This window comes from Marmota flaviventris, chromosome 11 (assembly GCF_047511675.1).
Source record: "Marmota flaviventris isolate mMarFla1 chromosome 11, mMarFla1.hap1, whole genome shotgun sequence".
Taxonomy (NCBI): domain Eukaryota; kingdom Metazoa; phylum Chordata; class Mammalia; order Rodentia; family Sciuridae; genus Marmota; species Marmota flaviventris.
In genome coordinates this window covers 15,730,393-16,018,750 of record NC_092508.1, presented here as the reverse complement: position 1 = coordinate 16,018,750, position 288,358 = coordinate 15,730,393, and the positions used below count along the sequence as shown (strand labels likewise).

The 288,358-nt window shown below is 39.2% G+C and overlaps 1 protein-coding gene and 1 non-coding gene across 3 annotated transcripts; one reads left to right on the top strand and one right to left on the bottom strand.

Annotated features, from left to right (window-relative positions):
* The first annotated feature begins 36,072 nt into the window (after nt 1-36,072).
* Nucleotides 36,073-36,180, top strand: LOC114098005 (U6 spliceosomal RNA). The gene has a single exon (XR_003583667.1). It is a non-coding gene; the product is annotated as a U6 spliceosomal RNA (small nuclear RNA).
* A 10,421-nt stretch (nt 36,181-46,601) lies between these two features.
* On the bottom strand, nt 46,602-184,715 carry Epha4 (EPH receptor A4). Of its 2 annotated transcripts, XM_027941772.2 has the most exons (18): nt 184,597-184,715; nt 181,486-181,553; nt 176,519-177,182; nt 123,027-123,182; nt 106,424-106,762; nt 82,604-82,728; nt 81,158-81,317; nt 79,858-79,969; nt 70,640-70,698; nt 68,455-68,568; nt 67,738-67,923; nt 63,864-63,925; nt 63,203-63,412; nt 60,950-61,099; nt 57,428-57,621; nt 54,207-54,362; nt 52,938-53,842; nt 46,602-48,927 (listed from the first exon to the last, which is right to left on the bottom strand). In XM_027941772.2, the coding sequence occupies exons 1-17, from the start codon at nt 184,685-184,687 to the stop codon at nt 53,728-53,730; spliced, it is 2,961 nt and encodes a 986-aa protein (XP_027797573.1). In that variant the 5' UTR covers nt 184,688-184,715; the 3' UTR covers nt 46,602-48,927; nt 52,938-53,727. The 2 variants fall into 2 exon arrangements, with proteins under 2 accessions (XP_027797573.1, XP_027797574.1); XM_027941773.2 differs by lacking the exon at nt 46,602-48,927 and having other exon boundaries at nt 53,807-53,842; nt 54,178-54,362.
* Between the last annotated feature and the right edge of the window lie 103,643 nt (nt 184,716-288,358).

Sequence of the window (288,358 nt, the reverse complement as noted above, 5' to 3'; positions counted from 1 at the left end):
TCAGGGATTTTCTGATCTTCTGTCTACTCATGACATAACTTGATGATGTGGAGTCTGATCTCTGGATTTGAATCCCAGTGGCATTGAGCACTGGACTTTGAGCAAGTTATGTAGCCTCGCCCAGACTCATTGTTCTTGTCTGATAATAAGGTACCTGCTAATATTTGCCTATCCCAGTGCAAGGCCAGTCAGGTAACCCAGTGTCTGTGTAAGTACTTTGAGGCACATAAATTGCTACACAAATTCTCGCTGTTGAAATCATTGTGAGAGAGATAGAAAAATAACTTACAGAGACAAGAGGTAGAAACCTGCACCAGGCATCATTACAGTATAAAAATTCCCCAGGTGCTGAGCACTCAGAACATGGGAAGAGATCAGAGCATTATGGAGAGATAGGAGCCCAGAGAGCATGGTGGTCTAGAAGGTATTTAGTGATAATGAGACTTGAACAAAGAACAGAAGAAAGAGACAGCCATCATTTAGTGTACAGAAAAAGGAAAGGGTGGTGTGACAGCAGGATTGACTGCCCAGAGGTCAGAGAGGAAAGAAGGAAGCAGGAGCAGAAACAGTTGTATGGAAATGCCAGGCAGGTTTGACCTGCTGGAGGACAAAGGCACAGAGTGTGACAAAGGAGGAGAAGAATCAGCCAAGAGAGGAGCTGAATGGCAGGAAGGCTTCACATGCCAGATGAGGAGAATGTGTCTGAGTCTCAGAGTGGGCAAGGGCATGATTAGCACCACCAAAAACCCTAATGCCATTGTCCACACTAACAGGAGCTGCCTGTGCTAAGGAGGCAGAGTGAACCCCACTGCATCTTGCAAATCAGCTACATCTGAAGAACTGGGTTTTGACTCACATTGGCCACATTTTTAAAAGGACATCAACTTCAAAGTGCCCAGAGAAGGGTGAGCAGAGGTAAGGGACAAATGAACACAATGCCATGCAAAAAGAATTTGTAGGGTAAGCTTGTATATAACCCAGAAAACTAAAGAAATATGATGTGATTGTCTTTCTAATGGGGATAATTTCTTTAAAGATATTTTTTTTTAATTTAGTATACTCAATATGATTGAGAAATCTAAGAAGTATTTGGAAAAAGCCCACTTACCTAGAAGCTGGTTGACTTGGATTTCATTAATTTTGTCCCCAAAGTACGAGCACATTGCTCACTTTCCAAGTTCTTGGTTAATATGTGTGTTAAAAACAACATCTAATTATAATGGGAAATCTCTAAAACAATCACACAACTAGCTAGCAGCAGAGGAATAAGAAACTGTCTACTTATCTAAGTCTAGGAGTTAGTTAAATGACCAGAAATATGGAGCCATTTCCCTCATTAGAACTTACCTAAAAGGATGCAAAAGAGAGGGGCAGAAAAGGGAGAAGTTTGTCAGGAGTGAGAACTGTATGAGACCATAAGTGCCGGACTACAGATCAAAGTAAAACTGTCCAAAGATCATGCCACAGTTCAGAGTCACAAACTATAAAACTTTCTTGGGTGTGGCTTGAAGAGACGCTGGATGGGAGATTGGAAGAAAACTCTCTCAAACAGTGTCCAACAGAATCCCGGAGTTTCTGGGGGCTAAATCTACTACACTGAGAAGAGAGAAAGAGAGAGGGTTCTATGGTAAAATACATTTGGGAAATAATAGTTTCAACAAAATAACAGAGCTGCCTTTGTTGCAGGAATTCTCAGTACCTTTAATGTGTTCAGCGGTCCTGGCACTCAATGAGGACGGTACCCAAATTAACTTCTTTCCTTCTTTTTTTTCTTTTAGCTAACACAGCACCTCTCATTTCCTTCTGTAGGCATTTTCCAATGAGAAATGTTTGTCAAACATTCCTTTACAATAACCCCAGAAAGTCTAACCCTGGGTTGAGTGGACCCAGTAAGGGAGATAAGAATGCTCAGCACACCCTGGTCATAAAGCTAGAATCCCCAAGTCAATCCCTTTACTAATGAAGCATCTACAATTGTCAATCACTGTGGTGGAACCAGAGATTGAAACCCACTATCGTAACCCCACAAGTTTTCGAGGCACTCATAAAATGAAACTTATACATGTGAAAAGACAAATAAGCATGTAAGACTCTCTTAGGTGCTAAATATCAGAAAGAGCAGGTGGGTGAGTCTCAAGTTCACTCCAGCACTCAGAAGAGGCTTCCCCAGGGCGGGAGCTGGCACTGTTTCTGGAAAGATGGGCAGGATCTGGTCAGTTTACAGACAGAGTCAGGCATTTTAGCAGAGAGTACAGACAATGTCAGGGGCTTGGGGGAATATGGAAGAGATCAATCCACAGCTAAAACTTGGAAGAGTGAAAAAATAATGCTAGAAAACCAGGGTGGGGGTCATCAGTTGCAAAGAGCTAATTTATCAGATGCAGGATACTGGAGCCCTGACATACTAGTTTTGGCAAGCAGCTTAAGTTTTAGAGCAAGGAAATGACATGATCAAACAACTATTGTCACCATCAGCATGATAGTCATAGACCAAAGCTGCTGAGTACTCATTGACTCCCATTTCAAGGCAGAAAATTTTTATTTCTGGGAAAGCATTTACCATTGACCCTCTGTATTCAGAATTTCCAGATCCACAGATTGAACCAACCACAGATCAAAATCTTTTGAAAAAAAAATCACTGATTTTTTCCTTGTTGTTTCCCAAACAATACAGTATAACGACTATGTACATTGCACTTACATTGTATTAGGTATTATAATTTAGAGATGATTAAAAGTTTATGGGAGGATGTGTGGAGATTACATGCAAATGGTCCCTTTTACATACAGATGTTTAGCATCTGCAAATTTTGGTATCCTTGGGAGTCTTTGGAACCAGTCTCTCTATATACCAAGAGATGACTATATTCAGTTCCAGAAGGAATTTAGGGAGAGCAGTGAAAGCAGCGTTTCTGTTTTCTTTCTCCTTTTAACAAGCAAACCTGCATCTGGTAGAGGAAAGGACGTGGTGGAGTCAGGCCTCCTGCCAGAGCCCCCCAGTGATAGAAGACACAGCCATGTTCTAATAAAGGTGCAGCTCTTCTGCTTGGCCACCTCTACACACTAAGTAAACACTCTAAAAATAATATAATAAACTTATACAACCAGGAAGACAAGCTGTGGATTGTAAAGTGATTTAAATTGTTTCCCTGTTCATTTTGGAGGTTTCTTTGAATTCCAGCCAGAGAAAAAGCCACCAACACATCTAAGGGAAGGGACTTCAAGGGAGGTGAAAGAGCCCTCCTGCGTGCATGGGGAGCCGTTCCTCAGTGAAGGCAAGGGTGGTCAGCAGTGTGACATGGGTCCTCCCCATTCATGTCACGGGTCCACACTCTGCCTGGCCTCTGCTGGCATTTCACTGGTGATTCTGACATTGAGGGATGGGGATAGAAATGGAGTGCAGAAGAAAAGCTCAGAGCATCTTCTCCTGTGTCATCCAGGCCCCAGACTCACCTTCCCCCACCCTCCTCCTCCCCCATCCTGTCTCATTGACACTGTCTACTGCGTGTCCATCAAAGCCACAGGACCGTGAGGAAGAAACCACACTCCAAGGATCCCTCTGTGCCATAAAGACCTTCTCAGGTGAGGAAACAAGTGTGAGACCAGGTGTCTAGGGCACCCAACAGCCCTAGGGCCAGATTCCTTGTTACAAGTTCAGCTATGCAAGTTGAGTCTCTTCTCCAAAAAGCTTGGGATCAGAAGTACTTCAGATTTCAAATGTTTAAACAATTTCAGAATATCTGCATCTACATAATGAGGTGTCTTTGGAATGGGACCCAAATCTGAACACGAAATCTCTTTTTGTCTCATATATATCTTACAGGAATAGCATGAAGGTAATTCCATACAATGTTTTAAATAATTTTTTGCATGAGACAAAGTTTTATGGTGTGGAATTTTCCACCTGTGTTGTCACATCTGTGTTCAAAAGCTTTGGAGTTTGGAACATTACCAGATTCCAGATTTTTTGGATTAGGGACGTTCAAGCTTTATTTATAAAAGTTACTTCAGAAACCTATTTTTTTTTCTCCTATGAATGTCACCAAACCTTATACATTGCTTCCAGTGAAAATACCAGGCATCCATATTGGAGATGTTTATTCTTTACAAATTATATTTGAATTTTGATGGTCTGGACTCCTTTTATACTTCAGTTAACTTGAGACTTAGGAGATCATTATACTGGCAAGCCTAGTTAGCAATAGAAGAAACAACAAACAAAGAACTGGAATGGCTAGAAAAGTAAAATATCAGACATTCCAAAATTATTTTCCAGGCTCCTCTGATGACCTCCTAGAAAAAACCTCTGCTTTCCACTGAGCACTAGTTAAAAACCACTGCTGTGCTGGCTTCCAACTCCTCCTTCTTACATATGTGGCCTGCGTCCCCACCCACATAGCCCAGCCCTGCTGCCAAAACGACAGTGTTTGGCATTGCGAGTAGATGCAATTGGACAGAACAGTAAGTAGAAGTCAAGTTCATCTAGACGGAATCACCAGATAAATAGTCAGTTGCTGCTGCTCTCTTTTTCTTTCTCTTTTGAAAGAAAAGCCTGAAAATCTAATGCATTGCTTTTTCTGTAGTTTGCTTGCTTACTCTAAATAATGCAATCCATTCAGCCCCGCCCTGGATGACAGCGCAGGCAGACAACATCCAATCCCATCAGCTGTCCTGCCAGCTCCATCCTACCACAGCCTGGCCCTCTGCAAAAGCCCATTTACACTTGTATGTTCTTTTGTGTAACCCTGAGGATCTCCTTCCATTTCCATGCAATTTCCCTTTTCTCTCCCTTTCCCTCCCACCTCTCATCTCTGTTTAATGTTAATCTTCTTCTCATGCTCTTCGTCCCTACTCTGTTCTTAGTTACTCTCCTTATATCAAAGAAGACATTTGGCTTTTGTTTTTTAGGGATTGGCTAGCTTCACTTAGCATAATCTGCTCTAGTGCCATCCATTTCCCTGCAAATTCTATGATTTTGTCATTTTTTAATGCAGAGTAATACTCCATTGTGTATAAATGCCACATTTTTTTAATCCATTTGTCTATTGAAGGGCATCTGGGTTGGTTCCACAGTCTTGCTATTGTGAATTGAGCTGCTATGAACATTGATGTAGCAGTGTCCCTGTAGCATGCTCTTTTTAGGTGTTTAGGGAATAGACCAAGAATTGAGGGGAAAGGGAAAAATAACACAAGGGGGAGAAATGAAGGTCAGTAGAGGGGGTAGAGAGAGAAGAGGGGAGGGGAGGGGAGGGGGGATAGTAGAGGATAGGAAAGGTAGCAGAACACGACAGTCACTAGTATGGCAATATGTAAATCAATGGATGTGTAATTGATGTGATTCTGCAATCTGTATATGGGCTAAAAATGGGAGTTCATAACCCACTTGAAGCAAAGTGTGAAAGATGATATATCAAGAACTATGTAATGTTTTGAACAACCAACAATAAAAATAAATAAATAAAAAAAAGAGGGGCTTTTGCCCTTCTTGCACTTGCCTAGCATGTGTGAGGTACTGGGTTTGATCCTCAGCACCACATAAAAATAAATAAATTAACTAAACAACAACAACAAAAAAAGCCCATTTACAGAAAAAATACCATCAAGTGATCTCCAAGGAGCTGCCCCCATGGGGACTATGATGTCATTGCCTTGAAGAGAAAGAAATTCACCTTGAGATGCAATAAACTGACATTGGCTCCGAGGTGTCATCTGCCTGATCTCATGCAAGAAGAGATGAATCCGGGATGCCCAGTGTCTATCCACTGATCTATGTGCTGTGGGAGCCAGGAGGAAGGCGAGAAGATGTTGTACGGTTACCACATGCAGCATTCACCTTCTTCCCATGATGAATCAAGGGACGTAATATTTACTCTGTTAGAAATGACAAACAAGGGGAGAAAACCAGCAGCTCCTTATCATTGCAAAACCTGAGTAGGGGTATAAGCAAGGCCCAGAAGCAGCAGAGAGGAGAGAAGGACGTGTTATCTTCCCACTAAGAGTTTGAGAGAGTGAAATCAATCAGCCCCTTTGAAGATACAGAGCAGCCTCCACTGGCACGGAGTGGGGGACTGCACTTTCTCTCCCTGAAGTTTCTGAAGCATCTTTGAGGTTAGGCAACTGTGGCAAAGCCCAGATGAACAATGATCAGGATCAGAGTGGCTGCCAGGAAACCAGGAGGAGCCCTGTGAGTGTGTGGGCAGGGTGTCAGCGGCATGCTGACCAGGGCAGGTCAGTGGATACTGAAGCCCAGGTCCTGGAGGCCCACAGTTCTCTCTGACCACAGCTAGGCTATGACCTTGCTCAAAGATAAAACAGGAAAGCAGGTAATCTGGGAGCTGTCAGGAGTCAGCGGCCATCCTGGAGAGCCAATGTGTTAGAGCCCGTGTGCAGAGAGAGAAAGCCACAAGGGGGAATGAAGGGGAAAGCAGAGAGAGTGATGAAGGGTGACCACGTGATTCGTGGTCCACCCAGGAACGTTGCTTCATAATTCTGCCTGTACAGTTGGAGTAAACTGACAAAGCAAAATAGAGGCGCACTCTCATTTTGGACAATGTCAGGAGAAGAAATGCGAACAACCTCACTTTTATTTGAGAGATATATATGCCTACTTCTCCATCCAACTCTGCATCTGAAAAAATAATTGAAGATCTTGCTCTAATTGGGCAGCATCTGAGATCAAGGTCAGCCCCACAAATCTGGAGGCTCTCCTACAAATGGTGTGGGCCCCAAAGGCACTCTCAATGGGGCAGAAGGTGTGATTGGGTCAGATGGACTTAGCTTTGGGTCCAGACTCTGGTATCTTCTCAACTTCTTTGAGACCCAGATTTCTCATATCTAAAATAAGATGGTATCATTGAGAGGTTCCAATGACAAAATATACTCTTGTAAGTATCAATGCAGCTCACCACGCAATGGATTCTCTACTCCCAGACATGATTTACATGTATTTAGATGCATCATTTCTTTCTGGGCACCATAGAAAAAGTTTTCTGTCATAGAAAAATTTTTCCAAATTTGCTAGTTATTAGCCAGCAAGACTTTGTCCCTCTACCTTCTTTTATGACTTAGAATTTGAACTACTGAAAGAACCATGAAGAATACAGTCATGAGCCATGGATGGTCATAGTTGCTGCCCTGAAGTTCTCATCATGAAATTATTTCAAAATTTGATCTAGAAATACAAACTCTAATAAATGATATGGAGGAAAATAATACATAGTAGTTTTGCGGGTTAAATTTACTTTAGAGTAGGTATTCAAGGAAGGTCTTGCAAAGAAGGTAACATCTATCCAGTAGTATGTTCTGAACCCTTCCAGAGAAGTAGGATGAGGGCTGTTTGAGAATAGGTGCAAATATCCTGACCCAAGCAACGAGGCATGTTTGAAGACTTGGAGAAGATGGAAGAGGAAGGAAGGAATCAAGAAGATAACTACCCCAAGTGAGGGTCCAGCCTCAAGGGGTGACTGTACCAAAGAAATCCTTGGAGGGCAGCATACTTGTGTATGTGTGTGTGTGTGTGTGTCCTGTGCTCCTTTGAGCACATGTTTAAATTTAATAAAGTTTAATGAAATGTTTAGCGCAAGAATTAATATCCAGAATCAATAAATGGGATGGATTCAAACTAAAAAGCTGCTTTTCAGCAAAAGAAACAATGAGTGAGGTGAATAGAGAGCCTACTAATTGGGAAAAAATTCTTGCCACACACACATCAGATAGAGCACTAATCTCTAGAATATATAAAGAACTCAAGAATCTTAACACCAAAAAAAAAAAAAAAAAACAAAAACAAATAGCCCAATCAATAAATGGGCCAAGGACCTGAACAGACACTTCTCAGAAGATGATATACAATTGATCAACAAATATATGAAAAACTGTTCAACATCTCTAGCAATTAGAGAAATGCAAATCAAAATTACTCTAAGATTTCATCTCACTTCAGTCAGATTGGCAGCTATTAGGGATACAAATAACAATAAGTGTTGGCGAGGAAGTGGGGAAAAGGCACACTCATACATGGCTGGTGGGACTGCAAATTGGTGCAGCCAATATGGAAAGCAGTTTGGAGAATCCTTGGAAAACGGGGAATGGAACCACCATTTGACCCAGCTATCCCACTCCTTGCTATATACCCAAAGGACTTAAAAACAGCACACTACAGGGACACAGTCACATTAATGTTTATAGCAGCACAATTCACAATAGCTAAACTGTGGAACCAACCTAGATGCCCTTCAGTAGAAAATGTGGTATATATACTCAATGAAATATTATTCAGCATTAAAAGAGAATAAAATCATGATTTGCAGGTAAATGGGTCAAGCTGGAGAATATAACACTAAGTGAAATTAGCTAGTCCCCCAAAACCAAATGCCAAATGGTTTCTCTGATTTAAGGATGCTGATCCATAATATGCTGTGGGGAGGGGGGCAGATGGGAGGATTAATGAACTCTAGATAGGGCAAAGTTTGGGAAAAGGGGAGGGAGGGGAAGGGAAGAGGGATAGAGGTAAGAAAGATGGTGGACAGCGAAGGTCATCATTACCCTAAGTACATGTAAGAAGACAAGAAGGATGTGACTCTATTTTGTGTACAACCAGAGATATGAAAACTTGTGATCTATATGTGTAATATGAATTGTAATGCATTCTGTTCTAGTATATAACAAATCAAAATTTACAAAAAAAAAAAAAAAAGAGTAATGAAATGTTATTGAAGAATTCCAAGCTCTGAAGAAGCATGAAGCACAATCTATTTACATTTTTAAAGTATTATCCTGGCTTCTAAATGAAAAATCAGTGGGGAAGGAAGCACAGACGACAAGAAGGACTCTCTTACTAGGAAAGAGTGAATGGAAAATTGGAGGAAAGTGGTCTTGGTGAAGGGAGAGAAGCAGATCAACTGAGAATGTGTCTGTAGATGATGCTGATGGCACCTGGTGATACTAGGTATGGAGAGGAACAGAGGAAGGTATGCAGAAACTTCTGTCTGAGATGTGGACACCAGAATGAGCAAGAATGAGAGGACCAGCCATGAAAGGAAAATTAAGCACTGCTCGGAGATGTAGATTTTCAGATATTTTTCAGATAATGAAGTAGAAAAACCCAAGTACATAAGAATCTGAAGCACCCGAAAAAGATGTGACCTGGATGTATATAATTGGGAGCAGTGGAAATGGGTATGTCATTTAAAGATGAGCATAGAAGCAATTATATAGAAACCCTAAAGAAAGAATAGAGGGCAAATTGCGTTCAAAATCCTCATGTCCCCATTTCCTCACTTGTCCTAAGAATTATTACAAAAGAAAAATAATGATAATACAGAATGAATCTTTGGTTAAAAAGAAGAATTTCATTAGTAGCCACTTGATTTTTTATTATTTGCCATATAAAACCTTTCACACATTTCTTTTAGGATAGTCTTTTAAAAATTGGTTTGTGAATGCTCTTTATATTTTAAGGATATGAAAATATTTCCTGCTATGTTGCACATAGTTCTGAGTGACATTTATCTTTTAAAATTCTTTGTAAGATAAGGTTTATTCCTTTTATTTGAGCAGCATGATTTTTTAAAAATAAGACTCTGCCTTTGGTATAGATTTTGGAAAGTCCTTGCCCACTACCAAGCTTTTAGAACAAAAATGTAGCAACTCATAAGTTTATTATCATTGTTTATAATAGTAATTTTTTTAAAACTAGAAACCACCTAAGTGTATAACAATAATTGATTTGTTAAATATGTGACATTACATAATAAAATGATTTCCAGCCATTACAAATTATGTACCTCTATTTGCTGAAATTGAACTATCTCTATTAAATATTTAGTAAAAAAAATATAAAATAAAATACCATTATAGGATGACTCCATTTTAGTAAGCTCTTTTATATTAACAACTCTATCTTTTTACTTCTGTTTCATTGAGAAAAGACTCAACGTTTAATTTATGTGTCTTAACTCTCAATTTGCTTTCAAGCTTATGTATTCTCTTCCTATGTTACCTATTTATTAAATTAATTAATTATTCAATTATATTTTGCACATAGGAATAAGTGGCCATTTACGATTTCCAAAGTGTATATGGCTACTACTAGTGAATGCTAACATTTGTTTAATACATACTATGACTAGAATCTGTCATATGTATATGTCAATTTAAAAGGGGAGATAACTGTCAACAAATATTTCAGCAACCACACAATGAAGTTATCACTGAGTTTCACCTAATTGGCAAGTCAGAACTGTTCCAGTTATTTCCTGGAGCCATCAGGCTGGGAGCTTTCCCCCCTTTCATGGCCAGAGGCAAATATTTGAAATAATCCAGTATTGACCTTGACAGTTTCCCACCTGCCTTTTTGCCACACTCTCTGCCTCTCTGGATAGCAAAACCAGCAAGCTAACCTCAGACTCCGATTCTGTTCCCACATAGATCTCCTTTACACACACAGGCAGGGTCCTCATCAACCAATCTCCTCTCCACCCTCTTTGCGTAGTTGGTCTTAGCTAGGAATTATGGAGCAGGCAATCTGAGTCAAATGGTTTTTCCTAGGTATTCATAGTTAATAGTCGATTGATCTTCCTGGAATTGAATCAAAAGTAAAATTATTTGCATTGAAAATAAAATTAACATGTGAAAAGGGAAGGAACACTCATTCATGGAATATTAACTAGTGTAACCATCTGAAGGCAAAGAAGCCCTACACATATCCTGAGCAATCCTTCCCTGGCTAATGGTCTTCCTGGAGGTGGGCACAGGGAGGCAAGTGGGCAGCACCAATGCTCTTATGATGCCTTTGACTTTCCCAGTTTCTTTCATGTCCATACTTCAAACCCCACAGGGCCTCTAAAACCTCTGCCCTTGTCCTGTTGTGTTTGATTCATGAAGTCCTGGTGTAGTTGGGGACTGCAGGGGCAGTGGGTTCCTTGTGTCTGAAAGCATCTCTCCAAAGGGAAGTTCAGGAGGATGCACAGTGCGAGCCCCAAACCATTTCATTCGTCCATATTCCGCATCAACCGCACGTTTCCTGTCTCCAAAGAGTCTCACCAGATCCCAAGTTGGCCAGGACTTGAGAAAACTGAGAAACCACACTGTCTTGGTCCAGAGAAATAGACACACAGGGCTTACATTTTTCTCTTCCATTAGCATTCAAGTATTTTAATGAATACCAGATTTTACTATTTGTTCCTAGGGGAGGATATTTGAGTTTTCTGTGGCTCATTTTATTTTTAATTTTTAAAAATCTTTTCCCTCAATGAGGCATAGCCATAATTACATTTGTAAGAAGCAGGCTGCGTTTGGTTACTGGAACTGTTTCCTAAATGTGGTGACAAAAATTAACTTCATGTTCCTTTTGTAAGGTGCTTTTTCCCTTTTTATTTTTCCATTTATTAAGACCTAAAGGGTTTTAAGCCAACCTGAATCCTGTAATGTGTGAAGACCGGCGCCTAATGACTTCCAAGAAGACACTGAAGCATATATGGATAGATAGATAGAGAAAAACCCCTGCGCAATATAAAGGGTATTCAAATTGTTCCACCTAACCACAAAGAAGAGTAAATCATTCCCAAGGCATAAAGTGGTTTAAAGACAGGGAATTGAGAACTAAATTTGAGGCTGACATCTTGACAGGCTCATGACCTAGTTTCAGGCACAGAGCTCCACAAGAGTGACAAACGAGGAAAAAGAAAGGGAGGTGAGCCCCAGGAGCCTGGGGAAAAGAGGAACAAGAGGAAGAGTGTGAGGTGGTGAGGGAGGAGAAGACAAGCCACCAGATCACAAATGAAACAGCTTCTTCTCAGCAAAGGAAACAATCAATAATGTGAAGAGCGAGCCTACAGAATGGGAGAAAATCTTTACCACGTACGCCTCGAGAGAGCACTAATCTCCAGGATGTATAGAGAACTCAAAAAATTTAACAGTAACAAAATAAATAACCCAATCAATAAATGGGCAAAGAAAACTATAAACAGACACTTCTCGGAAGAAGAAATATAATTAATCAACAAATATACAAAAAAATGTTCAATATTCTAGCAATTAGAGAAATGCAAATCAAAACTACTCTAGTACTACTCCATTCAGTAAATGAATGGAGCTAGAGAATACCACGCTAAGCAAAATAAGTCAATCCCATAAAACCAAAGGCTGAATGTTTTCTCTGATACGCAGATGCTAATTCACAATAAGGGATGGGGGCTAGGGAAGAATAGAGTTACTTTGGATTAGGTAGAGGGAGTGAAGGAAGGGAAGGGGTTACAGGGTAAGAAGGATAGTAGAATGAATCAAACATTATGATCCTCTGTGCACATGTGACTGCACAACAGGTGACTCTACACATATACAACCAGAATGAAAAGTGATATCCTATTTATGTATAATATATCAATGTGCCTTCTACTGTCATGCAAAACTAAGTGGAATGAAAAAAAAAAAAAAAAGAAGGATACATTACCAGAACAAAATATAGCAGGTACACTGACTGCCATATAGCTGTTCTTTGGCAGGTGATGGATACGTCAAAACAAATACTTCAAGTCTGAATATGATTTCATTTGTGAAATAAAAATTTATGTTTTTCAACATAAGAGTGATCAGTGCTCTGTCTACTAAAATAATTCAATGAACATTAAAAGAGGGAAGATAAGTTTTATCTTAGCCACTGAGATAGCTAAGGCACCCCAAATACCTTAGGATTTCTTTCAATTTCTGTGTTCTTGAATGTCTCATATTGGGGAAGATGAATGCCCCAGGAGCCTAATTCAGAGTTTGTGGTCAGTTGATCTTAAATCAGTGCCTTTCTTTTGACAAAAGAGACGATCTCAAACTTCCACTTTAATCTCAATGTGTCTGAGTTTAAGAGATAACACCATGGGCCCCCCAAACACAGAGGGAAGATGAAGCAGATGACGTCATTGCAGAGTCACTGGCCAACTGGGTGTGCAGCTTTCAGCTCTCCATTTTAAAGGGTGGCTCATCAGGAAACACCACTTGCAGTTTTGTCTTCTGTCCCAGGTGAACTTTCTGTGTGTGGGTGAGCCTCTTGCACAGTCTCTACAGGGTGACAACCAAATGGGTGAAATCTGAAAAACTTAATCTTCTAGAAGTTTCCTGCTATATGTGATATTGGACTTTAATTTAATATACAGATGTTGGTATAGATATTACTAAGAAGAAATATTCCAAGAGGATCAATCTAAGGTCAGGAGAGACTCCCTAAAGATGTAGCCAAATTAGAAAAAAAATAATTGAAAAATATCAGGATTAACTGTATGTACTTTCCTAGTAAACTAGCATACGTGTAGAAATTACCAATAGTACTCAGCTAGATCTACCATATGTTATTTCTGTTTAGTGTCATTCTTCCTCATTAATCAGGTTCAACCCTGATTGTTGGGAAACATGGCAGGAAGTGGTATTTTTAGAATGCGTGGATAGTTTGATTATAGATGGTCTGGGACCACATTTCTAAAGTAGCCATCAGCTTTGATATTTGCGCAGTTCAAAAGTGAACACCTACAACAGGATTTCTCTTCTATTACTACCTAAAGTTCAGCTACATTCTTTTTTATTTCAGTCCTGCTGCCCTGAGAGGGTATGAGGCAGAATAGGGGCCTCCGTAACACCTCCTCCTTCTCTCAAAGAATCCATGGGAATTGAAGGCTTACACTTGGATGACGGTAGACTCAAGAATCTAATTGTTTCCAATATACACAGGTACAAAGGAGTTCCCTTGGGCAAAACAACACTGTGTTCTGATCCCATGAGAAATTCAGATATGCTCCTTGATTTCTTTGAAGAATCTGACTGAAACCAGATTATAGGAAAGACGAGGGCAGCACTGCGAGTGACCTCACCTCAAGGTGGGAGTCTCTACGGGAGCCAGACACATGGAGACAGAAGGACCATGGGAAGAGGAAACAAAAGTGCTCCTGATACAGGGCGTAGCTGCTCCACGATCCCACCTGGCCTAGCCACTTTGGCAGCCTGTGCCTGTGCCTCATGGGATGAGGAGGCCACATCAGCAGCCACTGTCCTATAAGCACCAGCAGTGAGTCTCCCAGACGTTGGACATAATAGCAGCAGCTGCAAGGTGAGCAGAGGTTAGTCCTGTCTCCATGTTGCAGGCTCACAGCACCATCTGGGATCATGCCACATGGATACCACAGCCCCGTGGACAGCTTAATGAGCGAGTCCATAAGTAAACCTGGGACACCTCACAAATAGGAAAGGGAATCAGGAAAGGTCTGAAAGCCCATGAAAGTTGGACATGAATGGTCAGTGTAGCCCATTCATACTCCCAGATAGAGAAGGCTTGTCAGCTGAGTTCTGTTTCTTCCTGTGAGTTATCACATAAAGCCTCTCAACAATGGAGATGCTGAAGATTTAACTCCTCTGAGTGACAACCTTCTAATGCTTAAGGTTCTTTTTGTGAGTCTTCTCCTGTTCATGCCTCAGAGATGGAAGGGCTGATTTTTTTTTTTTCAGGATATGCTGGAATTTAAGATGAAAACACACATGCATCTTCCAGGTTCAGTATTACCTGGCAGACCCCTTCATTACCTCAGTGCCCATTCGTGATCGGACTTGCCCTACCCCTGTAGCAAGGCTGGGCAGAGCCAGGAGCTACGGTGTTTAAGTTTGTTGAATATTAGTGCAGATTTCACCATGGAGACCCAGCCCTAGCCTTTCCATAATCAGGCTTTGGTAGACAGAACCTCCATGGATTTTGTCCAGTGCTTAATTTCAAAATCCATTTAGCATCTTTCCAAGGTGTTTTCAACGTGAATGAACTGAGATTTCTTTTAAATATAGCTTCAGCTTTGGAAATGTTTAAGATAAAATTTGTCATAACAGAAATGAAGCACTGGTTGCGATAGATGTTCTGGCCAAGGACTGGCACACATTTTTCTGCAAAGAGCCAGATAGTGAATATTTTTGGCTTCGTAGGCTAAACAGTCTCTGTCACAACTACTTAAACATGCCACAGTACTATGAAAGCAGCCATAAATAATACATAGATAAATGGGTGTTGCTATGTTCCAATAAAACTTTATTTACAAAACAGGCAGATGGCCCCCAGGTTGTCGTTTATTTATTTTCATGCTAGGCTCTTATATTCTGCCACTCATTTCTTTATTTTGCTTAGTTGCGTGGAGTTTTTAACAATGGTAGCTGTTGTTGAAATGAAAGTTACTTCATGAGAAGAAAAACATGGATTTCAGAAAATGGGGTTGCAACCGTTAGAAGTGGGAAATGCCTCTCTTTGTATAAGAAGATCAGATTGCTGAACAAGCAAGAAATATAAGTATTTTATCTAAAAAATTCCTCTCTGTTTGAGACAAAATCTCAAATGAGAAAATAAATACACCAATAAACTCTTAATGTCGGGATATTAAAGGAAGGTCTGGTAAAGTTCTAGCCTAATTATAAAACCATACACATACACACAGTGAAAAGAGTGATACTTTCAGAAACAATAAAAGAATTGCTTTATTGTGTGGACTGATGAATATTTGAAATGCACAGCTACATAAAGTCACATGTGCCCACGATAGCGACAAAGCTGTGTCTCCTGATTGCTGATTAAGCCCATAAGTTCCAGAGGATGATAGGCAGAAAGAGCCAAAGCCAGAAAGAAAAACAAAACAAAACAAGAGAAAAATGGAACTTGCCTTACTTTGCTGTGGTCTCCGTCTGTGACAATCACCATCAAAGCTATAAAATTTGGACAGAAAACTTTCCTGTTAAGGACAGTGGTTTTTCATTAGCAAAATACGTCCAAAGATAACATGCTGATTTAAACTTTAAACTTTCCTCAAGAAATAACTTTTATGGTCTTGTATTTTGGTAAAACTTCTTTACAAGCAGTAAATGTACAAGTAGGAACATGTTGGTTTCCTGTAGTTTCTATGGAAAACACAAATTCCTCATATGATTATTCATTTTGTACCTCAGAAGACTAGTCTCATTCAAATTTGAAAAACAAAATGATAAATTCAGAGCGGCTTACCTGGTGGGTATTCAGTAGATTCCGCAACTTCTTTGTGCATCTGTAAAGAAATTCCTTTAGCATCATTCTTGGTTTCCCCCCACTTTGGGGGGTTTTTAGTTGGTTTTGGTAAACTGTACTTATGATTTAAGTAAATAGTAATTTGTGTCAGTTATTCTTTTCTGCCCATGCTTCTTGCCTCACTTTTAAAATTTAATTTTCAAATTAACATTCAGTCAAATTGATTTTCTGATGTAGAGTTTTATTTAACACATATGTAGATTTATGAAACTACTACAACAGTGAGAAGAGAGATCTGTCACCCCAAACTGTCATTTGTAGTCCCCAAGTCTCCACCTCCCCCACTGGCAACCTCGGATCTCTTCTCTATCCTTAGAGTTTCGTCTCCTCAGACTTGTCATTTAGATAGAAGTACACAGTATTTTAGCTCTTTACACTGCCTTCCTTCACTTGGCATTCTGTTTTTTGAGATCTGAAAGGCTTTCTAATTGGTCTGTAATGCTGTCTCACCATCTTCCCTAAAATAATAAAATAGTTTTGCTTTCCATTTTGCCTTTCTAGGTTTCTATTTATACTTTTACTACAAATCTACAAATTCTATCTCCTAACTCCTAATTCTTCTCTAAGAGCTGAAGAATCTGTACTCTGAAAAAGATTATGCTCACTCGTTCAACATCTCTTTTTTCTTCCTCCTGTTAATCAGAGATATGATTCCTATGTCTAGAGGAACAGACTCATTTGATTAGGTCCTACTGTGGACTGGTTGAGTCACCGAGTTTAAAACAACACCCTCCTTTGCCAGGGACCAGCCATGTCGATTCAGGGGTAAATGGAATTTTTCAGGAGAAGAGCTGGATTATTTCCACAAGGTAACATACCTATGAATTATAGTGCATATGTAGGCTTGCCTTCAAAAGGAGATTTTTAACAGCCTATCTCAAAACGCATGGACAATCTACACTAGAATGGCATAATGTAAGTAGCAGAACTTGGAAAACAAACTTACATTTGCATATCTAATTCTTGAGCTGAACCTTCTGTGGGCTAACTAACAATGGTAACAAAAGGGTATATGAAGGGATTTTCCTGCAAGGATTCATTCTGAAAATTTCCAGGGCCCAGGGAGTGGAGAGAGTGAATGCTGAGGGACTAGCCAGAAAGCAATAAACCTTGCTCTGGATCCAGTCCCTCCTGATCCGTCCTCTGATGGTGATCCTGGAGGAAGTCTAGGAATGGACACAAGCATGAAGGGAAAGAGATGTGTGGAATGACAGGCACTGGAATGACAAGAATGACAGCAATGGTGTGAGAATGTGCAGGGGAGGCTGTCATGAAATCATTTGCATTTTTTTCACTGGAGGTTTTCAAGATTAAAGATGGTGGGAAATTAAAAGTGGTTTTTAAGAGGGATAATTTGACAGCATTATATAGGATTACTTGGAAAGGGTAAAAAGGAACTAGTTGGGAGTCTCTTGAAATAAACTTGCTCTAGAATCCGAATGTGGACTCCACCTTTGAGTCTCCTGTGCAGCTGGCCCCGGACTCCTCTCTGGTTCTTTCTGTGGCAGTTCCACTTTCCTACCTCAGCCAGCACCTTGGGGCTTCTAGGCTGGGTTGCTCTTGGTTCCAAATTTCCTACTTATTCTCTCCTTAAGAAGGTTTAAACAATTATCTCATCTAGATACCGCACATCCTGGTAACATTTAGATAGGAAAGGGCAGTGACTTAAAAAAGATTTTCTCGAGAATATTTTCAGTATAAACATTGCTTCACAGATTGTTATTTTCCATGAAAAGAGAAATTCAAGTACAGAGTTATATGAGTCAGTGGACCCTCAACCCCTTCTCACTGCTGGGAAGGCAGGTGCTGGTGCCGTGATACACCCCAACAGGGCCCTAAAGCCCTTGGATGGACCAAGTGCCTTTCCCAGAGCTACATTTTCTTGATAGATTTGAAGAAAGGGAGCTATTATAATCTAGACATTCCTAGGGTTTGGGCCCACAGAAGGTCATCATCAAAGCCCATGAAAAGGACTAGACTTGAAATTCCTGAATTTAGCACAGGGCTTTTCTATGCAAAGTTTCTTCATGTGAACAGAGCTTTCTAAATGGAGCTCAATATCATCATATTGGATTAACATTATTTTTACTCCCCCATTTTCTTCCTTGCTGTAAAAAAACAATTAAAATGAGCAATAAAAAGAAAAAGGCCTTTGGAAGAGAAAACTAGTATCAGATTAGATGTAGATCAGATTAAAATAGCTGCACAAGTCTTGTCTTGGGGAGGCAACCTTGTGTCCAAGCCACATGATGAGGCACTGTGTGGTGTGTGCACAGGGGAACCCCATGGTAGTCATGTTAGATGATGCAGAGTCTCCACGTATTTAGAGTTCAGAGGGAAATGTTACAAAACAAAGAATTCTGCTTGGCTGTCAGGGTCAATTTTTCATTCACTCTTATTTTCTACCTCTAAGTAGTTAGAAATAAAACAAAGGACAGAAGCAAAACGGGGGCAAATTTCGAAGGATCTTATCTTCACTAGTCACTGATGGATTGCACATACTTGGTTAACAGTTTAATTAAAAAAAATTTTTTTTAAAGTTTGATCATGTTCATGCCACCACTTTTAAGTCTTGCTTGGCAGTAAGAACCAACCTCACCCATTCAATGACTCCATCAATCAATAACTCAACCTTTGTACATTTTCTGAATGATTTTGCTCATCCAAACATTTTTTTTTTAAATCAACAAATTGAAACCAGTGTATTAGCAACCAGTAAGCAATGTTAGCTTGCTTGGTCTTTTAAATTATCAGAATGTTGTCTAGGGATATAGCTCAGTGGTTGAGCTCTTGGCTAGCATACATAAATCTCCAGCACCAAAAAGAAAAAAAAAGAATATGAAACTAATCTCATCCTTTTGGAGGTTGGATTACAGACTTCACCTTTTTAAAAATAAAACGATGTAAGATAAATGAGTAAGATACCATAATAAGGAATACATTATACACATCCGCAGTTCATCTCTCCATCTAAAACGGATATCTCGGGCAGTGCTCACACTGAAGATAACCTAACCAATACCAGACTGACTTGACCAGTTCACATGGTTAGTGATATCTAGTTTTCCTACTTACCAGGGAGTATGTTTTTAATTGGCCACATTTTTTAAAAGCTTCTACAGGATCAGTTCTATCATCTTCAGTGTTATGGCTACAAGATTGGGGAAAAAAAGGCTCCTTTTAAGAAAATCACATTATTTTTCATTATGCTTCCATTGTTAAAAACTGAGTTTAAATTTCAGAACAGTTCCAAATAATTAAATCACCTCCCCTTTCCTTCATCTTATTTGTCTCATATAATCATGTCTGCATATAATTCATCAAAAAGATTATGAAACCTAACCCTGGGAGAAGCCAGGGCAACTATACTTTTGCAAATATTTCTAGCTCTTTCTGAGGCTCTGTGTGTAGACTTCCCATTTTCATTTGTGCTGAGTTTCAATGTACCTGGATGACCAGATTCTAAAAGATGCATTAGACAGAGATGGCTTCTGAATCGGCAGCTTACCTGATACCCAACCTTCAGCAGAACACCTCTTTTATCACAGTGTCTATTTCCATACATGTTGAGGGGAGAGGGAGATGACTTTACTAGGCTGTCTTTTGCTGTTACCTGTCATTAGTCAACATTAGCAAGCTCAACAAACAAATCCTAGCAGTTTCATGACTCTTCTCTCACTGGTGCTCCAGCTCCCAGAATTTGAAAACAATTTCCAAGCATAGTTTCTCACCCATTGAATGGCTTCCCAGATGAAAGTCCACCCTTAGTTCCTGAAGGTTGTGGGATTCCCCATTTTTCTTCCCCTTTTCCCCATTGCATATCCTAGCTGGGTGGCCCATGCTACTTCACATAAGGTTAATTAGCTACTGTTTGTCCGTTTCCATCCCCTCTGCTTCTAATGTCTGTCTTGTGTACTCTGTGCATAATTTATCATCTACCTCTGCTCCTTGTTACCACAGAGTGAGTCCCTCTGGTAAAGTTTCAGCCAATTTTTAAGTCATTTTTCTTTATTTTGGCACACTGAACAAATATTTGTTGAATAATAACTGAAATTGGTGAGGAATAACGAAACTATAGGCTCGTGGACAGGCATGGCTTCCACTTAACTTTACTGTGAATTTTACCAGTTTATGTTATTAGCTGCTATTTCATTCTAATAATAGTTATACAGAAAGATAATACAGGATTTACTTCCACCTGCAATGAATGACTGCTAAAATTGGGCCAAACTTCTATCTTCTCACACTACAATTCTTTTTGTTAATCCATGACTAAATATCTGCCCCTTCCCCACTGCCCCAGAATTACAAAAAAACATATGGACAAAAATTGCGGGACCCATTATTCTGAGTCTTGAGTTACTAGAAGTTTTAATGCCCATGAACTAGCAGCCAATTGTGATCCTACACATCCTTCCAGGGAACCTCAGCTGCAGCCTTGGAATTCAAACACAAGTGGAAGTGGGAAGTTGGCTTGTCTCAGTATCAATAAACTTGTCTTTATAATGAAAGACAAGTCTTGTTTGCCAGATCTATAAGGAAAACATATCTGTTTTGTGTACCGCAGAACATGGGTGCATGGACAGTGTCTGAGTGAAGGCAGAGGCCCTCTGTACCGGAAAGAAAGGCCTTGCAGGATCGAAGGGCTGCCTGATCTTACCAAGAGCACACAGATGCTTGCTTGCCTGCCTGCCTTGCAGAGATTAACTGTTTTGTATCCTCTTGTGATTGTCCTTTTAAAGCTGGTCCTGAAATCTGTTTAAGCTTTCCCAGTCACATTTCTGGGGATTGATACCAAAAGGAGACACAGATTTGGGGTTTATACAAAGCAGGAAACGACCATAATTTTCCATGTGATTTTTTTTTTTTTTTACAGAAAGACATCTGACCCTGGGTAAGTTCATTTATAAGTGAAATCTTGAGGTTTATTTATGTTTGTCAGTTCCTTAAAGAAAGAAGAGAGGAGAGAGAGGGTAGTCAATTTCCTTTTCAGCACAAAATTTTGTAAAGACATTCTAAAATGGTACAAAAGGAGTTACATCAAAAAAGGATATCTGTATCTCTATACTACCTGGGTAAACTGAGTTGGCTAGTATAAGAAAATAATTTAATTAGGAAAGGAACTGGGAAATTACATTAAGATAGTGATGCTAATATAAAAATTAAGGTGAAAAAATGTCAATCACACAGATGCATTTTTCTGCTCATGAGGTATAGCATTTTCTTGTTTCCCTTTTGTGATGTGGAGAGCTGACAGGAGCTAACTGGAAAGGACTGACGCCGTTGGGAGTGAGAGCCTATGCAATAGCAATGGATGCTTTTTCTTTTGCCCTCTTTGTTTACACACTCTGTTCTTTAAAATTCAGCTCTTGTGTATTTCATCTCTCTTATTGGAGGCATGAAAAGCAAACATCAGGTCCCTGAAATTCAGACAGCAATCATCTGGATGTCCTATCATGCTAAAGAAAGTGCTCTAGGTGGCTGGTGTAGCAGAGTGTGATGGTGTCAGGAGAGACCTTGGAAGCAAAAGGGACAAATTTCATTCCAGGCTCAGGCATTCCTCTTTGGTTGAATAAGGGAAAATTTTTTTTTAACTGAAAAATGGGGATAATAATTCTCATCTCAAAGGGCCATTGGGAAGACTAAAGGAAAGTTAATCTAGTCACTTGTGAGCTGATACGTGCTACCTGGCATGTGCTTCTTTCAGGCCCTGTATTTGGCGATAGTGGCGCAACACGCACTGTGTGTTATTTTAGATACGAACAAGCAGAGATCCTGCCAGCTATTGTTAGGAGGAAAACAGAGGGGGTTTGTTCCATTAGTCATGAAAAAAATAAGAACTGTCATTCCCAGAAGGTGACTGAGAGAAGTGACAAGAATACAGTAAATACAGTGTTGCCTGAAATAGGAGCCATCATAATAAGAAGAGTTTGTTAATTTTCTTTACCTTATTTTTGCTCCTCTTCCATAGTGAAGATCCAAGTTATATTTCAGGGTAAAGTTTGGAATCTGATGTGCAAAAAGAACAAAAGAATGGTGATATTCTGACTAACTGGAAAAAATTCTTACGCTCCATAAACACTAGGCTCTGGGATATGTTCATTTTGTGGTATGACAATAAATCACATTGCGATATTTCTTGCCCCATGATAAAGCATGTTTTAAAGCATTCTAATTGACAAATAGCTTACATATGTTAGAGTACACAGACCATAAGTGAGTAACTGAGTGTGTTATTACAAATTGAAGACACCCTTGTAATTTGTGTTTAAATATAGATCATTATCAACTCCACAGAAAGCCCCCTGTGCTCTGCCATTTGATTATCTTCTCCATTTTGTTGTTGTTTCTAAAAACACCAAACCCTCAACAAAATTGGAATAACACAACACCTTTACAAGTTTTGGGTGAATTTAGCCAGTTTTAATATTTGGCTGCATTTGCTAGCTGGTGTCTATTCCTGCTCTCTCAATGGTTTAACCACTTTGAAAAGCATCATAACACCACAATCCTCGAAATGTGGTGTCTCTCTTAAGAGCAGATATTCTCCAATACAATCATTCTCCTATATAAACATTATCACAGTAAATTAAGCATTAATTCCATAACATTGTCTAATATCAAGTCCATATTCAAGTTTTCCAAGTGTTCTCCTTTGTAGTTTTCTGTCCATCCAGGATGGATGTTTCTGTCTTACTTCCAGTTATTATGTCTCTGTAGCCTTCGTTGTTGTGAAACACTCTCACCATCATTTTCACCTTCAGGACTTTGGAAACACAAGCAAATTGTCTTATAGACTGCCCTAGAGCTGAGTTCTGATGTTGGGTCTTGTGGCTTTTTTGGTTTATCCTCGTTGGCTATGTATCTATACCTGAGGGGGCTCACCTCAGATATCATATGCAAGATCACTCATGGGAGCTGTGAAAAAATGAATTCAGAGCCTCTTACTCAAAAATCATGGAAATACTGCAGTTTAAGATACTAAAACAGAAAGCTTTTACCTTTGAAATATCATGTTATCACTATAAAGTATCATATGGGTAATATTGGTAAATAAATTTCCATACAAACTTAAAAACTGCAAAACAAATTGACATCATGTTATACATGATAATAAACCTAATACTTTATTATTAATAAATGCACAATAACTTGATTGATCATAATGTTTCTCTGGTCTATTTTCCAGTAAGTCAATCAAATTTATACCTTTAGCAACTTCATTTTCAATCAGTATAATTGAAAGCAATTGCTTTTGACAAAGGAAAGATCACAAATGATTTTTCATAATTCTTAACTTTGAGAAGGATCTTTCTACTGCAATTATAACCAGAGCTAAGAGAGTACACTATAGACTATGACAATATTGGGAGATATTTCAACATTTTGAAATATATTAATTTTGATACATGTAGAACTGCAGATTCTTGAGAAATAATTTTACTAGAAAGATTCAACTCTTCATACAAATCAAATTTGTGTTAGTCTGAATTTAATTATAAGTGTAAGTTTATACCATGGCATTTTATGTTTCCTCTGGCAGTTTTTCTTAATTTGTAAGGCCATTAAAGAAACTAAAAGGGAAGTCAAAATTTGCATTTTCCACATGCCTGTTTATTTACTGTATCACTGCATCTTCACACAAGGAAGCATTAATCTTAAAATTGTTTTCTTGTTAATAGTTGGTTCATCCAAAGCTTCATTTGAACACGTTGTCCATTGAATGGGATGATCCTTAAGTTTAATTTTTATTTCTAAACCTGTGCATATTAGATTTTCAATGGTGCTGTGGTTTCAAACCCAGACAGTCTAAACTCTGAAGAATTTTAATAACTTAGTCAATTCAGGCTGCTGTAAAAAAGCACCTTAGATGGGTGTTTTATAAGCAACAGAAGTTTCTTTTGCACAGTAGTGAAGGCTGGAGATCTAAGATCAGGGCACCATAATGGTAGCATTCAGGGGAGGGTTCTCTTCCCCATACAGATTTCTCTTTGTAGGCTCAAATAGCAGACAGTGGATGAGAAGAGCTTTCTAGGGCCTATATTATAAAGGCAATGATCTCATACACAGGTATCTATTCCCATAACCCAATCACTTCTCAAAGGTATCATCTCCAAATACCATCACGTTGAGGATCACAATTTCCATATGTAAATTTTGGGAAGACATAAACATTGTCTTTTGTACATTCATTACTTTTATAAGATTTATTGTTTCAGTGTGTTTGTGTATACTCTTTTTTTGTAGTAGTTTGCCAAGAACATTTTCTGCTTGGATATCAGTAGTTCTTCTCCTTGACATGGAAGATCACAATGCCTGACTTCTGTTGCTTCTTGTATCCAAGGGGTCTCCATCTACACTAGGCCTACACATGTGCCCTGAGTAGCCAGGCCAGTGGCTGAGCTTGTGAGCCACCCACTACCACCTTTTCCATGTCCAAAATACCTCCTATCAGGCAATCTATGAACAATAGAAGTTTCTCTCTCACAGTTCTATAGACTATAAAGTCCAGGATGAAAGTATGGCAGATTGGATATAAGGCGGGAGTCACTCTATTTTCAGGGTGGAGCCTTGCTGCTCTGTCCTCCGGAGGGGGCAAACATGGTGTCCCCACATGGTAGAAGGGATAGCACGGCACAAAGGACTAACTAGTTTCCTAGAGGCCTCTTATGTAAGGCACGAATCCCTGCATGAGAGCTCTGCCTTGTGATCTTATTGCCGTCTTACGGCCCTACCTCTTAATACTATCACCTAGGGGTTTAAGGTCCAGTGTGTGAATTTTGGCGAGACATGTACACGCAAAACCACAGTAGGCTAATATCCAAAGTATAGAAGACGTTCAAGCAACTGAGTATTAAGAAAACAAGTAACCCCATTTTTTTAAAATGGGCAAATGACCTAAATAGATATTTTTCAAAAGACACACAAAGGCTAATAGGTATATGAAAAGGTGTCCAAGGTCACAAATCATCATGGAAATAAAACCAAAACTATAATGAGATATCGCCCCACACCTGTTGAAATGGGATACACACACACACACACACACACACACACACACACACACACACATACTATCTTTCTACTTTGAAAAATACATATTAACAAGCAACCAAAGCATATAAGTAGGTTAGATTTGGCCTGTGTGTTCTTGGGTTTTAACTCTTCCTCAAGGAAATTGTGTAAATTAAAGGATCAATTGTGAGCTGAAACTTTAATGTTTAAAATTTGATTAGAAAGCTAAGGCAGTGTATATGCCTATAATTCCAGCTACTTGGGAGACTTGAAACTGTTCCCAAGTTTAAGGCCAGCCTGGGAAACTTAGACCCTATATCAAAATTTAAAAATTATAAAGGGCTGGGGATATAGCTCAGAAGTAGAGCACCTCTGGGTTTAATCCCAAGCACCACACACACACACCAAAAAAAAAAAAAAATTGACTAGAAAATTGGGTCAGAGATATAATTCAAATAAAGCTCAAACCAGGGGAAGTTAAACTGCATTACTTTTTTTTTTGGTAAAACTTATTAATTTCCCCTGGACTCTAGGAAGAAGTAAAAATTATGATAGCAAATGCACAGGTACGTTCAGGGTTGCATTATCAAATTAAAAGGAAAACACATCAGAAATTAGGTAAAAGAATTTTCCACTATAGACATGAGACAAAACAGAGATAGAATGTCTTGGCCTAATTTTCATCTGAAATGCAAAGTACTTCTTTCCCATTAAGCCATCTTTCTCCTTCTTCTTTTTTCTCACCCCAGGCTCAAACTTCCCTTCAGCACAAATACTGTACAATTGGCAGTGCAGACTCAATATTCAACAGCCATAATTAAGATAGCTAGAAAGCAATGATGGTAGATTTTTCATAAAGTGAAAAACTACCGCTGAATTCATTTTACTTAGCAGCAATTAAAACACATTTGTGAATTTATAAATATTTTGTAACGTGGTTCTACAAGTGTTTCTAATTTGAGCAATGACAGGTGCTTGTTGTTTAAAATAAATAGTAATCCTGGGGTCTTTTACTTAGGATTCAAGATGTGTCACTGAAGAGGGCTAAATTGAACGCCAGCTAAATTTTCTTCAGAAACAAGATCTAATATGCCCTGCTTGGTGAACTCTGACATGTGTCAGAGTAGCGGTGGGAAGAAGTGCCTACTATGTACCAGGTGCTATTACACCTACTGGCATTTAATCTTCAAAAAATTTTGAGACTTTGGCCTTAGTAGCCAAATGTTATGGATGAGGAATCTGAGCTGGAGAGAGTAAATGATGTATCCAAGATCATTTTGCCAGGAAGCAGTAGAGATAGAGTTTGAATGCAAACCCTAAGATTTTCCATTTTGTGGTCACTGGTGAGGACTCTCTCCTTTTGCCAATGGTGGCTCAGCTGAACACCTGCAGGAGCTGCCAGTGGAGCATCACCCCTTTTACCTGCAGCCTAGGAAGAGGGTTTCAAGTGAAGAGTGATCCAGATGTCTTCTTGTGTTCATTTTTAGGAAACAATCGCAAGATTAACTTCTAAGCTCTGAAATCAAACTGTTAGCGTTCAAATCCTGCTGCTGCTTCTTCATAGTTCATGACCTTGGGCAAGCTCCTTGGCTGCCTAAAGTCTGTTTCCCCCCTTTATAAAATGAGGATGCTAATAGCACTTACCCCATAGGACTGCAGTGAGAATAAAATTACATAATGCATATAATTTAACAAGTGCATAATTTTGCACAATGTGGAAATGCAAAAAAAAATCTTGGGTAAGGCTGAGGATGTGACTCCGTGGTAGAGCACTTGCCTAGTATGCATAAGACCCTGGGTCCCATTCCCCACACTGCAAGGAGAAATAAAAAAGTATCATTCTGAAGTTTAATTTAAAAGGGCCATTGGGAGTATTTTCTACTCCCAAATATCCTGTCTACCCAAAATACAGACCTCAAGCCACAACAGAACAAATTCTGTCCCTTTAGTCCTTCCTTTCCTTTCCAAGATATCCCATATATTTTTGGGTACCATTCTGTTTGTCAGATTATACACCACATTACAAGAGATACACCTCAAAATAATGTTTTACCAGCCATCTGGGCATCCCATAGCCAGTCAAATTGACACAAAGTTTACCCCTGTAAGTGAGGTTTCCAACATCTGCAAGGCCATTCTCTCTACACCAAATTCTGTTTTATTCTACTATGTTTGCTTATTTGACTTTCAGTCTGCTTAGACTCTGTGCTCTGTCTTTCCCATCCTTGGGTATTTGGTGAAGTGCTGGTTCTCACCCTAACCTGCTGTCACAGGCTCCTATCTCTGCAAAATGTTCCTCTACTCGGGGCGCATTTCTGAGAATCCTCGTGCTGAGCCACCTTGCAGAAACAGGGCCCGCTAGTGTTTTGGGGACACACCTGCCTCTCTCTTTGGGTACCGTGTTGTCCCCACTGTGATCTCTTCCAGACCCTGCTGGAACATAGTATCTGGAGTGAGCAGTAACTCTGTGAACAAATGGGGAAGAATCTTCCTCTCCCTGTTTGCATTTTGCTTTGTTCTAAGGTTTCCCAAAGAATAGTGGAGAGCCAATTGGGGGGAAACGGCTTGTTCCACTCCAGGCAGAGTCAAGAAAATGGGACAGATCAGAGGAGAATTTCAATGAAATAAAACCAACTAGAAGTCAGTCTGCTTTTTACTCACAATGCTCCAGCAAATGGACGACAATAGTAAACATCTTTAGTTGATCTAATTATTTATTTATTTATTTTGTATTGGGGATTTGACCCAGAGATACTTAACATTGAGCCACATCCCCAACCCTTTTTATTTTTTATTTTGAGACAGGGTCTCACTGAGTGGCTTAGGGCCTCTCTGAGATGCTGAGGCTGGCTTTGAACTCATGATCCTCCTGTCTCAGGCTCCCAAGCTGCTGGGATTGCAAGCATGTACTACTGCACCCAGCTAGTTGATCTAATTTCTTAACAATGCTGTAGTTCTTGTTGAGCTTTCAATGACAGCACTAAGGACAAAAATAATAGTACCAATATAGATCTCCAATTATGGAGCTTTGTTATTTATCCTTTAAGACACATGGCACACTACATAGAGTTAATTCAGAGAACTCTTAGTTGAGCATTCAGTTTGCAAACACACAGGCTCAGCTACAATTTCCTTTGAAGAGCAAAGGATGGTTTGGAGTCAGTCCAGCTCATTTGGGTATAGTTTATGTTTGTGTATCCAATCCCCTGGATCCTACATATTCCTGCATGTAAGCAGCAGATTTGCAATAATGATGGCTTGTTTGTTAGTTGAGAGATGAAGAGACAAAATCTGAGTTCCTTCACCTCTTGTGATTCTGTGTGATTTCTTGGTGGTTTGGAGTCTGAAATTTGAAAACAGCAAAGCATAGTGCAAGTTTTTTAGAATGTTCATTAAGTGCAACTTTAAGTTGGTACATTATTTTACTGAATTTCAATATCATGAAATTGAAATGTATTCTTTTTATATGGCTTTTAAAATAATGAATCAAGAAAATAGTGATTATAATTATTATATTATTACTACTAAAAATAGTAGAGCAGGGAAGGTGAAAATTGTCAAGCAATTCACTCTATTGCAGACATGAGGTATCAGAACAAGGGGTGCTCTCTGAGCCACAGAGAATGAATTTGCAGATGTTGGAAACCCCAGTTATAAGGGTAAACTTTATATGTTAACTTGACTGGCTATAGGATGCTCAGATGGCTTGTAAAACATTATTTTGAGGTGTGTCTGTGAGATTGGCATTTGAGTCAGTGGCCTGAATAATGACCACTCTTGTGGATGATGGTGGGCATCATTCAATCCATGGAGGGTTCCCACAGAACACAAAGGTAGAGGAAGGGGGAATTCTCTGTCTCTTCTTGACCTGGGACATCCATCTCCTCCTGACCCTAAATGTCAGGGCTTCTGGTTCTCAGGCCTTCTGACTAATACATCAAGATCCAGACCAGAGAAAATAAAGTCTAAACTGGAGAACCAAGGATAAAACCCTTGCTTCTCAATCAAACTTGTTCTGCTTCCCACCTTTCTCCATTCCCAAGGTCTTTCAAACTCTTGTGCAAAGATTCCCAAGAAGCCTGCCCTGCTGGTTCTCCCACATTCCTAGCTCCTAGGCACAGGGCCATTCACACTGCATAGAGTCAAGCTGGGACCCTGCACCTTTGTACAGTCTAGTCCAGTATTGAGTCCAAACAAGACAGAGATGTAATGAATGTTAAGTGACAAACGAAAGAATGAAATTAAACCATGGTAACAAGATGGTATTTCATCTGATCTGTTTTCCTCTTGACTAAGTGAGGGAAGGAAAAGAAGCAGGATGGATGTGAATGGAAGTCAAGGCAGGGTTTAGTAGGCTGCTGCTTAGACTGGGGAACTGGGCTCACTTCTTCACCCTGCCAGGCTGAGCAGGAACGGACTATTTTGTTCACATGCTGTTACTTCCAGTGTTGAAGCTGAGCAGTAGAGAGTCCCTTTATTGTTGCTGTTTCCATAGCACTTCAGGTTTGATGCTTTGCAACCATTAATTATTTATTCCTCTAGGCACTCAGGAGAGATGGCTCAGACTAGGAAACACACGGAGCAAGATCGAGTGCCTTGCCAGCCTGGGAGCACTTCAGGGGGAACGAGGACGACGGGCCTCACCGTTTCCACTCCTGTGCTGGGTCCCCAGGGCCCTTTCATCCGCCTTTTCTGAAAAGGTGAAGCAGTGCTGCCTGGCTTCCCGAAGCCGTCAAAGACTGGAATCACTCACTTGTGCTTCATCATAATTGAAGACCTTCAGGAAAATGACTTTAGCCTTTTGAAAGCACTTTAAGGTGAGAAAAGAAAAAAGAAGCATTTGCATTTCCAATGCAGAGTCTTGACTCAGTTTTTGCATCCTTATGAAGTGGTGACCAGGGATGAGGCAAGATTTTACAGAACCCACCATTCTGAATCCTGAGGGTATTTGGTATTTGGATCTCTCCTGCAACAGGGCAGGCAGTTAGTACTCCACAAACGAGATTGAAATAGGACTTCCAGAGTCTCCGGAGACTCCCACAGTAGGCCTGGCCTCCCTGTCTCTTGCAATGCTAAAGCCACCTTGGGGGATTTGGGGAGGCCCACGAAACTCCATGTGCTACTGGACACATAGGGCCAGGGCCATAGCCACAGCCACTTCATCCCTACAAACTAACCTAGAAAATTCCCAAAGAAAGGCTACACACAAAATTTATGATGTACCTTCATCTAAAAAGCCATGACAGCTACTCTGATCTCACTTGATATCTGGGTTTGCCATAGCTGCTTACAGCTTATAAATTTCCACCTTCCCGTTTTTCCTTGGGCTTTTATTCTTCTGAGATCTCCTTGTCTGACCCAGTCTCCCCTGACTACCCTGCCTCCTGACACTTCCACTCTTCCATGTGAAATTCAGTTTATTAATAACAAATTATTTATTTTTATGGTCCTGGGGATTAAACCCAGGGCCTCAAACATGATAGGTACCCGCTCTACCACTGAACTATGTCCCCAGTCTTTTTCAAATTTTATTTTGAGACAAGGTCTTACTACATGGCCCAGGTTGGTCTTGAACTTGTGACCCTCCTGCCTTAGACTCCTGAGTAGCTAGGATTAAGATGTGTACCACTATGCCATGTTTAGCCAAATTCTGTAACCCCAACATTTTCTCCAGGTAGGTCTGGTTCCCTCTTGCTCTAACTGAAATCTGGCCATGGTCTGAAGTATGAGTGCCCCCATATCCCTCATCAGCAATAATGATATTTTTCTACCTCTCCCAGATATCCTAGGGCCTGGACCTGAGGTGGCTTCTTTCTTGCCCCACTTAGCCACCTCTGCGATTTCTCATCTTGCCTTCCTCACACACAGGCTTCCCTGGGACATGTCTATCAGGGAGCACCATTTGCTCTCCCATTCCAATTAAGCCTCCTTCTTTGCTGAAAATATTAGGACCCAGATCATTGCATTTCTTGCCAAGATGAATCCCGTCCTATCATTACCATTGATAACTTCAACTCTAGCAAATAATTCCATCTCCATAGCCTCTCACTTCCATCACCTTTCCTTTAGTTCACCTTAGGCATTAACTCTCATGGTCTTAACAACCAAGATCTCATGATGACTCAGAACTCTATTATTTCCATTATCTTGATTTAAAGCCCCGTACACTTTGACCAAAAACTCTATCTTTCCAGGTCGCATACCTTAACACTACTCCCATTCCAACAATTCTTTGATCTTCATTTGGGCTTTCATTCTATTGATTTTAACACATCTATCATTCTTCCTAGTCTTCACATATCCCTCATCTTATGTTCTGAGGATCACACAGTTTTGTGGCTCAGGAATTGGAAGGAACTAGATATTTCTGGCTCATAGTCTCTCTCATGCAATCATAATCAAGATGTCAGCAAGGGATGCAATCATCTGAAGGCATGTCTAGAACTGGAGGCTCTGCTTCCAAGTGGCTCAACCACATGGGTGTTGGCAGGAGTCTTTAGTTCATCACCATGTGGACCTTTCCATGATTGTGCTTAAATGTCTTCACAAAATGGCACTTTCTCCAGGGTAAATATCCAAGAATAAGGGCAAATAGGAAATTACAGAGTCTTTCTTTCTTTCTTTCTTTTTTTAAACAGAGAGTGAGAGAGAGAGAGAGAGAGAGAGAGAGAGAGAATTTTTTAATATTTATTTTTTTTAGTTTTCGGCGGACACAACATCCTTGTTTGTATGTGGTGCTGAGGATCGAACCCGGGCCGCACGCATGCCAGGCAAGCGCGCTACCGCTTGAGCCACATCCCCAGCCCAAATTACAGAGTCTTTCATAATCTAATCTCATAAGCCTCCCACCACCACATCTGCCCTATAGTTGTTTATGAATAAGAATGTTTCAGTCAATGATAGATTACTATATAATGGTGGTCCTGTTAATATTATAATTTTGAGTAATGTTATAGTTATTTTATTTTATGTGAGTACAGCAAGTCTATGATGTTTACACAATGATGAAATCACCCAAGGATGCATTTATCAGAATATATCCTCATCATTAAGTGATTCATGACTATATTCTGTTTGTTAGAAAGCAAGTCGCTAAATTTCATCTATACTTAAAAGGAGAAGTAGGTACCACCATTTGAAAAGAAGAGTGTTGAGGAGTTTGTCTACATATTTTAGAATCACTGCACCATTTTATAAATGAAGAAATAGACCTTTTTATTTCATAAATGAAGTCAGATAACTTGCCTGTGATCACACAATCTCAAATGTGAAAGAATTTTTTTCTTGCTCATATAATGTTGCAATCAAGAAATGCTTCTCCAACTAGCAACTCAAAGACCCACTGGGCTTCCATATTGTGGCTCTGTGACCTTTAATAGGTGGCTTCCAAGGTTGACATTTTTGTGGGCATCAAACTCTGGAAGGTAAAAGAATATGGAGAATCAAACATAGGAAGCTTTATGGGCAAGTCTGATGTACAAAATAACATTATTTTCATTCAAATTCCATTGGTTACAAATCAGTCATGTGAACACACCTGCTGGGAACACTGGAAATATGGTCTAGCTATGTGATTAAGAAAAGGAAGCCATATTTGGTGAGAATTTAGCAGTTTCTGCAAATCCCATGCCCATCCTTGTAACCACTATGATTATAAATAGAAAATGTACATGTATATGGCTGGTTGGGAAATGGTGTCAGATGGAGGAGCAGGTAGAACAATAACTATTTTCACAAATAGAATTTTTGTGGAATTTTAGAATAAATCTGCAAAACCATGTTGCATACATTCAGATTGTTTCCATATTGTTATCATTTTTATTGTTTTTTCACTTGCTCCTTATTGGCTACAGACTGTTAGCCAGAGGTCTCTTGTTTGTTCACTGAAGCTACCACTGGATACACATATCCACTCCACTGTGTGTCTAAAGATAATTTTCTAGGCCATCCCGGAGATAAGCATGTAGCTGCAGGCCAAATATATTATTTCATCATCATAGCATAGATACAAGATTCAGTCAGAGCTTTATTTTAGAATTATCTAGAAGGTGGGTTCAATTTCCCACTTCATTTATGAAACAAAAATGTGCAAAGCCTGTGGAGACAAGTTAATCTGTGCCAGTCTCTTGTTTGTTTAGGAGTGGAACACCTCTCCAATACTCCTCCAGGAATTTCTTAGGACCCCAGCGGTAGTAGCATCCAGTGTAGGAGCACCTTGCTGTTCTCAGCAGCAAGTACACACTCTTCCACTGTTTCACCATCTTGCCAACACTCCTTTCTGGCTACAGACTGTAAGCAAGAGGCCTCTCTTCAAACCATGTTTGACTCTGCTCTTTCATCTCCATAGGTGGCTACTCTGGACCGTGAGAGTACCAAAGACTAGTTATGATCTACGGCACTCATGACTTTGCTGGTATTTTATTTTCTAGCTTTGCTACTTTTGGTAGATAATAATGTTGTTGAGGGAGTATATTACTTGTCCCTTGCCCTATGACAAGAGATAATATTCTTACCCATCCCCCATCCTATCCACACGACTTGCCTTGACCTCTTGCTGGATAAAATGTACCTCTCTACCCCTTGTTCAACCACTAATTTGTTTTCATGAGTATAATATGAGTTTCTATGACACATGTGGTGATTTGAAATACACATACACGCTTCAGCTTGGCTTATCACTTTCCTACTTTTGCCATGAGAAGAACATACCTCATGTAATGTCTGGTTCAAGAAGAGACAGAAACGTGAGATATACAAACACATGGGAGCAGGGGAAGGAAGACCCGTCTCAGTACCTGTCCTGCACTCAGCCCTCAGCGTCTGCCTGGCCTTACTGAAGGTCTCCTGCCTCTAGTAAGGAAGCAAGGGCTTCATCTGCAAAGCTAAGCCAGACAGCTCTATCCCAGATCAGCAAAGGCTCAGCTAACCTACAGGGGGCAGGAGAAAGAAAAGAAGGCTTATTGCTCTATAGTCTCCATTTAAAGGTGGTTTGTATGCAGTTTGTATGTGACAGTTTAATCAAAATGAAGCAAGGACCCTAATTCAGTTTGAGACTTGTCTAAGATAGTTTGGTACATCTGAACCATAGTGGCCAGCCCACACTCCCCATTAGCTAATTATAAAATTTCTTCAAAATAGCATTTAGAGTGGCTATGGGTGTAGCCCAGTGGTAAAGCATGTGCTTAGCATGTGCAAGGCCCTACATTCAGACCCCAGCACTAAAAAGAAGAAAATAAAAAGGCATTTGAAGTAAGACTCAGTACAAATTTTCAATGCTTATGTAGACTCAACATTTCCTATTTTTCAGGGAGAGGTTTGCTGAGGTTTTCTCCATTTCACTGGGCTCTCACGAATCCGATATCTTTCACATAAGTGAACTTGCCCTCAGGGTTGGCCGTATCTTTGCTGGCAAGCATTTCACAAAGAAGGCATTTGTTTCAAAAATCAACATTTAATTTGGACAAATTTTAATAGTCACAGAGCTTGATGCTGATGAAAATATTTACTAGCAGCATTTCTGGTTTGGAACCATTTGTTTCTATTATTTTGACAGAAACAAAATTTGGTTGGTTGTTCGTTGGGATGTGAAATGGTTTTGTAAGCATTTCAGCTTGATGCCCAGGCAAGCAGTCACAATAATTCTTCTTCAAATAAATAGGAACCGCCATTTTTCTATTCATTACTTCAATAAGAAAAGTTCTACCAGTGAAAGGCTTTGCAAAATACTGCATCATAAAAACCTTGAAGTACATCGCAACAAAAGTTAGTACACTGTAAATATTTTTGCAAAAGATTTGGGCCGTCTTTTCTTTCTATAAATACTTGTCTGCATAGCAAGGGGAATGAAAAGTCAGAAGAAAAAAATTGTGTTGTCTCATTTCTACTTTGGAGCATCAAATATCATTGATTCAGCAGAACCACTTTGCATGCCTTATGAATTATACCTAAGGTGGAAAAGTGGAGAAGAATTTCATGAAAACATATCAAGCAACATAGAAGTGACTGCTGTAATTAAATCATTTTTTTTAATCATCAAAATTGAAAATAAGAGAAAACAACTTCTGAAGAAGCCGAGGGTCAATCAGCTAAATAAACTGAAGTCGTTCCGTCAACTGGCATTGATTAGATTTTAGCAGGATGGAATTGACTTTGCTCCAACTCCACCCACTTCACAAACTAATTAGGAAAGCATATCGGCAACATCTTCAATCAGCTAAGGAAGATAAGTGGGCTTCAAAGTCATCAACTATAAAACTCTGTCAAGAATAGCAATAGATTATCAAAAGAACTTCAGAGAGCTTTCAGAAAGTTACCCAATGTCAATCAGAGGAACAAAACCTCAAAGCCATGGGTTTTAATTTTTTTTTTGGGGGGGGGGGGCTTTTGGGATAGCAAGGCTGACTTATAAGAAAGAAAATCACACACCAACAAAGCATATGTTAGCATCCAGTGTTCTCACTCAACTTCCGTTCACCTAAGTCCCCATCCAGGAAGAGCAATAATGATGCTGGGGTCTCAAGGATTTGAAGGGGCATTGGACAAATTATTTAAAATATCTAGAAATGTATAAACTTGTACAGTCCTTAAATGGAGGAGAGAACTATTAGATTACTTCTTCAAGGAACACTGTCTGCAGATCAGTAAAAGATGGTACATTTATGAGTGTCTTGTTCTCTTTACCAACCAAAGTACCACAGAACATTTTCTTCATTTTTTGAATGGAGAAATGAATACAAGAATCACTTTGAGTTCACTTAATGGCACTTGAAATGCTTTTTTTTCTGTGTGTTTCTATTCCCAAAGTACTGGAAGTCTAATATCTTAATGACAGATACCTACCTACTCACTGTTGTGTTCTGATGAGAATCCTAAGTAACAGATCCAGGAAAACATGAAAACACTGATTTCCCCCTCCCCCTTTAAGTCTCATATTTTAAAAGAAGAAGGGCAGGGGAAGAAGGAGAAGAAGGAGAAGAGGAAAAGAAGAAGTGCTGGCTTTGGCAGCACACATACTAAAACTGGAACAATACAGAGAAGATTAGCATGGCCCCCTGCGCAAGGGTGACACAAAAATTCATGAAGCATTCTGTGTTTTTTTAGATGCACACATGTGTCAGCCCTACAAAAAGTAAGTAAAGCTAGAGGCTATAAAGGAAGGATTCTTGTGTGACAGTGCCTAATAATAATGATCACAAAGGACTCTAGAGTCGCAAATTTGTCCCGAGTTAATTTGAGTCTGATCTCATAGACCTACAAATCTTCCTAACCTCCTTCATTAAGAAACTCGATCTGTTTTTCACTGATAAGATCATGAGTTACCATCCCCATGGTTTTCAGAGACTGGCTAAAATATCAATTGTTTTTATGCTAATTGTTTACAAATAGCACTTTGCTGTCTTGTTTATTGCTGTCTTAGCATAAGTCCTGCCCTTTGTATGCCTTGTCCTGTCACCTGCCATCAGCCACTATGGACCTCTGGACTGCTCTGAAGCTGAATGCCCTTAACTATCCACATCCTACTTAGTAGAGAACAAGGACTTTGGGTTACTTCCCCCAACTTCACTTCCTTTCAGCAGAAAGCAGTTTGGACATGTCATTGCCCATTTTTCCATAGAAATGAAATGTAGAAATTGACAGTGGGAAAATGTAACAGTGTTCCATTTTAAATATAACCCTCGCTGCTCTGCCACCGAAACTTATTTTTAAAGTGGACATATTTGATTCTCTTCCTTTCTCCCCGCTCCTCCCTGATCTCTCCTTGTCCCTAATCTCAGGGGACACAGGATTACCTTTCTTCCCCATTTTAGCAGATTTGTCTGTCCTTGAGCACACACCCACCATAGGTGCTAAGTAATCCAGACTTTGGGAATGGTACCAGATCAGAAATGACTATCTCGCAAATTAACAAGTGAATTACAAGTCCAACCAAAACATGTGGAAGGTGGCCTTTAAATCACCTCTTTAAAAGCCTCCTGTTCCTGCTGATGGGCAAAATCACAGGCTCTGGGAGAGGAGTCTCCTGTGTTTCCCCTTTGCTAGCAAAGCAATAAACCTTCTTTTTCCTTTTTCTAGAAGAAGAAGAAGTGGGGTGGGGGGACAAAGGGAAAAGGAGAGAGAATGGACACAGGATGATACAGAAAGAGATCGTGGGTGTCCAGCATGATGTTAAGTTTTCATGTCCACCTCATCACCCTCCAGTGCTAGCACAATAGCCACTGCTTTCTCCTCTACCTGCACTCTCCCCCAAGTCTCTGATTGGGATGATGGTTGGTTTATAAGGGAGAAATTGTTTTAAACCTTAAAAAAAAAAAAAAAAAAAAAACTTCTATGAAGAACCATGACTCGGCTGCATGGGGGTGTCATTAGGAGAGCTGGAGTAAGGCAGATGCTTCAGATGAGCCACCACTTACTAAGTAGCATGGGAGCATTTGAATATTGTAACAACTGCCAGAGAAGTGCTTGTGTGTATCTGCCAAGTGAAGGTGCTGCCTTTCTGCACCTTTGCCTAAGCGTTCTTGCATTCACAAACTCATACCCAGCAACCACAGAGTTTAAGACACACATTGAATCATAGAGCTGAAACACATTAGAGATTACAAAGTCCTGGTTTTAAAATAAGGAGTCATGTGAGATGTACCCATGCTCACAAAGCTCTGTGGCAGAGTTCAGGCCAGACGCAGCATCCTCTAAACTGCGCAATATTCTTCTCAATGACATCAAGCAGAGAATGCTACTCTTAAGTAGGTTTTCTATCACTAGGGGAAAAATCAATTTCAGGATATCGACCTGAGAATTAAAAGTGTTACTTAAGATGTGAAATGTTACTGGTTCTCATGAAAACACAAATTTCACCTATATCCAACTCTTTCTTCTGTCAAGACATCTGGACAGACAATGATAATGATAGACAACTTATACTAAAAGAACCACTAAAACATAAGGATAGCAACACTTCACTGCCACCCTTTGTTTAAATGCCACAGGAAATTAACCAGGACACCACATTTGTTTCCAGTTGTATCTTCACTCCTTTAAGAGGCTTCATGGAATTCTAGAAAGTGCATTAACTTTGGTTGCAGATGAATATAACACAAATCTCAGTACAGTCATTTTACAAGCAGTTAAGACTTGGGAAAGCACTTAATCTATTTAATTCTCATTTTCCATAGTGGTAAAATAGAAGGGATAATACTTGCAACCTGATCATTGAGAATTAAATAGGATAAGAAATACATGTACAACCTATAAATCACCGATCTCACCAGCGAGTAGCTATAAAATGTTGCATTCTCTTTTCATGGTTCCAACTTTCTTCAAGCTACTAGTGGCAGATAGTCTTCCAAGAGTTTCTCAGTCTCCTGTCTCACATAGTCCTGAACAATCTGTCAATCCTTCTCTCTGATCCCTTGCACTACCCACAGTGCTCAGCTATTTTTCATGACAGCCCCCCACTGACTCCTCCTTGTTCTTTCTGTGCATTTACACAATTTTCCAAATCACAATGGGGACAGGATTAGGGAGGACGTGGCTTACCCCAGACTTAACAGAGCTTTAGAGATTCAGAAGTAGCTTGCAATTGCCACCATCGTATACAAACCAGTTCTCCTTACTAGGTCAAGCTGCCTGTCTTCTAGACTGTTCCTCTGAGCAACAGCCACTGACTCTCACCATTGGAAATATTCCAGATGCTCTCAAGCCTGATTCCAGGGCCTCATGAAAGAAAAAATGTCCTCTCCAGCAATCCAAGGGCCAGAGCACGTCCAGTCCTGCAACCTCTTCCTTCTAGAGTGATTCAAAGTGGCTAGCCTTCCATTCAGAGCAAAAAATTATCAACCAGCTGATATAGACTATTCCAATGGCTCAAACATGACATTTACAAGACTCAGAGATATTTCCCAAAATCTGCCTTGTTCAATCTTAAAACCTCCTATAGTACACAAGTAACTCCATCCAAACTACTAGGAACAGCCCATCTCCCTCAAGAGTTTCTTTAAGAATGAAATACAAGAACATGACAAAGTATGATTGCTTTTGTTACACATTCTGGTAACATCCAGGTCTCACATCCTGATCGCCTGTGGATAAAAGGACAGTTTCTCACGTATGTACATAAATTCACGTACTGGCATATACATACCAGATGCATACAAGCAATTCCTACATGAGAACATACGTATACATTGGATCTATGTAAAAAAAAAAAAAAAAAAAAAAATGGAAGGGACCAAAGAAAAGTCATGACCTAACTCTAAATATCAGAAACGTCTTTCAGACCCATAGATGATAGAGATTCAGCTTAAAACACTTTACTTCCAGTTGCCCTAGGCATAATTTGTAGTTATTATTATGTATTATTATTAAGATTAATAGGGTGCAATAATAATATCAAACTAAGTAAATTGAAGATCAGATACTAAATCTAAGATTATAGACCTCAGGGGGGAAAAATCACAATGTGACTAAGATTATGGAGCATGCAGATCAAGAATTACCATTTATTAAATGCCCATTACCATGCAGCTGGATTTACCAACTACTAACTTTCACCTGGCAACCTTACATGTTGGAAATTATCTTCCCTCTTTATGGGAGAAAAAAAAAAGAATTTTTCTAAGATGACATAGCCAGTAAATTATAGACCTAAAATTCATGACACAAAAGCCACTGATCTTTCCAATATCTCTGAATGTATTCTTCCATGGGCCCGAGACCTGGGAAGACCATATGTGAAGATGAAGATGGTGATTTGAAGATGAGGGGAAAATGAAGGAAGAGTTTTGATAACTTTATGAAGATTCACCCATATAATATAAGAATATATGCTATTGAGTAACACCAGCCTATTTTTTTCTTCTTTCCTTGAATTTCAATGAAATAAAGACAAATCGCAAGGGTTCATTCATTCATTCAAGTCAATTAGCCAGCACCCATTGAGTAGCTACCCTGTGACAACCACAGCCTTAGGCATGAAGATATAGACAAGAAAAAGATAAGATTCCTGCTTTTGTCAATCTTAGACTCTATAGATTCTACTAGAATCACCTATCAGGGAAAAGCACTAAGAAAATGAATAAGTACTCTACATTATTTTATCTAATTAAAAATCACTTTAAACAAGGTAAACACATAGGGAGAAGAGTGGTCACCCAGCCCAGAGAATGACAAAAACCTCCATGAGGCTCTGAGTCACGATCCTTATGGGTGTGCTGCACCTAATCATATGGACATGGTCTATAAGAACAGGAAACATCGTAGGTAAGGCCCTAAGCCCCGAAAAAGCTTTGTGCATTTGGAAAACCATAAGTAGTTCTCTTTGAAGCACGGATAAGAGGCTTTGCATTCTAAGGCTTGGTTTCTTTATGGATTATAGATTATAAAAGTACCTTCTTTGTGGAGATAAATGGTGTGCTTGAGCTAAAGTGAATTAGTAGCCACCGGTTCTTGGTACTTCATAAAGCTGCGTAATGGTAGCTCTTGTTACTATGGAGAACCTTGGAGGCCCTGGTAGATATGCTTCTGGTTAACAGAAACAGCAAATCTGGGTCAACTGACTTACACAATAGTTTCTAATATGGAAAGGAAAGGAGAAGGCCATGCTCCGGGCAGGGCTTAGCCAGAGATACGAGCTGCTTAAAGTTCATAAATGTTTAACAACCAGCTTTGTAGGGACGGAGAGGAGGAGAAGGAGGAAAAAAAAAAAATGAAGAGGAAGAGGAAAAAAAAAAAAGAAGAAGCAGATCTGATGTATAGGTTTTGTAGATTTTCATGATGTAACTTTCCCCTCAAGGACCAATTTTAAGTTACCAAGATTACATGAACAGGCTCATCAGATTCCTGAATATTTCTCCATTAGCTCTGAGGAGGCTGTCCACGCCAGCTCCAGTACACCACGGCGTCCAGCTGTTTCTTTGAGATTCTCTTCATCCTTTCTCCATCCCAAGGTTGGCTTTTCTCACAATCACCAAATGGCAGCCAGAGGGAATGGTGCCTTGTGTTCATACGAGGGTAGGATAGGGTACAAGACAGATTGTTTCCCATGCCATGGAAAACAAGATTCACATGTCACTCTGGACCACCTCGGAATCTGTGACTGGGTCAATGTTTTCTGGGGTTCTGGCCTATTAGAGTACGTTTAGAGTTAGGGATGGATCCTGGGAATGCAAATCATTGGAAAATTAGCCTCTCAATTTTAGATGCCAATTCTTATTTTAAAAGCAAGTCCTGTTTCTAGCATCATGGCAGTTTGCATCAGGAAAACCATGTTCTTTATGTTAGTTCAGGCTTTAACGTCAGATATTTTGTAAGCAGCCAGGACCTGACTTATAAAGAGGCAATTTGTGAATATCTTCTCATTTCACAAATGAGAATTTGTTTTGATTCTATAAGTTCCTCACCATTTTGAGGGGAGAAAAAAAAAAGGTGAACTCAATTAAACCTTAACTGAATGGTAAATGAGGTAGTGATTCTATTATGTCATTCACATGATAATGCAAAAGCAAGAAGAACCTACAGGGCAATTAGCCCCCTGAGAGACTCTAATATTTCAATAAGTCACAGAAATAAATTCTGAGCCATTTAAAGAAGAAGAACTCAGTTAATTGCAATGTTCACCTGCCCATATAAAAATGGTTGCACATGAGTGTCTTCTTGCCTTTTTCTATTAAGTATTTCTTGAACTTCTTTGCAACTTTTCAGCCCCTCACATTTGCCTCTGGCTGATTTTAAATTATGCTAATTGGAAGAGGGAAAAATGCTGGTAATGGAATAGAATGGAACGCTATTTCTTATAGCATCTGGTGCAATCTGAGCCATTTAAAAGTGCATCTTATGGAATAGAGATATGAATAAGCAATGCCAGTCTGATTACAAACAACATGGGTCTCATTAGAGTACGTCACTCTGATTGCTAGGTAGTGATACACTGCAGATTAGCAGGCCATAATTGCCTTTTACATATTATGGGTATAATATATAGTTTCTCTGAGTGTATGATAAAGCCACTTTCTCTCATGGCTATCTTTTCCAGCCCTACACAAAGCAATGTCTGTGTTCTACTAAGCTGATTTTAACTGGGTTCTTGGGTCCTAATTCTATTTTCTTGGAAGTATTCATCAAGTTTTCTACTGCAGTGCTGTAAACAAAGAATTATGTCTAGGGTGATTGCCAGAAATAAGATATGTCAGTGGCATATAACCCCCTCAACTGGGAGCAGTCAATGGCTCAGGGAACTTCCTCCAAAGGGAAAGGGTAAAATAACTGAGGCCAAACCCCACGATACAGCTACAGGTCTTAATTAGGTTGTTGATTTAAGTGTGTGGTGCATTTTTTCACTGTCAGAATCCATTTGGTTCTTGACCGTGACTGGAAGAACTCAGACATCTTAGCACAGGTCATGACTTTGGCACACATTGTGCAGTCTCTGTTGTACAACCTCCTAAGCTGGCTTTGAAATCAGAATTTGATGGTCACGTTTTGCAACTGGTAGCACAATCTCTCCAACCCTTGCTCTGCATCTCACGTGTTCTTTTAAAAAATACAACAGCCACTGGACCACAAGGCAAAAAGGCCAATCTCTATTCAGCTACAAACTTAGTAAGAACTTGGAACACATGTTGGGGCGTGGCGGTGGAAGGCACAGTGGATGGGGATTCAGCATACTTGAGCTCTGGTGTTGACCTAAACATCTGTGCAACGTGGGATGCATTTGTTTGTCTCTTTCAATTAGGTTTTTTTTTTTTTTTTTCATTTGAAACTCTCTGAAGAATAGATTTCCAAAACGTGCCTCAGAGAAGTTTTATCTGACTCTTCTGTTAGAAAGAAGGATTTCATTTTCTAATATAGTCACAAAATGCTAAGTTAAATTGGCAAAATGGGTTTCTTTACTATGGGACTTTTCAGAAACTTTCATATACCAAGGTGTTCTCTGGAGCTTCGAAGCAGGTTGTGAAATACACCACTATTATCTGGTCTTACCTGGCAGTAGAATTCTCTCCACCACAACCTGCTCATCAATGTCTTATCAGCCTAACGTTATGACCAAATACCTGTTCTCTGTTGGCTCTGTTGGAAGGCATCACTCGCTCACATGACTGGACTGTGTAGACATCTGTTTGCACTCTTCTTACTTTAGCCGATTCCCATAGAATTGATTGCACTGATTTCTCCCAAGAGGCTGGCAATTCACTTCTATTTTAAAGATGAGTAAGCTGAGTTTCAGGGAGGTTAAGTGACTTATCCAAGTCACACGATTTGAAAGTCACTGAGCCCTTCATTATATCATGCTCAGCCTGTACCTCAGTTGATTTTTCTCTTGTCTTGGGACCTGACTTTTGTTTCTGTTTGGATAATGACTAGCTTCTTTGTCACAGGCCATCATCAAAGTGAGGAATGGCCTCTAAGAAGTGCCGTCCATGGCTTTATGCTTAGAACGTGAGAATGATAATTAAAGAAAATCACTACCTCTTGCCTGATTATCAGATGGAAATATCTTAGCTGCAATAGATCACACTCTGCTTTTAGTGAACAGCAGAAGGCAGAGATTCTTACAAAACAATGTGTTAGATGAACATTATACCTAAGTCATAATTTGTTCCATTAGAGCTTCCCAAAAATAAACAGCATGGCAAATCAGTCAAAAATAGTCCACCTGGCTGGGCGTGGAGGTGTTCTTTTATGATCCCAGCAACTTGGGAGAGGCTCAGGTAGTAAGAGTACAAGTTCGAGGCCAGCCTAAGCAGCTTAGCAAGATTTTGTCTCAAGATAAAATTTTCAAATGGGCTGGGCTGTGGCTCAGGAGTAGAGTGTTTACTTAGTATGTATGAGGCCCTGGGTGTAGAGGGAAAAAAAAAAAAAAAAAGCAAAAACAAACCAACAACTAGGCAAAAACAAGCCATCTAGCAACAGCAGAGGCCAGCAGGGGCCCAAGGAGAAAGCAATGGCACAGATCATGCTAATTAGGATGGTCAAGCTGGAACACAAGCCCCAGACAAACAGTTGAAGCAGATGGGATACAGCTACATGGACAAGCCATATAGTGTCAGGGTGGCTGAGAATCCAGGGGCAAGTTGTAGGAGTCTGGCTGCTGGTGTGTAAATCCAAACTTCCAACCCTAGGTGACCTTATACTAGTCATCCACCCTTTCTTTATTCTGTAGAGTTCTCCTCTATGAAATGAGGGCAAGAGAAGTTCTTTTCTGTGCTTCTGGGCTCTTTTGAGAATTGAAATAAACAAAGCTTAGCACCATCCTTGGATGGGGTCATTTATAAATGCTAGAAAAAATAAGTGTGGGTTCCAGCTCCAGTTCTTTTGATGTCTCAGAACAAATCTTTAAGTCTTGCCCATCTGATAGAGGTCTAAGGGCTAAGGTGGTGTGGTTTTGCATTTTCCAATTGTACCTTTATTTTTTAGAGGAGAAATAACTCTTCCAATCTCTGGCCAAGGATGATTTACTCTGAGCTCCTACTCCTTTCCTTCCTAAGTGACCAGGGCAATTGAAATCCTGAAAGCCAGGCACTTCTAGGAATCAGTGGAATGCTGTGCCTAGAGAAGACGTGGAGATCTGCACACGTAGAAAGGAAAATCCAGTCAATTCCCAATGCATCTGGATATCCAAGGGTGAAGACACAAAGGGTACAGCACTTCTCAGCACAGCTCCTGCTTTGGCACCTCTGGGAAATGACCCCTGCCCACGTTTGAGGACCAAAGTCAAACTCAAAGCTCAGAGATGTGCTCACTTGTAGGGGAAGCTCTCTCTGACCTCCTTCAGGTGCACTGTCCCCCTTCGTACTTGTGCAGGAGACCAACTTGCTCCTTGAGTTTCAGTTTCTCTTCCTATGCTTTTCCCAGCATCCTAGCACCTGTGTTTGGAACCATGTGATTGGGTTCTGGGCAATGAGATAAAACAGAAACAAAATCCCCTTTCCAAGTCCAGCCATAAAGCTTCCAACAAAAGTGAACACATCTGTCTTCCCTTATGTCATGACCTTTGGACACATATTGTATATGGCAGTATCACATGAGATAAAGGAACTTGGATCCATCAGTCACTGCTTGGAAAAGAGTGACGAGGAAGATCCTTAGATTCTTAATCAAGTTGGATCTTAATCAAGTTGGGATGTAAGCTAGAAATATGTTTTTGATGAGTTAAGCCACTGAGACTATTGGTCATTTATTATAGAGAAAAGTTGGCATTCATTTCCCCAAATACAAAATTCCATATTACACTACACTAAAATCAATCTCAAAATTACTGTCAAGATTGTAGGTAGCAAATTTGATACAATCCTATCAGCTCTTTCTAGAAAAATGTATATGGAATGATGTTTTGTCTTGCTCAACAAGCAAGGGAGAAAATTCCAAATCTATTCCCTTTCAAAACCTACTTATGCTGAAAACTACCACACAGCTATTACTCTAGCTGATTCTAGAGGGAAACTTAAGAAATAAACAGAAAATAACCAAACATGACCCAGACTCTGAAATTCTTTTCATTTCATTACCCATGTTTAAAAATGTTGCTGGTAAGGATAACTGGCCTGCCTATGCTTGCTTAAGCCAGCTGCTCTTAGGGCTTTGGTTAATATAATGTACTGAGATGTCTTGAGCCTAATTTTTTTTTTTAATTGACAGTGACTGCTAATTAATCATTAACCATATGAAATAGCATCATGGTAAGAGCATTCATCCTTAAGACTGCAGTTTTTAATATATTTTTATCCCATATCAACTTAGAATTTGATAAAATTTATGAAATCTCCCCATCAAACTGCATATTCAGATATAATTTTAACATTTGCAGTTTTAGGGGCTATCTTGGAACTCTAATGTACCTGCAAGGATCCTTGGATCCTACGTAAAAAGACCCTGGAAAAAAACTGGTAGCTGGCCTTTCAGGTCAGTAATAATGATATAGGAAAACAAAGTTCTTTATTATTTTTAGATGCAAACAAGGAAATAGGCAGAGGGGAGGCAAGAGACTTGCCCTAGATCACATAAATAATAAATGGGCAGAACCTAAACCAACCAAAATTTTTAGTCTTAATTACAATGGAATATAGAATGAGAATATTGTATCTCAAAGTCAGTATTTCTATTGCATTGTTTTCCAGGACAAAGATTAGAATTAATGTGTTTTTTTTTTTTTTATACTCAGGTATACGTATTGAATTATCACACTGTATTCCATAAACTAATACAATAACCATTGAAAAAGTTAAAATGTTTTTTTATCCTTTAAATAAGCATGCTCAATTGAAAATTAAGATTTTCTATTTTAATCAAATGACAACCATTAATTAATTAATTTAGAAGTACCCTACACATGGCAAAAATAATCAAAAAGACACAACCAGATCCCAGGTTTGTATACGGCAACTACTTTATTATTTTTCAAATGCAAACTCTTTGCATTTAGTTTGCTATTTTACAATTTTACAAACTAGGTATAAAAGACCATAAATAAATGACATAAGTTATGTGTACCTAAAGTTCATGAAGGGAAGAAAAATACCTTGACAAATTAAAACAAAATAGAAAAATCTATGACTAACTCAAAAGATTGCTCAAATTTTGGAGCATGAATGAACCAATCAATGATCTGTTAATTTCTTTTTCAGTATGAACTAAATTATAATATGCCTTATACATTCTAATTTTAACCACAGTCCTTGCATATTCCAACATACTTGGAGTGATACAAAAAAATAAATGCACTCTTCCGTGTGTATCAATGCTTGATGTTGTTTGGACAATGTTAAGTGAAAATATTGCTTCTAGAACTTTCCTTTACTGGTCAGAATTTAAGTGTTTTCAGACAAATATTGAGGCTATACGAGTGTATGGATTAATACACATATCCTTCACAGATTGAATACGAGGTCTCAAAACACACACACACCAGCAGTGTAGTGAGAACCACCCTTCTTTTAGGTAACTTTTTAAAACACACCAGAACATTTCACTTATAAGATCGCTAAAAATAATTTGGAGCCTGCAGACACATGGTGAAGCTATTTGATTTGGTGCAGCGGAAAGCTTCACTCTGCTTAATAGAAGATCTGAGAATGATGTAGCATCTAAGCTCACTAGACCAGTGCTTGCTTGTGGGCCAGACGCAGCCCAGAAGTTGGACCCCTACCCTTACCTCTGGGAAAGATGACCTGCTCAGAGATTCATCCTCATTTCTTTATACATATTTTTCAGGCATCAATGCATAGGCACATCCCTTTAAAAATATATTAAGGTCCCCAAAAAGGGGTGAATTAACTTTGTCACTCTGGCATAGTTATGAGAATACAATGCCACACACCCTGTCAGAATGCAATAAATATTTATTGATGATTTTCCTCTACTTGTTCAACAATATATGGTTCAGAATCATTTTCCCCTGATTTGATGTTATAGCTTATATAAATGGCCACAGTTTCTGCAACCACGGCTTAGAATAAGCAAGGCAGCCACTCGGATTATCTAAAATGGCAGTATGTTGGCTGGAGTTTGGTACACGTATCATATCAGAACTGAATCCTCACATACTGGAGCTCGGATTCTAGAAGACTGACACCCTTTTGAGGCAAGAGGAGTTAGCTGCATATGAATTACTCGAGAATTTTCCATGTAATTTGGGAACCTGAAATTGTTTGAGACCATTTCATCCCAACTACATTAACCTCAAGAGTCACTGGCATGTATTTTTCTGTGATATCGGGAGACAAAGTATTAATCCGGACACATCATCTCAAAGCTGACACACATATCTACGTTCATCTCCAAAAGTATATGAATTGCATATATTTGTTCGCATTCAACAAGTCCATTTATGCAGGGAAACAAAGGCTACTTATACTCCACGTGGGGCTTCTAGACGGATTCCTTCCCCTTCTCTCTCCACTGAGAACTGGTGAGTCTGATGAGTTCAATCAGAATCTGTGATTTCATGGATGGGCTGTCACCTGAATGTATTTATATTCTAAAATTACTCCACCATTATAAGGTGAAATTGCCTCCATCCAGAGCTGTGGAATTACTTCTTAAGGTTAGTGTGGCAGCTACGAAATACATATATAGATACATGACATTTAACATTTCCAGGTTGTCTTCCCAAGGGAACAGGCACCGTCTCCAGGCCCAATACATCATATGGTTCTTTATCTTGGAGCTGGTGAGAAACCAGAACTTTCCAGGTGTAGCATTCCACAACATTCACAGGCAGTTCTAAGCATTAGGTTATACACGCACACACGCCCATTCGCACGCGCACACACACACACTCACACCTATGTACACACATCAAAAGAGATAGTCAGCTCATATTTAGTCTAGGAAAAAAAATATATTTATATCACTGCAATGGCACACCCTGGGTAAAATGTCACTTCAGCAATGCATATCATAGGCAGCTCATGGGAACTGGCTTTGTTCTGTATGGTGGCACCTGACCGGTGTCCATAATAAAACCTGTAGCCTTTGGTCACTTGCTGCCACACCAATGCAGCCGTGACGTACAGGAATGAAATATGGAAATACATATAAATTAAACCAGGAGTTTGGGAGCAAGGGCTCTGCAGAGCTGGTGCCGTGAGGCAGTACATTCCTCAATGCGACTGGAGAACAGATGCTGAACCTCGATGCTGCTGCTTTTCCACTGGGAAGGGAGATGGGAAAGTCAGACATTTATTCTTCCCAGGTATCGATGCTGTTTCTTCAGTGTCTTTGCCCCAGAACTGGCACAATAGAAGCAGAAGAAACACATTTGGAAGGAACTGAGGAGGGCGTGTTCTGTTTTCTTCCAAGGGCTTTGTAATCAACAGGAAGGGCTGTGAGGCCAAGATAGCAGATTCTATTCCCTGTAGAGAAGAGAACAACACTTTAGACAACACATCAACAGTATTCCCTGTTGGCTGTCAACAAATATCGGGTGGAAGAATACAGGTCTATAGAAGCTGGCGTGGCTCAGTGAAAGTAGTTTAGACGTGACATAATGAATTCCTACTTTCCTCCTCTGAAAAATAATGACAATTACAAAAATAATATCTGTCAGCAACTAGGTAACAACTCTGACGGGTGCTCTATGTAAACCTATTGTATGGATGAGGAAGCTGAGGCACAGAGAGGCCTGTGTAACCAAGGTCATATACTCTGACATTGAAAGCTGTGATCAGAACCTGCAAAGCCAGAGTCTACAGCCACTCCTGAATCACTATGTCAGATGGACAGACTCTTTGAAATGAAGATCGTGGCTTATTTCAGTCCACAATCGCTTGTAGTCATCACTAATGATTGGAAATTTAAAAAAAAAAAGGTGTTTTCCTTAAAAAAAAAAGTAACTTCTGATAAATGGGAGCATCTTATTTAGTGAAGGATCCATGTATTCTGCTGGGAAACAGACAGCAAAAGGAGATTGGGGCCAGAGCACCTGGAGAAACTGCTGATGTCAGTGATGGAGGTGAGAGATACAGCCTACCTTGGCGTACCAAGAACCCATCAGCCACAACCCAGATAAATGCCCAGGCCTCCGTCTAGAATCAAATCAGGCTGACAAAAAAGCAAGGAACCCTCTAGACTCCTCACCATCTTCTCATTTGTCAAAGGATTGACTCAAACCAAAAGAAGCAGTTGTTGGCCTTTTATTTCCCATCAAAGTTCTTCTTGGACTGCATCCATTAGAGGGGCCTTGCATAGCACTGGCTTTAAGTGGAGAGCGGGAAGTGAGAGCGCACTGCACTACTGCAGATGATTGGCTTATTAAATCCATCAATTGTTTCTTTCTTTTGTGTAGGTATGTGTTTATAAGAAGAAATAATTAAATTTAATTTCTTTGAGTTAAATGATCATATTTAAACATGTAAAAAAACGTAGTCTATTTGGAGAGACAGAAATAAAGCCTTATGAATTATTCATATAGAATATTTTTTATAGTTACTGAAAATTTTAAATGTGGGCTAGGGTGTAACCACCAATATCTTCAAGTCACTTGTTCAGGATAGAAGGAAGGGTGCCAAAAGGGGAGTTGGATTTGATCAGTGCATACGCTGTGTGCATGTTTGGAAATATCACATGGCATCTCACTAATATGTATAATTAACATGTGTTAATAAAAAAGAAGTGAGTTGAAGGTACTAAGGTTGTTCATTTTGACAAATTATGAAAAATGAAAGAAGAAAAGAAACAGAATCGGATATATTTTTCTAATTCTTTCCTCTGAGGAAATCAGTAAGCTCATCAAATGTAATTTTTGAAACCTGAATGCGCAGGAATTTCACCCGGCAAGCATGCATTTATGTGAAGGACAAGGAGAAAGTGAACTTGACCTTAAAACTCTAGAGTGCAATCATGCTAGGGGGAGAGGCAAACTTTTTGATGAAGAACTTCTTTTGCTACAAGAAATTTCATTCTTGCAAAGGAAAGAGGGGTCTTATAACTTTCTTTTCCCATCTGCCAAGCCCCTTCTTCACTTAACACCTGGAATAAAATATCTACTATGTAAATATATTTGCAGTGTTAAGTGAGCATTGTGGGGATTTCTGTTTCTATGAAAATGGTTGGACACCTGAAGTTACAAGTGTGGGAATGTGAAGGCGTCTATCTAGTTGATCGCAAAAGAAAAGTAGAGACCATAAGCCCGTCTCCTTTGAATTAGGGCAACTCCTCTATCATGGGTAATTTCTTGGATAAAGCAATTGGCTTACAAGGGGGTCACAGTTGTTAAAAGAGAATCCACAGTGACTAAGTAAACAAGGTGCTGCTCCTGCAAGTCAACTACCCAGACTTCAGTAGATCCTGCCCATCCGCTGCTTGCATCCAAGTGGGGTTTCACTTGTGCTTTTCACTCTTTTCAATTATGAAATAGTAATTTCATAAACTTCAAGGCTAAAATATGCATGCCAATCCTTTTGAGTGTAATTAGATAGGACTGCCACCTTTCAGGTATTCCCACATTTACAGGCTCATAAACGTATTTAAGGTGAAGGCGCCTCAGGCGCATGGCCCCGGCCACAGAAACGCACTTCACCCCACTGGGGCATGGGCAGCAAAACATCCAGGAACACAGGAGAAAGACAGAGGAGTAGCACTGGGGCTGGGCGGATACAAGGGTGCCCGAAGCTGCGGAGCACACTGTTTCCCTGAGAACATCTCACGTACACGTAGGACAATACCAGGCTGTGAGAAAGGTGTTATTACTAAGGTGTCATTAGCTTTCTAGTTCACAGGCGGAAGAACTGAGTTATAAAGAAAAGTGGGGTGAACTTCCCAGTGTCAACATTTGGGTTGGCTTTAGAATTCATAGCTGTCCGGATGCCAGGGTCTGGCTCCAGCCTCAGGAAACATTGGAACGTTCTATTGTTCTGCCATTACTCCTCTAAAACTGCAGCGAGGGAATGGGGGTAGGAAAGGCTTTTATTGCTACTGGATATTATTTTTGACACTTGGAAAATCCATTTTTGTCTTTCTATTGGTCTTGACCCTAACAAATGAATGTGTTAAAAGCAAGGTTCAGAAGGTGACCTTTGAATGACATAGGATTTCATGTTCCACCTGATTATTTCATTTGGAGGTACCTGCTGGGCAGTGGCAAAACTACTGCCTCAGAACAGATGATGACTTGTTAGATAACTTTCCCTTTCTTTGGAAAAGTTCTGCTTTGAGTATGTTTAATGTTTAGAAAAATACTTCAAGCCCTAAGTTGCTGACTTTAAAGAATGCCAAAATTCTAATTATTCAATGAATGCAAGGTTAACATTCTGTTTTTCCTTAAAGTCTAATTTCATAATGCTGTTGACTGTAGAGATTAAAAGCAAAATACTCCACAGCTTTGCTGAAAGAAAAAATAAAAATTTTAAAAGCAAATAAAAAGAAGAATCATTTGCCTACATTTGTCAACTTTTAACATGAACATCCAGAATTCCTAGACTTCAGCAAGCATGGCGATAAAATAAAAATTGCTGGACTGGTTTTAGAAACAAATTTCACATTCTTTCTGAACAGAAATGCTTTTACAACTAATGTTGCAAAAAAGGTTTTTACTAAACTGTCATGGTTTGACAGCATCAAACATTCCTTGCTTGGAAAGAAATAGCTTTCGGGATAAAACTGAAAGAGAGAGGGAAAAAAAAAAAGGTCATTAAAATTAGCCAAGCTTTCATTTAAAAGTGAAAAACATAGTTTAAAAAATAGTTAACATTTTCCCAGTCCAACATTAGGTCTTTTACTTCTAGGAATGAACAAAGCCATTTAATTTACCTGTTTCAATAAGAAAATTCTGGAGAATAAAAGAAAAGTTGTGGGCTTGTGGATGAACAGTGCATTTTTAGTGCACTAATGACAAAGTCAAGGCTGAAGACAAATCTCCTTGCCTAATCCTGTCTGGTAAAGGGTTTTAGGAGCATAGGAGGCTAAAGAAAAGACTTCCCAATGCTTCTCCAGCAAAACAAACCCTCCACAGGATGGGCCCATGATCTAGCCATTGGGGAGAAAGGCTCCTGAGGTTCCTGCCCAACACCCATAAGACAGTCACTAACAGGCACAGCCTGAACAAGAGGTACCAAAGGACAAGAGGAACCTTCCTGAGAGAACCCACAGCCAGTGGGTCTGGGTCTCACCCTCCTGAACCTGACCTCACCTCGTGTAATACAGACTTCACTTCCCCGAGGAAGAACATCAGGAGCGTCTTTCTGTTTGGGTCTCCACTCCTACTGTCAAGAAAGGACTGAGATCCTGAAAGAACCCAACCCTATCTGATAGATGAGAAAGAATATTTTCCGAACAGTGTTTCAGATGAGATAAAGTTTACCGAAAAAATTCAAGGGCAGGGAGGGGTTTATTGGAGAAAGACTTGTCGCTGGTTCTTTTGACTTACCTTGTAGATTTGGGATTGCTTCTTTAAAGGAGGGTAGTATGAAATTTTCCTAGTCAAGATTGTCACAGCCCACTATCCATAAGGTAGTTATAAGTTTGCAGGGTCCCAAGTAAGACTTTATATGGCACAGCCTCAGGCCCAAAGAAACAGACCTCAATTGTTCAGTTAGGGATTATGGGGTTTGAAAATTTTTTTTATATATCCACTTTTCTTTTCTTTCCAGCCCCCATTGTTACAGGAATCTACCAGGTGATGTGAGCCCTGAGGAGGCTGCATGGGTGAGCCACAAGATTTTCACCCAGGTCTTTTCCCGTGGTTTGAAGAAAGCTTTAAATGCTACAACTGAGTCCTTTAAAAAATGTTCCTGGGCATGGTCATAATTCCAGTTGAGCAAAACGAGTGTCAATTATGCCACAAACAAAATACTGCAGTTGTAATTCCAAATGGAGGGAGGGTCAAGGACATCTCAGAGCAGCGCAGGGTCTGGCAGCAAGTACAGCATCAAAACTCAGAGGCAGAGATCTATTTATATAGGTACACGTATTTTACAGACTGGTGATGGACTTAAGTACTGGTGAGAAACAATTTGTTCCAGGTCTAATTCCAGTGACCGGCTGTCATTTCTGCAAGCCCCACAGTTTCAGCAATCTGTACACCAAGCGACGCTGCAGATAAATTTTTCCTTTAATTTCAGAGGGCGAAGACGAAGTAAAAAAAGTGCAGTTCTTCAATTAAAGTGCATGGATGAGGTAAACTAATTTCAAGAGTTTTGAGTTTATTCAGTACTGGCTCAGACAGGGACCATCCTGCCGTGCATCTGCTGCATTTGGGTTCGCATGGCCTGGACACTGCTCAGAATCTTGTTCTGGTGTGTGATGGCCGTGATGCCAATCCTTGCCAGGTCGCTGTAGGTAGGACATAAAGAGAGGGAGAGAAAATGTTAAGGGGGTTGAGAAGCTGGGTTTCCTGACTTCATGCAGACACACATTTGAATCAACCACAATTGATACAGCACAACAAGGCAGGTGTATTAAAATGTTTAATCAATCAATTCAATGCAACAATGTAGGTGCTATATAGAGACTGTGTAAAATTACACTCAATCAGGATGGCAGACATTCCAGTTTTCTTTTCTTTTCTTTTTAATGAGTAGGATGATTATTGATTATGGAGCTCAAAGAAAAAAAAAAAAAACAACAAAAAAAAAATAAAAGGAAAATACTATTAAATCTAGATTTACCCTTTGGTGTTACATCGCTGAGTACTTACTCCTGGTTCATGTGCACCACAGCCTCTAGGGTGGTGTAACCAGCAGCTGTGAAGTTATCCTTATACCGGTCCATTTTAATGGCCTGGAGCCAATCGCCCACAGATACTACAGCAGAGAATTCAGGGGAGCTGGGATCCAGCAGAGCAGTGTTAGGCCTGGAAAGAGAACAAGAGAGCATAAATGAACAGGCGCCATGGGTACGACAGGAAGGCTAAAACAGGCAAGGGGAGCTAAAAAGCCAAGAGGTTTTAAACAGAACAACTGTGGTCAAAGGGAACCATGTGATTTTTTTGCCCTTATTTCACAAAGCTGCTAAAGTATGTATCCATCGCTCTTATTCATTCTTAATTCCATTTCCTGCCCTTGTTTTATGTGGTCCTCTTATAGCAGTTCACACCCTTGCTTGGGGTAAAGTTTGGGGGAGCTCTTGTGGTTGAAGCCTGTTCAGTCCCTGCCAGCTCTGAATATCATGGGCTTAGGTTCAGCAACTATGGAAACCTTACTGAAGTATGAGCAAGGAAAACTGCAAGCCTGCAACCTGCCAGTCTTGAGCGAAGTGGCGGGAACAGCAAGGGTTCAAGTCCATCATGGTTCCAGCCAGGTCTGCAGGCAGGCGGGTGCACTCATACAAACTCAGGCCAGCAGGGAGTTAATCCCCTCTAATCAGCCCATGCCTGACCAGCACGTGTGCCAAGACTGGCAGGAAGAATGGCCACTTTGATCACTGTTTGGATTATGGAATGTGCTTCTTTGCTGGGCTCCTGAATAACGATTTCAACAGATTCAAAGAACTTCTTATTAACTTATTTATTAGTTTACATATTTCTCAAGCCAGGTGTTTTATACTAGATCACTGTCAAGAACAACACAGGCAGGAATTCTGTTGTTCCTCTTGATATTGATGTACAATAAATCACCTATTTATGAAAAGTATTTATTTAGAGAATTACAGTCATCTTCATCATCAAACTACTTAATAACTATAGGATCGGTCTTCAAGAGGTATTTTAGAACACCTTTACTATAATTACTCACATAGCAATACTGTTATTTGTTAAATTATATTTTCTTGAACTTCTCTTTTCCCTGAAAATCACAAACTGTGTTTGATTCTAACATTTTGTCCTGATTTTCATTTGAGATTATACTTGAGTACGAACATTTAAATTGGAATTACCTCATACTACTGAATTCTTAAACAAAAAAAAATGTTTCTTGAAAAAACAAAATTAATATAATGTCTTGATTAATTTTCTAATAGCAGAAGTAGTCCAATTTTAAATTCATTTTAGAATATTTCATTTTCGATGTTATTTTGATATGCATGCTTTCTTTTAACATATTTTAACAAAGACTATGTTTTAATTTCTCAATTTTGTGTCCAAATGATAGTTTGCCTGTCTGACCTTTCTGTTGTGTCCATTATTTCTAATTTTCTGAGTAAAATTATGCAGATGTTCATAGAGAGAATAGTCAAAATTTAATTCTTCTCCCATTCTGAGTTAGTGACAAATACTATCATGTCGAATTTTAGCTATTTAGCTGAGTATTAGATGTATAGCAATATTTGTTGGTAAATAATGACCGATAGTTTGTATTTACTTCCAACTTTAAGCCATGTACACAGACAGAGTAAGATATAGGCTCTAAGTGCCTGACAAGATCAACATGAACTTAGGATAAAAATATCTTCACTCATATTAATTAACTCTATCGGTCTTTCTCAAGCTTGTTCTGGAAGGCTTTGTGTTCTTTGTGGAAGGGCATGACATTTCCTAATTTTGTGCAGAATGCTTGGGCTCTGTGGCTGAAGATCTAACAGCTGGAGGAGATTTACCTTGGAATTGAAGAGGCTGGATTCCCCTAGAAAGGAGGGCTCATAGTAAATTATTTTACCCTCTCAGAGAAAAGAGTAACAAAAAATAGCCCAGAAATGGTAGATTTCTTTTCTTTTCTTTTTTTCCTGATAACACATGGCAGAGGTAAGATGTGAATTCAGCCCTTTTCAATGTTGTTTGCAAAGAGCACAGCTGCTATGGTTTTAGTCTAGTGGCCAATGGGAGGGATTTGAAAGATTAGAGAAGAGAGGAATTTTTTTTTTTTTTTTTGCCATTTACTCCAAATTCTTCTTCACGTGTTGTGATCACAAGTGTGTCCTTCTCTTCCAGGACATTTAAGCTAAATTTTCAGTGGAAAGATGGGAGGACCCAGAGGGCCAGCAAACACTACAAGGCCTTGGGCATAGGGACTCAGAGGACTGCCCCTCTGTTTCTGACTCCAGGTCATGCTGAAAGACAAGCTCCAATTTGGAGGCACATAGGCACTTCACTTCACACAGGCCTGGGTCACTAGTCTTATCATTGTTGGTTTCTTAATCCAAAATAGATTTTTGTTGTTGTCACAAATTGGCAAAGACACACATTACTATTCTCCTAGTCATTGAAGGCTCCCCTAATGATTTCTTTGACATCTCCAGGCTGGGACTGTTTCTATGTGTCCCAAATTTGTTGGCAGGAAAGCCCAGACTCTATGTAGAAAATGCTTCCTAGTGAATCATAGCAATTATGTATCTCTAGGTTCCTAGTAGACTGATGTGTCTCCTGCTGCTTCTCCCAATGAAATGACCACCTTCTTCACAGCTGGTCCAATCATTTTGGTTTTCAAACCCCTTCTTTAACATGCATCTGCATGCTCTGCAACATTACCAGTTCCTATACCCTGCTCTGCAAGATTCAGAAAGGGGAAAGCAGAAAAAACAGACCTCATGGCTCTCTTGGTACAAACACTTGGTAAGTTGACTTAAAATTGCAGAGTTTAGAGACCTATCCTCCAGTCTTAATTCCTCACTATTTCAATGTTATTTTTTTTTTCTTTTCCTTTTTCAAAACATAGCATCTACTTACCTAAACGTCTTCTAAGACTACATTTCATCCCTCTTCCTAAATTTTCAAGGCCAGCATCATAAAAGAAACACTTTATTTCTTTTTTTTTTTTTTTTTTTTAATTCTTACCACTATTTGAGGCCTGACAGGCACGAGGCTGTTCAAAATGATGGAGAGAACTGTCTTAAATACTCCACTGATTGAGAAAGAAGCTGCCCAGATTATACAGAGCTATGAAGTGGCCATTGAAGAAAAGTCAGGAACTAAACTGAGTCACCACTGGTCTGCCAGCTCCAGTCCCCTGCCTCATCCATCACTATTAGGTAAGCATAGCCAACCTGGAGCTTTCTGTCCCCGTCCTCTTCAAGCTGTTGGGATTGCGGATGAGTTTATCCAACATGTTGACAATCTGCCCAAATTTAGGCCTGTCGCTTCTCTCCTTCTGCCAGCAGTCCAGCATCAGCTGGTGGAGGGCAATGGGACAGTCCATTGGCGGAGGTAGCCGATAGCCTTCCTCGATGGCTTTAATCACCTGCAGAAGACAACAGGATGGGAGGTTAAGCTGCCAGGCGAGCTGCTGTCAGAGGTTCACCCTCCAGACGAGCATGTTTCTTGTGCCAGCGAGCTTGAGTAGGGGCACGGTTCCAACTCCTTCACAGAAGCCAAAGACAGACCAGAGTCTCACTGGCATGGAGAGAGGGAAACCAGCTGTTGCTTTGAGGTGTCCTCAAACGGCAAGCAATGCCAGTTGGACATGAAGATGAGCAATATTCCACAGTAGTTAGAAGCCAGCTAGATCAGCAACACGGTGTCAGCTCTGGAAACGGCTCTCACGTCACCTGGTTCTGCCACTACCCCTCTGCTCTCCTCTATTAGCACACCTACACACTCCTAGCAACAGACTCTCTAGTGCCCAAGACCTTCCCCAGGGGGGATGTAATGTAATTCCCTTGCTTCAGCTTAAGCCTGTGTCCCCCTGCTCAGACATGAATGGGCCAACTCCAAGCCCCCATCTCCTACATGCTCAGCCAGTTTCCCTTTGGAAGACCACACCCTTAGGCACCAATTCTATATCTTTTTCTGGTTTCAAATGGCTAATTGATGACTCTGTTAGAAGTATAAGTAGATTTTTTAAAAAAGTTTCAAGAAAAAAAAATGACTCCTTTTAGGGCATTTATATTGGAAAGGGAGCCCTGACACCTAAGGAAGGCAGTAATAATGGTAGGTGATGATTGTCCTATTGCCCAGGACCATCCAGACTGGTCTCCTTGCCTAATAAGAAAGAAACACATCATTCCACAGTCTCCCTGCTAATCCTAGTTTTTTCTAATCTAGCCTTGGAAGTGTTACACGGTTTTCTCATAGGCTCTTCTCTAATCCCCTTCCCCTTCAGGGTGTGAATCCAGGTAATGTAATAGGGTACGACGCATGCCAAACTGAAAGAGGGGAATGACTTCACAGTTTCTTGGCTATGCATAAGCTTTGTTTATGAGTATCCAATGAGATCCTGTAAATGCTTTTATCTGTTTGAGGCTTTAAAAAGTTTTATTTGTTTTAAATCAGTGCATGTTCTTCCCTGCCTACCAACATGATGGCTGCCAAAGAAACCCACAGTGGCTGCAGATTCTGTAATCACCCCACTGATTTTCTCTGCATTGAATCTATAACTGCACAGAAACTGGCCCTCCACATGCTGGATCTGATTTTTCTGTACCAGTTTGTTGTCTTTTTAATCAGCACTCTGCTTCCGGATAACAAGCCTCTTAATTTAAGGGCCCCCATGATCCTTTCCCTCCCATGGGTTGTTGTTGTATTAGTAGTACCTACTTCTCCTTCGAAGGCAGATTTCTCTATGCTATCTCACTTTCTCTATCCTATTTATTTCTGGCAGCTACCCTAGGTCAATTTGATCCTCTGGCTTTCTTTTATCTTACCTGGTACACAATATTGACTCCAGACTTGATGGAAACATTTCAGATTGAATGGATGAGAATGTAAGCAGCACTGGGCTGGTGCCAGGGCAACTCAATTTTCTGTAACCCCCCTGACTGATTAATACCCTTTCCTATACTCACTCTCCACTGTCAGCTTGGAAGATTGCTTGTGGGTTAACAAAGCATATTTTCTCAGTGTACTGATGAATCTTATGGGGGCAAAGGATTAAAGCAAACAAAAAAACTTGCTAAGTTGAACACATTTTCAACAGTTACTTTCACTCCATTTCCCCTAGGCCGAATGAATTCTGCTTAGGAAAGTCATTCTCCAGCTACATTTCCTATTGATTCCTGTTTCACTCAGAATCCAGCATAGAGACAAATACACAGAAGTGGATGATAGGTTAATATTATTTGTGAGCCAGAAATGGATTGAAATGCTTTTTTATAGATACAGCCAGAAGATTGAAAATGTAAAACAACCAAATCGTTTTAATGTAATATAGAACCTGTCAAAATTACAGGTCTGAAAACATTTAGGGTGGAAAAAACTGATCATCTTTAGATACTCTGTTCTTATGGATATTTGGCTATGACTCATAACTGAAATAGTCAGTAAATAAGTCCATACACTGCTTGCTCACTTAGTTTGTTTTTCTTTGTCCCTCTGAGAATCTCTAATCTGAATCTAATGTTGCTACTTGAAGGTCTCTACCTTATATAATCACATCAAACAATGGAGTATACATATTACTCACCTTTATAATTACCTATCACTTAGGCAGGCTGCCATATTTCTTCCCATCTACCATGACTCTTCTTCTTCTTCTTCTTTTTTTTTTTTTAACAAATTACTGATAATACAGTGTGGGTTCTACCATTCCTTTTAATCTGGTTAGTCACAGTAGAATCTTTCTGCCACACTAGGCATGGGGTGCATTAGTGTCTCTATGACTCTGAACATGCTTTTACTGATAAGGCAGCCTGCATTCTATTTAAGTTCATCTGGGTCTTTGTTTAATTGTCAAGGCTTTGCAACTTCCTGCTGCGTGAGAAGAAGGCGGATGGTCAGGCATCATCCTGCATCAGAGAGACTTTTTGAAAAGAAGACTTTCTAAAATAGAATTTCAATTGATAAACTGAATACCATGCATTTGGAAACACTCTCTGATAATGTTCTAACTCATGCATAAAAAAAAGTAAAGCTCATGAAGTATAGGTGACCATGTACTTTTGATCAGACTTCCAACCCTTCCTATACTAAACCTCTTGCAGAATTAGCGAAAACATGTTCTAGGAAGACACCCTGATCTGGGGCTTTCTCTTGTTTTGTTTTTTTCCTTCCTCACTGGAGATGTTTGTAATTAAATTCTATTACTCTGGAATCTTATTAGTGTCATTATTGAATGCTTTTCTGAAATTGCAGGCACTGTGGATACTCCCTTACCAACTAGTCCAGATGGTACATTTAAAGGGATGTGCATAATTTACAAAGGGTCATTTAGTGGAGCTTTATTTTAGAGTCCTCAAGGGGCAAACTCTAATTACAACTATGCCAGCTTTAAAATATTCACTAGTTTTCTTTCATGTCAATTTCATCACATGTGAAATTTGTTTTCTCATAATCCTTGCATTTTCTTAAAAGTCAAAGTTCAATTTTGTTTCAGTGTGATTTTAAAAGTCTGCCTGCTGAACATATTAATCCATACTGTTTATCTATGGGTCTATCTCTCATACTATACCATAGTCTTTGAAATGGAAAGTCACTGTTGATCACACTGTAGAAGTGGATCTCAAGACACATTTGTATTAAAAACCTCAGCTTTAATGCATCATTTGAAGCCAAAAGCACACTCTATCATGCAGTAATGCACAACTTTCTGAATCTCAATATAAAGACATATGTTTCAGGACACAGAGACTCACGTCTTGATTGGACATGTCCCAGTAGGGTCTCTCCCCATACGACATCACTTCCCACATAACGATTCCATAGCTCCATACATCACTTGCTGATGTGAATTTACGATAGGCAATTGCTTCTGGCGCGGTCCACCGGATAGGAATCTTGCCACCCTGTGACATTGGAGCCATAAGTTAGTCCCTAAGTACATCACTGACATGCTATTTTCATTTCTGAATGCAGTTACTACTTGCCAAGCAAGACCATGGCATTCTGGAGATAGCAATCAGAACAATAATAAGAGATGTGTTTATTTTAACTAAAGTCTTCTTTCTAAGTTGAGGTGGTTCTCTTCATGTGTTTTCTTTAGTCACAGGGAAGTGAACAAGTAATCTGTCTACCTATTTTTTAAAACTCTACCTATTACCTGAGTTTTGCTTGAGGCAATGTCATAGAAGAGAGGGAATCTCAGGTTTTACAAAATACACATGTTATCCAGGGCATATCAAAGCATATTTGTGGCTGACATTTGTTTTGACTTCTTGCTGAATTCTGTCATCCAGCAGCACAAAGGCAATGCTTAATATTGCATCAGAAATCATGAATAAAGAAAGATAAATATGAAAATTCTTGTCCATCACACTGTCTCTAGTCTTACAAAGCATGAGAAACAAGCTTGATACATCTAGAAGATAATAAGCATCAATAGGCCCTGAGAGAATGCCAAAAGTAATGCCAGATATTAAATCCATTACTGACTTTAGTGGAGGAAGGGCAAGATTTTAGTTATTAAGTTATTATTTTGTCTATGTGGGTTTTTTAAATACTTTAAAAAGGCTAGGGATTTAGCTCAATGGTAATGTGCTTGCCTAGCATGCCTGAGGCCCTGGGTTCAATCCCAGTAATATTACCCAGGAAAAGTTTAAAATGCTTTCCCCACAGGACTCTCCCACCTCCCAGCTCTTTGTTGGACCCTCCCACCTCCCAGCTCTTTGTTTATCCTTACATGCAACATATTTTTAATTGTGTTTCAAATTTCTGAGGATTCCATCTGGAGAAGTGAATTCAGCCTGAATTCAGACCCTTGAGCAGTGGGAGCAGCATTGTTTTACACGTTTCCTTGGCTTTATTAGGGCTACTAGACAGATCAGTCTTCCTGGGAATTGCTGTGATGCGGGGGCCCCTCACTCTGTAACCCAGGGCCTTCCTTGTGTTTCTACTCCTCACCTCAGGACACTGGTGCTCCTCTGCCTTCATTAAGTGTGTCTCTAAGGGTTTATCTATGAAATTCTATCACACTAGAAGATTCCTTTGACTTTCCTATCTTCAACTACTGGGAAAAAAAAAAAATAAGAGATCTTTGCCTTTCACAAAGAAGTGTTCTTTCCTTAACAAATGGACTTGGAATTCAAAAGAGAATGCTATAAGCATCAAAACCAAGGGCCAAAGAAATTTAATTGAATGCCACCCCCCCAAAAAAAACCCTAGCCAAAAAACAAATCCCCGAGTCTTGGAATTGTAGAGGAAAAGTGGTGAGTGTTAAAAAGGGAAATTGTCTGGTGAGTGCCTCACGTTGATTTTAACAGTGTTGGCTTTAATAGCCAATAACTGTTTTATGATTCTGTGTTGATTCCATTAGTATTTTATATGCAGATTTTCAGATTAAGATAGCATAGCCATTAACTGTATTCTGAATATGCTTAACTGTGTCTCATCCCTGTTATCCATCTTATCAGTTCTATATATGTATTCTAAGATTCAGCACTCAACCAACTAGAAACATTGGTTTGTCTTGTTTAGAAAAACGATTTCTTTTCCAAGAGCAGAAAAGAGCCAAATAGAAGATCTCAGACAAGAAAGTGAAGAAAGCAAGAGAGCCAACTTAAGTGTAAAAAAAAATACAAGGGATGTTTTCTCCTGACTTTTTTTTTTTTTTTTTTTTTTTTTACTAATTGACGCTCTGTTGTATAAATCGCCCTTCATTTTTCCTTCTCATTTAGCTCATTTTTAAAGATACTTTCTTAATGTTCATTAGCACTTTGCCCAAGAAAATTCAGAGGAGAATTCATTTTTGCTTGTAGTTTATGGTACTGTAAAATTGTCATTTTTTTCAGAGTCTGCTTCAAAATTCCTTTTTTTCTTTTTAGAAATGTGGTTTAAAAAAGGGTGCAGGGACTTAAAACAAAAATAACAACAAAAACAAATCACAACGGGCTTAAACATCGAGGTGTGACAAGAAGTCCAATCTAATCAACATGAAAGGCAAGTCACCTTACCCTAGTAGTATAAGCTGCTTCTGGATCGTCCTCAAGCACTCTGGACATGCCAAAATCAGACACTTTGCAGACCAAGTTGCTGTTTACCAGGATGTTCCGTGCAGCCAGGTCACGATGCACATAGCTCATGTCAGATAAATACTTCATTCCGGACCCAATGCCACGCAGCATGCCCACCAACTGGATGACTGTGAATCTGCCATCATTCTTCTGCACAGGAAAGGGGCAGGGAACAATCCCATTAGCATTAGGAGAAATTAATTTCGCCAAGCATTTATTACTTGGGTTTTTTTTTTTTTTTTTTTTTTAATATATATCTGTATCCGGTATGCAATGAAACTCAGCATTATTTCCGGGCCTTTCTGATCAAAGTCACTAATTCACTAGTAGAGTGTACCCTAGAAGCAAGGTTTGCTTCCTGATAGATGGAAATTTTCCAACTGTAATGAATCTATGGCTGGAGCAGCTCTATGATACAAGAATAAATCAAACACTCCTTTCATTGTCCATGGATTATTTAATAGCCTTAAAAATCACATCATTCTTTATTTCTCCATTTTAAAAAGTCCATGAGTACAACCACCCAGGATGGATAGAAGGAATCTGTTGGGGTTTTTCTAAATACCAGTATTCTTGGGTTTAATAGAAAGTAGATACGTACCCTGAGGAATGCATCCAAGGAACCGTTCTCCATGTACTCTGTTATGATCATTACTGGTTTACCTAGAGTTTTCAGAAAGAAAAACAAAAACCCTTGATGAGCGCTGCAGTTAATGAGATAAAAATGGGCTGTGCACAATTTTACTGCCAAGACACCTGTCTTGTGCGATCTAATTTAATTAAAACAAGCCAAGCTTATGCCTCAGCTGTGGGGAGCTAGGAATGAAATATTAAAAGGACGAGTAGGTGTAAACTCCATCTGGAAGGTTAACCCTTTGGGTGGCTTGTTGACAAGGTCTTTAACGAAAGTGGCCTCGGGTACCTCGGGAGCACATCAGTGGATAATTGTTCTCTCAAGCAAAAGGGGAAAACGATAAATGGGCAGGCCTGTTTAAACGTGAAAAATCTTTAGGATAATTAATTTATTGTGCTCCCAGAAGAGCCACTTGTGTGATGCTTAACAGTGCAATGGATGGAGAAAGCGTTTTTCTTTATTTAGGGACACCCAAGTTTCAGGGGGCAGTAGCTTGTTGGATATGCTTCATTATTCAGACACCATCTTAAAACCCAAGTATGCATGACATAAACTGCTTTCCCCTCATCTTGTATTGGTCAGGGTCTGCATCTTTCTCTTTTCTTTTCCTATCTACAAACAAACTTGCTCTTTTTTTTTTTTTCCTTCCTTAAACTTCCCATCTTAAAAAACAAACAAACAAATTCCAAAACCATCACAGGAAAGGTTCAGTAAATCATTTCATCTGAAACAAGAACTTCCATAAAGAAATCAAAATGAGTTTCAGGCCTGGGGGAGTGGAGAGAAGCAGCACTTTCACTTTACTATAGTTCTCTTTCTAGGAACCTTAAGAACCTTTCTTTGGTCTCTTCATTACTTTTAGCGGACTTAAGGTATCTAATGCCTTCTGTACACGGGGCATTGTTGAGGGATGGAGAATGGTAATCATCCATTTTTTACTAAGTTAAGAGGAAAGAGTTCGTAAAAGATTGCTTTGGATGAAAACAAAATGTCAGTTTGATGTATAAAAAATATTCACATTTATTGCTGTTTTCCTTGACTGGGCTTAGTCATTTAGTCAGGGAAAATGGTCTGGACACTTCCCTACGAAGAATACCCATAACTATTCTAATCTTTCACCCAAAGATGCTGTCAGTAATTTCTACAATAGGGAAGTGGGAAACATCTTTACTTCAGAAGTAAACGTTTTGAGGAGTCAGATTTTTAAATTTCTGTTAAGTCTGATGTTTTCTTCATGGTTTTCATTGTCATGTCTAAGAAATCGTTCAGAAGCATTTTTTTTTTTTTTTTTTTTTGCATCACAAAATAACACGGTGGAGATTGTGTTTTCAAGTAAGGAATGAAAGCCCACAGAACAAGTAGGAATCTTGGTGCAGACCAAAAGACGAATAAGAACTCTTCCAGATTCCTCCTTTGCTGGAGGGGGTGGGTTCTGGTACTAACTCCCACCCTCCATCAATGTAAGTAGGAAGCTCTTAGTCCTTGGACACATTTACCCTCTCCATCAGGGACCAGACTCTGTACAGAACAAATGTGTCTAAGTGAGTTTTAATTAACCTGCCTCAATCAAAGGACACTTTGTCAACTAATGAGAAAAGGGCGACTCTTTGGGCCATGTATTAACACCTACTTTCATTTCACCAGATTTCTCTGGAGCTTTGGAGAAGAGTAGAAGATCCAACAGAGAGGGAGTAGTGGGGAGAATTTATGGTCCTCCTGTCAATTTAGAAAGTTCCTCAAGTAACTGCTTGTAATGAAATCACACTCTTCTATCCCACCCTCACACCTCCCTGGTCTGATTTCTGGCACAATCTTCACCATTTCTCTGCATTCCTTTTTCTGTTCACTAAAAGTATCCATTTATCAGAACCTTTACGAGTTCTGCAAGAGGAATAAAGATGAATGTCGCCATAAGCAGAAGGGCTTATAAAGTGGACCCAGGCTGGGCTCATGGATGGAGGTGACTTCCTTCCCTGCAACAGGCAGGGAGGCAGCGGGGAGGGGAGACGGGAGGGATCAGGACAGCTTCTCCGGTAGAAATTTTAAATCATTTTAATTCAGTGACAACTGCATTATGCAAATGCATCCAGTCGTTTATAACAGTTACAGCTGTAATAGCTACGGGTTTTAGAGGCGCGGTGGGACTTTAATACAAAGATTCCCTGTTCCTTCTCTTCTCTGCAGAGGTGCTATGAAAATCACTGTCTGCGGCAGGAAAAACAGCCTAAGCTGAACAGAGCCTCCTTTTGAGAAAATGGACCTGCAGAAGTATTTAAACAGGAATGTTATCTTTTAATTAAAGTAGTGAGGGGCTCGAGGCAGCCCTGAAGGCCACAGGCAACAGAAAAATATCCTGTCTGTAAAACTAATCTTAAAAAGCAAATAGAGCTATTCTATGCTAATTATAGTCTTCACCTTAGGCAGAAAATTATATCTTCTTAGTTTCCTTTTTGGAAGGATTTTGAAGATGAGGGAAGATGGACTCCTTAAGACATAATAGCACTACTGAATAACACTAAAGAGGTCTGTTTTTTAAAAAAATAAAATAAAATAAAAAATCTGCTATTATGTTAACCACTCTAAATATTTCATTTTATTGCAAAATAAATTCATAAGGCAAGTTCTATTTTTAATCTCCTTTTTACAGATGAAGAAACTGAAAGAAAAAGACAGAGCGGCCAGTCAAGGTCACCTGTTTACTAGCCATAGAACTCAGAGGCAAGTCTTTCATCCATCAGGCCAATGGTTCGCACAGTGGGATCCCTTGGACCTGCCAAACTCCTGCTGCTGAAGCAAACTTTTTGGGACAAGGCCCAGGAAACCATTTCAGTGAACCTTCCAGAAAAGCCTCAGGTAGGTTTAAATCTGAGAACCTCAGAACTGGTGCATATTTTCACTCTTTAGTGGTCTCCTCATTTCCTCTTCCTAAAGACTTTGTTCCTTGGATCCCACTACCAGTCCGTCCCAGACCTAACATCTCCATTTGCTCTGAAACCCCCCTCATCCCCACTTCACCTACCAGAGTAGCCATATTCTCACTTCTCTGCACTTGCTGATTGACAAGCTTTCCACACACACCTTGAATCAATAAGAGAAACACGGGCCTCACTGAAGACAGAGCCAAGACCTGCAAGGTCCTTGACTTACACTAACTGCAGCAGGTACCGTAGCTCCTGGAACAGAGCCACCTCAGACGGTAACCGCTTGAGCTGCACAGTCGGTGGGACCCTTCATAAGTTGGCCTCAGCCAGCCTTACATCTGTCGAGCTGGGTTGCATTTTAACTGAAGCATGGTTCACAGGCTCAGCGAATGCTAATGGACTAAAAAGGGAAGGTTCAACCAGGTGTTACTTTAAATAGGTGCTGAACAGCAAGAGCCATAAATCAGACAGTGCAGACAAGCAAATCCCCTGATATAATGAAGAGTCCCAAGATTCACTCCCTGCATCTGGAACAGAAGCTTCCAGTGCAAGGTGTGTGGAGGTTTTGTTGTGCTTTATATGAAAAGTACTTAAAATTTATTTTGCTCACCATCTGCTTGTGCCTACCCTGTGACAATCAGTTTGGTCTAGTAAAGATTTGAAAGATGACTTGGCGTACCAAAAATATGCAATATTAATTTCCCTAAAAATCTCACGCAGGCTGCCTTGGAGATAGGGTATCAGCCAAAATCGTAGACTCATTGAGAGCTGACTACAAGATTAATGACTTGTCCTGCACTGATTTCCTCCTATTAGCAATCAGTGGGTCTGCACCATCTGTCATTTCCCTAGAAAGAAAATGTGTGTTTAATTTCCCAGTAACTTTGGACTCGGCTTTGTGACAGGAATGACCCACGTACATTTGGTGACGACGCCTTCCAGGTGAATTATGTTTGGGTGGTCAAATTGTCCCATGATGCTGGCCTCGCTCAGGAAGTCTCTCCTCTGTTTGTCTGTATACCCAGCTTTCAGCGTCTTGATGGCCACACAGATCTCTCTCTTGCCAGGCACTTTGAGACGACCACTGCAGACTTCACCAAACTCACCTTATGAAGAGAAAAGGGTTCTACAATGACGGACTGGAAATGCATTTAAGATGAAAGAGGAATAGTTGACATCCATTGCATGCCTATTACATGACAGCATTGTGCATACGTATTACATAAATGATTTCACTTACTCCTCCCCAAAACTCAGAAGTCATTGCTATTATTAGCTCCGTTTTGTTTGTTTTTTTTTTTTTTTTTTTTTTTTTTTTCAGGGAAAACTAAGACTTAATGAAAACAACTGGCCAAAGTCTTATAGTTGGTAAGAAGTGGAGTGAACATTTTGAATGCCATCGATCTGACTTCAGATCTCATATGCTTATTAATTTAATCCTGGGAATATATTGAAATCTGTGCCAGAGTTTTTCATTGCACAACATATACTTCAAATAAGGAAATTTTGTATGCACCAATGTTTACATATATGAATGTGCATACAATACACTCATACACGTGCATCCATTTATATAAGCCACATACATATATTTAACATCCACCAAGAAAATAGACTTATTAGATAATCAGACTTACCAACTCCTATAACTTTTTCAATCTTAATGCAGGATGCGTCAATTTCTTTGGCAAATTCTCGAACTGCCTGGTTGGGGTCTTCATATGTAAAGGGATCCACGTAAGTCCTAACACCTAAGTAAGGAGCACGGAATAAGTTGGCTGAACACAGTTCAGGAATGACTAATAAACATAAGTAGTCTGGATCTAAAATCCTTAATGTAGGAAAAGCCAGGTTAGCTGTGTGGTCTTGCATGTACAGAAACTTTAACTTCTTGCTCTGATTTTCGTTAGTGGGTAGACAAAGACTTGTTAGCTATTTAAGACCCTGAAGCTCTACTGACTTCCTGGAATGTCTTCCCACTTCAAGGACAAGAATTTAAAAACAACACATCCCACAGAGGAAAATATGGTCTCTAGGAGGAAATTTGGAATGTGTTAGCTGAATATTGTTAGCCTATCCAGGCTCGTGGCTCCTCTGTCCTTGCACTAAGTCCAAGACCTACTTTCAGTTAATGTCCCTTAGCAAGAAAATAGGGACTTTCTTTTTCAGCTGGGCCTGTCCACAGTGTCACATTTCGCCTAATGTCAACCTGTTAAATTTGTGACCTCTAGTTAATGAACATAGACTTGGTTTATATAGACAAAAAGAGCAAATCTACTAGTTGACTTGAGAATATACTGACTCTATTGAACCTTTACTTTCTTTCTATTTTGGAAAAAAAAAAAGGTGTAATAAACAAAGATATTGATGTTCACCTGGAAGCTTCAGCTGGAGATAACCGTGGAGACCTAATTGTGAATGGATTAGATGCCAGGAAGTGCAATCCAGCCACGCTGCACACAAATGAAACTCAGAGCATGAGCTCTGAGAAACGCTGGGGACAGGCATCACCGAGAGTTTCCAGTGACATTTGCACCTGTATTCACTGGAGTTCCTTGGGGCCCTGTGATTGTGTGGGCCACCAGTCGGCCCAATCTCTTTGATTTTCCAACCTTGTCCATCTTTTCCCTTGTCTCTGCATCCACTAATATGAATAATCTACATATTGGCATTTTCTTGCTAGTTCTCTTGTATGTGTGTGTATGTGTGGGGGGTACTAGAGTTGAACCCAGGATTCTTTACCATGGAACTACTTTCTCAGCCCTCTTTACTTATTTATTTATTTTCTCATTTTGAGACAGGGTCTCTGTAAGTTGTCCAGGTTGGTGTCCAACTTGCTGTTCCCCTGCCTCCCTGGGATTCCTCCCAGTGGGATTGCAGGTGTGCACCACCACACCTGGCACTACCTCTTTTTAGTATATCGTTTTTGTTTATGAACATGGTAGGTATGACGACAAAACTAAACAGTATAGTTTTAAAAACAAAACAAGGTGGGCAGATAACAAGTTGTCAGATACCCCATATCCTTTGTTGCTTTCAGACTCTAGTCAGAAAATCTTCCCGTAGAAAAAAATCTCAAGCTGCTCTCTTTCGCCTACCTCCTGGTACTCATTTCTGTTAGTGATGAGCCACCCATGGATATGAAAATGTAAATGGGTTTAAATTAGATTTAAAATTCACTTCCTCATTCACATGGTCTACGATATTCGATTGCACTTGTGGCCACAGGTGAACAGGGCAGCCACAGCCCCCTGTCAACATCTCACAGGGTCCCACTGCAACCTGCTCCTGGAGAGGTCAACCACTGCTGCTGTCAAGGTCATTCTGGAGTCTCTTCTTTCAATTTATTCTTTGACTCCATTTGGAACATCAAAACACCTAGAATCCACTCAACAATTGATGAGGGTTACTGATTTCACATCACATACTGCCATTTTTGGGGGGAAGTAGTAATTACTGTTCAACTTCTTAAACTTTTACTGGCCCTCCCCCAATTTTTAGCTGGTAAAAGAAAAAATTACCCATTTTAATCTTGCACCAAGCTACAAAAATATGCTACCTTGACTGACATTTTTTTTTCAGGCTAAGATAAGGATAAAGAAGATTCTGAAGGAACTTCTCCACATTGACTGTGTCTTTCATTTCACTTGAAATCGTCCTGGATTACCTACTTCAGTTTAATATCCTTAAAGTGTATTATTTGGATAAGGAATACATTATATAATCACTAATGGCCATATTAGTCTTATCTAGACATTTTCTAAACTAGAAAACATGACACATGCTCTAGAAACACAATTCTTTTAACCTAATGTTTTGTACCTTGGTTCAAATGTTTTTCTTCATCCGCTTCTTGTTTCGCTTTGCTGTATTTACTCCGTCTGTCAAAAAATTGTTAAAATAAGAAAATTATTTCCCTCCAACACAAAAGCTATAGCAAAAGCCATAAGATGGGTTTCGCTGTGAATCGTGCAGATATGTGATGCACATTTCACAGATGAGAAAGCTGAGACTTAGGAGACATGGAAAAATGAGGTAACCATTTGTCACCTGGATATAGTCGTGGTTCTTAAACATAAACCAAGCATTTTACGATTATAAAAATTTCAAACTCTCAGAGGAAATTTGTCTTATTGAAAATAAGGTCATATTTCTGTATTCTTGATTGAAATAAACTGTCATAGGCAATTCTCCATGAATCAAAAGGCAATAACGTTCAGTATATAACAAGTAATATAATAAGTCTTGTTGTTGTAACCAGGATAGCCACTACCACAAGAACTTCACATCATATTATACTCTCAAACAATATGGTGACTCAGTTTAGCTGCCACATATAAATCCCTAAATTATTAATGAAAATAATAATTATTTTGAAAATTTAAGAAGTAAATATTTACTTTCCACGGGACTACAATTTGTAAGATTTTGTAGAAAACTAACAAGAGTAAAATGGAAAGTTTTTATTTGCTTTGCTAATTCTCTTCTTGAAAATGATTCATTAAATCTTGAATCAGGATTGTATGTATCATTTACATGAACTGGGAAATTAACACAATTCTTGGGAATCAAAAATCTATAATATTAAGTTATATATATGTATAAAGAATTTTTTGCAGTGCTGGGAATTAAACCTAGAGTCTTGCTCTTGTTAAGCAAGTCTTCATTATATGTAAAAATTGAGTCAGGAGAATATATATCAATATAATTCTTTTATATATAAAAGAATTAGAAATCCTCTTCTCAGCAAAGCAAACAATTAATAATATGAGGAAAGATCCTACAGATTGGGAGAAAAATCTTTACCACATGCACCTCCAATAAAGCATTAATCTTTAGGATATATAAAGAACTCGAAAAACTTAACACCAAAAACCCAATAACCCAATCAGGGATGGGCTAAGAAACTGAACAGACACTTCACAGAAGAAGAAATACAATTGATCAAAAAATATAGGAAAAAGTGCTCAACATCTCTAGCAATTAGAGAAATGCAAATCAAAACTACTACTCTAAGATTTCATCTCACCCCTATCAGAAAGGCAATCATCAAGAATACAGGCAATAATAAATGTTGGTGAGTATGTGGTGAAAAAGGTACATTCATACATTGCTGGTGGGACTGCAAATTGGTGCAACCCCTATGGAAAACATTATGGAGATTCCTCAGAAAACTGGGAATACAACTACCATTTGGCCCAGCTATCTCACTCCTTGATTTATACCCAAAGGACTTTAAATCAGCATACTATAGTGACACAGCCACATCCATGTTTATAGTAGCTCAATTCACAATAGCTAGACTATGGAACCAACCTAGGTGTCACTCAATAGATGAATGGATAAAGAAAATGTGGTATATATACTCAATGGAATATTACTCTGCTTTAAATAAGAGTGGAATTCTAGCATTTTCCAGTAAATGGCTGGAGTTGGAGAATATCATGCTAAGTGAAATAAGCCAACCCCACAAAACCAAAGGCCAAATATTTTTTCTAATATGTGGATACTAATTCACAATAAGGCAAGGGACACTAGGGAAGAAGAGCATTTTCTTAGATTAGGTAGAGGGAAGTGGTGGGAAGGGAGGGGAGGGGATGTGGGTATAGGAAAGATAGTAGAATGAAACAGACATTATTACTGTATGTATATATGTGACTACATGACCAATATGATTCTGTAACATGTACACTCAGAAAAATGAGAAATTATATCCCATCTATGTCTGATATATCAAAGTGCATAAATGCATTCTATTGTCATGTACAACTAATTAAAACATTTAAAACATTTAAAAAATGAATTAGAAAATTAGTTGGTTGTAACTCTCTAAACCTGAAATTATATTAGTGAATAAAACGTATAATTTTATGACTGTCCAAATATAAAATTCACATTGGGGTCTATAATCATCCTGAGATTGAATTTCAAAGACAAGGTAAGTTAGGACTCTCACAGATGAGGAAACTGAAGCCCCCAGGTGAGGAAATCTCTCCCCACACCACAGTGTGATCCTATCAGGATCTGATACCCTCGACTCCTAAACATTGAATAGGCAGAAAGGCAGGATGACCAAGCAGAAGCCAAAATAGCAGAGAACCTAAAGGAGTAAGGAGGGGCAGCCAGAGAGGCAGCCCAAGGCAGCACATGGGCATCAGTGGGAAGCCTTCCTCCCACATCCCTCCTGGAATTGTCAGCCACACAGGATCCAGCTCAGCAACCAGACCTCGGCGGAGCCTGCAGATGTTGCTCCATGTGGATGATTCTCTTGCAAATAATAATACCTTGCACTTTTACACTGCATTTAACTTTTCAAAGTGCTCTCATCACATATATTATCTCCTCCCCTAACTGTTTGCAAAGCAGGAACCAGCTTAGCAAAACAGAGACCCCAGTTACTACTCTTAACGACAGAGTGCATATTTCAGTCCCAAATAATAGCCTGTATTTTCCTTTGCATTTAACTTTTCAAAAGGCCTTAGAAGGGTGTATTATTTAATTGCATCTTCATGACAACCCTATGAAAGGAATCAGGTGGAAGGTCACACACTCAGTTCCATTGTACAGATGAGGACGCGGAGCCAGGGGGGCGAGTGAATCACCCACGTCCCTTCTTGGCAAGTACAGGATTTGGTGAGTGCCCTGATCGGGCCCATGCCTGCACAGCATGTCTTGTAGTGGGGATATGGTTGCAAGGGCAACTGAAGAGACTTACATGAGCAATGGTACATTTTACATCAGTAAATCCATTTATATTTCATCAAAGAAAACAAACAGGTTTAAACACCCCAAACCAAACAACTTTCTCTGAAAGTTAAAGTTCCCTCCAAATCCTCCTCCTTTACCCTCTTTTAAAGTAAATATAAGAGGGTCAGGTCAAAGATTACTAAAACATTTAATGTCAGGAGAACACCATGACTGGGTCCCCAGGAGGTAACAGGGTCCTGCCAGCCAGAAGGATTGTATCTTATCAGAGCTCCTAAAATCTTTATCTAAAATCATAAGCATGTTGTTTAAGTCATTTTAGATCTATGATGCTAATGCAATTTTTTTTCCTTTAAAGGAAAAAAAATAATGTATAGAACAAGAGAGCTTTGATAGTACCCCCCACCCCACTATTTCGTGGGACCAGGGCAGAATAAAGGGCCTCAGGTATGCTAGGCAAGTGCTCTACCACTGAGCTACACCCTCAGCCCTGAGTAGCCACATTAAATTGTCAGTGAATTAGTCAAAAAACTGGCATCTACACAAACCAGTGACTTCACACTGCCCAGAAGCATGACTTTCTGTTTGATACCAAGCACATTCATTTAATATGGACAAAGCCACAGGAATTCAAAGTGGCAGGGGTCACATAATTACAAGGTAGAGCCACCCACCTACCCCTTCCTCAGACTTCCAAACACACAAGGAGGAATTCAATGAGTGGTGAAGGTATATTTCTGAAGAACTGCTTTACTTGGAGGGCTATTTGGAAGAGGGGACCCTTCCAGGCTACAGGGAACACTAAAAAGGAAACACAAGGATTCCTGTTCAGAGACTAATTGTAGCCTATTAGCTCTCTAATAATACCTTGAAACCCAAAATGCCTATGTTCTGCCCTACCTTTGTCACCTGATGACCCTTTCTCCTTAGCCCAGAGCAGGACAATGGGGCTCATTATTGCCCCAAGAAAGAAAGGCCACTGAAGCTTACTACTGGGTCAGCCAGCGTGGAGGAGCCCAGGAGCCTAAGGAAGAGATGACTCCAAATTGTCCGCTGGGGAGCACCTGAATGGCAGAGGAAACCTTTGTTGAAGATTTCCTAATTATGGAGATGTGGGCAAGCCAATTAAAAAGGGGCAGGAGAGCAAGTGAATGGTCCAGAAGGAAACATGGAACCTTTCAACAGCAGGAGTTACAGAAAAGGGCTTGCTCTGCAGGTGAAGCTTTGAAAGAGGGACTGGGCCCTCCCTGCAGTCAAAGGGACACGGTAATAAGGGTATTAGCCCACATTGTGGAGGAACAGCATGAGCCCTCGGGGGCCATGTGTTGATTCTGGCACCTTGACTATTCAATACACCCAACAGAATAGAGGAAGGGAGCGTGGCAGGGGCCCTACCGCATAAACCCTGCTTTTATTAAAATACTAACTTTCCCCATCAAGTGGACAGATTTGATTGATGTGGTTCACTGTTCCAAAACTAATTAGTAAAAGGTAAGTAATTTATTCAGCTAAAGTGCAGATTAAGGGAGATAAAGCAATGCAATAAGCAGAACTCCAGGTGGGACCCTTCGCAGGGCTCCCCAGCATTGCCATGAAGATTCATAGACTCGATTCCTCTTCTTCCCCTTCCTTAAGCTGTCATTGTGCTTGCACCGAATGGTGTCTGAATGTTCTTTGTGAGCAACATTTTGAAATAGTTGGAATCAAACCGTACTATTGCAGGCAAGTTGTTTAGAAATGTTCTGAGGTACCATCTGCCCCCTAATTGTGTGAATTTACATGATTTCATCAGTCGATTTAGGCTAACATTTAAATGTATTCATTCTTATGTGATCATAATATTGCAGAGGAGAAAATTAGGGTGCAAGGAAGATACAGGCTAAATGGAAACTGTTTTTGCATTACATGTACCATTAGCTCCAAAATGGAAAGATCTTAACATTCTAGAAGACAAAGCTAACTTGCAAATTTGAACTTTATATTGTGCATTAGACTTGTACATTAATTCACAGATTGCAAATTCCCAGTTCCTAATTTATATATGTGATATATATATACATATTTGTATATATGTAGATATACATATATATGTATATTGCCATAGCTATTTTATTTAATTCTTTCTTTCTTCTTTTTTTAAATTTGCTTTTTTTTTTTTTTTTTTTTTTTTTTGCATTTTTTCCCTAAAATCAATTCATTTCTTTTTCTTTAATTCAGGTAGAAGAGGTATTTTATAACCCTAACATAAATGGAGTCATCATTAAAACGTTGCTAAGAAAAGCAGTTATCAGGTAATACTTCCCCCTGACCACCAAATTTCCCCTTAAAAAAACAAAACAAAACAAAAAAAAAAAAACAGATCTCTTCTTGTATTCCAGTTCTTTCTTAAAATTGTTTCTCATGTTTGAACAATAAAATATTGTTGAGGAAAACAGACTAGCCTGAAACAATCTGAATTATTACTAGTTTGTATCATTAATATAAAGGAATGGGTTTGTCAGAGAAATTCAACACTGATCCAGTCCTTAGCCCTGGCACTTAGGACTTTATGATGGTATTGTTAACAGTCCCTTTAAAAAACACTTTACAAAACAAGTTTTGAAAAGTGGTTACATTGTGGAGAACACAAAGTTAAAATATGTAAATAGGGAAATGGAGCCTTGGATTAAGATACAATTCCACCCCCCCACACACACCCCTATAGTGCTGGAAAAGCATTCTACCACTGAGCTACATCTCCAGTCCCTTAAGATAAAATTTCGAGGGTCAGCATCTCATTTTTGCACCTAAAACAACCTACACAGCAGATTTGATTATGTACTCTGAAAGTCTAACAGCAGTCTGACATGATAACTTGAAGAAGACACGACGAATCAATGATGCCTATAAGAATGTAAACTGATTTATTTAACATATCGTGAGTGGTAAAAACATACACAGATCAACTTTATAAAATCTTGTTTCAAATAAAGTTCATAAATTTAGTAGTTTGAGTCTTTCACTGAGATCCCTAAATGCTTACACATTGAAGTGGTTGAAAAAATAAGTAGATCATTTGAATTAAAGTAAAAATGGGAGATTATTCTGGTTAATCCTTAAACTCAGACTGCTCAGCATAAATTGAAAACAACATAGAAAAATCAATTGCTATTAAAAAAAAAAAAATCCAGCAAGAAGCTACATATGAACCTGAAGCTATTTCCTTTTAATAATGAATTACAACAAACACGATTTTCTCCTTGAGGTCATCAGAAGAACTGAGGCTTTTCTCACCAGGTAAGTCCTTTCTATCTACTTTCTTACAAAATCTCATAGGCCCTCAGTAGTGTGGGATCCAGTTCAAGGGGACTCCTTTAAGGGCTCTGTTTCTAGCAGCCTTTCTGCCATCAACATCCCGTGACTCTAAGAAGCAAGAGGCAGTCCCACTAGAAAAAGGACAGAACTGCAATTTTTCAGGCAAGGACGATTGATCTGTTGCTTTCCTGCACTGCTGGATGAAGTCTGGCAAGATTATTTCGGAAGTACCATTTACTACCTTTTATTGGTATTTTGCTGAGAGCCTGGGCCTGACTTTTGTTCATAGTACCTGTCTCCTTTCTGTTCACCTGTTCTTGTCCCATTTAAACATTTGTAGTCCAAGATAAGAGAGCAGACAACCTGTGCGGGGAGAGAACTGGCTGAGTGAGCATCGGCTGCTGCAAGCCTGTCAGCTACCTGGCTCCAGGCAGCCCTTCCCATGACAGCTTTATGGCCAGCACTAAAGAATAATCAATATGAGGGCAAGGGGTTGACATTTCATTTTCTAAAAAGTGATCCATTGAGGACCAATCACCAAGCAGTGTTTATCAGCCTTGGGAAGTGACATTTTTTTTTTTTAATGGGGGAGAAGGGACAGGAATCATCGCTAGGTAACTCGACAGGCTCAATTCTCTAAGGGGGGAAGGCTCATAATTGGAAATCCGATGCATCCTGCTATCAATCCTGCCTTATGTAATAAAGTGATCAATAAAAGCAGAAAGGGAATTAAGTCATCAAGCTTGAGGATGCTATTTTCTATAGCCATGGCTTTTAATAATCTTGTCTCCCTGCATTACCTTTTCATATGTTTTTTTTCTTTCTTTTCATCAAAGCCAATATGTTAACCAGAACGTCCAGGAAAAACTTAAGAATGAGGTGGCTTATTTGTAAAACTCCAGTTTGACTCTGTATTTAGGGCCACTTAAATGAAAAAGGAAAAGGAAAAAGAATCTAAAGGAAAATTGAATCATGACCACAGAATGTTTCAAACCAAGATCTTAAGAAATGGTCAGGACAAAAGATAAGACCCACTTCCTCACATGGTTCTGAGCATTACATAATGCTGGACTTCAGATATTATTTTTATTTTGAGGTGGAGGTAATTAATACTATGTTCCCTATTTCCATACTTCAAAACATTTTTAATATCTAACAAAGATTGTTAAAAATTAAACATTGTAATAATTTCAGAAAGAAATTGCAGAAATATGTAATAATGAAAAATAAAAGTCCATGCAATTTCTAGACACTCCTCATCCCAGTCGGTTCCCCACAATTGAAAGGGTGCATATCAATGCGTACAGTTTCCCATGTGTTACACGCATGACACATGGACATCTGGAATCAAATGGCAGTGGACAAAGAAAAGGCTCATCTTTTATTTGGTGGGGTAGAGTATTGGGGATTGAACACAGGGGCACTCAACCACTGGGCCACATCCCCAGCCCTATTTTGTATTTTATTTAGAGACAGGGTCTCACTGAGTTGCTTAGCGCCTCACCACTTCTGAGACTTTGAACTTGCCATTCTCCTGTCTCAGCCTCCAGAACCACTGGGATTATAGGCGTGCACCACCATGCCTGACAAGAAAAGGCTCATCTTGATTGGCTCCTGCAACTTAACTTCTTGGAGATGGAACTCGCTGCTCTGAATCAGACACCTACTTAAAGATTTTGCACCAAAAGGAATGAATTTAGTGACAAATGTAGATGTCAGTACCAAATGTGACGTCGTTCCATACTGTGTTATTACTAGAGGGAACAAATTGTTTTCTCCAAACTAGGACTTGTGGAGAGTGAGGGTGAGAGCATGGTGTTAAGAAATGTATGTGAAAACTGGGGCCATCCAGAGAAACTAACATATGTGGTCATCACCCTGATTATAATGTACGTCAGAGCAAAGCAAAAGCGGGGTGGCTTGCCCAGGCAGTGGAAACAGCTACAGGCATTGTTGTGACATTAGTGAGATCATCCACAGCTAGGGAGGGACAGTACAACAAATGTTGGCCTGAGAGCTAAGCACGACTATTGGGGACATAGTAGCTCTAGCTACGAGTATAGTAATGCAGTGTTCCTAGACCAGCAATTCACCTGTCTTCTATCACTTTCCTCTTCTATAACAGGAAAAGCTGTTATTTGAAAGGATCATTCTGACACCTTGTGAAACTGTTGATGGTGTAAGGAGGTAAAGGTGAAATAAGAGGTAGATTCTCATACATGAAGGACAAAAAGGCCTAGACACAGGACACTTATTGATGATGAGCAGCTGTACCCCTTGGAGCATCTGGCAAGTTCTGAGTAAGTTAGATGGATGACAAGACTGGTTCAATAGCCACTGCTAGCACTGAGTCAGACTACAAGCACACCGAGTATAAATGATCTGCTTTTTGAGATTCCTTTCAAGGGCAATGTCATGCCCACCATGTAATCCACGAATACTTTCTAAGAATACTGACAACCTTTCCCACAGGGATATGACAGTGTAGTATTCATTTCTTTGCTTCAGTTACTGTCATTTTAACCAACATCATGTTGAAGCACCTACTATATGCGGTATCTCTGATGCCTATCAAATTCCTCTTGTTAATAATATTTGGAAGCAGATAATGATCATTTCTTTTAAAAGTGAGAAATGAAAGTTTGAACAGGTGAAGAAATACAGCTGGCAAATGACGTAGCTTAACTTTGGGGCCACGCTTTCTCTTACAGTTTCATTTCCCTTTGGCTGTAGATCTAGGCTGAGCAGAGAGATAAATGTAACACCCATAGCTGAAAGTGTCTGCGGATCACCTGTTGACTTGCTTTTCAGCTTGGTTTCCTGGAATTAGTTGTGTCTTTGTGGGACACTCAGCAGAGAGGGCTGCCACCCAGTTACTGCCATTAGCCACAGTCGGGATGTGGGAAGATCAAAGCAACAAGGAAGGAGCTTGGCATGCAGATGCCCTGTTTATGATGCCAATCAAAGGCCTTGGCTTGGTGTGGAGGAGACAAAACGTTTCGTCATAAAACAGAGAAAGTGGGGGTGGCTTCAGAGCTTACCTCCTACTGATGACAAAAGCTGCAATGAGAATGACCACCAGCACCACGCTGCCGGAGACGGACACCAGTAGGACAGTGGAGTTGGCTCCATCACCAATGATCCGGGAAGGCACTGCAATGACAGTGACAGGAGGTGACCTGGCGAAGGTGCTATGGGGTGGAACTTCTGATTGGGCCAGAATATTCAACCGTCTGAATCTTTCTGGAGTCTACAGTCTTTGCTAAATATACTTGGAACAGGATTTTCCAAGCCTTAGTGAATATAAGGACCTTTTTTTTTTTTTTTTAAATCACTGTATGTCAAACTTAAACAGAAGACTCTTATTAAATCTCCTGGCCAATGCAGGATTTTTTTTTCCTGTCTTCTTTTTCCTTTCTAACATTATCCTCACTCTGACGTAATGACCAAATGCATTGGACATTTGGAAATTTCAGAAAGAACAAATGGTTTTGAATGCCCTTCCTTCCTTACAGCTATGAAAAGCTTGACTATTACTGCCCAGGTCTAGGCCCCTTCTTTCTGGTAGCTTCCCTGGATGATCTCAATGGCATCAATTCCCTTCAGATTCAATTCCACTTTCACTTCTGCTTTTTTACATTCTTATTTTATTCAATTGTTTGTTAATAAAACTATTTTCCATAACTGATGTTGAAAATTCTGCTATACCATCTCTTTCTCAAATAGATCCAATTTTGGTTTCTTAATTAAGGGGGTGGAAATGTCTTATGCAGCTGCTAGTGTGGATAGGCTCCTGGGTAAACTTTTGATTCAACCAACCAGTGGATTCAACTGACAATGTGAAACATTTGATATGTTTGTGCAAAAAGGCTTTAAAACACACATACACACAGAACTCGTCTGACTAGGTTTTAACAAACTCCTAGAAATAGGTAAGGGAAAAAAAAAAAAAAAAGCATTTTTGGCCCCTTCTTCCATTTTCTCATGGAAAAAAAAAATTCCTTGTCTTAATGGAAGATAGACATGCAACCCTTAATTAGTCAGTTTAATAATCAATCCCATTTTTCATGGTTTATAGAAGGCTCAGAACAAGAGGAAAATTGGCAACACTTTTCATTCCCATGAAAAGACACATCAGACAGTATTATAAAAAGTGTCCTTCCCTCAACAGCATGGGGTTTCTAAGTGACAGACATGGGCCATCTTATTTCATGCAGCATTCATTACAACAAAACGTCTGCCTAACCAAAAATCAAGTACGGCTCCTTAGGTCTCATGTTGGTGGAATTGGCCCTGTACAGAAAAAATCTCCGAGGGAGTGGAATCAGGGGTCCATGTTACCTGTGTTGGTTGTGACCTCCAAGGGCTCACTGAAGTCCCCATAGCCAGCTGCCGTCCGGGCCCGCACATGGAAGACATAGGAAGTCAGGGGGTTCAGGCCTTTGATGTCCGTGTTCCTGGCAGCTGTCCGGACTATACGATAACTCCGTTCGTTCTGATCCTACGTTATAGAAACATAAAGTTGATAAAGGTGACAAAATAAATCATAAATCTTCTGCTTACTCTAGGACCAACATTGAGGGAGCTAACACAATCTCCTCAGAGGTTGAAAGTAAGTAGGGCAGAACTCTCGAACTCTACATTCTCTTCTATGGACTCTTTTTCTTTCTTTCTTTTCTTGAGGTATGTATGTGTGTGTATGTGTGTGTGTGTGTGTGTGTGTGTGTGTGTGTGTTGCTACAGATATAACCCAGGGGCTCACACATATAGGCAAACACTCTACCACTGAGCTATGTGTCCAGTCCATTTGTAAAATTCTATTTTGACCCAGAATCTTGCTGACCTGGGAACTGTGATCCTCCTGCCTCAGCCTCCAGAGCACCTGGGACAACAGACCACTGAGCCAGGCTGGTAAGCACCCTAGTTATTTCTTAGAGGTTGAAAGAAGCACAGAGCAAGGTCTGGCTGCCATTGAACCTGAGTACATACAGATCTTTACTCATAATCATTTTTGAAAAGAACATTAAATGATGGTTGGTGGCTTTTCTAGCTCCACACCCAGCAATTTAAAAGAAATAACTATAAGAAGGTCCCTTGTCTTTTTCTATTTTCTGTCTGGAAAATGCCAAAAAATACTGTAATCTGATTTCAATTAAAAAATCCAGTCCCTTTTCTGTTTTTAATAAGGAAGTCAATAAGTGATTATCTTTAAAAGGAGAGGACAATTGTTCATTTTCTAGACAGCCTTGAGTGCAAACAGCTCTCTTCAGAATTGTTCTTTAAGAGAAAAGTTATTTGTAAAAATAATGCCTTTCTGTAACTTTAAGAGGTTGAAGAATGTAATTTTCCTTCCTTGATTTTCTATTAAAAGTCATCAAAACCCACACCCTCATTCTGAATAGCAGTCACCTACTTAAACAGATCATTATTTCACTGTTATGAGTCACTCTCCCTGATAGAAGGTTTATAGATTAGGACTTCTCAGCAGTCTTGATTCTCATTACTAGAAAGAATATAATGATATTAGAACACAATATACCTTTCTCTATTTTTCATGATAACTAATTAAATAATAAATGTTATAACCAGATTTGATTGGGAAGTAAGATACATTTGGTTTTGGGATTCACAGATATATCCCAGTTTAGAACTGGCCAACACCTGAACACAAGAGGCAGAAGGGAGGGAGGGAGGGAGGGAGGGAGCAGGGAAGGAGGGAGGGAGGGAGCAGGGAAGGAGGGAGGAAGGCAGGAAGAGAAAGGAGGAAAGTGGCTCATCCAGCAATACCTTCTCATAGTATTTGACTTCATATTCCAGGATTACCCCATTGGGCCGATCTGGTTCTAACCAAGCCAGAGCCACGCTGTATCTTGTAACTTCTTTAGCCTGGACCAAAGCAATGGATGATGGTGCTATTTGGGAAAAAAAAAAAAAAAAAAACATTTTATTTTAGGGGAAAAAATGTTTTTGGTGGTATCAGTCAATAATTCCATCCTACTTAAAAAAATCATATGGAATCCTTTTCCTTTTGATCATTTTGCTCTTCTCCAGTACAAAAGGGCATCACTTTTTTATCATTCTGTCCAAAATGTGCTTACATGGTTTGACTTCATAAGACCATCTCTGAAGCAAAGGCCTGGTGGGTCTGCAGTTCCATAGGCACTGGGAGCTGTTCCTCATACAAACTGCGGTGTGTTCAGAGCATGCTCTCTGGCCTTTGACCTTTGGTAAACCATAAGAGCCTTTGGGAGACCTGACTCACATCCTATCTCCAGGTATTTGAAGTGTCATCTTACTGATATTTAATTTTATACAAGCAAGAGAATGTGCAGCTCTTTCCTGGTAGTGTGGGGAATACCAGGAGGCAAGCGATTTACATACTTTTCAATACAAATAAAGGCACTGCTTAATTACAGTATGAGTTTTCAGTTTAAACACAACCGTGAAAATAATGAAGACCACAAATAAAGCACGAAGGGTCTCTCTGGACGTAAATTTTGCAACTATTTCACAAGAGTTGAAATACTGCTTGTGCCTGCTGAGTAACAACTCTTCCTCTTTCCACCAGGAAAGAGACAGACGCAGTCCTCTGCTGGGTGTGCTATTGGGAGAGGGAAGGAGGCCATGTTTGAGATGTGTGAAACCAGGCTGCATAATGCCTGCTCCCCTCCTGAAGGGGTCACACCTCCAGCCAGCTGCCATCAAGCTCTGCTGTGACTGACAATAGCCAGAGGGGGAGGAGGAAGCTTATCTAGAAAAACTGGTCTGTGGAACCAGAGAAGGATACCAATTGTGTTCCTAAATTGAATGTATATTGGATTTTGTTCCCAAATTGTGGAACTCTGTGAAAACAAATTAAAAAAATATGGCTACCGAGGAATAATAAATTCAGTTGGGTCATGCTGTGCTCCCCCTACATAGAAGACTTCCAACTCCTTATCTTTTTTCAGAGGAAAACAATAAGAAAAAGTAAAATAAATGGTCACTGCAAACAGAATAGGAAAAGCTTCAAACCCACTTTACCACCTCAAATGGGTCCACTAGTGGCAGGACAACCAACTGGACACACCATAGTCACGGCCCACTGAGGCCACTCCAGCAGGGACTGTCTCCTAGAGCTACTAATTTTACAGCCTGGCATCTCTTTTTCAGGAAGCTTCAAGATGGGGTCTCTCTCTCTCTCTCTCTCTCTCTCTCTCTCACACACACACACACACACACACACACACACACCTCCCAATATTTCTCTTTCTCTCTTTCAATGTCAAAGCGGTTCCAGATTGGATCTCAGGCATAAACACAAGTGAAAGATACAATGCATACACATGTTCTCCATCAAGGGCAACTCCAAGGTTAGCAATACCAAACGAGATGAACAAAGCTGCACGCAGCACACATATGGAAGCCACTGAACATCTGAGGAAAATGAAAAACGGAAATGTGCTCGTTAGGTCCATTAAGGCTCCTTCCCCCAGCACACACACATGCATGCATGTGCACACACGTATGCTCTCTCCTAACTGGTTGACACAGCCGTTGCTCTGTAAAATACAAGGAGCAACTTTCTTAAATATGAAGGCAGCAAAAGGGCCAAGAAGACTGACTGCCTGCAAAAAGCCATTTCATTCCAGGTAATAAATATATCTCCTAACAGAGCATTTTTACCATACACTTTATAAAAAGGGGCTCTTTAAATTCCAATGTTCGAGATTGGGAAATGAAATAGAATAGTGAAAGCCGTTAGAAAGAAAGCAGGAGGGAAGAAAATCATAAAATTATAAAATGAACTTTCTCTCCAAAATAGTCTGGGTTAGATTCTGATAATCGACAGATTCCTTGGGAAAGAATTGCCTGCCCGGCCTCACAGTGCTCTGATGAACTAAGACGGCTTCTCTCTGCTTGGGTTATCACTAAACTGCTGCATGTGGGAAATGAATCCAATTTCTATTTTAGAAGTTGGAGCAGCAGCGTTCCTGTGACCATTCAAAGGGAATATGAGCTCAACCAAGGTGCTCAAAAATCTCAAGCAGGGAGTCAGCAATATCATATAATCATGTTGGCTAATAGAATATTTCTAATGCAGCCCTGCTTGGAAAAATCGATGGGCACCAATGTGAAAATAAATGAACAGAGTGTGTACCTAGACTCAGGTGTCATCAGAATGCAGAAAAAATGAGAGAAATACAAGTGTGAGGCAAGAAGGACTGAATAAAATAGAAGGCTCGGATGGGGACAGTCAGAACACTGCTATGCTGATCTTGGTCGTCAGTACCTACCAGAGACTGTGCAATCAGGGACAGGAAAGGAAGTAGTTCTGATTCACACACAAAAAAATATTACCTTGTATGGCTGTTCAATCTGAATTCTTCACTGAACCTATATCTTTCAGAAGAGTGTGTTACTAGGACACAGTGACAAAAGCCATCCATGGCCACAGGATGCTGGGAATAGTAGCTACAGCAGACAACTGCATTGTAGTGTAATATGGAAGTCATTCCTCACCCTTGAAGGAGAGCTTTGTGTTTTCTCTGGCCCTGGTCTGAGAAAAGCTGAGCTTTGCCACACTGTCACTTTAGAAAGGGGGCATCTGGGATGTCACCTTTTCTACCCAACACAGCCTCCAACCCTCCATCTGGAGCCCTTGCATGGCCACATGTGCCTGCCTGTGGCTCATTTCCCCACATAAGGGTTTTGGCAATGGGATTTCCCAATCTTTCCCTACCTCAGTGGTTCTTATAACATGAGTCCTCTCATGCCACCACATCTCTCTGTCACTTGGGCTAAGACCTTAGTAATATTTTTCTTATATAGATACACTATTTTTTAAGCTTAATTATTTTTGGAAAAATATTTCCCATTTGTTGGCATGAACTAAACTCTATTATCTCTTCTAATTAATGGCAGGTAACCCTAAAAATGGGTGTAGATGAAGCAATGTTATCAATGTTTTATGGGCACTCTCATCACCCCAAGCATTATTTAAAACAGATTAGATGGTGTTAGGGAAGCAGGAAGGATGTACAGGCACTGACTTGAGATTCTGACCCTGGAATACTCAGAGTTACTGACTGAGACTTGAGATGGAACTAACTTTTTTACAGGGTGATTCAATATTAGGTAACATCCCAACTGATTCTTCCCGGAAATTATTTCTAATGGCACCGCCAGTATGTTTGTACACTTCGGTAAATACTGCCCAACTCTACACCAGTTACAAATATCTGGATCCTGAATCCCAATATCCCAGGGCTCTGCCCTTTGCTAACAGAATTGGATGAGATGATAATTCAATAATAAAATAACATATTGAAAAATCTCCTCAAATCCATGGTAAATTAACAAATCCATGCTTTAGTTCAAAAGAGGGCTTCTGAGCCTGGTAGAAATTTTGATCAACATAAAAAGATCAAGAAGATAAAGTCACTCCGTTACCTCTATGTAACCTCTCTGATTTTTATTCTAAAACCTTGTAGAGATAAAGTGCTTCCTCAGTACTGACTCATCCACCAAGCACACACTGAACCAGCAACTTCTGAACAAGGCAAAGATCAGTGAGGAATGATCTGAACAAGGCTGAACTTGAATCATGTACCATCTTGTACATTAGCCTCTCTTTAGCTGAAGAAAGGTAAGGAAACTTCCGTGTTAGTTTTACACAAAAGATACCTTCTAGTATCAACCCAAGAACTCATTTTTCTATAGTATAAAAGAAGGCAGTATCTGCTAATCCTCTTATTCACACTTTTTCATGGTGATGGGGAGAAGAAAGAGGAGGGGGCTTCATCACCTTATATCCATAGACACAAAATTCACCTACTGAAGAGTCAGAGGTGAGGCCGGGAGGAAGCTGGGGGCTGATGTGCACATTCTCACTGAAACAACATAGATTGGAAAGCATTCCTATCTACCCACGGACTGCCTTCATTAAAGCAATGGTTGTTGTAAGAAGCATCTTGCGCTCCTAAACAAAAGCAGGCATTGTTTAATGCTTAGATATCACGCGCAGCAAAGAGGGCTGTTTATGCTAGGTGACAGCATGGTTACAGAAAGCTGATGGATGGACAAGTTACAAAGGCAAACCCTACTACAAGGTGGACTCTAAAGAAGGATTTATGATTTAATTCCAAGAAGTCTAGCTTTCACGCTTTCTTAGTAGTTTGACCAATGCATGTTGATTTTCCTGTTCTGAGATACCAAAACTGAGTGCATCTTTTCCTTTTATTCTCATGGGGATTTTGGTAGTTTTTTTAATCCAAAATGCATCCTTCATTTCCCCTATTCCTTACAAATCATACAGACATACGCATTCATTCAGTAATAAGTTTCCTGAGAAACTTAGAGATAAATAGGTATTCTTGTTTTAAAAGTTAAACATTATTTGCCTGAGGAATGGCAGTGCCCAGGGATCAAAAGTTGGAATAAGAAAGGGGTACATGGTATCTTGCAAGCACACCACGGGAGGTCGGGAGAAAGGTTGATGGGGTGTGGTCAAGGGTTGCAGGGACAGAGAAGAGGCAGAACTAGGAAAGCATGAACAAGAATAGTATACCTGCTGCAGGTGTGATTGTAATTTTCAGGGTTTGATTCTGTGTGGAGGGAGGCTCCTTAAGATATGTGAACCAAGGACAAGATGACAAATCATTTGCTCTACATGCTGTAAGTACTTGTCGCTTTGCTAGTTTGTGAAAGCTCAATGGACTTAGAGAAGATTCTAGAAAAACAATTCTGGGTATGACATTTACTAGCTGTCATCTGACTAGGGTCACTCAAACTTTCTCATCTCGGTTTCCCCATTTGCAAAATATCTACAAGCTTGTAATCCACCAGAATGCATGTTCTTAAGGGCCGAGTTCTACCTTGTTCATCTCATTCTGGACGTCTTACACATAGCCAATCACCAATACTGAGTGCATAAAAGTTGAAATGGATCTAAAAAAATCTTTGTAGACAGTGAAATGTTTTCTAAATATAAAGTACCGATGATCACAAGCTATCCTTAAAACAACTTTCTACCTACACCTGTTTCAGATGACCTTTTGTGGGTTTAGTTTTGTTATTTAGGTTAATCAAGACATTGACAATTGGAGGTGAAGCAAATGACAATTCTAATTATAAATGGGGTCTCTGTTTCTACACTTATGAAAAATTTTCAAACACACAGGCTGTAAAATGTCAAAAACTGTAAGTTAGCATTAAAATGAGGCTTCAGAGCACCTGTTACAGACAACATTTTGAGGGGCGCTCTTTAGGTTGATGAAGGTATTTGGCAATTTGCTCAAAGTTCTCCTCTGGGTCTGTATTTGCATATGCAAATAGCTCTGCTGACTTACTAGTGACAAAGGGAAAGTGGTATTGAGATTCTAAAGTCATCATCCTAATCCAGAAAGGACTCTGAGCATTCCCCTTGTTTTGTAAAACTAGAGTTAACCTCTGAAAATCCAGTACTTGGAACAAGTCAGGCCCTGCTAGGAGTTGCCATTGGTTACCATCTGTGCCCCCCACAACTACCAGAAAGACACACAGAAGAGTAAGGGTAATGGGGAGCCCGGGGCAGTCAGTAGAGGCAACAGGATTATGCATTTGGAACAGAGTCTCTAGAGATCCATGGAAACAAATAAAATTGTGGTGAGATACCATTTTTATGGGTGAGGCCAAAAAGAAAAAGAAGAGAAAAAGAGAAAAAAAAAATCACCAATGCATGGAAGCTGAATGATTTGAGTTTTCTAATAGAAAATCAAGATAAATTTCACCTCAAAATTATTTTGTTTTCAAAGTTCATATATCCCTGAGAAATGGAGACTGCTTTTGCAAAAGAATCCCCATTTGCTAGGTACCTGTGGTTACGTTTGGTCTGAGAGAGGACCAAGATGCATTCAGCAGGCACATGTGGGTTTTATCTCTGTATGTGTTTTGGATAAACAGAAACGGCACAGATGAGGGGGTTCTATCATGACTCCAACAGTGGTGCATTTCACAAGGAAGAATTACAGGAGATGCTTTGATGTCAAACAGAGGTGGCTCCCTTTAAGAAAATGGCAAATTTAACTTTCTTTGGTTCAAAGCTCAGCAGTTCTCCTTTGCTCCCCACTGACGCGAATGCTCCAATTTTCTTTTATTCACTTCCTCAATGACTTGCCATTAAACACCTACAAGTCATTTTACTGCAGCAGTTTGGTACTTGTGACATCCAAATGGGATGGAGAAGAGAAAAAGAGACGTGGAGAAGAGGAAGGGGGCGGGAGGAGGATGCACTTGGTTCCTGGGCTGGGAAACTGTTTTCTTGAGTCCAGCACCACTAGCAATGAATTAAAAACTGTGTGGGGGAAAAACAGACTGCATTTCATTACCAGCTCAAATTAGGGGGGCGGAGGTATGAGGCCGGAAATAAAGAGATGCAATGAAAGGTCTGTAGGCAAGAAGAGTGAAAACCGCACCTGAAGAAGAAAAGGAGTCTGGATCCCTGTATGTCAGTCACATACAATAGCTAGTGTTGGGAGGAAAGATGATTCCTTAACCACAGCAGGGTTATCTTTTCCCTCCCCAGGACCTGGACCTAACAGGGATCATGTTTACTGAAGGGATCTTTCCCTGATGGACAAAATAAACCCACCTTTCATATGTATTTCTGCTTAATGCAAATAGCATATTTAAATTTAATTATTTGGAGATTAAGGTAGTTTTTGTTCCTACTTTCTTTCTCGATTCAACACCACAGTTCTGATTTGCTCTTTATCAAAGGTTTGTGCATTTTAAAATGCTGTCAAGCATCAAAATTAAATGCTTCAGAGCACTAATGATATTCTTGTGATTAAGGGTTTTGCATCTCAGAGATGTTAAGAACGCTGATGCTAATATTAATTGCTTTATTCCACATCCCACCAAAAGGAAAGGATTTCTTCTCAAAAGCTTACAATGGATGGAACCACGTGTCACTGATCAATCTGCTATTGCTGATGTTGCTTTATTATTGCCTGTACAGTGTTTTATGGTATTACAGTTTATGAAGTTCCTTCACATACATATGATCTTGTTTGCAGCACAATCAGCTGGGTTTATCCCTCTTATTGCTTGGGTAAAGTAATTTAAAAACTCAACTTGAACCATCATTGGTGGACACATCACAAATGTAAGAACTCAGGCAATATATCCCACAGCTCTTAGTTGTTACAACACTCATCCATTAGCACATTTACTTAGAGTCACGAGAAACTGTTTTTGAAACAAAAAGCAAAAGGTATAGAAAAAAATTGATCATTTCAAATTGATACAGATTTTTTTTCCTATTTAACAACAACAGCATCAAAAGAAAGAAATTCTCAATCAAAACCTTTAGAAGACTAAATTAAATAAAGCACGTTTACAGGTAAATATGGAAATATTCATACTACTTTATACTTCGAAGACATGGGTAGACTGTATTTGTTTTCCATAACAGTGATTTTCAAGGTCAGTATAGAGACTATTTTAAACAAATAACCATAAAATGGAGCAGCATATTAACACACTGAATGATACCACTGACCCATGCTTTCAAGGATTTTTAAGGGATCTAATTTTGCAGCACTAATAATGCTTCAACTGAATGATTAAGAATAAAACTTTGCAAAGTCTTTAACTTAAGAGTCTTTATTTTTGCCTTAATATGAACCAAAACTTTAATAAGAATTTTCAATGGAATGGCACATCACATTCTTTTTTTTTTTTTCAGACAGTAGGCAGCAGATTATTTTTAACATATTCTTTACAGTGAGTATCAATAAAACTCTAAATAACAGAATGTGGTGCTATTATTAGCTTTCATGGAAAGCATTTGCATACAGAAGTGGAAGGTGTTGGGATTGGTCCCTTTGGCTCAAATCCAAAGATGTAAGCTTCTTTCTCTTAAGTAGCTGTTTCTGGGATGGAGCTGCCTAGCCAAGACCGCATTCCTAGACTCCTTTGTATCTAGGGTGGTTCATATGACTGGGTTTTGGGCAGTGGAATGCGGGTTGAAGTGATTACTTTTCTTGAAGACCTGACCCATAAATAGCTCCCTCGTGACTCTATTCTCTCTCACCCGCAATCTGCCAGCTGGAGGTTGATGCATTCTTAGGCCGTTCCTGGAAGCCCCACACTGACTCTCTCCTTGTCACCTCCAACTGTATGTGACTTGAGCAAGAAATAATTTTCTATTGCAGTCACCTACTGATTGACATTTGGGTTACAGCAGGTACCCATTCAAGCAAAGTGGGGTCATTTAGGGGGGAAAAAAGGAATTTTCATACAACAAGGAACTTAAATGAAGTGAGGCACGCTCTGGCCTACAGAAGATTGATCTGTAGTTGGGAGCTGCCAGAATAGCCTCCAGGTTTTCTCCAGTTCCTGACGACGCACTATGAGCAGATACCCAGTCATTTGTGAAAAACTGGAGCGTGCCACCCTGAGGTCAGCAATGGCAGCAACAGAGGCCGTGCAGCTTCGCAGGGACATAATCACAGCCACAGGTCTTCCAATAGTGAATGAGTTCAGCAGAATCACAAAACACTGGGCCAAAAGATTCAACTGAGCTTGTGTTAATGTTAAATGGGAAAAGACAGTGGGGTTCTCCAAATGGCTTAGTTGAGTTTTTCTTTTCAGAAAAGACTTAGTTTACTCTTCCTTGCACAATTAACGGTTAAGCAGTTGAAAACTTAGGCCGCGTGAATCAGAGCTAAACAGAGAATGGGTAAAAGAGCAAAAAAAAGATGCTATCGGCCTGCTCTGCAAGACACTTGCACGGAAAGCTTTCAGTTCTTGCCACTCTTCGAAGTAGTTATAATTATTACCCTTGCTTTTCAAATTTTGGAAACTCTGGCACAGAGAGATTAGATAATATGATCAAAGCTATAAAATGAGATTTAAAACCCAAGTGTGCCTGAGTCAATCTATGTGATCCTCTTTCTAGACCATATGTCTACAATAATCCACCCACTGAACTAGCTTTTATTGGGTTATTATGGTATACCAAGCATTATTCCAAATTTTCTGCATGAATTAATTCACATAAACATCATAAAACCCTATGAAACAGGTACTATTAAAATTATCCCATTTTATATATGAGGAAAATAAGATACAAACAGTTTGAATAACTTGACCTAAAGATATAGCTTAGACTTGGCAAATTTGAAAGTCTGGTAGGAGAGTCCACAATCTCAATGACAGATCTCTAGAAAGCATAGAGTGTCTTCTCTTGCTTTCACTGGAAATGGGAAATGGGCAACTTGAAGGTTGAAGGACTTCCTGCAACAGCAGCAGCAAAAGCGTTGGAGCAAGTCCTCCTGAAGTCGGTACACATCAGGTACAGGGCCTCGTACATACATTAGTGGCTGCCAGAAACCCAAGGTAATTTAGACACAAGCCCTGCCCACAGACAAACCTTCAAGTTTCTGATGATGAATCATCTCATATAGAACTAACCTGAAGAACAGATATGGGACTAAAACAAAAACTATTTCTAATTTAAAAATCTATTTCAAAATAATATAATGATATCTGGCATTAGGGAAAGGTGCTCCAAAGCAGCCTCTGGAAGGTTGCAGTGTTTCAATTGTTCTGTTCCTTGGCTTGCCCAATAGTCACATAGGTGTTTGCTTTGAGATAACTCAATGACTATCTCTTCTAGTCTTGGGCTCTTTCCTGTATGTGTATATATTTCACAACATAAAGACTATAAAATGAATACTAATGTTAACTAAGAGTATTAAAGATGAAGAATTTCTAACCATTATTAGAAAAACTCATCCATAATTTTTAGTAAACCATGTGGACAAGAATCTAAACATGTATGGAACATCTACATTTTTGCAAATCAGAATTTTGTAACTAATCATCCCTGAGCATCATAGCAATTCCCGCTCTTCAAGAAAAAACAACAACAACAAAAAGCATCACTAAATTCTTGCTTTACTTTTAAAATAGCTATTATCACGAATTAGCATTGCCACAGGTATAACCCCAGGATCCCTTCTAGAATTGCTAATGAGTGGCAGCTTAACTCCAAACTAAGGTCCACACCCACCTGGATTCACAGGGAATTTCTTAAGAAGCACCCAAGTTCCTGTCATAGCTCTAGTGGGTCCTGTGTTTTGTCTGGGAGCTGCTTGTTTTACTCGCTACTTGCTTACTAAGAAATTCGTTGGCAGGTTCTGACAAGGATAGCCCAACACTTGCCAACAGAAACATGGCAGGATTCAGCAAATGTATTTCCTGTTGAGTAAGAATGCCAGTTTGAGGCTAACAGGAAAACAAGTCTTTTCACTGGAAAGTTTTGCCTGAGCAAGACAACTGTTTTAAAATTAGATAGATGATTGATAGATAAGATAGATGATAGATATAGATAAATCTACCCTCCCCCTGAATTCTTCCAGTAAGATGAACTTGTTGGGCCTAACTAAGCTAAAAAAAAAAAAAAAAAAAAAAAAAAAAAATCTGTACCATTTCAATTCTTAGTTGAAATTGTTTTATGTATGATGTATTTGGAGAATCCTGGCCAAAGGTAGGTCCTCCATGACCTACAACACCCTCCAAAATTGATTGGTAAGGGAAAGGTTCCCTTCTCCTGAGCAGGAATGAGAGCAAGGGAGAGATTAACTGCTGTGAACCAAGGCTTCTGTTCCTTTAGCTGTCAGCTCCACTGGAGAGCATCAGACATTCCAAATCTGGAAAATAAAAAGTGCTGCTGTGGGCCTCAGGTTCTCTTTGTTCCTCAGACAGCTGCTAATCGCCCTGCTGTGCTAGGAACCACGGAGACAATGCTGTAACATTTAGCTTTCTGACATCTGAAGCATCTAGATCAGTCCCCAATTAAACATGTATTAATCACAAAGACTCTAAAAGCCAGGATGATAGATGCACCCAGTAAATCTTCGCTCTTGCCTTTTACTTTCCACACTGAATTTCTACATTTACAGGCAGAAATACTTAAAAGCCTACTCCAGAAACTGACCAATAAAAAGCCTTGTTCATTACTTTATATCGGATGCTTGATGATTTCCTACCTTGGAAAAGCTTTTCAGAAAGAGGCAAGACATTGATCATTCTGCTAAAAAAGCCTGTCTGTTTCAATACATAGATCCATGTGGCTGTGGTCACCGTGTTTTTAGTGTGATAACTAATTCAGGAAAGTTGTGGCTTTGGAAGTTACTATAGGGACATCCAAATCATCTGTGAAGTTAAAACATACACCAAGAGATGAACCTAGGTATCTTCAGGGTAAAATGTTAATCGTACTAATAATACTGACAATCTCCTTCAATTCAGGCCAAAGTGTCCCCAGGACATGGCCCCAAGTGAATGAATGAATGGCATCTGATTCTGGACTCAGAGAAGATTTTAGCATTCACTGAAACCACCTTAATTTCATGATGTAAAATTTATGTTGGTAAAAGGCTCTTAGTGTTGCTTTTTCACAGTGGTCTCCATTTCAATAGGGCATAAAGTAGTCACATTATATTTTCTATGAAAGAGTATCATTTATAACTTGTGTTATCACAAAAAATAGTTTTTATAGGAGGTAGCTAATCACCATAATATAAAATGAATAGGAAAGCAGTAATACACGAGACACTTTTGACCTCAACAAAACAGTGTTAGTCATTCTAAGATATTGAGAATCTTTTAAAATTAGATTCTTTTTTTTTTTTTTTTAATTTCTTAAGCTAATGGAACCCACAAAAGACAAAGACAATATTTTCAAGGTGCCAAGCTGGTGCTAGCTCAAGGAGCTGATCCCTTGGCTTTTGATGGAGCCTGAATATATCATGAAAAACTCCTTCCCCATCACTGTCTCAATGATGTTCCACTGTCTTCCAAGTTGAAAGACTAGAAAGCCAATTAGTGTCAGTTATGATGTGAACACCTGTCGACTAAGACCTGGACTGAGACCAATTCCATTAACATAGTCCCTCTATGGCTGCCAAATGGTCGGGCTTTGGACCACTTATGAGCTAGTCCACATTCAAAGAGGTGACCCAAAGACAGAAAGGTCCAGAGTCCCATTAGTCATCTTCCAAGCCATCCAATTCCCCATCACATATCCAGTTGGAACAGGGTAACTATCTTTTCTAATGGTCATTTAAAAAGATCACATCAGCCATTCACAAAAAAGTCATGGTGACCATAAATTGGGGATATCAGCTCCTTAGCATTTTTATTAGCTATTGTACTTTTTAACTCTGAAGCTATTTTTTAGCAACTTATTTTTCTTTCTTTTGTTGCATTTGAAACATATCAGCAGAAGACAGAGAAAAAATAAATAAAAAAATATTTGACAAAGAATAAATTATAGCATGAAATTATAGGCTCCAGATTATTACTGACAGAGCCAGATCACAAAAGGAAATATGTCAGTAAAACTTTCATTGCAAATCAATATGTTCTACACTAATTTCACATTTCCCAAGTCCAAAAGTCCCTAGGCTTACAGAATAATGGGTTAGGGCTGAGAAGTAATGACCACAGATAACGAAGTAGAGTGTTACGAGTAGAAAAGAGAGAGGAAGAATAACAGGGTAGGTATTGGGGTAAAGTTCTGAGATAACGTTCTTGTTCCAATTTGACTCCACTGTATGAAAGTCTGGGAACACAAGGAGTCATATATTCTAGGGACAATGTCCATGAACAATTTTTTGTTCAAGGGACTGCTCCATTTTGGGGTGCTGGCAAGTTTCTTGAAGGTGTTCTATAGATAAGCACAAAGGAGTAATTGCTAAGTGGAAGCAAAAGAGGTAGAGACCTTTGGGCGAATTATAGTCAGTACCTTCGAAAATACTTCATTTACAAATGGTCACCACATGCTGTGCTCTCAAAAAATTTGGTTATGAAATGATATTCTTGCAGCCCTCATACTTGAAACTATTTTTTCAACAATTCTCTTGGAAGCTATAATAGGAACAAAAGAATAATTAATGAGAATGGATTTTAAGCTTGGGAATTGGCAACTATAGAGTTATTTATTATTATTATTATTATTATTATTATTATTATTAATTTTGGGGTATCAGCCGGAAACTGAATTGTAGTGCCAGATAGTTTAAACTCCTACAGGCATTATAAGACCAAGGCAGAAGCAACTGAGCTATTACATTTTAAAATATTACTTAGGCCAATAGATGTCTTCAACTAGGTCTAAGCTTGAGAATTCAATGACTTTATTGCATAATCATGAAGAGTAACCAGGAATGTATTAGGAAAGCTATATTTGTTTTAGGGTTATTTTATTTGGCGGGTTCAGGGCATCTCACAAGATCCTCCCTTTAAACATCATTTGCTGAGGTATGAAATTCAATGGATCTGGCTCCACCCAGGAGTCATCCCTAAATCCTGGAAGCATCTCATTAGAACAGCATCTCACCTAGAAATAGTCCCACAGCAGTTTCTGAGAAAGACGGGAACAGAGTCCCAGCATGCTAAGAGCAGTGGTATGGAAGTTATTTTTTGTGTGCTCTGAAATAGAGAAAAAGCCATCATGCAAAGAGCAGGAACAGTTAAGGTATGCCTTTGAAAAGTGAACAGTGAGATTTAAAGGGTTTCTCCAAATAACACATTTTTAATATATTATAGAAAGATTCCTTAAATATATCTCCAGTCTTGTGGAGACACCCACATATCATTTGATTTCTCTGCATTGGAGTACACAATGAAGGCTGGGAGGTTTCTGCTTTTAAAATCCTCTGTCCATTGTTCCTGTTTACAATAAAATACTCTTTTAACTTTTAAGGGGGAAGGGCAGGAATCTGCCATTGTTGTTCTTGCTTTCAGTGTAAAACAAAGCAAGAAGGAAGTCTAGAACATTCAGCAATGATAAAACAGTCTCTATTTTAAATCAGGAGAAATGAGATGATGTAGGTTGGAAGAACTCCCAAGTCTCCCAAAGCACTCTCCTAGGAAGCTCCCTAATGCCATACTCTCTTGAGAAACCAACAGCATCAGGATTCAGTGGACTCCATCAGCAACACTTCAGATCATCAACAACTCTCCAATGAAAACAAGGTCTTTTCGTTATCTTGGAAAGTATAAAGAATGCACCATCAAAAAGAAAGTTGCTGGGCTGGGGTTGTGGCTCAGCCGTAGAGCGCTCACCTAGCACGTGCGAGGCCCTGAGTTCAATCCTCAGCAACACATAAAAAAATAAAATAAAGATACTGTGTCCATCTACAACTAAAAAATAAAATATTAAAAAAAGAAAGTTGCTACATTATAATAACACCTTTATTAAAAGATTTTTTTAAAAAATACCCCATCAAGCTTTCTGCTAGTTGCATATTCAAAAGCCCTGCTTGGCTTGTTTGTGTGCCTGCCCTTAGCTTTAATAAAGAAACATGAAGGAACCTTTGCTCCCATCTACCTTCACACTTATTATGCCCAAAATACACATTCAGTAGACCAAAAAAAAAAAAAAAAAAATGGATTGAGGAGGCAGATTTACAGCTGGCAGTATGTTATCTAGACAAACACAAACTCTCTAGGGAGCCTTTGTGAGCTTGGCCCTTTTCAATGTTTGTTTTAATGGGTGGCTCTTACCCAAGATTACAACATGCTGGGAAGTTCAGTTTGTTGGTGGCAGGCCCCTATTTAGCACCCACTATGAAGTTGAAACTACATATTTTAATCTTGTCTGAATGAACATGTCACAGACCAAAGTTTCCTAAAAAAATCAACCACTCCTTAGTCTTTTTATGAAAGTAAGAATCAAACTGCCTGAGAAATTTGTGTTCATAGAGTGTCATTTGCGAAGTGTGAAGCAAGGAAGAGTGGACCATCCTTCCTTTCTCTCTCCTCCCTTCCCACCCCTCTCCCAAGAGCAATAGGAAAAGAGAACAAATATTTCAACTCACTATAATTTCAACCTATATGATATTTTAGAGAGATTGCATTTTAGAAAGCAGCCTTCTTGCTTTACTGTAACCAAACACAAAGATGGTTCAGAGGAGAATGACAATATAATTCCTTAAGTTCAGGCTAACTGTGTATCAGAACAGAGAAAGAAGGAGTTTGTTTTTTAGTGCTGAGCCTATTTGGCAGCCATTTTGCAGACCAGTGAACTGGGTTCCCACTGAGCACTCCCTTCTGTCCCTCACAGGTGAGTGCAAAGCCTGGGTGACATTTCCAATGAAAGCTATGGCATCCACTGGATAAGTGACTGCACTGATGTCAGGAGCTCTCTTTTTTCCCATTATTGCAATTTTTGGGGTGACTTGGGCGCAAGCAAAGGAGGAAGAATCATGTTTGTGTGTCTCGGAGACATAGAAAGGTGGACACCAAGAGGAAGTCTCATTAAATAAAAGCCATTTTTAATACTAACAGATGCTTGAAATGCAAACCTACAGCCCTCACTAGTCTTTACCTGAAGACCACACCCAAGATGCTCTCTTCTTGGACAACCACAACACAACTCAAGGAAAGTCTCTGTTCCTTGGGTGACATGAATGGGCATTTCAATTAGTCGCTGTAGATTTAAAATCTCTCAATGCAGGATTAGTCCTGTTGCATGGCTTTTGGGATTTTGCAATGTTTAAAGGAGGAAAAAAAAAAAAAAAAACTACTTAAAGACATCAGCAGGGGGTTAATGGAAGCTTTGATAAAGTCTCTCTGGATCTTTTCATGGATGTTCAATTACAGACTGGACTCTGGGGTCTCTGGTGGCTGCTGTGAGGAGGTAGTAATTAATTTCACCAGTTGGAAGGACACCTAGATAATTTAGAAGCCCACCTGAAACCCTCGCTAGCCCTGCAGTGCTCATTTCTCAGTTCAGCCAGGCACTTATTTTTCAAATCCCTTGGTGGCTTCTCCAGAGGCTGTACACATTGGCAGCAGTGCTGGAGGTAACAAGTCCAGCCCCGAGAACCGAGAAAGGAATGAGAAGGATACTGCCAAGGGCATGCTGGGGGATGGATATCGCTTCCCACAAATGAACGTGTGTGTATATTTATGTAGGAGCAAAGTGAACAGAGTCAGGAAAAATAGTGTTCTCAGCCCTGGGTGTATACATAAAACCTTCATTTTCTTAGAGTGAAATATTTACCTATTTTTAAAAAATGCAACCTAACTTTTACTTAGGTAAAATAATTACCACTAGGCTCCACAGACAAACCACTTGCCTCTGCTGTTTACAACCTTGAAGTTGGATAATTTAGTAGGTTGTTCTGGAAGGCTTTGAGTTTTCTCCCCTCACCAGAAACATGGTACCCACCCCGAATACAAATTCTACAACCCTCTGTGCTACACAATGGGCTGCACTTTTATCCAACTGCTAGTGTTTTTCAATCTGAAATGACAATCGTGATGAGCGAGCATGCTCCTTAATTGTAGTGTTAGCAACAATATTCTTTTCAGTAAAAAGTTAAAATCAAAAGAATGTTTCCTCTGTAAAAGATGTACTATATGTTTTTAAAATGTACATTTCATAGGCATTATGAATGAAACCAGGTGCTGGTCGCTGGATCAGAGCTGTTAGTGAGAAAACCAGTCAGGCTCCTCTGAAGCCCATCGTGCGCTAGCTTGAGCTTATAAATTACCCAGGCAGAGGAAAGTCTCCCAACCACCCACCACTTTGAGGGCCTAATGACTTCATACCAAAATTGAGGATGCACCAATGATATTGATATGGCAGCAAAATCTCTCAATGGGATTGTTTCATAATCTGTTGGAAGCATTTTAAATATGTCTTTGGAGAGAGTCCTTCCTTTTATATATTTTCTAGCACTATCGTTTGTTTTTTCCTTTAAATGTCTTGGGGGTAAGGAAAAACAAAAACATGATTTACTTGACATCAAAGGCAAACAGGAAATCATCTCAGTGAGAGGATAATATAAACACACAGAGCACATGATCATTTAAGAAGAAAATTGCTACCAGCATCTAAGACCCAAAACGTTAAGAATGCAGTCTTCAGAGAAAAATCAGAGCACCACCCTCTCAGAATGGCTGAGCGCATGTCCACAGGATCCATACAAACCTGAGCATCCATGGGAAAAGACCAGTGTCCACAGTCATCAAGGCATATATACAATCTAATTATTTCAGCTAATTGCTTTTTACATAACTAAAACACCTAACAAATAAGGTGTCTTGCCAAATATAAAAATGGTTTCATACATGAGATTATCCCAAGTATTAATCCGCTACATCCTTTGCCTACAGCAGTTTCCCACAAACATCGCAGTATTTCAACATCTCAAACTCCCTTCTGACTGGTCCCCTGTCTTGACTCACTTCTCCAGAGCAGAGGCCTGCTAACTTTTTTTCTGTAAAGAGCAAGATAGTTAATCACGTCCATGTAGCAGGCCATTTACGAAGGCTGTGTCTACCAACTATGCCCCTGCTACAGGAAAGCCCTCATGGACAATATATGCACAAATGAGTGGACTTTTGTTCCAATAAAACTTTATTTTCAAATACCAAAATTTGAATTTTAAACAATTTTCAAATGCCAGAGAATATTATTCATCTTTTGTTTCAACTCCTTAGAAATATAAGTGACTTTTAGTGAGTTATACAAGGACATGGAGAGGGTCAGATTTGGCCCTTGGGCCATAGTTTGATGACTCCTATTCCAAACATTTGTGCCTTGCAAATATCCACAAATATTTAGATTTAAGTGGATACAATATCTTTATTTTACATTTATGTAGTGCTGAAAATTGAACTCAGTGACTCAAGCATGCTAGGCGAGTGCTCTACCACTGAGCCACAACCCCAGCCCCTCAACAAATCTTTTTTTACCCCCTTTCTTCTCAAGCTTTCAGAGAGCCCTTGGTCCTTATCCTACCTCCTTTGAGTTTAGCATTCCAGTATGGTTCTGAACACCAATAGGAATATGTTTTCTGCTTGTCACTTTAATTTTGAACCTTATTTTGACCACAGCTGCACTGCCCTTCTTACCTCACTTTGTGCCAGAATCTCCCCCTGTCATGACCTTGTCTTTCAGCGCCTTCATACCAGGTCAAACTATCCTTCCCACTATCTCCCTGTACTTCCTTCCGATGGCTTGCTACTCACAGGCACAATTACGCAATAGTGCTCTGATCTGATAATCACATTCATTTCAACCTAGTCAGGGACAGAATTTTACATACTGAAACTAAGGACGTTTACATGGGCCCCTTTCCAAAACTCTGTTTCTAATTTTATATTTATAATATTGTAGGATTTTTTTTTTCCTTTAATCACACAAACAAAAAATTTGTCTAAGCTTCAGTGCCCACAAAACCTGGCTCCACCATGTCTCCAGCACATCACCTAAAGCAAGTACTCTAAGAATTTTCCCCTTTCTCACACCAGTTCCTTGGAGCTTTCCTTTTACTATCTAGCAGACAGGTAGCAATTATACCCAGTGGGGATGAGAATTCCCACTGTTCTCCATTATCCCACTCAAATAACATAATATGTCTAATTAAAAGATGGCAGAGAAAGAGAGAATGGGAACTAACAGTTGAGTAATAAAAGACAGTCTGCCTCTTGTACTTAGTTATTTTCTTTTATCTACACATTATTTGGGGTTTATTAAATTTATCACTCCTTAACAAAGGGAGTTAACTAGTTTGTTTCTGCTGTAAATAAATGTGTTAATCAACAAACAGTTATTGAATATTGATTACCCCATTCTGCACAATGGCATTATGACAATGAGGATACTATTTTATTGTTGGTAGCTTTGTTCTTGCAGTTAATTGTTCAACCCTAGAGAATAATGCTAGCCCAACAAGCAGTACCAGTTCATCTGATGGCAAAACAACTGAGAAGGGATTCAAGGCCTCCAAAGCCTCTTCACAAGTGCCCGTTCTGCAGGATCAGCAAAGGGAGCATCATGCTCTCAGCTCGGAGCAGGGCAACCAAATCAACAGGGTAGTTGCCCTGTGTGCTGAGCCACTAGCCAGACCAAGGACACTCCAGTTGGCAATGGGAACCTTGGGAGGCAGGCATTACTACGGAGACTGAGATCTGCTTTTCAAACATATCACTAGAAAAATAATTTCTCAATCTGGGCACTCTGGATATTTTGGACCACATCATTCTTTTGTGTGGAGGACTGTTCTGTCCATATGGGATGTTTTGTAGCATCATTGGTCTCTGCTCACTGCACCAAAATTATCTCTAAACAATATCAAATGTCAGGGATGGCCGGGGGCAAAAGTCACACCGGATTGAGAACAACTGTCCTTGAGGTACAGTTATCTGTTTTCCTCTTCAAGTAAATACCTTGGCAGGGTGAAAGGACAGAGGGGGGCAAGAATTCAAAAGAATTCATAATAATTCTGCTGAAGCATTTTTGGAATTTTCCTCTTACTCTTGGAATGTCCATTTCCAAACATTATGCTCTAGGACTCAGAGCCCTGAATCTCATGCTTATAGTCTGTGGCTGTAACTTGGATTCATGGAATTTTAGAATTAGAAAAGATTTTAGAGATTAGTTAATTTAATTTAATTTAATTAATGACCCTATTCTTTTGGTACCGGGATTGAACCCAGGGGCGCTTAAACCATTAAGCCACATCCCCAGTCTCTTTTTTATATTTTACTTGGAGAGAGGGTCTCGCTGAGTTACGTAAGACCTCCCTAAGTTGCTGAGGCTGGCTTTGAACTCCCATGATTCTCAACCTCCTAAGCCACTGGGATTACAGGTACACCCATCAGTTCATTTTAAATAATTATGTAATTTACCAAATATCTGTACTCTTCCAAACTCTGAGTATTACAGATTTATAGATGTTTATCACTAAAGGATATTAGAGCTGTACTAGAGATATATGACCAGGTTATCCCATTGTGAAGTGTCCCGAGCAGTGTTACAGGCAAAAAAGTTAAAAAAAAAAAAAAAATGGAGATCACTGCCTGTGGGTGTGGGTGCAGTTTGGGTAAGAACACTACTTGAAAGGGTTACATTCCTAATGATTTAAACAAGCACCCCTGGAGGAGTTATGATCCTGCTCATAGCTGGGAGAGAGACCAAGTCTGGGGTAGTTCGGTATGTATAGTAAAAATGGCTCACTGATATTAGTGCTGGCTGCCATCACTATATTTTTATGAAAAGATACTCCCAGTTCTATTGCTTGCAAGGAAAACTTGTTTGATTTACACAGCATTTCTTCCTCCTAGGAACACATCCTCTATCCATTTGCCTGAGATGGTCCACTTAAGTAAACGGAAACTGAAGGGAAACATCTAGAAGACAATCAGCCAGCTGATGCTTATCCATTTTTCATAAACCTCAAGACTATCTCTTCCTAAACAAAAGAAGGACAGTCACTATGGCTATGGCATGGAACATGGAGGAAGCTCACTTGCTCCTTTGTCCTGGAATAAAGGACGTTATACAGGCAGGGGCTTCCGGGAGCTACTGGGGTGAGACTCACTGGAAAAAACCCTCCCACCTCCACCCCCTTCCCACCCTCCTTCCCCATCACCACTCCTGGCAGGGGGTTGGGTTGGAGTTGACATTAATCAGAGAATTTGGGAGCCTGCAGCCAGTCAGTTGAGAAAGGATAAGTGTCACTAAAACTAGCCATTCTGGCCTCAGATACAAAGCCCACATCCCTCAGCTGTCCAGCAACAAAGCTGACAGACTCTAATTTCCTTTGTTTTCAGTGCCCATTGGTGTTTGAACCCAGTAAGGTGCTATTAGCCTTGGGTTTGAACTCAGGAAAAGGGTGCTTAGGCCAACATTAAGACTTGGGTTAGCATGGCTTCCATACCCATGTGAGAACACAGGCCCGTTCACACCTCCTCCTGCCATTAAATGATCAAAGCCCTGTTAAACCTCAATCTCCACATGCAGATACTCACGTGATTTGCTCTCACAAATGGGAAGAATGCAGCACTGACAATATTGACACTACTAATTACCTCATAAGTTTAAAGGAAAACAGCTTTTACATTCAAGAGGAGGTTCTCCTTGGTGTCTTAGTACCAGCTCTGATGTTGGCTTAGATGAGTTGCTTCACCTACATGGAGTGGTCCTTCCCTCAACCATTAAAGTCTCCATGGTAGTGAGCAGAGATTGGGAATTCTAGGAGGTTCTGTATGTTTGGTTCTAGTTTTTAACATGTTATTGACAAGAGAAAAACCCTGTGACGACAGCAAAATGGAGAACCACTAAATCTGTGACCTCCAGGTGCTAAATGCAAACATTTATTAATTCTAAGCATTCCTTAGAGAGTGAGACATCATGGTCTGTAGAGTTTCTCAAGGAATTTAATTTAATGGAATGATAGGAACAACTGCAATTAAAATATAATTGTGTGTATGTAAATATGCTTAGGGGAGCTTTGATAGAGATTATGGTTGCTACATTCACCCAGAATTTTGGCCTACATTATTAATTTGCACTAGTAAGAAGAAAGGGTTTGTTAATCAAAGATAAAGTATCCCAATGATTTTGAATTAGTGAACTCCAAATTATGGTAAGATAATGAGGCAGTACTGTGCATATATATATATATATAATTCTCTGCTAAGTGAAAAGCTTTCCGGCTGGCCACATAGGAGGTCTCCTTATTGAAAGATTTATTTTTAATTTTGAACAGCTTCCCAGCATTACCCCTTCAGGAAAATTAAAATAAGGAGATGGAATTTGGTCCTATTCAGCAAACCTCCCAGCAGGATTGCTCGCCATGGCTGTGAAAAAAAAGTTACAAAGTGTCAGGGGAATTACCTGACCACTTTTCTGCTAGATCTATAAGTATTACACCTATATTATTTAAAAAAAAATTTTATTCCCCTACCCTCTGTAGAGATATTATCATACATATTCCTCTTTTGCAGGATTTTTAGCCTGTCTTTATGTTGTTTGGACCTTGTAGCATGGTGGGAGTTGACACCCATCATCTCTTGGCTTGAATCCTTACTTACACTAAGAATCATGGAATTCTCCCCTAAAATCAGTGGGAGTCAATCCTGCTCTGAGAACATTTCACAGGGCTTTTCTCTGCCAAAGGGAATGATTTCAGGCTTCAGCTGACATAGCAGAGGCTTCAAATTTCCACTCTTAGTTTTAATTCAGTTAAGAATACAACATTGTCATGTGTTTGAAGATACCCCAAAAGTTATCATAAGGGGCCTGAACATAAGAATATTGACTGACTCATAAATCCAACTCTGCAGAACCTGCAAAAATTGGTGTGCACTGTGCGGGTCCTCCTGACTCAGAGACACCAAGGGCACCAATGCATAGTCCCAGGTTCTGTGTGTGATATTCCCCTTGCATCCTTCACAAGAGAATGAAGGGTTGGCAATCACAAATTGCTTGTGATGCCATCAAATCCTCCTAAATTATCCTAGTCTTTGTAAGAAAAGTGAAACTAGTGACCAGTAACAGTGTGCACAGTCTCAAAGTTCAGAATTCAAGACAAAAGCTTAGCCAGATGACTTGTCCATACCACGTATCAATAAGGACCATTTCCATTTGAACAGATGAAGAAGCATTCCGGTAAGATTAGCCTTTCTACCCCCCATTCAGAATTTCTCCCAAGTCTCTACTTTTTATGTATGCTAGAAAATTCGAAGCAAAATGGAAAAATAATGGCTTTGAATTGGGACTCTGGAGTACTTTTCAGTATAGGATCAATTAATACAGATATTTTACTGAACTGTGAAGTGCACTTACTGACACATTCATTTAAGAGAAGAGTGCAGTACAATAGGATTGCTGGCAATTTGTAATTCTTCTCTGGCTGTTTGTTGCTCGTGATAGCCTTACAAAAGGATAAGCCACAGTAGTGGTTTGCGGGGTGGGGTTGTTTTGGGGTTTTTTTTGCTGTGGTTCCTCCTCTTAAACTCTTCAGGAATAACATGGGAAACAGATAGTAGTGTAGAAACTTTTTCATGGGAGGAATATAGATGAGTGGACAGGAGCCAGAAGCTAGAAAGCTAGATTTTGAAAAATACATGACATCAGATTTCTATGAGAGTTCTGCGATCAACTCAGCAGAGACACTTCAAGAACAGAAGTGCTTCCTAGTCATCTGCATTGATGCAGGGAATGGGGTGGACTAGCAGCCCTCTTGCCTCATGCTGACCACAGATTCAGATATAAAAATGGTTGTAAACTCCTCTGTGTCTTAAGGCAAATTTTGTTAAGCACACCAAGATCTACATGGAGATTCAAATATTGGTCCATGTAGATTATTCCTAACATTTTACATTAAAGAATAAGATCAAAGCTCTAACAGCCAATGCTTTTGTTGGAAAATGCAGCAAATACCAATACAGCATTGGTATTGGTAAAATCAACATTATTATCATACATAATCTGTACTTGCTCCAACATCCAGCCACATTGAACTTTCTGAAGTCTGTAGTGGAGGGCCTTGGCCCCCTACTGTAGCCATTATCATTCAATCAGACACTATCTTATCTTTCATTTTATCTCCACCACCTGGGACAGAAACATGCTACACAGTTATTTCCCCAAAACTGTGTTTGCTGAATGATTTGATGTCCTTCTACATATCTTTTGTATTGAAACATAGCTTCCAAGTTTTTAATGGGTTCCACTTCAATTGCAGAACTTTAACGTAATTTATGGTCACCACCATAATCCTTTTCACAATGTACATTCAGATTAGGAAAAAACAAGGATCTTATTCCTACCTGCTTGGTTGGTTGTCACGGTGACGGAAACTGATTGGTCTGGGCTGGGGTTATACTTGGATACACCATTCACCGCCCAGATTTCAAACGTGTAATTTGTATGTGCCAGGAGGTCGGTGATTGAGACTTTGGTGGTCTTCAGGCCATTCTGTTGTGGGGTGTAGTGGACCCCACTCCCGCAGGGTCGGCACTTGCTGGGGTCACCGGCTCCACACTTCTTACAGACGACATTGTAAGAAATGTCCTGACGACCACCTGTGTTCTGAGGACTGCTCCATTCCAAGTTCACGGATGTCTCGTTGACATTGGAAATCAAGTTGAGTGGAGCAGATGGTGGGCCTGGAGAAAGAAAAATATATCATTGCACCAAGAACTGAAATACCATTTTGGAATCTCTCTGAGTTTGTATTATTCTCTACAGTTCTAAGAAGTATGATGGGCCCATTTGGCAAAGAAAGTGAAAGGCAAATAAAGCCCGCAAAAAGATCTTTTAAAAGAACAATATAATAGAAGGCTGTATGTGCCGTTCTCATTCCTATGCAAACAAACAGAGCACCAACTGCCACTTAGAGACATGAAGAAATCCTACCGTAAATGGGGTCCACACCCAGGGGTTCTCTATCAATTGGCAGGAAAATAGCATCATCTATCTAGTCTCCATGTTATCTTCTGAAAAACAGGTATACAACTGTGATTCTAGCTTCCAGGGCTGCTATGAGGCTTGGTAAAGTAATAGTTATAAACCTTTTTTGAAGACAAATTATGATTCCTAAGTACAGTATATCATCAATAGCAAATTAAACTAATAGATTTGTGTAGATACGCCTCTGCAGTTCATCATGGCAGTTGGGGTTGAAGCTGTTTGTGGGTAATTAGTAGAAACTGGTTTAACACAGTTACAGAGATTTTGAAGATACAGCTGTTGAGAGCTCTCAGAGGTAGGCAGAGACTGTCCAAAGCTTCCAGGCACCTCCTCTGCTCTTCAACTGATCAGGACTGCACCCTGCACCAGATTATTTTTTCCGCTTGCTTATTCCCAGTGCACAAGATGGTGATGGTCATTATGAAACAGAACAACTAACGGCTGACCACTTTACGGTTGATTTAAAAATAATAATAAAAGACTATAGACTTTATATGCCAACAAACTGTGTTATAAATTGCTGTCAAAAAGAAGCAGACTGGGAGAAGAAAGAAAGAATTTTCTTGGTCTAACCTAGTTTCAAAAGTGTAAAAAAAAAAAAAAAAAAAAAAAAAAACCTGTTGCATTCTATTGAAAAATATTTACTCCTTGTGACAGTTGGGAAGCTCTTTCTCATTTTGGTCTTCCAAGGGAAGAACCAAAAGTGTGTCAATGAAAATCTGAGGTTTCTTGATCTTTGTATCTACAGGGATGACTAATATCTTCGGAACAATGGCTACCAGGGAAATTTCGCATGTTCCTCAGGAGAAGCAAGTTGACTGGAGAGACCTGTATGCTCCCGAGGGTTTACCTAGCAAACCACAATGAAACAGATGGTTCCAAAGTAGCCTTGGAGAGAGAACTGGTGAGGCAACCTGTGAGCAGGAGTGATCAACAGGGCTAATGGATTTTGCTGATAACATTCATACAGGAAACTCACTCTTCTCTCTTCACACAGCTTAATTGAAGACTCTATTTTAATAAAATAAAAAAGCTCTCCCAATTCCCATTGGACTAATTACCAACAACCTCTTTTAGCATTAAGACTGGCACTTCATCCTTCAAAAAAACCCTGAAAACTTTTTAATGAACTTTGCAAAATGTATGCTAAATGTAAGCCTACCTCACAGAAGTCCTCAGAAAGGAAATACAACATTTATTTCTTGTTGAGCTTTCAGAACTGTATTTATGGTCTTTAGCATGGTGGCGAGAGTACAATGAGGGTAAATAAATGGTTCCTGAATGAATGAATGAATGAATGAAGTTATTTAACATCACAGTCTCTGTAAGCCAGATAGAATGCTAAAAATCTTTTGGTCAAATACCCTCATTGTAAAAATGAGGGAACTAAAATCCAAGAAATGGATCTGATAACAGCAAAAGTTTATGCAGGCTGATTTGTAACAGAATTTGATGAAAATCTAAGGGAACTGTCTCCTCCTCTGGGGTTATTCCTGCTCTACCATGTATCACCCACTAAAGGTACAATGATAATATAATCAGAAGATTTGCCTGAAGTTTAAAGAGTAAAGGCAGGAAAAAGAGCACACACATCTTCAACCCTTCTCAAATTGTGTCACACTTGCCGCCGTGGTCGAAGCCACGCGGAGACTGCAGCTGAAGCTGGCTATGGCTTGGTTTATAAAATGGGTCAGCCCCTGGTTCTTATTTTGCTGTGACTTTGAGGGTTAAATAAGAGTGACTCTGAAATCCATTAACCTCCTTGCCAAGGTTCCTGGTCCACTTTCACATGGGAAAATGTGACACAATGAATCAAGAGCTGCAGAAGCAAAAAGTCAGTAATTAGTATGTAGGACGGGGCACGGCAGTGTCTAAACAGAGAAGAAATGGAGCAGAAAACTAAATGGTCACAGGACTCGGAGATATAACACTGCCACGTGGAAAACAAAACACAAAGATGCTGCAGGATTTCAAAATGGGGGATTGATTGGAAAACAAGAGCTGGCTTGGAGCTGCCTTCTTTCAGCAGTGACTCTTGAAGACGAGCTTGGGGCAAACGTTCCAGGAAAGATTTGAGAGAACTGGGAAAGTTCAAGGTTGCCACCATGAATGGTTCAGAAATTGGACTGCATATGTTTTATGTTTTGCTCTTACAGAAAGTGATACTTATATGGGAACATAGTAGCAGCCTAATAACTGGAGTATGACAAAGTCATATAATAGAGGAGAAAATGAAATATAGAAATGTCCACCCTCTATGATGGTAATGTTGCCCTGAAAAGACCTGCAAAGACCATGTTTTACAAATTAAAATCATAACAATGGTGTTTTGTGTTTGTGGAATTATGGTTTCTTTTTGTTGTTGTTGTTTGTTTTGTTTTTGTTTTTTGTTTTGTTTCAAACTCTTCTTCATTAAAAGATAATAAATAAGTAAGAAATGGGCTTCTTGCGCCCGGTGCAGTGGCGCATGCCTGTAATCCCAGCGGCTTGGGAAGCTGAAGCAGGAGGATCCAGAGTTCAAAGCCAGCCTCAGCAATGGCGAGGCACTAAGCAACTCAGTGAGACCCTGTCTCTAAATAAAATACAAAAAAAAAAGGGCGGGGGGCTGGGGATGTGGCTCAGTGGTCAAGTGTCCATGAGTTCAATCCCCAGTACCAAAAAAGGAAAAAAAAAAAAAAGAAATAGGCTTCTTATTTCTAGTGAGGGCCTACCTCTTCCCCAAAAAAGAAAATATTATCTTCCCAAGATGAACAGAAAAAGGCATAGACTCAAAAACAGACAAAAGTCAATCCAGGTCCACAGTTAACACTTAACAGTAGCACCTTAAAACAATTACCTGCAACAATGGGTAACAACAGAGAAAACAGACATTCTGAGAAACCTCTCTTTCAATAAATATAAGGCATCTAGAAGAAAAAACTTTCCCTCAAATTATTTTCTCTTTCATTCATGTTAATATTGTATCTGGATATTTAAGAGGAATCAAATTTCTAACACGGTTGATTGCCTTTCTCATCAGAAAGATGCTCACCTGCAAGAAAGTCTCCAGTTACAACCACAGAGGGGCCCTCCATAGCCACAGGTTCCACCTCCACAGATTCAACCAGCTCATCAAAAATATTTTTCAAATACACTTCTGTACTGACTGAGATGTACAGACATTTTTTTTTTTATTATTTTCTAAGTAATATGGTCTATTTACATAGCACTTACATTGTACTAGGTAGTATAGGTAACCTAAATATGATTTAAAGTACATGGGAGGAAGAGGAAAAGGGAAGGGAGTAGAAATGAGATTGATTGAATTGTCATATACATGTCCTAATATGGCATAATTAATCCCACTGCTATGTACAATTATAATGCACAATAAAAATATCTTTAAAAAAATAAAGTGCATGAGACAATGGCCGTAGGTTATATGCAAATACTACATCGTTTTATATAAGGGGTCTTGAGCATCCTTGGATTTGATATCTGCTAGGGTCCTGGACCCAATCCTGCAACAGCACAGAGGGAAGAGTGTATGAGGTTTACAGCAAAGAGAAATAACTGAGTTATTTCTGAGTTTCTAGTCTCTATATCTTCCTCTTACTTCCTGAGCACACATTGACATTAGGTAGCTCAAGGGTCCTTATAAGGAGCAAGGTTTTACGCTTTTCAAAACTATCCACTACCAGCCTGAATCTAAGTCTGGCAGCAAATCTTGTTTAGGGTTTTGCTCTTCATTCGGTTCCTTAACTTCTATGTCCTTCTTCGGATGTAACATCTAATGGTTTCTTGCTAACCCTTTCCACATCTGGCTCCACACCAGTCAATGTGCTCCTTGAGAAAAGTGAGGCTTTTATCATTCCCAGTGTCTAGTTCATAGAAAGCTCAATGAATGTTTGATGAACCCATGAAATAGTAAATGAATGGATGGAAAATGAAAAAAAAACGTCCTTTAATGCATCTTATAGCCACAAACCTACAGTATTGGGAAGTACGTAAATTAATGCAGGTTTCAGCTTTTCACATAAGGTTTATTAGCATTAAGCCTGTGCAGGTCCAACCCAAAACTAGTTTAATCAAGTTCCTCTTTTTCTATAGTTTAAAATTACTTTGAAAAAAAGTTGGGAAGGCTGTATAATAAGTATTAGTGGTTATTTTGCAAATAAGGAGTCTTTCATCTTTCAAAAAATATTTATTGAGTGTCTAATGTTTATCATCTGCTCAAGAGGAGAGAGGGGAAAAAAATCTGGATCACTTTGATACTTTCCTTATAGTTTCCTGGATAGTTGAAAGAAGGAAGTGGACTCTCAAGAAAGGGAAGAGACTGAAGGAAACTAAACACATATTACGTGTGTACTGGGTATCAGGGAATCACCCTACTCAGTCCTGTTTTTATTGATAGTGCAACCATCCACCACAACTGGGAATTTAGAATGTGGGTTCTACTAATTACAGTTCCCTCTAGTTGGGATTGGCTATTATAATTTTTTGTACTCCACTTAGGTTCCACGCGATGATTTATTTAGGTATGAAGCTAGGGACAATGTTCTCTCTGAAGAAAATTAATTCTAACATTTCCAAAGGAAGTCTGGCATGTTCCCTATTAGTCTTTATATAACTTTAGTGGTTTTCCTCTTGACTTTTATTTTATCACCAAAATTAAGACATTCTAAATATAAATTCATCAGATTCTAAAGTGTATGTAAGGGAAAAAGTGTTCTTCCTTTACATTTTGGATCATATTTGTAAATTTGCCATATTCACATGTAAGTTCAGAATTTGCTCTCTCTGCATCCTGCAATAGGGATGGCGGGTTGAACTATTCTAAAGTTTTCATTTTTAGAATGTCCATCACATTTTTAGAATGATTTTTTTAGTGGCGTAGATAATACCCGTACTATGAGAAACAGGAGTCAAACACAATAGTTTTCAACTTATGAAAAGATCAGCGTTCAGCATACTTTTTTTCTGTAAAGAAATTTTACTATCTGGCCAGAAAGTAAGTATTTTAGGCTTTATGGGCCATATGGCCTCGATAACAACCATCCAACTCTGCCATTGTACCTCCAAACAGCCACAGACAATACCTAAGCAATTGGGCATGGCCGTGGTCCAAGAAAACTTTGCAAAAATAGGCAGCAGTTGAAATTAGCCTTCTGGCCCTAGTTTGCCAACTATGGTTACAGAGAATTTCATGAGAACATGCATCTCCTTCCCAGGATGGTGCTCTCTGGTACCCTCATGATTTTGTATAATTCTATGCACCTTAAGCACATCTCAAGCCTACATAGAGCTCAGCCCAGAAACTCATGATAAAGCCCAGGTAATGACCCTGGTTTCTAAAGCACAGGTTCTATCAAGTTTCATTGACTAAGGAAGAATTAAAGTATGTGAAATATTAGTGCATATTTTCTTTAGTTTCTCATTGCTCTGACAGATGGGCATAGCATTTCTTGCCATTGTGGATAAATTAAATGAACATCCATTTTCTTTACTGGTGCAAAACACTTTTCTGCATCACACAGCAGGTACTGGTGAAAGGTGTTACAACGGGTAATTATTATTTTCTATGGGAATGTCAACCTCCATTCAGTTGACAGGAATTTGACAGTATGAAGCTCTAAAGAAATTGTAGCCAAATTATAGCAGATGCAAAGGTCTATAACGTCATATCATACATTCTATCACAAAAGGGGTCTTAATCTTCCTTGACCAAACACACACTCTCCTCCAGGAAAGACAAACTTCTGGAAATAAACTATATACTATCTAAAGAAATTCAGTCAATGTGACATTTAAGAAAGGTGAAATTCCAAGCATTGAAAAAACAAAAATCCAGTAATTCACACATCTTCCCTCCCATGGATTAGACTAAAGTTTAGTCCTGAGTAGTTTGGAAAACACACTTGCTGGCTTATGTCAGGATTAAAACAGTCACATTAGGACAGCTCAATATGTACACATCCACATAAAATCTGTGTGACCCTTAATAAGGTCATTCAAAAACCATCAGCTAACACTGAACCCAGCATCATAATGTCTCCCGTGTGAACTACAAGATTGGCATTCCATAAGAAGCCCAAGTCAGGAAAACTCACTTCTTTCTTATAGGAACAACTGAAATTTCAGAAAAAAAAAAAAAAAAGGAAAACTGCAATCGTGATTGCATTTAGAATTGGGTTTAGCAGGAAAGGTTTCAATCTATATATGGATGTCTGGTGAAATTTGCCATATAAACTTGAAAATTCTAATTCTATTTCTTATAACAATGGGAATTAAAATATTAACAGACACAAATACTAAGGGGTTAAAAATAAGTTTAAAACAGACATCGTTAGCAAAGCTTTAAGCATGCAACTCAGATACTATGAACTAGTAGCTCTGCCTTGCACCCTTAACCTGGCTCTTAGATTAGCAGATCAGTGTCCCTGGGTCTCATTTTGTCATTCCTGACTGTTCAATAAAAAACTGAGATTCTCCCTCCTCTGCTCTAGTGTACCTGACCATCTTGTGAAAATATTAAATTATGTTATTTATTTGTATTATATTTATATTCCCATTATAACACAAGATCCAGGTGAACAGGAATCTCCCTTCTGGATTCTGAGAATACTCCCAGCCCTTAGAACTATGCCTGACATCTGGATGCTCAATAAGGGCCTGCTGAATACATAAATGATTTTTAGTCCGATCCAGCCCACTCATCAGAAGCATCACTGCTTTAACACTGTGTATGTCACAGAAACTGAGCAGAAAAAAAAAAAAATAACAATAAAGGGGAAAAGAGAAAAGGAAAGGCAATCAGAGGCTGAAAAAAATTTAAGTCCCCAACCAAGGCAAGGAGATAGTTGACAGCAAAACTATAGTGGCTGGTCTCATCTGACAGAGTAGTTTCCAGAGCTATTACAGATTTTTAATACTTAACTGATTTTTAATCACCATTTTAAAATTCAAATGCCTGAGCCATGAAATTAATTCTGGAAGTAGCAAGAAATATCCCAAGAGCCTGGGCAGAAACAGAACTCTTAAAAGATCAATTTCTTAAAGCATGACTGTCAACCCACTAAAATGCCAGGGCAACCAGAGCAAGGCGTATCTTCTGAGGAAGAGGCAACTTGGGTCTCAAGTTCCATTTCATAGGTCTTCATCAACCATGCACAACTTTTAGAGTGTCAATAATACTTCACAGCGTCTTAGCCATAAGCCCTTCAACCCTTCAAATTAGCTTTTGTTGTTAATCTCTCTCCAGCCAAAAGACAGGCCGTAAGGCAGAGTAAACAGTTGGGGTGTGTAAGTTTTGACTCTGAAATAAAGCCCCTCCTTCCACTGACAGTTGTATATGCTGCTACCACTAATTGCCTTCTTCCAGCCAGTGTTGCTGAGGGTTAGTTTACATAAAGACTGCTGTTCAGCGACACCTCGGCTGAGATATATGAACAGAGCATAACCTTTTATCACGGCAGTTTATGTGTTTTAACAATGAATAAAGCCAAAGCAGAGCTGTCCGTTATTAACAACCAAAGCCATCTGGCTGCTTCCATCCCTGGTTGCTGTTATGGAAAATTCATAGTTTCCTCCTGAGGTCAAGTTCTTGTTGAGATTTGACCGTTGTCTGTTTTTCTGCTATCTGTTTTCCCATTCTTTCCAGGAATCTCCTGTCCTTTCCTTTTTTGGGCTATTGAGGGTTTCAGTTTCTTTGTATTAAGAAGACTAGTTCATGACTGAAGTATTTTACAAATCCTCAGCTGTACGTGTGGAAGCTACATAACGAAAGACCAGGAGAAGTAGGATTGGGCGTTTCATTTGGGATTTAGCTAGCCTATGCATTGATTTTACATTTCTCACATAGCACTTTTTCATAGTTTATCTTTAATTTAATCCCTCTAATAAAATCATACAGAAAAGTATTTCTTACAGCAATCTAATAACCAAAAATGAAGGTAAGAAGAGTTAAGCAACTCATCCAAAGGAACACAGCCGATACATGCAAACCTAGAAACTCTGACTCCCAGGCTGAATGATACCTCTGCCCCTTCACAGGGACAGACAGGGTTTAAAGAAAATATTCAAGCTTAACTCTGAATTCATTTGTGGAATGAAAGGGGAAAGTTTCAAATTTTCTCAGTTCACCCAGAGGTAAATGTCTCTTAGTTTCCCTCCCCTTCATGAAGATGGCTAACCAGAATTACCTTCTGGATGATGCTTTCATTTAGTTGGGCTCTTTTCTTGCCTGGTTTCTACCTTCCAGGCAAGAGAAACCTGGGCATGGCAGTGTAGGCTTGAAATTCCAAATACTTGGGAGGCTAAGGTAGAAGGACTACAAGTGTGAGGTCAGCCTCAGCAACTTAGCAAGAACCCCATCCCAAAACAGAATTTTAAAAAGGGCTGGAGATGTAGCTTAGTGGTAGAGAATTGGCCTGGCATGCATGAGGCCATGGGTTCAGTTTTCCCCAAATAAAAGAGAAACCAAAAGGGGATTTCTGTTAAAGATTCTTTTCTTTTTCCCCTGGAGGATGATCACAGGAGGGGGAAAAGGAGCAATTATCTCTCTACAACAGGACTCTTTGCTCAGCTCATCTTCTGCCAGCCTTCAGGTAGTAGGTGGAGCAAGAGTCAACTCTAAGAGGAAAATCAAAATGCTGATAGCAAAGAAGATACACAGTTCTCTCCCCAGGGGATCTCAGAAAAATGCATAATTGACCCTATTTCAAAGAAGCATGCTGTGAATAACCAATGTATGACTTCCATGAATAGTGTCAAAAAATGCCATCCAGAAATGAAGGGGCTCAGCTGATGACAGGCCACCCTTAATTATTCATGGTGGTAAAAAAAAAAAAAAAAAAAAAAAAAAAAAATCGTAATAACCTGGCTAAATGGCATTGGCAGATCATTTGAGACTCACTTGAGCATACATTACTGTTCCTCAAACCTGTGCATTTTCCTAACTGAATCCACACTGTACTGTTTATCCCCATAAAATGCAAAGTAGGCTGGAGAGGAAACAGGGACGAAAATTGCATTGTTTTTGAAAGAATTCAATAAGAAGGTACCTGATCTTTATGAGCAATCATGATGCTTTTAAATTTTGCAAACAACTACCAAATGGCAAGTGATGGGTCTGGAGTCGCCTAGTACCTTCCACTCTGCACACCTGGTGGTCTCCCCCCTGTATCCTTAACTGTCTTCAAAAAAAGAATCATACACTCAATTCTTCAGAGGTACTTTTTTCTATTAGTAGTTAAAAGCAATTTGAAAGGAAGAAATGAGGAGGTGGTTTACTCACTAGTTAAGGTCAGACCTTGAACTACTGAGCTCTAAGGAAGCAGCCTAGAAATGGAACAGCTGAAGGCTGCTTCTGAATTGCCAAAATGTCTTTGGTTGCTTTGATCCATTTGTACAGGGTCTGGGGACAGACATATTAGCCGGCTTATCAACTGACTAACAGGCAGGGAGACCATATGTTCTGAACTCAAAACCAACCACGTAATCAGACAATGGGGAGCTGGTGTCTCAATTTGCGCTTTCGCCCCATGACAAATGGAATGCAGTAAGAAACGACGCTATTACATTGCAAATTCAATATAAGACATGAAATAGGAAATCCCCCTAGAAATCTTGTATTTGAGATTTTTTTCATACAAACACCTTTACAGAAATGATTGATGGCATGAATGATAAAAGGGTCAGAGGTCAACAAATGGATCTTCTGAAACAACACTTTGGGAAATTTGGGGCTTTTTTTTTTTTTTTTTTCTCACTCTTCAATTAACTAATCCTGCACTACAGCTAATAGCAACCTCACTAACTAGTTTCATAGAATGCATTTCCCCACCACTATATTATTAGCTGCTTGTAGCTCTAAAGCAAAAAGAAATATGCTTTTGGGTGAATAAAAATGTAGTTTACTTGAAACTGAAGGCTGCCTTTTATCCCATGGTTTATACATCAAAGCCTCACTCTAGACATCACTCCCCAAATCCCTAAGCCAGACTGTTAAGCATGTAAATCTTTGGGGTAGAGAATTGAACTGAACATCAGGGGCACCTTCAAGAGAGGTTTTGAAAATGGATGTGAGATTCCTCAAATTAAAGCACTTAAAAAAAAAAAAAAAAAAGGAGAAAGAAAAAGAAGAGTCTCTCTTCTCCTGACCTTGGAAACAAGTAAGGACGATGTTATTTTAATTTGCATTCAAATTTTAACAACACAGTCACACAGCACCAGTGGGATCGACACTGGGTTTCCACAAAGATTGCTCATCATTTCATTATGGCTCATTATGTTGATAACTGTCAGAAAGCATTAGAGGCGAGGGCTTTGAGTAATGGAACCGAAATGGTAATTTTAAAACAATACACTTTCTGGAAGAAATACAGTGGTGCACTAAATTCAATTAGAAAAGGCAAATGTAGACAAAGTTAGTGGTGCTTGTTGTTTGGAACTTGGCCGTTTCAATTTCTTGATAACCTAAACCTGCAGAAGGCACCCTCAAATCAGTACTTTTCATCATAGATCTTGGTAAATTTGCCCTCATTAGCTCTAAGCTCTTCCCGTCTAAATTGTCTTAAAAGCTGCAATTTTGGAATATTTTAGGCCATGTCTAAGCATCAATCAATCACTCTTTGTTTGACACAGCTGACGAATTATTCAAGGCCCGTTTACTTGGAGACAGATTTGTGAAGGCCCTTCAAGTTGGCAATCTAAAATCATAAGCTCTCATTGAGAGAGGACTCCTGATCACAGTGCCCTGATAAGTTTCACCAAACACGTTAAATAAAGAGCAAAAGCACAAGGACCGATTTTTCAATTGAAAAATATGGAAAAACCACTCGGGTAATGGTGGTAGGCAAAGGGGGCAAAATAACAAAGTAGCGTTTTTCTTAGATTTACAAAGCCAATTAGGGACTTCCTAAGGCATTTTTTTTTTAACCACATTTTGAAATATGGTAGGAAAAAACATGATATTGGCCCTGCTTGCTAGCAGGGGAAAAGAAGACCTTTCTCACACCAGTTATTGGACAAGGAACCAAAGGACTAAGGTAATCAAAAATATCCCTGCTGAGGCACATGGTGGACCGCTCCCAATACTGCTGATTGGCAGACCCACTGCAGACTAAAGCAAAAGGAAGGGACTGGGAAGGAGATCTGGAGTGGGCCAGGGGGTACCGCAGTTAGAGGACACCAATTTCCTTAGTAAAAAATCACATCAAAATTTCTGCAAAGAAATGATTCATGAAACCCAAATTCCTTCTTCAGCTTCAATGGTGTCTTTGTGTGTGTAGGAATAATAGCATCTGTCCTACTGGCAATAAAAACCCTGTTGCCCTTCTTGACCCATATAGCCATCTGAGGTGAGCATTTGCATTTGTATTCTCTGGAAATAACCTAGTGAGACTCTGGAAGGGAAAAAAAAAAAAAATCAACAACAACTATAAAAAACAAAACTGCACAGAGAGTGTATTTGATTGTGTGCCCCCAAACCAGGTCAGATTTTCTTCATTTAGAAGACAGATTAAGTACTCCATTTCCAGCAAGCGAGAGTGTTGGAGCAGCACACACCTGAAAGAGGGGATCTCCCGCCTCCTGCCATCCTTGTTATCTAAGGGTGACAGGTTCACATTCCAGCAGCTTCTGTATCACTCAGAAACTTACTTAAAATGAAGAATCTTGGCCTGTCCTGTGTCCTGTTCTGATTCCTAAGTGATTTCCAGGCACACTGAGGTTTAAGAAGCACTATCCAAACTCCCTAAACAGTTACCACCTGAAAACATTCATATCACATGTCCATTGACTGATCTCACTACCTCTGCCAGCAGCTGTTTTTATTAGCCTATCCAGAAGCTCTTGTCAAAAATCCTCCCCAAAATAAAGTTTACTGGTTATTAAATTCTCATAAGTCCTCCAGCAGTGCAGATGGGGTGGACTTCTAGGCGTCTCCCTCTAAATTAGCTGATGCTACTTGTATTCACCTGGTCTCATCGTTCTCCAAGTGAACAAAAACCTGATTTTACAGGCCAGTGGAGCAGAGTCTCTCTTTGGCTAGAAGAATGAGTCTCAAAGAGTGTGTTTTATTTCTTCATTAGTGTGCCGTCACAGTGAGCGATCACTAAATGCAGGGCTGCATGAGAATCCCAGGGTTAAAGACAGCGTAATGAACAAAGAAGGCGCCTGATTATCATGGCTGTCAGCACGAGGGAATTGGGTTTGTCACCTGGCTTAACCAACTGGTAAGAACTGATTAGAGGCTGGAATCAGTTTGAAAGGATCCCTGATGTTTATGTTCCTTTCCATCCCCACATCTTGTCAAAAGAATCCGATAAAGCTGGGAGTGGGGAGGATTATTCTGGGGGTTATCTGAACAAGAGGTTCTTTGAGAAACTCCCACTGTGTTCTCTATTGAAATGTCCACTACAGTGCTGTCCAATGGGACTTTCTGCAAGGACAGAAACTTTCTGTCCACTACTATTGTCAGTACCCCATGTGACTACTGAGCCCTTGAAATGTGACAAGCATGAATGAGCAACTGTATTTTAAATTTAATCATAATGACTTCAAATTTGGAAAGCTGCATGACCTAGTGGCTACTGTATTGGGCAATGATAGTCCACTATATTCAACAGGAAGGAAGAGATCTAATGGGAGAGCCATAGGCTAGGAATTGGATTTTAATTCTTCTGCCTAACTTAGTAAATGTTATTATATCTAGGAGCAAAGAATGGTCATCTCCCTGACTGTACCTTTCTCAAAGGAGATCTCAAGAGACTTACATAGTTAATGTTATAAATTTAAAAAGTAATAACTTTAAAAGTCAAGTCTGTAGAAAAGTGGTTTGAACTTCAACTGTACAATGGAATTGATGACTATCTTTTGAAAATATTGATGCTTGAGTCCCATTCCAGTGAGCCAGGGGTACAATGTGGTCATCAGAAAATCTCATTGTATAGTCAGAAGGAAATCACTGATAAGACATAATGATAACCTGCTGGGGAGGTGGTCTGGGGGAGGAAATGAACTTTCAGGGAAGAAAGAGGAGGAGAACAAACATTTATTAGCTCCTCACCATGTGCCAGACCTTTGCAAATATGTTCTTAGCTACTTTTTAACACAACCACAGGCATAGAAGTGAGAATCCACTTTACAGTCAGAGTAAGGACTTGGAGAGATTAAACACCCTCTCAGTGTCACCAACTTGGTTAGTGGTTAAAGCCAAGGCTGTCTGCCTGGTACGACTAGTGGAACCATCTGCATTGAGTTTCCGCTTCACTGAGGGGCTGGGTGCCGAGTCAGCAGGATTCAGTCACAATTAGGACAATGCCTGTGATCTTGCAGCAGAGAGGAGGAGGAGTTCCATGTGCAGGAGGGCAAGGACCACCTGTGGCTTTGGTGTCCCCATGGGTCTTCTATCCATGACTCAAAAACCCACTGCCCTTGCTCCCTTTACCTTGTCAAAAACCATCTCAGAAAAACACAAAAAATTACTTTCATTTTTCAAGTTTTTGTTTCATACGTATGTTAAAATCAATTTTTTTTATTCATCTATAATATCAGGATAAAGCTAATTAATTCATTTCCACAGACATAAAATTCTAAGGGCTCCTCTGCCTTGTCATTATTACACATATGGCCAGCAGCCCAGTATCACAGACACATGGCAACCTTGGGAGGGTCCCTAAACTCCCAAGGAGCAGGGTACAGAGGAATTCAGTAATGGTCACATGGCTCCCTATAGTGCTGGACAACAGGTTAGAATCAGGAGATGGCCAGGCCGCATGGTCCAAGGTGAGACTCCTGACATTTGCGACACAATCCAACTCAACCTGGAGAAGCTTTTCCAATGGAGAGGGGGCCTGCCTGATGCAAATAAATGGCCATGATCACGATGTCAGCCCCCAATAGTTCCCCTCTATTGTGCTCGAAACTCCCACTAGAGAATTGTTGGTAGTGTGTGTGGAGAGAGGCAGGAAGTTTATGATTAAATGAATCACACAAACTTGAACACATCACAGAAATATTTCAATTGGGAAAGACAAAGCCAGGACTTGAACAGAGCAAACAAAAGCAGCCATCCAGAAGGAACGAGGGGAAAGAAGGCCAAGAAATCCTTGATGGCTTAGGTTACACCCAAGGCTGACCTCACCTCTAGAAGTTTATGCTTGACCTGGGAGAAGGTGCAAGAAAACCTCCCAGGAACTAGAAACTATGTGAGTCTTCAGATTGTGTGCCTTTGATACCACAGTGGGGTGTGGTCTGGGGAATGCTTTTGATCACCTCTGAACTGGAAGCTGCCTTATCTATAAAATAAAGATAACACCTACCTTATGGACTCCCTACAACTGAACCAGGTAATAAACTTTTTTGAAAGTCCCTCATATATTAACTAACTGTGTATGATTTTTAAGTTGTCATCATCATCATCATTAGTAGTAGTATTGTTTCTTGTTATGAAACCCTGCAGAGGTTATGGAAATATCAGCCCAAACTTGGGATGGACCAGAAATCTCTCTCCCCACTTCTTTCAAAGGTGATATACCTGGTCATGACAGACAACGGCCCCCGTGGCAGCCCAAACTACTTAAAGGCCAGGAAGAGCTTCTATTCTCAGGTGATGCTGGTCCTGGGCCAGCCAAGATGGGATTTATAGTTGTTAAGGAACATAATAAGAATAATTATAATTACAGTAAAAGCCAAAATATATCAGCAGCATCATTTTATGCATTTTACATAACATAAGCAGTATGAGGCTGTGAAATACCAACAGGCACGAAAGGACACGGAGGCTGTGCACCCCTAATCCAGAAAATGCAAATCCAAAATGTTCTCAATTCAGATATTTTGAGTGCAGACATGACACAATAAGAGAAATATTCCACACCTGACTTGTGATGGGGGCCAGTTAAAATATTGATGCCCTGAAAATATTGTACAAAATCCTTCAGGCTACGCGTAACAGCTGTATATGAAACATAACCACATTTGATGTTTAGATATGGGTTTTTTAAAATATCTTATTAGCTGTATGCAAATTTTTCAAATACCCCTCCCCACAAAAAAAATATCCTAAATTTAAAACATTTCTGGTCCCAAGCATTTTGGAAAAGGGAAACTCAATTTGTACTATTATTAACACATTCTACAGATGAACGAACTGAAGCTGACCAGTTACCCAGCTACTAAAGAGTGTGTCAGAAAACAAACGCAAACCCTGGGGACTTTGCACTAAACCACTACATCCCCAGAAACAGACTTCATTAACAAACCCAGGAAGTGAAATGCTGGGCTCTTCACTCCTGTCCTGGTCCAGGTCACAGCCACTGCAGGATCCATGAAGCCCAGAGTGTGCATGAAAGGAAGAGCAACACCTGGGAACACTTTCCAAATAAGATGTGAGAAGAGCTCTCTCTACTGCCCTTCACACCAGGCTTCTCAGCTCCATCCATTCATTAGCCCAACATTTATTAAGTGACTATCATTAAAGAAGCATTTATTAGGATCCAGAACTAAGTGTTATGAACACAAAACTATGAGGAAAGACAGAAGAGGTGTAATGGCAGCTACAGCAATGACCTCAGACACACTGAGCTGTCTCTTTGCACACTGAAACCACATTCTCAAACCCTGCTCTCTACCTGTTTCTCCCACAGCTGTAAGCTTTGCGCAGTGCTCTATGCAATGGTAAAGCCATTTGTAAATTCCAGTCTCAGCTCTAATTACACTGTCAGACAGCCCCTGAACACTCAATCTCTGTTCCACAAAGCAGTCTGCTGGCAGCTGCGCATTTTGAAGGCAAGCAGAAACGGTGAAAAAGATTCTTTCTTTTCATGAGCATTTTCCCTGCTATGATTGAGAAGAGATACATGCTTGATCTAATTTGCCCCCTGCATGGCTATCCTGGGAGAAGACCTGGCAGTGCCCTGCTAGGTGGTAATGAAAGCTGTTGGCATCACAGGAATGGGAGACAAGCAAACAACTTACGGGTGCAGGGCATAGAGGCAGCATCATTGTCAGCTCGGAAAAAATCTCGGTCACAGGTGCACGAGGTGGCGCCTTCCCAGACAGAGTAGCTGTGGGGTGGACACTTGGCACAGGTGGCATCCGTGGAGAGAGCCTTGTAATATCCAATTTTGCAAGCTGCAGGGAAGGAGAAAAGAACAAGAGAACAAATATAAACCACTGCAAATACAGCAAAGCAAAATGTGAAACTTCCTTAGCTCAGAGGAAGGAAGATGTTTATGCTAATTACTGATGATCAGCTATGGCTTAAGATACAGGTATAGTCGCCCAGCCATTAATTGATTACAGCCACCCTTTAAGGGTCCTTTACATTCTTGGTTAGGTGGCAAGAGGCCCCCTAGGAGATATTTGCTTAAAATTGGTGGTACCCACTAAAAGCAAAGCCTAAGTTTGCTGAATGCCTTTCCATGTGCCAGGTACCCTGTATCTGCACTCTCTTGTTTAATTCTTATAACACTCTCTTTCCATAAACACTATTATTATCTTTACCTTAGAAATTCCTGCTGAGAGCAGGTAATTACTGGTATGAGACGAAGTGTCTGGTAAGTGTCAGTAACCAGGTTTGACCCTGGGTGTTCTGCCCCCAAAGCCACCCACTCTGGGATCTGAGAGCATGGTCTTTAACCAACCAGTTGAAAGTATGTCTAAATGGTAGCAAAGAGGTGGTGTGTGATTATTTCCTATTATAGCTAAAGAGAGTACCATAGCACACAACCAAGAAAAGCAATCATTCATATATATATATATATATATATATATATATATATATATATATATATATATATATATATATATAAATGTTTTGTAAGGCATGTGTCATGATTTCAGGGCAAAATAATAAAAACTACTAACTGTAGATCCTGGAATACAATGTGGTGGTTTTTTGTTGTTTGTTTGTTTTTAGATCAGCAAATATTTTTTGTTTATTTCAAGTTAATGAAACCCTCCTGTTTTTTTCTTCCTCTATATTCAGCACCCTCACCCTCAAGAGTCTGGTACAGAGAACAAGAGTGGTACAATTCTTTATGCACCTGAGATGTTTTCCATGACTTCATTTTTATAAACACCAGACTGACACTGAGAACTACTTTTCCTAATGTGGAAAAATTCAACAATGCTGCAAAACCTCATAATAAAAAAAAAAAAAATAGTTAATAAGGCCCTGCTTCCCTAATTTCCCACTCTATGTTATTCATGATCTGTTCCAACATGAAATTAAAACTGACCAATACTATCAGTATTAAACTCACAGAGGCAAGGTCATTAAAAATAAAGTTTTCCCAGCCAGGTGTGGTTGTGTACCCCTGTAATTCCAGCAACTTGAGAGGCTGAGGCAGGAGAATCCCAGGTTCAAGGCCAGCCTTGGCAACTCTCAAAGTAAAATAAATAAAAAGGGCTGAAGATGCAGCTCAATGGTAACGGACCCCCAATCTCCCACCACCAGGTTCAATCTTCAGTACCAAAATAAATAAATAAAATTATTCCATAACATCAAAGGTGTATTTTTTCTTCTTCTTTTTTATTTATTTGTTCTAATTAGTTACACATGACAGCAGAATGTTCTTCGGTTTCATTGTACACAAATGGAGCACAATTCAAAGGTCTATTTTAAAAAGTGAGATGCCTACAATCTTCCCAGCATGATCCAATCTCAGTCCTCTCCATTTAATACATCCCCAGGTTGTATCCATACTGTCAAAAACACCAGCTGGGAGAAGAACCTATGGGGACATTTTTCCATCAGCCTGACCATCAAGAAACTAACCAATGCTAGCAACCCAGCAGATCTTTCTGGAAGGAGATCTAAGGGACCTGCAAAGATACTTGATTCTATGTGGCTGTGATCCCCTGCCAGCCCTATGCATGAAGCATCTTGCAGACTCCGCGGAAGCCTGCTCCTTTCTTGCGTGTCCTCTGACATTTTCTGCCTCACATGCTCATCACACAAGCGGAAAGGGAGTTTAGTGGGAGCTCAGAAATGCACACAGTTACTTCACTCTTATTAACTGAAGTTGTTTATGGAATTTCCTTTAACGAGCTCAAACTTTATGACGTGTGCAGCACCAACAATAAAAGCGCTCAGAGATCAATCTCTCCCTTATTTGCTTTCGTCCTTCACTGGACCGAAGCATCTTAGAAAAACAAGCTGCTCCAGTGACTGAGATTTATGTGTCTCAAGTTTACACACATCGCATAATTAGATAAGGTTCACCTTGCAAGGGGCTGTTTGGTCAACCTAAGATGGCCCTAGGGTTTCCATTAAAATCAGAAACCCAGGTTTGGTAGGAAGAAGCACTGGGGCTCAGGCCGGGCCATATCAACACAAAGAGCCCAAACTCCCTGGGTCCCACCTTTCATCAGCGGGTCACAGTCAATAAAAACAACTGGAGGTAACTTGTTCAGAACTGCCAAGAAGGCACACATTATGTCTTTTTTGTTTTTTCCCAAGAATATCTGCTGTTCCTGACTGATTCTCATGTGCTTTTGATTTCATCCACAATCAAAATCTAAAATTGAATAGGGGGAGTAGAAGATGAATAATAATGAAAATTAACCAATGACTGGTCAATGTGACACAAAAAACAGCACTTGTTTTGGTTGGGGGATTGGGGATTGAATCCAGCAGTGTCTCACCACTAAGCCACTCCCCCATCCCCCTTTGTGATTTTTTTTTTTTTTTTTTAATGACAGGGTCTGGTCAAGTTGCCCAGGCTGGCCTCAAACTTGAGAACCTCCTGCCTCAGCCTCCAGAGCCGCTGGGGTGACAGGTGTGTGCCATTGTGTCCCACTGAAAACAGTACCTCTAAAAAATCTCATGGGGTCACTGCTATTTCTTCAACTTACGTAGGTAGTTCTTAAAAGACTATTAGTTTAAAAAATTAAACTCCAGAGTTCACAAACATCAGATTGGAAGATGTTTCTTTCAATTTGTTAAAGTCCCCAAATTCAGTATTTTAGGTGAATTTAAGGAAAAAATGAACTTGAAAGCTTATATTTTCTTCTAAGCTGATACTAATATGTTACCAAGAATAAAAATACGAGAATTCATTGGGGAAATACACAGCTTCATACCAATTTGGAGAATTGAAAGCTGCGGGTTTTTTTTTTTTTTTTTTTAACATGTGGAGTATTTTTAACTTTTTCCTGTTTTACAAGCACAAGCAGAAAATATAAAATTGTCATTGTACTATTCTCGGCAGCTCTTGCTACCCTTAACACATTCTTTTGTCTTCAACTACATTAAGACCATGTTATTAATATTTCAGGATTCTTAGAAAGGCGCTCTCAAAATACAGCAGTGGCTATCCACACAAACAAACATTTGGCAGCTTAACGTTCAAAACAACCTACCAAATAGATGGTTCCCCTACATTTCTCTGCTGTGTGGTTGACGGCCTTCCAGTATTTGATGCATGAATGTGTGAAGTCCATTCTACATTTTTCTTATTCAACACTCGCTAGCATCTGAAAATATTCACTGTCTCCTTCACTCCTTCATTCTGAACAAAACCCCTGTAAGAGATTCCCTTGGCATAGCAGGCACTGATGTGTGTTAGTTTTTCCCATCATTCTCTCCTGGTTGAGAACTGCTATCCTGCATTTTTTTTTTTTTTTTTTGAATGCTACTGACTTTTTAATCAAGTCCAAAGTGCTTCCTCAAGAAACATCTTCCTCCTGCCCTCTTCCCAGTGAGGCTGCAGCAGGCAGGGAAGGGGTACCTGAGAATAGTCTCCTTACTTGGCCTTCTGACTTCCATTATGGGAAGATAGTTCACATCAGCAAAACAAAACTTGCACCCAGTTCCTTTAGCTTTGTCTTGATTACTGCTTTCTGTTGACATGACATGAAGGAAGAAGATGGAGGAAAAGGAGGAGGAAGAAAGGCTATGTTCTTTCATCAGCTCACCAACTACCACAACAAGGTTAATTTTAAAATTCATCAGGATATTCTCTTTGTAGAATATTGAGTTGCAGTTACCTTTTGTTAGATGCAAAAATGTTTTTCAAGCTAATACAACATCTGCTAGATATATTTTGGTGCACAGACACGAATGCATGGAGATGTAATGCCCAATTTCATAGCTGTTATAGCTATTCTTCTATACATGTCCTACATAGATGGTCAGTCTTGTTTTTTTCTTTCCAAGAAACATAGAAAGAAAATATAGAACCTTATTGTCTTTACAGCTCATTTTAAACTAAACTAGCTTTAAAAAATAGCTATGTGTGTCATAGCACGTGTGGTTTCAAATATCAAGCAATTGAGTACTGTATTAACATGTATTACATTGTTTCATTTAATTGTCAAAATAACCCCATGAGCTTGTGGCACTAACACTAGTCCCATTTTGCAGATGAAGGAACAGGCAGTTTTAGGTAGGCTTCAGGATCATACCAATTAGCAGTAAAGTCAAACATCTATCTAACTCCAGCGCTTATGTTTTTCTGAGTTTTCATGTACTGTAGTTACCTAGTATGAGGATTGATCTTTAATAAAAATGTGACTTGGATATCAATGATGGGGTGGGGAAGTGAGTTAGTCTCAACTTCCATTTGCCCCCAAGTCCAACTCATTGCTGGCTGCATGGACCACACTTTGTTAACTGTGATCCACTACCTACATCACAAAGACTTGGGGAAGTTACTAAAACCAGGCTCCAATCCAAGTTTAGGATTGTCTGGTGGGGCATAAGAATCTTCTTTTCTTACAAACTCAGAGGCCAGTGAAAATCCTGCTGGTCCAGGGACCACACTTTGAAAACCATTGCCTGGCAGAAAACAGATCTACCTCCAAGAAAAATGTCAAAGTGTTGTTCATATCAGATAAGCTCAAACCACTTCACTCCTCTTTCTCAATATCCAAATGCTACTGGGTCAAATGATTGTCAGAAGAAAAATAGTCTTGGTGTGGGGAAATGGCATGTCAGAAATGTGATAGCTTTAAAATATAAAGAATAAGGAACATCCTTATAGAACTTAAATTGTTCTTCAAGCAAAGATAAATATGCCCTGTAATGTCCCCAGTGTGAATAGAACAGAACTTGGGGTAGAATAGCCTTGTAAAAATGAACTGCTCTAAAAGAAGGAAAAAACACAAAATTTATACCCAGTTATGCTAAAGGTCACATTTTAGAATTCAAAGTCGCCCATCCCCATCCCAGTGTTCCAAGTCACAGCCTCAGCACTTGAAAGGCAAATGTTGGAGGGCGGTACAGCAGTTCAAGAACACCCTGAGCAGTATAGCAAGACCCGGCATAAATAAATAGAAAATTAAATAAAATATTTCAAAGGAAGTCTACCACATTAGTACTGTCTCAAATAAATTGTCCTCTCATATCAATACTGTGAAGTTATCACTGGTGTCTTCTGATATTGTACTTTACAACTATTAAATGGCACAATAAGTCTATGCTTATTTGATTTCACACACTTCTGTTTCCTTGACAATAAGTTTAGGATAGTAAAATATAATTGTTTAAAAACACTTATTAAATAAATTAATCATCTGGGTTTTTTTTTTTGTTGTTGTTGTTTTTTTTTTTTTTTGGTGGGTATGTGTATGCACTCTGGAGAAACAATTTTCCAAAAGACAGTTGCAAGACTAGAAATTCAAGTTCATGCCATTCACAGGAAGGTTCGCAGTCTCTAATGAATATTTGGGTAATTTGTAAAAAAGATTTACTGAGTTGTTTTGAAGGTTCTAACTGGATGTCGATCTTTAGTATCCTCAGGACATTTTTTTGAAATGGTTTTGGGGAGATGATGGAGATACAAAAGATCAGATAAAACTGAAATATTCTATTTTGGTTACCTTAATCAAATTTATAAAGGAATAGGCCAGAAATCCACCTAGGACAGTTAAGATACTTAGGACGGAGATGTTTTATAATCAACAACAGCAGGAATGTTAAATGAAGAACAGCAAACGCAAACAAACCAACAACAACAACAACAACAACAACAAAAAGGCTATTTTCTACCTAAAAGTCCTACTCACTGTCTGATTTGCTCTTAAACTTCATAGTACTTTATACCAAGGGCAGCCTGGACATATGATAATGGGCTGGCTTTGGACCTGGAGCTGTAGAGACCAGAATTTGCGACTTAGCTCTGCTATTTATTAGCTATGTGAACTTGAACAAGTAATTTGGCTTTTCTCTACCTCAATATTGTCACTTGCAGGGCTGATGTGAGGAAAAGGAAGATGAGAACACAGCCTGGTGTGTGGCGTGTGCTAGCTATGCACTGAAAGATCACTTGCTCTTACTACTGGTTACAACTAGTGTAACTGGCTGCAAGAAGTGAAGATAATCCACATATTTAAATTTTTTAAAAAATGTTTTTCTTTATATAAAATGGAAAAAAATCTAAAAATGAAAATAAATAAGAATACAATTTCTAAAACATATAGAATGACATTTATTATTGTTTTATTTTCCTCCCTTAACAGAAGGTGGAAAACGTGGGGCTAACTTCTGATTCATAGACCTGCATCTTATTCAGTAGCCACCATTAAGATAAGTATCAAGTAAAAATGTATTTTTATTTTAAAAATGTAAGCAAACTTTTAAATTATAAAGTAACTTAAGCTACTGGGTTGGATTTTCATGGTTTCTTCCCTCCACCAGTAGTGTATGATGCGAACCTTCTCCTCCGTCAAGCCCGGATTCTATTTTTTGCCCTCCATCTCCTCCCATTATTTCCCTTCTTCCTGAGCTAGCTGTCAGGAAAACAGACAAGGGAAAAAATGACAGGAAAAAAAACTATGCTGAAAATTGCCTTGCTCTTTCACGAACAGAATGCAGCATAATCCCATAAATAGGTGGGTAATTCTAAAATGTCAGATGTATGTGGTTTCCACATCAGGTGCAGTAAATCCTCTAGAAGCAAATCCACATAAAGCTTGATAAATTTAAATGAACTCCATAAACATTATTGAGCACAAATGAAAAAGAACACAATAGAGAGATAACTTCCTATTCCCCCACCTTGACCATAATTATTTGAGGAGTTCTTTCTCTTTGGTGAATTTGGAGGGAGAGAGCTTGCACAGGAGAGGTTCAAATAAACAGCAAAGAGAAGCAAATTTTCAGCCCATTTTCCAAGACCTAATTCCATTGTCAGAAACTTGGCTTAAAAGCAGCCCTGTTCCCTACACATGTGGAGGCGATGGGGCTGGAGATCACGCTCTTCAATCTTGTAACTCTAATCTTTGCCTGGTAAACCTGGGGTTCTCTCAGCAGGGACCCTGCCAAGGCATGAGGCTTCCCACTTACCTGGAAGGACTGACTGGAGGAGGGAAGGGCTCCAGTGTCTTTGAAAGACATGTTGCATGCTGTTCTAATGCCTAGAGGTTGCTCCCAGGTGTGACAAAAGGACTGTTCTGAACTTGGACTTAGGTATGTTCATTGCAGTTTTCTCTAGGAGGGAGCTGTCATGAATTTGTAACAGATCACAATAGAGCATTGTTCAGAATGAATGGATGGATTATTTCAATTTGATAAGGTGACAATTTTATAATAGAGGGCAGCAACAGCAACCTATAATCACCATAAGATTTTTTTTTAATGCATCTATTTTACTAAATGAAGATCTCCTATTACCTACTGTAATCCTGTTTCAATTCTCCCATGCAGGATATTGAAAATTTACTATATAAAGAATGCATATTCTGAATCTCAATATTACCTTGAAAAATAATTCAGGAAAGCAATCTAATCCCTAGAGCTATACAGATTTTATGGACACATTTTTTTTCCTTTTATTAATGTGAAGTTTTTCTAAAATTTCATACAACAATGATTATGACTTTCTTTGGAAAACTTTGAGATTATGAAATATTCATTTGAGTTTTCTCAACTTATTGATCTATCAAAGAGATAAATTTGAGTAAAATGAGCACAACTTAATTAAAGGACTCTATAATCATTGAGGATTGTGGAAATGATGAAAACATCTCTTTGCCTACTATGCTAAAGTTTATATTAGCAAAGGAAGTGAATGAAAGCTGAAAATCACAAATCACCCCAATGCAAAAAAAAAAAAAAATCAAGACACCCAAATACTTCTTAATGAGCTAAATTTAGAAATTTTTAATCATTTTTTTAAAAAAAAAAACGGATCTCTGCCTTGAATTTAAATATAAAAATGACTAAGTATCTGAAACACTTTTGAAAGATTTAAGCAAGTGCTACCATATAAACTACCAACCTTACAGCAAGGGCACATCCATCCCAGCTGTGGCTTGCAAATCCAGAGTCACTGAGAGCAAACTTGATTGACATTTTACAGAGCATCAGGCTTTTTTGATGAGTCTCCACTGTCTTCCTCACCCTTTGATATTTGGGATACATAAAGACTAGTGGCTCATTACAGATCCTCAGGTGACAAATAACAGGTTAGGGCACTGAACAGAGGAAGCAGCTGTTCTTTCCTTCTTCCCCTCCTTACCCTCCTTTGTGGATCTAGATAAAAGTTTCATTCATTGCTAGGTATGTACAACTGTTCATTCCTTGGGTCATTTATGTTTTAGCAAACATTTATTAATCTTTTACATAATAATGGCAACAGTAATAATGAGAGTGACTATTCAGTGTCCACATACTGTTTAACAAACACATACTAAGAGTCTCAGTCTGAGAGGTTGAGACTTTCTATGGAACTGAGACCTTCAAGGGAGAGAGCAGAACACAACTCACTCTCACATCTACAGGGGTGCTCCCCTGCAGAGGTGCCTCTGGACTTCTGTGGGGACTCTCGTCACGCATCTAACCCAGGTTGTCTGTCATAAAAGGAACTGAGTAGAAAAGCCAGCTGAGTTAATAGGATTTCTGAGTATCAACCAAAGAAAGAGTCAAGCCAGGAAGCTGGTTCCAACCAGAAGCTAACATAGTAGTTACTGATTGCCAATTGATAGTTGTGGATATTGGAGGTATTTATCAAGCTCATTTAGACAAGAATCTTCTTTTTAAGGGAGATCCCAGCTCAATGAGAGACAGAAATGATTCTCTCATTAACTTCAGGTATCGCCTATGCTTGCTCAAATTTTCTATCAATTTAGAAATAAATGTTGCAAAGAAAACTGGGGAAGAATGAAATATGATTTGGAGCCAGGACCAGACCGAGAGAAACATGTGTTAAATAATTATTTGATTAGCTCCGGTGGCATTGCCACTCATTGTCACCCAAACTACTTTACAGCCTGAGTCGTCACCACTCATGATTTATGCAGCTGAAAGGAGTGCAGTAATAACTGCTCAGTATCCCTCTTTCTTTTTGATATGCTGATGGGGTCTAAGGATCTCAGAAGAAAAGAAAAATCTCCCCGGTGTTGTAGTTATTAGTAATGCTCAGCAATTCTCTGCTGAGACTTTTTCTGGGGAAGTGGGGGGACTGGAATTCAATCCCAGGAGTGCTTTACCACTGATCTACATCCTCAGTCCTTTTATTTTTATTTATTTATTTATTTATTTTTGAGAAAGGATCTTACTAAGATGTTGAGGCTGCCCTCAAACTTGTGGTCTTCCTGCCTCAGCTTCTAGAGTCCTCGGCTGAGGTTTTGAATCGTGATTCCAATCACCATTTGCTTTTCAACAATTAATATATTGAGAATTTTTTGAAAGAGAATTTTTAAATTCTGAGTCTAAATGATTTTTATAAAGTGATTTATGTTTAAGAGATATGATCAGGCTAAACATCTGTTTTTTGGTATTGTGCATACTGGATTAAAGATTTTATATAACTACCTGCCAACATTTAATATTATATGTGTTGGACCATTCCAACTTTGCTTATGTCTGAGGAGAACAAAATGAAAATTCCCCAGGGCTCCCTGAAGAGACCTAGTCTAGACCAAGTGAAATTTATAGGGAACTTGCACTGTCTGTTTTCAGAGCAAAACAGACATGATCCCAGGGATGATAGTAAAGACCAGCACTCCAAATACCTGGGATAGCACAGATGATCTTGCTATTATTTAAAAAGTGCTAGCATCAACCCACCCTCTTCCACTGACTCAGTGACACTCCTACAAGCTGGGGAGTTTGAAAATTCATCTAATGCATTCTGAACTCATCAGCTTGATGGATTGTTGTCCCCAGAAATCAGTTTAAATTGCTAGCAGAAATATGCAGTGTGATGACAGACTGCTCATCTACTCCCACCTTGACAAGGATGACCTAGCAACTTGACGAGGCTTACCTGCAAGCTTAGCACAGGACCACATGCATAAAAGTGCAAGGAAGGGAGCTGCAAACTCAGGAGCCTGAACTCCATGGCGTAGGGCAGTTTTCCTAAGCTTTCACTTGATCCCCTCTCCTAGAGCACAAAGGGCTGGTCTCTAGATGCTCCTAACTGTATGGCATGTTGGACGGGTCCCACCCTCAAGGGTTCTGGGAGGTTCTGCGGAAAGTGCTTTGGCAGCCTGAGCACTCTCTGTCATCAGTCTGAATTCATGGGAAAGGGCAAGATGCCAGAAGTGCTTGCAGGTGAATACTTGGTCCCTTTCAAGTGCATCTGACTTACACTGATGACTTAAAAGTGTGTTTGTCTTTTGTTGGGAAGGATTGTCAGTGAGGTGGGTAAATCTTTTCCAGGTATAAATTATAAATCACAAACGGGGATGGAAGGGTACCACCAAGTCACAATCTGCTTATCTGGGCTTCTCTCATCCTAAATATTAAATGAACATGAAAATAGATATTGATAATAGGAAAAAACAAAAAAAGGTACATCACACTGACATGTTCCCAAAGTGTTGGGTCATGAAGGAAGAAAAAGGGAGGACAAACTGCCCTTTGTAAAACATAAATGCAAGAGAAGCCAGACTGACCCATTTAAGAAAGCAAAAGAACAAATCAGGATTTGTTCTATCAAACACGGAAGAACTGAGTATCATAACAACCTAAGTTCACCTCAGATGTACAAAAATCTTTACTCATCAAAGACAGACCTTTAGAACAAACTTAAAATATGATTATAAACAGCATAGCATGGGCAGCTGAAAACCTTTTCTAGGATTCTATTTAGAAGACGTAGCTGACCTGAATTTAGGAAAAAAGGGTTTTCACATCACTTTGCTAATTAATGCCTCCTTCTTGTACATCACAAAGTAGTTGAGGATCCTTTACAAGGTCCTTCCAACCAGCCATTAAAAGTTGATCACTTTTACTCTGCAGGGCTTGGAGGGAGTCTTTCTGTGCCAATGTGCTTTTTTTTTTTTTTTTTTTCCAGTGGCTGTAGAAAGTTTGTATTTATTAGGTATAAAATACTCCATAATAAAAAAAAAAAAAACTGAATTAAAAAAAATGTTGATCACCTTGGCATGCAGAAATCGAGACCTGATTTTATTCATCAGAATAGGAAAAAAATTTTTTTTTTCATCCAAGACAGGATCAGCCCTAAAGAGGTTCAGATTTGAAGGGGGAAATATGGTGAAGTCATAAATCATTCTCCCAGAACAAACGAGGGAAAAAAAAAAAAGCATAAAAAATTTTTGGCTGATAAATGATTACCTTCATGAACAAAATGAAGCTGTCCTTCCCGAGGCTGTGCTGAGCTTCCACTTACTTGTGTGGAAACACAACTAAGAATCCATTCATGCATAGGTGGAAATGGAGGAAGGGTTCTTGGGGAGAAGACCTAAATTCCAACCCAGGCATTCATTCACCAACTCTAGCCTCAGTGTCCTCTGAGGGCACTGGACTAAGTAATTTTAAATATCTCATTTTAAACTTCTAAAATTCTGTTTCCACGATCTGACAGACTCAATAATTCTGAAATAACACAAACTGTTTTAACGAACACCAAAGCAATAAACAATTGGGTTCAACGCTATTCAGCAGATCATTCCCATCCCTCCGTGTATCTTTCCTTCCCAGACTAGCATGGGTTCATCATCAAACTCTAAATCTAAGCTCCGCCACTTCCCAGCCCTGGGATTACAGCAAGGAACTCAGCCATGGGCCCATGTACTCAATGTTTTTTCTCCAATAAATTCATCCCTTTAAACTCTTCATTGAACTTTTTCTTCTCTTTCTTAGTAGAGATCTCCAAATGCACTTGTGCTCTTTTTGCTAAATACTAAGAACCAAATCAGACAAGACAATGAGGGAAAGAAATGAGTTAAGAACCTCAGTGGCGTGAAAGGTCATTATTGCACATGTATTTTTGAGCATCTGCATGTGGGTGACATGAGTAGATGACCCACAAGGTCTGTACCACGTTCTAGTGGTAGGGACAGAATTTAGCAAGAGAATAAATAGGTGATAGGAAGGACATCAAGGGTAGGACACTTGAATTGGGATCAGAGTCAAGAAAGGGTTGGTAAATGTGAAGGTCATATGGGGGAGGTGGCATTCAGGGACAAAGGGAAAGTTGCAAAGTCCCTATGGGCAGTGTATCAGAGGAACAGTAAAAAGAGGACTGTCATTGGGAAACGCTTCCAAGACCCATCTGAGAAGTCACCCTGGTGCACATCACAGGCCCTTCACTCAGTGAAGAGATGAGGGCTTGTCCTCAGTATGGCAGTGGGATCGGTTAGAGATTTTTCAAAAGATCTCTAGCTGCTGGTGGAAATGGAACACAAAAGTGCCATCAGAAACAGGGGGTCCACTAGGAGGTCACTGAGGTAGCCAAAGGAGAAAGGAAAGCCACCTGGCCAGGGTATACAAGGTGGAGCTGGGAGTCAGCTTCCACGTAAAGACATAAGGGACCAACATTGCTCTTCCTCATAGCCCTAAGATCTTCCTCTTAAATAGACTTGAGATTCCAAACAAGTGACACAAGGAGCAAATTTTGACTCTCCCCCCTTGGCTCCATCCTTCAAAATGAGTCATGTCTAGATCCACAGACTGGGGCTGTCACTTCCACAGCTGATTATGGCTCAAGGATGCTCCTGAATGTGCCAGGACAACAGCCCTGAGGAGGCTGGCAACCAGCCCCTGGGTCCTGACCACTTACAGGTGGTCACACCTTGATAGCAGCTGCATGACAGCACCTACCAACTAAGGAGAGGAGGGACAGATGCCTGGGCGTGATTCAGGCTGGAACTAGGAGTGCAGACGGAACCTGTCAACAGCGACAAAAGGAAATGAGGAGTGAGTAAGGTTTCAGGGAGACATTAGGTGGCTGCTGGGGTGGCCAGCACCAGTTGTTGTTCAAATGAGGCCTTCCCTTTCCTTTCCTCACTGAGCTGAACTTGACCTCATCGGAGGCCATAGATTGCTAGCTGACTTCTAGGAAAACTGAGAAAATAAGTTGATATACTCAGACCTGGTTCTGTTTATGCTTTTCTTTCCCGATTGATCCTATAGAGGAATGGTCCCATCTCAAGTTGCAATAAAGGAGAACTCTCCCTCCCAGGCTCAGTCTTGACCCCTGCTTCTGAACAACTATAATTCACTAAAGAACTGTCATCCCAGGGTTTTCTGCCCATCTCTCTCTACTGGGCACACTCCTAGCTCAACAGCAGCAGCAAATGTGCCTGCCCATTTCCTCTCCCAGCTCTAATGTCGAGTCCATCGGACTAGCCTCAGCAAATGAATGGATGAAGACATAGTTGCCTCTAGCTTCCCAGTGTTGGTGACCATCCTTCTGGACACAGAAGGCATCTCAGACCACCAGCCTTTGCTATGAACCAAGCAGTACAAAGATTATCTCGGGTCTACTTTCCTGTTCCTACTCCATTGTGACTTAGATTTCCCCTCAAACAGCCTTGGAACGTGACAGACAGGCTCTGCCAACAGTTGCCAAAAGGGAAACAGGACAATTCCAACCTGGGCAGCCAAGAAGGTCTGCTGATAACACTTGACAAGGACCCCGGAGGTAGAGTTTCACAATTGTCACCTAGAGGAGTAGGAAACCTATGGTTCCCTTCGCCTACCAGCAAATGAACCCTGAGAGTGAAAGTTGAAATATTTAGATATGAAATAATTCTCAGAGGAAAGGGAGCAGTAAAGGTTGGAATCGGTGGAGCTGGTGGGGGAAGAAGTTAAGTTCCAGGAGCAGCAGCCTAGGGAGCTGAGCAGATAGGATTAAAGATAAGGGCCCTGTGAGTGGGTCACACCCTCGCACACACAATACACTGGCCAACTCCTTTACTAACAAAGGAGGCTCAGATCTTGACCAAAACCCAGCCTAGTGTAACAGTCAGGGTGCTCAGAAAAAAAGACCTAAAACAATGTTTTTCAAAACCATCCAAGAGGGCAGGATATAACAAAATATGATTCCTAGGAAGTCTGAGAATAACATGGCCCTAAGGCCACAAAGGAAGTCCAAGTTTCCTCATTGTATTTTAAATGAAGCAGAGTTTTTGAAAACCCGTGTTTGGACCTGAAATGAGAAACACCAAGGCTGCCAATAATCCCATTGCAAGAGGGAGTAGAAGCCAGATGGGGATTCCAGAGCAAGAAATGGAGGAAAGCAGAGAGGTGGAGCAGAGGCCCACCGTTCACAGGCCCGTTTCCTTCAGCTCTGCAGGACAATCCAACAGCACTTCTTTCTTCTGACCCAGCTGTACAGAGCCTACCAGGAGACCTGAGCCCTGTATCAATGTCAATCCTACAGCTAACACACCCCCCCACACACACACACCACAACCCCCAAAGAGGGCATCTCTCACACTTTAGGAATAAAGAACATTAAAAGACCCATGTATAATGTATAATAAGCAAATTAGCTGTTTAAATGCAAGGAACGACCATTCTCATGTCACCGCCTAAGTAAACAGCAGCGTCTACCTCCAACACACCTGCAGCAGCCCAGCCACACCCTTTCCACCTGCCTGGACCAAGGCCTCTTGACTTCCTCTCAGCTTCCTCAGTGTCTCTCCTTTTCTTCTTTTGCTTCCTCTCTCACTTTCTTACTGGCCATTATCAACTTGTGTTATGGTTTGGAAGTGAAGTGTCCCCCAAAATCTCATGTGTGAGAGATAATGCAAGAAGGTTTAGAGGAGAAATGATGGGTTATGAAAGCCAGAACCCAATCAGTGAATTAATCTCCTAGTGGATTAACTGAGTGGTAGCTGAAGGCGAGTAGAATCTGGATGGGGGAGGTGGGTTGTTGGGGGTGTGCTTTGGGGGTATATATTTTGTATCTGGGAGTGGAGTCTCTCTCTTTGCTTCCTGATCATCATGTGAGCCACTTTCCTCCACCACAGTTTTCCTCCACGATGTTCTGACTCATCTTGAACCCCAAGGAATGGGGCCAACTGTCTGTGGACTGAGACCTCTGGAACCATGAGCCCCAAATAAACTTTTCCTTCCCTACCGTTATTCTGGTAAGATCTTTTTAGTCACAGCAGTGAAAAAGCAGGCTAAAACAACTTCTAAGGTTAATTTTTAAGTACCTGTTTTGTATATTTAAAAGCATAAGATGCTCATGCTGATTATGTCATTCCTGTGTTTTAAATCTTTAAATGGCCCCTATTGTGTAGACCATGAAATTCGAAGAGATGACTAGAGAAAACCAAGGGTCACTTCTGCCAGCCTCCATTTGTCCTTCAAGTACCCAACATTTTAGTCAAACCAGGCAGCACCCCCTCTGTTGTCACCTGAATTGCTCTTCACACATTCCCAATTATCTTGAATAATGGAATCCTGACCCCTAACCCCTTTTAAAACCTGAAATCAGCTACCACCTCTTCCATCAAGCATCACCACATTCGGGAATGAGACCTCGAATTTGTGTTTACAACACAGCACTGTTACGGTTTATGCTCACTTGAACATATAGTCATTCATTTTATTACCCAGAAAGCCACTGGCTGGTAGACCCAGAGTGTAATTACCACTTCCATCACACACACACACACACACACACACACACACACACTTAGAGGAATTCCTATTATCTTATCTTGAACACAACAGATCTGTCTTTAGGAAGTAAGAGTTTTAAACTCTCACCAAATGCTTTAAGATTTTCATTTCCCATTTCCCTCCTAAAATCCTATTTTTAAAAATTCATGTAATTTCTGATTTTTTCCTATAAGTTGGTGACTCTGAACAAATGAAATAAAGACATCAATCATTCTTGAAACATGTTTCATAATATGAAATTATAATCTTTTTGATGAAAAACCCTTGACAGTTCTACTTTTAATATGCATTCTTTGAAAAAGCATTCCAAGACAAAAGGCACACTCAATAATGCCTCAAAAATGTATTTGCATTTTATTAACCTTAATATTGTCTGCATCCACCTGAAATTTCTTATAAATCACGTTTAATTACATCCCACCCTCTTGGATTTGTTTGTTTGGTTGGTTGGTTTAAATTTGTTTAAACTACTATTTTAAAAAAGAAAGAAATGTTGAAATTCTGATTATTTCATGCACAGCAAGGTTTGGCCATGTAGTGTTAGCCCACGGACATCCTGTAATAATTCTTTCCCGATTTTCAACTCCTTAGACTCCATTATTTAGTATTGTGAATGTCAGTGGAGTAGTTATTGCCTGGCCAAACTTCTGTCAGCCAAATTCACTCCAAACCTGTGCTTGTGTATGAAAAGGAAGCCCAAGCCTGATGCAATAGGAGGAACTCTGTTTAGATCTTAGATGTTGCAAGATAAAAATAAGAAAAATTGCTACTGAAACTGGCCTCAGGGTTTCCAGATGAAATGCCAGAGACTGTAGAAATACTATAACCAAAGCAGGGAAAGGAGGAAGAGGAGGAGGTGGTTTTAGAAGGAAGGGCATGAGGTCAGAAGGCCTTTGCATTGAGATGTTCAGGATGCAATCCAGGTGTGGAGGTGGGCTCTGGCACTACCAGAACATTGGAAAACATCTGTAAAAAGCACAAGAGTCACCACGGGAGGGTCTAAACTGTGGAGCCAGGAAAAGACTCAGGAAGAAATTTGCAAATACCCTATTTCAGAGGGAATTGGAGAAAATGGAATAAAAAAGCTTGAGAGACAAGAACACAGAGGAAGAAGGGAAGGAGTAAGCAAGTATGCTCCTCCACCAACCACCAGGCTCTCCTGACGTGGGCACTGCCCTGTTGATGTCATTGTACAAGGAGGCACCCAAGAATTTTGAAGCCCAGTGACACAAATACATGCACATAAAGAGCCCAGAGGAAGCATGAAGAAAACCATGGGAGATCATAACTCTAACCAGCAAGGGAATGCCAAGGAGGAGGAGGCCAAGAAAAGACTCAAATTGCCAGTGTCAAAGAGAAAAGTCCCACCACCGTGACACCAGGTAAGGGTGGGGAACCAAGTTGTAGGATTGGGCAGTTGATAAAGAAAAATGAATCAAAAGTTAGAAAAATGTTTTACACAATGACCACCAGTAGAAGAGGTGGAAAAGTCGATTCCTGTTACAACACAACTATTATTCAAGGGATTTGTGAAATTTTGTCCTCTGTAAGTAAACTAGCACCCCCCACACACAAACCCCACACGCAACCCCAGAAATGGCTTTCTCAGGTATTTACGGAGAAATCGTATTTACTGATATTCCATTTCCACAAGTTTTAACCTCTGAGAGTTCAATTATGTTCTTGAGATTTTAAAATCAAAAGCCAAAGTTCCTTGTCATAAGTTGAAGATCACAATAAAAATAAAATCCTACTTTTTAAATGTTTTCAGTTAGACTGTCACTATGCAGAAGGTGAAGACCCCAATACTCCTAGGAAGCCTCCCGCCTTACAGAAGCACTGGCGATAGCTGGAGTGGTGAGGGTAGCAAGGACTTCCTCCTGCTCTCCAGGTGCCCTTCTCTCCTCATCTGATCCTCCCTATCATCCCGAAAAGTAGAGGCTATTTCAATTGATCGATTGATTGATTGATTCAACAAATATTGGGGCGGGGGCATCTAGTACACGTCAGACAATGTTCTAGGTGTTAGGAATAAATCAAAATCCCTTTTGTTACATTGATGGAGGCAGAGGGAATGGAAAGAGAGAAATGATCAAAAAAACCCAAACACATGTAAAATGCCAGGTGGTGAGAAATGCTCCAAGGGGGATACAGAAGAAGAAGAAGAAGAAGAAGAAGAAGAAGAAGAAGAAGAAGAAGAAGAAGAAGAAGAAGAAGAAGAAGAAGAAGTAGTAGTAGTAGTAGAAGAAGAAATATTTCATTTATTGAAAACTGAGGCACCCCATTGATGCTTGACCTGCAGAGGACAAGACAATGTTCCTTAAGTAGTGGGGTAAAGTTCAGATGCAGAGAGGATGGTCCCAGGGTAAAGGCTTCCAGCCACTTCTGCATGCTGCCTTTTCTCATGCCAGATGTCAACTGCACAAAAGGTACGCATGGAATGCCCCAGATTCTGCCCAAGCTCACTTTAATGCCAGGCTTCTGGATGAAAGAAAAAATCAAAGTCAAGGAAGTGTAATATCCCATATACAATCAGTAAGGCAAGTGGTGAGTTAAATGTGTCTTCTAATTTCTCCAGTGTTGCTGTATTGCTTTAGGTCTTTTTGTTGAAATGGAAAAGAGGGTAAGAATGCAGGTAGCAGTTAGTCCTCATTAGATTTTGGTATAAGTCGTTATAACTCACCACATTAGACTTATAACCAGTCTTCCGCATGCACAAACGTTACCTTGGAAACATGGTTGTAATTTCCTAATGAAGCCCGTGTCAAATGAAGAAGCAAATTAGAAAAGACAAGGAAGTATATTGTACTTAGCGACCTTTCAGAATTTGCCAAATGCTTAGCCATCTACATAAAGCTTAAATGTATCTTATATCTTCACTTCAGCCAGGAAGATACAACATACAAAAAAAAAAAAAAAATTGTACCTGGACTTCTCAATACTTTCTACATCTCAAGTGTCAGTCCAGATTACTAAACACAGCCTGGGTTAATGGCTATACAACTGAAGTTTATTAACATCAAAAACCTTGATTTGGACCAGGTGTGGTGGCTCATGCCTGTAATCCTAGTGGCTCAGGAGGCGAAGGCAGGAGGATCTCCAGTTCAAAGCCAGCCTCAGCAATTTAGTGAGGCGCTAAGCAACTCAGTGAGACCCTAAGCAACTGTCACTAATAAAATACAAAATAGGGCTAGGGATGTGGTTCAGTGGTCAAGTGCCCCTGAGTTTGGCCCCAGCCCTAAAAAAAAAAAAAGAAAAAAGAAAAACAAAAAAACCTGATTTGGCTGGGCATAGTGAAGCACGCCTATAATCAAAGCAGTTCTGGAGAATGAGGCAGGAGGATTTTGAGTTCAAAGTCAGCCTCAGCAAATTATCAAATTCAGCCTCAGCAAATTATCAAGACCCTAAGCAGCTTAGTAAGATCCTGCCTCAATATAAAAATTAAAAAGGGCTGGGAATGTGGCTCAGTGGTTAAAATCCCCTGGGTTCAATCTCTGATATCTCCTCCCACCCACCCCACCCCTGCTTAAAAAAAAAAAAGGAAAACATTGATTTGAGTAGATTTGATTGCATTTTATGGCTAACTACCTATTAATCAAAATCTTACATGCACACATTTAAGGTATGTATTTCCCAATTCAGGGATTTAAAATTAAACTTTCCAGCAATGATCATATTTTTACAACTCTTAAAACCTCTAAAGTGTCCTAGCTATTGTCTCATGTACCTGAGACAAGTGGAAAGGAGAGAATAAAAAGAGGCAAATTTCATAAATCTATAAATATATAATTTTATAGCTGACGGAAAGAGCTTACTATTTTCATCACTCACCGAATTACATACCCATGATAGAAATTTCTGTTTCATAAAAGAATGTGATAAAAATTGACGATGTAAACTAGACCAATCTGTCAGGGAAGGTGGCATTCATGGTGGCCACGGGGCAAACCAGCTGCGAGTCATCTGTCCCTGGCAGAGTGGATGCGAGGGGACAACCATTATGCTGCATGAAACTTCCCATTCAGGTGAATGGAAACTGGCGCTAAACTCGATGTTAGTTAAAAGGTTAATTTTCTCACTCATGTTGTGGATATTAGTGCTGGGGAGGAAAACCATGATCACAGGCTCCCTGAATTACCTTTCAGTTAATCAGGATAAGGGAACTGAGAGTGGGATGGTTCCTTCAGTTAGGTTGAATAATTCCCGCACTGGGCATGCTCAGGGTTATGCTGTTCCCATTCCCATGTCTCATCAATGGAGGCAGAACTGCCCAGTGGTTAGACACAGGCTCTGCAACCACAGATGTGGTTTGAATGATGGAGCTGCCCTCTGAGGGCAGTAAGATGTGGAACCTAACTCATCCGCAGATTCCTTTCTGAAATGGGGCTGCTACCAGGTGAGCAAGAAGGAGAAATCACCCACCAAGGTCCTGGCCCAGCAGTACCAAGTTCCACCACCACTGGGTGTCCTCAGGTGCTCTCTTGAACTTGGAGCCTGTGTCCTCTAGATACAGTGTTGCTCCCTGACACTGGAATTCCTTGAAACAATGTTGCCAAGAAATGTGGCTAAGACAATCCCAAAGAACCATAGGCCAAATGTTTTCTCTGATATGCGGATGCTAATTCACAGTAAGGGGGCAGGGAGAATAGACATATTTTGGACTAGAAGGAAGGGAGTGAAGGGAGGGGAAGGAGTAAGGGATAGGAAGTACAGCAGAATGAATTGGACATTACGACCCTATGTGCATATGTGATTACATGACCGGTGTGACGCTACAGTATGCACAACCAGAAGAATGAGAAGTTATACTCCATGTATGTATGATGTGTCAAAATGCATTCTACCTTCATATATAACTAATTAGAACAAATAGCAAAATTTAAAAAAATAAATAAATAAAAGAGGCTAATAGAACAAGCATTGAGTACTTTTAGGAGGTACCCAAAGGGGTTAGGTCTAGGGTTAACTAACTCCCTGTGCAACTCTGAATTAGACACTGGTGTTTTTTCCCCCCATTTTTTGTCTAGTTAAGAAAACAAAGGTTAAGCAAAGATTCTAAGTAATTAAATGGCCAAGGTGGGAGGGGGGAAGCAAAAATTTAAGTTTGCCCCATTACCAAACTAATTATAACTAATTTTTATAGAATGATCATGCCATAGTATTTCACACACTGAATGCTACTAAATACTAAGGGCAATTTTATGAATACGGAAAAACATGATCTCCAGTTTAAATGACGGAAACTGAGACACATGTAGTCAGGCAGTTGTTCTACCACATGTGGCAAATACTGTGCCCAACTCAGGATTTGAGCCAGGGCAGTATAATTCCAGTACTAGGGCACAGTACGCCCAGGCCTCAAAAGCCTCCAGTCTTTCTCTGGGCTCAAGAAATGGCAGGGCCTAGGATCAAAGAAAATACACACACACACACACACACTTTGAAGGATGAGTACTAAATTCCAAGTCTACTAGCTTGTCTTCAGAACAACAGAAGAGAATAAACTCGAACTCAAATGCCATGGAAATCAATTAAGTTCAACATGCCCCCATCTTGGCTTGGCTGAGCGGAGTCTTATTAATAAATCTATTCTAGTCTTGATACCTTCCTCTGAGTGACACCCGCCTCTGATTTATGTCCCTGTGCATGTGCCCATCTGCTCAGTCTTCATGGGAAAACATTAAGAGGAAGGAACAGAAAAGGAGAAATAATAACCAGGACCCTGGGAAGAGGTAGCTGAAATGAATGGATGTCTTCCTCAAAGGACACCTTGGATCTTCACAATATCCAGATTTAGATCAATAATTCAACTCCCCTAGGACGGAGGTACTCTAGCCTGAGCCCACTAGAAATCCACTCCCATTCCCATGCAGCTGAGTGCAGCTGTGTGCAGCTGGGCATGGTAGCCCCCATGTGATCAGAGTTGTAGGCTCTGGGCAGACTGGGTGTCCATGCCTTTTTAGGGCCATCTTTTCAAATCCTCACTAAAGATTCAACATGAAGTTGGTATGGCTTCATTCTAACATGTCAGCATCTTGTATTTATCTCACAACAGCCCTATGAAATCAATATCATAGTTATACTCTGTCTACAGAAGGGAAAAATCAAGGTGCCCAAAAGACTTGTGACTTAGCTCATCACAGAGTTAAATAAGGGGTGGGCCAGAGTTTAGACCCAGGTAATCTGACTCCAAAGGACCTGATGTTGCTTTACAAGCCCATCCTTTTAATATTTCCCCAATTTCTGTGTCACATGAACAGAGACAAAAAAATTCTCTCACACATGAAAGGCCTGTATACATCTTTCCCAGGCTCCACCCCATCCAACTGCTCCCCACTTCCCCTCCCTCCCTTCTGTGCACACACAGCAGACAAACCTTATCTGTTGTTTAAAACACAAAGCTATGCCTGTCCTGGTCTCTCCTGTGTAAATGCAGCCAGATTCCTGATAGGGAGGCCTGTAATCCATAGTAAAAGTCTGATAAGAGACTCTTAGGTGAGAGAGCAAACATATTAGCTTTACAGGAGAATGCACTCACGGAGTGCACACACAGACACAGAGGCAAGAATGACCAGCTCAAAACAGTAAATAGCCGCCTCACTAAGCCACCCTACTATAAAATCTCCTACGCAAATAATCCTATTCCCAGGTTGGATAACCATCTTAACAGAAACTATACATTAACCATTAGACACATCAATCAAAAAAAAAAAAAAAAAAAATTCAAGCAGCCAATTAAACATTTTCTCTGCTTAGCCACACCACATCCAACTCCCAGCCACCTCTTGCTCACTTTATCTTGATTCCCTCTGAATCTCCACAGCCAAGTTTGAACACCTATTTCATTATGTTATCATCCGATTCTTATAGTGATTGTTTGCAAAGCATTTTCCTAACCAGAAGCTCAGTTAATGAATTGAATCACAAATACAACTCAGTAAAAGGAGTCCTTCTGTTTCCTGGGAAAAGAAACTGGGTTTCAGGGAGGTCACCAAACCAGTGGAAGCAAGAACCCCGTCTTCCGATTCCAAAATCCAATCCAGTGCTGCTCCTATCCCACCATGTTCCATCCCTTCCTCTGTCTCCAAACCCTACCTTTTCTGTCCTAGCCCTCTGTGTCCAATGCTCTTCCATGTCATCACTAAATAGGCTACATCTCAGATTTTAAATATTTTTCAAATGCACAGACAACCAAAGGCATGCTGTTAGCCTAACTCTACCATGCCCTCTGAAACAAGCATGATAAATTTAGCATTTGCAATCTCAAATAAATCAAATGCATGGATTTAAAAAAAAAAAAAGGTCTATCCATATGCCAAAAAAAAAAAAGAAATTTTTAAAAAATTACTCCAAGAATATACACAATATAGTAATAGCTGTTCTCCCAGAGTAATAGGATTGTGGGTAATTTCCTTCACTGCAATATTCTATACTTCCTAAATTGTCTATAATTAACATATATTACACTGTTTGACATCAGAGGAAAAATGATTTTAAAAACGTTAAGCAATGAAAGTGCTGAGAAACACTACATCCCTCAAGAAAGGAGGGAAAGAGACCATGCTGTGGGGGACCGATGGTGCCCAGTTCTGAAGACAGATGCAGAGAGGGTAGAGTACAGGCAGTGGCCACATTTCCCAAATCAGAAGAGGGAAACTGAACAGCCCACTTCCTCCCTGCTGCGGGAACTGTGACTTGTGAAAATAGCCACCGTCCCCTAAGCTGTGCCAACCCTTCCCACACCCACCTGCTGACTGGCAGCATCCGAGAATGCATGTTCTCTAAGACAAGTTCAAAGCCTGGTTGGACCAGGGTAGAGAGGGAGTCAATTCTTGTGCAGTCAGAGTGAATTATTTTGACCTAATGCTTTGAGGTACTCAATGTGTGACTCCAAATCATCAGAGGTCAGCACACATTAAGCCTAGACTCAAAAATAAAATTTAAGATGGTGCGGGAGAGCGTGACCTGCTTAACTTTTAGCAGCTCTAGAGCAACCCACTCTGCCACATGAGACACCAGACAGCAGCACTGCACAGCTTTCTAAGCACTGCACCATGGAGCCCTTACATGCAAATCACACAGCCTGCTCCTCCAGGTGAAGACAGAACAGGGTAACAGAGAAGGTGTTCTGTGTGCATGCTGTTTTCCCATGAGAGTCTGACCCACCACACCACTGCTTGTCAAAAGAGAGGAAATGGGATTCAGAAAGCAAATGATTTCAGTGTTATGTTAACTGAATATCAAAATAATAAACGCCAAAGGCCAACAGTCCAGCAGGGGCAGGTGATCAATCATGACACTTGTGGGGATCAGATCTCATTAGGCTGGAAAAAAGGACCCCTGTTCTCCAAACTGGCTATTGGAATAAGGTCCTCCCTTCCTGCTGTGGTTCTCCCCCTTCTCTCTCTCAAAAAAAAAAAAAAAAAAAAAAAACCCAAAAACAAAACAAAAGCAAGAGAGAGGAAGGAAGGAAAGAAGGAAGGAAGGAAGGAAGGAAGGGAGGGAGGGAGGGAGGGAGGGAGGGAGAAAGTTGGGACAAAGCCCAATTCTTTTCCCATGTGATTTCTTCCTCACTGCACATGTCTCAGCAAGTCTCCAGCAGCTGGTATTTGTTATTAAGGATCTGTGTAAACACCAAGGCGAGGAGACTGAGTCACACCTCAGAACAGGAAGAGAAAGGGCACGAACACACTGTGACTTTCATCTGCAGTCACCAGGCATTACCCAACGTGGGGGAGATGGTGTTAACATTCTGACATGAAACACTTGAATGAAGTAAGAAGCAAACTCTAGAATGAAACTGGGCAGGAACCAGGAGGTCGAAGGACTCAGGGATGAGGGCATGCCTGTGCCTGACTGGAGGCAGCCCTGCCACAAGACTGAGGGGGGCCAGGGACAGGAATCTGGGTATCCTCAGGAGAACAGCAACCACCAGGAAACCTCCAGGCTAATAATTTTTTTCTTTTTTTTTTTTTTTTCATATCCCCCGCCCTTTTTTACTTTTTATTTATTTATTTATTTTTTTAAATTAGAGAAAGGGTCTCGCTGTTGTTTAGGGTCTTGCTAGATTACTAAGGCTGGCTTTGAACTTGTGATCCTCCTGCCTCAGCCTCCTGAGCTGCTGGGATTACAGGCATGCGCCATCACACCCAGCTCAGGCTAGAAATTCTTAAATCTGAGGGCCAAGGATTTTGTGGGTGAGATTGGGGAATGAGGGGCAAAAAAATCTGTTCTCTAGCTCCACAGGGTGTATTTGTGACCTTGTCCCAACTAAAGGAGGAAAGAATGACAGTAGGACATTGTGGTCTATGGGAAGTCAGTGTGTTTTTGAGTCCAAAAAGCAGCATACCCTCTGCAGAGTCCAAATTCTACTACTGCATTCTGTCATAGTTAAATCTATTTTTAATTTTTTTAAACTTCATTTTTTTTAATGGACACACACACACACACACAAAAAAAAAAATCTACATGTTTATGGGGTGTAATAGAAATGTGACTCTAAACACTACCTGCTTTCCCTCCAAGTATCCTGGATTCCTTCAAATATAAGTGGCTAAGAGCGAGTTGATACCTCAGAGGCCTGAGAAATAACCCATAATGGCTACTTTTAAGGGTCACAGGTTCAGCCCATCATACCCAGCCACCACCAAGTGAAGAAAAGAGTCAGGGTACAACTGTTTCAATTGCAGCAAACAAACATGCTCCAAGACTACTCCAGAGAGCGAGAACTTTGACTAGGCTGGTCTAACCCAGGCTTAGTATCAAAAAATGCAAAATTGGAAAAGTAATATTAAACTTTGTGTGGTAAGCTGAGAACTCCAGACTCTAGTTACAAAGTAGTTTATATCTGTGGGTTTTTTAAACTCTGGTATATAGATTAATAGATTAATCACTTTCATGCTTCTGAAATACTAATCATTTCTTACATTCTTCAAAGCCTTATACCTGTTTCTGCTTGCAAAAGCCATATGTACTTTTTGAGCTTAAAGAGTCAGTGTCCCTGGGACTCAAAATCCTCTTTCAAAGCACTTTCACATTGTATGATTTTTACAAAGTTCCTGGCAGTCCCCAGGCAGGACTTTCATAGCAATTGCAAATGGAAGTAGGAAAAAAAAAAAAAAAAAACAGCAAAAGATCTTAATTCAAGATTGAGCCATGATAGAAAGGGAAAATACGCAAATCTATTTCCTTTACAAATAGTCCTTCCAACTCAGGGCTGATTCTGGATAATGTGCTTTTTTATTTATGCATGTAAAGGGTTTTGTAAATTTTTTATTTTTATTCTTAAAGAACAAAGTCGAGATAAACAGAGTAGCGGTTACATCTACCCAGTCTCATGCCTAGCTTTGGTCTAAATAATTTCTATGTATCTAGTCAACTTTATTTTTATTTTTTTATATCACAGACAGTAAAACCCAAGTAGGATTTTGTCTTTGTATAAAGGCCTTGGCTTGACTTTACTCCCAGGAAAACAGAGCCTTAGAAGAAAAACGCGTGCCGAGAAAAGGGTCAAACGAACAAGGAGATGCCTTGAACTGATTTTTTTTTTTTTTTTTTTTTTTTTTTTTTAATCAGAACCTGTTAGGAGCAGGGAACTCTGGCTATCTCCCTGACCCCTTGCCCTCATCAAGGGTGTAGCAGGACCCTTTGGAAGGTTGGCCTCATGCTTAGGCCAAACAAACACATTGGGGTGTTTGCAAAGGGAACTTCAAACACGGGTCATGAAGATATTTCAACGTATCCTATTGAGGGATGAGAAAACCTTTTTGATAGCTGAGGTTTAACAACCTAGTTCTGATCTCTGGGTCACTTTAACTCTCTAAGGAGATACCAAATCCCTACTCCTCCTAAGTGCAGATTATTAACTGCTAGTTCCTCCTCAAGGATCCAACATCTTGGAGACACTCATGAACTTCTAGAAGACCAGGAGGAAAAAAAATCAAGGCAATGTGTCAACACTGCCTGTTACGTATCCACAGCCACGGCAGGGGCTGTGTGACACCTTGTTTGGAGCTGAGGCCTTAGACTTAACCTCCTAAGAGGCCCGAGATGCCAGTTCCAGGAAGCCTAGTGGAAGGAGCTTTTTGACAAGGTCAGTAACACCACTTGGCCCACAGGCTGCCCTCTTAAGGGGGCCCCACTGCACACAGGCCCTCTGGGCTGAGAACGGTTAGCCTCTGTGCCCACCTGACTTTGGAACAGCTTTTGTTACAATGCTCTGAGTGGAGACTCCAGCTTCCAAACTCTCCCTTCCTTTAGAAGGCAGGCTGCTAGGCTTGGACTGACTTCCCTTGGCTCTTTGAGTTCCTTTGTATTTAATTACTAGTTTTCTGGGTGATTTGTTGAGATTTGGAGCAGGGAGAGGATTAAAAGTGAAAGGCAAATCAAGAACAACAGCAAGAAAAAAAAAAATGCCTAATCCATTTCATTTGAGCCACGCCATGGCCCTGGCATATGAACTGTGAGAATATTACATTTCAGCAAGTGCATGCGCGGAGATGACCCAGCATTTATCCTACCACAGGCAGCTCCCTGTCATCAGCACTTGCATATTTTTGGTGTTGCTCAAAATCAGCTACAACCCATCATATGTATGGGCTGTCTTCTTCTGCCTTGGTTTCTCTATTTCTGCTTGTGGCCCTTCACAAATATCTGAATGAGGAAACAGAGGCCATGATAGTACCAACCACCCTGCCATGCCACAACGCATACCAATAAAAAATGCAGATGTGCACTTGACTGCAATGCTTGATGACTTGGAGGGAGGAGGAAGCCAGTGTGTTCAAAGCAGAAGTTCAAAGGGTGCTTTCCCTGAAAGAAAAATGTTGAAACCCTGGTCTACACCCACCTGTGACTCCTAAAGTCAACACAGTAGAGTACAGCACACTGAATGAGTTTCAGTGTATGAGTTTCAAAAAACAGATAATGGGCTGGGAATGTAGCTCAGAGGTAGAGCATTTTCCCAGCATGCCTGAGGCCCTGGGTTTGATCCCTAGCACCACCAAAAAACAAAACAAAAATATTATATGTGTGTGGGGTGGGCGTGTGGGGGTGGGTATGTGTGTGTTTCTGCAAAATAATGATGGAATGCAAGGCTGTGAGTGACTCTTCCAAGGAAATCCGTCTGATTTCACATGCTGACTCTGAGTTTTGTGACTATGTCTATGAGGGCAGAATTTGGATTATAAAGACTGGTCAGATTATCTCTCACCAATGAAATATCAGAATGAACTTCCATGGGGGCTGTATCACCCCCACTTCCAGATAATATTGATGAGTAGATTTCTGGGCACTTGGGGCTATAGTAAAAGCCATCAGAGCCACTCCAGAAGGCCCTGTGACACCACCTTTTTCCACATTTCTGTGGCACTTGGTATATTCCACACAAAAGTTAAAAAAAAAAATACACATTTAAGAACAACTCTGGTTAATTACTGTTTGCTCCTGGTGCTTCTCACTTGGTCTGTGCCATCTGAGTAAGCAGAGATGTAACTGCAAAAATCAACCCATCCGCTTCTCTTGTAGGACATTAGGATATCATGATGTCTTCAGAAAGACACCTCAAAGGATGGATTTGAGAACAGTCCACAGAAAAAATAAACTGTATCCTGCTTACTAAAGAGTAAATGGATGCAAAAACATACCGGCAATCATAAACCACTGGTGATCTGGTTACCCACATGGTTTGGGGAAGTTTCTCTGCTCTGGCCCTGTCCCTATTGCTGGCCTATGTTTGCCTTGGCTAATTCCACATTCATCTATGCTTTCCACAAGGTTTCCTTTAACCGCAATGCTGTAAAAGCTCCAGAAGACTCTGAGGCTGCTCCTCTGCAAGTGCTCCAAGTTTGAACACTGGCGCCTAGGAAGGGACTCCTCCCTCCGATGAAAAACTGTGTCTGGCTGATGTCTGGAAACAGCTAAGTAGCCTCTGCACTGGCTGCTTCTGGGACAGGGTGCAGGAATTTCCCTACCTTGTAAGGGATAGAACGGACTACCTCCAAGCTGTGATTATTCCTGGTCAATGTGTTAGCTCTGTCTGAATTTCTCAACAGTCAACAAATTTTTGACTAGTTCTTTTTGTTCTACTAAGGCTACCGAATTTAGCTGATCATTTAATTTTATATCTATAATCAAACTGAACAGCCTTTCATTTTTGTTCAATGCATTTCCAATTACACCCCCCATACACTGCCCCCAAGAAATGGTTTCAATAGAAAAAAAAAAAAAAAAAAGGCATTAAATAACGCATACCTTCCCTGTAGATCGAATTGCTCCTCACTTAGATTTTCTTTCCTTTAGTGCTGGGGGTTAAACCTAGGGTCTTGCACTTGCTAGGCAAGTACACTACCACTGAAATACACTCTTGGCCTTAATTTTTGTACTGACCAGAAAGAATGTCATCCACAGCATCCAGTCTGAGCACACATGGTATTGCTAGTCTCCAACTATCTGAGATACTCTCAACAGGGGGCAGTGTTATCTCCCTTGGATCTTCTACTCAGTAAGGGAACTCAAAACTCACTTTCAGTTCTGTTGTCCAGAGTCAGTCTGAGTACAGGCAATAAGAGAAGTCCCCAGTGGCTTTGAGATGCTATTCTTTAGCCTAAACTAACCAGAATTGCTCAGGAGCTTGATAACCATTTAGATCTCAAACTCCAATCCCCAAATTCTTGGTAGATAATCTTAAAAATGTATTTTTTTTGTGGTTGGGACTGTTGTAACAGGGGTTCACTTGATGCTTTGACTATATCCATTGTGGCTTTTGAGCCTTTTTTTCTTTTCCCCAGTATTCTTTTCCTTAAACTTATGCTTTGTGATCTTTCCTCCATAATCTTATTTTCCCTGAATCACCTCTATAACCGCCCCCCACCCCACCCTGTTTCTGATGAGGAGCAGAATTATAGTCTTTGGGACAGGAGTTCCCTGTATTTCTCCTTTGCTAGCAAATCAATAAACTTTCCTTTTTCCTTTTTCTCAAAACCATGTCCTTGTTAATGGATTGGCATTGGGGACAAGGACGGAGCTTTCAGCAACAGTGTCACTCAGTGGCTGATAGAACATAGGTTCTGACTGGTTTCAGTCCCAAGCACCAAAAACATGTACGTTTGTCGCTGGTACTTGAAATTATTTTAATGCACAAATTCCTTTTTGAAACCACTGCGGTTCATCAATCAGACAGAAAAGCCCAAAATACACTCACTTTCTGCTAACTTATCATATGCCACACTTACACTTACAGAAAGTAACAACCATGTGTTAACTTGGACCTTCTACAACAGTGTCAAATTCCAAATCTAAACAAATATTGTCCCCTCATCCACTGCCCTAAACTACCCATCTACAAGGTAACAAAGCATCAGTCATGCCAAATCAAGGGTACTTCTTTTTTTCTCCTTTCAAATAACTGATTTGTTATTTTCCCCTTTTGTTTAAATAAAGTCAGTCATCCTTTAAATATAACCTTCAAGTCAACTTTACTCTGAGGCTTTCCTTATCTTTCTTTTTCATGCTCAAAGTCTTGGAACAAAGATTTTGGTAAACATTACAAATCCTCATATCAATGGCACATTCTCTTTGCTTGGGTAAAAATCTACCACACCAACTCTAGTATAGAAAGACTCTTCTATGAGCAATGGCACTCAATGGCTGGAAGATAGCCGGCCATCAAACAATATCTGATAAATGAGCCAGGAGGGAGATACCAAAGGGCCTAGCTCTTCAAAGTCTTTCAAAACCTAGTCCCACCCACCTGGTCAGTCTCTTCAACCCCAGAGGGAGGCAGGAAACTCCTATTCTTCTCAAAGGACTACAATTCCTGTTACCATCTTTGTCTATCTACAGGTCATCAAGTTCTTCTTCTTCTTCTTGGAGTCTTTCCAGATAACTCCAGTCAACACAGATAGCTCTTTCTGATCTCTGGTGAGAGTTCCCATCATCTTATCATATATATTGACACATTGGAGCTATAAGGCACCCATCCAATGTCCTATTCCAGATAACTGTTTGCTAGATGAGGAAACTGAGGTGGAAAAGCTGAGGGACTTGCTTGTAATCAGATTATTCAGTACTTTCAAAAAAGAGATGAGCAGCTCAGTCTGGAACCCTAATTGATACTCAAGATTACAGGCCTTTGGAGAATTTGGCCTTTCCATGAGAAATTATTTCATATCAATGCATCAGGGTTACCCTTTTATTAACGCTGACCTTCAGATTACTTGCTGTAGGGTGCTCACACTCTGCGGTATACCCCTAACATTCTTGAAGATATTTGTTAAGACCCTCATTAATTCCCCAATTAGAAAATCCCTGTATCAAGTGCATTTTGGTTATTTCCCTTATCTCTGAAAAGACATTGCTATATCCTCAGTTTAGGATGATTGGGAGCATAACTCAAGACCAAGCATCAAATCAGAAAAATATGCACTGAAAGGAAGCCTAGAATGCGGTGGAGAGTAAGCTTGGTCAGTAGCTAGACCCCTTTACTCCTCACTTATTGCCATGTAACTTTGGGCAGGCTGCTTAGCTTCTCTAGGCCTTAGAGTCCTCATCTATGAAAAGAAGATAATAATGATAGTCACTGTTTTACCAAATTGGGGTGCTGTAATGAAATACTTAAGGTTATCAAGAAACTACAGAGCAGCCACTGCCTAAATGATTTAAATTAATGTCAGAAAAAAAGAAGGAAATAAACTACCACATGACATGGGCTTTTGAGTGCTTCCAGGAACATCCACTGGTACATGGTGATTTCATGGAGGTTGCGTCGCAGTTAATGGCAAAATTCAAGAATCCTGGAGGCCTACCATCCTGACTCCACAGGTACTACCAATGATCCTTCAAAATTGCCACCAAAGCAAGTTAGAAGTCATTCACAAAAGGAGCTTGCAATCACTCATTCTTTCTGACCAGAAAAACAGTACTGCATAGCATGATTGATCTCATTTATCCTCAACCTGAGGAATCTAGGAATTATTTGCTATTCGAAAGTCCAATCCTCCTTAAAGAACAAAAGGATGAAGCCCATTGGAAAAGAAAGTCCTAGATATTTTGAAGAACAAAGGTCCAAAAAAGTTCTAAAAATGTCATTGCGGCATTATCCTAACCTATACATGGTCTCATTCAGAGATGCATGTGCGAGAAAGTCTCTGTATTTACTATTTAAAAAAATGAAATAAAATTGTAATTTAGAGTTGCCCAGATTCCCTTGTGTATATAAAATACACTTAGTCTGGGAGGAGCGTGAAATCTGGCATAGAAGTAAGCATCATATACTGTCCACAGAGCTGACCCAGAGCTGGGCCCATAGCAAGCATAAAATGAGTAATTTATAGAATTGAGCTGAGAGCTGAAAACATGGTGGGGTGAAATAGACCTGTGAGCGGGGTTATTAGTCTTCTGTCCCAAGACAAGAGTGAAAATCTCCTTAGGGATTTGCCTCTACCTGTAATTTATTTCGACATTATTCTTGTGTGTAATATTATTTTTGGCATGTTAATGTATTGTCAAAGAATTCCAATCTTGTGACATGACAAAAGTTGTATTTCATTTTGGAATGTAAAAAGTGTGAAAATCAATTGAATTATATATCAATGACATGCAATGTGGGTAACCAGCATATTCTGGGTAATGTCACTGCTCCGGAATGATTAGCAGCCTAGAGCTATTAGATTAATTACTAGAGTCTTATTCTTATGGTTATAATCAGTTGGATTTGCTGAAGGGGAGATAAAAATGCAAAGCCACCCCTCTAAAAAAAAAATATATACATATATATATATATATATATATATATATATATATATATATATATATATATATATTACAAAGAGTGGTTTGCCAGAATCCACATAATTCAGATGATTAACTTCTTCCTTTGGCACTTGACTAAACCCATAAGTTTATGCTGGCAAATAAAATAAGTGCTCAAAGTTGAAAGTACTATTTGATCTAGTAAATAAACCTGCAGAAAATTCAAGCCTCAATTACTCTTTAGATTTATGACAAAGGCAGTATTGTAATCAGGTGGTGACAATACTGGTTTCTTACTGAAAGTACAAGAAGCATTCTGCGGGTGTGCTACCAAAGTCAACGGGGTGCTTACAAATAAACAAAGCCACATTGACATTTTTACATTTCCCTTTCCACATTGGCTTATTCACTCATTTCAATGCTCACATGTGAAGCACCAAGACTAAATAGGACTCTCTGTACCATATTGCTTTGGGTGTTATATAACAGACAAGGATAAATAAAATACAGACTTGATCTGAGAGGAGTGTCAAGTCTGGCACAGAAACAAGCACCATAAATGCTTGTATAGGTTTCTCATGAAAGAAAAGCAGTAATAGTAAGAGCTGATATGCAATGAATGATCACTTTGTCCCAGACATAGTTTTATGTATGTTCCACACATATGCCCACCTCATCTACCCAGTAACCTGATGAAGTAGATACTATTCCAAGTTTGTATTGTATCTATGAGTAAATCCAAACACAGAGAAATGAATTGATTTGCCTGAAATCAAATGGCAAATAAGTGAGAGGGCATTTACTCACCTAGTAATACTCTGCCCTGAAAAGTAAGATGATAGGATGTTACTAGGAACTTCAAATAACATTAAGGAATGCAATCAAAATAAATTACAAGAGTCAGAAGGGAGAAGAAAGTGGCGCTTGGGCAGGGCTGTGGAGGATGTGTGAGTGTGCGGCAGGAAGGAGGGCATTTAGAGCAGGGTAAACTGAAGGAAGAAGCACTGCGTGCAGATTCTTAGAGCAAGAAAAGAATATCGGAGAAAGCTTGGACACCTGTCCCTGCAAAGCCAGAAGCGGCTGCAGAGTAGGAGACCATGTGATTGACAGCCAGGATTAGGAATATCTGTAACCCCCTGTACAGTGAAGGCTGGGTAGGAACAGATGGATGAGGAGAGGTTTGTCACTCCACTCAAAGAGTTCCTCACTGTGAGTATTTGTGCATTTTTACAAGACAGTTTTCTTCTTTAGTTCAACAAATTTTCTCTATTTGAAACAAAATATCCATCCAGCAGCTCTTGAGGTTACTTAAGTTTCCCTGCACAAAACACAACAAATCTACATCCAAGTAGTGATACGTTGTAGCCAGTGAATCAAAGCATTTTCCTTCATCACACTGTCCCACAAAACCAAACAGGATCAATATGAAATTTCAATAATTTGGTCAATGTAATTTAAATGATCAAACATGGTGGTTTTGATCAACTTGGTATTTTTTTCTCTCTTTTTGCATTGATGTGACCTTCATAAAATTCAAATTTACATTAGACGAGCAAACAACCAAAACCTCCCATGCCAACTCATGCCCTCAGCTCAGGACTCAGGATGTAGAAAGAGTGTTTTTATTGAATCCATGAAGTGGGAAGGGCAATTACTGTTGAATTAAAATATTCTCAGAATTATAAAGGATGAGAGCAGTTATTCCAGTCCATCTCTGCAGTCAGGGACGCTTGCTGAAGCTCCCTTACTAATGACTCCCTCTAACCTCTGCTTCAATACTTTCCATGGCATGGTGCTTCCTGCTTATCTTTGATGGGCTGGCTGTCCAGGCATATAGAATCCTCCCTGACATAGTAACAGAGCAAGATGGGAAGTAACTGGAACCAGAGGAGATGGCATCTAAAGAAACTGACATAAGGCCAAATTAGGGTGCAAAATGTTGGGGAGAGAGCTCAGTCTTGAATTGGGACATCAGACTCTCAGGATCTTCCAATCAGAGGGCAAAGAATGTAGCTTGGAGGTCCTAATCAAGTACCATACCAGAAGTCACATCAGCAGGGTATGGTCAAGTCTGATGGGTCAGAACAAGACTGTGGGATTGAGAAACAGAGCCCAACACCCTAGGGGGAGGGAATGGCAAGGACTCATTCATGGAGGATTTCAGGTTCCAGCTAGGGGTGCTGGACCCAGTAAGGAACCGGAATGTTGAGTCAGAAAGAGACAGAGAAGTAGTCCTGGTTTCTGGGCCAAACAAGTGTGTGGGAAGCTGGAACTTCACGCAGGTGGATGCCAATATCCATCCCAAGCAAAACAGAAGGGCAGAAAGAGCAGGAAAGTGAATTTCCTACCAGCAGTGGGTGCATCTGAAGTTACAAAATAAAACCCAGGTGCCTTTGTCTATACTGGAGTTCCTGACCAAGGGGAAGGTGCCACCACCCAAGCAAAATAAAGCCATTTTAGATTGAGGCATGCACAGCAAGCAGACAGTCAATAAGTACCATGGCGTGAACCGATAGTAACTTTGTGTTTACTTGGTCTGTGGTAGTCTTTCTCTGCATTTCCAAAATGTTCCACAACCAAGACTATTAATTCCATAAACAAAATTTGTTAGATCATTTCACAGGAAAAAAAGTTTCAAAGTAAAATATGCTTTTAGATTTCTTATTGGTAAGACAAAGGTTATAGAAGATGGAATATATGTTTTAGGTTCAAGGAAATATAGCTATGGTTTCAGTGTTTGGGGGAACTCTACCCATTACTACATGGCAAGGGCTTCCAGACCCAAGCCAGTGTGGCAGCCGTCTTACCCAGAAAAGAGGAAGCAAAGGATCGGAGGCATCTTCCACGCTCTGTCCGCAGAGTTGGAAAAATAAGCTGTAAGATGTTTAATTTGTTTTAAAAGGTTTCTGGGCCAAACAAGTGTGTGGGAAGCTGGAACTTCACGCAGGTGGATGCCAATATCCATCCCAAGCAAAACAGAAGGGCAGAAAGAGCAGGAAAGTGAATTTCCTACCAGCAGTGGGTGCAGAACTTAACTGGACAATTAATAATCTATGATGAATAAGTAGGAACCTGGGAGATAAATGCGTGGCAGGCTCCTTAGGCACTTAGATGACCCAGTTTCATGGTGGGAAAGCTCTGAGAGTATAAGAAGATGAATTCTAAGGTCACAGAAACAATTGATTATCCAGCAAGTGAAGCATTTGACTCATACAGAAGGAGAAGCAGCCAGCTCTGTGGGAATTTGAATTCCTGGTTTCTGCATGTGTAGGTATTTTTAAGTCCATACTTGGTCCATGGAGTCATTTTCCTTCCCTGCTGGTAAGACCCTGTGGACAAAGGTACCTCAGCCCGGCATGGAGGTGCATGTCTGTAATCCCACCTGGGGAACCTGAGGCACGAGAATACTGAGTTCAAAGCCAGCCTAAGCAGCAGTGAGACACTAAACAACTCAGTGAGACCCTGTCTATAAATAAAATACAGACTAGTGCTGGGGATGTGGCTCAATAATTGAGTGCCCCCTGAGCTCAATCCCAGGTACCCAAGAAAAAATAAAAAATAAAAAATAAAAAGGTTGCCTAAACCGTGGTATAAAAACAGTTGGCCTCACCAGAGTGACTTGAACAATGTCTTTTTGAAAGGTAGCCTTTTCTGATTTCAAGAAGGACAATGGTCCTTACACCGTGGGAGGAAAAACTCACTGTAGATCTAGGGGCAGTAACTTCCATCAGACAACTTAAAATATATATAATCCTTTATATTAAAAGGCTGCTGCCAACAGCTGTCATGGGTAGATAAGAAATCCTACATTTGTTTAAAACAAGCTTAAAAAATGAATTGATTTTTTTTAGAATGAAAAGAAAAGCTTTGATGAAGAAAGAGAGAGAGAGAGAAAGAAAGAAAGAAAGAAAGAAAGAAAAGAAAAGAAAAAGAAAAAACAAGCTTGACAAAGTAAATCCTTAGAAGAATTTTTCTCATAAGCAAATGCTAATAATGAGTAAAACTACTTTCACTTTGGAGTTGTATTCATTAATGAGTATCCTGTGGAAACTAACATATAATGAACCCCATCTGGATGCTACTTCTCCTAAGATTTGTTTCAAGCCCAGGTAAGCATGCATCTCTAAACTGAGCCTTTCGGTATGTATTAAACCCCTTAAAATGCACACTTTAATCCAATATAGTAAATTGTTATTTGAAAATAACTAAAGGTATCTTTTAAGTTTTTGCTGAGGATATATTTAAGGTATAGTGATTAAAAGCCCTAAACAAAAATAACCTCAAAGTCCAAAAATAGAGAATAGTCGAAGAAACTGGAACACTCTGCAGCCATTAGAATCAATGTTACGAGGTTGCATTTATTGATCTGGGAAGATGTTATGATGATGCGGCCTGCTCATTAACCCATTTTGTAGTGTGTGTGTGTGTGTGTGTGTGTGTACACTGAGGAGAATTGGGAAGCATAGAAACCAACATGACAAGCCTGGCTCTCATTATGTGGTGAGATTATAGATGAATTTGACCATCTTTGTCCTTGCCTATAATCCACATATTTTCTGCAAATAACATGAATTTGTGATTTCTTTTCCCCTAAACCCAATTATCTTGTGATTCATATTTTCTCTAGAACATGGCTTTAAGCCATATTTAGACATCTCAGTACGTGGAGTTTTCCATGCTGTGCTTAGCACCTATGCATAAAATAAAACCAGAGGACAATTAAATCTGACTATGTAAGAATCTATTGAGGTATTAATCAGCCAAAATAGACAGATGACTGATAGATAAAATATTAAAATATTTTCTTCAACCAGTGATTAAATAAATGTATAAAATAACGTAAGTGAATTATATGTCATATATCATAAACTTGAAAGTATATAGTTATCATTTTCATTTTACAGGTGAAGAACACAAAGGTATCAAGAGGAAATGATTTCTATAACATCCACACACCTTAAAGAGCCCTGGTCACTGGGTGGAAACTTTAGGACAGCAAGTGCCTTAGTCTGTTCAGACTGCTTTAACAATAGGTCACAAATCGGATTGAAACAACAACAACAAATACATTTCATTGCTTTAGAGTTTGGGATGTGCAAGATGAAGGTTTGGTGCTAGTGAGGGCCCATTTCTGTCTCACGCAGGAAAAAGCCAGCTAGCTAACTCCCTAGGCCACATCCCAAAGGTTTTCCTTTTTAATACCACCTCCTTAAGGGAAATGGTTATTAAAAAGTTATTATTACAACTTTTTAAAGTTGTAATTATTGTTGTAATTGTATCAACAATTACAACACATGAATTTGGATGTGAGGCGTCCCCCAAAAGCTCATGTGTGAGACAACACAAGAAAGTTCAGAGGAGAAATGATTGGGGTTATGCTAGCCTTAACTCAATCAGGGAATGAATCCCCTGATGGATCATCTCAGTGGTGGCTGAAGGCGGGTTGGGTGTGGCAGGAGAAGGTGGGTTACTGGAGGCCTGCCTTTGGTGTACACATTTGGCATCTTGCCAGTGAAGTCTCTCTCTGCTTTCTGTTTAGCACGTGAGCTGTTTCTTTCTACCTTGAGCCTCACCTTGAGTCCCAAGGAATGGAGCCCAGCTGTCTCTGATACCATGAGCCCTCGAATAAACTTTTCTTCCTCTACAATTGTTCTGGTCAGATCTTTTAGTCACACCAACAAAAATGATGACTAATACAGGGGCCTAAACGTGAAGACCATAGCACCAAGCCACATTGTCATCACTAGAAACCCACACAGCACACTTGAATAAAATCAACTTAAAAACTCCAGCTTGAGCATCACAGCATCAGTCCTTATTAACTTCTTAAACACTTCATTTGAGCCTCAGTCTTCTCATCTGTAAAATGGACAGGCTGAACTGACTAAAGGAAGGTCCTTCCAGCCTGAAGATCCTCCAATTCCATAGAGAAAGTTGTTCCATTTTGCCATGCCATAGGATGGGAGAGGTTCTCCAAATGCTCTGCAAGCCAGGAGTTCAAATAGTCCCTCTCTTTCAAGGGCTTTGGGTAGGCTGTCCTGTTAAAATGAGATGATATTCTGTCTTTTGTGAAATTGGCCTATATGATAAACCCCCAAATCCTTGGTCCAGTTCAAGGGAAGTGCATCATGCCTTTTTGCTGAGGTATGGAGTCAAAGTAAATACGATTTCTCTGTAATTTACTCTATGACAAGGTCTCCAACATTGCAGGTCATCCAAAATAACACACTGGCAGGTGAGCATCTTATCGTTGTATCAGTGACTTATGTTAACAGTGCCCTATAGTTACTATCACTCTGGAATTTTAAAGTCTTCTTACCTTGTAAGAATACAAGGCATATTCTATATTACTGGTTAACTTGGGAACAGCGTTTTTTTCCAATGGTTCTTGCTCATGGGAAGTATGGCATAGGGTTGACAAACCTGGAGGCTGAATCAGTATATCTGGTTTGAAATCATTTTGAGTTATCTACATAGCCTTGGCTTTCTGTGCCTTACCTTTCTCATATGTACAATGGGGATAGTGATAGCAAATTATTAGGGTGTTTCAATACTAAAAAAGTTTTAAATGGTTATAGTGGTTTGTTGATGTCTCTCATTACAGATGTTTTCATAAAAATGATGGTAATTTCTTTGAAAAGACATTTCTCATCTCCTTCAATTCATGCTTCCTGGGGATCGATGTACATTTAGATTTAAGAACACTAAAACTATAGATAGATATTGCTCACTGGTGTTGGTGATAAAATGTCTCTACTTTTTCTAAGCTCTAAGATCCTAGGCCTAGATCTCCTACTCTAGGAGATCAGAAAAACAGTAAGCAAAACTGTACGATCTTAGAATTTAGAGTTATAACTAACCTTACAGATTGTTGAGTCTCCTAAGTCTATTATTGACATAAGCATGCATCTGGGGCACTTGGAGCAGTGGGGGGAAGAGCTAGGCTTTCACAATGACCTGGGGATGCTACCTTTAGTACCCAGCATTTGCTGTTAGGATCCCTAATACCACGATGTGCATGCCCACAGCACACAGGGCAGACCTAGATTCTTGCTGGAGTATTAATTATTGAAGAATGGTCCTGCCCCAGTGAGAAACACAGTGCCTCCATCTCCTACTGCAGAGATACCATGGGTACCAGGGACTGTCCTGCCAGTGCGAGCACAGGCAAACAGAAGAGGCTCCCTGCCTCAAAGGCACAGCAGCCTACTCTCATCTAGTTAAAGATGTCACACAGTTCTTCTTTATATAGAGTCAATGTCTGTCCTCTGGTCTTACAGTATTTGTCTATTTGATTAAATGAATAAAACTTGTCAATCCTCTACTCTTAATACAAAGTATTTACAAATTATTAAGTCAAAGTTGCTGCTCTAAGGAGCACCTGGTGACTCTACAGTCATTTCATGCCCTCTTTCTCTTTTTCTCTGAATAGAATAGAGTAAAGCACCATGGATAAGAGTGGATGCATCCACTTTTGCTCTGCCATGGAAGAGAGTTTTCCCTATTTTGGATTATGAAATAATATTAAATATTTTCTCAACTAGATTCTCATTTACAGCTAGACTCCTGGTTAATACTAGAACAACCATGCCTATGAACAAACTCCGGCTTAATGATCCCATTACTTTAAGCTGTACACGAGTAATGAGTCCACCATGTTCTTAAGGATGAAAGTAATGGTGCATCTTTGTTTTTTCCATGAAGGCAAGAAAGGCCGAGAACAGTCCACATCAAAGTCAAAGAACATGTCTGTTATCAAGGGCCTAAAAATCCATGTACATGATTTGAAAGCCAACTGAATAAAGTTCCAGAGCTAGTTTTGTTCTGGTGGCTGATACATTTTTTTTCACGATAGGGTCTCACAAATACACAGAGAAATGTCCCAATCTAAAGCACAGGGTTCAGAAGCAACTCTTCCAAACTAGCAGAGAAAAGATAGTTCTCATGACAACTTTTACAGATATTTTTGAAATGGGAAACTAGCTTACTTTTATAAAATGACTACAGTACAAAAACCTGCTGAGAAAAGGAGTAGAAGAGGAAGGTGTAAATATTGGGGGGGGGGGGGGTGAATGTATAGGCTAATATCTAATGGATATTCATTAAAAATTCAAAATAAATAACAGAATGTCTGCATTTCCCGAACATAGAAGCCACTTCTTAGGTAAAACTTGTATACACTGCCTTATTTAGTAGTAGCATACCCATGATGCAAAAACCATTACTCCTACTTGACAGAGGGGAAAAATAAAGTGCTAGATTTTAGTAACTAGCCCATAGTCATGTAGAGAAAGTTGAGGTTAAAATTTAGTTCCTATTCCAAAACTCTGGCTCTTTAATCACTATTTTTAATTAACAAAACAAATTCAAGAAAAAAATTGAAGTGTATTGCAATCTCAGAGTTTTTTTCTCTATGAGGCATATGATTTATTTTAAAAAGTAATGTATTAGATCTCATAAATATAGCTAACTAAAAAAATCACATAATCCAAAAAAAAATACTTGAAGTAATTTAACAAAATTAACTATTCATTTTTTTTTCTGAAAACTGTCTAAAAATTAAAACATGCAATTGAGAAAACAAACCTGATGTCGTATTTAAATTATGTTCACTAAAATTGGGCATAAAGTATAAAATAAGAATTAGAATGCTCACAGTCTAAGTTATTATGTATTAGTACTGGCCTGGAAATTCTGACCAATGTTTTAAAACAAAAATCAGAAATAAGAGTCCTAATTTGAGGGGGATGGGGCGTGGAGGAAAAGCTATATAATTGCTTGCAATAAAAACTATTTGCTTTGTAGAAAACCCTGGAGAATTGACTGGAAACCTATTAGTATTCACAAGACAGCTCAATAAAGAGATTAGATGTAAGATGAACCTACAAAAATCAATAGCTTTCCTGTAGATCACTGATAACCAGCTATAAGATATAATGGAAAATATTGGGAAAATTCAATGGGTTTGTGTTTTTCCGTCATTACCTACTGTAGAATTGGACAGTTCTTTTTTTGGGAGGGGGGTAGGGGAGTTATTTTTAGTATACCTGGCTTTGAAAGTTGCAACAGTTGTTGTGATTTTTGTAAAGTCAGATACTGCCTTTCTTTAGTAAAACACTTTGTTTCTTTAGGAAAAGGAAAGCAACCATCTCAGAAAGCTTTTCACAAGTTTTAGTCCTATTACTGAAGTCAGTGTAGAATTTTTGCCTTATCCACTAAACACTTAAATACTACCAAAATAATTACAGTTACAACATTTTGTGAAAGAGGTTCTTAGAATCCTTCAGGAAGGCTAGGATAAATTAGCTACTAGGGTTTATTTTAGTTTTAAGTACAGTAGCCATTTTTGCCCCAAGGAAGATAACTTCCTCTATCAAGGTCTATTTCAAACCTCTAAGAAATACTTTTCTTTTCATTCAGGCAAAGATAATGTTCCCATTGTTCTATCAGTATGAGTTGCTTTTCTTTAAACAGACCTACACTCTTCTATTGTTTTACTGTAGCCCTGTGTAAGTACTAAATTCAAACTCCAGGATACAAATAGAGCAGTCGTTCCAAAAGAAAGTGCTTTAAAAGGAATGTTCAAATGTTACTTTCAGTTGTACTTCTTTGCTGGCACCTGATTAAAGAACAGAGTAATGGAATCTCCATTTCTCCCATTAGTTAATTAGCACCTTTGCATCTTAAGGACTGGAAGCATTGTACTGTTAATTACCTTGGAGTCCTCTCTCCAACATCCTTATATCATTTTTTTTTTCTTATGCATAGGTTTACACAACTTTATGAAGAACAAATCTATAAAATATTCTTCCCTCAGCGCAGGCTAAATGTTACAAAATGGAGTGCTCTGACAGCTAAAGGTGAGTTCAGTCAACCAGTGGCCTTGTATTGATCTCTTATCTCTCCTGACACTTTTCTTCTAATCCTCTCCATAATTACATGAACTGCAAGAGCATTCCTGAAGCTGTCAATTTCTCTTGCATCTATTTTCAAATGGCCAGCGGAGAAGCAGGCTGGGCACTAGATCAAGCTGTCAATGTCCCCCACTCTGCTATCGACAGTCCTCTTGGCACATCTGTCAAGGGCCACCTAGGGTTCTTCAAAACTCTTCTCCATTGGAAGAGAGCAGGAAGGGTGGAGAAGCCAGCAAAGTATTGATCCATTCTTTTAACATGCTAATTTGCCTGGGGCTGCTTCAGTCACTGCCAAGCTGGACACTTCAAAAGGAAACTGTTTTTCAAAGTGGAGATGTCTTTTTCAAACACTTAAAAACAGAAAACAAATGAATCCAAGTATCAAGTTCACAGTGCAACGGGGAAGGAGGTTGGCCAAACAGAAACGGGAGAGTTGATACATAAAAAGGAAATCTAAAATTAATTGATGGTGGCAAGGAATTGGAAAGTTTGAAACATATTCTAAAGCATGTGTGTATCACAACCAATTAGAATGGAACCTACTGAGTTACATTAACCTTGGGGAGAAAAAATTAAGGCTGATATAATTAATCTGATGTAAAACATTAGCATCCTTGAATGCTTGGCAATTTCCATAAATAAGAAAAATGGCAAATAAAACCCTTGATGTCATTGCACCTCTAACTAGAAACACATCATGAAAACTAGACCAAAGGGCGGGGGGGTGGGGCGAGGGTTTGGTATATTATTGAAGTTTTTTTATTGACTGCTTTCATTATTCATTTATTATTTTATCAGTGAAATGTGGCACAGATAAGAATACAGGACATAAATTAAGTGTCTCAAGATTGCAAAGTATTACCATATTAAGTTTGTAAAAATTAAATCATCAAAAGCCTAGATTTGTTCACAGTTTTCAGGTCATGTATTTCTGGGGATATATTGTTAGTTGTGAATGGTTATTAAAGGAGGAAGTTAAATAAAAGAAAGTTTTTTTTTTTTGTTGTTGTTGTTGTTGTTGTTGTTTTTTTACTGTGGAAAGCAGTAGTGGGAAACTTGGAAGCCTTAAATCCGGGGACACTCTTAAGGACAAAGGCCCAAGAGAAAAGCATTCCTTACTGGCTGGGTCTTAACTGATCCTGAGGTTGGCCCATATTTACCTGCCATGGTATTATGGGAGGAAATCAGTATTCTGTTAACCTTTGACCCCTAGGAGCTAAGGCAGACAAAGGCTCAGGCTGGCGGCCCAGGAGAACACAGCCAAATGTCAAACAGCAGGGAAGCGACTGTGACAGAAACATTTGGCTTGGGCACAGCCAGTGTCATTGGGGCAAACTGCTATTCACACAAACAAGCCATGAAGAGATAACGCCATAAAATATGAACAAAACAGGACCTTTTCTGCCTTCCTTCTAAATTGTTAGTTTTATGGGACTTCATGCTGAACAGTATGAAAAAAAATCCAATTTGCTTTGAAGCGCATTAGTCTGTCTAACATCCTAATTATTGTTTACATTGCCATTTGCCTTCTATTAAGAATTGAATAATTACCCAGCACTTCATAGTTTAAAAATACAAGCAAACAGGATTATCTGGGTAATTAAGAAACTGTACCACAGCTTTGTACTGGTGTGGAAGATATCTGTACACGTAAGGGCAATGATAATTATCAATCAACTGACTTCAAATGGTATTTTAAGGATTTGGGGCAATTTGAGATCTGCAACTTATTAAGAAGAGGTTAGTAAGATCACCTTTGAGAAGTGTGGGTCTGTTTAAATCCATCCTTAGAAACAAGAGCCAGATCAGCCGTTGAATTTTCTCATCCACTAATGACACCAGAGAACACACCAAGTACAGAGCATTCTGCTGCTCTTTAATCCTAATAATCCATCCCAAATGGACTTTGAACAGCATCATCAAACTTTGTCAGGCCATGTGGAGCTAAACCAAAGCTCTTCCGCGTTTAGATGTTGTTTTAACTGACCTTGCCTCCACTTAACGACACAGAAAAGTCTGGCTATGCCCGCTTTCTGCCCTGAGAAATTAGTTTGAACTCCAGACTAACTGAACTTCAAAAACCTTTCATGCAAAATCCTCTTCTTCTAGTTGATAGAATGCATCTGAGCATGGTCCTTCTGAAGACAGTGCTGCTTTCCAGAGGAGAGTGGAGTTGGTTGGGTAAAATAGGCAAAATGGGCAAGTTCCCATTTCAGAAGGAATAAAGTAAAGGGTGAATACATTTGGAAACTTTGGGGGAAAAGGGGAGGGGACAGGAATTCAAAAGACAATGTTCAGCCAAAAGTGAACACACACACCTAATAAAGTGAATATGATGTTTGAAGAATTTTATCTGGGATACCTAAGTGAAAATGAGATTTTAATTGTTATTCTGGATATGAAGACTGATATTTTCATTCATAGATGCAAAAATACAGATGAAAGAGCCAGTGATGATTTGTATGTACGTTATACACTTTCAATATCTTATTTATTGAAGGAGTAAATAGATCCCAACTCATCAGTGACCTAAGAACTTTTTTTCTGAACTTGCTGGGACCTGACAATTCTTTTACAAATAATTTTATCTTTTCCTTCACAATTTTTTTAATCCCTTTGTTGGGACACTCCTAAACATTCCTAGAATAATCTACATAGTGCCCTCCCCTCCCACCTCAGAAAGAACAAGGTTCCAGCTGAAGCTGTCACTAAACAGACAAGCCCAGAGATTCACCAAGGCTGGGCTCCTTTTCTAAAGGTCAAAATTAAATGAGCAGCGGGGGCTTGGGTTATTTTGCATGGGGCAAGGAGGGGCCTGAGAGTGACAACCAGTCACTCTGGGGGTGGGGTGTGCGTGCACAAAAAGGGCCCTGTGCAAATAGTCGACCCTGGCCTTCAACCCCCAATCTCTGGAAGCATTCAAATCAAAACCGAATTAATTTGCATGGTGTCTAAATCACTGGGTTCTGCATAAACAGAAGGCGATTTTGGCTGGAGTTTCCAAAGGAAGCCCTCATTGCCTTTGTACAACAGGGAAATGGGTGTACTGTTTTGCATGAGGGCCATACAGAATATGCAAATGAAGAATCTGCTGCCTGGAGAGGCAAGGCCGGGCAGACAGCTGAGGACCCGCATTCACCCAGAGAAAACTCCCAGTCTCCAAAGGGAGTTGTAAGCTGGCCCAACATGTTGGTTTCCCAGGAAGGCGAAATGGACCCTGAATATTCATAGAATGTCCATTTAGTCATGGGACTATTAATTATCCTCTAGATCATGGGACCAAGTGACCTCACCTGCTCTGCTCCTCAGAACAGCTAGAAGGTACCAGCTGTAAGGGGATACAGTGAAGGAGGTTTTATGCTCTAAGTGAAAAAGATACAGTCTCTCTGGTCCAGGGGACAGCTGAGGCCTTCTTTACTCATCCCTTCTCACAAGCACAATAAAACTACAGAGATCACTGAGCCGTGTTATTGGTCACAGATAGGCAGTTTTTAAAAAGCTAAGAGCTATAAATTGCTGCCTAATTTTATAGAAATATTAAAAGGGCTGAATAAATAAAATGCCATTCTTCAAAACTGCCTAAGTCTCCTGGATTATGAAAAAGTTTTCAGAGCTTCCTTATTTCAGTACAAATATTAAAGCATCTCCTTGACCTGCAGAAAGACTGAGTGTGTTCTGTGTTGTCTGCCCAGGAAACCAGAGGCTCCTGGACTCCTGCAGTGGTCTCAAACTCTTGGGTCTAGGAATCCCATTTCCATACTTAAAAATTATGCAAGATTGAGCTGGGTGCAGTGGTGCACACCAGCAATCCCAACAAATCAGGAGTTCAAGGCAGGAGGATCACAAGTTTCAGGCCAGTCTCATCAATTCAGTGAGACCAGGTCTTAAAATAAAAAAATTTAAAAAGGCTTGGGGATGTAGCTCAGTGATACTATGTGTCTGGATTCAATCCATTATACAACAACAACAACAAAAAAGTCATTAGAGAAGCCACAGTGGTTCAATTTGTGTGTTATAGCTATCCATATTTACCTTTAAAGCTGGGTGCTATGGAGCTCCCCCATAATCCCGGTGGCTTAGGAAGCTGAGGCAGGAGGATTGAAAGTTCAAAGCCAGCCTCAGCAACTTAGTTTGGCCCTAAGCAACTGAGTGAAAACCTGTCTCGAAATAAAAATAGAAAGGGCTGAGGATGTGAGGATATGGCTCAGTGGTTGACTGCCCCTGGGTTTAGTCCCCGATACCTGCCCCTCCAAACAAAACAAAAACAAAACTAAAAACTTTCAAACAAATTAAAAAAAAAATTTTCATTCATTGAAAAATAATATGAATCCATTCAGGATAACACAAATAACATATTTTAATAAAAAATACAACTATTCCAAACTGAAAGAAAATTAATGAGTAGCATTATCTTAATTATTTTTCTTTTCTTTCTCCCCCCTCCCCCCAACATATCCCTTTAACATCTGGCTAAGTAGAGGACAAGTAGATTCTTAGATTTGCTTCTGTATTATAAGTGAAGTATCACATGTCAGGTAGCCCCTGGAAAACTACACTGTATACTCATTGGAGAATGAGAGAGAAGAGTCAAAGAGCATCTTGTTATTAATATGAAAGTTTTGACCTTAGAAGCCACATGAAAGGGGTTTTCACAGAGGAACCCAGATAGGCCTGGTACTATGACTTGGGGAATGGGAAGTTTGATAAATGCAGACAAGACCAGTCATTTTCAAACCACCATTCCATTACTCTTCCCTGTATAAATGGCCATACCATAGTCCCTAGAATCAACAAAAAGCCTCTATTCTGAAATCTAACCCAAAGGCTTTCATTGTAGAAGAGAAACTCATCAAATAGCTCATAGTACCATATTTTTAATTAACAATCAAAAAATCAGAGTAGCAATTTCCACCTAGTGTGTGGTTAGTGACTCTATCGCTGTGCTAACTCCTTTAGGCATGTGTCTATGTATGTGTCAGTCATAATAGCATATGATCCAGTATCACCAATTTGCAAATGTGGACCTGAGGTTAAGGAAGTTAATTTAGTGTCTACAGTCACACATTTGGTTCAACTAGAAACTCAACCCATATCTCAAACTCTAAAAGAAGTCCTTAACCATATATACTATGTGTTCACTTGATGTGCTACAGAGGAATGTTCAGGCAAAGAGATGATTCACAAACATGATGAAAATAGTTAAGACCCAATTGAAGGAGGAATCATAAAATAGGACCTTGTTAATATATCAGTCATATTCAAAGATTTGGATATATCATGTTGACTTTATAAAGCATAACTCCACCAAATAAATGTTTAACATGAAATAGGTCAGAATTCCTTATGCATGTATTGATTTATTTATTCATTTATTCAATAAACATTTAGAAAGACTCCATATGTTACATAATGGTTACTCGTGTTACCAGTTTTGATAGACCTAACTGCGCTTATTCACTCATATTTTCATGAGGAAATTTTACTAAATTCATTTGCTCAAAGATGAAATCAGAAAACTTAAAAAGCAAAATTATCATTTAATGTTTTTTAAAAAATGTTCAAATTAAACTGTTTGTATAAAAATATTACTAGGATTGGAGGTGTAGTTCAATGGTTGTCTAGCATGCATGAGACCCTGGGGTTAAGCCTCAGCATCACACACCCCAAAAAAACCCCACTTTCCCCAAAAAACAAAACTGAAAAACAAACAGAAAACACTAAGAAAACCTACATAATCTACCAATAAGGGAAAAGTCAAATAAAATAAGGTACATCCTTAACAGACTACTGATCATCATCAATTAAGGATGAAAAAAAAGCTATATTCTCTAATATGGAATGATTTTCATGATAATTAGTCAAGCATCATAAAAACAAGACAACAATTAAAATAATGACCCTGTTATTTTTTAAAGTATATGTACAACAGTGTACTTTACTTGAGTTATCTGCCAAATAGTGAAGAATGGTAACTCACAAAGTTGGAATGAGAGTTTGTGTAGGAAATGGAAGCTTCGCTTTCTACTTTATACAACTCTGCACTGAAAAAATCTTCTGACATGCATACAATACTTCTGTAATATCAAATTCATCAATTAAATGCCCCCCCCAAAAAAAAAAAAAAAATAAGTGGTCAGGCTTATATCAGGGCCACCTCTGTTCTGCTGTGGCAACTGAAAAACCATTTAGACAGTATTTTTCCTAAACGCTCAAGTGTTAAATGAATGATTATGTCTCAATTCAGTTTTGAAAGGCACAAGGAAGCTCAGTTAGACTAAAATAAGTCATCAAATCTTAAATGCCATATTGCAAAAATCCCTGAGATGATTTTACGTGATGCTTTAGAGAACCCCAAATAGAGACCATCTCATGATTCTCACTCACAAAAGAAATCTGGTCACACAAAGAAGGAAAAAATAAAAAAGGATAATAGAAGAAGGACAATAATTAAGCCCTGCTCTTCTCATAGATAAAGAATGACGTTTTCCAGTGATCACAGTCATGCTTCAAAGCCAGAGATAAAAGCAGCCCTGTGATTTGAGCAATTGATTCTTAAAGACGGGATTCAAAGGTAAAAGAAAAATTTCAAAAGTGGAAGGGATATGAAACAGCGTCTCTCTGAATTATGTTTTAAATGCCTCCTTTCTGTTGTTTTTTTTTTTTTCTCCTGTGGTTCTTCTATAGTATGTTAGAAAAAACAAAGTAATTATTATTATTATTATCATTATTATTATTATTATTGGACACAGCTACAATTCTCTCTTTTCAGAGCATATATTTAAACTATTTTTATTTTAAAGTAATCAAATCATTTCAATCTTGTTCTTTCTTCAAAGCACTTTTAATAAGACACCTTTTGCCGATATGAACACATTGTACATGTAATAGATAATACAGGTTCAAGGTAATGCCTCAATTATATAGTAAAATTATATAAGCATTTTACGTTGCTGGGGATTAAACCCAGGGTCTTGCACATGCTAGGCAAACATTCTACCATTGAGCTACACCCCTAGCCCAGTAAAATTGTATATTTTAGCAAGTTTCGATTCTTGTGTAACTTAATTTTGTCACAAGTATGATTCTTCGGCCTTAAGAGTGACTGTATAAGCATGCCTTCTTTTTACTAGCATTATTTTTGTGTACACCCACCCACTGAAAACATTGCTTATTGATATTTCCAAAGAGTAAATAGGGGCCTCTCATTTAATTTTTTGGCATTTTAATTAAGCAAGAGATAAGTTACTGAAGAATCTTTTCCTCTTTTCCTTCTGCTTACTGTTTCTAAGGTATTGAAAGTGACCCCCTAAACATCTGGCACATTTCCTAACTGGGGGCAAATGAGAGGAAGACACTGGAGTTGGATTTGGTTTCTTTGCTTTGACAGTGGGATGGGCCCTGGTAACTGGACCAGCACAGTTAAGTTTCCTCTGCACCCAATCACTATGCAAGTGCTAAGTGCAGTCACACAATCTCCTTGAGAGGACAGACAAGTGGCTAAAACTCTTTGTTGCCCTCTGAAACCAAACCAAATCATTTCAGAAAATGCTCTTCAGGAGCACAATGAACTTGCAGCTGCTGCGGGGGCAGGCCCTGCATCTCCCTGCCGCTCTTGACACCCCTTCATCCTTCTTCACATTAGCATGTACTGCTGGGCATAGGAACTGCAAGAGGAAGTGTAGTTCTGTCCCCAGGGTCCCTTGATGACTCCAGTGGATGACCAGGGTTAGATTCCAACAACAGCACACCCCAGGCTCCCCACCCGCCCTGGCCATTTTTACCCAAGGATCCTTTGTCAAACATTTTAGATCTTAATCAATCTTCACTCTGACCTCCCAGACCCCAAGGAAGATGGATGAGGAAGTAGGTGACCTTTCACCTGTTCTTCTATTTGTCCTGCCACAGTGGACCCATTGAGAAGACAATGGGGAGGAACCTGCTGCCAGAGTTCTAAAGACCTGGCCTGGTCTCCTTTATATCCCTCCTTAAGCTGCCTTTACATTCCCTTTCTTGTCCCTCCCCCAAATCACTTGTCACTCTTTCAAAGGAAAGTTCCTTTTCTTACAGAGGAGAGAGAGGGAGGGATAGCCACAGAGAGAGGGAGAAATACTCTCTAAATATCACTTTCAATATGAAATGCGAAAGTGGTCATTTTGCTTTGTTAGGTAAAGGGTAGAGGGATTCTTCCTATCTTTAGCCTTGACTTTGGAGAGTGACTTTTATTATTTCAACTCAACACCCTTAAAGTCAACATCTATGACCTTGAGAAGGGCAGGTGGTAAAAGAAATGTTTGTGTTCACACTTATTTAGTGTTTTATGTACTACAAGATGACTTTATCAATCTTCAATCACAGACTCCTCATAGCTAGTTTGTGAGTTAGAGAGAGATCTTCCCATCTCATTTTGAACAAACTGAGGTTCAGGGGGCTTAAGAAATGTGCCCAAGGTCATCCAGCTAACTAACCCAACTCAGATGCATTTCCTTGGCCCCACATTCTTTCTGCTATGCTCAGATGCTCCTCCTACACCAGTAACCATGTCAAGTGCCAACCATTTTTGTTACTCCTGGGATTTTTACGGTGTTGGGTCATCTTTTAAAAGTCTCACTAATCTTTGGAATTTAAAAAAACCTTGTCTTTCCAAGTTTTTCCTTCTTCCCCAATTTCATCACAGACTTTCACTTGGTAGAAATAAAAACAAATGAGTAAATGAACTGCAAGATTTTGTGTAAGATGTGTGTTTTTGAGAGAGCTAATAATTTTATGAGAAAGAAAATCTCAGTAGCATGTATGAAATCTCTGAAGGTTCTTAAAATTGGCTTAACCGAACTTCCCCTTGCATTAGATATCTGGGCTTGTTAGAAACAGCTCTCTCATAAACGGACTGGGTCTGAACTATGGAGCCCCTCCCCTTCCATGAATCACATGATTAACTGGATTCCCAAGATGATTTCCATAAAGCAAACCACTAAAATGTTCAATTGCCTTTACATCCACTTCGCCCTCCATCTTTTTCTCTTTTCCTTCTAATTTGGGTTGTAAAAATGTCAAGGAGTTGCACAATGTGGCAATGTATGAGTTACTGGGCTCTATGACAATTGAAAATCAATGGCATTAGTTACAGGGAGATGAGCTAATGCTAGAAGGGTGAGCATTTTAACAGGAAATGGAAGACAATGTTGGTTTTTTAAAATATATACATTTCTATAAGAAAATTTGACATGGAAAGATGGACAAGTCCCAGTCTTAAAAAAATTGGGAAAATAGAACATTTTACTCTAAAGTATGATGGCGGTGTCATTGACCCATTCCTGCTAGACCACTGGAATTTCGTTGCCAATAACAATATGCTCACATATTTTCTAATATTGATGCCAGAATATTCTTCAGAGTTTCAACTCTGTACAGCTCATCACTTTTGCCAGGTCAAAAGCAAATAAAAATGCAAGAAGTCAATCTTTATAAAAAAATCAAAATTCCAACTTGCAAATTTTCAAGTTTCCTTTTACACTGAAGGTAGAAGATAGCCAGGCTTTATTCTGTTTTATTTACAATGAAATTAAAGGACAGTCACTGTTAGCTACTTCTACAACTAACCATTAATGGCATTTTGGGAAAGTATAAACCATGAAAGGAGAAATGTCTTCATTTATAATGAAGATGAATTATCAAAAATGCAATTTTCTTTAGGTTGTGAAGGCTGGCACCCAGTCAATCAAGTGAAATGCCCCATTGTTAATCCCACCCTGTCATTAAGATGGTTGAAATGCCAGACAAATTGTTTGGCAGTCAGTTATTTCAGGCTCTTTAATCACCAAATCAGATGAACCATGTGGCAATCCAATCTACAGCTCCACAATCACCAGAAGAAAAGATTAGTGGGATCTTTTCTATAGGTGGGACTAAATCACAGTGCAACTGTTTAGTAGTAACCATCACCACCTAGGCCAGGGTAGTATCAGACTAGTGATAACCACTGAAAATAAACACCAAGCAAGACAAAAGCTTAAGATAATTAATTTTTTTTAGACTTAATCCACATAGAATATAAACAATCCACAGATACGTGGATTACTTTCATTCCTTACTTGGATATAAAGCTGCCACCAAGTGAAAGACTTTACAAAATCCCCAGTATTCTAACAGAGGGAAAGAGGCAAGATTGAATCATGTATACTGAACTTGAGGTGAGAAAAATCACCTTAGTAATATGTGAATAGCAATCAACATGATGAAAACTACATTATTTTTCCAAAAACGTAATTACCAAAGTGAATCACAGTTTACTCTCGCCTCTGATCAAATAAGATCCTTAACTCTATTATAATCTCCTAAGAGAAATGAAGAGGTCTTTGGTCAAGATTTAATTTCACTTAGAGACTCTATCAATGGGTGTTCAGTAGAACAGAATGAACTGGAAACCCTTCATTGGGCCACTTCTCCACTAGTCCACAAGGCAGAAAGACTAAAAAGACATGGACTTTCTTCACACAGGGTGATTTTACAGAATGTCAGGGAACTGAAACAACACAATCTCTGATTCCACACTCGAGTCATTCATGCACATATATTTAAGATGGAAGATATTCACCAACTTTGTCATTTGACCAACTCTATAGATGGGAAAACTATGTCTCAAAAATGTGTCCACCTCTTTGAGTGAGGATCAATCAAGCCCCCTTCTTCAGCTTGTTCATTTACATTTCAGAGGGTGTACCCAGCCAGTTCAGATCTAAGTGCCTGTTAGCAAATGTGCTTGGCCTTGGGCTGATGACAGCAGCATCATTTATTTTGTCAGTATTAGAGATGTCTTAGCCTTGCCACCTGGAGCTACAGCACTTACTCATTAGACCCCTCTGTCCCACCACATCCCACAGGGGCTGCTAATTACTGGCTTTACTCCATTTAGTCTCATCTCAGATTTAATTATGTGCACTAAGCCCTAATGAAAAGTACAATATGGCTCTTCTTACCTTGGCATTCTCCATTTTGCTCTTCGTGCCCAGCATTACACAGGCAGTTGCCAATGGGTACCAGCCATTCACCATCTGCCCCACAGTACATTTTTGGCACATCCTTCTCTTCTGAGTTGTTGACACAGGAGCCTCGAACTTCCACCAGGGAAGAGGTATCAGCCCCTGTGATGGTGTCTGGAAACTGTGCCAGGTTGCGAACTGTGAGTGGACACTTCTTATAGAACACTCGGACGGACACCAGAGCAATGCAGGCCCCCACGTCCTGAAAAGCCAGGTAAAACCCCTTTTTGCTCAGTGGTCCTACATCCCGGATCTCGGTGTTCAGCTTCATGATTCTGTCACCTATGTCCACTTGGGTGAAGCTCTCATCCGCAGCGATGGTGTCAATCTTGGCAAATTGGCTCTCCCTGATGAAACGCTCCTTATCGTTGTCTGACTCATAGTAGTACAGATTAAAGGTCTCCTTGCAAGTCCCCATGACGCCCGGGAGACTGTTGCAGTCCCTCAGGGTGAACTTGATCTCGATGTACACCCTCTGAGCCCCTTCTCGCGTGATCCAGTCAGTTCGCAGCCAGTTGTTCTGGCTGGGCTCCATCACGTTGCACACCTGGTAGGTCCGGATGGGTGTATTCTTTTCATCCATGATACTCACTTCCTCCCACTGCAAAGACCCAGAGGGAATGCATGAGTTACAAAGTCTCCTCAAACAGGGATTTGCTAATTCTATTTTATTCCCATAGGACATGGATCATTTTTGTTTCAATAATTTAGAAAACTACTGAGTTCCAGTCCTCATAAATAAAGCATCTCTTGGGAGATCAACCCTTTTCTTTTTTTAATTATTGTTTTGCATTTTTGCCTAAAATCCAGAAGCAATGGTGGATGTACTACTTGTGGGTTCTCAGCAGCTCCTTGTGGTGGTCTAACAAACTCACATTCCTCTATTACAATAGCTACAATTTCAAGTGGTAACAGTTCAAATTTGCTCATAAACTTAAAAAAAAAAAAAGAAAAAAAGAAAGAAAAACAAACAAACAAAAAAGAAAACAACAACCCAAACTAGTAAGTGTATTATTCCAACCACAGAAACAGAGACAGGCAAATTAAGGGCAGGAAGAGTAAAGCTTGCCAAAGGGAGACAATTATCAGTTAATTAGTGTTGCTCCTGTCAGAACTTTGCTCTCTAATACCTAAAAAAAAAAAAAAAAAAAAAAGTCAATTGATTTTTTTTGGACACCATCACTAGTATTTAAAGGGGAAAATAAATTCCCATCATTTTGGTTTCGGTGATCCTGGCAAGACAGTAAATACGGTTGCATTTCTCAAAAATACAGTGTTCCACTAACAAAAAACTTTTCAAGACCATGCTTTCAGTTCAAAAGTTTGCACGTGTTCTTATTTTGAATGAGACCCATAAGGAAACTAGAGTGAAGACGTGTTTTGCTTCTAAATCCTCAGCGGACATTGAAAATAAAACTGTAAGTGGCATTCATGATGAGAAGCCCAAGGAAAGTAAAGGAGGACTCCAGTGTTTCCTTTGCCTTCTGCTTCCTCACACAAGGATTCTTCAACGGTGGACAATCTGAGTTCAGACTAACTAAAGTGGCAATTTCACTTTCACCATAGCTTTAAAAAGTAATTCTAAAAGCAAGACGACAGTTTGGGCTCCTATACTCTGACTTCTACTAAGTTGGTAGGAAGTCTCCAGTTCCTCATTAACATCCACAGCAATGCATTAATATAGATCTGGCATAAATCAGCTTAAGTACCTAACACATGAATGTAATTAGAAGAAAAAAAAGATAGTTTAAAAATTTGTATTCTGCAATAGTTCCACTTAAAGCTCCATTCAATCCAGTGAAGTGCACACAACCATAATGTACCTTTTAACAGGTTTCCCATCTGTGCATTGGAAAACTATTAATGGATGGAAATGTTGCTATGGAAAGGGCCATAATCCATAAAATTCTGTATTCCTTTCATCTTGCTGCCATTATGAAAGTTGGAACTGGGAGTGGGGGTGGTGATTAAAACTGCTTTTTATCTGGTAAGCAATACATCACCAGTAACTTCCTTGTTTGGGGAAATTCATGTAAATCCAAAAGAAGATCCTGCATCTTCCAAAAGACCTGCTCAGCATGTTTCTCATCTCAGAACAAAGGGAAAATGGAAGGACCCATTTCTCAGTGAACACAGAAGTATTGTCATAGAGTACATAGAGGATAATTCAGGTCTAGTGTGAACTTTCCAACTTGAGCTTAATTGTCTAACCACATTGATTAGTTCACCAGAACAGTGACATGCCTTCCCTTAGTTTTGTATTTTACAATCAGCATGAGCGCCTCAATATACTCGTTTAAGTGAACACTGCTAAGAAATCAGTTTTGTTTTTGTTTTTTTGTTTCCTTTGCCATCAGGACCCATCACTTTCCGTTATTCTCCTGTTCTGCATAGTTGTTCTGATGGACAATGACTTGTCTCTGACTCAGTCTCATATCTTACTTAGTGGTATTATCAAATCAGATTTCTTTTTAAAAATAACACAAGTAGCAACAACCAAATGTCATTATCAGACAACTATCCTAAGTTTCTAGCAAGGATGTGAAATGTTATAACTACAAGTAGAGATTTTAGACTTTGTTCTCTATTACTAAAAAAAAGGTCAATTAATTTTTTTTTTTTGTGGGGGGGGGGGGCACCATCACTACTATTTAAAGGGGAAAATAAATTCCTATCATTTTGGTTTCAGTGGTCCTGGCAAGATAGTAAATATGGTTGCATTTCTCAGTATTTTTGAATAGTTGAAGACTCAGTATTTTTTACCCTAACTAGAAGGAACTTTTAACAATCAATCCCTAGTTGGTACATATCCAGTTCATCCAGTACTCTAAACCTAAAAAGTCTCCTTCAGTGATAAAATCTAGAGCTTACTTAAATGTCATAATTTGACATAATTTCTCAATGATGGCTATGTCTTTTGGAATGACTAATTCTCTTGTATACTAGTAGAATTTCACTTCTAACTTTTAATAATACTTAAATGCCATACATCTAATATTTAATGAAAACAAAAAGCTACCTATATCAGCTTATAGAGAGGTCTGTTTTATACAGTAAGGTATCATTAGTATTTTTTTAAAATAAGACTTCAAGACAATTAAAAGAAGTTTTGAGTCTACTAAACATAACCAGGTACTCTTTCAGCAGTTCTTTGAGGGAATTGAAAAGAGAGCAAAAGAAAGCAGGTGGGGGAAGAAGGAAGGGAAGAAAGGAAAAAGGAGGACATTTGTAGCATAGTAAATTGCAATAAAAGCTTTCTGGAAATTGGATAGACCATAGGCTGTCCTCTCAAATGTGTCCCTCCTAGTTTTTATGTAATTCACAATCTATTTAGTGAAACAAATTAGGGTCAAAATCATCCTAGATATATTTGCTCTTCAAACCTAAGAGCAAGCAGTAAGAAAAATAAGACTCATTAAATTTATTAGTACAAGTAAGGGCAACTTCCACCCTCAATTTTGCCAGAAGCACTAATCCATTTTAACCTAAGGGGTAACATGCGGGCTAGAGCCTGGGAAAGCCCAGCCTGAATCAGTGACCTTTCCAGAGTATAGGATTAACAATGAGTCTGACTCTCACTGAGATAACGCTGTACCTTTCTTCACATTCAAAGGATGAGGGCAATTGCCTGCAATCAGTGGTGAATACAGCTTGTCTACACCACCAGAGGCCTGCCAATCACTCTCCCTCCCCTTTAAATCATGGTTTTGGGGATAGACTAGAATTTTTCAGCAAAGACCAATCCAAGGGCAGGCAGTCAAGTTCAGGCAGAAAAACAGGAAGGCAAGGCAATCTTCATCTTACTGCAGATGGATTACAGGCCCTGCTTTGATTCTTCATTTTTATGACTATTTTTTTTTTTATAGTTCCTATGAATCCCGCGCCCCAATCATTTATTGTTTATTCAATTGCTGGGTGTGAGGCCCCATGAGGGGTGCTGGCATTACAATTTTCTCCTGGAAGAGATTCCTAATCTTTCTTTCCCATTGTTTCTAATCAATGGACTCAGGCAAAAACCATCAAGCAGGTGAAGGTTGGATGATTTGCCTAATTTTTAAAGGGTACAACAGTTATTTTAAGGTGGCAGAAATCAGACCTACAGGTCCTATTGACTTCTTTCCAAAGCTGAGTCATCTGGACTTGCTATTAAGGGGGTTGGGAGAATGTGACCATAGACCCAGGAATATTCTGTGAATCTTCCCATGGAGGTCTTGCTACAAATCTGAGAAAAAATGAACAGGAATATATGCTCTTTCATACTTTATAACCTAGCCTCTCTCACCCCTAAAGATTCAGATTCCAGACACTCAAACTTTTCACATTTAACACTAACAATCTACATGCTCCGGGCTTCTCTGCATGCAGTATGCCCCTGGCTCAGGCTCACAAGGCTTTTTCTCAGCCTGTAAAAGAGAACAGCAACTGATTTAAGGTTGTAACATCGAGGTTGGGAGCCTCCCGCCACTTATATGGGGCAATTAAAAATGTTTTCTCTCTGGTATTTCTATTTATTCATTTTTTCTAATCTGGAAGCAGAACAATTGCTCTAAAATTAACCCTGTCAGGACTCTATGCCCATCAGAGTAATAGGCATAAATTCTAATTTGGTCCCCGGATTGTATTTCTTCTTGGTATTTTAGTTTTAAATAGGCATCTAAGTCTATTCCTCCACCAATCTCCTACTTTTGAAACCCCTTTCTGCCCTTTTGGTTTCTAGTTCTTCCATGACAGCGCTATCCAAGGGAGTATAGGATTTCTCCAACAAAGCCTAATTCACTTCATAGGCCACATCGGAAATCTGACCCCCTCACCACAATCACCAAGAATCAAGCCATTAGGACTTTCAGAAACTTGCTAATCACTCCTTTTTTACCCTTTCCATCAGAGAGCAACTCAGAACTTACCCCTCCTTCCAGAGGGCTTGCTATCCACCCAAGTTCTCCCTGAACGGATCTGGAATCCAATAAAGTAACTGCAAAAGAAAAAAAAAAAAAAAAGGAAAATAGATTAATTTCCAATTGCAAAAAGGCAATAATACAAAAACCATTTGCCTGAGCGTTTCCATATGTGCTCAGGGTGTGCATATCCAACTATGATCAAAACCTAAACTTGGTCTCACTTATGTAAATAATCATTACTCACTTGATCTTCTCCCCTCTTTAAATCTACAGGTTCTTATTTATTTAACTTGCATAACATTTAAAATTCCATCCCAGGTCTCAGTTGATTCATTTTCCAAAAAGGGTGAATAGTACAATTCGAATTTCAAGTACAATTCAAAAAACAAATACATCAATGTAGGGCAGTAACACTCCGGAGCAAAATTTGCATTCATCTCTGTCTGGTATCTACTAGAAGTATTTGTTTTTGCAGGTTTCAGATGACCATATAACTCCTCATCATGGTGACAGAGCCATAAGTGAATTCTACCAGAGAGTATCCAAAGGGTCAAGGAAAAAACTCTCTCTCCCCTGACACCCCTCCCCCAAACAAATAGGCTCTGGAGGTGGTATCCCCTGCTTTTTAAATATCAAAGTTTCAGGAAGAGGGAATGCCAGACACGTTGAATTCGAATGCAAATGCACTCAAGTATTCTCCTTCCCCGGGTCTTTTAGAGGACACTCAGAGACCAGCCTACCACTGCAGAGAAAAACACTGGTTTGAATTTTAGGTGTGGAGTGCTGCCTAATGGATATAGGGTGCGTGTGCTACAACACCTAACGAGTGTGCCCCAAAGCTTAGGGGGGAGGGAGAGAGTGCACACAGAGCTGCCATACCCGGCTTAGGCTGGAATAGAGCTAGGTACCGATGACATTGAAAGACGCAAAGAATTCGAAATCTCTCCACATTCCCTTTCCCACCGCTATCTGCAGGCCTGGGGGTCGAAAGGCCCATCTCAAAGGAACCACTGGGTTATTAATTTGATCAGTGAGACAGGCTCTTCAGGCTGGGGGAGGGGTGGGAATGGAAAGCCTCCATCCTTCCTCATGCGCACCCCAACTCACTTTCACCCCCAGGTTCCTGAATTCTACCCATTTCCCCTCTCATTTCATTCACAAACTAAGGGCGTTAAAATCACTTTCCCTGGTTTTCTTGAGGAGCCTGAAATCCTGGGGTGTGTTAATTATTTTAAAATGTAGAGCCTTCCCTGGGTTGCTCCCGCCGGGAGTTGAGCCCCCCCCCTCCTCACTCTCTCTTCTCTGTCCCTAGAGAAAAGCCCGCTACATCCATTTGGATTTATGTAAGGTGGATTAGGAACACAAAGGGAACAATAAGACCCAATTTACAAAAAAAGGGAGGGAGTAGAAAGGGAGGGTAAAAGGGAGAAAAGGAAACGTGATGGGAATAAAAAGCAACAAAATGAATTAATTTTTAAGAGAAGGAGGGGTTGGAGAGGGGTATAAACCCCCTCCCCTTTCATTCAACATCAGCCCACGTTTCCACCAGCGCCTTTTTGTGTAAGGCTCCCAAGTTTGGCTTCCAACAGAAAAAGCCAGGGGGTAAAAGGTAAAAATAAAGAAAACAGTCTCTACGTCTGCGATGTGAGAGTAATCTTAGAGGACGTCCGAACAAGTGCGCAAAGTAGCCAGGAAAACCCGAGATCCAGAATTCCGTTCAGGGGGATGACCCTAGAGACCGAGGCGAGGCGGCCACGGCGGCTGGGGTGGCAACTCCAGGCGCGTAGGACGCAGGGGAAGATCGGAGAGGACAAGAGAGCGCTCCTTTCCTTCCAAGCCGTGTCTGTGGGCAGGTGTTCGACTCTCTCTCGGAGCCTCCGTCTGGAGAGCTCTGGGTACCGGCTGCCCAAGCGAGGCTAACTAAGTTGGTTTTTGGCTCCCTCCTTCGGAACAGGGAAAATGATAGTTTGCACAGGGATGTATGGGCTGAAGTCTGGGGAGACAGAGATGGATGAATGGATGGATGGATGAATGTGGGAGGAGGAAGAGTAGATAAGACGAAAGCAAGGCTAGATGCACGCAGGTTGGAGCGTGAGCGTACGTTTGGACACAAGCACACGCACTCGGGGCACACGCGCACGGGCAAATCGTCCGCGTCCGCGTTCACGAGGGCACTCTCTTCCTTCACGCATTTGTGCGCGCACATACACAGACGGACATATACACACTCACGCAAACAGCTCCCCTTTCTCTGGACCCCTCAGAAACTAAACGATCCTCCACCCCAACCTCTACACAGAGACATGGGCATGTACAATCCTCCCAGCACGTCGGAATAGACGCGCAGAAAACAGCACACAGATGGGGTGCTGTCGCTCATGTTTCCTTTAAACTAGCCAAATGTACTATTCGGGGCCGAAAAGCAAAAACTACGTTCAACTTGCTGGCGGGTTCCCGGGATTGAGAGGGCAATCTGAGGAGCTCAGGGCTCTGGAGGTCGTCGATGGCACCCCTAGGGTGTGGGGCTCGGCGAAAAGAAAGGTGTCTGATGCTTGTTGCTAGAAATCAGGTCACAGGCGCCCGACGAGCCGCGCCACGACCGCTGCCCTGCGAAGGCCCGGCTGCCGGGTCCCGGAAAACGCGTGGCTTGGGAAACTTTGCAGAACCCAGAGAGCTCCGAAGGCTTTCTTAAGAACCCGGGAGCACTAAGCCCTCACTGCATTCCAGGCTTGCGTCTTCCCCTTGCCCAGGGATGGTAATGGGGGCGGGGGTGCATAATTTTTTTGTTGTTTTGTTTTCAAATCCTGCATTGGCTCCAGTGCATCCCCTCGGGGCGCCTCCAGCCTCCTTGCCAGAGGATGCTGATAAACTTTGGCCTTTCACTACAAACTTGGACAGACCCGCCGCCTGCACGGGTCACGGCCTCGGGGCAGGCTTCTTGGCGTTTTTCCATCACCCTTTCGAGGATCTCTTCGACCTAGAACCCTTCTCCAGGGTCGGGACGCACCGCTCACTCTAGGCTCCCTCCACACCAACCGGCCCTATGCTACCGAAGACCATTTACCCGCGGATCGTCCCCAGTCTGTCCCCGATCCAGACAGGCTGCTTCGTTCTTACCTTCATTCGCCGGGTATACCCTGGAACCGGTGACAGCGTCGCAAATCCCAAAGAGAAACGAAAAGAGGACGAAATAGAAAATCCCAGCCATGGTTCGCCGGTGCCAACGCTGCTCCTGCCGCTTCTATCCCAGTGGAATAAATGCTTAAGTTAGGAGTGCAGCAGGCTGAAGACATTGCCAAGAGGGTGGGCCCTACCCGTGACGTACGCACGCCAGTCCAAGGCCGGAGACCAATGGTGGTGCAGACTGGATGGCCCGGCCTCGCCCCTAAGCTCAAGCCCGCCCCGAGGCCCCGCCCCCTCCGGTCTCCGCGGGGCGTACGGTCTCCCGGGGTTGGAACCGGCCAGCTCCGCTGGGTTCCCGCCCCCGCGGGAGCGTAGCAGCCTGATGCTCAGACACCAGGGTCGAGCCCCTAGACGGTGGAGGGAGATTCAAAAGACTCAATTGACTGTGGGAACCCGAGAAAAGGTTGGCAACCTTCTTTCACCTCAACGGACCGTCTGAGATGTCGAAAAAGGCCCTTACTGAAATAAAATAAGTATAAAGTTGACCTGCCCTTTTGCTGCCGCTCCTTTCCGAGGATCAGCGGCTCCGCGTCCCGCCTGCACGTCTGGGGCTGCACACTTCCTCCTGCAGGCCGCCTCCGCTACCCTCTGTTTTCTTGCCCTGTTTTGTGTCTTTTTATGGTGCTCCTGCATCTGAAATGCTTTTTTGGGGAGTTTCGTACCTGGATTACTCCTTTCTTCCCTACTTTCCCAGCAACCTAGAGAGTGGGGACCAAGTCATCCCCAATCCAGCCCCTAGCAGGACTCCAGTCACTGCCTCAGAGGCTTAACCCGATGACTTCTAGCATCAGGGAAATCCTCCCTGGCCGGGTCCCAGCGTTCACACCGAGCGTCTCACCGGGAACCCGGACAGGTCTCTCCTGGCAGCCAGATAGCCGGAGACGGTCTTGGCTACAGGGAACCAATGTGCGTTTTCTGGGGGAAGTCCCTGGAACCCGATTTAGCAATTTCGGGACGCAGTGGAACAGAGCAAAGGGCACGCGAGTGCCAGGACTTGCAGCTGTACGAGGACTCAAAGGAGACTCGGAAGGGGCCCGGAACTGCTGCGGTTGCTGGGCGCTCGACCGCTTCTCTGCGCTGATCAGGACAGTTCTCCCAGCCCCAGGAGAGGGTGGTGAGCGGCCAGAAGCACAGAACGCGCCCCGCTGCCCCGGTCTCGGCTCCACGGGTATCGCTGTGGAACCCTCCGGGCGTGCTGGCACCTCTGGGCAGTGGTCTGTCCCCGGATGCTTAGGTCATGAGCGCAGCCACCTGAGCGTCTACCGGTGACAGAAGCTCAGGCAGTTATCCGGGGACCAAACCCCAATAAAACTGAAAGCATCCCCCCCGGAGGTGTGAAGGGGACCCTGATTCTCAGTGAAAAGCCTCCCTTTCTTCCTCCCAGTCCGCCTCTCCTCTGGTTCCTCCCAGGACAGGGCCGGGTTTTCCTCTGGAGTCTGGGTCCCAGCGGGAGTGCTACTGCCGAGAGGTGGTGGGGCCTTCCAGCTCGGGAATCGGCTCTTTGTGAACCAACCGCGCCACCTGCCGGCCAGACTCCGACCTGCGCTGCCCAGGAGGAAGGGTGAGCGGACAAAGACTGAAACCAACTGCCCGCCCCTCTGGGAGGTGGGAAGCGTCGGTAGACTTTGGTAGCCACCTGCCCACGTTCAGCCCACTCAGGCCACTACTAGCGGTGTGGTGGCTGGAAGAAGTCCTTGGAGTCCTATCGCTCCCCGCCATCCAGATTATGAAAGATGGACTTGGAAAACGTTTCAAGGAGAAACAGTTGACATCCGAGGGGCTGCTTGAGAAGCTAGCTGCTCTCCCTAAAATCGAAAGTCCGAGCGATGAAGGGCCATGTTGAGGAGGGAATAGACCCGGCGTCACTGGCCGCAGTTTTAGGGCACTGGCCTCGACAGCAGATCCTATTTCCCTCAGTGGCTCAGACCTGCGCAGACCTCGACTGATGACACAGGCAACTTTGACTTTTAAAGACCAGCGCGCTTGACTAGACGCCGGGCAGTCGCTTTGAGTCGGGGCCTGGAGGGACAGCTTGTGCAGCTCTGGCATTTTGGCTCCTTGGTGAAACACCTATGAAATGTCTCCATCTGGGAAATGGATTTCAGTTTATTGTAGCTACTGATTTTACACAAGTAAAAGGGGGGGGGGGGGGGATATGCACACACGACGTGTGTGTGTGTGTGTGTGTGTGTGTGTGTGTGTGTGTTATAAATTATTTAAAACAACTTCCCAAGTCCCTTTAAGGAATGCATTTCTAGGTTCTTTCATGTGCCTTTCAGAATTTTACAGGAAAAGAAGATGAATATTGGTCCCTGTCATTTGGCACACAGATTCAAAAGAGAAAAGAGCAATCCAAATTCTTCTTAAAACATTTTTTAAACAATAGACGCTGGTTGTTTCTCTGCAGGAGTTGGAATATTGCATGTATCTGTGGTTGAAATGGAAAACTGACTGCCTGCATCATTAAAAACAGAAAAATTTCTAAAACATGTACCATCCCCACCCCCCGGGATATGCACACTGAATATTAAGCAAAGTCTTTTTCCAGCCACAGCTGCCTGGAAGCAAGATACCGTTTGCTAGGGTACATTCACTGATCCCCCTTTTTCCTGTTTTTTATTTTAGGGCTCAAAGTTGCCCAATAATCAGGTGAACTAAGAAGCTGGATTGCTGACTGGGAAAATCTGCACTCCAACTTCCCTCTGGAAAGCATTTCTGGGCTGCAGATTGGAAATGAACTGCTGTTCATTGTGACTACCTGGAGGAGAATTCTTCTGTCCTCTGTGATTACTTAGAGGGGAAAGACTTCTAACCTAACAAACAGGATTCCTTCTAAAAAATAAGATAAAAATGGAAACACCATCATCAATGCAAAACCCTCTCTGCACCCCATAATCGGAAAACACCCTGGAATTTTAAAACTTATAAGTGTGTACAATCAGTCTGTAGAGCCATAAGCACAGAACCCAACACAAAACCTACCTAATATCACCTACTTTTAAAATAAAGTTGCTTGGCTTTTCTGAGTAAAACAAGCCTCTCAGAACTATGAGAATGTAGGGGTGCTTTGAATCCACTAAGAGGAATCTCAAGATGAATCTGCTAATAAGCTTAATATAAAGGATTAATTAAATGACTTGATAGCTTTAACTTTTTTTTTTCCATACTGTGCCTAACACAAAGACTTGAGCCAAGAAATACACTGTCAATACTAAGTTGAATTAAGGTTGGATTTCAAAGGCATCTCTAATCTGCGAAAGACATTTTTAAATGGCCACAAGAAAACCTGATTTCTGCCTCCAGGTGGAAGGCCCAGTTTTGCCAAAGTAATGAGAAAGGGGCCTTTGACCTGTGGACAAACAAGCCATATGATAGTGTGTTTGTAGACAAATAGCAATGGATAGAAGACAAGAGGGAGGGTGAGAAAGAGAACATGAATCCATTCCACCTTTTCCTAGGCACTGTGGTAGGAATTTGTGGTAGGTTTTAGCCTGACTTCCCTGGATGTTAGTCTTTCTACCACTAAAACGTAGCACATCCACAGTGTTCCAATGATGCTTTGTCATTTCAGTTCAGAAATACCTAGGTTAATTTGCTTGCTGGACTTTTGCTATCTGTATGTCTTTGAGTAAGTTCCTTAACCTCTCTGAGATATGGCTTTCTTTCTGTAAATTGTAAATGATTTTTCTAAATATTGAATGATTTTATAGAACACAATATATTATCTGGCACATGGGAAATAGTTATTATTACAGATAATATCTCATTAAAAATTATAAACATTATTAACTGTAGAACAATTTATTTATCTCAAATCTTCTTTTTCACAAGGAAACCAAACACTGTGCTTAACTTCTTGTGCTCCATGAGAAAATAATTCTTTATCTCACAAACTCCTGGAGGAGGGAAGGAAGATACATTCTAACTTCTTCCCTTCTTTCATTGATTTATGAAGCTTACATCTAACTCCTCTGTTCCTAGATGATTCAATTAAATTTGAATCTAAAAAATTTATTTGTCTTCAAATATAATGGTTACAAAAACATTTAAGTAAAACAAGGTGTGAAAGACCAAAATTTCACAGCCAGGAAATAGTGCTGATGGTAAGTAAGCAAGGCTCCATCTAATGAAATCTCCACTTTTGTCAGAAAGCTACCCTCTTAAATAAAGTCATCTGAAATAGCATTTGGTGGGTTTTCTGAAGCCCCCAGGAAACCCAATTAGAGATTTTATCCTTTGATGTCAAAGCTTTGATGCTGTTTCTTATGCAAATGAGAAGCAGGACTATTATTAGGCCTTTGCACCTGAGTGAGAAAGATGGCCATAGAGCTCAGGTCTTGATGGATCAAGAAGGTGGGACAACAAGACACAGCAAGAAGCCTTTTGAGTCACTGAGGTGGGGAAGAGCTGACAGGAAAGTTGGACTACTCAGGGGGGCAAATCCGAATTTGATCCAGTTCTAACAAACCTTTCTCAAGGGCAAACTATGTATCAAACACCACAGTTTGAAGACACCAAAGGTTTCTTCTGGGTCTTGTCTGTGTATGACACCCACCACATGGCAATGTGGAGGACGTGGGGGACAAGTAGAAATCATTGGAAACATTTCCTTTATCTGGGCCCTGGAGGAAGGCCAAGAGAGAGACAAACAACACCAAGTCACTCAGTCCTGTACCAATATAGGTCCTTTAAACTAACACTTTACAGAGACAATGAGTTTTTCTGGAGGAGATAATCTATATCTGTTTTTGGCTGCATTGGTGAACATGAGTTAAACATCAGAACTGTTTTATGGCTTAAACATGAAACCCATGCCCCAAAGGAAGTTTAAAACATTATTTCCTGGGAACCTTGCAATTCAACCTCTGTGACCATAGATTTCTTCATTTTAGCTCAAAACGTGAACATAAAATTACCAAGTCACAGTCACTAAATAATTTAGCTATTAATACTTTAATATTTAATAGCAATGTTGATTTATGGTTATTAGAAGAAATTTTGGAATTATGATTGTATGATGAAAAACTAATGCTAATATACATGTGTATTACATCAAGCTGACACGGTTTTATAAGCCACTTTTAAGAGAGAAATAATTATCTGATTGGAGTACTATTATATTGCAGTACTACATGCCCTGCCCTTATTTTTCTTTCTGAAAAACAATGTGTAATGCAATGAAATTCTGTAAGAAAGTAAGTTTATCATTAACATAATTTACGATTTACTACATAACAAGAATATAAATTTGGAAACCTAAATTTCCCTTCCCCCATAAGCCAAAAGCACTTCCAGAGCACTTGTGTTCCAAACATTTATTTTTTAATTTCAAAAGATCTCAGAGTATTTCATGTATGTCTAAAACAACAGATTATATATTTCTTTATGTAGAATATAAATTTCTCAAATGCTTATTTAGATAATGGAATTTTGCAAGTGTGCTTCTAGAGGAATTAGAACTTTTGAAATTATATTTATATTGTATTTCTTTAACCTAATCATTTATTTCCATTAGCAAATTTTGGTCTTTCACACCTTGAAAGAAGAAATTTTCTCCTACAAAACAAGTATGCCTTTAACCCTTATTCAAGAGGACTAAAGAGGAAACTCAGGGTAAACTCCAAGAAACATAGTGTAGGTTTTTGTTCCTAAATTATATACTTACTACTTGAACACCCCTGTATATTAATGAAAACTTATTAAAATCAATTGAATATAAATCTGCTCTGTATGAAAAGGAATACAAAAGTGAAATTTATCAACCTGGTTTGCCTAGAATTGGCAGCAGGGGACATTTTCTGGACACAGAATGTTTATAAGCACTGAAGAATTTGCAGAAAGTCTTAGCTTGGGAGTCCACAGACAGACATATGTCACACAATTTTAAAATGTGCAGAGCAGCCCCTCACAGGTAGTGATATGTGGCATCACTTTCGGTTAGACCTTAACTATGTCTGCACAAACAAACTGGCTTAATTCGGGCAAACAATGAGTTATTTGAAGTAGGGAGGTAAAAAGAAATTCAGTTAGTAACGGATCATTTGACTCCAGCTGACATTTAAAGTATATCAATTCAGCCCATTTGTTTTTTCTTTGTATTCAACTTCACATATGTATGACTCCCAGGTTCTCTTTCTGCTGGGAGTTAAAAATTAGGAACTAAAGGACAGAGAAAATTGTCCCCAGTCCATTTATTATTGAAATACATAGATCTGTATAAAAGCAGCTTTTAAAGAACACCCCTAATCATCACTAACTTAATCAAGGCTGACTTGTACAAGTTTGGGAAAAATCTTTCTCATATATTTATACATCATTAATATTACAGGATTTACCCCCTTAGATTTAACATTTCACTTTGACATTCAGGATTAAGATGTGAGATAACAAATATGCAACCACGCTAAGTTTCTATCACTTTTATCTCTGCAGTTCTGAATCAAAACAAATTTGAACCAAAACATGCAGTGGTTGTGAGAGGAATTCCAATGTACATTAACTTAAAGAGAAGGTCCCATCTCTGCAACTTCAACTTGTCTATTTATATTACATTAGACACCTAACAGAGGTAATTGAACATTGGCAGGAAATTAATCAAGTCTGTTCCGTTAAATGGTCAGTTTACTGCAGCTCAGTAAAGCTGGGTCCCATTTCCTCTTTGTGTCTCATTATGTTCTCATCCGAAACTTTTATAGTTTTCACTTGGATTGTTGCAATTTAAAATGGTTGGATAAATACCTAGTTGTGTCCAGGCTGCCTAGCAGGTTAAGTTACTCAGTGAACTGAATTTGTAATGCAGAAATCATGCCAACCGTAGAAGGCACAGTAAACTGCAGAAGTCATGAGAAAATCCAGGCTGCTTTGGGTCTTCCTACTATAGGAACTTTCTTCCAACAGCTCCTTGTGTCACTTTCCATGATATATTTATGTTGTAGATACCCATCTATATATAAAACTGGATGCTTGCTTTAAAAACCTTAGATTAAAAATAAGATCAGCCAGTTTGAACTCTCCTATCACAAGGGCGTCACGTGGTTAATGATGAGGGTCATTTAGCTCTAGGTCTGGAAAGTCCTGTGATTTAGAACCTTCCTCTTGCAGTCCTCTGGTTAAATCTGCTCAGCTCTTTGTTGTTGTCGTGTCCACCTACACACAGCTGTCCATCTCCCTGAAACCTTTTTGCTGTCAGTCAAGTGACAGCCTTGGATGGGGGGCTTTGTGTGCCGAGGCCTCCTGAGGCCCAGCACTACACTCAGATGGAAAGGAGCGTGGGCAGGGGAACACAAGGAATTCTTCCAAAGGGGTGGGGGACATGACAGACTACTGGAGGGAGAGACTCAGTGCATGGCTCCTTCAGAAACTGCTTTCTCAAACACATGCAGCAAAAATGCAAACACATATACCAGAACCCCCACATCTGCAGCCCAGCACCACCGCAATGTAAAGTCACCCCGGGAAGTCAGCATTCCAGGGCTTGTGGAGGCAAAGAATAAAGCACCCTCTGTACTTGAACAGGGATTAGTGTCCAAGAATAGTCCTAGTTTCTCTCCTAGTGTGAGCGATGAGATGTGTATATCTTTCCCTTTCTTGGATTCACTGATTCTTAGATGACCTGTAAGTACTAATATTTCTTCCTAAAATTACTTGGGAACATTTGTTTTGGCTAATTGGAGAGTAGCTGGAGGAACATTCTGCTTATGATTTTCTATGGATTTCATCCTGTATGATTTAATGTCTTAATTTTGGAAGGAGGTTGCATTGAATAGTGTGAAGCCACACTATTGAGACATCTCTCTTTGTACAGTAGATTACTTCACTGAAAACTGAGATAGGTCATTAGCACAGATTAGATTATGATCTCTAGGAAAAGAGCCCAAATTGAGATGCAGTCTTCATTTTAATTACTTTGTTTTTATTCGGTGCTGTCTGCATTCTGATTGTAGAGACTCTTAAAGTTGCCTTCCTATTCCTGAGCAGCTAAAGTTCAGAACCTTGAAACAAAAGCAGTCTAGTTTATGCTAAAATCACCAGGAACCCTGATATTTTCTAAAAATAAATGGATTAATTTCCATCTTGTCTCTGGATGTGAGATATGTGTGCCTGTCTTTCAATTAAGGTACGAGTCACCTAAAATAGTCCGTACATTTTAACATGATCTTGTATTACGTTTTATTTTTTACAGTCACTATACTCAAGCTTTGTTTTTATTGTGTTTCTATTTCTATTTTCGTTTTATCAGAGATAAGATATAAAAGTAAAAATGGTGAATGATAAAAATTGAAACACTGTAGATGATCTTTCTATATCAAATGGTCTTCCTTGCTGTTTGTCTAGGAGCACTGCCCCTTGTAACAACTGGATCTTTCATCTAGCCAGGCAAAAAGTAAGCAGCAATTGCTCAGGAACAAGAGTGTAACCAATAAACCCAAGCAAATAACTTTATAACCCTGGAGCTTATTTGAGATGTTAACACAGATGCTTGGCAAATCCATGGGGAATGTTTGGCAAATGTTTGATTCACCAGAACCTTAAACTTGTTGAGTGTAAAGCTAATAATTACCAAGAAAATAGTTTTCTGATCCTTTTTTTCTGAATGCTGTTGCTCTTCAAAAACAGTTCTTTTGTTTGACTTAAGAAAAAAAAATAGAAAAAGTCTAAGAAACGTAAAGAATTCTGGGAAATTATGTGTTTACACACTTGATGGAAGAATTGCAAAAATAGTGAAAACTTCAAATTTTAAAAATTAAAGCCATATGATTGATTATTCTCAGTTTACACAGATTCCTCTTCAGAGATAATTTATCTATTTATTATCCCGTGATGTTTTGCTCTTCTTCTGATAAAACACACATGCATAATTTAAATCTAATATCACTTAGAGTTCAACTTTTTTGACAGTTGATTAATTTTCAAAATGATGAAATTGGTGAGAACAAATGAAGCAGTACTTGGAATTAATATTTTAAGGCTCTGGAAACCCCCAATAAATTACACGTGGTTATAGATAGAAACAGGCTTTTAGGAAACCATCTTCTGAATAAAATAATACCAAGAAAAATACTGGTCTCTGGAATTCAATTTGGATTGGTTTGATGTATTTTGATATAAAGTATATTGCAGTCATCTAAAGGACCATATCTGTAAAATACCACACACATTTGTACGCACTCAGGCATGTACTCACACATCACCAAAATATACTTTGTAAGTCATTGAGGTTCATTATTTTTAAATAATCTGCCTTCCAAGTAGTACCTTTTGCCTTTTACTTCAGAATAAAAGCAATTTATACTGGGGTGGGTGGGTGGTTAATTTGTTAAATTTTTAAAAATCAACTTCTTAAAACTAGCACCTGCACAAAATTGCCTCTTTAAACCTCAAATAAGTTATTGATTTTCCATATTATTGAGATTCTTTTTAGTTCCTTCTTTACCATGGAAAACATACATTTTTTCCATGTACAATGGCTGTTTTTCATTTGGAAAATAATAACCATAAAAATAAATTTCCATATGTAGTCACACAGTGTGTGGAGGGATATTTCTTTCTACATGTATGTTCATAAATAGTCAGTTTGTTACTAATCCATGTATTATGACTGAACTAGCTGATGCTGAAAAATTGCCCTAAACTTTGGAAGGTTTAATTCTTTGCTGTAAACAGAGAATTTGCATTGGTTTTCCTTATGGACCTATTTGTTAGAGCCATTTGAGGAATAAATGTAAATTTTCACACAATTCCTTGCTTGCTGCCACACCAAATGAATGGCCTTATGTTGTACCATATTGGACAAATGTGCCCACTTCTGTAAACAGAATATCCCATTCCACATCCCATTGTCTCTGCAGTTAACTCTTGATTTCAGGAGCCTGCAGACCATCCCCTAAAGCCATGGACATTTGCTGCTTCTTCCAGTTGTTTATTTGCCCCCAACAAAGAGAGGAAAGGAATCAAACTCAAAACAAGCACAAATAAGTAGCTTAGCTGATTGATAGCAATTATGCCAGAAGTTTTGCTGGTGTAGAAGATTCAAACTGCCATTCAAAAGTGAAGGTTAGAGAAACTAGTGCTTTTACATTTTTACCCAAGTTTTCATTTTTCCCAGGTTTGACCTTTTAAAAATATTGTCAGACTTAACCATTGTATAAAATTCTAGTTTTTCAAACAATCTTATTAGAAAAAAAAATGTATTGCTTTATTGCTATGGCACAGTAGATTCACCTACAGATTTAACGTTGGTAGTTTTGACCATTTGGGATAATCCTGACTACCCATGACATGTGATTTGTAACTTTATTGAGACTTAAATTTGATTTATGTGTATTCAGGCTAAAGCAGAGCAGGGAGTCATCTACAGGACAATAGCTGGCCACTGGATTCAACCTCACCTCAGGTCTTGTTCCCTGCTCTTCATCTCACGCATAACAATTCTCTTTCTATTCTAGGAGTTAAATGAATGCCTAAGTGGGAGTTTCAAAGTCTTCATCTGTACCTAGGGCTAACAAGAGTGGTTACTCAGGATTGCTGCAAAAATTAACTGAGATGCTCCATATAAATAAAGCACCTGGCCGGGCATGGTGGTGCACGCCTGTAATCCCAGTGACTCAGGAGGCTGAGGCAGGAGGATGGCAAGTTCAAAGCCAGCCTCAGCAAGAGTGAGGTGCTAAGCAACTCACTCAGTAAGACCCTGTCTCTAAAATACAAATACAAAATAGGTCTGGGGATGTGGCTCAGTGGTTGAATGCCTCTGAGTTCAATCCTTGAACCCTCTCCCACCAAATAAATAAATAAATAAATAAATAAATAAATAAAACACCTAAAACAAATAATTATTAGCTCTTACTATTACTGTACCTTAAGTTGTCTTTTAATTAGTGAGGCCATAAATAATTGTAACAAGGCTTTTATTTATTTGTTTTAAATTAGACAAATTGATCAAATTTTGTTTGTATGTATACACAAATATGCCCTGATGAATCTCACCATTCTGAATAAATAATATGCAGCAATAGAAAATTGGACTATAATGTCAGCTACTCTGTTGATAGATGCGTTTGAAAAGTCTCACATGTTGCTTTTCTGTCAGAGTATTGTTTGTACTTGTATTCTTCTTTATTAGAAATTGACTCTTTATAATTGCATACATTTATGAGGTACAAACTTATGATTTAGGAATATGACATGGGACAATTTTATCAAGATTATTAACATAGGTGTTACCTTAAATATTTATAATTTTTCATAATGAGGATACTTTAAATTGCTCTTATCATATTATTGTTAATATTCATGACACTGTGCAGTAGATCCCCCAAAATACTTTGTTAGCCCTAAGATTTTGTACCGTTGCCTAACATTTCCCCATTCCTCACATCCCTCAGCCTCTATAACCAACACTCTCATTTCTATGAGTTTGATTGCTTTAGATTCCACATTTAGGTGAGAATATGTAGTATTTTTCTTTCTGTCTCTGACTTCCATTTCCATCCAGGTTGTGGCAAATAGCAAAATTGTCATCTTTTTAAAGGCTGGGTAATATTCCAATATGTATATATACCACACTTCCATTATCTATTCATCTGTTGATGGACATTTTGCTTGATCCCATGACCTGGTTATTATTATCAGTGCTGCCAAAAAACATGAGATTATAGACATCTTTTTGACAAACTGATTTTGAATTTGGAGGTAACTACCCAGAAGTAAGATTGCCTGATCATATGGTAGTTCAATTTTCATTTTTATGTGGAACCTCTGTTCAGTATTCTACATTGACTATATTAATTTGCATTCCCACTAACAATGTGTCAGGATTCTTTTTTCTGTACATCATCATTAGTCTGAAACTTAGAGATGGATGTCCTGTTAGCTTATAAGGAATCAGCTTCTTTTGATGTGCTATCACTTGCAGATCACAATCTGTTTTTATACATAGGGGTTTTTTGTTGTTGTTGTTGTCGTTTTTGGGGATTGAACTCAGGCACTGAACAACTGAGCAACATCCCCAGACCTTTTTACTATTTTATTTAGAGACAGGTCTCACTGAGTTGTTTCAGGCCTCGCTAAGATACTCAGGCTGGCTTTGAACTTGTGATCTTTCTGTTTCAGCCTCCTGAGCTGCTGGGATTACAGGAGTGTGCCATTGTGCCAGGTATATTTAAGTATTTTAATCCTAACCTTCATCTGTTGCAGAATGTGTACATGTACGTGAATACAACCTACTTCTTTTCATGACTGTCAAAAACTATGACCACAGCTTTCCTAAAACTGATATTTACAATGAAATACAGATGTCAGTCAAATCTCTTTCTCCCAAACACAGAGACGATATAATCTTGATCAAGGGAAAGTGTATTCTGTTTATAATATAACAAAACAGAGTATGGGAATCAAAGAGTTTAATGAAGAGTGTTATAAAAACTCATTCAACAATGAAAGGAACATTGTATGAGAAGGGAAGAACTGTGGATTCTGAATGTCTAAAATTGAACAAGCAGTTGCATCTCTTTAAGCCCTAGCTTCCAATGCAGACCCTGATGGTCCTTTTCAACTCTAAAATAATATCATCCTACTTCTAGCAGTTCTTTTCCTTGGGGAAAAATAAAGGTTTATATTCTGTCACTTGAAAGTCATTATCTACTATTCATATACAAGGTAAAAATCAAATGGGTCATATGCAACTTGATGTGTTTGTTGATAAATCCCATATTTTCTGCAAAAATTCTATAAGGAGAATAGTTGAATCTTATTTTTTTTATATAACATTTCTTTTTCTTACCAAAATTACTTGTTTTAAAACTCAAATCTATTAAAAATATAGAAAATGGTCTGCATATTTAACTTTTGTTACAGTGTCAACCTTTATTGTGTTTATGAATGCAAGCTTATGAATTCATAACTCACACAGAGGGTCTTCATAAATAAAACAACCCACTTAGATCTGCATGTTGCAAATAGCAAGGCAACAAGCAAACCAACAGATGGATGCATTTTTAATTAGTCAATCCATTGCCATCTCTGGGTTAGAAAATTTACTTGGAGGTTGTAACAAAATCTTTCACTGGGTTAAAAAAAAGTGCAATCTCAGAATCACAGGTTTCCTAAAAGAATTATATATTTCAATACTTTGATAACCCATTCAGATTTTGTATAGTGATAAATTAAACTAAATTATTGGTGGAAAAACAAATCAAGCAAAATAATTTGAGGTTATTGTAAATCTGAGACATGAATAAAATTACCATCAGTAGCTAGCTTCTTTCATGTTTACCAATTTTAACTGAGTTAAGTAAGCCAGTGTGATCCAATTCAATTCAAGGCTGTTTTTGCAATATTGTAAGGAAGGAGTCTACAATATTATGCTTCAGTCTTTAATTTGCATTATACTCACAAATAACTTTGGGAAAAGATGCTCTTTGTTTTGGAAAAATCACTATAAAAATGAGAAGATAATATTTATCAAAAGATGCCAGATGCAAAACTGTGAAAGGTTCTCAGAGATTATATTGGGTGGTTCCCAATTTTAAATGACTGTCTTTTTCTAAAAAGAATAAAACAGTCTGCCAGATTATCTCTTCATATGCACAGAGGAAGGGGAATGGAGAAATGAAGTAATTATTTTGATAATTTAGGCACTTAAAACTTTCCTCTGAAATATCCAAATGATTGATATGATAATTTTGACTGAATTAGTCAAATTACTCTTTCACAGTTTGCCTTCTCATTAAATGAGTAGATACAATCTAAATGTGGATGTAACATTTATAAATGCAGAACACTAACCTCATAGCTTATAGTATCTTTTAAGATTTGTCCAATTATATATAATCACTTACCTTTGGGCAAAATAGGTAGAAACAATTTATCATCCTCTTCTTCCAAGCACCTAATTACAACTTTTCCTGATATACCACAGCATTGCTGTAGAAAATATTTCCATGTATGACCACAGACCATAAGCACACAGCCATGGTCAACTATTGTGCTGTGTACATATAGGAACTCTGGGGAACAATACAAACATTGACTGACATAAGTTGACAGCATAATTATTTTCACATTACTCGACAAAATGTGTTAATGTCAAAAGATTGCGTGCTTCTTCATAAGCTGCAAATAAATAAAATACACAGATAACTAAATTAAACAAAATTTTAAAAAATAAAGAAAATGGAAAAAACAGGATCAGTCCTATATAGGAAATTCAACAGATTGTTTCTGTAGACAATATGATGAAAATTTTTAATAAGGTTTTCACTTTATATAAATGCATTTTTATAAGTTAGAAACACAGAGTAGAGGGGGAGGAAAGCCAGCTAGATAAAAGTTTCAAATAATCTATACATCAACCTAAGTGTAGGAAAAAAAAAAAAAAAAAAACCTCCTGGACTCTGATTTCTCTCTTTTTTTAAAATATATAGTTTATATAGTTTTTAAATATTTAGTTGTTGATGAACTTTATTTTATTCATTTATTTATATGTGGTGCTGAGAATTGAACCCAGTGCCTCACACATACTAGGCAAGCTTTCTATCGATGAGCCACAACCCCTGGTTTCTTTTTTCTTTCTTTCTTTTTCTTCTTCTTTTTTTTCTTTTTTGGCAGCAGAGACTGAACCCAGGGACATTTAACCACTCAGCCATACCCCCAGCCCTTTTTTATATTTTATTTTGAGACAGGGTCTCTTGAGTTGTTTAAAGCCTCACTAAGTTGCTGAGGCTGGTTTTGAGCTCACAATCCTCTGCCTCAGCCTCCACAGCTTCTGGGATATAAGCCTGTATTCCCACACTGGGCTGTTTCATTTTTGATGAAAATTACGTTTTAAGTTTTTTTTTTTTTTTTTTTTGTACTAGGGATTAAACTTATAGGCGGTCCACCACTGAACTATACCCAAGCCCTTTATATTTTTTATTCATATTGAGACAGGGCTTCGCTAAATTGCCAAGCTTGGTGTGAACTTGTGATCCTGCTGCCTCAGCTCCCAAGTCACTGGGACTACAGGCATGTGACACTGTGTACAGCTTGATGAAAATTATGTGTATAAAACTAGATGAGCCTTTTGTCTTCAGAAAATTAATGAGGAACAGATTTGTTAATTATTGCTGGGGAAAGATGCTTTGGTATTAATCACAAAAGAGAGAAGGCAGAACTCAGTGATGCTATTTTTCTTTGTTTTCATTATGATGAAGAGATGGACTTCAGAACTGGAAAGGGAAAGGAAGGAAAAAAGATTGAAAATTTCCACAGTCAACAATCAGGCCCTGGGGTGGATGCCAGCGGCACCGGTGAGCTAGGGTGAGCGAAGGTGAGCGAGCAGGCACATTTTCACATGAGACTGGAGGAAAACAACCAAAACAGAGAACAACCAAAAATGATAGGGGCCAGCTCTCTCTCAGGAAAATAAAGCGACTTACAGGTGTAAGCGCAGGGTCACAGTTGATAGTCTTTAAGATACCCTGAGAATGAAAGGGGCATGAGGAAATTGGCAAGTGACAAATGGCATCTCGTTGAAAGGCTAGACTCTAGAAATTATCAAATTATCAACCAGTAAAATTAATGCTGATCTCTGGGCACATGTCCTAACAATCTTAACAGGTTGTTAAATGGACAGCTGGGAACATGTGGTTAAAAGGCATCAGAACCCACTCACAAGACTCATTTCTGACACATAGTAGGTGCCCAGTCAAAACTCGCTGATGGCTCTCCCTTCTGGTAGAGTAATTAGATCAGATGTCACCACAATGTATCTTGACTTTAGAGGCACAGATAATGAATTCTTTCATGTCTTTTTTTTTTTTTTTTTTTCTTTTCTTTTTTTGGTACTTGGGATTTAACTGGGTTCGGAACTTAACCATTGAGACATTTTTATTTTATTTTATTTGAGACAAGGTCTCTCTGAGTTGCTTAGGGCCTTGTTAAATTGCTGAAGCTGGCTTTGAACTTGTGATCCTCCTGCCTCAACCTCTCCAACTGGTGTCTTCCATATTATACTGGATAGGATGGCTGTCTAGTACAACATGTTTATCAGTGATTAAGACTACATCAAAAGCAGGTTTCTTGTGTCTTTGGTAAACAACTGGGAGGGACTAGCTAACCCACAGAGCAAGAACCAGACCTGAAATGATGCTGGTATACTGGAAAAATGGAATAAAGCCCCGATCAGAAATTCTGCAATGACAAATAAAAACTCCCTTAGCAAATCGGTTATATAATTCCATGATAAAGAAGCTGTGATTTTACAGCCATTTATATGAAAAAGGGGTAATTTTATTGAATGAAGAGCTCAATATGTGTCAACAAAAAGATAACATGATAAAACAAATGCAGTTTTAAGCTAAAGCAACCAAACTCTAATGTCCAGATGAAGACAAAAAAGAGTCTCACTGGCTTCTACACAGTGTGCACTGTCACATTGGGAATGGCTGTTCACTTCTGGAGCCCACATTTTTACAGGGACATTGACAAATGACAAAAATCTGCGGGAGGGCAACAGGGTGATTGAGCTCGAGGCCATGTCTTACGAGAAATGGTTGAGGAGGTGGGTGATGTTCAAGGAAGAGTAGCTTAGCTTAACACACCACGATGCTGTCCTCAAGTTATTGGACAGCTGTCATGTGGCAGAGGAGCACCCTTACTATATCTTATTCCAAGTGCAGAACTAAGATCAGCCATTAATTTTATAAGAATGCAGATTTCTTGACAACATAAGAAAAAGCATAGAATTTGAGTTTTTCTACATTGGCTATTCTGTTAAGTAGTGGCCCCTAGGAAGGACCTGTTTAGCCATCTTTCAGCACTTCTGTAGGATGGGATTCTTGTGTTTATGGGAAAATTCAATCCTTTAACCACTAAGAGTGATTACAAAATGATGGGTAAAACAAGGAAATTCCTAGGTAGTCAGACAGAATTAGATGTGAACGTTCTGCACAGGGCAACGGCCATTGAAAATGTCTATAAGGATTAAGATAAGTACTGATCAGAGGAAAGATTTGGAAAAGGTATCCATTATCTAGGACGGTGCTGCTTATAAAAAAATAATGTGGAACATATAAGTAAGCCAAATATCTAATATTAAATGTTTCAGTAGCCATATTTAAATAGTAAAATGAACGAGGTGAAATTAACTTTCATAAAATACTTTATTTGACTCTATATATCTAAAATACTACCATTTCAATGTAGGCTTAACATTAGTAAAATTACTAAGGGGATATTTTACATTCTTTGTTTCGTATGAAGTCTTTGAAGCTCTTTGTGTATATGCCACTAATAGCATATCTCAATCCAGACTAATCCCATTCTGAATACTAAAAAACTACATGTGGTAAGTGGCTACCATATTGGACAGCACAGACCAAAAGCTAAAGTTCCCAAGCATGGCCAATTAAAATAAAAGAGGTTATTAGTAAAATCAGGCTGAACCATAAAGGTTACCAAGAAATTCCAGAGACACAGCCAAAATAAAGAGGGTAACACTGTGGAATGTTCACATCCTGGCAGTCAGGAGAGTGATAAGAGCCAGGAATACAGGTGGAGTTTGACCAAACAGAGCAGAGAATCCAATTGAGGCTGAACTGCACCTGCCCCCACTCCTGGTTGCTCTGGCAACCAGACTCCCTCCCCATGCTAATGACATTATAATGAGAACATCCACATGCAAATGAATTAAGCAGTAATTACAGGCAGATCCTCGGTTGTTCTAGAAGCTCCACTTCAGAGGGCGGTGGTTGAGAGAGGAGTTGGAGAGAGTTTGATACTGCCCAAAGGAGACTGCAAAAGCAAAGCCTTCGAGTTACAAAATAAAATGGATATCAGAAGCCTCTAGGACAGGCACAACGTCTTGTAGTTACAGATTCACGTTGTTCTGTGTGTTTGGTTTCTGGGCTCTTAATATCACTCAAGGGGAGAGAGAAGAGCCAGGAGAAAGAAGGGAAAGAACAGGAGACAAGAGCAACTATGTATCGAAAGCAGAGTTTGGGAGAAACTTCTCTTTCCCTCCTTCCTTTGCTTGGAAATAAATTACTTATGAGTTGCTCTACCTCTCAAGCATCCATGGGGAGTGAAAAACACCGACATTCTAGGAAAAGATAACAAGGAGCAAGAAAGCCTGTCCTTTATTCTTGGTTCTGGTTTGTTCTTAATTGCTTTTTGCAGTTTTCCCCAAGTAGATCAGAGCCACATTGTAATTAATAGTGAACAAGTTGAATACTGAACTTCAGAAACTTGATAACCTGGCAATGTGATGTGGGAATAGTGAGTATATGGAGGCCTTGTATCTTGTAGGAAGTTTTAGGTTTCTGGAATCTTATTGAATATTTCAAGAAAAATATACATAAAAATATGGTTGATGACATGGTCAAAAATGTTTAGATTATTCATGCATTTAAGAATACACTATTTTAGCTACCATACCAATATATATAAAATAGCATTATTTATACTATACATCAGTATATGGCGTACAAATGTGACTTTGCAAAGGAAACAAGATAGCGCTCTTCTTTGGAATAATAGCCCAAATATCTGAAGCTTATTGTGCATTGAGGACTATTCTAAGTGGCACAACAGATCTGGGAGTAAGTATTATTATTAGTCTGTTTTCCCAGGTGGGAAAGCCAGGAGTTAAATCTAGTTATCTCAGCTCCGGAATCTTCAGATGTATAAGATAGGATAGAACCTTCAAAAGGACAGATCAGTCTTTGTTGATGGTTAACTAATCATCAGTTTTGGTATGTAGTAGAACTACCAACATAATAGGATTATTTCATATGGCTATCACATTTAGAACAAAATGTAGAATAATGAGTAAACCAGTTTTTCTGGAATGGGGAGGTCAGGTAGGGCACAAAAGGAAGGTGCTGGTAAGGACTTACCTGTCAAAGAATCCTAAAATATGTGGGCTCCAGAAGAGTGCCATAGTAAACTTTTGATGTTAATAAATTTCATTTAGGGGCTGAGGCTGTGGCTCAGGGGTAGAGTGCATGCCTTGCACATGTGAGGCACTGGGTTCAATCCTCAGCACCACATAAGAGAGAAAGAAATTTCATTTAACAAAAACACAAGCATGGGAAGGAAAACTTGAGCTACTGAGATGGATTAAGCTGTATATATTTTTAACCAAAGGCATGCACGAGGTAATGGCAGTAGAATGTATGCGGAAAACAATCAGTGGAAATAATTTCCACTGATGGTGGTTGAGTGGAGTAAGAGCAATGAGGAAAGAAAGAAAGGACAATTACAATTACAGACTAAATCTAGGACTTTCTGCAAAAATGACCAGGGCACACAAATGGGGCAGTTTCAGTAGCAGTTGGATTAGAGATGAATTTCAGCCTGCTTACCATTGACATTTGGATTCTTAGCTGTGGTAACTTCCCTGAGCTGCAGGATACTGAACAACACACTTGGGCTCTGCCCACTGCATGGCAGAAACACCACTTTCCAGTGTGATAAGTCCCCAACATTGCCAGATGTCCTTGGGGATGGGGGTGGGTGGTAAAGGGGTACAAGCAAAATCAGCCGTGAGAAACACGGGTTTAGGCAAATGGAGTGGGTTTAGCAGATTGCCGTATTAGCAGTAGTTAGATACATCCAAGGTGGAGGTTTAGAAAAACTATAGCATAGAGCTTTGGGATAAACACAAACAAAATAAGAAAAACCTCCTATGAAGGAAACAGAGGCAGAGTCCTGAGGAGAGGGGAAGGTGATCATCCCAAATCAGGAAGCAGTGTGGAGGAGGAGGTACCTGCAGTTCTAAGGGGCTCAGGGCCAATTTGATGGAAGTTGTTGGTGAGAAAGAGCAGGTCTCAGTTGTCCTGGAGAGAGAGATGACAGTAAGGTTTCTGTGTGGGTGGGGTTTGTGTGGGGGAGATGGTGTTGAAATGAGATTTCAGAAGGCTACAGTATGAGTCGATGGTGATGACCTTGGGCTGGATTATTTGGAAAACTTTAGCACTGCTACTTTGAAGGTACCTTACAAAATGGCAGGATCAGATATAAAATAACAGATCAAATTTTAGGAAAGGCAGGCAGACAGAAATCAAAGAGACAACCTAGAAGCCAGGCCTGCAGGGAAAATTCAAGGAAGAAGGCAGAACCTTGGGGATGAACATGGATGGTTCTAATAAACACTTCTTTCTAGAAATTCCCAAGAGCAAAACAGAACAGAAAACAGAGATGTAAATTTGCTTCTTGGTAAAACTGGGAAACCAACTTCCAAAAACTTTGCAAAGGAAGGACTTTTCACTGTCTGACATTCATACTTTTTGATGTTTGACTCATGGAAATGCATATTAATTTTGGCAAAAAAATATGCAGTTTTGTTGAAAGATAAGAGCTAGGAAATAAGATATGCTTTTTTGGTCTTCCCTCAAAAAGAATTCTAGAAGGACATCGTGTATACTTTTAAGACACATTATTCGTGGGTGTGAAACTGTATGAAGTTGGTCTCTTGCCAGGAGTCTGAGAAAGTTGTTTAGATGTGGTAGCCAAGAGGACTGCAATAGTCACAAAAAGTGTGGCTGAAGCGGGCTCTCTTGGATAATTTGTAAGAAAAGTAGATTTTAAGTCTATGAAATCATTCACTTTAATTTTTAACAGTTTTCAAAAGTGTAATCTCAAGGGCCCAGAGAAGCAGGTAAAATCTCTCTTTGAGGAATTTACTTTCTGTTTTTGTCAACATTTTCATCTGTCTATGTATTTATAGCTGATTAGAATTAGAAGTGCTTACTGTATACAAACACCTCAGATTATCATTAGTTTGCCATAAGTTATACTAAAATTACACACATTAACTGAAATTTTGAAAATGTTATATGTGCTGCTTTCTGTAATCAATAACTTTTCTCCATTCATCATTATAGCTGCTTGCCATCCACAAATTTAATGGAGACAGATAATACATCCTTTTTGGCAAACAAACTGTATATAAAATTCAGAAAATTGAAGTATCGAATAAAACGTGCTGAATTGGGCTTCATTTAATTGATTTTATGGGTTTTTATTTTCTGATTCATGGAATGATACCTTGAGGATTTCAGAAATTTTAATCATAAGCTTTTATCATGCTTTATCTATAACCTTCTTTCATATTCCCTTTTGAGTTGCTCTATGGAAAAGTACTTATTGAAAATGATTCACTGAAAAAGATTATTTGTGCAGTGCATATTAAAATACTCCAAGTAAGGCATTTAATTTGAATGAAATGTTTTATATGACAATTGACATCATAAAATCCTAATTATACACATACACAGCCTTCTTGGTTTCTTCTTCCAATTTTCTGCAAAAGTACAGGTGCATTCCATATACATGCAAGCATTCACCCTGGCTTCTTGGAGTGCCAGGCACTATGTTAAGCATTGGGAGTGCTGTAGGTATGGAAGCAGCCAAGTCCTTATCCTCCCAGTAGAAGACTTTCAGTGTGGGTGAGGAACAACAAAGCAAATGAGCAAATCACATAATGTCATAAGTGGAAGAGTCATTGTTGCTACAGGTACCGAATGTCACAGAGGGCCATTTGGATGAGGTGATGGAAGCCTGTATATAATGTGTTCTCTAACATGTCCTCACTGTTTATATAGGTAATGTGTGAGCTACATTGCCACATATATTTTATGCTGAGATACAACAAAAGTTTACTCATCAAAGTCAAAATGTCAGTCTCTAAGTGCCAGATTAAAAAGGTACAGGTATTTTAAATGCAAACCAATGATTTTAATATAATCTCTTACCTATATTTATTCTAGTTTTTAAAATTACAGTTTAATTGTAACACATGGAACTTGTTTATAGGAAACATATATTGAATAAATCCTTACTGCCCTTATGATTGTTTTTTTGGTTTGACTTAAAGTTGAGGAATCAAGCTGGGGTGGTGGCACACACCTGTAATCCAGAAGCCCAAGAGGCTGAGGCAAGAGGATCATGAATTCAAAGCCGGCCTCAGCAATTTGGCAAGGCCCTAAATAACTTAGCAAACCCTGTCTCAAAATAAAATATAAAAAGGATTGGTGATGTGGCTCAATGGTTAAGTACCCTTGAGTTTAATCCCTAGAAGAAAGAAAGAAAGAAGGAAAAAAAGAAGGAAGGAAGGAAGGAAGGGAGGGAGGGAGGAAGGAAGGAAGGAAGGAAGGAAAGAAAGAAAGAAAGAAAGAAAGAAAGAAAGAAAGAAAGAAAGAAAGAAAGAAAGAAAGAAAGAAGGAAGTTATTTAGTTGAAGAATCAGGTTAGATATTCTGTTTTACTGTGTCTTAACATCAACCTGTTCTTAAAAATTACTAATAATCATACACTTAACTTTGTTGTGTTACCTCCCTCAACCTACATTTTGGAGAACATTTTATAAATAAGAACTAAATAAAATTTTCATCAGAGTAGGGACTTGTCATTTCCATCAAGTTGTTCATCTCTGCCATATGTAGACATGATAAATATGAAATATATTTACTGCATCTATGCTCCAAATAAAAGTCCTTTCAAAATGCAATCAAAATTGTATCAACGTATAAGACTCAGATTAGGTAATATATTCAGGAATGGACACAATACCCCAACCATAATATTAATTAACTCTTTTTATATGTGTGGTTCAGATTCACAAAATGCTATAAGAAACAAGAATAATTAGGATTTAGGAAGAAGTAATTCTTGTGGTCAAATACAAAGGATAGTTCAACAGACATGAAAACAGTATATCTTGTTTAGATAGCATGTTATTTTTCCAGATAATCCTGAATTACCCACTTCAAAATATGGTTGGTATTTTTGTGATGTTATTTCCAAACACAATTTGTTCAGGTAGAGATTCTATTATTTTATACTCAATCAAGTTATTGTTCTGAAGAAGTGTCCTTTATTTGTAGATTTTTCTGGATTCCTTAGAGTTAGTAACCAATATACTTAAGATGTTCCTACAAAGGCCATTTATACTGTGGTTATAAACAAGACTGGAACATGAAATGTTGGACTGATTTTTCGTATATTAACCTGCATAATCATAATAAACAATCAGAAATTTTATGCTACTAATATCCTCAGTTCAAGTGATAAAGTCTAGACTGTTTAGATTTGTACTTTTTCAAATTTTTCAAACTATTGAAGCCAACAGTTCAAACCCTTGTTTTTTCTCCCTCTTTTAAGTTGTTCAGCTTTCTTATGTAACCTTTGGAAATGTTTTAAAAGGTAAAGGAACAAACAAGATCCTATAAATACAAACATCAGATCACTAGTATATGTTAAATATTGGCTTAGGTCTTGTGAGGCCACTACCCAGGGTGTCTGGAAAGTTTGTGATTCCAATAGGAGATAAGGAGCACATAGCATACAGAGGTTAAAGCAGGAAAATATAATAAAATGTAATTATAAGTAATGCTAATGCTAAATGTGTGTGTGTGCATGCACTTGTGTGCGCGGGCCACCTGGTACTGAGAAACCAAACAAATAACTCTTGGATATAAATGGCAGGTAGATATTGCACAGTGATATAAAAACAGAGCTTATAGTTTTTTTTCTTGTTAATCTTTTTTTTTTCTCATTTTTTAATTTGTTCTTTTCATATATATGTGGCAGTAGAGTGCATTTTGACATATTATACAGACAGGGAGTCTGACTTATTATTATTATTATTATTATTTTGAGAGAGAGAGAGAGAATTTTTAATATTTAGTTTTTAGTTTTCAGCGGACACAACATCTTTGTTTGTATGTGATGCTGAGGATCGAACCCGGGCCGCACGCATGCCAGGCGAGCGCGCTACCGCTTGAGCCACATCCCCAGCCCAGAGTCTGACTTATTCTAATTCGAATCCCAGTCCTGTGGTGGTACACACGGCAGAGTTTCACTGGTCGTATATATACATATATAGTATTATATACATATATAATAAGAAGTTATGTCCGATTCATTCTTCTGCCTTTCCTATTCCCATCCCCCATCCCTTCTAACCTAATCTGTCTTCTATTTTTTTTGAGATGATTACTTAAAAGGAAGGCCTACACACGTCAATGAAAGGAAGTGGACTGAAGCCTTGGCCTATTCTCTGCGTCCCTGAGCAGCTGTCCATCTGAGCGCTTCTGAGTGGCCAGGAGCCCTCACGTGGCCTGCATTGTTCTGTCCCCTTGCAACGCTGTGGTTGCACTAACCCAATTTATGAGATCCAGCAACATCTGGTGGTGTTGGCACCCTTGCTCGGCTTCGATTGTCACTCCGTGTCACCGGATGAATGCGTCCTGAGCGCCTGTTGGGGTGACTGATCCTAAAGCCCACATTAGCACATGTTGGGGGCGGGGGAGCAGAGGCTTTCCCGGGCCTCCCCATGCAGTGCAGCCGAGTGGGCAACAAAGGGGAGGTGGCCGGATGCACAAAAGTGCTGATGCGAGAAGGCCTGACACGCTGCAGGCGGTGCGTGACATCTCGGGGCTTCTGGCTGCTGTTGGGTGTGATGCATGTCACTGTCGTGATGGATGACTTTCAGATCTTTCCCATTATATCATATCTGTAAGAAATTCCCTCTTCCTCAAATGTGCTTTTGTTCCCCCACCTCTGAGCTGCAGATGGCATCTGCCCACGCACTCCCATTGTGTGAAGCCTACAGAGGACTTCGCCATTCTTCTGGGATGCTGCTCAGGGTTGAATTGCCAGCCTTCAATTAAGACTTGAAATTATGGCTCTGGGCAGTTTAACCTCTTTCAACAGAGCAAGGGAAGCTACACTTGTCATTTAGGAATTTCCTGAGGTGTCACAGATATATTTCATTAGGATCTAACAGGATTGAATCAGCAGATAAAACAAAGGCTATTGTCTTTTTCTACCACTTTAGAATTAAATTATTCTTTATATAAAACATTCTCTTTGTGTACTCTTAGAACACATGTGTGAATTCCTGGCAAAACATGAACTAATCTCTCAATTACAAGATGCAATATAATAATTCATCTAAGGTACAGAATTTAAATTTACATGAATGGATAGTAGGCCAAACTTAAAGCTGCTTCTTTCTCTCTGACTTTAGTTCAGTGACAGATTTTGCAGGTTCAATTTATGAAGCAATTTTTTTTTTTACTTAGAAAAAAACTGCACTGATGAGTAATGAGAAAAGGAGCATATTGGTTATACATGGCCTTTCGTATTCCTTTCTTATGCTTGCTACAAGAATTATGTCAAAACAGAACAAAAGTGATAGTTAGAGATAAGTCAGTGAATAAGCATAGGGATTTCCTTCTAAATTATAGAAAATACCAACCTGCCATCCGGGTATGTCTGGGTTCAACATAAGCCACATGATAAGTACAACATGTGCATTGTTTGGACTACTCAAATGGAGCATTCCAAGGTAATGTGTAAACACATGTTGCAGAGAGTAAAGACCATAAAGATCCCTGGAGAGTGCACGTCAATTTTAAACAATCAGTCTCAGACTCCAGGTAACAGGTAAGTTAGACTTTCAAAGTAGGATCAAGACACAAACCTCAATGGTTATCAATGGAATGTTAGAATTCCCAGGAAGGGCTACTTGTGTGCCCAGATAAAGAATGAAACGTCTCTTGGAAACAGTATCAGGAGGAACATTCAATTAACAGGAGAGATAAGAAAGCAATCAAGTGGGGAAGTTAATGAAAAAGAGACAAGAATTTGGACAGGCACCTGAGTTAAAAGACAAAAGCAGTCACAGAGCACAAAAGTACGCAGCTTTGGTCTATTGACCCAGAAGGGCCAGTGGTTTTTGAAGTTTGATGTGGTGGGATGACAACCAGAATCTACATCAGGTATGATAAGAGAAAAGAGCAATATCTACCAGGTATTCTCACTATGTGCTAGATGCTTTCCTATGTTCTCTATGTATCAAACAAAAATAGATACCCAATCATTCAATACAATTAGTAGTTTAAAATGGTGCCTGTTCCAGTGTTTATATGTACACACACACACACAAACATTCTCCTAGGGAACTGTCTCCCCAGTTACTAAATGCTGTGAGTCCCTGTGTGCTAATTAAAAATACAGAGTCCTAGGCCCCTTCCACAGAAATATTAATCAGGCTACATGGAACTTTTTCTTTATTGAGCAATCTAGATGATTCTTCAGTTTAGGACATCTTGGTACTGTGACTTTAGGAAAAGAAGAAATTTACTTAACTAGATTTTTCTCTTTATAGATCATACTTTTAGATTCAGAAATAAGCAGAGCAGAAGTTTATATTTTATATATAAATACATTAGGCAGTGGACACATAATGGGTATCTTTGATAGATGACATGAAAATCTTGAATTATAGAATACTAAAGATATTCAGCCTAAAGTTTCAAGGTAGCTGGACGATACATAAAATAAATGTTCAAGAGAAGTCATGCCTAATCTGTTTTAGTTAGAAGACACAGATATAAGTAACTGCTGTTAGTGCCTGGAAAATTACTCAATGATTTCCTAATTTATATGCAGCGGCTAGCCTGTGAGAGAAGAGAGCATGTACAGCATTTCTCTCATTGAACTTCAAAACATCTAAAAGGGTACTGCAGTCTAATAGGATACCATGTTAAACTGCACAAGCAAACACAACTGCCTTCCTTCCTGTCAATCCTAAATCATATAAAATGCAGACTGAACTATCAGGGGAAAAAAAAAAACTAGAACAGAGGATTTTAAAAAGAAATCCTACTATAGCAAGTTGCATTTGAACTTTCTGAGAAAATCCTCTGTCCACCTTTGTGTTACAACAGAAAATGGTCAATGAAAATTACTTCTTTTTTTTATAAAGACCATAATTTGTGAAAATCAAATAATTCCCAAAGTAAAAATGCTATCATGCTGTCTGTATGAATTGCTATAAAAGAGGAATCACACAAAGAATAAGGTAGGAGATAAGGTCTGCAGAGCTGCCAAGCCATCTCTGGGCACAAGATCCCTAGTCACGATGGGAATGCCAGAAGTGAAGCAAAGGCGTGGAGAATTACTTTGCCCTACAAAAGGTTTGTGCTTAAATTAAGCCCAATAACTGAATTATGAGTCCTCCAATCACTGAATATTTCTAAGAACTTGAAGTTTGCAATACACAAATTGGAGGCATCCTACGCATTTTAATAGTAAATATGCGATTGTTACCTAAGCAAAGTTGTAATTTGATCATCCTTAATGAAAATATAAACTGCATTTTTTTTTCTGTAAAAATGCTCCCATGAGAACAAAGGCGAAGTGGAGGGAGAGTTGAAGGGGTTCTCCTAAGTTGCTGAAGTTTCTCAGCTCTTACACTATTGGCATTGTGGGTTGAAGAATTCTTTCTTAGGGGTGGCAGGTTAGGGTTTGTGGAGCAGCATCCTGTCCTCTGTCTACTTCATGCCAGCAGCACTCACTTCCCAGTAGGGCAGGGAGGGTCACCCCTGGTTAGGAAGCACTATTCTACTGTGAGCCATTTTTTAAATAGGTTTCTCAAGAAAATGATCTCAAAGGTGTTCATGATCCATGCTAGTCCTTTTTGGCTACAGGACAGTGTTTTTTTTTGTTTTTTTCCTTATCCTAATATTTCTTTTTTCAGAAGCTGCAGGAAGAAGACTCAGCTTTTCAATGGTCCACATTTATTCTTCAATAAATAGTATAGAGATATTGCACTGCGAGGCAACTTCCTTTCTCTGGATATATCTGTCTGTCACAATACTTAGGACTAAAGAGGCACAAGACCTGGTGTCCACTTGGGTCTATTTTTAGCATCCTAGGTTTATTTATAAGGGCTTATATTTCCCTCCCACATATTGTCCTTGCATATTCTGCTAGATGTAGCAGGAGTTTCTTCTGCTTTCACACTGCAAGGAAAATTGCTGTGGTAAGGAATCCCATGTCCTTGAATAGTGATTTGATTCATGTGGGTGAAAACCGCATCTTGCTTTCAGGTGAAGTAAGCCCAGGAAATTAGTTTATTAAACATGTAAAGATCATTTTCGAAATAAAAGTCAGGTAATAAAAAGAATCTAGAATGAGATAAAAATACCATTACCCATAAAAATACTACAATATGAGAAATAGGCTCCAAATAAATGCAGATACATTTACTGGGAATACTAGCCTCACAGAAATAGGCTGCCCAAATATGTATTATGTTTTAAAAGTGGTATTTACAAAAAAAATCCATCCTCTAAGGGTAAGAAAAAGTACAATGTACGTATTTAAGGCTAATAATCATAATTAGGAAATGCATTGTTTAGATTTCCCAATTTTTTTTTTCTTTAAAAAGTTAAGTTCAGAAAATTTACCTTTAATGGTAACATCTGATCAAATTTTCCCATGGATCATAAATTTGTCTTCCCCTAGAAATAAGATAAATGGAATCATAGATTATTAACTTGCTATTTCTCCTCTTTCTGCAGGTATGGGTTTGCCTTTCAGATGGCCATCTGCTCTCTGGTGTTTCTCTATTTGTGAACCCTCTCTCTGTTGCACCCTATTACTGTAGCATGGTAGCAGAGTCAGGCTCACTGACTTGAATGAGATGAAAGTTCTGGAAGATTAGAGGCAAAGCCATATTCTTATATGAATTACTTGAAACTAGGTACATGCACTAAGGAACTATAAAAGAACAGTATCAAAGAACCCCAACTTTTGTTTTCCTAAGAAATCAACAATTATTATTTAGTATCCACTTCCATTAGTGTCCCATCTCTCCTCATTGCTTCACTGAGTGGCGTCCACCCAGGGCTCCAGTGATAAATATTTAATAAAGGGAACTCCCCCTACCTTTTTTCCATTCCCCCATATGCATTAAATTAATTACTTCATTTTAACAAGCTAAGGTGCTCTCTCAAATGCAATGTCAATATTTCACACTCAAAAAACTCTCTGTCACCATGATGATTTACAGGGAAACATTTTGAAAGATTAAAGTTTTGGGGGTGGATTTTGGCAAGAAAAGAGCATAAAAGACTCTCAGCTCACAGTAAATGGAAACATTCTCATGAGCTTCCCTCCTTGAGAGCTGCTGGTGGGCACTGCCCCATATTTGGTGATTTCAATGGAATGGCATAGAAATTTTGCCTACTGCAAAGGGAAAATAAAGACATTTTACTTGCTTTGTGGAGGGCTTGATTTCCAAAAGAGTTTTTTTTTCTCCTTTTCTTCTTTTTCTTTTTTTTTTTTTTTTTCGTTAGAATTCTCTGTGCGCTGAAGACATTCTGTTCTGGTGAGCTCTGCACTTCTTATTCATGGCAATTACGTTCACATCTTTGATCTTGGATGAGATCTCTTGTGCATATTTTGTTCTATTTATGTCTTTGATCTGGTTTCTTGTGATTTTTTTTTAAGGTTGTGTTTTAATTCGAAAGACGTTCAGCCTACAATATTTAAAAAGGAAAAGAGGTGACATTTAGTTTATCCATATGACATTGTCTTTTTAGGCATATGGGTAAATTTGACTGTCTTTATATCTCTCGGCTCCTTCTTCCAATATCCTGATGGTTTGTGCTTTTTAGCTGTCATAACAGAGGAAAGCCTAGCAATCAGATGGGTTGCAAGGTGGTCGATCTCATCTGGCTCAACAGTTTTCCAATCTTCTTATTCCATTTGTCTTGAAAAAATCCATCTTCCAATGATCTGGATTGTGACAGAGCTATAAAATAGTGAAGGAGTAAATTCATAGAACACCTGTTTATGGATGACTTAAGTAGTCTTATTTATTTGCTATTACCATTATCATTTTATTTAACATGAATTTATTTTCTTGCTCATGTCACATCATTTATATTCAGGTTTGAAGAATTCACCGAGGTAGCTTAAAGGTGATATGTATTACTAAGGGGAGATTCAATAACAAGATAACAGCTAGCGGTCGCTGTAGCAATGGCAAAGTGCTATGAATAAGGGGGCCGCGCGGGACCTGGGAATGTACATGACAAAAATTGGTCACCATGGCAACATTTGAGCAGTGGGAGACAGGGAGCTGAACTGAGCAACACAGAACTGCAGTGGCCTGATTGAAAAGAACTGCCTATAATTTAGCTTGACTGACTTGTTATGTAATATGTTTTCTGTACTATGCAAATGACTATAGAAATGTGAGAATCCAAAACAGCTCATAAATTCAGACTGCAATAGAAAACATGCACCTTTCTTTGGGGGTAGGATTAGGAATTACAATTTGTAGCAAGCCAGAGGGTTTTTTATTTCTAATGATCTTAGCCTGGGAGCATTGTCACAGGTATTTCTCTATAAAACCCTGTCTATAAACAAGATTTCCATATTTTAGAAACCTATTTATGCAAACACTAAATATCATTTTACTAAAGCAAGTAAAACCAGAATTAAAAGGCATAAAAAGGTGGCACAACTGTAAGAAATTGTTAAGTTGAACGGCTCCAGGGTGAGCCTCATTATAGAAAATAGAATTTAATAAAGTTTTCCTTTTAATTTATTTCTAGCCAGTTGTTAGCTTTTTTAATTATTGGAATAATTGTTCTTGTTTTTCTCTATGCATTGCCTAGAGTCACGTAGACAGAGGGAGCTCAAACTGGACAGGCTGGTAACAAAAGGCAAACGGCATTTTGTTTTGCTTTATGTTTGCATAGTAGGACAGGGGGCCTCTCAAGGGCACTTGTATCATGCAAAAATAATCAGGACAACTAGAATATAATTTACTCAAGGTGTAAGAAGAACAATGATACCTCAGTTAATAAATCTTCTTAACACGAAATCAGAACTATTAAATATACAAGCATTTTATGCATCATGGAAAATAAAACTGCCGTGAATCATGTAGCTTAATGGCAATATCCCTGCTAAGCTGTGCATATGATAATAGTGAAATTAGTAGTAATTACAGAAATGATTAGAGCTTAAATTTACTGAGAACTATGGATATTTCATGTATCCCACTGCTTCATTTAATCCTCATAAAATCGCTGTAAGATAGAGACAACTATTCTCCCCATTTGGCAGATAGAGGCATAGAACAGTAAAATAGTTTCCCCAAGGTTTCTCAGACAGAGTCCTCATTAAAACCCAGGACTTGTATCTCCGAAGTCTTGTTTTCTAAGCATGGTTCCTTCCTGCTTTGTGTCCAGGTTACCTCTCTTGAAGACCTGACTTCTCTGTTCCTGTTACCTACACTTTCCTCTGCCCAGATTGACTTGGACCAATCCGCTGTGACCTTCTTTGGCGCCCCAGCTTCCTGCCACACACCTAGACACTGGAAACTTACTTCCTCTGCTCTGTAATGTCAAGCTCCCTAACTTGCCTACAAGGAATTTGCCACTTGTATTTTCCCTCCCTTATGACTTATGATATTGTGTCAGTCAACCCTTGCTTCTATTTTATTTAGCTATACTAGATCAGAGGGAAGAATTTGTCCTTGATTAAAACTTGAATGTCCACACTCAAAAGGCGCACCTGTATGTTGAGATGAAAGGAGGAAGCAGCACAAGGGAAGAACTGGCTGGAATTTACTAGAATCCAGAACTCAATGGTTGGGAAGTTTCTCTACTCTCTTTGTGTCTGGCTTTTGTCACTTGGCATCACATTTGTGATACTCATCTACGTTGTTTTATACAGGACTAGTGTTTTTCAGTGTAGTTTCTCTATGGTTTTCCTTTGGGACACATTCTACGATCTAGTCATTCATCTACTCTACTATTGATTTTTTTTAATTACTTCCAGTTTAGGGCTTATCTGAATAAAGCTATCATGAACATTTTAACATATGTCTTTCGGGAAATACATACATTTCTGTGCTACAATTGGTGTGACGTGGCACATATATGTGGTCAATTCTCGCAGTAGACAACTTCCAAAGAATTTTCAAACATGATTGCACCACCTGACTTTCCACCCAAGACAGCATCAGAAATGTCCAGTTGCTTCACATCTCCAACAGTATTTGGTGTGATAAGTGTTCTTAATTCTAACAACTCTAGAGGTTTGGGGGTCATATTGCTTTGTATTGTGGTCATCCCCAAATGAATGAAATGAGAACTTTTTCATCTGTTGGGTGTCCAAATGCACATCTTCTTTTGCAAAGAACCTTTTCAAGTACCTTGTCCATTTTTCTACTTGGTCATCTGTCTTTCTTATTGATTTATAGAAAAATGTTGACGTTAAGTGATAAATCAGTGCATTGATCAATCACGTACATGGGATGCTTTTCACTCTTTTTTCTCTCTTTTTCATATTTTTAGGCATTTTATTTTCTCACAACACCTGAATTTAAATTAAGATACAATCTAGCCTGCTGTAGTAGAAAACCCCAAGCTCAGTGACCTAACTAAGGTACAAGTCCATATTTTTCTCACATCACGGTATAAATTACCCAGAATCTGGAGCAGCTCTGCTGTGTTGGAAAGAGGATCCTTCCCTCTCTGTATCTGAAATACTGAAGGTTGTGCTCGTCTCCTAACATTAGACTCACCACCATTTCTGTACTAAGGCTCAAGGGTAAGAGGAAAGAAGACAGCTTCTTTATGGAAATGGCTCGGAAGTTGTACATTTCAATTCATACCCCTTGCCTAGATGCTAGCCTCTGTTAAGGTCTGTAAACAAGCCAAGATGGCGCCTGGCGTTTGTGAAGTAACGCCAGCAAGCCATTAAGTGTGGAGATTCCTTATTGGTTGACTGCTGTATCTAGTTTATGTTAATTAGATAAGCTGTGTGGAATGTATATATACCCCTCCTGTCCTACAATAAACGGCTCCCACTCCTGCTGTATCAAGGTACACAAGTTGTTCATCACCCCCCGGTTATTTTGCTGTAGCCGGACTGCGGCAAGCCTCATGGACAAACCTCTCCCGCTGGAGAGGAACTGGGAAATATGCCCTTGATAAATCAATGGCAATGTTTGTGGTGCTGTATTAGTTTGTCAGAGCTGCTATAACAAGTACAACAGACTGGATGGCTTAAACAACTGAATGTATATTCTCACAACTTTGAAGCTCAAAGCCTGAGATTGAGGTGTCAGCAGGGTTGGTTTCCTCTGAGGCATCTCTCCTAGGCTTGTAGATGACATCTTCTGTCTTTGCATGTTCTTCCCATTGAATGTTTCTGTGTTCTAATCTCTTTATCTTATAAGGACACCAGGTACTGGGTTATAGTACCCCAGGGAACTTGTTTTAGCCCAGTTACCTCTTTAAAAGCCCTGTCTCCAAATATGATTAGTCACAATATGAGGCATTGAGGGTTAGGATTGCAATGTATGAATTTTGGCCCATAACAGGTGTGAAAGACAGATTAGTTGGCTCTAGTGGGGTTAGTATGTACAGAAATGAGCCTTAAGGAAAGGAAGAGGAAGTTTTGTGTGAAGCTTGGGGCTAGCAGTCCCACAGTTGTAAAGTTGCTCCCTTCCCTGTTGAACTTGAGCTGTGAGTGTTTGTGGGGATTATTTCCTCTGCCTCCATCACCACCTTCTTCCTGAGGCTCTTTTGTATATGGTAGTGAAGATTTCTTCGCCAAGCATACATAAGCACATTCCTTTGGAGCAGTGTGTTGCTGGTTGCCTGAGCCAGTGCCGTTGCCTAAATAAATACCAGGAGCACGCATGCTGGTCTTCACTCAGGCATTAGCATCCTGGGATGGCTGCTGAGTTTCTTCTCCTTTCATGCAACCTGCCCTGTGATAGTTACAGGCTTGAAGCAACTGGTGGGGTTTCCTATGGCCAAAGAAAGAAGATTCAGGGTACAACAGGGTGAGGAACACACTGAGGCCCTGAGACAGGTGCAGGGAATAAATAGTAGGGACTGGGATGGGGAGGAGCTATGGAGAGCCAGCCTGGAATAGAGAGAATAGGTGACCTCAGTGATGTGGGAGCAGGAGAGGCTGTGCCTCTCCCCTCAGCGTGACATTTTGCCACGTCACCAACAAGTTGATAAGAAGGGTATTTGGGCAATGGATGGTGTAAAGACTGAGAAAGAAAGAACAGGAAAGAGAACTGAGGGTTGTACCAATGCTGGAGGAATCGCAGCACTGTATCTGGAGCTGGATTTCCAAAAGGGCATGTCAGCCTCTTGTTCCCCATGGAATCTTTTAATTGTTTATACTTGTGCTTGTTTGTTTGTTTTCCAATCAGGAAACATGGAATGTGGCCCTATTTTTTCCCAGTTGGAAAATAAATACATGGGATCACAAGTAAGAGCTAAATTAACTTAATTGCATTTAAATTTATTTAGAAGTTATGAGATTAGAAACTGCTTCTGGAAATTCTACATCTTATAATGCTGGAGAAGTAAAACTTCATTTTGTATAAAAATAAGAATTGCAGAAGTGGATGAATAAGTTTTTTTCCTGTGACTATTTGGTGCTTGCTGGATGTTACCAGAAAAGACCATGAAATCATTTAGATATAAAAGTAGCTCGTGTTTTGTCTACACGTGCACATTCATCCCATTTGCCTTTCTCCTTACACTTATCCCACAGGTTGTTAAAACAGCTCTTCCTGTGCACATAGGCCATTTCCTGCTAGGGCTATCACCTATAGTGGGCTGGGACATAATTCTAGGCAAATACCTAAGCCACGGTCCTATTTGTCTTTTGTTTCCTCACTTCTATTGTCCATCAGCATCTCTGCACTGAGCACATAATGGAGAAAAGCATCCTGCCAGCCACTGTGAGGTTTTACCTGGTCCAGAGAAACGCTCTTTTGCCCTTTAGCAATTTAGAAACTAAGTGGGGTGACAGCCATCCCAATTCCCAGCCCATATGTCAGGGGAGAGACTGTCATATGGCCACATAATGAGGATCACTCTGCAGAGGTCCTCTCCTCTGTAAGCACAGAGCACTGTGGCCTGTTCCGACTCTACATATATTAGATTTGCTCTTGGGAAGATCTGTGCCATCTGGAACCTGGTGGGATGGGCCAAGACCACCCGTGGTATAGCTCCTGTGGCTTTTCAAGCAGCTGGGCAGCCATGCTGCATGGGCTTAAGGAGTCCATCAAAACAAAGGTCTGCCTGCATATGAAGTTTGGAATGGGAGTAGGCTTTCTCTTTATCTGAGAAAACTTCAGGGGGAATGTGGGATGAAGATGCAATAAAGGCAGGAGGGAAGAAAACCACTCTTATTAATGAGCTTTGTTTTGTGTGCTTAAAATGGGGTGTCAAGGGGCAAAGAGAGTGGGTGATGGTGAGCCTGCTTCTTGTTCACATGTTTTTTTTTTAAATTTAATTGATTTTTAAAAATACATGACAGCAGAATGCATTACAACTCTTATTCTACATATAGAGCACAATTTTTCATATCTTTGTATATAAAGTATGTTCATTCCAATTCATGTCTTTATACATGTACTTTGTTGTTTTTCTTTTTTTTTTTTGCATTACAATTCTTATTACACATATATATCACAATTTTTCATCTCTGTATATAAAGTAGGTTGACACCCAATTTGTGTCTTCATACATGTACTTTGGATAATGATGTTCATCACGTTCCACCATCCTTGCTAATCCCCTGCCTCCTCCCTTTCCCTCCCACCCCTCCTCCCTATCTAGAATTCATCTATTCCTCCCATGCTCCCCCTCCTTACCCCGCTATGAGTCAGCCTCCTTATATCAGAGAAAACATTCAGCATTTATTTTTTGGGATTGGCTAACTTCACTTAGCATCATCTTCTCCAACGACATCCATTTACCTGCAAATGCCATGATTTTATTCTCTTTTAATGCTGAGTAAAATTCCATTGTGTATATATGCCACGTTTTTTTATCCATTCATCCACTGAAGGGCATCTAGGTTGGCTCCACAGTTTATTGTGAACGTGAATTATGCTGCTAAACATTGATGTGGCTGTGTCCCTGTAGTATGCTGTCTTTAAGTCCTTTGGGTATAGACCAAGGATAGGGATAGCTGGGTCAAAAGGTGGTTCCATTCCCAGATTTCCAAGGAATCTCCATACTGCTTTCCATTTGGCTGCACCAATTGTTCACATGTTTTGGAAGCAATTGACTCTAGAAGTACTTATGGAATGCCTGATGGACACCAGGCACTGGCCCACATCTTGGGAAGACATGAAGAAACACAAGAGTGCCCTGTTTTTGTGGGCTTTATATTCTAATGGAGAGAATTACAATGCCAGAAAATTAAATAGATAACACCATATAATATCTTCGAAGGTGACGGATGCCAGCTTAAGAAGATGGAGGCTGATGGGGAAGATTAGAATTGGAAAGAAATGAAGGTGACACACTTTGGGGACAACTGGGCAGAAGAACCAAGAAGTCCAAAGATGGCAGTAAGAACAGGAAGTAAGCAGGCCATGTGCCTGGAGCAGCAGGCAGGGTGTGAAGGTCTGTGTTGGAGCATTTTGGTCCCAGCCAGAGCTTTGGCTTTTCCTCTGAGTCAGTTGGTAGCCACTTGGATATTTTGAGAAGCAGAACAGACTAATCTATTCAAATATTTCACGAGCCTGTGTTTCAGACCTGATGCTGTGGCCAGTCCTGGGGAGATGGTGGTGAATGTGAGAATCATCTCTTCCTTCAAGGACTTCAGTTTATGGGAGCTTTTGGACCCTGGTACCTTCTAATGATGAAACACATCAGGTTGGGAGCTGTGGTAGCAGAGAGAGTATGGTATGCTCAAAGGTCTGAGGTGTGGGCAGTGACTTGGTCAAATGTTTGAGCAGCATTAGGAAGATGATGGAAACCTCAGCAACCCCTTCCAATCTTACAGCTTGTTCTCTGGAAAAGCACTCCCCAGGTGGCTTCCCACTCTCCAAGCCTAAAGTTTGGATGGAAGTCACTAAGGTGTCTATATCTCTGTCTCTTGCAATAAAATCAAATGCTTTTGGAGAGAGGGAGCATGATGTGCCACTCTCCTCCATTCTGATGAAAGGAGTTTGGATCCTGAATATGTATTGAAAGGGGAAAAGAAGATTCTGGAAGGACTAGTTTTTTGAAGTGGGAAGGAGGGGAAGAGAAGGCATGCAGAGGCTTTTAATCACAGGGGATGGTGACACCATAGGTACACTAACTCGAGGTTCACTATGTGTACCACAGACAACGCAGGAGGGCAGGCGAGTCGTAAAGGAGATCCACCTGGTAGTGACTAAAGCTGGTGAACTCATCAGCAGAGACAGGAGCAAATTTAGGCAATGCTGAAGAAACAAAAGCATTATCAATTGGTAATAAACTATGTAGAAAATGTAGGGACAGGATCTCCTGTTTATTGCAGTTTTTTTTTTTTTTTTGATATCTGAGGAAATGAAAAGACCAGCACGTTTATTTCTTCAGTGATGCTCCTGAGTCTCATTTTTTCTTTATGCTTTTGTTCTCTTTGAAATTCCTTTTTGGAAGTGACCTGCTCCTTAAATCAGTAATATTGTCTAGATATTTGACTATTTGTTGCACCCCCCTCCCCCAAAAAAGGCAAGAAAGCATCCATCTTATTTCCTGTGCTATAATTGTTAGTATTATTATTATTGGACAAAGCTAAAGATTTTATGCTTTAAACGGGAAGTTGGCAAACATGACCTGTAAAGAACTCAGTGATAAATATTTTTAGGCTTCACAGGCCATACGTCTGTGTATGTAGCTACACAGGTCTGCTGTTGTACTGTAAAAGCAGCCATAGGCAGTATGTAAACAAGCGTGGCTGTGTTCCAATAAAACTTTATTTAATTTTTTTTTTTTTTTTTAGTTTTAGGTGGACACAATAGCTTTATTTTATTTTTATGTGGTGCTGAGAATTGAACCCAGTGCCCCACGCATGCTAGACGAGCACGCTATCACTTGAGCCACATCCCCAGCCCCTAAAAACTTTATTTTTTTAAAAAATGGCCAGTGGGTGGATTTGGCTAGTGACCCATAGTAGGCCAATTATAGCCTTGTATCTCTATTTGCCTTTGGGAATATCATTTTAGATGCAGCTATTTGCTCTCGAGTCCTTGTCAATCATTTTCATTCCTATTCTGTATAATTTTTTTTCACAACTTAATTAAATGAGTTTAACAGCAAAACATTTAAAGGTTAAAACTTTTATACTTTTTTTTTTTTTCAAATTTGAGTTTTCTATGAACTTTTAGGATGGATACAAGAGCAATGTTAACTTGCTTAATTGTCCACTCTCTTTTCCCTGAAGGAAATAAAATTCATAATTTCTGTGTCATTTTTATGCTACTGCAGCTATGTCATCAGTAGTTTTCTATTTCCAATATAATAAAAAAGTAAAAATTAATTTTCTATCATTTGAATCAACGTGTCCCAATGCCTCGATATGGTGCTAAAGAAAAACTGTAAAGTTAATGGAATATTATAATCTGCAAGATGCTCTTTTGTGGAAGAAGGAAAATTGGCTCATCCTCCATGGTTTGAAAGGTTTATAGCGACAGGACCAACGAATCAGCAATTACCAGTAAAAACACGAGATAAAAATGGATCCATACCATCCTCTATTACAGAGAGTGGTAATCCTATCGGAATGCTAAAAGCTTCTTTCGGTCTTATTTTAATGCTTAGGTAAACAAATGCCCTTGCTTCTAAATCTTTCATTGAAAAAAAAATTAGCACTATTAAAAAGAGCAACATTTACTCTGTGGCTGCATGGGAGTGATTAAAATGTTGATGGCAAACCGGAATCCCTGAGCTTCACGACAGCTGCCATTGCTATTGAGCCCAGCCACAGAGCCAGGGTGAGCTTTATTGGTGAACTGCTCTGCCGGGCACTGACATCCTGCATCCATTTCATAGTAGCATCTGTTACCGTATTTTAAAGCTTTATTCCATAAACTTTGAGAAAGGCAAAGATTCCATACCATACGCATTTTTCTCTTCCAACAGAGCAGTATTGAACAGGTTTTCTAGGACAGTGACCACAAGCTTTCATTCCTGGAAATGAGCACAGCATTTTGCCCCTGATTTTGTGAGTAGCAGAAACATTTTCACTTCTTGTACGATCTGCATTTAGGCAATGGAAATTACCTTGAGTTACGTTTTTCTTTTCAGCAGAAGGGAATATGAATACTTCTCACAAGCCTCCCTGAATGAGACTGGCAGTAGGCATCATTTAGGCATTTTCAAGCTTACCCCAGTTTGTGGAGACAGCCTTGGTACCCTAACATTTTCTGATGACAGTTTTAAATGTGGTGGTATCAGTGCTACAATATAGTCATTTACAAAGAGAAGCATGTAAAGTCCAGATTTGAAATTCAATAAGGAATTCAGAGAAAAATTTTGCTTTCAGACCATCTCCTCACTAAATGAATAAATGAATAGGCAAACTATTGCATCAAAAAAAAAAAAAAATCTAGAAGGCAACCAAAAGAAGCCTTGCTCACTAATGTCTGAAAATAGCCCCGTCTGGAAAGGTATGCTTTTAGACTATGAAAGCAGAAAAAACTAATTAGACAAGAAGCAGCCATGAACAAACATGTTAGCAGAATCAATAACTGGAACTGATCAGCTATTTCTTTAATTGTGCCAGCTGGGCGTCCGTGATGTGCTTAGCAGAGCATAATTACCAATTTCTCTCCCATAGCAAAGACCTTTTCTTTTCTTTTCTCTTTCTTTTACATAAATAGCTGGGCACATGCCATTTAATAAATTAATAATCATAATATTTTTAAAACTGAAAAATTAGTAGAAAATGAGGCATCTTAGGCAAGACGTTGTTTTATGAATAATTAGGTGGCCAAGTAAGTTTTATATGCCAGTCGCGCTAACAAGAATACAAGCTACTGAGGAAATGTAACTAATTTCTTAATTTAAAGGCCATTATGTGCTCCGTGTGCTAAGCTGCATTATTAAAAATCGGGATAATTTGCTTTGTTATTTTAGCATGTGTTCCATAGTTTGTTCTCATTTATAGAGCTATGATTGATTTGAGCCCAAAGCCTTGCTCCTACTACAACTTGAAAGATCATGCGATACTTTGTCTGGTACCATTAGGAGAAATTAAACAGACTATGAGTTGTGTAAGTAAAAGGAATAGAGAAGAGAAAGATTTCTCTAGTTAATTCAAAGAGGGGAAAAAAAAACCCTAGCCCGATTGATTTGTATACTTTTTTTCCCCCCGAGTGACAGCAAAACAAAGCTTTGTAAGCATGTAATAGACTGGAAAGTCCACTGTTTAAAAGTCCAAGTGTAGCTGTGTGTAACCAAGGAAAGCTTATCTTTTCTGACACATTTCTGTGGGAAACTGGCCTCTTTAGGGCAGTTGTCACCTGGAAAAGTGACATGTTAAAGGAAATATGTACATAAGGAGTAAGGGGCAAGCCAGAAAATACTGGAAGATTCTGATAAAAGTAAGGATTTACTGACACTTATTCAAAACTTATCTAAGATGGGTTTTTCTAGAAGGAAAATGTTTCCTCAATTTACTGTGAACAGAATGAAATAACTCATAGTAATAAATTCTTTAACACATGGTCCTAGATGTAGAGTTTCTTGGGGTGGGAAAGAGCGAAGTACATATTCAAGTGACAAAGGACCTTAGATCTGTTTATATTTTATTTTTCTGAGTTCTATTGTTCCACAGGGATTGGAAAGGGGACTGCTTTAACCCACACAGTTTGAAAGGCTGTAGCCACATGGAGCCTGCTGATGCGTGGATTTCACAAGCCCTGGAGAAAGGTCCCTATTTCTTCTATGACTTTGAGGGAGGAGAGTCCTATATCATCTCTTCTCATCACCTGATACAAAACAACTGGAATGGATTTGGAGCAGGTCAGTGCAATTTGACACACTTATTGTGCAGCTACTATGTAACAGTCTACTCTAGGGATTTATCCTTTTCATTGATTTTTTTTGATGTAGTGCATTATAATGATGCATAAAAGTGGAATCCATTGTGATGCTCATGAAATAGTTTGGTGAATTTCATTCTGTTGTTTCCTCCCTCTTCCTGGTCCTCCTCCTTCCTTCTTGTTCCCTTCTTCTACTCCACTGTAAGATATTAATCCTTAAGGATTCCACCTCCTTCTTACCCAAGAGGAAATTGTGTGTTTCCTTTATTTCAAGCACTCCAAACACTCTAAGGGCAGGGTAAACCCAAGCTGTCCCTATTTGGGATTCTAGCTAGTCTGGCTTGAATGGGGATGGGGCGGAATTGACTTCTTTCACCAGTAATTTGCTTTATAATTTTGGAAAGGTTATTTGAGCTGTCTTTAGGCTTATGAGTCCCATTTGTCTCATATTTCTTTTTTTGGAGGAAAATTTTAAAATCACACACTAATACTAAAAATAGCATAACAAACACCTGGGCTCCCAACATCCAGAGTTCATAGAAGTTTTATGTTGTAATATTTGCTTCTAATAATTTTTGTTTACACTTTAAAAATAATGAGCCAGAGTAGATAAAAACACTGTGTGTGCATGCGCGCGCACGCACACACACACACACACACAAACACACACGTACTGGAATATTATTTAGCGACATAGACATGTGAACTGCTATCAATAACAAAGATCCACCAGGAGGATACTGCTTTAAAAGAAATAAGGAAAGCACAAAAAGACAAACACTGCATGATCTCAGTTGAAAGGGGAATCTAAAAACAGCTGATATCAGAAACTGAGAGCAGAATAACAGTTATCAGAGACCAGAAGAGAGGGGAGTAGGGAAGGGGAGAAGTCAATCAATGGGTGCAATGTTATTGCCTGTTAGGAGAAGTAAGTTCTGGCACTCTGTAGCACTGTAGGGTGCATAGAGTCAATAAAAATTAATTGCATGTCTCAAAATAGAAGAGAGGAATTTGAATATATATATTATAAAGAAATGATATAAGTTTAAGGTAATAGGTAAGTTAATTACCCTGAGTTGGTTACTACCTGATGTATGCTTAAATCAAAACATCACATTTGGCTGGTGGAGAGACTGAGGCTGGAAGATTGAGAGTTCAAAGCCAGCCTCAGCAAAAGCAAGGTGCTAAGCAACTCGGTGAGATCCTGTGTCTAAATAAAAAACAGGGCTGGGGATGTGGCTCAGTGGTTAAGTGCCCTGAGTTCAATCCCTGGTACCTCCCCCCAAAAAACAAAACAAAACAAAAACAAACAAACAAAAACCATCACATTGTATCCCATAAATATATATAGATATTATATGTCAATCAAATAAAATAATGAGTTGTGTGTGTGAACAGTAGCTAGAAAATAGGAGAACAGGTTTCGGGTGGAGTGCATGGACTTCAGATTCACTCTTAGTGATGCTACATTATTAAATCCTTTAATAGCCAGCCTCTACCCCTTTTCTTGAATTTCTTCTTTCCCCATTACACTTACTGCTCTTGATTTTGGCACTGGGGATTGAACCCAGGAGCACTTTGCCATTGAGCTACGTCCTCAGCCCCTTTTACTTTTTATTTTGAGATAAGGTCTCACTAAGTTCCTGAGGCTGGCGTAAAATTTGTAATCCTCCTGCCTCCGCTTCCCTAGTCACTACTGCTTGCCATATTATTTAGCTTACTATTCCTTATGAAAGCTGCTTTTCATCTGTCTGCCTGTAAAATGTAAGATTGCGTTTGCTATTATCGACTTATATAAATTATCCAGTGCATGGACAAAAGGTAAGCTCATTTTAGTTTATTTACTTATTATTACTATTATTATTTGGTACTAGGGATTGAACCCAGTGTCGCTTAAGCACTGACCTACATCCCCAGCCCATACACACACACACACACACACACACTCACACAACATCCCAAGCCTATATATATATATATAATTTTTTTTGGTCTTTTTAAATTTAGATATAGTGTCTCACTAAGTTGTTTAGGGCCTCCCTAAGTTGCAGAGGCTGGCTTCAAACTTTCAATTCTCCTGCCTCAGCCTCCCTCCCAAGCTGCTCATTTAGCATTAGCAAAGCTTTTTCAGAAAATAGGTAGAGGTAAATATCAAGAGAACATGGCACATACACTAAGTAGAACATGATTTCCCCTTTTGCTCTCTATATTGAAAACATAAAAAATTAACTTTTTGGCAAAATGACAAATTGTACCTTTCTTTCCCTATTTTTAAAAACTTTGGTAAAATTGGCATCTTAACCTTTTTAAAATGTACAGAAGTATTAAGTACTTTCATATTTCTGTGCAACCACTCCACCATCATCTCCCCAAACTGAAACTATATATTCATAAACAATAACTCCCCATTCCCTCTCCCTCCAGCTCTTGGTAACCACCACTATACTTTCTGTCTCCATTTCTTTTCTACTCTAACTACCTCATAAGTGGACTCATACAGTATTGGTCTTTTTGTAACTTATTTCACTTAGCAAAATGTTTTAGAGTTCATCCATGTTGTAGTCTGTGTTAGAATTCCTTCCTTTTTTAAGATTGAATAATATACTGGCTGTGTAGACCATGTTTTTCTTATCCATTCATCTGCAATGGGCACTTGGTTTGTTTCTGCCTTTTAGTTATTGTAAATAATACTGTGAATGTGGCAATACAAGTATTTCATCAAGATCTTCTGGGTACATATGTAAAAATGGGATTACTGGTCCATTTGGTAATTCTAGTGCTGATTTTTCAAGAAACTGGCATACAGTTTTTCCCAGGGTGTACATTTCACATTCCACCCACCTGCACAAAGTTTCTGTTTTCTCTACATTCTTGCCTACACTTGCTATTTTCTGATTTTTTTTTTTTTGGTTGTTTGCTTTGCTTTTTTTTAGTAGTAGTCAACCTGATGGGTGTGAGGTGACATTGTAGTTTTTATTTTCAGTTTCTTATTGATGAGTGATATTGAGCATCTTTTCATGTGAATATTGGCCATTTGTGTGTTTTATTGGAGAAATATCTGTTCAGTCCTTTGGCCCTTTTTGAATCAGATTATTTTTGTTATTATCGTTGATACTTTTGAGTTTGGGGAGTTCCCTCTGTATTCTAGATACTGATCTTTTTCAGGTGAAGGATTTGCAATAGGTTCTCCCATTCTGTGGATTGCCTTTTTTTTCTCTGTTGATAGTATTTTTTGATTCACAAAATGATTTAATTTTCATGAGGTGCAATTTTCTTCTGTTTCCTGAGACTTCAGTGTCACACTCAAGAATTCAACCAATGCTGAGCAACTTTTGGCCCATATTTATTTCCAAGTGTTTTTTAATTTTAGGTTTAACTTTAAGTCCTTGGTCCATTTTGACCAATTTTTGGACATGGTGTTGGGTCAAAGCCCAACTTCACTCTTATGCCTGTAGATCTCCAATTTTCCCACCACCATTTGTTCAGAAACCAATCCTTTCTCTGACGAATGGTCCTGACTCCCTTGTTGAAAACCATTGCACAGCGGGGCACATGGCGGCCCATGCCTGTAATCTAGCATCTTGGGAGGCTAAAGCAGGAGGATTGAGAGTTCAAAGCCAGCCTCAGCAAAAGCAAGGCACTAAGCAACTCAGTGAGACCCTGTCTCTAAATAAAATACAAAATAGGGCTGCGGATATGGCTCAGTGGTTGAGTACCCCTGAATTCAGTCCCTGGTACAAAAAAAAAAAATGGAAAACCATTGCACCCTACATGAGAGAGTCTGATTGGGCTCTCTGTGGTCTTCCAAGGTCTATGTGCTTATCTTGATGCCAGTGCCACACTGTTTTCACCACTGTAGATTTGCAGTAAGCTATGAAATCAGGAAGCACAAGTTCTCCGGCTTTATACTCCTTTTCAGACTTTTAGTAGGGGGAGTCCCTGAGATTCTGCACAAATTTTAGAATAAAATTTTCTATTTCTGGGGCTGGGGTTGTGGCTCAAAGGCAGAGCGCTCGCCTACCATGTGTGAGTTATTGGGTTCGATCCTCATCACTACCTAAAAATAAAATAAAGATATTGTGTCCACCTGTAACTAAAAAATAAATATTAAAAAAATTTCTACTTCTGCATAAAATGTCTTTGGGATTTTGAAAGGAATTGCATTAACTCTGCAGATCACTTTGGGTATTGTTGGTATCTTGATGATATTAAGTCTCCTAGTCCGCTGGTTGAGAGTTGTGTTGTCTAATTTCCACAAACTTGAGAAATTTTAAAGTTCACTTTTGTGGCTAATTTTTAACTTTATTCTAGTGTAGTTATAAGAAATACCCTATATGACTACGTCTACATTTTTAAGACAATTGAGACTTAACATGAGGCCTAATATACGGTCTACTCTGGGAAATCTCCCATGTGTGCTTGAGAAGAATGCGAGGGATTACTGAGCTTTTTTGTGGTTATATTTTCAGTTACTTTATGATCTTCACTTTCGATCTACTTGTGCTTTTAAATCTCAAGTGAGCCTCTCATGGACAGCATGTAGTTGGATCATGTTTCTGTAGGCTGAAGAGATTTTATTCCTTGTTTGCTAAATTACTGTCTTCTTTTGTGTTCATTTTTTTTTTCCTAGTGAAATATTTTCATTCTCTTTTCATCTCCTTTTGTGTATGTGCTGCACCTATTTTCCTTGTGGTTACCATAGGAATTTTATTTAACATCCTAATTAACTTCAGTAATACACAAAAGCTCTCCTTCATGACAGCTCCATCCCACCTCTTAGTTGTTGATGTCACTCTGTCTGTATACATTATGTGTCTCACGACATTCTAACACATGAGTCTCTTCAGTTGGAAACAAAATGTGGAGTTACAAACCATAGCTATATTAACTTTTATCATTGGTTTCAGGATTACTTCTTTGTCTTTGGCTGAAATTGATCAAAATTAACTGCAATTTATCATCCAAGCTTTTCCTAGTGCAATTGTTACCTGTGGATGGAAGGGTTTCCTGGCACTAGATTTCTTCTCTTCCATCTTCTCTGAATCCTTTGAATAATTTTTGTTCTTGTTCTTCTTGTTGCTGTTGTTGTTTTTCTTTTCCTTCTCCACTTCCATATATATATATATATATACACACACACACACATATATATGTATTTATATATTTATATATATGTGGTGTGTGTGTGTGTGTGTGTGTGTGTGTGTTTGTATAATTTTTTGTGGTCCTGGGGATTGAGTCCTGGGCTCTGGGTTTCATGTATGCCGGTCCTAGTCAAGTACTCCATGACAGAGCTATACCCCCAGTCCACTTCTAGAGATTTTTAAGAGTTAATTACTAATTACAGAGAGTCTCTCTTTTTTTTCTCTCTTTCTGTGATAATGCATGTCCTCTTTGTCTGCCATTCTAATTTTTTCGTGCAAAATTATGGGATCATGAACAGTGTGTACTATTTCTTTGTGTGGTTAAAAAACATAACACAAATACAGAAACGACTTTACAGAGATATATTCTGGAACTTTTTTTCCACTGGACAATTTATATGTTTTCTTAGACTTTATTCCTTGTATTGTTTAATTTTGTGAATGGTAACATCACAATATGATATCATTGACTTACACGATACATTAAAATAAGTTAGGCTATGTAATTATTTATTTTGTGGTATGTGGTATTGAACCCAGAGCTTTTTATATGCTAGGCAGCCACTGAATTCATCCTCAGTCAAATTAGGGTATTTATGTAGTTTCCAATTTTTCACTCTTGAAAACAATTGTTCTATGAAAATTACCCATCACACCTGTGTAAGAGCTTGTTCTGAGGGTTGTATATCTAGAAGTAGAATTCTTGAGTTTTAGGGTATGCACATTCTTAATTTGACAAGATTTCTCCAAATTTCTATTTAAAGTGGGTGGACTAATTTACATCTCTGAGCAGCTTGTAAATATTTCCATTTTCCCACATTCCCCACAAAACTAGAAATGCCACGCTTCTGTATTTTTACTAACCTGACAAATGAAATACATATTTCATTGCCTGTTCAGTTTAAAATTTTTTAAAGTGTATTTTGCCTTGTTATGCAAATAGGATTCTCTTTCTCTGGACCTTAAATTTTGAGTCAAATTTAACGTGGGCAAGAAAAAAACAGGTTTTTCAAAGAACAGAATCTTGGTGCTACCATGACTCTGGGGAGAAGAGACAAGGTCCCAGGTGAGGCGGCCACATGTACTTTCTACACGAGGGCAGTGGTCTCTATCTGTGCTTTCCAAAGTGGTAAAACACCAGCTACCCGTAACTATTAAAAAGTGACCACTGTGACTGAGGAACTGAATTTTAAAATTTTATTTAATTGTAATTAATTTAAATTTAAACAACCACCTTTTGCTCATGGTTACCATATTAGACAGCACAACTTAAGGTCAGTTGTCCAAATCCAGCTCTACTGCTTAATGTTGGACCTTATGCAAGTTACTCAATCTCTCCAGTCCTCTGTTGCTTTTCCTATAAAACAGAAACTTTTTGATGATTTGGTGAGTTAAGATGCAATAAAGTGCTTAGTATGGTGTATAGTAAGGCTGGCTACATATCAAGTACTATGTGAATGATTTTTCTTCTTTTATTAATGAGAGTGAACATTTTTTATATTTATTTGGCTATTTAAATTTATTCTGTGATTCTTTGCATATAACCTTTGCCCATTTCACTATGTGGTCATTTGTCTTTATCGTATTGTTTCTTTCCAAATTAAATTAATTTTAAGAAACCCTGGTAAAGACTTTAGAGAATGTGTTGCTCTCAGAGAAAAATGAGAAAATGACATCCATTGTAAGTGCAGAATAAAGAAATAATTTAATATTAAAAATTTCTCATATATCTCTAATTAAAGTTCAAAAAGGTGGAAAGCAGGGAGATGTGTAATTAGAATTTTTCAGAATTAAAAAAAATTCCTCAAAAGAAGATATACAGATGGCTTTTAAGTCTATGAAAAAATGCTCAACATCACTAATCATCAGGAAAATGCAAATCAAAGCTACCAGGAGCTATCACTTGGCTCCAGTAGCAATGGCTATTATCAATGAGACAAAAGACAACAATTGCTTGTGAGCAACTGTCATGGGAATGTAAGTTAGTGTAGCCATTATGGAAAATGGCATGGAGATTCCTCAAAAATTAAAATTAAACCTACTCTATGATCCATCAATCCCACTACTGTGTATGTAACCAAATAAAATCATATCAGTTAGGCTATGTAATTATTTATTTTGTGGTATGTGGTATTGAACATACTTCATCTAAGACCCTATACTTTTCAAAGAAGCTAAAATAAACATTTCTGAATATTTTCACCATGAAGAGATGATAAATGTTTAGGTTTTGTTGTTGTGTTGTTGTTGTTTGTTTGATTGATTGTTTGCTTGTTTGTTTAAACCAAGGACTGAACCCAGGGTCACTTAAACATTAAGCCACATCCTCAGCCCTTTTTCATATCTTCATTTTGACACAAGCTTTCACTAATTTGCTTAGGACCTTGCTAAGTTGCCGAGGCTGGATTTAAACTAGTGATCTTCCTGCCTCAGCCTCCTGCACCACTGGGATTACAGGTGTGTGCTACCATGCCCAGTGAGATGACAAATGTTTGAGGAGATAGATATGCTTAAATTGATTTAAATGTTACACAATGTATGTACATATATTATATATACATTAAAACTATGCATGGCACCCCATAAATATGAAAAAAAATTATTTTTATGTATCAGTCAAAATATATTTTAAATGAAAAAGAAGGGAAAAGGAGAAATAAATCTTAGAACAAAAGTGTACTTTGAATATCAAGCAGGAAATATCAAGATTATGCCACACCTGGTAATGAAACTGAAGAACAAGAAAAAAATCCAATCTATCAATCTCCTACTGGGTTTTATTCCTAAACATTTAATTAGTTTTTTTTTAAGGAAAGACATATTTTAATTCTTATTTTTGTGAAGATTTACAGATGGTAATCCCTTTTAGCCATAATGTTTGAAAATTCTCTGCCTTTGTCTCTTTCTTTCTTCTTTTCTTAAATGTCAACCTTTTATTTCAAGATGAAATTTGAAATTGGCCATTTTTCCCCTTGGCATTATAAAGATTCATTGTCTTCTGACCTTTATTATGACTTATAAAATGTCCTCTGCCAATATAATTGTCTTTCATTTAAGGAGAAGTACATGAGTTATAAATCATTTATTATTTTTAAGATGTTGTTCACAATAATAGTAAAAATTATAAGTTAACTAAACATCAAATACAAAGAAGAATAAGGCTTTTGTGGGGAAAATCACAAAAAATTTACAGAAAAGTCTGTGTAATCTCATAGGTAGTCTATGTTCATGGATGTGTATAAACATGCATCCTTGAATATGTGTCATAGATATTCATTCTTTATAAATTCTATTGCATTCCAATAAGTATCCCAACATTTCTTTTAGTAAAATATAGCAATTTCATTTCACCCCATAATTGTGATATGAAATCATGAAGGGGCCAAATTAAGACAATTTGGAAAGGGTAAGTGAGAACATATCCCACTTGGTAAAACAGATATAGCAAATATATAATTAAGAGTATGATATCAATAAAGAGGAAAACTGATAAATTCATGGAACGGAATAGAAAAACTCTGTTAATTTTATCTTCTGCCTTTTTTAAAGTTAGGTTTGTTTGTAGGTTTGAAAAATAGCCTTTCAGGCTCATTTTCAGGGACATTTCTGTTTCCACTTTATTTTTGTATTTCTTTGTCCTTGTTTTGTAATATTGGTTTCTCTCACCAGGACCTTTTAATTCTAATTTTAAACCAGAACTTAAAATGCAGTTTTTGAGCCCAGTATGGTTGTGCATACCCATAATCCCAGCAACTTGGGAGGCTGAGGCACAAGGATCATAAGTTTGAGGCCAGACTAGGCAACTTAAGAAGATCCTGTTCCTAAAAATAAAAAAGGATGGATGTCACTTGCTGGTAGAGTGACCCTAGGTTCAGTTCCCCCATTTTGCAGGAAAAAAAATTCATTTTGGGGGTTGCTGTTCTGCGGTGGTAAGGAGTGCCACAGATCCAGTGAAACTATCTGATTGATTCCTTCAAGGCCTAATCCAAAACCCACTTGGAAAACTTTTAATTTTTTTTTTTTTAAACAAGCAAGCATCATCAGCTTGTCTTCAGACACTGAGTTCCAGTCCTCCTTCTGGTAATTTTAGTCTTCATTGCCTTTTAGAAATTAGACTTTCAGTCACCACGGCTGGTTTCCAGCAAATGGAGTCCAACAGGTCAGAGGATCTAGCGCTATGCTTTGCACCCCTAGTCTACTTTCTGCTTTTCATTCACCTTTGTGAAATTTTTGGAGCAAGGGGGTGGGTGGCTATTTCAAGTCATGTGTTTATAGAGCCATCTTGAATAGAAGTCCCTTGGAGTACCATAAAGTCTTTTCAGAGTTTTCTCCCAGTGAAGTAAGAGGGTATGGATTCAGGTCTGTGAATTAAAAACAAACAAACAAAAACAAAAACAAAACAAAACAAAACAAAAAACCCCACCTGAATAGAAATAAAGTAAATGCCTAAGTAAGAATCAAAGTTGGAATTTAAATAAAGTCAACCAATTCTGCTTTTGGCATCTTTGCATATGGAAGCATCCAATGAAAATGAAAGGTACGTGCTCACAAAATCATCAAAAATGAAGTGAGTATCCAGGCCTAACTCTTGCCTGCCCTCTGCCTAACGGACAACACAAAACTAGTAGCAGTCCTACAAAAGCAATTTTTAGATTGTGCTCTGTAAGGTCTATAGAGGTGAAATCAAGGGGGCTCTGCTTCTCTTTCCTTTTTATTTGTGACTCTCTGGAACATTTCATTTTAGAGAAATTTCTACTGCCATAAATACATTTGAAAATTTATGTTCTATCATACAATCGAACTGTAATTGCTACTTATAATGAATCTTGATATTCTTCACAATTTCCCAAAATTGTACTTGCAAATAACCAGTATGGAATTAGTTTTCTTAGTCTTGTCATCTGCAAAGTGATCTTACAGTAATTACATCTTAGCATCAGTGGTAAAGGCCTACATGAGATCCTGTGTTGAAAAACAGACCAACAAGTTGCATTGAGAGGAAGGCTAGCTGATGAACTATTCTCTCTCTTCCTAGTTGACTGGCTTTCTCTCACACACCAGCCTTAGAATATGGAGTTCTAATTCATGTTAAGAGGGAAACAGATTATAGTAAACCATAAAATTTGATTCATCAACAGATAATCAGGACCACAAATAACCCCTGGAAAGCGGCTAGGGTCCCTAATGTTAAGGGTCTTCTCAACTCAGGATGCGTTGACCTGAGTTCTCTTCTCCTTTCTGGAAGATGTTTTTGATGCGGTATCAGCAAACTACCCAATGCAAAACACTTCTTGAAATGAAATATCCAGAAAGCCTTACTCAAAGAACAATCAGGATCTATGCAGAAGTCAATACACAGGTACTTGCTGAGCAAAGTGCTGGGTTTGAACCCTCTTTAAAAACTTTAGAGAGCAGATAGGTTTGGAACTCATCTGAAATGCTATTTCGCAATGCAATAATCCCAGTAGAAAGCAGGAGGCATGCTTAAGGAGCGACCTGGTGGGGAAGTTCCTAGTGGTAACTCAGGGTAAGCTTCAGATGCTTCATAGAAGCCACAGGACAAGCATTTTTCTTTGGTGCAAAGGGACCCTGGTGAAGATGGCACAAAGGCAGAACCATTTAGTGGTAAGAGCATGGGCTGTGATCCAGGCCACTTGAATACAAATCTCATGTTCCCTGAATACAGTCCCTGATCCTGGATTTTCCTATTCTTGTGATCTTGGGCAAATTTTCTGTGTCTCAGTTTTCTCATTTGTAAAGTGGACTTTCATGAGAGTACCTGCCTACATAGGGCTGTTGTGAGGATTCAAAATTTTAGTGTCTGTCAAGTATTCTCAAGAACAGTGCCTAGCATCTAATAATCACAGTGTCTATGTTTGTTAAATAAAATATAAAAGGAACTGAGAGTGCCTGACCTGACCTCAGTGAAGCTGCTTTGGAACTCTGCAAAGCTCTCAGTGGTGTGATGGAAAAGGGAGCTTTTTGTGTCTCCAAAACAGATGGGCTTAATTTCTTCCCCTGCTAAGATTGTAGGACTATTTCTAGATACATATGAAAACAGTGAGCTACAGAATGGCCTTAAACTCATGTTGCTTGCTCAGTGATTTATCCAAGTTAAATTCTCATAGATGATACAGAAAGCAAATTTAGACTTAAACGCAGTATTCTAAAAAGTTCACATCTTCCCCACGTGTCTGGTCCTATGTGATGTGAACTAAATACACTGGTATTTGAGAACAATTGCTCTTTCTGGTGAGATGAATTAGCTCTTTCTGAAGTCCCAGGGTACTTCTGAATATGCTACCGTTTCCAATTAGGAGCTCTAAAAGAAGTTGTAATTCTTTTTTGATTCTGTGATTTATAATGTTCTGCTCTCTCATACTGAATGTAATTTGGCATAAGTAGAATTAGACAAGCTACCTTGTCTGCCTAAGTTGCTATCACCTGAGCATTGATTTGAAATAGCACCTAAAGAGAAAGAGCAAATAAATCTACCGTGTATGTGGAACAATGTGGCACAGAGGTAGAGCAACTTATAGTCACAAAATTGTCAGCGAAGCCAACAAAGCTGTTCTGAGGATTTCTTTCTAGCACCAAATTACAGTCTGTCCAAACAAGGACAATTAAATTAGACTGCTTATAAATTAAACCTCTTCCACAAGCCAGATTGCTCTGCTCTAAAGAAAGCGTTGTTCTCAGGCAATAAGCAACTTCCATAATATGACAGTTGGATCTGTCACCAAACTTATAAAGCCATTCAAAAGGTCATCCTCTTCTCTCTCCCAGCTCTGGCCTCCCTCAGAGAGAATGAAATTGGCACCAGAAGCTTGGTTCAAATTAGGTTGGTGGAAGGACCATCTCAGTGCCAGGGGTTTGGTGTGCTCATCATTTTAGAGCCATGTCTCCAAATATGTTCTCCCACACTTACAGGAGGCCACATCATGTTGTGTTATTGGGGGAGGGGCACCCAAGGACAGTCAAGCTCCAAAATGTTTTCTCCCTGACTCTTTCATCAGGTTTCAAGTCTCTTCCTAGACTTGTTCTTCTGGGTTATGTTAGGGCAGGCCCAGGCAAACTTTCCCCATAAAGGGACAGGTAGAAGCTAGTTTAGGATTTTAGTGGCCTTACGGTCCCTGCTGTAGCTACTTGACCCTGCCATTGTAGTGTGTGAAAGCCATCATAGACAATATGTAAACGAGTGGCCACAGCTGTGTCTCAATAAAACTTTATTTACAAAAACAGGCAGCCATATTTTGTCTGAGAGAATAGTTTGCAGATATAAAAGCAATGCAAGAGCAACAACAGAATGTTTTTATTCTATCAGAGAAGCATCCACTTTAAAAAAAAATAAACATGGAAGCTAAGATGACCATGGAATAATGTGCACACACTGTAAATTCCAAGATCTCTATGATCAGTGAAGATGTACCACAAATTAAAAACAACTATAATCAAAAGAATATGTTATTACCAGAGATTTAGAAAAATATTTCCTTGAACTATAGATATCATTAGTGTTCATAAAATCTACAGTACAGAAATAAGATCCTATTTGTTTTGGAGACCACCTGTGCGTTAAAGGTGGCAGTGCAGGCCAATGGGAAAATGATGGACTATTCAATATAGATTTGGAACAACTGACCAGTCACTAGAAAGAAAGTCATGAAGAACACTTATCTCATAATATATAAGAAATAATGTGCAAAAGAATTGAATGTTCACATAAAATTAAAATATCAGAGGAAAATATAGGCAAATATTTGTCCAACTTTGAGGTAGAGGGGACTTTCATATACAAGACAAGAAATTCATTTTTGTTTCATTAAGAAATGGACAGGTTTGAATACATAAATATATAAAAGTAATGTGTAAACAAAACATAGACAAGAGGTAAAATGGGGGAAAATATCCTCAAGAGTGTCCTGGATGACCTCAGAATGAAAAAGAAATACTAAAAACTATTTTCACAGGCCTTCCAGATATGTCTCTGACAGTGGCACAATTCAATCCCCACATACTGAAACTCATATTTTTAGAAATAATTGTCCACAGAAACAAACAAGCAAACAAAAATGCAAAACCAAACTGCAGCATATACTACAAATATTAGCTCTCCTTCTGCCTTAACTGAGAATAAACAGAGTCCTTACAGGTTGTTATAGAATCTATGAAAGAAATAATCTAAGCTCCTGGAATTGAATATATAAAGACAATCATGAGTGTAGGTGTGTGTGCACACACACCTACCCTCTTATAGAAAAAATATCACAATTCGTTGGAAAAGATTCTGAATGTTAAAATAAAAATAGAAAGACCAATCTGAAGGATGAGATTAATACCTCTATATGAAATCAATTTGTAAGAAAAAAATTCAGAAATTATTGATTTTGGATGTGTATATATATATATATTATTAATAATATATTATAATATTATATATTATCAACAATAATATAATATATATATCATTGATAGTGAGTAATGAAAAAAGAAAAGAGTTAAAACCTTAGAAGGATGAATTTCAATAAAAATATGGTTATTGATTTTAAAATGAAGTGGAGGGAGTCAATAGCAGATTCACTAGTGCAGAAAACCAATATAGGCATTAGAAGAACAAATCAAAAAATTCTTCTGTTCTGAGACAGGAAAGCATGCAGAGTATCCATATATCTTGCCCAACTAAATTATATTAAGAAATACTATAGCTGACTACAAAGTCAATCAAAATAAAGCAGTAAATAATAAGGAAGATGTTCAAAATTATGTTGAGAAATGAATTCTGAAAACCATTATTTTTATATTATTATTTGTTAAAAAATGTTTACAGAATTGAATGAAATTTCTTGTAATTTTAGTTTTGCTTAAGTAAAGAGGAATGAAACATGTCTATTTATAGTGATCTGAATTTAGACAGTTTATAAAGTTTAGTAGGTAGTATCAGAGGATACACGAATTAGTATTTTAATAAAATTATTAGTTTCTATGAAGGTTAATAGAATAGTCTATTTCTCATTTGTTAGGAAAGAATAATTTTTTAAAACAAAAAGAATTAGCGGAAAAAGGAAATGTACTACTTCCAAATCAGAAAATGTATTACTTCCAAATAAAACTTGAGCAATATGGTCTGGGGATGCAGCTCACTGGTAGAGTATTTACTTAGCACATGTGAGGTGCTGGGTTCAATCCCCAGTAGCGAGAAAAATGAAAATTGACTACATATTTCAGGTTATTAAAATTCATGTGAATAACTCATGTTATCTTATTAAAAACAAAACTACAGATTGGATTAAGATAGACACCTAAAATAAAATTACTTACAAGAGTTAAAAGAGATGAACAAAGATATATTTGACTAGAAAGGAACCAAAATAAATTTGTCCATAAAGATTATCTTTATCATTAGAGAAACTACAGCCCCAAATTAGAAGCCATCTGGTGTCCAGATATAGGGGTCTGGTTAAATAGCATATGGCATACTCACACAGTGCAATGCTAACAGTTAATCTTGAATATTCAGTGTTAGCTGAATAAAGTGGTTTACAAAACAATATTATATGAATGGTCCACAAAGTGACAATGTGAATGATATTTTGAAAATACAACCACAGATCCTACAGTTCAAGTATCTTGAAGTGGCCTGAATTGTATCTTTGCTTCATAAATAGCCTGGTAAGAATGCAACTAATTGTACAACACCCTTCATAGTCTGTTCATGTATATAAGAACATGAGGTAGCCAGGCACGGTGGTGCATGCCTGTAATCCCAGTGGCTTGGGAGGCTGAGGTGGGAGCATCACAAGTTCCAAGTCAGTATCAGCCAGGCATCAAGCAACTTAACAAGACACTGTCCCAAAAAAAGACACAAAACTGGGGGGGGGAGGCTCAGTGGTTAAATGCTTCTGAGTTCAATCTCCAATAACCCCCCCACACACACACACACACATACACACACACAAAAAGAACATGAGATAAATGTGTGTGTATGTGTGTGGCACACATTCATATCTTGGCTGGGTATAAAAAAAGACAGTAACTTTAGAGGTGACTTAAGATGAACTTTACCAAAAAGTGGAGTAAGAAGTGTTCAGTTGCAGGGTAGCAAACAAATATAGTAGAATCTCCAGGGAAGTAAAAGTGCTAAAGCATTTTTTGAGGGGTACAGTGGATTGAACACAGAGATGCTTTACCACTAAACTATATCCCAGCTTTTATTATTTTTTTGTTTTGAGACAGGGTCTTATTAAGTTGTTTCAGGTTTCACTAAGTTATTGAGGTTGACCTCAAACTTGTGATCCTCTTGCCTCAGCCTCCCAAATTGGTGGAATTATAGGTGTGTGCCGCCAGGTCCAGAAAAGTGCAAAAGCATTTGATGTACGTGGATCATATGTACAAAGAGAAGACTTTTCCACTTGACCTTGGGATATTACTGTCTTAGAAGCCCACAGTTTTAAGGTAATTTTATAGCTGATGTAAGTTGTCCTTGTCATTCCATGTCGCTAAGAAGATCTGAAATAAATCCTCATCATTGATAGGAATCTGAAATGTTTCTTTTGTGAGACTCTCTCTCTCTCTCTCTCTCTCTCTCTCTCTCTCTCTCTCTCTCTATATATATATATATATATATATATATATATATATATATATATATATCCATTCATAGCATAAACGCATTACTTATATGAATAAAGAAAATCTGAAAATGCATGCAATGAGCAGTGAAATCGCTCATGATTTTTATTTCATTCTTATTACATAACTGTATTATCTAATTTTCTATAATGACTTTGTAGGATTTATGCACTAGCAAAACAATAAGAAGTACTTCAAATTTAAATTTAATTTAAAGGCAAATTAATTTTATGGGTGAACAACAATGCTTCTTAAGTAACAAAGTAATATGCATATATATGCTTTAAAATTATTCATATTCTTTGACCCAATCTTTGTACTTCTGGGAACTGACTCTAAAAATTATCTTTAATACACAAAAAGCTTTATGTACAAAGTTATTCATCAAAGTATTATTTATAGCCATTCAGAACTGGAAGCAATATTCATCAAATGAAATTTGGAAATGTCATTTATTAGAATACTGTGGAATAAAAGATAATGTATATCAAGGGTTTATAATAATGTGGAAAACTGCTTAGGAATGAATGGAAAATTACAACTAAGACTAAGTACCATTTTTATGATGAAAAATTATATGTTACATATTTTAAAAAATAAAAATATAAGAAAGTACAGGCGATAAGTATCAAAGAGTTTTTTTTTTCTCCTTCTCCATGAGATTCAGCTGTAAACGTTCTTCCCCTTCCTTCTATCCCAGATTCGAAAATCCCTGAATTACAGTACCCAGCCTATGTTCAAGAGCCTGTACAGAGACACAGTGACCTGGCAGACCACCCATCCCTGTGATGTCCAGCTCAGCCACTTTCAACTGGTGAAAACCATTTGTAGGGACTGAGTACTCTCTGGGAATGGAAAAAGAGAGAATGATGGGAAGAAAGAAAATAAAAGCCCTGACAACAGGAAGCACTCTTATTCCTTCATCTCACTGGGGGTGACAGCATGTGTATCAAGCCTGAGGTGAGGGCGAAGCTTTGATAGATTTTCCTGGTTCGAGAGCTTGCCCCAATGAACCATCTTGCTCTAAGACCCAAGAGTATCACTGAAAAAGATATTAGGACCCTGTGGGGGTGAAGAAAAAGGGTGGCAGTTTAACTGGGTTTCTCTAAGACATGTTCCTGTATCCAACTTAATTCATAAATATTTATTAAAGAAGAACTCACTGTCACTTAGTCAGCAATACTTCGTACCTGGCATGTGGTGTGCGCTGTGCTAGACTGATTGTACCTGTCTTCAGTTTGAGGGGAATTCGCGCTTAAATTTAAATATTATATAATATTTAAACACTGACTAGGTATTTGATAACTTGAAGACACTCATCAACTTTTAGAAGAGTGACAATGTGAAAATATTTTGTGTGTTTTTTTAAAAAGAAAGAGTCCTTTGCCTTTAGAGGTACAAACTAAGGTATTAGGAGAAACTGTGATATTTAAGGAGGAAGTGGAACAGGATAAAGATGCAAAAGATAAAAAAGATTCATTTGCTGCTAATTGTAAAAGCAAGGTGGAAGAAATGGGGATTCATTACACTCTACTTTGTGCAAGTTTGGAAATTTCCATGACAAAAGATTTCTTTTTGTGAACACAAAGAAAATCAGATGCCATTAAGTAAAAAACAATTGCCCAGAAACAGGAAACATGAGCGGAAATGACTATTTTGAAAGAAAGGAACATAGAATTAGGAAAATGAATAGCAGGGAACTTGGCCTAGACTCCTAGGTGCAGGACTGCATGGAATATTCTAGAACCAAATGATGATTGGGGGGAAAAAAACAAAACAATAGTTCAAGTTAAGTGAGGTTAGTTCAGAGGTTGGACAGGTCCAGACCATTCAAGGAAGCTTTAGACCATCCAAAACAACAGGAAGCCATTAAAATTCACTCACATGATTATATGTTCCTTTTGCAAAGCACACCAAGGAAGTAATGAAAAGAACAGATGGAAGGGAACAAAAGGGCAGAGTTGGAGAAGATTCCTCCTGCCTATCAGCCTTGAACTGAAACATTAGATTCCAGTGTTTGACCCTGATGTCCTTTGGGCTGTATCTTTACCTATGTGTGCTACTGTAGGAAAATACCTGAGATTGAGTAATTTATAAAGAAATCACATTTATTTCTCACAGTTCTGGAGGCTTAGAAGTCCAAGGTCAAGGCACCAGCAGATTTGGTGTCTAGTAAGGACCCAAGGTCTCTTATTCCAAGATGGTACCTTGAACATTGTCTGCTGGAGGGGAAGAATGGTTTGTTTTTAAATGGAGGAAGGTGGAAAGGCCAAGAGGTACAAGGAGACCAAAACTGACCTTTTATAACAGCAATAATCCCACCCATGAGAGCAGAATCCTATGACCTAGTCACCTCATAAAGGCTTCAACTTTTTATATTGTACAAAAGCAATTAATTTCGACATGAACCAGATGCAGTGGCTCATGCCTGTCATCTCAGCAGCTCAGGAGGCCGAGGCAGAAGGATCACAAATTTAAGGCCAACCTCAACATCTTAGCAAGGTGCTAAACAACTTAGTGAGTCCCAGTTTTAAAATAAAAGGGCTGCGAAAGTAGCTCAGTGGTTAAGCAACACTGGGTTCAATCCCTAGTGCAAAGAAAAAAAAAAAAATCCAACATGAGTTTAGAGGAGACAAATGTTCAAACCATGGAAGACTGAAACCATATTACTGGCCCTCCTGTTCTCCGACCTTTGAAATTAGTTGAGAACTCTACCCTAGGTTCTTCTGTGTCCCCAGCCTGCCAACTCACATTGCAGATCTAGAGAATTTCCAGCCTCCAAAGTTATAACAAATCCTTCCTATTTGCTCTGTTCTTCTAGAAAATGCTGACTAATGAAGAGATATTTTGTGATATAATTGTAAATAAAATTAGGTCTCATGTACCTTTTCTCAGTCTGTTCACGCTGCTATAACAAAACACCTCAGACTAGGTAATTTATAAACAATGGAGAGTTATTTCTTATAGTTCTGAGTTCTAGGATGTCAAAGATCAAAGTGCTCTCAGGATTGGTGTCTGGTAGAGGTCCTGTCTTCACTTCATGGTGGCCAGCCTCAGTTGTTCTTTCTCCTACAGAGGACAAAGACTTCATCCTCAGAGGGCAACAGGATGGAAAAGCAAGAGAACACTCCTCTCGTTCTTTAGACCTTTCATAAGAGCAACAATCCTATTTATGAGGGTTGTGCTTTCACGACTTGATCACTTCCCAAGGACACATCTCTTACTATGGTAGCCTTGGGGATTAGGCTTCAGCACGGATTTTGGAGGAAACATGGTCACTCCAGAACTGTGAGAAATAAATGTAATTTCTTTATAAATTACTCAATCTCAGGTATTTTCTTACAGCAGCACATATAGGTAAATATGGTCATGATATATGCTTCCATCTCATTTCCTCCAGTGGTAACATCTTAAAAAGAATAGGACTTTATCACCAAAAGGATATTCACGTGAACACGATCTTCTTATCTTACTCAGGTTTCCCATTTTTCTCTTGGGTGTGTGTCTATATGTCTGAGAGTTAAGTTCTATGTGATTCTGTCATGTATAGACATCTGTGCATTTATCACCTCAGTCAAGATACAAAACAGGGGCTGGGGATGTGGCTCAAGCAGTAGCGTGCTCACCTGGCATGCGTGCGGCCCGGGTTCGATCCTCAGCACCACATACAAACAAAGATGTTGTGTCCACCGAGAACTAAAAAATAAATATTAAAATTAAAAAAAAAAGACTCTGAGAATTAAAAAAAAAAAAAAAAAAGATACAAAACAATTCCATCACCCAAAGGACCTGTGTTAGTCAGTTTTCCATCACTATGACAAAGTATCTGCAAAAATTAACGTAGAAGGAGGGAGGATTTATTTTGGCTTGCAGTTCCAGAGGTTTCAGTCCATGATTGCTGGGCCCCATTACTTTGGGTCTGTGGTGAGGAAGAACATTGTAGCAGAAGGATGTGGTGAAGCAAAGCTGCTCCACAGGAAGCAAAGGAAGTGAGAAAGAAAGGTTCCAGAGACAAAAGATCCCCTTCAGGACACTCCAGTAACCTGCCTCTTTCATGGATGCTCCACCCGCCTCCTAATGTTTCACTGCCTCCAAATAGCACCACTAGCTGGGACCAATCCTTTAACACATGAGCCTTTAGGAAACATTTCAGATACAAACTACAACAGGATCAGAGATGTCATTTTTCATAGACAAATTTGCTATAGCTCAATTCACAACAGCTAAGCTATGGAAACAACCTAGGTGCCCTTTAACAGATGAATGGATAAAGAAAATATGATATATATACACAATGGAATATTACTCGGCCATAAAGAAGAATACAATTATGGCATTTTTCAGTAAATGGATGGAACTGGAGACTATCATGCTAAGTGAAATAAATCAATTCCAAAAAACCAAAGGTCAAATGTTCTATCTCACATGCAGATACTAAAACACAATAAGATACTAAAACACAATAAGGGGATGGGGAGGATGGAAGTTCATTGGATTAGACAAGGGGAATGAAGGAAGGGGAAGGGGCATGGGAATAGGAAAGACAATAGAATGAATCAAACATAACTTTCTTATGTTCACACATGAATGCACAACCAGTGTAACTCCACATCATGTACAACTGCAAGAATGGGAAGTTAATATGTCAAAATATATTCTACTTTCATGTGTATCTGAAAAGAATAAGAGAATATGCTAAAAAAATTGAACTTGAGTTTCCTCCTGTCCTCTGTCTTTTTACATTGTGGTGTAAATTTATCACGAAGGGTTTCCTTCCTTCTCAAACTAGGAAACATGTGCTGCGAGATTCACAGCAGTATGCTGTACCATGGGCACATTATCACCAGGAGAGAGTGCAGTCTGGATTGAACCAGACTGGCCTTGCAGCTTATGACCTTGAGTTAGCCACACTGCTTGACTTTTCTAAGATTTGTTTCCTTTTCTGAAAAATCCAAGACAGAATAATCATTTCATGAGATAATTGTAAGAAAATATGTAAAAACAGCACAACGTGTGATACAAAATAGGCACTAATGAAAATGGGTGCTGTTACCATGGAGATGATAACCTGTGATATTGATGATTACTCTTTTTTTTTTTTTTTTTTGTATCAGGGATTGAACTCAGAGGCACTCAACCACTGAGCCATATCCCCAGTCCCATTTTGTGTTGTTTTTCTTTAGACAGGGTCTCACTCAGTTGCTTATCACCTTAGCTTTGAACTTGGTATTCTCATGCCTCAGCCTCCTGAGCCTCTGGGATTACAGGCACACACCACCGCGCTGGGTTCAGATTACTCATAATAACTGGAATAAATCATGAAAAAGGTATAAAGCAAATAATAATTAATGGGGAAAGACATTTATATATATATATATATATATATATATATATATATATATATATATATATATATATATATATATATATATATATTTGTCAACATCAAGTATCAATTTCACTGTACCCAGTAAAGAGGGTTAAACTGATGGCTGCTAAGTTCACTGAGAAATCATAAGAGAAGCAAAAAAAAAAAATCATCAATATTCTCTTTCCTAAATCTGTTACATAGAAATCCCAAGTCCAACTCATATTTTCTAAGTTAATTAGAAATCAGATAAAATCAATGTTAAAGGGAAAGCACTGAAAATAAAACTAACGTGTCCAGGGCAAACAGGCTATAACCAGAGCTGCAAGAAATGGAAACCACTGAGAGCCATTTTTCTCTGTCCACTTAGGTGAAAACATTGTAAGAAGATGCTACAACACTTAACAATATGGAAGAGTGATAATTTGACGAGACCTGCCCTCAGACCTGGAGCATCTAATGAAAATGTGCAATCCTCTGTTCTGGGAGGAATTGTTCTCTGCCACCCCTCATTTCTGCTCAGGCTGAGATCTATCAGTGTGTGCCACAATCGCCATGTCAGCAGGCCTGGTTGAGCCTCCAGCCAGAAACCTTCGTTCCCAGAGCGGCTCATGTCTTTATGTGCTGTCTCACCAGGGCGGGCCGGATGATGGCTTTGAACATTGCTTCAAGTCCCATAATTCCTAATAGCTTAGAGCCCTTCTCACAATATTAAGAGTAGATGATTGAATATCTGTCCAGGCAGGGCCTGCTCCTTGAAGCAACTGTCCGTTAAGAAGAAATCCACAACTCCATGGGGTAAGATATTTCAAGATGTTCTTAATGAGACGAATTTATAGATCTTAGTGAAGGTTGAACATGGTTTATATGGGGACTGAAGTATCAATAAATAGTATTTATATTCTTCAGTCAAATCTTGAAACAAGTAACAGGTTTATTACATGCCTTAGGTGTGGAGAAGTGACGAGTTCTGCACTACTAACTTCCAAGTTATACCCACTCATCTGCTCAGGCTCAGACAGGACAGGGCCCGTGTGGGCCTCCAGGAAGCCGGAACCATAAAGCTTGTGGTATGGAATAAGACAGCAGAAGCCTATGGGTTGCTCAAGCCCCCAAAAACAGGGCTTAGGAAGGGCATGGACTTTGTATTCCCAAGTCCTCATCCAGGTCTCCAAAATGCTAAGAATCAGCCCTCCTCTGTGTGGGAAGCAGAAAGTGGCCATGGTGGGTAGCGGATGAACCTGGGTCTAGGAGGGACAGCTTCTTCCCTCTAACGACCCATACCGGTCTTCCCCTTCCTCAGTGCCACTGGTGATTTGGGTCAGAGGTGGGACTGCCCTGCACCTGGTAGTATAGTGAGCAACATCCCTAGCTTCTGTCCCCTAGCTATCAGTAGCACATGCCCCCACGTTGTCACAACCCAAAATGTCTCCAGATACTTCCAAACGCCCCCTTGTTGACGAGGGAGAAATAGCCCGAGGTTGAGCACACTTGCTTAGACTTCAGTTCTATTTGCTGTATTGGTTCACTCTGAATGGTTCTGTTGAGTGCACTGTGTACCAGACTTAGAGAATAAAGGTGATGAAGATCTAGTTTTGTCCTTAAGGAGCTTGTGCCTAGTGGATTTACAGTGACATGTCTGAGGAGGTACTTGGTGGTGCACACAAATGCCTATTATCCCCCAGCAATGGCCTGATTCAAAGAAAATCCAGTTTGCCCATGTGGACATAGATCTGTCATTTCTTCTTTAAAGAACTGCCTCCTAAGGAGACAAGTATCTCTCTATAGGTCCTTCAGTTTCTGTTCCCAGAATGACCAGTACCCAGGCTTGACATTAGGAGCATGTGCCTGCATCCCATTGCAAGTTGTTTTTTTCCGGAGTAATGGGGCTCTTCCACCCTGTCTCCATGGCACCGGGGAGATCAAAGGCATATATTTCACAACAAATATTAAGGCCTGAACAGCTTAATCTTGACAGAAGGCAGAGTCTCGGGGGAAAATGTGGAATTTAAACAAAAATCACTCACTAATGACCTTACTCGGTATTTCTGAATTTTACATACCAAATAGAATATGCCATTCACTGATATGATGGTTATACTTAGCAGATCATGTCAAAGAGTCATTTTTTTTTTTTTTTTTTTTTTTTTTTTTTGTAGAAGCAGCATTTCATTTCCACTATCTCAGCTTCATGGCAAGATGGTGGTGGCCTAAATGTTGGCCCGGTAAAGGAAACATTTTCTACGGGATCTTTTCCATAAAGGTGTCAGATATCTGGGACACAAAATGATGGTGAGATTTGGGGCTGACTTTTTAAAAAATGACCTCAGTGGAACAAGAAGGAAAATAATGTCTTTTTATAATAGTAGCTCTCACATTTTCTAGGGCACAGGCCATTTTCATGAAAGATGCTTTTGAGTTTTCCTACTTTATAGTGCATAGAAACATCACCAGGAAAAATGGGAATGTGGTTCTTGGATTTAATAGGATGCTGAATTAGGGAGAGGGCTGGAGAAGAGACAGCAGGAGTCAGAGCACATTACTTCTAGATGCAGACTCACTTTTTTTCTGTGAGACGATCTTTGATGTCATTTTCCTTTAATTTTATGAAGGCTTAACAATGAGATTTCCTCTCTGAGTCTGAGTTTTCTTACTTTAAAATAAAGGGTTTAGGCGAGATTCAAGTTCCCTAAGAATTCTCACAACATAGGTTCTGGAAGATCTATCATTATCCACTGAACATGTAGAATTTTACACACACCCACACACACACACACACACACATACATACACATGCATACACACTCTCTCAGCATACATGTGCTCACAGGCCTGAGCTACCCAAGCTGGGTAAATCTGCAAAGAAACACTAAAGAGAGGGCATCACTGTTTTGAAAAGAAAGGACAGAACTACAGTGAATAGAATAAATATTTCAAATTTCAAGCTCTCAGAGACTTAATATCATGGTGCAGTTAGTATAAAATGATAACAAAAATTATTCCTGGCTAATGATAGTGAATCTTTCTTGGAAATACCAATTGATATTTTGTTTGATTGGACAATTCTGGAATTTAAAATGTTCTTCAGTATTGAGTAAAACATTTTCAAGTAATGATTGATTTTTCTTGATTAAGGATAGGAGACGGGTGATTGCTATTGGAGAAAAAAAAATATTAGCACTGTGGTTTCATTTGTGATATGAATGATTCTCCTTTGAATGTTGATATTCTGGAATATTCTCTTGAGTACTATTCATTAATGTTCTGCGGTGTGTCTGGGGAACAGTGGCACTAAGCCTGGATGCTTCTTTTCCCATGTAATAAAAAGGCACAAAAGGAACAAAAAAGAGTTTATTGCTTTTCCATGAATGTCTAAGAAGAGATTCTGAGAGATACTACATACTGGACTAATGCATTTACTTTGCAGTCAAGACTAGGTCTGACTTATTTTTTGAGACTTTGTTTAATTTTGAACCCCCGACTATGGTTAATCACTGACAATTTTTCCTATAATTATAATCTGTTGAAATTTCAGACACACAAGAGGCTGTAAACTTCTTTTAAGTCCTGTTGGTAGAGTACATGTTATTCAGACAGTTTAAAAATCCACCAAGAGTGAAAAATGTGGAGGAGAGGAAATTGACCAGACCCTGGGAGTGAGAATGTTATCGAGATAAATCCAGAGGCCAAGACACAACATCCCTGGGACATACAGGCTACTCATGCTCCAGCCTGTGCCCAGGCGATCCTAGGTACAGCCTTGGAATCTTTTGCAAGCCAGGCAGCCATGACCACTCAATTATCCTGGGCACTAGAGAGGAAACCTATTTTCCATTTTGGGGGACAGGATTTATGAGATTAAAAGGCAAGAAATCATGGACAGCTGAATCAAAAATATTTCTGAATACTCACCAGGCAGGTGGCCTAGAAGGTCTGATCTGAAAGATGCCTGAGACATAAATTTTACAAATGAGGAAGCTAAGTTTCAGAAGGCTGTTCCCTGACAAACACCAATATAATTGATGACAACCATAAATAGCATGTTTCAATGGCATCACCATGAACACTGTCCCACCCATCAATCAGAAGCATGCATCTGCATTTTAAAATATGCCCATAATTGCTTATTATTCAAGTTTACTGTTAGAAAAGCACTCTTGGTCCTATATACTGTGAGTAATTGAGTCTCTACTATATATTGTTAAATGATTTGCATGATCTGGACCCCAAGGCCCTAGCATGACAGTTCCCTCTTTTCTCATTACTGGCTATTCACAGCATCCAAAGACAGGACAGAGGCCTCAACTATGACGCCCTGGATCACTGCCAGGCCCCAGGCATTGAAGCCATACTTGCTGCAATTCTCTTTGGCTAAGAGGCACATGTTAAAATGGATACAAGGATCCCAAAGCAATTGCCTTGTAGGACACTTAAACAAAGGCGACTGAACACAAGGTGGACAAGGGAATGCTTTCAAGAACCTTGAAATTGAATTTGGAGTCACTAATACAGCTGGGAAATGATAGTGCTGAATGTCTCAAGGTCACTTGCAACAGAGAAGGGGGCCTTATTTCAAAGAAATTGCCCTGTCTTCCAAGATAAAAAGGAGACATGTATACAGCAAAAAGAAAGAGCAGCTGCCACAGAGCACTACCCAGGGAGAGCTGCAAAACAAATCATCAGTGGGAGAGGGAGTGAGGGACATCACAAATTTCTTCCATCATTGGGCAAGAAGAGCTCTCTCTTTTAATTCACGGGAGAAAAAATAGGCTGGCTCCAAGTGGCCATGCAGTCCCAGTAGGAACATTTGCATTTATAGGAAAAGGGGGAGGATAACATAATTTTCTCCACTGTGCCTAGACCCATGCGTCCTTTTCACTTGCCGCTGGATCACGAAGGCAGAAACTTGTTCGGAATCATCTTGGACCACACAGTTCTCACATTCAGTTCATACTCCCAGAAATATCTTCTATATATGGATCAGATCTCCAGAAGATTCCTGGAGATAAGGTTAATAGACTGAAATCTCTCTTTTCTCTGGAGATGGGGAGATATTATGGAATTCAGTTTTTCTCTGATGCTTTCTTCTAGGACTTTAAATTTCATGGTTCAGGTTGTCTATGATCCCTTTTGAGTTGATGGGTGGTGTAGGGTGGGAGATATGAATGGAGATTTGAATTTGCATATGGATACCTAATTGCTCCAGCACAATTTGCTGAAAAGACTGTCCTTTCTCCACCAAACTAACTCTTTGACTTTGAAAAGAATTAGTTAACCCAGATATGTGCATGGCTATCTCCAGACTTTCCATCCTGTTCTACTGGTCTGTATGTCTGTCCTTTTGCTATTACTGCACAAGCTTGAAACTGTGCCTGTTTTAGTAACCTTTTTTTGCCACTGTGACCAAAAGATGTGACAAGAACAATTTTAAAGAATGAAAAGTTTATTTTGGGCTTACCGTTTCACAGGTTCAGTCCATGGTTAGCTGACTCCATTTCTTTCAGCCTGAGATGAATGAGGCAAGACACCATAGAGGAGGGGTGTGAAGGAGGAAAGCAACTCAGGCAGCAAGGAGGCAGAGAGAGAGAGAGCTCACCAGGGACAAAATATAACCCCCATATGCATGCCCTCAGTCGCCCACCTCCTCCAGCCACATCCTACCTGCCTATAGTTACCTCCCAGTTTATCCCTGTCAATGGATTAAAGCATTAAGTTAAGGCTCTCCTACCATGAACTTTTCACCTCTAAACATTCTTACAGTATCTTACACATGAGTTTTGCAGAGACATCTCATAACTAAATCACAGTAGAACCTTTCTAGAAAATTTTGAAGTCAAGGGATATGAGTCCTTTTCCAAATTGTTTTCTTATATAGTTATCTTGCCTTGCCATTTACATTTTAGAATCCGCTTATCTATTTATGTACACACACACACACACACACACACAGACACACACCCTGCTGGATATTTAAATTAAAATAGTATCAAATTCATAGCTCTATGTTATTGTTTTAAGGTTAACTGCCTCATGAGCTTATACTGATACTTCTATGTAATTCAAATTCAAGGCTACAAAGTTTTTAACTTAACTTCTTCTCTGTGACACCTGAGTTTCCCTTCTTCCATAACAAATGCCCTGGTTCTCCAGGACACTGAGGATGATAGAGTTGAATAATCCACAATTACTTATTTACTTTATCCCACATTGCACACATAGTCTCTGCCCGGTATACTCATATTATTACCGCCAACGTAAAGACTAATAATGTTTAAAAGCTCTTTTTGCTTTTACATCTTTGTTCTCCCTCTGTTATAACTGTATGATATCTACATTGTCTGAACATATAATTGTTGTATAATAAATGCTCTCCCTTAATTAAGATTCTTTTTTCTCAAAGGCACACTTCAATCCATTTATTCAACGTGGTTATATTCCGCCTCCTTCAAAAATGATTTGAAGCTGCCTTGAAAAGGGGAAAACACAGATGAGAAAGAAACAAGGAAGCAAATATTCTAATCATAGTTTAAATGTGTTGTGATTAAACACAATATTTGGCTCCATTCATCCCAACAGTCTAGTAGAAGATTGAAACGTGACAAGTTACATAAACCATTGTTGTTTAAAGAAATTTTTTAAATTTTTGTTTGCTTTTTTCCTTAAGCCCAACTACAGAAAACATTTTTCATGTTATATCTATAAAAGGCAAAATTTAAGATTCATAATAGCAGTCTCAAAAGGGACTCATAGAAATGCAAAGTGAAATTAGTAGAAAAAAATCCAACACATAAAACTAAAGTACAAATCAATAAACTTGAGAGATGTTTTAGGGAAAGGCTACTTATTCTGTTTTTAAATACCTTGTTAGGTTTGAAATATAGTTGTTTCTATCTACATATATTTTGTATTATCTATTATAATTTACATATTGATTTTAATATGTAAAATATATACTGTATATGCACACATATTTTTTGCTTATCTAATTAGAAAGAATTCTCTGGCCAAAATATTATTTTCTAGAGCTCTAGCTGACTCTTTGAACCAAGAAAAGGCAATTATAATCAGCCACTCCTTAAAGCTGCCCAGATTCTCTGCTACCATGCTTATGCCATGTGAAAGCAAAGTTGGCATCAAGTTCAGGAGCAAGACGGAGAAGACATTAACTGCAGATAGAACCACATGGAAAGAAGGAGTGAATGGATGAGAACCTCTGAAGTAGACATGTGACTAGTGGAGGGCCAGTGAGAAAGGAGTCTTAGTGACTCATTCAATGAGGAGAGGGTCATTGTGCCTACAGGGAACAAATGGGCATTATAAAATTCTGAATTGTTAAGGGGAGGGTGGCTTCATGGACAGTAGATAGTACGATTATAGGAAAGGCAATCTGAATGGGAACAGGATATAGATAATATAGATAGGTGAAGCAAAGATAAAAGTTTCCTGTATTCTCTATAGAGCTGAAATTGTATTTGATAAAAAGTTGATTGCCAGAATATTCTGCGTGTTAAACCGTGCTTCATGACCTTGCTTTATGAACACTATTTAGTTACTCTTTGTCTGGGAAGGGGTCCACAGGTCCATTGCCAGATAACTACATTTTGTTAACCAGTTAAGGGCTGATGGGCTCTCTCACAAAACCTTGAGTTTACACAGAATGGAGAATCTCACATTTTTATGCCAATTTCTTGACTTATCTCTTGTTACTCCTCATTTCATTTCAGGACTTTGAAGTCATTTTGACCTCTTAATACCTTCAGGGTCACAAGTGACCTGAAACATTCTTCACTGCACAGGGAATTGAGTGGGAACTCTTGATAGGTCTTTGGTCAATCATTTAAGAAAATACATTTCATTTAAGACATTCCTGGAAATTTTTCATCTTACTTAATTATTCTGCATACCCTTTTGCTTCCCACACACGACATAGAGACATAGAGGTTAATGTGAAAGGCGCCCATCAATTTACTAAAGAAGTCAAATTGTGTTACCAATAGGTATAAGGGTTAAGTTTATTATTAACACAAATTTCTTATGTTCTTTCCTTATGACTCCTAAGTAATAAATTATTTGCATTCGTGTATTATTGAAATTTCATGTGAATAATAACAACAGTCCCTCACTTGTAGATTCCTAACCAGCAGGAAATCAGGGTTTCACTTGAAAAGCATAGAGTAAAAGAAGATAGATAGAAAATTTAGTATATTGGAAAAAACAGTAGAGTTGGAACCACATGCATGCTTCTATCTTAGGTCTGGACCCTACAGCTTCCATAATATTGGATAAGTCATTGAATATCTTTTGACCTTGATTTCCCCAATTTTAAAAATTGATTTAATAATTACCTCATAAGATTATGGCCATGATGGAATGAAAAAATGTTTGACAAAGTCCTTGATAAATGGGAGGGTATTCTGTAACTGTAACCAGTCTGTGTGTGTGTGTGCACGCGCCTATTTATAAAACTCTGGGTCTGCTTTGTTTGCTCACAAATTCACTTCATGCTGTTCTGGGCTGGGGCCTGCCTTCGTGCTGCCATGTTTCCACAAACAGCTGTCATTCCTCCCACCTGGTGAGAATGATTGGCTTGGGGATGACCCTTCGAAGCCCTGCAGGGAGATGGAGCCAGGGAGCTGTGTGCAGAGTGAGAGACGCCCAGGCCTTGACAGTTTCTAACTCCTAAGAACAACAGCAAACCCGGCAGCTCTTCCTTTCATCTTCAGGACAAGACATTGGCTGCTTTAAGATTACAGATGCTCTCCTTATATCAAAGAAGACATTTGGCATTTGTTTTTTAGGGATTGGCTAGCTAAAGGGAGAGAGAAGGGAAAATGCATGGAAATGGAAGGAGACCCTCAGAGTTATACAAAAGTACATACAAGAGGAAGTGAGGGGAAGGGGAAAAATAATACAAGGGGGACAAACGAATGTCAGTAGAGGGGGCAGAGAGAGAAGAGGGGAGGGGAGGGGAGGGGAGGGGGGATAGTAGAGGATAGGAAAGGCAGCAGAATACAACAGACACTAGTATGGCAATATGTAAATCAATGGATGTGCAACTGATGTGATTCTGCAATCTGTATATGGGGTAAAAATGGGAGCTCATAACCCACTTGAATCAAATTGTGAAATATGATATATCAAGAACTATGTAATGTTTTGAACAGCCAACAATAAAAAATTAAAAAAAAAAAAGATTACAGATGCTATTGATGTGGGTAGGAGCAGAAGTGACCTTACATACCAATATATTTTCATCAGCTTTTAAAAGAAATCCCTCCATCCACAGCCTCCTCTTCCTCTTATACCCGATGGTTACGTAGCAAACATGCCATTAAAGAATAAAATTTTCTTTTTGCTGACAAACAAAATCAGATGCTAATCAATAGGAATTCAGTTGGCAGAGATGTTTTGCTCATCAGTGAAATTACATCTGGATCTTGTTGGCTTGATGGTAGGAAATCCTTTTGATGGGAAGTTAAAAAAAAATGTTCTCTGTCACTTATCATAAGAAAAAAAATCCCAATAATCAATCACTCAAGCAAACAAGCAAAACACACTCAGTTTGGGGGTGTTAGGAGCCAATTTTATCACTGTTTTTCCCCACTCTTCAATTTAATATAAGTAAATAAGATACAATTAATAAATTCACTTATGCAAAATTTAAATGCTCTTTCTAGGTGATTACTCTCAAAAACAGTAAGGGCTTAACCAGGCCTGTCCTGCCCTATTGTTTTTCCCTACCTCAGCAAGTCTCTAAGTCACAACTGACCCTTTCAGTCACATAAAGTTACTAACCTAACTTTAGCTATTGTTAACCCTTTAAAGAAAGCCGGGAATCATTAACATCTACTAACAATAAGCCTCCCCAGGTGGTCTTACTTAAAGGTAGAACCCCCTCATCCATCACTGAGGGTCCATCAACTGAATTGTAGATCTAGGTTCAGGTTGACTTGTTATTAACTAAGCTCTTAACACATCAAAAGGAAGTCACTCATTCCCTCTTTTCACCAAATATGGTGAACATAATACACTGAGGGAAAAAAAACCTACCAAAAACATAAGCACTGATATAACTTGCAATGGCCATTAAAATAGAATATCGAACGCCACGCCCCTTTACCTTGCTCTCTACCTCTCCTTTTCTCTTTTTAGCTGACCACACATTCCCATATATCTGTTTACCTTACCTGCATAGAACTCCTAAGAAACAGAACCATTAGAAGGATATTTGAGTGTTACAAGTAAGATTAGGGACTTTTCAAGATCACATTGAGATCTCAGGTGCATTGAGAGAGGATGCATCTGAGATTCAAGCCCAGGTTTTGAAACACTCAAGGCAGGGTATTCTCTGTATTTCTAACTACTCCATTCTTATTTAATTTATGGATGAAATGTCTGGTGGTCCATCCAAACCTGACTAATGTGCTCACTAGAATCAGTTACAAGTACAAAAGTCCAAGCAAGCAAAATAGCATATTGAAAACAATTTCAAAATTCTGGGAGAACTACCAAAAATATCAATAAGAATAAGCATTTTCTAGCTTAATCCTTCACATAAATAGATGCTACTGCTGACAGTGTTTCTTCCCAGAGCTGGACTTCCCACTGTCAGCAAGACACATGCTGAGATATTTACAGTGACTGTGTTTTACATCACACCATCTATATCCTCGTTGGCTTTCTCAGCATTCTCTGAGCAAGATGGGATAAAAGGCTGGTATCACACAGAGATGACCTCAAAAGCCCCAGACTGGGCATTGTCAGTATCACATGTTCTTCCCAGCTCCCAGTTTTTGAATCCCTGCTCTGACAACTGGATGGATTGTTAGGCATTTGCTTGGGTATTATAGCTCGCAATGCTAAACTCACTTCTTACAGACAAGAAGTGAGTTTCCAGTCGTTCTCGCTCCAGGCTCAATCAGAGCCGATTATTTACTTGCCTGGCATCCAACAGGAAGGACCATCACCAAGGCTCACCCTAGTGCTCCAGAAATTGAGATTCACTCTGACACCACATTGGGTGGATGAAGTGTGGAACAGGGTATCACCATTCCAAAACCCTGAATTGCAAAACAAATAGAAACCATTTCTTAGGGAGGAGAATTAGTGGAAGGTAAAGGCTAGCAAAGGGGGCTATAAGAATGAACAAAGATATTGGTTTAACATAGGCTTAAGAAATCCAAGAGGATCCTCTTGTGGCCTTCCTTCTCTGGGCAGGCAAGCCTGTCCTCAGCAAGGTCTGTATTGAAAGTCATCCTCAGTGGTGAGCTGGCCAGGAGCCTGAGGCTGCCTTTCTGATCTCCAAGCTTATACCAAAAAACAAACTTATTGTTTTGCAACCTCTGCTCAGTCACCAGATCCTGATGGCTTCGTAAACCTTTACACTTCTTTTGGTGCATTCGTTTGCTTTGGATGTTTTATAGGGAGTTGTGTACAGGTCTTTTTACCCTTTGTTTTGTGATGTCTCTGAGACAGGGTCTAGTCCTTTTAGGGAATCATACTCAGTAACCAGGCCAGTGAAATAGACGTAATATATCTCTGAATTAACTAACGCTGATTCTCTTTTTTATTGGTGCTCATTAATTATAGAAAATGGTGGGTTTCATTGAGGTATGTTCATACGTGCATAAAAATATAATTGGATTAATTTCACTACCAAATACCTTCCCTCTGGCTCTTCTCCCCGACCCCATTCCCTTCTCTTATGATAGTGGTCTTCTTTCTACTTTCATATTGTTCATTTTTCCCTAACAGTGTTTCTTTTCTGGGCGATTTTGCCTCCTGCTCTGGGACAAGAGAAGTGGGAATGTTTGGAAACATTTTCGATTGTCAGAACTTGCAATGGGTTCTGGTAGGAAGAGGCCGGGAGTACTAGTGAATACCCTACAATGCACAGGACGGTGTCCCACTACAAATGAGTATCCAACCCAAGGTTGAAAAATTGCTAAAAAGAACAAAACAAAACAAGCAACAACAACAAAATTACCTTCCCCAATAGATACAGCCCTATGTATCTCGTCAACTATACTGTTTTCCTTAGACCTGACCAATGTGTCTATCAGGAACAGAGTCCAAATGCAAACAGCATTGTCTCTAGCCTAGAATGGCTTCCTTCCCCAAACTTACCTTGCTTCATCTTTATAATCCTTTATGAAACATGAAAGAACGAACAAGGCTCGTCGTCAGAGAAAATGCCCGTTTCTTGAGGCAGTTCTGCATAGTTACAGAGCCGTGGTCTGGCGGTTGAAACAGTTCAACAGTTCAACGGTTTGGGCAGCTGGCATGGGGTACTTTCTGATTGGTGGGTAAGGATCATGTGAGTCAGCAGGGCTCACCATTGGACAGCTCTTCTCGGGAGATGGGGAGGTTGGTCTTTGGAGCTCGGGTGACTCCCAACAAAACATGTTAGGGAGATTATATTATTCACATTTTACAGTTAAGGAAATTGAGAGTGAGAAAATGTTTCATAGCTATGAAGGAAGCTGCAAAACTCAAATCTGGAACTTCTGGTTCCATGGTCGAGTTGTAGGGGAACATGTTCACTTTTAGGGCAGTCAAACATGCTGGAACTGCCATAGTCAGCTCAGATTATGTTAAAGTCTTTGGGAAGATAAAGAACTACTCTCTGGGAATTATTGTACACATTTCATATCTGCGTTATCACACACTGAACTAAAGCTTCGAATCCTTAGACTTTTCATTTTAGACCAATAACTGAAGTGTATGTAATCTATAGGCCTATAACTTAAACTAACATGTTCTTGATATATGATGACTAAATGATTAACTCATTTCCAGGACTCAAAAAAACAATATTGCAAGATTTCTTTTTCTATTCAATTACTTGAGCCTTAATGGATATAGTAGCAAAGCCAGCCACTGCTGACTTCTGGGTATGAGGATTTAGTAAACATATAAATGAAGGATGTAGTAGGATTTATTCTCAAGGATCAGAGTTTGATTTGAGTTTTGAGAAGAAAAATATTCTAAGCAGGTAGAATTTCAGGGGGAGTGTACATGCTCTCAAAAGAATAATACACAAACACAGCCCCTGAAGCCTCCCACCAGTCATACCTGGAGCGAGGCGTATTCTTCTGTGAATGCATTTCTTCTTAACCTCCCACAGATGAAACAGAATCCAGCGTCACCTGTGATCTATTTCTCATGTAACCAGTGGTGGCAGCTTGTTTTGCATTTTTTTCCACCTTCTTTTTAAACATCAGACTAATCCATCATGAACAGGGACCGCTTTCATTGTATAGGTCTTTGAATTTCAGAATGCCTAATTTGTTTATCTAAATGAAAAAGAGTTTCCTTCCAAAAGAAAGTGAAAAAGCTAAGAAGAGCTTTAGCTTCTCATTTGCACTCAAATATTAATTTTGCTTCTAGAATTTTGAGAACTATTGAAAAGCAAGTGTTCCCTGCTAGCCCCTTTCAAGGGCTGCATTGTGATGGATAAGAGAGTTGTCTGTAGGCTACAGCCTCTCTGAGTTTACAGCTCTTTAACCATCTTATGGTGCAGCAGATTTGGTGATTTTCATGAGGACTTTTCTTCTCCAAATCCTTTTAATAATTAAGCAAGTGTTCTGCTCACAGGGTGCTCTGGGTTGGGTATTTAGAATACAATTGGAGGTAATGTTCATCAGTGAGCATGCTTCTTCCTTTTGAGTTACAGACAATCTCTACTTGTTATCCTTGAGCTTCTGGGTTGGTTTGGAGGGGAGACAATTTCCCTAAGTAAGACATATCTTCCCGGACAAGTCATAAGACTGCTCCAGAGTATTGGGCAACAGAATTCCTGTTCACAACTGCTTCTCTCCACGAAAGTTTTCTTTCTGTTTCAGCAGAAAGTCCAATAGGGTATACTTGGCATATTGAGAATAATCAATTAAGGTAATCCAAAATTTGGACCTGTGGCTCATGTGTTAAGCAAAAACAATTTATAAGGATCCTACTTAGGTGTTGCTTCCTAGGATGGCCATAATTGAAGAGTGGCATTTAATTACACTGCCCTAAGGAAGTGTGTGATCTGTGTGAATGGAAGTGAGCTGTTAAGATTTATAGAAGAAGGACAGAAATGAAGGTTGGCATGCTTAGAGAATACTCCCTTGAGTTGGTAACACTTAAACTGCACTTTAAACCTCAGAGAGCATTTAAATACATCAAAATGAAAGGGACAGAATTTCTAAGCTGGAGAGCAACATAAATAAAAAGTTGGCATGACACAGTAGGATTGCGGGGCAGGAAATTGGTGGTGTAGGCAGCAGTTCTTTCTGACAAAAACTAAATTTTAAACGTAGGAGAGTGGAGAATGAGGTCATGGAAGGATAATGGGAGCAGACTGAAGACCTTTGAAAACCTATCAGAGGAATGTGCACTGGATTCCACAGGCCTGGAGTGAGTGTGGATTCTTGGAAGGGAAACTCGTGGTGAGAGCCGTATTGGCATGAAAAATCCTTTCAGCAGGGCGTAGGTTGGGGGTAAGTTACAGGAACTGAGTTGTGAAGTGATGAGGGTTGGTGTTCATGCTGATTGAAGAGAAAGGAAGGAGGCGGGGACAAATGCCAGAGCCCTTTCAAAGGCTTGGTGGCAGGTTGAGAGGTGCAGGAGAGGGCATCATTGGCAATGAAGCCAGGACTGTTATCACCCACAGAAGGACATCTTCCTTGGGTTTAAGCAGAACCACCTGTGGCTCTAGCAGAAGAGTCCTGTTAAGCTCTCCCTGGAGAATCTGGGTGGAAAAAACAAAAGCCAGCTATCATTTTCTTGAAGCTGGTGGAAGACTAAATGGTATTTCTGAGAATAAATCCTTTCAAATATAAAAAGTTATTGATTTGATAGAGTGCTTGATTTAGTCCATTTTTTATTCTATTATACCAATGTCACTGTATAATTTTTTTTTTGAGAAATAAAATCAATAGGAAAAACATAGAGCTCCTTCTTTGTTGCTTTGTATTCTCATAATACAAGCTTCTGTCTCTCTTCCCAGGTCTACGCTCATGTAGCTTTCTTCTATCCAGTTCTATCACGTCATGTCCCTACCATTCCTGACCACTGATATGAACCTTCCTGCTAGTATAGTGAGATCAAACAGATTTCCTCTTCCTTTTTAATTGCTACTCTCAGCATTCCATTTTCTACCCCAAAACTCTTTCTATATGTTCAACTTCATTTGGGCAACTGAGTTAATTGGAAGGCAAGTTAATATACAAAATATTGCTGTACTTTATCTCAATTCTTTTTATTTTGAACCAAATAAGCAATCCAGCTAAAAGGAGAAAGGAAAAAAAAGTGATATTCATGCAGCTGAATTTTCCATTCTAAGGCAATGGAAAGCAATAGGAAAAACTGGGAATAAATGTAACAGGCCATATTTCAATGTTTACATGCTTCTACCTACTAATCTACTTACCTATTGACGGTATGTTGAAATTACACATGTATCATATTGTCCAATGTCAGATAGGGCCCTTTAAGGAAAGATCTGTGAGCTCTGATTCTTGTCTTCTGAATCAAATTAACAACTTTCTCAAGTAGGACAAGATGAGCAGTAGTGAATGGTATAGAGGAAGAGTATCAGGGTTGGTGCAGAGGTTAATCCTAAGAGAAGCTGAGGTGCTTGAGATGATTCGGAGTGGCTCTAGAAGGATGCCCTCGTTAGCATCTCTTGCTTTGCCAATATTTCTTTTCTGATTTAGCCAAATAGAGAACTGTCCTTCAATGTGTGGACAAAGTCCAGCCTTTAAACACTGTTGGCTCTTTGCCATGCAAATACCAGTGTTCTTTTGCTCAAATAGACCTGATGTTCCATTGCCAAATACAAACGTGGCAGCCATAGCAGAGAGTTGGAATGTAATCTTTGGGACCGGTTGGAAAGACCTTTGAGAAGTGAACTCTACCTCAGCTGTGTTCCAGACTTGTGACCTAAAAGGTCACTTAATATTCTGAACCTTGATTTTTTTTTCTGTAAAATCAGAATAATAGTTACTAATTAGTTGTTTTGAGAATTAATAAGAATTTATTGAAAGGGCTTACAAAGCATCTGATAAAATATTTAATACCAATAAATATTAGCACTGAATAAAACATTATAATTTGCCATTGCATCCTATGAGGGGCATCTTTTTAATGATGGAGTGCAAATATCTTAAGTTTGTCCCGTATAAAAGGTAACTTTTTGTATTTTAAACAAAGCACCTCTTCTCGTTGTCCTTAACTTTGTGAATAATATTATCCTCTTTCCAGTCAGGCTGGAAGCTCTTGGGCTTTTTACTGTTTATACCTATCCTTTACCCTCTCATCCCCCAACCTAGTTAGTCAATCTTCTATCATTGCCAGTTTTTCCTTGAAAATAGTGGATTTCCAACTTTATCTAGTTTATAGACTTCTTGGAGAATTGTGAAACCATAACATATTCTCCATAGTATAGTACATTCAAGTGTCCAAAACCTTATAGGCCATGTTTTGTATAAATAGACCCTCCAAATGCATTATAAATAACTTAGAGCTATCCAGTGGCAAAGCTAGAGCCAAGATCTAAAACATTTCTCCACATTAGATGATCCTTGACATTTCTCTAGCCTCTACCTTGGTTTCAAGGCTTCCTCATCTCTTGACTAAAGCCAACGTTTTCTCCTCAATTCCACCATGATCTTTCTCCTTCCTGACTCCAGTCTGGGTCCAGAACCTTTTCTTATAGAATGACATTTTCTGTTTCAAATTCTTTTGAAATCTTTTATTGTTGCTAACAAATGCAGTTCAAATATTACCTTGCACAACGAGCTGGAGAGATTCTGAACACAGAGCTAGATGAGTTCCAGAGATCTGTAGACTTTTCTAGGACTTTTACGGTGGTTCTGAATACCAGTAAGCTCAGATCACCATTGGAGAAATATCATCCTAAACTGGTCTTTTGTGGCAAATATACTCACTCAGGATTTTGTCAAACCTAGCCTTTGTCCTTTCACCAACTTTTTGCTTGTATCTGCCCTTCAATTTAGCAAGCACTCTCCACTAGCAAAGTTTTGTTGAAAAACTGTTTATTTTCTGTTAAGTAATCACAATAACCAATTCTTCTGTGGATTCTTCCTTCCCCAATTTCCCTAATAAGAATGCCTTATAATCTCTTCCAAATGTATTCCCTTGTCCTATGAGCACGACCATTATAGCACAGAGTCAACTTTCCCTGAACAATAGTTGCTGCGTGCCAGTCTCTTCCCCTCACTAGATGATGCAGTTCTTGAAAGACCAGATTCTGTTTCTCACATCACCATGTGTCACCACAGAGCCTCGTGTGTGTAGACTTTCTTAAAATTTTGGTTGAATGATCAAATCCACTATTTTCATAGATGTGCCACATCTCTGGAAATATTGCATTTGTATGTCAGAACAGCAGAACGCATGGCTGTGGCACGAAGAATCAACTTGTCATGACTCAGGACTGAGCTGCTGAGCTGCACAGCTCCTGCTGCCGGGGAACACCCGTGTGCACACATTTCTTCCAAGCTCTGAGTTCAGCGATGTCTTTTGGTAAAATCAAACCCAGTCGTGGTGATGATATTGACATCATAGAAACTGGCAAATGCAACAAATCATAGGTCGTTATTTATTTATTTATTTATTTATTTATTTATTTTTGTGAGAATGATTTTGCAGCACAGTGCTGTTAGTAGCCAGAATAGTCATGAAATTCCTGTGTCTTCATAGAATTCAACTTAGAAACAAAAACAAACTCAAAACAAAACACCTCACTTAGCAATCTTGAGAGTCACTTTTTTTAAGTAAAAAAGCTCCAGTACGGAAGTCCTGGAACTTCACAGCTCAATGGCATGGAGTAGAATATGACAAGCCACCAAGACCTAAGCTTATCCTGGATTTCCTACTTGGAAGCTATGCAAAGTACTTGAATCTCTTGTGCGTCTTAGTGCCACCACCTACAGAGTACAGTAATTAATACCTTCTCCTACATAGCTCAGGAGCTTCATTGAAGGGTAAGTGAGGGAAACCATGTGTGTAAAATCATTTTTAAAATTGTAAGCTGTTATCAAAATGTCTTTTTGTCTACCTCTAAGCTCTTGGATTTAGTTTTTATATGGGAGACCCCAGTGGATAAGAGTGACAGTTCCTCATTTACAGTCACTCATCAGTATAAATCCATGATCACATTTTAAATGCCATATGTAGTTTGCATTTCCTTCTGCATAAGAAAAGCCTGCAACAAGCCTGTGACCCATTTGAAAAAAAAATAACTTATTTTAAAAGCCACCCCCCAAAATTAGGGATTTTACTTCTTCTTCCGGAGATTTCTCTTTAATTCATTTTGGATTTCTCTTTCCTTGGAACAGTAAACATTAGAACAATCTGATCTTCATCACAAACTTACTGAAACAGACACACTATTAACTACCCTCCCTACTCCCCATAATACAAAAATAAATGGCATTGATTAGTGATTGACTTCAAAGTGAGTAATTGAGCTTTAATAGGTTTATAAAAGGGATTGAAATCAAGGCAATAAATTAAAGACAAAATAAAAGAGTAAACAAGAAAGGATGTTTTACAACTTGGTTCCATTACAGTCTATGCTAACCAGATTAAAAAGTAATTGCCATGTCAAGAAAAATTATAGTGGCCTTTGCAAAATGAGAGAGCAGTGGGCACTGTGTGTGCATGATGTAAAATGGACAGAAAAGAAAGGAAACGAGTTCGGGAGGGTGGGGAGAGGGCAGACTCTTTGCTCCTTGTGGTCATTATTCTTTAAATATTAGAGATCTCTTCATAGAAATAGATGTTATCATCAACACATGCAAAGGAGGCGTGATTTCAACGGAACTCTGTAATTTCTTCTAATATTTTTTTGTGTGAAACATCAGAAGTATGTTTATAAGTGCATAGCTTATCCATTTTAAATATTTCTAAATTAATTTGATGGCAAAGAGAGAGTATCCTCAGTATTTTAGGAGGCATTTTAAAATAGGTTATTTAAAAAAAAAAACGGGTCACATGTGATCTAAAATAAGAAGCCCTTGAGGTTGGAGAACCAAAAGCCACCATCAAATTGGGAGATAACATAAACAAATTGGTGGTAGCTATCATCTCTGTGAACTCTGATGATATGTTATGGGGCACTTACGAAATTAGAAGCAGTTCTCATGGAACCACAGCTCATTATCTCTGAGAATTCATGGTGAGAAATCTAAATAGAGGTAAAGGGCACATGTAACAGCAATTATTAAAATAACTATCTCTAGAATCTTTACTATCTGAGAACCTGCTCTAAAAAAAAACAACAGAAAAGACTCAAGCAGCAAGATTCAAGACAGTATCAGTTAATAAACATAAGAAGTAAAAATTGTGACTTAAATTGTATATAAGCAGATTGTGTTGAGTACAATGGGATGGTAATAAATTGGAATTAATCAAATGTCTCTTCCAACCCCTGATATTGATCACTTAGTTGGGGCTTCCAAGTTAGACTGAGAGCACTTGTATTGGATACCTGGGAAGATCAGAGAGGCCATATGAGCAATCTAGAATGAAGAAGAATGTTTTTTTTGTTGTTGTTTTTTTTTTAGTGGTGCTGAGACTACTCCTTCAATAATGGATGAATCTTCATCTCCAGCAAAGTCCAAGATATCACAAAAAGGAACACATATCTGTATGTACTATGCTGCTTTTTCTTGTACATTTACTTTAAGAATCTGTAATCCTGGCTGAGTTAAGTTCAAGAAAATTAATAGGAGATATTCAGATAATTACCAAGGAAAATAAGTTAATCACTCCCTTCAAACTTGGACCCTCACTTAATACTATTTACATTTAATGTACTTTTTACAAATCCTCCTTTGAGTTGGTATGAGATGGAGATGACATGAAAGAACGATCAAGGCTTGCTGGTTGGAGAAAATGTTTGTTTATTGAGGCAGCTCTGCATATTTATAGATTGGGGGTGGTTTGACAGTTGAAACAGCTTAACAATTTAATGGTTTTTGGCAGCTGGCATGGGGTGTGTTCTAATTGGTGGGTAAGGATCATGTGAGTCAGCAGTACTCACCATTGGACGGCTCTTCTCGTGGAATGGGGAAGTTAGTCTTTGGAGCCGGGGCGACTCCCAACATGACATATCCATTAAACTTGTAGATCAATTTTTACTTCAAATTATATGACAGAGACTGAATCAGAAATGCCTCTCCTTCATTTTCTAATTTTCCTATTTCTTAAAAATTTTTAAATGCATTTAATATGTTCCTGTTCAAGTTTAAACTTTTTTATAGCAGTGGTATAAAAAGCAAAGAGCAAAAAACAACAAAACAACAACACAATGACTGCAAAAGATGAACCACAATTCAAATTAAGAAACTTGCAAAGAATTTTATGTCAAATTGAAGAACTGTTTATCTTCATTTCCATAGTCCCCTTGTTTTTAGTTTGAGTTATTTTAGCAAGTTTATTTAAGCAAGTTAGCTGAGTTGTTCAGAGTGATTTTTAGGCTAAATTATAGATATATAATTTTATATATAGTTTCTCTCTCTCTCTCTCTCTCTCTCTCTCTCTCTCTCTCTCTCTCTCTCTCCCTCTCCCTCTCTCTCTCTCTCTCTCTCTCTCTCTATATATATATATATATATATATATAGAGAGAGAGAGAGAGAGAGAGAGGGAGAGAGAGAGTATATGTGTGCGTGTGTGCATATACACATACATGTATATTTTTGAAAATATTTTTTAGAAAAAGATCAGAAATTTAATTTAAAAAAATAGAAAATGACTATTAGGAAAAAAATTCAAATGGCCCTTGCATACCAAGATATGCCCAAATTCACTACAAATAAAATGAAAACACTGGATACTATTTTCTTTTTCACAGATTCCAGTGACGCAAAATGTTAATAGCTCAGTTAGAAAGTTGTGGGTTAACAGAAACAGCAATATTTGATGATATCTGGAAAAACTAGAAAGCCCACATGCTTTGTAGAGTGTATACTACAAACGTATTAATGCATGAATAACAAATATTTTCAAGGTAATTCATTGCATCATGGTTTTAACAGCTAAAAAGCTAAACTAATATTAGTGTCCACTAAGATAGCACTCATGAAATAAAGTTTGTTATGTCAATATAAGGGACTACCTTATAGCTGTGGAAGATATTGAAAAGGCAAATATAGCTGATTTCTAGGAGATTGATAGAGGAAAAAAATGCAGGCTGCAGAAGAGTTTGTATATTGTACAAAAGAACATGAATAAAACTACATATTGATATTTGCTTGCATATACCAAAAACACTGAAAGAGCGCACAAACATTAATAGTAGTAATTACCTGAATAAGCAAAAGAAACAGGGTAGGTGAGCATGCTTGAGAGTTCTAAGGAAGAATATTTTAAATAACAGCCACAAATCATTTTGCAATTTTTGTAATGATGATTGGAAAACAGAAACTCAGAGTTTTAGAATTAATATTAACTTTTTAGTTCTGATGCTGTTGGTGGTTTGGTGCTTTGCCAAATTCAAATTTAGAATGTTCATTTGTTTCAAAGTGTTTTTGATTGAAAACTCAGAGGAAGAAATATTTATTTTGACTCATGGTTTCAGAGTTTCAGTCCATGGCCCGCTGGTTTCAAGATGGAAACATCATGGTGGAAGGGTGTGGTAGAGGGACACTGCTGGATCATAACAGATGGGGGTAGAGAGAGGGAAAGAGAGGAAGGAGGCAGGGACAAGATGTAGTCCTCAAAGTCAGGCTCCCTGTGACCTACTTTCTTCAACTAGATCCCACCTCCTTCAGTTTACATCACCTTCCAATAATGCCTTCAAGTTATGAATCCACTGAGGAGGTCAGAGCCCTCACGATCTAATCACTCCCCAAAAGTCTTACCTTGGAACATAGTCACACTGGAGACCACGTCTTTAACACATGAATTTTGGAAGATACTTCATAGCCAAACCATAATATGGACTCATTCATTGCAGATTCTAAAGTGCTCCAAAGAGCTAACAAGTCAACTGGATGTTCTTTGTAGACTAAAATGCACTAATTTTAGGTATGGTAGGCACATATTTTTTTGTGAGGGTTGCTCAGAAGGAGTCACTGAATTCCTATCTGTTCAAGTGCAGAGTGTCTACACAGGTTTGGGACTGTCTCTAGAGTCACATTTCCATTAAATGTGGAATGATATGTATCCTTACACAACAAAATGACCTTTCCAGCTTCTGCTGAATGTCTCTCATGATGACCACTCCTCAGTTTAAATTAATTCCTGCAGTATTTCTTCCATCTACAGTATGTGCACCATTTACTTTTCTTTGCTAACCCTTGCACTTTGACAGTTATTTCTGTGGTGATCAGTTTAATGAGAATCATGGCAACCACATGTAACTCCCATGAGAGCAGAGAATGTGTCTATTTGATTTTGCTATATTCTCTAAGTCTAGCACAATGTATGCCAATCAATAAGTGTAGAATAAGTGAAAGACTATCTAAATAACCCCAATTTTAATTTGATTTTTTTTCTAAATAAATCTGTTGTCTTTATCATTAGCTACTACATAGTGCAGAAAAGGATAGTCAATTACAGTACAGACTTCAGTTTCAGGCAGACCTGAGTTTTTCTTGCTAACATCAATAATCCTTTTAGTTGGTATTCTTAGAAATGTGTAGTTTGTTCATGCTGCTAAAACAAAATACCACAGAAATTTATTTTTTCATAGTTATACAGGCCAGGATATCCCAGATCAAGGCACTAACAGGTGTCTGACGAGGGCTTCTTTCTTGAATTATAGCCAATGCTGTCTCATTTTTTTCTACACATGGTAGAAAGAGTTATTTCTCTGAAGTACCTTTTATGGAGAGACTAATTCCAATCAAAGGGTTTTACTCTTATGATCTAATCCCATCCCAAAGGTCCCATTTCCTAACACCATCATCTTGGAATTAAGGTTTTAATATATGAATTCTATGAAGACACATTCAGACATAGCTAACAATTTAGTTGATTTTTTTTTTAATTTTCAGGCATCTTATCTATCAAATAGAAAAAGTAATAAGTGTCTATCTAACCTATGAGTTATTTTGAGGATCAAGTGAAATCAAGAATGCAAAGGGTGTAGCACTCCTGGCCCAGAACAAGGATTTGGTGACAGCCAGCACCCACTACGAGCAATGCTCCTGAGTGGCAGTTTGCAGTTAGCTCTGCCAATTTCTAGCTAAGACTTTGCTGCCAAGCATCATCCCTAAGCCCATCTCAGTCAAATTTATGACAAAGCAGAATGACACATTCTTTGAGCCCTTGACCCCTTACTCAAATGATCAAAACCAAGAAAACCGAGTCTATGCATACAAACGGTTGACTGTAGCTCATTTCTCTTCCTGGGGTTATCTGACATTTGATTGGTAATTATATTTAAAGATGTGTGATTCCAGAGGAATGTTTTGAGCATCTAGGTGAGAATTTTCTATGGGGTAGGGATGGTAAAATCATTCCTCTACAAGGGATAAATTGCATTCATTTCCTTTAATATAGTTTAATTATAGTACTTCAGAAATAAATATTGGATGTAATTCTTAATTAGAGTAAGTAAAAACGAACTGCCATTTTGCCACTAATGTTTGCATTGACCCCTTCTAGGAAGTCATAAAAACTGTGTCAGTAGAAGGGACAAAACCCAGCTGTAGGCTTTTGTGAGTCTGTGAATTTTCTGTTTTCTTTTTAATTCGTTCATTTTAGATATACAGGACAATAGAGTGTATTTTGGCGTATTACACATACATGGAGTATAACATATTCTAATTAGAATCCTATTCTTGTGGATGTACATGATGTGGAGTTTCACTGATCCTATATTCATATGTGAGCATAGGAAACTTATGACCTTCCTTCTACTGTCTTTCCTATTCCCATCGCCCCTCTCTTCCCTTCGTTCCCTTTGTTTAACCCACTGAACTTCTATTCTCCCCTCTCTTATTGTGTGTTAGTATCCACACATCAGAGAGAACATTTGGCCTTTGGTTTTAGGCGATTGGCTTATTTTACTTAACATGATAGTCTCCAGATCTATTCATTTATTGGCAAATGTCATAAAGTTATTCTTTATGGCTGAATAGTATTACATTGTGTAAATATATACCTCATTTTCCTTTTTTAAAAAATATTTTTTAGTTGTCAATGGACCTTTATTTTATTTATTATATGTGATGCTGAGAGTCAAACCCAGTGCCTCACATGTGCTAGGCAAGCGCTGTACCACTGAGCCACAACCCCAGCCCTACCTCATTTTCTTTATCCATTTATTTGTTGAAGGGCATGTAGGTTGGTTCCATAGTTTAGCTATTGTGAATTAACTGTTCTACACGTTGATGTGGCTGTCTCATTGTAGTATACTGATTTTAAGTTTTTAGGTACGTACCAAGGATAGGATAACTGGGTCAAATAATGGTTCCATTCCAAGTTTTCTGGGAAATCTCGATACAGCTTTCCAGAGTGGTTGCACCAATTTTTAGTCCCACTGGCAATGTATAAGAGGATACCTTTCATCCCACATCCTCACCAACATTTATTGTTACTTGTATTCTTGATAATTGCCATTCTGACTGCAGTGAGATGAAATGTCAGTGTAGTTTTAATTTGCATTTCTCTAACTGCTAGAGATGTTGAACATTTTTTCATGAATGTTTTTGACTGATCAAATTTTTTCTTTTGTGAAATTTCCGTTTATTTCCTTTGCCCATTTATCAATTTTTTGTGGTGTTTAGTTTTTTGAGTTCTTTATATGTCCTGGAGATTAATTCTCTGAGGTGCAGGTGGCAAAGATTTTCTCTCATTCTGTAGACTCTCCATGTTTTTGGCTCTTTCCTCTGCTTTTTAGTTTGATATCATCCCATTTATTGATTCTGGATTTTACGTCTTGCACTTTAGGATTCTTGTTAAGGAATTCAGTTCTTAAACTGACATGATGGAGATTTGGACCTGCTTTTTCTTCTAGTAGGTGCAGGATATCTGTTCTAATGCCTAGATGCTTGATCTAAAATGAGTTTTATGCTGGGTGAGAGTTAGGGGTTCACTTTTATTCTGCTACATATTGAATTCTAGTTTTCCCAGAACCATTTGTTGAAGAGGCTATCTTTTCTCCAGTGTATGTTTATGCTGCTTTTGTTTACTATGAGATAATAGAGTTTATGTGGTTTGCCTCTGTGCCTTCTATTCTGTTCCATTGGTCTTCATGTTTGTTTGTGTGCCAACACCATGCCATTCTTGTTACTATAGCTCTGTAGTATAATTTAAGGCTTGGTATTGTGATGCCTCCTGCTTTGCAATTCTGTGAATTTTCTTCTGCACGTGCTTTTGCACATGAAACAAAACTTAGCCACAGCTACTGATGTACTAAAATCATGTTTGAAAGTGGCTATGGGTCAGATACTGTGGATTCAGATTATTTAATCCCAGCTCCACCCCTTTCCACTTTTGGGTTGTGTGGTCTTGAGAAGGGTTTTTTTTTTTTTTTTTTTTTTAACCTCTCAGTGCTTCAGTACTTTGATCTATAAAGTTGAGATAATATGGGGCTCACTGATTTGTTAATTCAGGCATTTGTTGGGGTAGAAATGCCACTACATACTCTTGACTTCAAATGAGGCAAGTGTTCATGCATTAATTATTATATTTCAGTAGCTCAGGTCTAAAAGTAGGCTTACACGTATAGGAATTGGAATCAGGAACTTAACCCAGTTTTCCTAAATGTAAACCTCATTTTTTTTTTTTTTCTGGTGAGGCAAGTTACCAATTGTTTCTTTGTCTAAGGCATGGATTGAATCTTTGGAGGGAACCAGAGTTGTAACTTTCAAAGGGCTGTTATACATTAACAAATTTATATTAATCTGTGGTATTAAGTTTTCATGGAGGGGTGGCTAGGGAGAAAATGCTTAAAAAGCTATTTAGGGGGACAACAATGAAACCTGGTAAGCAATACTATTCTGAGAGTAGATTAAGGTCATCTATAGGACCCCTCCCATGCTTGTTGAAAACACACAAATTGAAGGCTGCACCTTGACCTCTTCCCCACACTTGTATTGGAACTTCTAGGGCTGAGGCTGGAAATCTGTACCAACACCTAGCTTCTAATGCACACTTCAGTTTGTGACTCCATGGGCTGTCAGGGGCCCATCAGTCCCCACACAGCATGCCAACAGGGCCATCCTTCTTGCTACCCTGCTACATAGTCTGCCTTCCTCCAGCTAAGTTTGGAATGAGAACCACAAGCACAGGACCACTGTGATAAGATCAGACATTTTAGCATTACTATTTAGGAAATTCAGGAGACCTCTTCTTCCTCAAAAGAGTAAGATAAGAGTACATAGAAGGAATTCACTCCTGGAACAGCAGAGGAGAGCTGTAAACAACATTTGCTTCTGTTAAGTTCCCAATTGTTTTGCACCAAGCTTGAGCTAAAGCCATTTTTATGTACTGATTTCAAATTCTTCATTGAAACTGTTAACAAAATTCCAACTCTATAAAAAAGAACATGGTTGATTTACAAAAGAAGCACTTATGTTTCAGGGCCAGGGAGTGAAATTTGTCAGAAATATAAATAATGACAAGGGGCCAGTTATCTTCTTCCAGGGAGAAGGTGGCTGCGTGGAACTATTCCAAGCTTGGGATCTAGAACTGCTGTTTAATAATATTTATACAGAGTAGTGAGTTTCATTATGGCATGTTCCTGCTTGCATATGACATACTTTGATCAGTTTCATGCCCCAGGACCTTCTCTTGCCCTCCCCTCCTCCTTCCCAGTCTCCCCACCTCTACCATATCTACTGTACAGATCTCCCTTTTATTTTCACGAGATTCTTTTTTTTTCCTTTTTTTCTATAGCTTTCACATATGACAGAAAAGTTATGACTCTTTGTTTTCTGAGTCTTGCTTATTTCAGTTTTTTTCTTAAATAAATTTTATTGTGTATATTTATGACATACAACATGTTATATGATACATATCTAGGAAAATGGTTTCTATAATGGAACAAATTAACATATTCATCATCTCACATATTCACTCATTTCACGCCCCTCCCCCGCACCATGGAAAAAGTCACTATAATCTATCTCATCATTTCTGATATACTATTATCAGCTAAAATATTTATGTTGTACATTAGATCTTTCAACTTATTCATCCAACACATTTGATACTTCTATTCTTTGAGTACTACTTCCCATTTCTTCCACCCATCTCACCTTAACTGTTTTGTTTTCTGTGTATTTGAAAAGAATTTAAGACTCCGTGTATAGGTGTCATCATACAATATTCTTCTTTCTCTATCTGGCTTATTTTATGTGGTCCATTCATATTGTAGCAAATGATAGATCTCCTCCTTTTGAAGCAATGAACAATATTTAACGCTGTGTGTGTTTATGTTATATTTTCTTTATCCATTAATTCAGGAATGGATACCTGGATTATTTTGATGTCTTGACTATTATTAATAGTGCTGCAATGAGCATGGGAGGGAGACAATTTTATGAGATGCTGATTTCTTTTATTTTCTTCTTCTTCTTCTTCTTTTTTTTTTTTTTTTTTTGTACCAGGAATTGACCCCAGGGGTGTTTAGTCACTGAGTTGCATCCCCATCCCTTTTTATTTTTTATTTTGAAACATGATCTTGCTAAGTTACAAAGGGCTCACCAAATTGCTGAGAATGACCTTGAACTTGTGATCTTCCTGCTTTAGACTCCCAAGTTGCTGGGATTATAGATATGCACCACCAAGCATGGCTGATTTCATTTTCTTTGGGTGTATTATATCCAGAAAAGGAATCACTGGGTCACATAATAGTTCTTTTTTAACTTCTTTAGGAGCTGCCATATTACTTTTTTATTAATGGCTGCATCAATCAATGAATAATATGGATTTTACATCACACCCTTGCCAACACTTGCTGTCTCATTTCTTAAAACAGTAGCTTATAGTAATAAATGTAAGGTGGTATGTCACATTTGTTTTGATTCACATTTCCAAGATGATTAATGAAATTCAGCATGTTTTCATGTACCCATTGGCAATTTTATGTCATTTTTGGATAAATGCCTATTCAGGTCCTTTGCTTATTTTTGATCAGATTAAATGTTTTATTGTTATTGAGTTGTATGAGTTCTTTCTTTATAAACTGCAGATATTAATCCTTTTTCTCTATAAGGTTTACAAAAGTCTGGGTTTGAATCATTACAGCCTATAAACAGCTAGGGATCTTGGGCAAGGTTCCTTAACTCTTTTGGAACTCCATCTCCTCATCTGTGAAGTAAAGGAATTGTATTAGAGGGTTTATAAAGTCCCATAGATCTAAATTCTCCATCATTTCAAAATAATTATTAAAGACCAAGAGACAGGTACATTCCTGATGGGAAGAGGGAGATGTGAACAATTTAATGGGAAAGAGAGTAATTTCATTTAGGAAGCTACCAAGTTATTAGCTATTTTTTTTTATCTTTTGATTTTTCACAGATAGGAGAACATACTAACAAAGAGTTGAAAAAAACATTAGGGTAATGTGGGAAAAAAGGTTACATCTCCCAATCACTGGAAGTCAGTTGGGGACTATGTGGGTAATGGAGAGTCCTGGTCACAATATTGGGTTAGAGTACTGGAGAAGGCCAAGGCTTAACCACATTAAATAACCGTGTGTGTGTGTGTGTGTGTGTGTGTGTGTGTGTGTACACACTTTACAAAATAAAGTATACAGGTTTGGGTGTTTTTCCCCTCCATCCACCCTAACAAAAGGCTCAAAATATTTTTCTATAGCTATTGAGCTAGTTCTCAGCATTCCCAAGGCCAATTCTTATGTTTAAAAACTTTTTAAAAACACATAGAGTTTCACTCCTATATGCCAGGAAGATTGTTTTTCCTAGAGACCATATTTTTCCCTATGTACAACGTGAACTTATATAACTGATCATCTTTTCTCCCAGGCGGCATCCATCAGTAGGATCATACTGTTCCTGTCCCATCTCATCACTCTTCTGTGGTACTACCCTGAGTCACCTCATAGCCCTTCCCCACTTGCCCTTGTAGAGAGGATGTGAGAGTTGTTCACGGCATTGCACTCCTTTGGGCATTTCCTTGTCTTCTTGCGTTGGAAGATCATCCATTTTTCCTAGCTTCATCTCCTGCTCTCACAGCCACTATTATCCACTCAATTCTGTTACATCCCTCCAATCAGTTTTAGAAGCCCATTACACATCTCTGTGCAAGCTTAAGACCCTCTGCAGCCAGATGGCACTCATCCTAAAGTCTCCTTCCAGGAGATGTAGAGGCAAAAATGTTTTATCTATATTGTCCACAAGAATGAGTTTTGTCTGCTTGTGTTTTCCCACTTTATCATAAATATCTTATTTGCTACCAAAAAAATACTTCAAGAAATAAAATGGAGATGTGAATTGAAAACATTTTTAAAACTATTCTAATTTTTTATGAAGAAAAATTAAAACATTTGAAATTATCTCCAAACCCAGATTCAACAATTAGGGGCTCATGACCAATCTTGGTTTTTCTATACATCAACCAGTAAATGTCATTTTAAAGTAAATACCATAAATCATGTATTTCATTTGTAAATATGTTAGTACATACCTCTAAAAAAGAAGGAATCTCTAAACTGAATTTTGTATACAGGCAGTTGGAAATTACTGGTTACAAGAAAAATGATAGGTAGGTCTTTTGGTTCAAAATTAATAAGTGATTCCTGAGTCACAAACAAAAAATCTGATAAAAATTTTCTTCTTATCTTCCAGATAAGAAGAAAATTTGAGGGTGAATTACTTGCACAGAAAATTGTGGAATAATGGAATTAGACCAAGCAAATTAATTAATAATGATTAGTAGCACTTGAAGTCAGGTTCTGTAGTAAGGTAGAGGAAATTTATCTCTTAATAGCTAACATCCAGACTTCTCCTCGAGGTGCAATGATACACCGTTTCGTCTCTACTAGTACCGATGAAATTGGAAAGGTTCACAATGCCAAGTGCTGATGAGAATACACAGAAATTAGACCTCTTCAATTCCAGGTATGAGTGTAAATTGGTGCATCGTTTTCAAAACCTATTTGGTGATTTCTTATAAAATTACATGCCGCTACACATGACTAAATCAGTCAGGGACACTCCAGGTGAATTGGGCTGGCAATAAATAACCACGCAGACACAGAAAGTAACTTTTTCTTGTGGTTCAGTGATGGCTCCTCTGCCCCAGCTCCCAAAAGGGAGGCAAGAGAGGCAGGCAAGAGAGAGAGAAGGAGAGCAATACTGAAAATCTATTTATTGGTGGGGAAGACACTGAGAAAGTTCCACCCAAATGAGGCAAGGGATTGGGTTTCAGGAGTGTGTAGCCCAGTCCCGTTGGGTGATGTCCACTCCCAGAGCTGTAATTCCTTGCCCAGGGAAAGTAAGGTCCACCTGCTTTCACACTGTGAGTGGAAACCAGTTCCACACCTTCATTGCTCAAGGCTAAGTGTACATGCTCAGCCCCTGTTCACGGCGGGACCGACAATTACACATACACCTGCTTTTTCAGATCAATTTTTTCATAACTACCAAAATTCTAACAACCAAAATGTCCTTCAACCTTGTTATAGCTATGCCATGAAATTTTACTCAAAAGAAGTAAAAAGGAAGTAATTAATGAAATATGTTAACTATGTGATGCTTACTCAGGTGTATAAATTTGTCAAAATTCATCAAATTATATAATTATATTCTATGTTTATTTTATTTATACACTATAAAATAAACCTCAGCATAAAAATGGCTCATCTGGGAAAATTCATCGATTAGGTCTTAAGGTAGAAAGTGAGTCTTTTCTCTTCCTTCTCACCCCACCTTCTACTGCTCCCTGCCCTAGGAGAAATATTGGTGTTAGTGTTCCAAGGCTTAAGGAAGGGGAGCAAAATCATTCTTAGAGGGAGCTGGATCTTACTTTGAAGACAACATATTCAGAAAGAAAATTAGCTCAAGAGAATGGCAGGAGCCTGAAGGCCCAGGAGATGGGAGCACAGGCAGGCACAACTAGTATAGGTTTGGGATTTCTAAGGGCTATGCAATTGCTTGTTTGAAGCAATTTCAGGGACTTGTGTGTCATGGCAGCCTCCAAAAAAGGACATGGATTAATTTATGATGCCTAATCGCACCTACTTTTTCTTATATCTTTGAATCATGCTTTTCTATAATCAAGAGTTTTACCCAATTGTTGCAAGTTCTCTGGGTGTGGGAGGGGCACCTGTTTGCTGAAATCATCCATACATTGGATTCTTTCAATTAATTCTTTATTATAGCATCCAATGTCCTAACCAAATCTGCATCAGTTAGCAATAAGCTTACACTATTTAAAAGCTAAGTGCCTAGATGTAACAGGTGTCTCACTAGTGTTAGAAATCCAAATCAATAAGACAATAGTCTGTAAACTACATACACCCCACTTTCAAACTATATAAACCCTTTCACCCAAATCAGGTTGAACAGAGAGAGAACTATGTAACAAAATACCTAAGCACTAGTGAGGGAAGGTGCTGGGAGCCATTAGCCAAGTAGGTATGACAATTTCCTTGCCAGCGTACCCCATGTTGCAGTGACATTGAATGTAGGTGACCTTGCTCAAGGACCAGGGCGGATTAGGGTGTTCCCAGTTTAGGATAATCGGGTTTAGGGCGTTCCAGGTTTAAGATTACTCCTGCTGGGAATAGGGCGTATCCTGCTGCCTGAGTTCCCCTTGAGTTCTCAGGGGATTCAGACAGTACCTTTTGGGAGACAGAAGCCCAGTGGAGGTGGATTTGGGCAGAGAACGTGGATTTCCCCAGAACGTGATTGTAGACGGCTGGTGTGAGTTCGGGAATAAAGAGTTGCTGTTTGAATCTACAAGCTGTGTGGTGGCTCGTGATTGTGTGCCCAGCCAGACTGCGGCATTTGTGCCCATCCAGACTGTGGCAGGAAGGGGCCTCAATAATTCATGTTGGCCAAAACAATATGTAGATTCCAAATGGTTCTCAACTTTTTGTACAGAGGAAAAAATTAGAACTGTCAGTTCTTTAAAAATCACCTCCTTTTTGAATACATTTACACTGTTGGTGGGATTGTAAATTAGTATAACCATTATGCAAACTTGTATAGAGGGATCTCAAAAGACTAGAAATGAGACCATCATATGAACCAGCTATCCACTCCTGAGTATTTATACTAAAGAATTAAAGTCAGCATACTATAGCAACACAAGCACACCATGTTTATAGCAGCACAATTCATAGTAGCCAAAGTATGGATCCAGGCTAGGTGTTCATCAATGTTGGAAGAATGGGTAAAGAAAATGTGGTATATATACAAAATGGAGTTTTACTTAGCCATAAAGAAGAATGAAATTATGTCATTTGCAAGAAAATGGATGGAGGTGGGGAGCATCATCTTAAGAAAAATAAGCCAAACTCAAAAGTCAGGGACTGAATGTTTTCTGTCATATGTGGAAGCTAGAGAGGAAAAATGAAAAGAAATGGGAATGCTCATGAAAAACAAAAGGAGACCAGGAGAAGAAAGGGATTAGGGGTGGGAGAAGGGGAGGGAAAGGAAGATACTGGGAAATAAAATTGGCTAAATTATATTGTTCTATCACGTGCATATACAAATATGCAATCGTGAATCCCACCATTACGTGTAATTATAATGCACCAATAAAAACATGGAAAAAATCACCTCCCTTTTATCACTCCTAGTCTCCTTTCATTTTCGTGTTTCCTATAGTCTGATATCATGAGACTGCCTGGCTTGGATCAGCCTATCCTACTTGAAGACATTTGCACTCATTTAATTACTTGACCCAGTGAGTGCTACTCAAAAAACAGGACGACTCTCATTTTCCTATTAGATAATTGCACAGTGCCACAATGACACTGCGGAGTTCATCATGTGCAGGATTATATATTAAGAAGTGAAACTCACAGCCAACAATGATGTGGACACTCAGAACACACATATCTTTACATCACTCGATCACTTGAAAACACAAAGAACTACCCCACACACCAAAAAAAAAAAAAAAGGAAGAAAGAAGAAAATGTTTTCATACTCACCGTTGCCATCCCCTGACCTGTTGGCTAACTCCTTCCATAAAAAGGCCATTTATGACCGTGAGTCCAGGAGCTCAGGGGAGTTTTATGTCCGAGGGAGCCTCATAAGTCTTTCATACCTGCATTTAGAATTACTGAAGGGCATATTAACATCAGTAACTCTCGGCCCCGGTGACTTTGCGGCATCTCTATAAAAGAGTGTAAAAGACTTTTTTAGAATCCAAGTAAAAACTGATCAGAGACCATTAAAGGGAAATTCCACAGCCACCACTTTTTTTTTCATTGTGTTTTATGCTTTTTTTCTTGGCGTGTTAACCATTAACTAAATGCATGCATTTTAAATATTAGACATTTCTATTCACACCAAAGAGTACATTCTTACATAAAACTTAAATTGAAATCATCTTATGTTTAATAGAAACAGACATGTATTTAAAATGAGCAGAGGAGGGAGCAGAAAACCCATAAAAGTGGATTTTATTTTTATAGGAAGTAGAGGCAGTAGAAAGTTATTTTTAAAGAAATTACCTAATTGATGGGATTCTGGTTGATTTTATTCACTTCTTTACACTTATCTGAATTACTCAATTTTCATCCAATAAATATTTTACTGTCTTAATAAAAAAAATAATCTAGTAGTGGGCAAATCATTATCAGTTTATTTAATGAACACGGAGTTGAAACAATAGGGTTTCAGTGTGAGTTAGATCTCTTTTCTCATTTGGCTAGGGAGAAGCCTAATAAAAACATTCCTGAAATAGTCAGAGAGTGATTAGCTTCAGTTTCCTCATCTGTGAAGGAGCGGAACCTACCCTCATTCACAGATGAAAATTAAAAGATGATCTGTGAAAAGCATTTAGATAAGGACTGGCAGAGAGGAAATATTCACTACTGCTCAGTTTTTAACAATCCAACCCCTGAGGCTGCTCCCTGTTTATTCTTGCAGCTCAGGCTTGGAAAACTTCCTATCTCCAGGGTAATAGATAACTAAGCTCATTGCTACAGTTTTTTTGGCCACAAAATCCTTTGCTTAGTAAGGTACAGTCCTGCCCTACAGGAAAATACACCCCCACACTTCCATGTAGAAGGTCAGTGACTTCATGATGGAGTACAAGTCTGGAAGACCCCCAGGGGCCAGGAATCAAAGACAAGTGGATACTCAACAACCACCCAGAGAAACTGGGCAAGGGAATGTGAATGGCAGGTGCTCTGCGCTGAGTGGTGGGCCTGAGGTCACTGCAGGGTAGAGGGACAGAGAAACATATGGGAAGTGGATAAGAGAAAGGACACTCTGAGACCTCATCTTATTTATTTATTTATTTATTTATTTATTTATTTTGGTGGTGGTGCTTGGGATTGAACCCAGGGCCTTGTGCATGTAAGGTAAGCACCCTACCAACTGAGCTGTATCGCCAGCCCTGAGACCACATCTTTAGCTTCAGTGATGTGGACACCCTGCATGAGACTTTTTCCAGGGAAACGCACATGCACCCACAGACCTCAGAGAAGCTGAAGGTCTCTGTTCAGGTCAGCCACACATGCAAGATTTTCCACTGCACCTGGCACCGTCATTGACCTTCAGAGAGCAGCAGTTTGTGCTTTGCTTCCATCCGTCCAATTCTATGTGCATTTCTCTTTTGGGTCACTCTAACCCAGAATTTTACAAAGGAGGGAGTTCTTGGAGACATGGTTCCAGTTTAGCTAAGCTGACCTGTACAAAACCATCCTAAGTGGTAAGTGGTCTTCTATTTATGTTCAAGTCCTTGTGGGCACAGTGATTTTTTTTTTTTTTTTTTTGGTGCTGGAACTGAACCTGGGATCTTCCACATGATAGACAGGCAAGCACTCTATCACTGAGCAATACTCCCTACAACACTGCAAACACTAAATCTCAGCTGAAGTGTAGAGTCTTTGGCTCTGAATTTAATGGGGAAGGCAGAGGAACTGCTTCTCTCCTTTTCAGGGGAATAATCCCAGGCTCACTGAAATCTGTTGTATCAGTATGGAGTTTCTTAAATCTCAGCAGAGAAGTTAAGTGCGCGGAGGATCTGCTGAAGGGCACTCATTTCCACTGCTTCCCTATTTCAGTGCTTCTTAAACAGAATAACGTGGAAGTGCTTAATGGCCCCCAGGAAAGGGTTTCTAACCCCTTAGGTCTAGAGAAAGGACCAATACTTTGCATTCTAATAACTTTTAGATCATATACACGCTGATACAGGAGCTATAGATTGAAAAACACTCTTCCAAACAATGGTTAATAACTACATCAAACAGTATCACATGGAGAATTTTCTAAAATTCTGACTCATTCCCAAATCACGTCATCGAATCAGTACCTTCAATTGGAGTGAGAGTGTATGTTTTCTTTTTGAAAAAGTTTTACAAGTAGTTGTGATATACATATATCCATTTAAAAGCCACAGTTTTTAAATTTTCACATCGCTAAATTCTGGCACAATTAATTAATAGTTGTTATCAGGGGAAAAAATGAACAGGAAGCTTCAGTGCTCAAATATAAAAAATATACAGAATAAAACACAGGATTCAATAGTGATAAGCTGGCTTCTATGTCAGGCGTATCTATAGCTGATATTTACATAGCACTTACTGAAGTGAGGCATTGTACATGATGAAGTAACTGAACAGCAGTCCTGTGGAGAAGAAACCATTGTTATCATTTCCATTTTTCAGATGGAGAATTTAATTACAGGTCCCAGGTCACATAGCTAGTCATCGAAAGGGAGAGGTTAAAACATGGGTTTCAGGGTCTGAGGTCTGGACCACTGTGCTCTATGGATTTACCCAAGTTCTTGGCTGCATGATGACCAATGAACATCTCTAAAAGAATATGCAGCCTTTCCCAAATGTGTTTGATGATGGATTGTTTTCTCTGCCCTCTTTTTTGCTCTGGAAGAGCTTTCAGAGCTAGTATTCCTAGAACATATTCTGGAAACACTTCTTTAGTTACTCTGTAAGATTCATTCTTGTATTCAAATAGAGTATCTATGGGTAGGTAATTCTGGCAAAAACAGATCCATCTTTACCTGATAGTTGGCTCTGGTGAGGAGTCACTCACTTAAGAGCTGCAGTGAAACATAACCCCTGGGAAAGCATGGCCGTGCACATCGCAGTACATATGTTCTGATTGGATGGCTCTCAGCCTGGAATCAGGAGAAAGTGTGAGCAACTTATTTCTTTTTATGTCAGGGCCAGTCTAAGTCCTTTAACTGATCATGTTTTACTCCTGGATTTTGATATTCAAAGAGAAGGCTCTGCTCTTATAAGCACATCATTATTAAGCAGTAATTAATAATTTAAAAACTCCACTTTTAAATCAGAGACCATAATTGTCCAGTAAATGACCATGGTGACTGGATTGTGGGTGGGAGTGAGGATGGGGTACACAGAGTTGAGAGGTGAAAAAACTAAAAAAAGAAAAATTATCAAAATGTCTTTCTCTTTGAACATATATACAAATTATGTATTAATTTATCAGATAAAAACCAAATCATGTGGACTATTTGATTTTTTTTTATAAAATTATATGATAATTTAAGTAAGACATCCTTCACATTTGACTTTCATAGTAAAATACAGAAGGTCGTTTTTGCAGAAATATTCAGAGCTCCATTGATTTTCCCAAGGGCTTGTCTTGATCCTTTGATATTCAAATTCTTTGCTTTTGAAGCATGTGCCAATGGTGTCTTCCTCATCCATTTTTCTTTATTTAGTTGCTAACTGCCCTAACTCTGCCAGATCCGTACTTGCCATGGGCTTGCGATTCCAACAGTTATTCAATGTGACTTTCATCTACTCCATGATGCCCTGTGTCTTTTCCCATATTCACCGTTTCACCATGCAGCACTCTCTGCTTGCATTGTGCAACTGCAACAATCAGGGAGAGACTGATAGAGGACTCAACTGGTGAGGATGGATGCCAGGCTTAAGCAAGAAGACCATTTTCAAAGTTGAAATTCATTAGTGAATATTTTTTGGAATGACTTTGCTTCCTGATGCAACTCTTGTTAACTTCTGGGACTCTGATAATGCATTCAGGTCATAACAACTTCCTCTAGGTAACATTTCATTGTATGCATGCTTGTGAATTGACCTCCTCCAGGTCTGCATGTAGCAACCTTTTCCTGGATTTCTTTTGTTTCATCTGTATCACTGATTCTATTTTATGTCATTTCACTCTACTTTTTGCATTTTTATAAAGCAAAAGCACAGCACTTTTTGGAAGGGGTGACAATGGAACAAAAGGACTATGTAATTATTACAAGTTTTATATAATCTTCCTTCACACCGTTGTGCAGCTCCACGGTGTCTGAGGGTTTTGACTGACAGCCTTCACTGTGCACTGTGTTTTTTTTGAACCATGACACATTGATTGGTCACTTTTCAAGTTTTATGTCTCTAGTTAAGCCTCCTGACACACACGTCTGAACTTTCATCCTTCTGCTTCTATTTTTCAAATATTTACATAGATCTTTATATTATTTAAATGCACGAACGGTCCAGCTGTCAGCAATTGGGACATCCATATCTAGAGGAAATGAAGTATAAAATGATTCTCTCTAGCTCTTTGTCCAAAAGGCAAGTGAGAAACATTTTCACAAATATATATAATCCTCACAGCTAATTATGATTTTTTCTCATTTCAATTTTAATTATTATTTTTTTAATCCACACTTCCTTTCATCCCTTATGGCAATTTCATTGTCACTAAAAGTACTGCTCTATTGTGTGCATCCTCTATTCATATTCATGAGGTCAGGACCATTCAACCACGGTAATTGAGCGGTCTGATTGGCTGAACGTCCCACCGTGGTTTAGACTGATACTGATTAACAAAAGGCACCAAAGCCTCTGCCAGGATAGGAAGGATAATTATGTAGGACCCTAAATAGGGACTCCAATCATTTGACAATGCCCATTGGACTTGCATAATATTAGTACATTATCCATCATCTCACTATGATTAAGTAGTATTCAATTATTCTCTTTTATGGGGATTATCCCCAATAAACATACCTCATACCTACCAACTTTGCATAACTGTTTTTTGGGTTTTCTAGAAAGGGTTTTTGTATGCAGTATGAAAGACATCAGCATATCTAAAATGACAATGATCAAACCTGGAAAAATATTTTCAGGAATATCCTGGTACATAATGGTGTGAATAGGATGTAGGTTATTTTATTGCAGGATGGGTAAATTAGGCTTTTTGTCTCATGATTCCTTTCTTTGATCTCCAAGGGAAATTCTTCCTTTTGCTTCTTTCAGAGGACTGGGGCCATGTAATCTCTGGTACAGCATTTAACCTCTCTAGGTTTCTGATTTCTTATCTGTACAAGAAGGGAGGTGCAGGGAAATGTTTCAAAAGTCACCTTCCAGCTTTAGCATTCTGTGGTTTCATCTAAATGAATGTCTATTTTACTTCATGAATAGAACTTTTGTCAAGATTCCATAATCTGCATTTTACTTTATATAGCAGTCTTCAAAGTGGGGTCTGTAGACATAAGTGGTATATAAAATCATTTTCTGAAGTGTGGGAAGAACTCACTAGAAGTTTTTGGGTTCATTTTTATTTTCAATTATCTTTAAAGACTTCCTATTATATACTTACATTTTATGTTTACTAAGATTTATGAGCACTTAATATGTCCCAGATACGATTCTGAAACGCTTTAAACTTACTAATGCATGATGCTACAGTAACTTTATAAAGTAAATACTTTTAAGCATATTCATTTTACTGTAGTGAAAACTGAGGCACAGAGGTTATAGAAATGGCCTAAGATTTTACAACGTTGGAAATTTTTATCAGAGATTTAAACCTAGGTATGAGTTCCAGCTCTTATCTACTCACTATACAATTATTAGAAGAGTTATAGAATCTAAAATAAATAAGCAGTATACCTGAAAATATCAACTTAGAAGAGAAAAAGTTCACTTGGGGCTCATGGTTTCAGAAATCTCAGTCCATGTTTGGCTGATTCCATTGGCCTGGGCCTTTGAGGCAGAACACCATGGCATATAAGCATGGTGGATGGAAGCTGCTCATCTCATGGTAACTAGGAAGGAAGGGGCAGAGAGAGGGAGAGGGGAGAGAAAGAACAAGAGAGATTACAAGAGAGAGGAGAGAGAGAGAGAGAGAGAGAAGCCAGGGACAAGATATAGTCCAAAGCACACCTCCAGTGACCTACCTCCTCCAGCCTTGCCCCACCTGCCTGTAGTGATACCTGATAATCCACTTAGGTCATTAATGCATCAAGTGGATTAGTTAATTGGCCAGGTTACAGCTCTCATAATCTAATCGTTTCATTTCTGAACATGTCTGCATTAATACATGAGCTTGGGGAAGATGTTAAAGATCCAAACCATAATAGGTTTGCATAGTCCTCTCTCATTGAGTGTGGACAGGACCCATGATTTTCTTTTAATGAACAGAACATGGCAAAAGTGTTGGGTTGTACTTCCATGATTATTTGTCCTAACAGATTTTCAGTAACAGATTCTCTCCTCTGGTGGCTTTGAAGAAGTAAGCTGCTGTGCTGTGGAATGGCTGTGTGGAAGGCCAAATGGCCAGGAATTGTGGGCAGACTCTCGGAGCTGAACTTGGTTTCCAACCAATAGGCACCAAAAAGCTGATGTTCCCACTCCTATGACCACAAAGATATAAATGAAAGCTATAAAAGCAGTCAATAATCACGTGAGTGAGGAAGTCAATTCAAATAAGACTTCAGCTCTAGCTGTACCCAGACACTTGATCCATACAGACTGTGAGAACATAAATAACATGTGTTAAGACTTCAAATCTGTGGTGATTTGTTACACAGCAACATAAATCTACTGTAGGAAATACATGCTCATTTTTTTTTAGAATAAAGATATGTCATTTAAAAATACTATTTTAGTTCTCTAAGTAATCAAACTGAAATAAAGAATTCAATTTTGGTCTACCATGCTTTGACCATTAACATGAATTTTTTTACTTAAAAAGAAACCCTCTGAGCCAGGTGTGGTGGTGCACACCTGTAATCCCAGCAACTCCAGAGGCTGAGGCAAGAAGATTGCTAGTTCAAACTCAGCCTCAGCAACTTAACAAGGCACCAAGCAACTTGGCAAGACCCTGTCTCAAACTGAAAAAATAAAAAGGGCTTGGGATGTAGCTTAGTGGCTAAGCATTGAATCTGGGTTCAATCCTGCCATACCAAAATAAAAACAACAACAACAACAAAAGAAAAAAACCTTTGAAAAAGGCATCAATTCATATGTAGTTAGGAAAATAATTTAACTTCTTTAAACCTGGAATTTTTCTTTTCCAAATACTTTATACATTTTTAAAACATTACATCTTATAAAAGAAAATGGCATAGGGGTCTTGTTAATTATACAATTTTTAAAGTACAAAGCTCTTTGTTGCAGTTGCAAGCCATTAAAATTTCCCTCCTTCTCCTCTTCCTTTCCTTCCTACCAAAAAGAAAACAAAACAACGTTAACCTTGGTTAATGTTCTTCAAAACAGAGGCTCAACTCACTTGCAAACAGATTTTGTTTGCTTTCCTTTGTTTTCTTTTTGCTGATAATACCTTTAATTATGGCCTCCTTTGCACAAGATAACTGCCCCCAGACCAATATTCTTTGGTAAATATTATTAAGTTGAACTGTTGATTCTGGAGAGGAGAAATTACTTCACATCAAACTGAATGTAACTGGAGGCAGGGATTCTGGGAAGTTCCTGAGTTCTCTCGGCTCTCAATTACCTTCCAACTCTCCTCAGCCAGCCAGCCACTCCTGAGGGCGGTGGACAGGTGAGCTGGGAAGGTGGACAGGTGAGCTGGGAAAATGTTAATGAAAGAGCCACCATGGCCTCTGCTCTGGCCCTGAGGACCAGCAGGGAACTCTCTCCAGAAGCATTGGGGAAGAGGGGAATTCTGGGAATTTGGGGAGTCCAGGACCCCTCAGTGAAGGTTGCCTTCTGTACAGAGGGGCGTGGGGGACCATCCCAGCCCACTAAGAATGAGAAGGGAACAGATGAGCAGAATTCTTCACGAGTGGAGAACCCAGGATACAAGGAGCAGAGTCCCATCCGGGATTCCAAGTACCTGTCTGCTGCCAAACCAATTAGACTTCAGGGACCACTTAAAATCCCCTTGCTGCTGGAGTGCTGATGCCTTAGGGACGGAGTGGAGAGGGAAGGAGAAAAACTATATGTCTAAGCAAAACTTAAAAGCCAGGGAGAGAAAAATTAAGAGAATAGTCTCCTAAGGATATTAGTTGCTTAAGTACACAAATGACAACTTGCACAATTGAAGAGTTGAGTGGATTTAAAATCAACACACACACACACACACATACACATACATACACACACACATACACACACACCAAGCTTTCTGGCATGGAAACCATTATTTTGAATTTTAAAAAATTTTTACTATGTTATTAGAAAAAGAACATAGACAAAATACTTTTAAAAAAATCAAGTTGGAGAAAATTTTCAGACCCTAAAACTAACATACAAAGATACCAGATTTGTGAAGGAAATGATGAGACTTGGTTGATGGTTCAGTGGGGCCTCCTGTGCGCATAGTCGTTAACCTTGAAGGACAGAAACAAGAACTGGAGCACAAAGTGAACGTAAACTGGTAAGAGAAGACAGTTCCTTGAGCCCCAAACCTGAGTGTGTAGTTTTCCAGAATATACCATGCAGGATGCACACAGGATCCATAGGCACTGTTATAAAATGACTAAGTCTCAAGGATAGAGGAATCACCTTGCATTTCTGGTGAAGGAACAAGCTACTTGAAAAGATAAAAATTTAGACCAGCAT

Bases quoted from the DNA above. Each gene is read 5' to 3' on its own strand.
- Epha4 (XM_027941772.2), bottom strand. From the start codon at position 184,687: ATGGCTGGGATTTTCTATTTCGTCCTCTTTTCGTTTCTCTTTGGGATT. The intron at 70,699-79,857 runs GTAAGCTCTGAA...ATTTTTTGACAG, and splicing joins GCTTTTGTCATCAGTAGGAG to ACGGAGTAAATACAGCAAAG. The intron at 57,622-60,949 runs GTGAGTCTCTGT...TGTCTTCTGCAG, and splicing joins GGGACATGTCCAATCAAGAC to GTGATTAAAGCCATCGAGGA.